Raw genomic sequence first — 288,358 nt, forward strand, 5'->3', positions numbered from 1 at the left:
ATTTACTAAAATACAGATGAAATGCCACTACAACAACTTTGTGATGTTGGGATGTTGCAGGTTGTCTTTGGCTATCTTTAGTTTCCTTAACAGTCATTTATTGCTGGACATGGTGGTGCATACCTTTAATCCCAGCAGAGACAGGGAGATCAAGGCCAGCTTGGTATACAAAGAAAGTTCCAAGACAGCTAGCACTACACAGAAACTCTGTCTCTAAAAAACAAAAATAAATTAAATAAATAAATGTTAATATACTCATGTGTTTGGCCTAACTTCCTTTTGACTATCAAGCAAAAAAATTTAAGATGTGTTAACTCACCAATGGAGTAGCTTCCACCAACTGGAAAGCTGAAACCATCATCTGAGAGCATCTGAGGCCTATAGCAGAGATGTCCCCACTTTGTTATAGCCTGACTATGTCCCCATGAATGCATTTGGTAAACACATTGATTTATGACTTTCCTTTGTTCTAGGTCTATAAAAGTTTACCTAAGTCAGGATGTGTAACACTTGCCTTTAATCCCAACACTGGGAAGGAAATTGATCTCTTGGAAGCTAGCCGGGTCTACGTAGTGAGTTCTGAGCCAGTCAGGGCTATATAGTGAAACCCTGCCTTGAAAGGAAAAAAAGAAAGAAAAGAATCATGCATGAACTTCCACAGTAGAACATATTCCTTGGGGCATGGTCAAACTTACTTGGTCTAGAATAAACTATCTACCTTTAGAGCAAGACCCATGGGCCCTTTCCCATCTACAAGGAATGGTAAGCACTTAGCCTGGGACCTATCAAGAGACAGAGCCCTGGGTCCCACAATTTGGTAACTTTGCTGAACAGGAACCACATCAACCTCACTGGCAATTCTGCCAGGACAACATACGAGCGCTCAGTCCTCAGAAACAAAGTAGTGCCAACAAAGGCATTGTCCCATTTTCTCCCTTGGTACAGCGTGTGCTTAGAAACTCTTGGTGTTTGTATTAGCTGCTTATCCTCCTCTGGCTTTTAATACAATCATAGCTTTATTCTATATGGCATCCCAAGCCCTGTCTCAAAATAACACCACAGCTTCTGAAGTGGATGGCTGGTGAGGACAAAGGAGGTTTTCAGAGAATGTTCAGAGTGACCTGTAACAAGCCACAGAGGGCTGTCTCAATCAAGGGGGGGGGGGGGGTACCCAGTTGAGAAGGCACAATCCCAACAGAGAGAAATTTGTGTAGACAGTTTAGTTCAGCTGGTGATATTTCAGGATAGAAGCAAATCCACTTGAAGCCAGAATCTGAAGAGTTTTACAAACAAGAAATTAGATCCTGCTGAAGAGCTGACAGACAAGTTCTGAGGTAAATAACAGGATCATTTTATCTCCTCATCAAAGCGCTGAGGCAGGACGGGTGAAACTGCTCGCTGTGCAAGTATAACGGCCCAAGTTCAGACCCAACGAGCCCAGAAAGAGCCCTGTGTAGGACTTCCTGCTCTCGCAGAGGACCTGGTTTGATTCCCAGCATCCACATGGTGGCTCATAGCTACCTGTGATTCCAGTTCCAAAGGATCTAATGCAGGCACTCACACACATACAAACAAAAATAAATAAATCTAAGAAAAGTGGGCTGGAGAGATGGCTCAGGGATTAAGAGCACTGGTTGCTCTTCTGCTGCGGGAACTTCTTCCGCTCCTTCAGCCAATCGCCGCTGAGATACCAGCCCACTGGGGCATGGTCTCTCTCTCTTTTAAAAAGCAGTGGCTGTCCTCCACTCTCTCTCTGGCTTCCAGCTCCGCTTCCGGCTCCTAGACTCCTTTCCTGTTCGTGCAGAGGGGCTGTTGTCTGGGACGGTAATCTGTAAGTTTTTTCCCCTTTGAATAAATAACCATTCTATTAATCATAATTTCAAACTGGTGTGGGATTGTTTGTGACTTACGCCTTCACTCTTCCAGAGGACTTGGGTTCAATTCCCAGTACCCACATAGCAGCTCACAACTGTCTGTATCTCCACTCCCAGGGGATCCAACACACACATGATGTACAGGTAAACCTGTAGGAAGAACACCCATTTACATAAAATAAAAATAAAGGTTAAAAAACTTTTAAGAAAAGTCATGTGTGGCCAGTCTGGTCTACAGGAGCTAGTTCCAGGAGAGATCCCAAATCTATAGAGAAACCCTGTCTCAAAAGAAAAAAAAGCTGAGTGGTGGTGGTGCACACCTTTAATCCCAGTACTCAGGAGGCAGAAGCAGGTGAATCTCTGTGAATCTGAGGCCAGCCTGATCTACAAAGGCCAGTTCCAGGACAGGCTCCAAAGCTTCAGAGAAATCCTGTCTTGAAAAGAAAAAGTCACGTGCAGCACTAGAGAGGAGAAAACAAAAGAATCCTAGAGGCTCTGGCCAGCCAGGCTACCCAAATCAGTGAACTCCAGGGTACAGTGCAGATCCTGTCTCCAGTGATGATGATGATGTGGCAGATGCTTGTAGAAAAACACCCAACATCCAGCTCCTGCTTCTAACATGCACACACATACACAGGAGCACAGGGTGGGGTCAGGAGTCTGGAAGCCCCCCTTCTTTTGGGCATGTGTGTGCAAGTTTTCATAAACTCATGTGCATGCATGTGGAAGCCAGAAGAGGATATGAGATGTTGTCCTGTAACTTCTTGCCTTACTCTCTTGACACAGTCTCTTATTGAACCTGAAGCTTACCGTTTCAACTAGTTGGCTGTTCAGCATGCTCCTGGAAACCATCCATCCTTCCCACCCCCAACAATGAGGTTGCAAGCACTCAGGGACCAGATTTTATATGGGTGCTGGGGTCTTCATGCTTGCACTGCAAGTGCTCTTACCCACTGAGCCATCTCCTCAGTCCCTCCCCATCTCATTTTAGCAGGATCTCATGTGTGCAGGGTGGACTCGAACTTGCTATTTAACCAAGAACTTCTGATCCTCTTGTATCCACCTCCCTAGTGCTGGGATTACAGGTGTGTGTCACCATATCTGGTCTAAACAGAGATTGAGATTGAACAGAAGACTTCCTGCATGCTGGGAAAATCCCTACCAACTGAGATACATGCCCAACCCACCCTTAAACTATTACAGCTTCTTTTGGTGCTGTTTTATTTTGTTTCAACATTTATCAGGTGCTTAAATTTATTTAAAAGAAACCGATGAAACAAACTGTGAATTGATTTATTTCGTATTTCAGGCTTGAAATGAATCACCAGGGGAAGGGTATTTTCTAGAACTTCACTGTAAACTCTTGGTAGATGGGGGCCTCTGCTGACCACAGAAATGCAATTTGCTACCATAACCTAAGGATATCTGATACCCAGTTTTCTGCTCAAGCAGTGTTGGCTGGGAGTGAGAAAGGCATGGATGGTATTCCTTTGTTGTGCCTAGCATGGACCTGGTCTGGAGAGTTGACAAGTATCTGGAAACACTAACACCGAGTCTTCTTTGGTTGGGATATATATGTCTTGTGATGACATTTAGTTCATCACTAGGCGATGTCACTAAAAAGCATCTAAAAGTTGAGCTTGCATACATTATATGACCCCCCCAGAAAACAGAAAGCATAGAAATTCATATTATAGTTAGGTGTCATATCACTATGCTATGGTCTCATGGGGCTGAGGCTTATGAATTATGAGTTGGATAACTGCCTGGTCTACAAAGTGAGTTTCAAGCCAGTCTGGGAGTCTATGGAGAGTATGTCTCAAAACAGAGAAAGTTCTGGACCTGGTATTATATACCTTTAATCCCAGCATTCAAGAGGCAGAGACAGAAAGCCTGCCTGGTCTACATAGCAAGTTTCAGGACAGTCAGGGCTACATAGAGAGACCCTATAACAAAAAACTTGGTGAGGGGAGAAGAGAAGGAGGAAGAGGGACAGATGATAGTGGTACAGAGAGAGGCACACATAACTTGTCCAGAAGATAAAGCACAGCACTAGGTAACTGAGCTAAGACACAACTCAGTCTATGACTGCTGCACGACCATGAGGACCTGAGATAGAACCCACTTAAAACTGGGCACAGCTGCATGTGTGGAACTAGAGCAAATGAGCCAAGCAGTGCTTTAATGAATACAGTTTCTGTGTGATTATTTTGGCTGTAAGCTAGCCAGGTGGCTAGGACAAACAAAGGGCCCCCCTCCCTTTACAACAATTGGTGACCCAACATGGCCAACTAACTCCACATAAAACCTAAGAGGGCTTAGAAAGGAATTTTAAAAAAAAATACAGAGTTTAGCACAATTTCTTGCTGTCTGTTGGCTGCTTGCTGCAGCTCCTAGAGAGATTTTCCTGATTTAGTCATAGCAGTAAAAAATCTGTGATGGTAGGCTGGAGAGATGGCTCAGAGGTTAAGAGCACTGACTACTCTTCCAGAGGTCCTGAGTTCAATTCCTAGCAACCACATGGTGACTCACAGCCACCTGTAATGAGATCTGGTTCCCTCTTCCGGCCAGCAAGCATACAGACAGACAGAACACTGTAAAATAAATAAATAAATAAATAAGCAAACAAACAAATAAATAAATCTTAAAAAAAAACTGTGACGGCATTTGAAATGCTGAATTTCTAGGCGATACTGCCAGTGAGACCTCTGGCTTTTTCAGGAGACCAAGCACTTGAGTGGGGGTTGTGAGCATTGTGCTGCATGTGGCTTTCTTGATGGCAACTTGGACTAGCAATATACCTGGAACTGGGGTGGTGTGCACAGTTCAGAGATGCGAGAAGATCTGCCATGCTCTGCCATGATGGACTGTGCAGAGCTAGCAGGAACTACCATATTTACCATAATAACAGTGCAGCTTAAGTCTAAAGACTGGGCAGGCAAACTGGTGTTACCATATTACCCTTACTAAGGGCACAACTTAAATTTTTAAGAAGTGCTTAGCATTTTAAGAAGTGCTCCTGGACAGTAAAGATTTGCAGATACACAGTAGGACAGGTTCAGACATAAAAGACCTCTAAATGGGTCACAGTGTTGGATAAATATATGTAGGCTTGAGAGAAAGAAGAAAAAGAGTATAGAGTCATAAAATAAAGTTAATGCTTTGGAAAAAAGGTAAAGCTTTAAAAGAGACAGTACAGAAAGTCATAGATTAAAGGAGTAAGCAAAAATAAGCCACATAAAAATGGAGAATTCACAGAGAGTCTGGATTATGTATTTTATTGTGTATTAAATGTTTAGACTGTGAAGGAGCTAAGTACAGAGAGAGATTTCATTGTATGGGCTGTTAAGCTAAACCAGCATGTATATTATAAAGGTATCATGACTTCCAAATTTGGGTCTAAAAACATGGTGCTTTGGAAAAGAAGTTCTTCTTTTGTTTTCACAGAAGATGAGAACCTGTGGATTGCATCTAGATGAATATGGTTTCATGGACCAAGGCCTCCTGAAAGGTCACCACGAACACCCTGGAAAAATTACTTTGTTCAACTGCTGACTGAGATGAACCTAGCACAGAGGATACACCATGAAAGACTTCATTGACAGTGTCCCCATACAGCAGGAAGCAGTTTGGAGAAAAAAAACTGTGCCCATAGTCCCAAATATTGTTTATAAATGTTCTTTTACATTTTAAGGGGGATATGATATAGATATGAATAATTTGCATTAGTATGAATCTTGGTTTATTGATACAAATTTAATTTCAATTTTTGTTATATGTATATGTATTTCTGCTCTTGATTAAGGTATTGTGTTTGTGCAGCTCATTTAAAATTGTAATGTATTATTAAAAATATAGGTTAATAGATAATCATCTATAATAGTCAAGCTTGTACTCATGTTAGTAAGATTTTCTAGATGTGCATAGATATATTTCAGATGGATAGGCATTCTTCATATCTTTCAAAGCCTACAGAATGTAGCATTTAAAATGTTTGAGAATTTAGAACTTTTCATGACAATGAGACACATCTGCTCCTGGCAGCACCAATCTACTTCAAGAGGAGGATGGGCATTGAAGAGGCTCCTTATGGAGCTGGTTAGCCATTTGGGCAAGAAACTGCTCTTGCCTGGACTGCTTCACTGGACATGCAGGACCCACAGAGAAATGACTGCTGAGCTTGCCTAAAGGTGAGATGATCCTTTGGGGTTCCTGCTTCATAAAAGAGTCTGTGAGACATTCTGTAGGATACAGAAGAAAGTGACTGAACTGTCTTTAAAATTTCCTGCTTCATGGAAATGTCTGATGGATACTATGGTACAGAAGAACTTTGGGTGACTGTCCAGGCAATGAGATGTCTTTGTCTATTCTAGAGTTTTGGAAGTTGCTTACAATGCACTTCCTGTTTACTTAGGTAATAATATATCCTTCTGAAGTCTTCGATGGAGTTGAAGAATTTATAGTTATAATTTTCCTTAATTATGATAAAAGATAAAGTAGATATAAACATTGGAACTGTAATTCTTGCTTGATAACTGTTTTGTTATATGTAATTTTACTATGTTAAAGTTAAAGCCTTCCTTTTTGTTTAAACAGAAAAGGGGAAATGGTGTAAGAGTTCCTTCTGTTTATGTATTGCTTTCATTGGTTAATGAATAAAGAAACTGCTTTGGCCTAATTGATAGTGTAGAACTTAGGTAGGCAGAGAAAACAGAACTGAATGCTGGGAGGAAGAAGGGCAGAGTCAGAGACACCATGGATCCTCTGCCTGAGACTGACACAGGTTAGAATTTTACCTGGTAAGCCATTGCCATGTGGCGATACACAGATTAATGGAGATGTGTTAAACTAATATGTAAGGGTTGGCCAATAAGAAGTTAGATCTAATGGCCAAGCAATGTTTTAATTAATACAATTTCTGTGTGGTTATTTGTGGTGTAAGCTAGTCGGGCAGCCCGGACAAAACAAGGGACCATCTCCTTTACAACACATGTGCCTATGAGCCTACACCTTAGGGGTGAGAGTGACAATCAAAGGATGACTGAGGCTTGCTGGCTGCCAGCCTAGTTTCAGGTCTGATGAAAGACCTTGTCAAGAGAATAAGATGAGAGTGATACAACAGGACACCTGATACACACATGTGGACACACTGCACTCATTTACCAAACACACACACACACACACACACACACACACACACACACACACACGTACACACCACACCACTTCAGACATGGCCACAGATCAGTTTGATGGGAGAACTTCCTCAACTGAAGCTCCCCTTCCTATGTGACTGAAGGTTGTGTCATGTTGGCAATAAAAACTAACCAACACAGATGGACCACTGTACCCCTACTCCTAATGCCAGACAGGGTTATTAGTCATGCCCATGCACATACATGCGTGCGCGCGCGCGTGTGTGTGTGTGTGTGTGTGTGCGTGTGTGTGGATGTGTGTGTGTGTGTGCGTGTGTGTCTGAGAGACAGAGACAGACAGACAGACAGGCAGACACAAAGAGAAAGACTGTGCCAAAGCACAAATATGGCAGCCAGAGAACAACTTGTGGGAACTGGTTTTCTCCTCCCACCATGTTGGTCTGAGGGTTCAAAATCAGGCTGCCTGACTTAGCAGGAGGTGCTTTATGCACTGAACCATGTCTCCAGCTCCAACCAGACTTAACTGCTTACAGTTTCAGAGGCTTAGTCAATTATCCTCATCATGGCAAATAGCATGGCACAGGGCAGTAGCTGAATGTCACATCCTGATCTGTAGGTAGAAGGAAAGAGAGAAACAGAGACAGAGAGAGACAGAAAGACAGATGCTGGAGTTGAGTGGGTTTTTTAACAAATTTCCTCTAACAAGGCAGCACCCACTCCAACAAGACCACACCTTCTTGATCCTTCTCAAATAGTGCCATTCTCTGATAGCTAAGCATTCAAACATATAAACCTATGGTGGCCATTTCTTTTTCTCTTTTTTCTTTTTTCCTTTTGAGACAGGTTTCTCTGTGTAGCCCTGGCTGTCCTGGAACTTGCTCTGTAGACCAGGCTGGCCTCAAACTCAGAAATCCTCCTGACTCTGCCTCCTGAGTTCTTGGATTAAAGTCATGTTCCAATACCACCAGCTATGGCCATACTTATTCAACCACCACAGGTAGTAATAAGGAAAAACTGTAAGCATAGATTAATTCTAAAACAGAGGAGGCATAGTGTTTCTGGCTTCTGAGGGCCTAGTTCTGGCTTCTTACCAAAACCTCTGAATTCTTCATTCTCATAGCCACTGTGCAAGCACCTGCCAGTCTGCTCTGCTTCCTCCCTCTTGAGTTTTGTAACCCAGGTGACAAAAGATTGTGCAGGTCCTCAAGTAAGCCCTCCCTGCACAGACCAGGAGACTATATATGATACAAGTCTTTGCTCTGTGTAACCTCTAAACAGGAGTGAGAGGTAGAGGACCACAGTAAGAAAACTGTAGTCAGGAACTATGCATGTAGCTTAGTTGGTAGAGTGCTTGCCTAGAATGCCCAAGGCCTGGGGTATAATTCCTAATACCATAAACCAGACATGGTGCTGTACACCTATAATTTCAGCACTCAGAAGGTGGAGGTGAGATCAGTTCATGGTCATCCTTAACCACTTAAGGAGTTTGAGGCCATCCTGGGCTAGAGATCCCTGGATCAAAGATAGTCAGATACCTGATTATATGTACACATATGAGGTAATTAATTATGCAGGAGTTTTAGGATTCTTTCACATAGGGGGAAGCTTGCTTTACCCTGTTCCCACTACCCAGAACTTCCTATTTTGTGGCAGGAAGAACACTATCACCACCACTCATGCAGAGCATGGGAGGGTCAGGAAGCTGCCCTTACCATAAACTCATTCATTTGACTTCCTCTGCTTGCTGAAATAGTAACTTTGAACTTAGGCTAATAAATGGAAACTTCTGGAAGTGTTATCTGATAGAATACTCGTATCTCCAAAACCAAACCCAGTCCTCTTCAAGGCTTAGTAAACTGCCCAGCTCTATGCTAGCATAAAGGTTCATTCCACTCCCAATTTTTAGGTCAGTAAGTATATCTTGGCTCCTCCAGATCAGCATCATTCTGAGATTGTCATCTCCCAAATGTACTCATTCAGCAACTTCTTTGCATCAGGACAAAACAAGCCAAAGTCCTTCCCAAGAAACATCACATATCCAGGAAGCTTTGATGCTAATAATTTAACCATGAAATGGGAGCAGCAAGGGTCTATGTAGATTTACCTTGACCAGAGGATTTCTGCAGTCTCAGAATTTAGGTGTCCATGACTGTCTTTCATGCAGTAGCACCATTGCTACTCAGAATTCCTTGGGAGTGTCGATACATGGTGTGGAGGTTTGAATAAGAAATGAACCCCACAGGATCAGACATTCAAACACTTTGTCCCTAGCTGGTGACACTGCTTATGGAGGTACTGAAGTCTTGCTGATGGAAGGAAGTCACTGGGGGTGGGGTTTGTTAGTTACTAGCCACATCCCACTTCCAGTTTACTCTCTCTGCTTTGTGTTGGAGGTTGAAGGTGTGATCTCTCAGCTTCCTGCTCTGGTTACCTGCTTCCATTCCTCCCCTGCCAATATTAACTCTCTCTCTCTTTCTCTGGAACTATAAGCCAAAATAAACTCTTTCTTCCATAAGTCACTTTTGGTCACAGTATTTTATCACAGCAATAGAGAAGTAACTAATAAACATGGATGCCTAGGTACCTTCTGAGACTCAGGGAGCCCAGGAGAGCATCAGAAACTAAATCAGTTTGCTTCCTAGAGAAAAGTTTGTAAAATCATAAATTTTTATAATCCAAGCTGTGGAATAATCTTTGTGCACTGTAAATATGTATTGCTCTCATTAGTTAATAAAGAGCTGTGTGGCCCATAGCTGGGCAGGAAGAGACTGGGTAGAAGAGCCAGGATAGGGGGACGCTGGGAGGAAGGAAGGCAGAGTCTGAGGGTCATGAGCGAGAGGCAGATGAAGCAGGAGATGAAAATACCATGCTGAAAAAATATACCTGTTTTTGGAGGCTGTTTTTGTTTGTTCCCAGCTGCTCAGCCCCTAAATAACCACACAGAAACTGTATTACTTAAATCACTGCTTGGCCCATTAGCTCTAGCTTCTTATTGGCTAACTCTTACATCTTAATTTAACTCATTTCTGTTAATCTATGTATCATCACGTGACTGTCACTTACCGGCAAGGTTCTGGCATGTCTGTTCCCACTGGTGTCTACATGGCATCTCCTGACTCTGCCTTCTTTCTCCCAGCATTCAGTTTAGTTTCCACCTATCTTTACTGTACCCTTTTACAGGTCAAGACATATTAGAGAATATCTCAATCAATGATAATCAATGATATCACAGCATACAGAGGGGAATTCCATATTAGGTACCAACAAGTGGCAGAGGGTAGATAAGAAATATGGGTTAATTTAAGTTGTAAGAGTTAGTTAGTAACAAGCATAAACTATCAACCAAGCTTTTGTTATTAATAAGAAGTTCCTGTGTAACTATTTGGGAACTGGCTGGTTGGAAAGAAAAGTCTACCTACAATATCAATAGAGGAATAGTATAAGTCAGGCCTGGTATTATGGGCCTATAATCCTAGCTACTCAGAAGGCAGAAGGACCTCAAATTCAACAAAAACAGCCTAGACAACTTAAACTTTTTCTAAGTAAAAAGGGGGCTACAGATATAACTCAGAGATATAAAGCTTGCTTAGCATGTATGAGACTCTAGGTTCAGGTCCTAAGACCTACTCTGCACTAATATTTTTAACTATCTAATGGTGTGTGTATGTGTGTGTGTGAGAGAGAGACAGAGACAGAGAGAGAGATGGAGTTGGGTTCTCTCCTCTATTATGTTCTCACTCCACCACATGGCATCAAACTCAAGTCCTTAGGCTTGGTGGCTAGCACTTTTACCCACTGAGATTTTCTCCAGCCCAAGTCTAGCTACTCATGTCTATATAACTCCTGTACATTTCCCATTCTAGAGAGGATGTTCTTTATATTTGATTATACAGCTGTTGATATTTTATGGAGAAGCTACAGGCATCTACTTTACAGTTATATCCAAGCATGGCTTGGGCTAGAAGGACAAGCAAAGCAGAGTGAAAAGAATGCCATCCATCTGCAGTTCCAAGTGTTACTGAAATCGAGAGATTGTGGAAAGTAAAGTAAAGTAAGGAACCAGAAACCAGGAAGCCAAAACAAAAAGAGTGGAGACAGTGGCAAAGATGGTAGAAATGAAAGACAGACATATAGACAGACAGAGAGTGCAAGAGTCCAAGAACCAGGGGCACTAACACCTGGGTGGGCATGGCCAGGACAGTGAGAAACTCCACTGTCACAGGGGGTTTCTCTGAGATAGCTGTGGTGGTGGCAGTGGGTGTTGAGAAATGACTCCTAAAATTCCTTCCTGACCATCCATATAATTTGTTCAAATTAAGCACTGAGTTGTAGATGTATTGACTCTATTTCTAAAGGCAGGGTGGGGTTTTTTGGCTTAGTTGAGCTCCCTCAGGAAGGATGTGGTTGGTGGGAATAATTGAATCCCTCCCCTTTTCATCTAAACTTTTTTTAGACTGCTTTTAGGTTTCCAGAAAAGTTGCAAAGTTGGTACAGAGAGTTTATGCATATGTCTCATTCAGTGTCTCCTGTTGTCAGCACCTTCTGCCAGTCACAGCTAAGGAGCCTTGTTACACCTGCTGGACCAGATTCTTCATTCAAATTTCACTAGTGTTTCCTTAATGTTCTTATTTTCCCAGTTCAGTAACCCATCCAGGATACCCCATTACATTGTATATGTGTGTATATGTGTATCTATGTGTGTGTGTGTGTGTGTGCGTGTGTGTTATATGTTATATGCATATGTGTGCCCATGAATGCACAGATGAAGACTTGATGTTTACATTGGTATGTCTTCCTCTATTTCTCTCCATGTTGTTTGTTTTTTTGTTAAAGATTTGTTTACCTTTATTTTCTGTGTATGGATGTTTTGCCTGTATACATATCTGTGTATCATGTGTGTTGTGTGCATATGGAGTTTATCATATATGTAGAACTGGAGTTAAATATGGTTGTGGGCAGCCATGTGGGTGCTAGGAATTGAACCCAAGGTCTATGGAAGGGCAGTCAGTACTGTTAACCTCTGAGCCATCTCTCCAGCCTTGACACCTGGTTTTAGAGACAAGGTGAAGACTTGTCTCACTGAAGACAAGACTCAATGAAATCAGAGTGCATCAATTGGCTAAGCTGGCCAGTCAGCAAACCCCAGGGATCTTGTCTCTGTCTTCTAGTGCTGGGACATGCACAACAGCAAATGGACTCAGCAAGTATATTTACATATTTACACATGCATGCATGCGTGTGTGTGTGTGTGTGTGTGTGTGTGTGTGTGTAGCAAAATAATCCAAGAAAGAGGTAAGAGCCCATCAATTTGAGAGGGAGTGGAGGGGACAGAAAAAGGTTGAAAAGTGGACTTGGAAAGGATTGGATGGAGGAAAGGGCAAGAGGGAAGTGATCCAATAAGATTTTAATTTAAGGAAAGAAAGAAATGGAAAAAAGAAAGAAAATGCACCCATAGACTTGAGAAAGGCATTTTTTTATCCTCCTCTTTCCCTCCCTCCCTCCTTCCCTCCCTTCTTCCCTCCCTCCCTCCCTCCCTCCCTCCATTCTTCCTTCCTTCCTTCTTTCCTTCCTTCCTCTCTTTCTTTCTTCCTTTCTTTCTTGCTTCTTCTTCTCTCTCTCTCTCTCTCTCTCTCTCTCTCTCTCTCTCTCTCTCTCTTTAATATATTCTATGTGTCTGGAATGGACTTCCACCATGTTGGACTGGGCAAAGCAAGCAGACAGTACCATATTTGTCCTAGCAATGCTGCTACTTAGGTTTTTAAGAAGCAGTTAGCACTCCTGGTCAGAAAATGATTACAGATACACAATAAAGACAAATTCAGATGAAAAAGACCTCTAAATGGGTCACAGTGTTGGATAAATGTATGTAGGCTTTGGAGAGAAAAAAATATAGACAGTTATAAAAAGAAGTAAATGGTTTATAAAAACAAACAAAGTCTTTAAAGAGACAGAGTACAGACAGGCATAAATTAAAAAAATAAAGAAAAATAAGTCTCATAAAGATGTAATATTCACAGAAAGTCTGTATTATGTATATTATTGTGTTTTCTTTTAATTTTTGACTGTGAAGGAGCTAAGTACAGAGAAACATTTCATTGTACTGGCTGTTAAGATAAACCAACATAAAGGTATCTTGACTTCAAAATTTGGGTGTAAGGATATGCTGCTTTGGAAAAGAGGTTCTTCTTTTGCTTCCCCAGAGGATGAGAACCTATGGAATCCTCCAGAATAATGTGGTTTGATGGACCAAGACCCCCCAAAAGGTCACCATGAATAACCCCCCCTCAAAAAAAAATTACTTCATCCAAAAAAAAGCAGGAAGCAGTTTGGAGAGAACTACAGGGTTTCTTTGTAACTTTGGAGCCTGTCCTGGAACTAGCCCTTGTAGACCAGGGTGGCTTCGAACTCACAGACATCTACCTGTCTCTGCCTCCTGAGTGCCGGCATTCAAGGCGTGTGCCACCACTGCCCGGCTGAGGCCTCTGGTTTTTACTACACTATTGATGCTGGGCTCTCACTGAGACTCTTCTTGGATATTCTATTGTTTCCCTGTGTTGTGGAGATCCTGCAGTTTTGGGTCTGTGAGCCAGAGGTCCTTTCACATGCTCCAACAGATCACAAACAGGGTGTATATTGGGTCAGGCCAACTTCTAATCCTGATTCTGGGCCTGAACAGCTGTGAGGATGGTCTGCCTGTCGTTTCTCCCCTATCCTCACCACTAGGATCAGCTTTCCAGCACTACTGCCAGAGTTGATTCTCCCAGACCTACGATGGTAGGGCCAGCTCTATTGTTATACCTAGGAGAGGTATAGGAGCTACTCTTCCAAGTGCTGCAGCCAGTGAGGGGTAGAGACAGTCTTCCCACTCTTATGAATCCCAGGGCCACCTCCTCGACCTGCCTCAGAAGTTGGTGAGTGGGAGCATCTCTCCTCAGCCCATGTTACCAAATGCAGGCTAATCTTACGGAAGTATTTTCTCAACTGAGGTTCCCTCTTGCCAGATGACCCTAGCTTATGTCAAGATGACAAAAAAGTAACAAGCACAGAGCTCTTGTTGCTCTTCCAGGGGACCCAAATTTAGTTCCCAGCACCTATGTCAGGCAGACCACAACCATGTGTATGTAACTCCACCCCTGGGGGATTGGATACCATCTTCTGGCCTCTGAGGGTGTCCACAAAAATGTGCATAAGATACAAAAAAGAAAAAAAGTAGAGCTCTGTGCACTTGGGGGGAGGGGAGTCTGTCACACATTAAATAAAAAGACAAGTGGCAAGTAATATGGAAGGTGTGGTGCACTTTTTGAAAGGTAGAAAGCTCCTTCAATCATACTTATTGTTATCTACACATATGTATGATATGTGCACACATATATGAATGTATGTATAGACATTTATATGAAAAGATATGCAGCAAACTGTTAACATTTTACCTTGGGAGGAGGACAGCAGAGTGCAGGGGATGAGTGAAGAGGAGGCTAGATTGTTTTCTTTCTATGATTTCATATCATTTACATCCATGAAATGCATGATCATTTACTTCTTTTGCAGTACACAAATTTGAAAAGAAAGCTTAAACATTAAAATGTAGGAAACCTATGAATCAAAGATATCTACAGTGCCTTCTACTTTTTTCCCAAGATTAAGTAATATATTAATATTTGTTTTTTAAAATAATTATTTTTATTTCAAATTATGCATATGCATGTATTATATGGGGGTATGTGCATGTAACTGCATCAGCCCTTGGAGGCAAAGAGAGCCTGTCAGATCCTCTGGAGTTGGAATTACAGGTGACTGTGAGCTGCCTGATAGAGATATTGGGAACCAAACTTGGGTTGAGGGCAGTATACTTTCTTAACTGTTGAGCCAACCCTCCAGTTCCTCTTTCCCCTTTCCTTTCCTCCTTCCTTCCTTCCCTCCTTTCTTTTTAAGGTTATTTTTCATTTGTTTGGGGATTTTGGTTTTTCTGAGCCAGGTTTCACTCTGTAACCTAGACTAGCCTAGAACTTGCTAAGTAGCCCAGGCAGGCTTTGAACTTGCAGCATTCTCCTGCTTCAGCATTTTGAGCACAAGCATTGTATTTGTAATTCCATCTCTGTGCCTATGTTTCTCCACTACCAAAGTGATAGAATTCCAGAACTGTCCATGGCCCTTTTGAGAAACTTTAGTTCCATGCTACATTGTATTAACAAAGACCATTTTCTCAAGCAAATTTGGAACTTCTTAACAGCTGTATGCCTCCTTTATTAATCCTGAAATTTGCCTTAGAAAAAGCATTTCTACCATTTTGGTTAAATTAAAGCAAAATTTTACTGTATTATTAAATACTGACCAAGATGGAATTTGGTCAGGATCACCACCTGTAAACTTTCCAGGTGAGTGGCCCAAGACACATATTAGGATTCATATGAACAAAACCCACAGGCCACCATACTTTCCCAGGAGGTTTTATTGTTATTTTCCAAGAATTACAACTTTCAGCATTCCTGGAAGTTACCTTTTGAGCAGGTGGGTCTTACAGGTTAATTTAGGGTCTAATACTTTCTCCCCTACAAATTACCCTTCTCCAATCTCAGTTTGAACAACATATTTTGAAAAATGTGTTAACATGTAAGATCAAATTATGTCATAGGTTGTGAAGCCCATCACAGATGTATGGTTTTAGAAAACTAACTTCAGTCTTACTTTCCAGCTAGAATTTGTTTCCTTTCAGCTCCAGGATTCTTTTCCCATTTTGTTGTTACCCATATAAATAATGTATATTCCTAAATGGAGCTGGTATATATACTCAATATCTTCATTTAGACCACTGATGCTCAACCTCCTAATGCTGTGACCCTTTAATACATTATCTCATTTGTCGTGACCTCTAACCATAAAATTATTTCATTGCTACTTCATAACTATATTTTTGCTACTGTTATGAATTATAATGTAAATATCTAATATGCAACGCTTGTGAAAGAGTCACTTGACCCAAAAGGGTCACAATCCACAGGTTGAGAACCACTGATTTAGATAATGATCTTTTATTTTGAGACAGGATTTCTCTGTATAATAGCTCTGACTCTCTTGGAACTTGTTTTATAGACCAGGCTGGTAGTGAACTCACAAAGATCCGCCTGCCTTTGCCTTCTATGTCCTTGGATTAAAGGTGTGTGCCACCACTACCTGGCTAGAATTAGGAAGTTCTAATGGACTTTTTAAATTTGTTGGTGATTAAGTGCATAAAACAACTCAATACTGAAAGTATAAAGTTTGGTGTGAAGTTTCACAGCTCCCATTTCTACTGCCAATTCTAATCATATATAAGTTGGTTAAGCTGCACAGATATTAGATGTGGTTAATTTTGGCCATGTGAAATTTTTACTTATTTGTAAGGGTGTTAAAAATAATATAGTTTACTGAAAAAAAGGAGGTGAATCATTTACTTTGCTGGAACTATAGTTCTGAGATAGAAGCTTTGCTTTGCATGTTCAATACCAAGTACTAACAGAAGAAAGGGAGAGAGAAAGGAGAGGATGGGTCAAACATATCAGTTTAGACTTCTATATGTTGTAAGTAATGAACAGGAGGTGAAATAGGTTTTTTTCTTTTCTTTTTTTTTCCTAAGACAAGGTTTCTCTACAACTTTGGTGCCTGTCCTGGAACTCGCCCTTGTAGTCTAGGCTGGTCTCGAACTCACAGAGATCCACCCGCCTCTGCCTCACGAGTGCTGAGATTAAACACATGCACCACCACCGCCTGGCAATGAAATATGTTTTTTAAAAAAAGATCCCATCTGGATATTTGGGGACAGGGCAAGAATACCGATGCAGCCCACATTCTGTATTTTTAGCTTTTTATTTTATTTTATTTTTGGCATACTAGGGGTCAAGCATAGGACCTTGTGCCTGCTAGGTAAGTACTCTGTACTCAGCTATATCCCCACAATCTGTCTAAATTTTAAAGATTATAAATCAAGTTAATACAAAGCTGTGACTTGGAAATAACTAAAAGCGAAAGTTGGTGTGATATCAAAGACAACTATTCCTCTTATATCTAAATAATCTTGATGCTTAATGCTTAACAAAATAAATATATACATACCTAACTAGTTCATAAATTATTTTAAATGTATACTGAAAAAATTTTATCTTATATCAACAAAGTAACTATTTGGCTATTTTTTTGTTTGTTTTTTCAACAGGGTATCACTGTGTAGCCCTGGCAGTCCTGGAACTCACTCTATAGACCAGGCTGTCCTTGAACTCACAGAGATCAGCCTCCTTCTGCCCCCCGAGTGCTGGAATAAAAGGTGTGAGCTACCACAGTATTTTTATTGTAATGATAAAATTATATGATTTTTCAAAAAAAATCATTGCTTATTGATTATAGTTGACACATTCTGTATAATTATACTTCTTAATTTTGAAATCATCTTATTTTGAAGTAAAGTTTTAAAACTATTTTAATTTGAAGAAAATATTTGATCCAATACAGAAAAAATGGAAATTTCTAATAGAATAGCTAAGCAATATATAGATTCAGAAGCGATGGGCTCAGGGCTGGAGAGACGGCTTGATGAGGCCAATGCATGAATGGTTTCTGCATGCAATGAATGTTGAGACTTTAGACTATAATGCTGAGGCTTGGATAGGAACAGAAATTTCCAATGCTATGAGAACATCAAAATGCCAAGTGTTTTAATTGAGTAGAATAGGACATTTGATAAGAAACTATAGACAAGGAATTAATAGAAATAATGTCTCCTTTGGGAATGGCAAAATTAGAAGGTCTCAAACTTCTGTACTATGGATAAAATGTGGCAAAGGCTGACATTGGACCAATAAGTGTAGATCAACAAAAGACAGACAAGGCAACCCATTACCGTCGAAAAACTCCTTGGGAGGGCCTCTCACAGGTCTCCATGTCAAACGTGGTCCAGTCATTTCCAGTCACTGTGGAAGGCATTTTACCAGGAAAATTAAAAATCTAGAATATACTGTTCTAGATTATGGAACAGACACGAAGGATGAATCAAAAACTCCAGTAGGAAATAGAAAAATATATATTTTGGCAGACTTCTATAAATGACTAAAGACCAAAGCTAAGAGTACATATAAATAATATTATAATTGAGGAATTACTGGACACAGGTACAGATGTGACCATCATTACTCCAGAATCTTGGCAAGTAGATTGACCTCTTCAAGAGGCAGATGTTCAATTCTTAAGAATTGGAACCATATCTTAAGTGAAACAAAGCATGATATGGGTTGAATATATAGGACCAGAAGCACAGAGGAAGGCTGAGGCCATACATGGCTAATATCACAGTGAGATTATGGGGTTGTGACCTGTTGCAGCAATGAAATACCCAGATTAACATTGCTGCAGTCCTGGAATCTCATAATTCTGAGAAAAGGATATTAACTTTTTTCCCCCAATGTATCAATAACAACCTACTGATCGAGTATCGCTATTGATATCATGAACACCAGGCGGGATTCGAACCTGCGTCCTCTGGCACTAGAGCAGAGCGTTAGGCACTCCTAGCCACTGAGCCACGGCTCCAGCTGCTTCTGGAAAGGATATTATAAGGTACTAGAAACAAAGGTCACCATCCATTCAGGCTGTACAAGAACACAAAGCAACTAGAAAACCTTTAGAGGTACCAACAGCCCTACCTTTAAAATGGTTACCTGGGAAACCAATATGGGTTAAGCAATGGCCTTTAACTTAAGAGAAACTGCAGGCTTTAGAACATCTGGTACAGGAGCAAATAGATGCCCACCATAATGAAAAATCAACTAGTCTTTGGAATTCTCATGTATTTGTTATTAAAATGAAATCTGGAAAACGGAGAATGGTGATATATATAAGAGCTATCAGCAAGATAATTCAACCTATGGGCCCTGTACAATCTGGAAGTCTGTTGTCTTTCCTATTACCTAAAGAATTCCCTCTTATAGTTATTGATTTAAAAGATTGTTTCTTCACTATATCTTTACAAGAAAAGGACAGAGAAAATTTTCATCACAGTGCCTAATTATAATAATTCTCAGTCTACTAAGAGGTATCAATGGACTATCCTCCCACAGGGAATGCTGGAAAGCACCACCCTGTGCCAACAATTTGCAAGCCATCCATTGGAAATAATATGTAAACAATTTCCTAAATCTATAATTTACCATTACATAGATGACATTTTGCTATCTGATTCAAATGCAGATACTTTAGAAAGAATGTTTGGAGAAGTAAAGAAAGTTTTACCTAAATGGAGATTACAAATTGCTCCTGAAAAATACAAACAGGAGATTCTCTCAATTATCTATGTTATAAAATAGGTTTACAGAAAATTAGAACACAAAAGGCACAAATTAGGAGAGACTGATTGTGATTCTTAATGATATTCAAAGAATGTTAGGAGATATTTCCAGTCTATAACTAGCTGTTGGGATAACACCTGATCTAATAATTCATTTAAACAAAACCTTAGATATTGACAAAGACTTTAATACTCTCAGGGAATTAACAATTACTATAGGGAGCACATGTGGATAGGGTCCAAGTCTTAATTGCATTTTAGTGATATTGCCTTCCAGAATTTACCCTGAAGGAATTTTAATGCAGAGGGAAGATATTATCTTATATTGGATCTTTTTACCACATAAAGCAAAGAAAAAATTAAAAACCTATGTGGAAAATATCTTTGAATTAATTATAAAAGGAAAATTGAGACTTCATCAACTAGTAGGAATAGGCCCAGCAGAGATTATAGTGCCTTTTAATACTGATGAAATTTAAAAATTATAGGAAGACAGTGAATCCTGCCAAAGAGATTGTGCTAATTTTTAAGGAGAAATTAATAGCAATTATCCCAAAAAGCAAATTAACCTTATAAAGAGGGCTACTTGGATTATTCCCTGCATTGTCTGTGATCCACCAATAACTGGAGCCTGTACACTCTATACTGATGCAAATAAATCAGGAAAGGCAGGTTATAAATCAGAAGGATTAAGTAAGGTGAAACAAAGCCCTTATAATTCTGTTCAAAAGGCAGAATTAATGCTATTCTCATGATCTTAAGGAATTTTAAAGAACCTCTCAATATACTTACTGATTCACAATATGCAGAAAGAGTTGTCTTGCATATTGAAACTGCTGAATTTATATCAGATGATACAGAATTGACTTCAGTATTTATTCAGGTTCAAGGTATAAACAGGAATTGGCTTTGTCCACTGTACAGAACACACATAGTGGCAAGAGACCTAAAGTGTTTCCATAGGGCTTAATGTTGTTTGTCACAGGAGATGATATTCAAGATTCCATTTGTGCTGGGCCAGTGATGTTCTTATTTGCTCCTTAATGTCCTGGTATGTTTGTGTCAACTTGATGCAAGTCAGAGTTATTTGGGAAGAGTAACCTCAGTAGAAAATAAAAACACCTCCATCCAATAGCCTGTAGATAGGTCTCTGGGGCGTTTTCTTGATTGTGATTAATGTAGGAGGACTCAGTCTACTGTGAGTAGTGCTACTTCTGGGCAGATGATCCTGGTTCAGATAACAAAGAAGGCTGAGCAAACTGTAGGGAGCAAGCCAGTAAGTAGCACTCTTCCATGGCCTTTCCTTTGGCTCCTGCCTCCTGTTTTCTCAGTTTCTGCTCTGACTTTCCCCAGTGATGAACGATGATGTGGAAATGTAAGCCTAATGGACTTTTTCCTCCATGTTGCTTTTGCTCATGGTATTTATCACAGTAACAGAAAAGAAACTAAGATACACAAAAATTTGTCTGTGCATATGTCTGTAAAGGACCCTCTAAAATGTGGAGGTAAGAGTTCCTCTTAATTGTTCTTGTGGGTAGTATTGGGTATAATGAATGGCAATGCCTTTGAACCATGCTATTTAAAGGAAGAGTTTCCAGTTCTTTCAACAGAAAACATTTGGGAGAATTGAGTCACCCAGGTCAGGTAGTAGTTTAACTGAATAATCTCAAAGCAATGCACATTGTGACTATGGACTTTTTCTTCATCCTGTGAACAGTGATAAACCCATCACTGAGTCACAGTGTTTAGTGTGTTGAATAGAAGTTACCAGTTTAGTGGTTTTGTTTATATTTATGTTATAAATCTGAATTCTGAACAAGATTTTTGAGACAAGGTCTCATTTAGGCCAGGCTGGCTTCCAATTCTTTGTGAAGCCAAGGATGACCTTGAATTTCTGCTTCTTTTACCTCTACCTCCTGAGTGTTGGGATTTTAGGCATGTGTTACCATACCGAATTTATGTGGTGTTGTTGATTCAACCCAGGGCCTTGTGCATTCTAAACAAGTACTATACCAACTGAACTTCATTTTAGCATTAAACAATTCTTAATTTTGAGAAATCCAACACTATTTTTTTAATATTGGAAAGAGTATTGGAGATATAGATCAATGGTAGTATGTTTGTCTCGTACATTTAAGACCCCAAGTTTAATTCCCAGCATCATAGACAAGCATGCAGACTCTAGTAAAGGTAGTTGACTTTCAAAAGCAGGACAGAACTTGTTTGACAGTTATTAGGAATGGATTATGGAAAATCATTCCTATTGTCAATTAATTAAAGATTTCTCAAAATAGCAAATTGACTTCTGGTTGCTAGAGGAGAACAGCATATTTTAAAGGAGCCTCATGGGCAGCAACAAGAGATAGTAGAGTTTTATTAATCTCAGCCTCGTGTAGATATTGGAAAATACTAACCAGGAACTTTTCTTTCACACGACAGGAATGTGCTAGGGAGATGGTTCAGTGGTTAAGAACACTTGTTGCTCTTTTAGAGGAACTGGGTTCAGTTCTCAGAACCTACATGGTGATGTGGGAAGTCTTTCTGTATATGTGTTGCTTCTGTTGGCTAATGACTAGAGAATCTGCTTTGGCCTGTGATAGGGCAGAGTAGAACTAGGCCGGAAAACCTAAACTGAATGCTGGGAGAAAGAAGGCAGAGTCAGGAAGATGCCATGTGGCCACATCAGGAGACAGATGCCTCTGCCAGAGCCCACTGAAACTTTACCTATAGGCCATGACCTAGTGGTGATGCACAGATTAATGGAGATGGGTTACTTTAGAATATTATAACTAGCTAGAAATACACTTGAGCTATTGGCCAAACAGTATTGCAAATGATACATTTCTGTGTGCTTATTTCAGTTCTGAGCAACTGGGAACAAACAAACATCTTCCCCCAACAACACAGGACCTGAAAATCATGTGTAACTCCATTTTCAGGATATCAGCACTCTCTTCTGGCCTCTAGTGGCACCAGGCTCATACGTAGTGCATAGGCATACATGTAGACCAAACATTCCATACACATACAACACATACACACTGACAATACATGTAAGAGATTACAGTTTTTAGTTTTTTAAAGCAGCAGCAATAGCTAATGTTGGTGCACAATGATTATATACAATTTGCCTTTTGCCTTTTAACCATCAACACTCAACAAGATACTTGCAAGAAGAAAGCCCTCAATGGAGACACAAATTTCAATACACCTTAGAGTATATATATATATATGTGTGTGTGTGTGAGAGAGAGAGAGAGTGTGTATGTGTGTGTGTGTTATATTTATATCTACATCTATATATAGTCAACACTTTTACAATGCTTTAAAACATTTCATATTTAATGCATATTTAATAAAGGTTAAAACATTTCAGACATTGTGATATATTTCTCAGAAGCTCAGTACAGTGAAAAACATGTGTGTGTGTGTGTGTGTGTAACTGGAGTCTTAAGACAATAAATAAATGAACCAACAAAAAACCTACTCTAGGAGTCCCAAGGATCAGAGTTTTGTTTACCAAAAGCCTCCCCCCCCCCCCCCCGCCTTTTTTGATAAAGGATCTCACTGTGTAAATCTGACTGGCCTAGAACTCACTATGTAGATCAGGCCGTACTGGGATTGCTGCCTCTGCTGGGATTAAAGGTGTGTGCTATCACACATGGCAAAGGTATCCTATGGAGACAAGAACACATCATTTGTTTGTATTTTTTCAGCGTCTCATACAGCATGTGAGTCATTAAATATCTATTGAATGAATGAGTGAGTTTTGGCATTTTTCTTCGCAAGCATTAGACAAGCACCTACTAATGTACTTGATTCTCCAAAGGTACTCACATTAGAGGTAGGTGTTAGGAAATAATACATTGGCAACCATGCAGTCATTCGACAGGAAACCCTCTAACAACACACCGAAAACACCAGTTCAGTATAGTCAGTAATGAGACGCGCTTCAGTCTAGTTACAAATTGCCACCCATCAAGGGATGGCATATACACGGCAGCGAGTAGCACACGTTTCGTACTACTAGCATTTTTGATGGTGGTATCTTCTACTGAATCAGTTCACTATCATAAACAACAACAAGAATAGCAGAACAACTGTAGAATAACTGAAAAATAACTTTATTTTTTCAAAGTCTCAATTTAGCTTCACCTTTAAAATAGTAAGATGACAACCATATCATTCTAACAAGTTGGTGTTGAGAACAGTATGTGAAGGTTCTAGGGCACAGTAAGGGCTCATTAAATGACACCCATTTCCCCTATGATTTCAAGAAGCTTTCCTTTTGCTTTACTGAACCATCAAACTATGTACATTTTGACTTAAACCCACCTCTCCTTCAAGGATAAGCTTTTCTTGTCCTCAAGGAGAGTAAAAAATGTTCAAGCCGGGTAGTGGCGGCACATGCCTTTAATCCCAGCACTCAGGAGGCAGAGGCCTGCAGATCTCTGTGAGTTAGAGGTCAGTTCAAGTTCCAGGCTAGTTCCAGAACAGGCTCTATAGTTACTGAGAATCCCTGTCTTGAAAAACCAAAAAGAAAAAAAAAAAAAAAAACAAAAACGTTCAGATTCAACCATATATTATCACACATCAAGGCATAAGGATGGAGGAAACAAGTTTGAATATAAGTACCTGACTACAGGCGTAGTCTTTAGACGTCCAACATACAATACCTTCACAGTCGGTTCCAAACTAATCATCTTCCATTGTTTGGTAAAAAGTGCCAGTTCTCCAGAAAGGTGCAGAGCTTTACTACCCCATTCCTTTCTCTTTACTGCCATCTACTGACAAGTTAATGGATAGCAAATTTTGCTATCATCCTAGAGAATATCCCTTAATTAAATGATCCTCTTCCAAGGCTAACAGTGGTCAGAGACAGGGTGTAGCAGGAGCCTGTACCAATGAGGGAGGATCACCTTGCTACTCTTGGGATATTAACTATATATTAGTGTGGAGAGGACATTGTGCTCACAAGACAACACCAGGGAAATCAGGAATGTTAAACATGCAGGGTTGTCTATTCAAAGAAAGAGGTGTATACCTCTTTTCCACCCAGAAGGCTGGGAGTGGATGTAATTACTTGCCTGAAGACCTGTGCTATCTGTAGGACCACACCTCATCTGAATCTCCCAGAGACTGAGATGAGTAAGTTTCTCCCAGACCCTTCCTCCCTAGATCTTTATATTGAGCATTGTTTCTCAGTCAATAGAGCCCATCCTTAGGGGAGGTGCCACACATACTTTACAGCAAGGTGACTGCTACACTATCCGCACAACCAAGACCACATCAGAGTCTTCCAGAGCCCTTTAAGCTACAGAATCCAGCTTTCTGGAAGAGATCACATGTATTTTCCGACAGAGTTTCAATGTTACCTTGATTTAAGATTTATTGTGCACACAGGACTAAGATAACTGTTATTAGGAAACTTTTCCCCCAAATTGTACTGGACTTAAATATGCCTAAACAAACTGCCTAGGTCAGACTCCAGAAGCTGAAATCAACACTATCTACTAGTAGAGACGTGGTGAACCAGATTTCCTTTTTGTCTTACACAGAAATGTGGTAGCATTTTCAGAGACTCTCTTAGTCAGATTTTCAATAGCTGTGAAGAGACACCATGACCATGGCAACTCTTATAAAGGAAAACATTTAATTGAGGTGGCAGTTTACAGTTTCAGAGGTTCAATCCCTTATCATCATAGTGGGGAGCATGTGACATGCAGGCAGATGTGATGCTGGAGGAGTAGCTGAGAGTCCTTCATCTTGCAGGCAACAGGAAGTCGACAAAGACTCTGGGCTGTATCCTGAGCACAGGAAACATCAAAGGCCTCCCTCACAATGACACACTTCTTCCAATAAGGCCAAACCCACTTCAACAAAGCTCTACCTAATAGTGCTACTCCCTATGGGACTATGGGATCAATTATATTCAAACTACCACTTCCCCCACATTAGTGTATAATAAGTTATCACAAAACTTAGTAGCTTAAACTGACAGATATTTACTATTCTATATAGTTTCTGTGGACTAGAATTTTTTTAACAGAGAGATACAATCAAGATAAAGGGAGCCATAGTGATGGTTGAGTGGTTAAGAGCATTTGCTGCTCTTCCAGAGGCCCTGTTTCATTCCCAGTATCCACAACCACCTATATGTCCAACTCAATGGAACCCAACACTCTCTTCTGGCCTACACAGGCACCAGGCACTTACATAGCATACATACAGGCAAACACTCATACACATGAACTATGAATAAATTAATAAATAATCAATGGTCCTTACATCTTAGCCCAGCTTCTCTGGAGACTGAGGCAGTAGGAGAATTTGAGCCCACAAGTTTGAGAATATCCTGAGCTGCATAATAAGAAAAAAAAGAAAAAATAAAGAAAGAAAACTTGAAAATAGTTTGTTGGGTGGCGTTGTGGCTCAGACTCAGAGCTGTGAATGAGGCAACAGTTAGCTGAAGGCCTAACTGTGACAAAGGGAGCGTAAGTCACCTAAGGACTGACAGTTTGGTGCTGATTGTGGGTACAAGGATCACCTCAGTTCTTGTCATATGGTCTTTCTACAAGGACTGCATTAGTGCCTCCAGGCATGATGGCTGGCTGGCTTCCCTCAGAGCCACCCAAAGGGGAAACTACAATTACAATGTAAAACACTAATATGTGCATAATATACTATTAGTCATATATGTAACAGTTTTGTTTAATATGAGAAGAGCCTGGGAGCAACCTTGCAGACTACCCCTTTTGGTTTTACAAAATTTTCACAGAACCTCCCTCTCCTTGTTTCTGAGATAGGATCATAGGATCATCCCTAAGAGCCCTGGCTGCCCTACAGAGGTTCCAAAAACTCTCAAGGAGAAGACATATGGCTTCAAGGATTACTATTCAGAAAATAAGAGGCAAAACAATTAGCCATGAATTAAATTTATCTTTCTGCTGATCAAGCTCCCTGCAACCTTGAGATATAGAACTTGTCAGAAAATTCCAAATGTTCTGGAAGAACTTTCTCCCACTCCTTTAACAAGAGTTTTTCAGAAGGTCCATTATTTTAATGTGCTATTATTTTAATTGTACATATATAGACAGTATGTTATAATAATACAATGTATGCATTCACCTGTGATGATCAGGGTAGCAAGCATTTTCACCTACTTAATTTTTTTTTCTACTTGGGAATTAAAGAGCTTCCTGTGCCCTATTTCCTGCATTGACTAGCCAGGCAACAGGACAAAAAAAATCTCTTAAGACTGTAGATCTCATTTATCTTTTCAGTTCATACCCAGTCTCACAATGACCTTTTGACTGAAACTGTTAAGTATTTTCAGCATGAATAAGATTGTACTTTCCCAGCAGATTAAAGAAGAAGATAAAAACATTTTCCCTACCAACATGCTTTATATCTTAATTAAAACAGTCAACAGAGAGCCAGAGCCAGAGACCACTGAGGGTCTGGACATGAATCTGGGACCTTCAAGGGAGTAGACCTAAGCAAGGATCCCTGTGGGTCTGGGAATGAGTCTAGGACTTCCCAGGAACTAGGCTTGAGCCATAGCCTCTTCCAGTCTGGGCATAAATCTGGGACCTCTGAAGGAGTAGGCAGGAACCAGAGCTCTCTGGGGGCCAGGCACGAGTCTGGGACATCAGAGGGAGTAGGTCTGAGCCAGGTCCTCTGTGGTTCTGGGCGTGCCCGAGCCTGGGAACTCCAAGGCAGAAGACCAGAGCCAGAAACCTTTGCAGGAGCAACTCCAAGCCAGGGACCTCTGCAGGAGGGGATCCAGACCAGGATTTACAGAAACAGTGCAAAGCTGGTAACCTAGGCCAAAGTAGTCTTGAGACAGCAAACTCCAATGGAGCAGAGTAAAGCACAGGAGTGCTGAGATATCTCCAGGAACATGGTGTAACCAACAGGGTAACTGGAACTGTGGCACTGACTGTACCATGAGGAACAACCATCTGAGCTTTGGGTTCACTGGAACCTAGAAGATTAATCAACAGAATCTCAGACAACCCCAATTACACCTACTAGAGAAAAAGATGAGTAGAAATTGCAAGAACACATGCAACACCACAAAGAACAATACAACACCAGTAAAACCTTAAGACCCTACAACAGCAAGACTTGAACAACTAAATATAGATGAAGCTGAAGAAAATGACCTAAAAAATAACTTGAAGAGAATGTTTGAAACTCTTAAAGAGGAAATGATAAATTCCCTTAAAGGAATGGAGGAAAAGACAAACAAAAAATTGGAAGATATCAGCAAATCATAAATAAAACCAAGAAAAAGCAATTCAACATATGAAAGAAACTATTCAAGACATGAAAATTGAAATAGAGACAATAAAAAAACACAAGGAGTTATAGAAACAGAAATTATGAGGAAATGACCAGGAACAACAAATGTAAGCATGAACAGCAGAATACAAGAGATGGAAGAGAGAATCTCAAGCACTGAAGATATAATAGAGGAAACAGACTAGTCACTTAAAGAAACCATTAAATCTAACAAAAGCTTAGCCCAAAATATCCATGAAATATGAGACACCATGAAAAGGCCAAATATAAGAATAATAGGTAGAGAAGAAGGTGAAGAAGTTCAACTTAAAAAGCACAGAAAATATATCTAACAAATTTATAGAAGAAAACTTTCCCAACCTAAAGAAAGATATGACTATGGAGACATAAGAAGTTTACAGAACACCAAATAGACTGGATCCAGAAAAAGTTCTCTTGCCACATAATAATCAAAACACTAAACATACAGAGTAAAGAGAGAATATTAAGCACTGCAAAGGAAAAAGGCCAAGTAACACATAAAGGTAGACCTATCAGAATTATACCTGTCTTCTCATTGGAGATAATGAAAGCCAGAAGGTCATGGTCAAGCGTTATGCAGACATTAAGAGACCATGGATGCCAGCCCAGACTACTATACCCAGCAAAACTTTCAATCATCATAGAAGGACAAAACAAGATATTCCATGACAAATCTAGATTTCACCAATACCTAGCTACAAACCTAGCCCTATACAAAATACTAGAAGGAAAACTCCAAACCAAGGAAGTTGGTTGCACCAACCAAACCACAGACAATTGATGGTCTAATAGCAGCAAATCTCAAAGAAGGGAAAATGCACAAATTAACATCACCAACAATGAAATCTAAATTAACAGGATATAGCAACCACTGGTCATTAATATTCCTTAATGTAAATGGATTCAACCCACGTATAAAAAGGCACAGGCTAACAGATTGGATACAAAAACAGAATCATCCTTCTTCAGAATACAAGAAACACATCTCAACCTCAAAGACAGACATGGCCTTAGAGTAAAGGATTAGGAAAAAAATATTCCAATGAAATGGACCTAAAAAACAAATGGGTATGGATTTCCTAATATCTAACAAATAGACTTCAAGCTAAAATCAATCAAAAGAGACAAAGAAGGTCATGTTATATTAGTCACAGGAAAAATCCATCAAGAGGAAATCTCAATACTGAACATCTATGCCTCAAACACAAGGGCACCCTCATACGTAAAAAAAAAAAAACACTTCTAAAGCTTAAATCATACATTAAACCCCACACACTAATAGTGAGAGACTTCAACACTCCACTCTCACTACTGGACAGGTCAGCCAGACAAAAAATGAACAGATAAAAAAGAGAACTAACAGATGTTATGACTCAAATGTACTTAACAGATATCTATAGAATATTTCTATAGAATATTCCATCAAAACAGAAAAGAATATACCATCTTCTCAACTCCTCATGGAACCTTCTCAAAAATTGACCACATACTTGGTAACAAAACAAATGTTACAAATACAAAACAGTTGGAATAACCCAATTGTTCCTTATCAGACCACCACGGTTTAAAACTAGAAGTCAACAGCAATACTAATTCCAGAAAACCCACAAACACATGGAAATTAAATAATGCTCACATGAATCATCAATGGGTCAGTAAAGAAATAAAGGAAGAAATTAAAGACTTCCTAAAATTGAATGAAAATGACCACACAACATACCCAAATTTATGGGATACAATGAAAGCAGTGTTAAGAGGAAAGTTCATAGCACTAAATACGTACATAAGAAGCTGGTAAAATCCCACACTAGTGAGTTAACAGAACACCTGAAAATTCTAGAACAAAAATAAGTAAACTCATCCAAGAGAACTAGATGGCAGGAAATAATCAAATTGAGAGCTGAAATCAACAAAATAGAAACAAAGAAAACAGTACAGAAAAATCAATGAGACAAAAATTGATTCTTCAAGAAAATCAATAATATAGACAAACCTTTATCCAAGCAAACCAAGAGGCATAGAGAGAATATCCAAATTAACAAAATCAGAAATGAAAAGAGGGACATAACAACAGACATGGAGGAAATACAGAGAATCATCAGGTCATATTTCAAAAATCTATACTCCACAAAATTGAAAAACTTAAAGGAAATGGACAACTTTCTAGATAAACATAACTTACCAAAATTAAATCAAGACTAGATAAGCAAATTAAACAGACCTATAACTGCTAAAGAAATAAAAACAGTCATTGAAAATCTCCCAACCAAAAAAAAAAAAGTCCAGGACCAGATGATTTCAGCTCAGAATTCTACAAGATTTTCAAAGAAGAACTACTACCAATACTCCTCAAGTTATTCCACACAATTGAAACAGAAGGAACATTACCAAACTCTTTTTATGAGGCTACAATTACCCTGATACCCAAACAAAAGAAAGATTACTAACAAAGAGAATTACAGACCAATCTCACTCATGAACATTGATGCAAAAATACTAAATAAAATACTGGCAAATCGAATCCAAGAACACATCAGAACCATCATCCACCATGATCGTCTTCATTCCAGAGATGCAGGGAGGGTTCAACATACGAAATTCTGTCAATGTAATCCACCATGTAATCAAACTGAAAAGTAAAAACCACATGATCATCTCATTAGATGCCAAGAAAGCTTTTGACAAAATACAACATCCCTTCATGATAAAGGTATTGGAGAGGGCAGGGATACAAGGAACATACCTAAACATAATTGAGGCAATATACAGCAAGCCAACAGATAACATCAAACTAAATGGAGAGAAACTCACAGTGATTCCACTGAAATCAGGAATAAGACAAGGTTGTCCACTCTCTCCATATCAACTCAATATAGTTCTTGAGGTCCTACCTAGAGCAATAAGACACCAAAGGGAGATCAAGGGGATACAAATTAGAAAAGAAGAAGTCAAACTCTCAGTGTTTGCTGATAATATGATAGTTTACATAAGCGATACCAAAAATTCTACCAAAGAACTTCTACGACTCATAAACTATTTCAGTAATGTAGCAGGATACAAGATTAACTAAAAAAAAAAAATCAATAGCCCTCCTGTACACAGATGATAAAAGGGCTGGGGAAGAAATCAGAGAATCAACACCCTTCACAATAGCCACAAATAGCATAAAATATCTTGGAGTAAGTCTAACCAAACAAGTGGAAGACTTTTATGACAAGAACTTTAAATCTTTGAAGAAAGAAATTGAAGAAAACACCCAAAAGTGGAAAGATCTCCCATGCTCTTGGCTAGGCAGAATTAACATAGTAAAAATGGCAATCTTACAGAAAGCAATCTACAGATTCATCAAAATCCCAGCAAAATTCTTCACAGACCTCAAAAGAACAGTACTCAACTTCATATGGAAAAGCAAAATGCCCAGGATAGCCAAAGCAATCCTGTACAATTAACGAACTTCTGGAGGCATCACAATCCCTGACTTCAAACTCTACTACAGAGCTACACTAGTGAAAACAGCCTGGTATTGACATAAGAACAGACAGGAGAACCAATGGAACTGAATAGAAGACCCAGATATTAATCCACACTTCTTCAAATACCTGATTTTTGACAAAGAAACAAAAAATATCAAATGGAAAAAGAAAGCATATTTGACAAATGGTGTAGCTTAACTGAATATCAACATGTATAAGAATGAAAATAGATCCATATATATCACAATGCACAAAATTCAAGTCTAAATGGATCAAAGACCTCAACATAAAGTCAGCCACGCTGAACCTTATAGAAGAGAAAGTGAGAAGTATACTTGAACGCATTGGTACAGGAGACCACTTCCTAAATAGAACCCCAGCAGCACAGACACTGAGAGAAACAATTAATAAATGGGACCTCTTGAATCTGAAAAAGCTTTTGTAAAGCAAAGGACAAGGTCAACAAGACAAAATGACAGCCTACAGAATGGGAAAAGACCTTCACTAACCCCACATCAGACAGAGGTTGGATCTCCAAAATATACAAAGATCCCAAGAATTTGGTCATCAAAAGAACACATAATCCAATAATAAAAAAAATGAAGACAGACCTAAATAGAACTCTCAACAGAGGATTCTAAAACTGCTGAAAGACACTTAATGAAATGTTCAGCATCCTTAGTCATCAGAGAAGTGCATATCAAAACAACTCTGAGATTCCATCTTACACCTGTAAGAATAGCAAAGATCAAAAGCACTGATGACAACTTATGCTGGAGAGGTTGTGGGGAAAAGGGAACACTTCTGCATTGCTGATGGGAATGCAAGCTGGTACAACCCCTTTGGATGTCAGTGTGGAGATTTCTTAGAAAATTAGGAAACAACCTTTCTCAAGACCCAGTAATACCACTTTTGGGTATATATCTAAAGGATGCTCAATCGTGCCACAAGGACACGTGCTCAACTATGTTCATAGCAGCTTTGTTTGTCATAGCCAGAACCTGGAAACAACCTAAATGGGCCTCGACCACAAAATGGATAAGGAAAATGTGGTACATTTACACAATGGAGTACTACACAGCAGAATAAAAATAACATCTTGAATTTTGCAGTAAAATGGATGGAGCTAGAAAATATTATTTTGAGTTAAGTAACCCAGACACAGAAAGACAATTATCACATGTCCTCATTCATAGGTAGTTTTTAAACATAAAGCAAAAAAAAAAAAAAAACAGCCTACAAACCACAATCCGAGAGAACTCAGACAACAATGAGAAGACTAAGAGAGACTTACATAGATCTAATCTACATGGGAAGTAGGAAAAGACAAGATCTTCTGAGTAAATTGGGAGCATGGGCACCTTGGGTGAGAGTTGAAGTGGGGAGGGGAGAGGCAGGGAGGAAAGCATAGAAAAATGTCGAGCTCAATAAAAATCAATTTTAAAAAAAGGAAAAAAAAACCCCAAGAGTCAACAGAGCTGGGTGTGCTGGCATAGGCCTGTAAGTTGAGACAGGAGGATGGCAATATGCAGCCTGGGACACAGGATGCTTTAAGGCTCTTTTGCACATACCAAAACCCTGTGTCCAGGGGCAGGGGTACGATGGATGGATGACAATTACTAAAAGCTGATCCCAGAGGAATTTCTTTCTTTAGAGCAAAGACAGTATGCCAAAGTTAAGAATTTGAGCCTCAGCCCCTGGCAGAATTTTTGGGTTTTAGCTCAATTCTTTACTAGACAGAATGCAGTAACATCTCTGAGTGCAATACACAAATCAGGCACAGACATAAGCTGAAGATAGCCAGCACCTAGCATGGGAAAACACTCAACAGTTTCTTGCTGAGAACAAAATAAATTCTTGATATTGAACTTACTGTTGCAGTCATGGACTCTATAACAAAGTTGTGCACCATAACATTAGCAAAAATTAATTATTATTTTAAGAATAAGGATTAATATAGTCAAGACTGGTCTCAAACTTGCTATGTATCCAAGGATGACCTCAAACAGAAGATCCTTCTCCCACTGAATTCCCCAGCTCTGGGTTGAGGAGGTATGCTCCACCATCCCCAGTTGTATTCAGTGCTAGGTATTTAATTCAGGGCAAGTACTCTATCAACTTAGCCACATCCTGAGCATAGTAAACATTAATTATTAAGAACACAAGTTCCAAGTTGTGGAAAGTGATCAGTGTCAACAGAACAGGTGTTACACATTAAAGAACATTTACTTTTTAATATAAACGTTTGGATTTAATGTACTGCAACGCAGCATCTAATTCCTCAATAGTCTTAGCGTGACACTTTTTTTGTTTGTTTTTGAGACCGTGTCTCTGTGCAGTCCTGACGGTCCTGGAGCTCGCAGAGTTGACCACAGTGCTGGGATTAAAGGAGTGCGCCACAACACCCCGCAGACTTTCATTTTTAAAATACAGATTTTGCATAGTAGTAAAAATTTGTAACATCTTAGTGCTTTTTTTGTGTGTAAACAACAAAAATATTTCTGGGATGGTTGTTAAAACGTGAACGTGAACTCAGCCTCCTTCTGAGGCTCTGCTGAAGTGGATTAGCACCAGGTTTAAATCTTGACAGACCAACATCTAGTCTCCTACAAGCCTGGAAGACTAAAACGTCAATTTAGGTGCTAGGAACTCCGCACCATCTCCCGCAGTACAGCCTGCATCTCCCTTGAGCCTCCTCGACTGTCATTCTTCAGAAGGGAAACCCTTTCCCTCCGAAGAAGCCCTTAAACCACGAATCGCCTGGCGTAGCGTCCGTTGCGTCCAGACTGTAGGCGGGACTTCCGTTTTCTTGGGCTCTGTCAGTCAGGAGGCGGAAGCTGGTGCCGGCGGGAAGGTTGTTGTGCGGCGCTACGTTGTGCTCTTGTTGAGTTCAGTGTGGGCTCCCCGCCCCCGAGCTGAGGTCTGCGTGGGCGCCCCCCCCCACCCCGACACAGACGTGACCGGACAGCGAGGTTTCTCGAGACTCCGCGTATCCGGGTAAGTTGTGGCCCCGGCGCCGCCCCGGACCGCGGCCTCGTGCGGACTAGCGGGCGCAGGTTTCGCCCGCCTTGCCCGCAGGCAGGTACTACCTCTCCCTTTCTCGGGGTGGCTCGGCTTTGCTCACATTGTGCACCTGCCGTTGGAGACGCGATTCGTTTACACCCGGCTTCTGCTTCGAGCCCTTGTCTTTACTTTCGCTCAGCAATTTGTTCTCTTCTTCTGCAACCCTGTTCACGCCATGTTTTTGAGTCAGGTTCTGGCCATGTAGCCCGGGTTGGCCTGGTACTCGCAGTTATTCTACCCTATCCTTTCGAGTGCTGGGATTACCCATGTGCCATCACGTTTTAAAGAGCGCGTTTGTTAAATTGGTTCGCCCCAGTCACACCCCTGTGTGATTATTTGAATGAAAAACAGTCTTTTAATTTCGATACTGCTTAATACAAAACTTAATTTCTAAACTTAGAAATCAGCAGGCTTGGGGCTAGGGAGGTGGCCAAGCTGGTAAGAGCACTTGCTGCGCAGGCATTAGGATCTGAGTCGGAATCCCCAGCATCCACCTCAGAAGCCCGTGTAGCTTAGCGCCTGGACCCCAGAACTGAAGGAAAGTAGAGACTAGGTGAGGATTACTGGCCGCCAGTCTAGCTCCAGGCTCACTGAGAGACCTTGCTTCAAGGGGACAAGGTGGAGGAGGGTGATAGAGCAGGGCATGCAGTGCCTGCTCACACATGCTCGCCACTGGTCACACATCACACACACAAACACACAAACGAGGAGTTTAAAGATGCTCCATTAAAAACATGTTTTGGAAACATCTTACAGAGGCTATGATGCAGAACAGGTTCTTTTCCTTTGCCAACAGGGCTGGGATATTTTTTTAAATGAACAGAGTGATTTTTTTTTATATAGAATTTTATTTTTCTTCCTAGCATTGATCATATGGATACTTTCAAAAGGTTGATATATTTGATAAATACATCTTAATGATGTAAATTAAAGTAATGCTAAATATTGTTATTAACGCTGCAATACTGAAAGCTGCTCACTTAATAAAGTGCATGAGGAATTTGCACAGTTAAACTTCTGATTTAAGTCTTTTGTTTTTTGCGGGTATCTTTCTAGAGACTAAGAAACTGAGCTCAGCCCAGCAGTTTGTCACAATTTTGAGATTGTCATTTAAGGCCAGTGCATTTTATGTGTGCACATAAATTTTTTTACAGATGATTGTAAAGTGCTGATCAGTGGCCACTGAATATAATTGAAACAGAATAGGAAGATGGCAGCAAATCCTTCAGGACCAGGTAATGCATGCTGGGATTTCTGTTATTACTAGGAACTTTTCCCTCATACATTAAATGTATTTGAAGTAGACAACATTTAGTATAGAACAGTTACTGCAACCAGAATTAAAGAATGAATAGCAAAGTGGAAATTCCCAATTTAAAATCAGTTTAACACTATATCAGCTATACATTTTTGAATATTACTAATACTGTGTTTTAACCTGTTAAGATTAGTGATTCACATTGTAAACCTTTTTTTTTCCATTTATTTTTGTATGGTATACATCAGTATATATGCATGTTTGCCTGCATGGGTGCATGTTTGTGGGGGTGGGCATGTGCGCATATAGAGTCTGGAAGGTTGACATGAAGAATCGTCTTCATCACTCTTCACCTAATTCATCGAGGCAGGGTCTCTCGGTCCAATCAAGAGCCCGCTGATATGGCTTTCTCTCACTAGCCGGCTTGCTCTAGGAATCTCCTATCTCCACCTTCCGAGGCTGGAATCACAGGTGGGCCATTATGCCCACCCAACATTTATGTGGGTTACTGGAATCTGAACCCTGATCCCCGTGGTTTTGGGCACAAGTGCTTCATCACTGAATCATTTCCCTGACCTGCAGCACACTTGATCCTTCGGCACCAGTTCTCTGCTGTTCTGTGTGAAGTCAGTGTTATTTTTAAACTGTCATCAGATAGTAACCATGCCTTTATCTTCATGGCTATAAAAACTTCAGTCTTTCACCTGTTACTTTTTATTATTTATTGAGACAAGGTCTTCCTATGTAGTCTCGGTGGCCTGGAACTCACTGTATAGACTAGACTGGCCTTCAGCATGGAGATCTGCTTGCTTTCGTAGTGCTGGGATTAAACACATGGGCCGCCACACCTGGCTCATAAAATTTAGTCTTTAGAAAATATTGAATATCATGCTGTATTTATTTGAGATTTTCTTTCTTTCTTTTTCTTTTTCTTTTTCTTTTTTTTTTTTTTTTGAGATGGTTTCTCTGTGTAGCAACCCTAGCTGCCCTGGAACTTGCTCTGTAGGCCAGGCTAGCTGCAAACTCACAGGGATCGCCTGCCTATGCATCCTAAGTACTGGAGTACTGGGGTTATTTTTTAAGTATTTTTAAGCATAAACCTTGAAACGGGTCTCTTTCCATATCAGGTCTGAACTGTATGACTTTTAGGTGTTTTTGACACATCATCACAGGTAAACATTGTATTTATCTTTAACTTCTTTTTAAAATTAAATTATAAAGGTACTGGTTAAAGTAGTTTGATTACATTCTCAGTACTTCCCACCCCCTGCCAAAACTGAGCCAAAATGAAAACTAAAGAGTCCATTTCTAATTCACAGTTCCAAGGTCCGTATCCCTTCAAACACATGGTCAATACCCCACTCGTGGTACCAACTTCTGTCTTAGAGTTTCTATTGCTGTGAAGAGACACCATGACCACCTATATTCTTATAAAGTAAAACATTTAATTGGGTGGCTTACAGTTGCAGAAGTTTAGTCCATTGTCATCTTGGAGAGAAGCATAGCTGCATGTAGGCAGACATGATGCTGGTGAAAGAGCTGAGAGTTCTACAGGAAGTGAACTGGGATACTGGGCATGGCTTGAGCATGTGGAGACTTAAAAGCCCACCCCCACAGCGACACTTCATCAACAATGCCACACGTCTTAATAGTGCCACTCCCTCTGACCTTTGGGGGGCCAATTACAAATTACCACAGTGATTTATCTGAAAAGTGAAAGTATTTTAGTGTAGTGTTTCATTCTAAGAAAATTGTATTTGACAGACATGAGGATATTACAGTTCCTACTGTATAATACAGTAAATAATCCTTGTGCTAAGAGTGAACACAGCGCTACAAGTTATAGCATGAGACCATAGGTATTAAAGAAAAATCTCAGCTGGGCTCTGCTGGTGCATGCCTTTAATCCCAGCAGTCGGGAGGCAGAGGCAGGTAGGTCCCTGAGTTCAAGGCCAGCCTGGTCTACAAGAGCTAGTTCCAGGACAGGCACTAAAACTACAAAGAAACCCTGTCTTGAAAAACCAACCAACCAAACAAACAAACAAAAAGACTCACAGGGATCTCATTAGTGAGTATAACCTTTTGTTTAAGTAGTTTAACCTTTAAGTTTGTAAGAATTCTGATGGGGAAAGAAAATGAGAAAAAATTGTACCTTATCTCATATAACCAGACTTAACTAGTTTGCCTTAAGTTTCAAGTTTGAAGTAAGAAATTATTAGTACTTAAATAATATTTGTTGGCTTTTATATACTTTCATAGTATAAATACTTTGCTCAAAACTCATACGACACAAGGTCATGGTATTTTTGTTGTCTGATTGGGTTTTTGTTCGATCTATCTGTCTGTCTGTCTGTCTATCTATCTATCTATCTATCTATCTTGTTTTTGAGGCAGAGTCTCACTTTGTCGACTTGGCTGGCCTGAAGCCCAATATATATGTAAACTCAGTTTGCCTCAGAACTCTGGATCAAAGGTGTTGCCACCACACCCAGTTTAGATCTAAAGCTTTAAAAAGGAAGGATACATTTCAGAAGGGTAAGACAAGCTCAGAAGATGCAAACAACACAGCCTTTCCTCCTTAAGGTACTCTGCTTTTCAAGTACCAGGATTATAGTATTAGCACTATGTCCTGCTTAAGGTTTCAACTATAATAGCCTTAAAGTTTTCATTGAATTTGAACATCATGTATAAATATGATAGTTTTTTTTAGCTTGCATTATTTAATCTGTGTAATGTTACATAGGGCTTATTGAAATACAAGGACATTCTAGAGGTTAGACCAAAATATTGTCTTCATTTGGAAGGAGTTTAATTTGATAGTTTTTTAATTTGTAAGGATTCTGAAATATCATATCCAATTATAAAAGTTACTTAGTAAGCAAGCGAAAATCCTTTAAAAATTTTTCTGAGAAGAAACATTTCTATTCTGGCTATGGGCTCATTTTAAAATATTAGTTGCCATATAGTGTAGCCCTTCCACAATAAAAGTACCTGGGAATTCCTCTCTTTTTATTTTTACCTTATGCTGGCTTAGAATTCATTCATCACCAGTAGTCCAGGCTGGCCTGGAAGTTCTAACAGTCTTCCTGTTTGAGCTCTGGGACTAAGGGCTGACTGGTCTCTTTTTAATATTTAATTTTTTTTTAATAAAGACATCTTGCCTTCTTACAGTAAGATATTCCAGGTCTGTTGTGCCCTTTATTTTATTTATTATTATTATTATTTTTTTTTGTAATAGGGTCTGACGTAGCTCAGGCTAGCTTTAAAACCTTGCTGTACAGGTTTTAAAATAGCCTTGAATGCCTGATCCTGCTGCTTCCACCTTCCAAGTGCGAGTACTCCCCAAGTGTGGGTCTCCATGCCCAGCTTTGTAGTGCATCTTTATTATGGGAGAGAGGCTTTATAAATTAGACTACATCATCAGTGATATCATTAGCTTGCTTTGCTCTTATATGACCAAGCAGTGCATGACATTGGCGAGCAGTGTAGGTCCTGTCACATACAAAACTAGGCTGTTTTGTTTCCGCTGTACTTGGGATAAGTTCATGTTACCTGGACCTTCCATTCTTGGCCTGCCTGACCCATTTTTCACTAGAGAAGGGGGAATTTCAGTGACATGACAGTTGATGTTGGTATCCTGTTTTCACCAGGAGTGTGTCAGCAGGAAATGAAGAATTGTCCGGAAAGCTCATAAAACCATCATTTTAGAAATGCCAGAATGTACAGTCACTGTTAGTTATTAAAAAGGAGTCTGCTATTACTAGAATTTTGTGGTATAACAAGAACAGAGATGGAAAGTAGGAGGGGATAAATTGCTAAAATGAATATGGCAATCTTCTGGCCATAGCCAAGTTGCTGGTGTCTGGTTAAATTGAGAACTGCAGGTTTCAGCTATGTCTGGTTAATCTCATATCTATGAATGCCTTATACATGCTGCACCCAACCAGTCTCTCCCTTTTGGGGACATTTCCTCCTACCAGTTCTCTGTAAATCAATGTAAAATTTTCAGTCCCTCAGATGGGGATTTAGGCATGCTTAGGTCTACCCTGCTTAAAGTGCCCTCATCCCAGAGTTATCCTTCTAGTCTCCAGAGCTGTAATTGTCTCTTGCTACTCTTCCTCTTATAGCCTTCTGTGCTTTCCAGTCCCTTCCCCTCTCTCTAGCTAGGGATCAGAAAGGCTGATGCCTGTGTACATACAAACAAGACTCCTCAGGATTATACTTGATAGTGGCCAGTTGGGCAAAACACTCCTGGTTCTGGTTTGTTGCTGCTGCTGGGGCATACATACCAGATCTTGAGATAGGTTTGCAGAGGCTAGACATCTGAGATTGTGGAGATTGCTCACATGTTGGCATTTTAATTTGGATTTATTTGATTGCTTTTTTGAGACAGGGTTTCACTGTGTGGCCCTGACTGTCCTAGAACTCACTTTGTAGACCAGACTGGCCTTAAACTCAGAGATCCACCTGCTTCTGCCTCTGAAGTCCAGGGTTTAAAGGTGTACGCCCCCATCACCTAACTTTAATTTGGATTTTTAAAGTTTAGATGCATGCTGCCTGTGTTCTGCAGTCACTGCATGACTTTGCAACATGTGCTGAGATCTTACCTAAGAAGTATTCGATAAAAGTAGGTGTCTGTATATCCCATGAGTTGTGTTCTCTTTCTGTGTCTCTGTCTCTGTCTCTCTTTCTCTTTCTGTTTTTCAAGACAAGGTTTCTCTGTGGCTTTGGAGCCTATCCTGGAATTTGCTCTGTAGACTAGGCTGGCCTCATACTCACAGAGATCCACCTGCCTTTGCCTCCCGAGTGCTGGGATTAAAGGTGTGCACCACCACCACCTGGCTATGTGCTCTATTTCTTAGACTTGATTTCTGGTCTGATCAGTTGCAATTCTTCAGCTGTTCCTTCAAAAAATACATCATTTTTGAATGAATTTGACCTGAGTATGCATAGTATTTTTTTTAAGACTTATTCATTTTATGTGTATGAGTGCTCTATCTGCTGCATTCACACCTTTATGCCAGAAGAAGGCATCAGATCCCACTATAGATGGTTGTGAGCCGGTTGCTGGGAATTGAACTCAGGACTCTGGGTGATGGCTGGGCCATCTCTCCAGCCTGCAAAATGCTTTTTCCTTCATGTAAGAATCTGCAAGCCTGTAGATTTGGCTGTACAATAGTTTGGGCCCACAAATTTTGTTCAAAACAAATGCCGTAATTTATACCTTGGTGAGTAGAATTATTTAAATCAGAGTCTTGGTGCTAGAATTGTGGTTAGTGGAAGAGTGCTTGTACATGGTATGTACAAGGCATAGGCCCTGCTTTTGCAAACATAAATAAATCTTAAAAGTCCTTTTATTTTGTACCCATCTACTATGCCTATTGGGTTTTGTTTTGTTTGATTCTTTTTTTAAAAAATATTATGTGTGGGTGTTTTGTTTACATGTATGTCTGGGTACCTTATTTGTGCTCTGTGCCTACAGAGTTCCAAAGATTGCCTTGGAACTAGACTAACTATTGTGAGTGCGTGCTTGGAATTGAACCCAGGTCTTCTGGAAGAGCAACCAGTGCACCTAACTGCTGAACCATCTGTATGCGTGCACGCACACACATACACACCTCTTATTTAGGGTCAAATTGGGTAACCCTAGTTTTGGCCTGGAACTCAACAGAAATCCACTTGCCTCTGCCTCCTGAGAGTGTTGGAATTAAAGTTGTATGCTACCATTGCTGAGCCTGGTTTTTTTTTTTTTGTTTGTTTTTGTTTTTGCTTTGAAGTCAGGGTCACATGTAGTGTGTAGCCCAGGCTGCCCTTGAAGGTGGTGCAAAGCCAAAGATGACCTTGAACTTTTGATCTTTCTGCCTGTGCCACCACATCTAGTTTATACTATATTGGAGAGCAAACCCAGGGCTTTGCAACTCTACCAATTGAGCTAACCCCCTACACCAACCCCTTTGAACTTGGGTTTGGCTGGCCTTGAACTCTACCTCTCAGTGCTAGGATTATGTTTGCCACAACATCTGGTAATGTATTATGCTCTTAAAGTTGCTGGGAAATGGCTTGTAGGATGAGTTCATGACCATGCTAGAGAATAGGAATTTTACTTTCTGGCTTCTACATGGTCTTGGTCTAAAATGCTCCTTTCTTCTTTTTTCTTTAGGTTTTCAAAATAAAAATAGAGTTGCGATCTTGGCTGAACTGGACAAAGAGAAAAGAAAATTACTTATGCAGAACCAATCTTCAGCAAGTCACCCTGGAGCTAGGTATTGACTATTCCATGAAGGTGGTATTATTAATCATACTTTTAAAGAGAAAAGCACTGCCTCCCACTCTTTGGAGGTCTCGTTACTGTTAGAATTAGGTCTACTCTTTAAGCTTCTCCTTACCAAAATCCTATTTGTGATCGTAGTCTGCTCATTCCTAGTATGTGCTTCATATTTCATCATAACTGCTATTGTCTATGAGATTTGTTCTGCACATCTGCATGTCCCTAGTGCTTAGCACAGAGCCAGCTATCTAGTAGCTGCTTTAGAATCTTCATAGTTGTTTAAACTATGTAGAACATAGTACCCTAAGTCTAATTATCATCCAGACAGTGAAGTGCGGTTCTGCTGTTGATGAACAGTCACACTGTTTGTTAACAGGTTTTAAAGATGCAGTGTCTGTTGTGGTGGTGCCACACCTTTAATCCTAGCACTGGGAGGCCATCCTGGTCTATAGAGTGAGGTGCAGGATAACCATAGCTACATAATGAGGCCTTGTCTTAAAAAACAGAAAACAAACAAAATAATAATATTAATAAGGATAATGGTAGACAGAGGTACTTCAAATACAGTTAAAAGTAAGGGGTTGTAAAGTATGGGTCTATATAATAATAGATTACTTGAAATCCCATACAAATAACAGGCTTTCTTCATAAATTAATGCAGATAATAGGAAGAAGAGAAAATATGCTTTTATTTTAGAAGGTAATTTTTTAAAAAAGATTTATTAATTTATTATATATACAGTGTTCTGCCTACAAACCAGAAGAGGACACCAGACCTCTTTACAGATGGTTGTGAGCCACCATGTGGTTGCTGGGAATTGAACTCAGGACCTCTGGAAGAGCAGCCAGTGCTCTTAACCTCTGAGCCATCTCTCCAGCCCTAGAAGGTCACTTTTTAAATTTTATGAGATACTGTTTTGCTGTGTAGTCTAGATTGGCGTGGAACCTAAGGTCCTCTTCTGTCCACCCCCAACCCTGATAGGCACCACCATGTTCAGCTTCGAAATCCTTTTTATCTTTATAGAGAATACACAGGACCTGAGAGATGGCTCAGTGGGACAGGAGGCTCTTATCCCGAGCATGGTATAGAGAACTGATCTCCATATGTCTGACAAAAACAAACAAATTTAAAAAAAATATATTTTTTAAAGTAATATGTAATGAAGACTGTATGATTCAACATAAGTACAAAAGGCTTAGGGATTAATTCTGTGGTTTAGTGTGCTTACTGTGCCTGAGGCTTTGGGTATAATTTTTAGCACTACACACAGAAAACAAAAACACCAGATGATTCTCTTCAGGATTACTATACAGCACGATGTTAGTTAATAATGATATGTACCTGAAAATTATTGAGAGATCTTATATAATAATCATTATCATCACATTGGCATATGACATGATGGATAGGTTATTTTGGTTTGCTTAATTTTCTGTGTAAACTAATATTAAAAACACTGTAACCATAAATATGTACAATTTTTAAGTGGTAGCTACATCTCAATTTTAAATTTCAATTTACTATAATAAAAATGTTCCAGTCCAGTCTAATAAATCCCTTATATATCCTTTTTTTTTGTCTTTTTTGAGATAAGGATACCTTTTGTTCAGTAGTCAAGTAACCAAGATTTCCATTTTAGCATTTCCCTCTCCAGACCCTCTATTAACAAGGACTTCCGGGACCATGCTGAGCAGCAGCACATTGCAGCCCAGCAGAAGGCAGCTCTGCAGGTGAGCAAAATGAACCTACAGTCAGGTCTCATTGGAGAGTTCCAGGTTCTAGAAGCCAGCACAGTTCTTATTTTGTAACTCAGTGGAGCAATGTAAAACATGTTCCACACACAATCACAGTGGTTTGCTGATGTTCACCCATGTCACGAGGAACTGACATTACTTCAAGGGTGGAACGGGAGGATCTGGAATGAGTTCCAGGTCAGCCTAGGCTGCATTGCAAAACTGTATTTCATAAAACTTAAAAAATAAAAATTTGAAAGGTATAGTGTAATTGCCTTTGCTTTTAAGCAAAATCCCAGAACTGGAGTGGAGATTATAAAGATTACCTCAGTTTAAGTGACTAAAAACAGTCCTATTTATTTATTGATTTATTTATTTATTTATTTATTTGTTTTGGAGACAGGGTTTTTCTGTAGCTTTGGAGCTGTCTTGGAACTAGCTCTTGTAGACCAGGCTGGCATTGAATTCACAAGATCTGCTTGTCTCGGCCTCCTAAGTGCCTTAGTTTAAAAAACCGTCTCTTAATAGCATTTTAAACTGTCTCTTAACAGCATTTTTTTCTTAAATCTTTCTCAGCATGCTCACGCACATTCGTCTGGATACTTCATAACTCAAGACTCGGCATTTGGGAATCTTATCCTTCCTGTTTTACCGCGCCTTGACCCAGAATGAAGAAAGTATCTATGATCAAAGGAACCTTGTAGTTAGTATCAAATGTCAAAGCTCTCACTTGGCTCTATACAAACTCTGACTTTGAGGACTTCGGAGAATTTAGTTTTTGTTTCTTTAAAGAAAGGAATAAATGAGAGTGAAGAAAGAAGGGAAGCTGGGATGCTGAGAACTTTGGACACGATATGGTTGGCGGAATTGGTTGTACTGCCTGTGACTAACTTTTTTGTATTACCATTTGACTCTTTATTCTCAGACTTAGAATTGCTTAGTTTCATAAAATCTTCACCAACCTTCAAGAAGTTGGACTGAATGTCTCATGCATGAAGTCCTGGATTTGACCCTAGCACTGCACACACAAGCTCTGATACGCATTCCGGTAATCTTGGCACTGGAGAAACAGAGACAGGAAGATCAGAAGTTCAAAACCATCCTTGCTTAGGTAGTGATTTTGAGACCAGTCTGAGGTATATGAAACTGCCTCAAAAAACAAAATACCAAAACCAAACAAGAACCATTTATAGTCCTAACTTTTAAAGAAATGAGGGTGCTTTTTAAAAATGTGAACAATAGTCTTACATTACAAACATACTTTTGGTTTGTTTAGAAGCAACATATCTAGAAATACTCTGAGCTAATAACTAGTTCTCCTGTTCTGAATTTTAAAACTTCAAATAAGACTAAATTATCAACCAATCTTTGTTTTTCAATAAACGATGTGACTAAATACTGTTAGAAAAACTAAGTAATATGGTTGCTTTAAATGTATTTATATTCTCACTTCATGTTGCTACACAAATGGTGTGCTTGAGTGGTTTTCTATTTTTTATCTAATTGAAAATTTAAAACTAGGCAAATTAAAGCCTTTTAAATTCTCTTAAATAAAAAAGACTTAGGTTAAGCAAGTCGCTCAACAGGGTCAAACTTTGACAAGAAACTGAGGTGTTTGTTTAAATATGTGGTTGCCACTACCTTCCCCTTGTCTTACAGAAGTAGAAGTGTGGCCAGGCCATGCTAGTACTCACCTTTAATTCTAGCACTCGGGGGCAGAGGCAGGTGAATCCCTATGAGTTCAAGGCCAGCCTTGTTTACAGAGCAAGTTCCAGAACAGACTTCAAAGCTTCACAGAGAAACTCTGTCTTCCAAAACCAAAAACCGGTCTTGTTCTGTAACAGATCTTGCACACAAATGTCATGATCAAAATGTATGTTATAAAGGAGGTTATTTTGTAAGTATCTTGGAATTTTCTGTTCCTGAGGATTGGCCCTAGGGATTTGTAAAAACTTGCAGTGTTGTTTCACTGAGCCAAGGCCCCCATCCCTACACAACCCTGTGTAATTGACTGTCTTGCATCCCCATCCTCTGGTGTTGGGGAGTTTGAACTTAACTTTTTCAGTTGGGTCAATATTTAGCCACAGTTAGCCTCTAATACTTCCTTTTAGGCATTCTCATCAACCACAGAGCACACTTGGAGTGATGTGAGAGTGAGCAGTCCTAGAAGGGTCCTTAGTTCTGCAGAACTGATTTCTACTGAGTGGGTGGAAACCCACGGATTATACTAAATTCTGATTATACTAAAGCTCCCCATTGTAGGGTGGTACCGTCATGTCTGCTGTGTCTGTTCCTCTGCTTCCAAAAGAACAGCCACCTAGTAGCCTAGTAGCCTTCATTTTCAGGGGAACATTGTTTCTGTTCTATCATCCCTGACATACTGTCATGGTTACTGATGTTAGGAAAGTAGGTGTGTGTATAGTTTTTTCACTATTGTAGCCTTTTGTAATTTAGGTTCCTGTTTTCCTGTTTCTGAGATAAGATGCCCTGATGAAAATACCTTAAGGGAGAAAGGGCTTGTCTTGATCCACAGTTCAAGACACAGTCCATTATGGTGGGGAAGTCAAAGCAACAGGTGCTTGAAGCAGTTGGTTACATCTCATCTGCAGTGAAGTGGAGAACAAAGAATGGATATTACTGCTCTCTCCTTTACAGCCAGGGAATGGTGTGGCTCCCGACAGTGGGTGTATCTTCTACCTCAGTTACTACTATGAAGGTAATTCCACAAGGCATGCCTAGAGGCCCATCTCATAGGTGATTCTAGATCATCACCTAGAACTGATGATGTTATCCTACTAACTAGGACATTTCTCTGGTTCTCTGCCTTGTGTAACAGATACACAGAGATGAGTATGTGGCGTGTGCTATCTTTAAGGGACAAAAAGATCACTGAGATGTGCGTATGGGGCGGTGACATTGTGGAGGATCCTACTCTGGCACACAAGTAGTCATAAAGCAAGCAGTTACGGCATAAGAGACCCATCTGAGCACACTGCAGTTTAGATATGGCTAGAAGTATGTAGGTGATGTAACTGGCAAGGGAGTGAAGGGTACCCCAGACAAAGGTCAGAACTGCAGTCCAGGCCAATGTGGTGGTCCAGGACTCAGGTAAGGTCAGCCTCACTTACAGAGTGAGACCCTATTCCTTAAGCCCACCCTAACTACCACCCTCTTCCCCCCCAAAAAATATGATGAGAGAGAATGAGTTGGGTTAGGGAAGAAGACTGCAGATAGAATTGGACTCGGTTGAAGCCTGGAGGTAAAATTCCTTCCAGTGCTATTTCTCTGGGATCATGGGTAAATTTAGGCAAATCACTTAACCTTTTTGCATGCCATGCCATCAATAAGATGGGGACAGCACACAACTGGCTAGTGTCTCACTTGTTTAGGCCAGTAAACTACAAGTCTCAGCTTGTTTCTGAGTTAAGGCAGCTTAATAGTTTAATGCTTTGATTGTATCAGCGTTAAACAATGAAAATAGGAAATAAAACTGTATTGCTTGTGTTAATAGATGCTTTAGTTTCACGAATGTTCTGTGACTGTATATGTGTATTCAGTTTACATTCTATTCTAGTATATAAGTCTTCAAGGGTAAAGATTTTGTTTTTTCTCTGGTTCTTCTCTTACTTCATATAGAATAATACCTGCTATCTTGGGGGTATTTATATCTACTTGTTGAAGGAGTGAATGCAAGAATACATACACACACACACAACCTTGATTGCAGCATAAAAAAAATTCTGTATTATTTTTGAAATAGGGTTTCCCACTACCCTGAAACTCAATGATTTTGGTGGACTGGCTGGCCAGCAAGCCCCAGGGCTCCTCCTCCCCTTCAGTGCTGGGATGACAGCGAGTGCCAGGCTTTTATGTTGGTACTGGGGGTTGAATAGGTTCACATGCTTGTAGTTTACAATTTGAGCCATCTCCCTAGCTCCTAAAAAGATGTCTTTGTATGTGTGTGTGTTTTGTTTTGTTTTGTTTTTAGACATGGAGAATAAATTTTGAAAGTCACCAAATAATTGAGATGACAGTACTTTTTATGACAGAATAAAACCAAAATGACTCAGTGATTTTTTTTTAAAGGTAGGGTGGGTTTTGTTTAGTTTTTGTTGTTTTTTTTTCTCCCACCTCTGAATCTGAGCTATTTGATTAGATCATTTCAATTCTTTGCTTTGCTTTGGCAGGGAATAGTTTCATGAGTTCAAAGCCCACTTGGGCAAAGTCTTTCACAAGATTCTGAGAACAGAAGGTGAACAGAATGGGAATTGATAATTTGATTCAGCCCTACCAACAGGTTCTCATCAGTGAGCACAAGTCCTATTGCAGCAATGTTAAAGTCAATCAGTAGTTACAAAGTGCTTTCCCCATTCCAGTCTGTGCAGAGTAGTTGCTTTTATAAGAGCAAATAATGAATGGACACGGGCCATGAGAAGGGAGCAACACAGTCACTGTTTTAATATCAAGCATGCAAAGCCAAATAACTTAATCCTAGTGAATCTGATGAAGTGACACTGAGGATAGCACTTGAGCTTAATTTACAAGATGAAATATTTTGAGACAAAAAATAACATTCAAAGCAAAGGCAATGTCTGCTTGGAGGAAGGAGGATGTCAGGTGTGGGTGCAGGGGTCATTGTAGAACAACCAAGAGATACTTAGCTGGTGTATAATGTTTTAGTGATAGGAAAGCTCAGCCAATCACATTTGGCTAGGGTGTGGCCGCCTGGGGCCAAGGAAACAAGGACCAAAAAATCCAGGTGCCCTCCCCTTGCTCTCTCTCCCTCCAGCTGCCTGTGTACTCGCTGGATCTCGGTCATGTGAGTTTCCTCTGTTTTTCCAATTAGTAAATATATTATTTATCTTTGAGCTGGTCTGGGTAATTCTAACTGCCAATCGACCACGCCCTTCGTCCTTCATTTTAGAAATGATTAAGTGGATTGGGAATACAGTTCATTGGTAGAGCTTAGTATACATGAGGTCCTAAATTCAATCCCCAACACTGGTATTTACAAAATGAGCCTGAGTCTAGGATGAATTCATATTTCAGTCTTGATTCTGGGGTGAGTTACTTTGCTTGATGCAAAGCTGGGAGCCACCGATTATTTAGGGGCATAGTCAGGTATAGAGATGTATAAACTTAGCCCACATTGGCTCTTAGAAAAGGTCAACTTGGGAGACACCAGAAGAACATAACAAATTCATCTCCCCTCCACTTCACTGATTGATTTCTTCTGTCTTTTCCATCTCATTTGGACCCTATTCCCAAATTTCTTAGGTCTCTATGTACCTATATTCTCTTGAGGTTTCTTTAGATATGTCTCCAGGAACATTTTAAGGAAAAAGCCAGCTAACATCAGAGGGTGTTAATTTAATCTTCACACAGCTCATGAGATAATGAGTTAGGTGGATAGTTTTAGAATTTACTCAGTGTTACTTTCTTTCTGACAGTCATATTTAAAAAATATTTATTATGTATGCAATATTCTGTCTGTGTGTATGCCTGCAGGCCAGAAGAGGGCACCAGACCTCATTACAGGTGGTTGTGAGCCACCATGTGGTTGCTGGGAATTGAACTCAGCAAATGGGATCAGATGGGATCTCTCCATCCCACAGTCATATTTTTATTGGCTGCGTTTCCTTCTATGGAAGCTGACTCAGCCACATCTGCAGAAATGGACCTTAATTGCTGCAAAACCCAGTAGAATTCCCCACTACCAAAGCAACAGGTAGGTTCTGCCTAAGCTAGCCAGCACATTTCCAGAACACAGATTGGTTCAGATGAGACTCAGGAGAGTTTGCTGGGGGTTTAGAAAAGTTGCATTTTCATCTTTCTGAGAAAAATTCCATCTTCAGATGAATAAAAGGAAGCAGTGGGTAATGGAACCAAATTTAGGAATGAAGGCACCACCTTTACGGCAGAGCAGAGAGATGACCCTTATTGGTGACGTTCCTAGGCCTGTGACTGACATGACTCAGAAAGCCTCAAGATGCTGGTGACTCTTCTGAAATGTCTGATCTGGGATGTGACAAATGCTCATTAGGTTGGATTTAAGTAGGGTTCTGGGTTTTTTTTTTTTTTGGTCACTTATAAAGATCTTAATTAAAGGAATATTAATTTGCTGCCATCTTAGCCACACCGAATACGCAATGGGAATGCAGAATCCCAGTTCTTTTTGAGCACACAGTGCTGCTTCAGCATGCATTAGTATGCTGTCCATAGCCACAGAACTTGTTTGCCTATTCCTATCTTCCTGCTCTATCTACCACCTTGATACCCGCTGACCTCCCATGACACATCCTTCTAATTTCCTCACTGAACTATTGGTTCCATCACAAAACTACATGTATGCAACACAACTTTTTCCCCAGTGCCCCACATCTCCATTATGTTTACTCATTTTTGGAGATAGCAAAACTTCTCAAGAGAATGCAGCAAAATAAATCTTTTTAAAAAGATATTTATTTACTAAGTATACAGGGTTCTGCCTGCATACCAGGAGAGGTTACCAGATCTCATTATAGATGGTAGTGAGCCTCCATGTGAGTGCTGAGAACCCAACCCAGATCCTCTGGAAGAACAGCCAGTGCTCTTAACTTCTGAGCCACTCCTCAGCCCATATTTTCTCAAATGAGGTTCCCTTTCAGATAATGTTAGCTTGTGTTAAAGTTAACATAGAACAACAGCAACAAGCACTGAGCTGCCAGGTAGTGACGAGTAAAGCCCTCATGCGCTTTCCTGATTGGCCCAGTTCCAATGGATAGGTCAGATGTGTAACTTCACCTGATGTCACAGGGACCGGCAAAACTTGGATGAGCCCTTCGACCCAGAAAATTGTAAGAAAAATTTTATTTTTAATTCTCTACATACTACAGAGCATATGTGGAGGCCAGAGGCCAGCTTTGTGGAGTGGATTTTCCTTCACTGTGGGTTTTGGGAATAGGTCCAGTCTTGTAGCATATGTCATTTCACTGGCCCTCACAGTTAGGGAGTAGTTCATTATGCAGCAAGAAATATCTGAAACAGCTTGTTCTGCAAACTCTCGTACCTTTTATCACCATTTCTTTCCACAATGAAGTCTAATGGGCATCCAAACGTAACACGTCTAAATGTGGCTTCAGACATGTCCTCCTTCCCAGCACGCCTGCCCCATGTTCTCTACGTCAGTGACTTAGTCATTGCAGGGCTTTTTTCTCACATTTCCTCTTTTAATCTGATTGTGTCTATCCTCCAGGTATATTCAGAATCTAATGAATTCTTACCCTCTCAATGCCACCATCTTGGTCTACTGCAGCAGCCTTATGCCTGTCATTTCCTCCCATGTTCCCCCCGTTATTCCATCCCGCCTCCAAGTGGAGAATGGAAAGCAGTTAGTGAGCCATTAAAAATAAGTAAAGCACAGCCAGGCATGGTGGCACACGCTTTTAATCCCAGGACTTCGGAGGCTGAGGCAGATGGATCTTTGAGTTTACAGAACGAGTTCCAGGACAGTCAGAGCTACATAGTAGAGAGATCTGTCTCAAAAATCCAAAAATAAATATTAAATAAAAGTAAGTAAAGTACTTTAAAAATATGTCTGATGCTACTGATTATTTCACTATAAAGTATTCCCTTGGTAGGATGGTCATTACTAAAATAAAGTAAAACAAGACAGTAACAAGGCAAGGATGGAAAGGATGTGGGAAAATTGGAAGCTTTATGCATTCTGCTGGAGAAGCAAGTCCTCCAGCCACTAGGCCTTCCTGTCTGTTTTAGCACTATGTACCTCAGCCAACCCTGAGGAACTAAGAAAATAGGCCTGAGTAATTTCCTGGGCTTCACCCATTTAGGTGTATGTGCTAAGGTTGTGGGAGTGGGTTAGACTGTCCTAACGAAGTAGTAACTGTAAATGATTTTCAGAGGAGACACCTGGCAGAGTCTAGAGATGCAGCAGGGAAACCAGGAGAGTAAGAGACATCATGACTACAGGAACTCTTAGAAAGGAAAGCATTTTTTAAAAAATGTATTGATTTTTATATGAATATTTTGCCTGCATCCATATATATGTGCACCACATGCATATCTGGTGCCATGGATACCCTGGAACTGGAGTTAACAACTGTGAACTGCCATGTGGGTGCTGGGAATTGAATCTGAATCCTCTAGAGAAGCAGCCAATGCTCCCAAGCACTGAGCCATCTCTCCAGTCCCAAAGAAAAGTAGTTAATTGGGGCTGGCTTACAGGTTCAGAGGTTTAGTACATTAACATCATGGTGGGAAGCATGGCAGCACACAGGCAAACGTGGCACTGGAGGGTACCTGAGAGCCCTACATCTGGATCTGCAGGCAGCAGGAAGAGACAGTGACATGGGGCCCAGTTTTTTGCACCTGAAACTCAAAGCCCCCCCCCCACCCAGTGACACACTTCCTACAACAAGGCCACACCTCCTAATTGTTTGAAATAGTGCTACTCCCTGGTGACCAAGTATTCAAGCTTATAGGGACCATTTTCATTCAAACCATCACAAGCATTTTGAGAGAGAAAGGGGAAGCACATCAATATATTGTTCACAGTGTGCTGCTGTGCCACTGGAGGGAATGCATATGGGTTATACTTAATATAGAATACTGCATTTGTGTAGCAAAAGGACATATAATAAGCACAGCTAACATAATATTTTTATCTAGATAGTTGCTGCATACTAGGCATTGTCCTATGGATTATATATAGCTAGCTAGCTAACCTATATATATAATATATATAACATATCTTAATTCTTACAACCCTGTAAGGTAAAATGTGTGTGGTGTTACTCTCATTTTAAAGATGAAAAAATTGGAGCTGGAGAAGTGACTCAGTAGTTAAAAGCACTTGCTACTCTTGTAGAGGACCCAAGTTTAATACCCAGCACCCACAAGGCAGATTACAACTGTAAAATTGTCTGTAACTCTAGTTCTAGGGGATTCAATGTCTCCTGATTGTCAACAGCACTAGAACTTACGTAGTACACATACCTACACACATGCAGGCAAGTCATATGTATAACTATATCTTTAAAATTTTTAAATAAATAAATTTGTTGAAGTATAGAAAGGCCTTGCTTGGGATTACAGAGCTAGAAAGAAGCAGAATTGAAATTTGAACCTGAGTAGCAAACAGAAATTAATCAGGATGCTTTTTTTGTTTAAGACATTTACTTTTTACTTTAATATAAATTCAAGATTTATTTATCTATCTGTTTATTTATTTGAGACAGGGTTTCTGTAGCTCTTGCTGACCTGGAACTTGTGGTCTTGAACTCACAGAGGTTTGCCTACTTGGACTTCCCAAGTACTGAGATTAAAGGCAGGGGTACCAGGCCCGGCACTAAATTCAAGTTTTAAAACAAGGAAACAATGTAAATATAAAACATCAAATAAATAGTAGAATAAGCAAAATTGTCATAACAAAAGTTGTGAAAGTGGCATATAATGTCTGACACTTGGGGACTGCATGCAAGTTGGTAGTTGAACTGAGGAAAATGAGGGATCAAGAAAGTGACGTGGAAGTGATCTTTGCAAGGCTGCCCATGAACTGAGGATACAGTACGAAGGGACAGGCATAACAAAGCACAAGCACAGCATTTCTGTTAACTATCAAAAGTGCATTTGTTATTGGTACATTAGATTCTCTAATGCTGCAATAAAAAATTGACTTGGTTCTTTAAATTTGGCCAAACTCTTAAAGATGATTACCACAGCTAAGCATGTTAGAAACGTGCTAAATTGCTTCCTTGATTGCATGCTGAGCATTTTAGCAGCTGAGTACACTGTAAATACTCCAGCAGGAAATTTTGTTTCTCATCTTTAATTCTTTGGGATCCCATGAGAAATATAAGGATCTTGTTTATTGTTGAAATGCATTGTGTTTAATGTCTTTCTCATCTGTCGTTGGCGTCTTACCAGCAAAATTGGTAGTGAAAATACCCCTAAGGAGAGAAAGGGTTCAGACAGAATCCAAAGGATAAGGAGAAAAATGAGAAATGTATTGGAGAAGGAAAATGGGGCCATACATCTAAAGAGAGCCCACACATTCTGGCCAGGAGATGCTCTGGGCACTAGAAGAAATTAAGGACCCTAGATGAGCATGGGTGGGCAGCAAGTGCCTGGAATGCCTGTACCCTGGTCCTCATATCTGGTTTCTCTCACGGCGGGCACCTCCTTTACAGCAGCACTTCAGTCATGTGTATTCCTTGGCCCTCTTGCCTCATCTTGCCCATCTGCAGGGAACACTGGCATGAATGTGACACACATCTGTGTATCATAAACATACCTGTCTTAGGGCTACTCAATAACCCACAGATCTACATTAAAGGAACAAGGTTGGAGGGTACAAATAGGGTCATCCACAGGAACAGCTTTCTTCGCTGGATGTTTTTTATCACAATGTCATTAACAACACCATCCCCATGTCTCTGCAGGCCCCTCCTTTCAGCTGAGAATACTCACCTCTGAGTCTGTACCATCTCTAGAACAGCCTTTTAGTCTTCGGTGTTTGTTTACAACTATTCTTGTTTATTTCATCTTACAACTCCCAAGTCACACTCCATCACTGAGGAAAGCCAGGGAGGGAACACATCACAGGAAATGAGATAGGAACCAAAGCAGAAGCTTTGGAACAGGTTTCAAGTGTCCTCGTGTTTTTATTCACACTCTCATGGGAGACTGTACTGGCTAGTTTTGTGTCAACTTGACACAAGCTAGAGTCATTTGGGAAAAGGGAACCTCAACTGAGAAAATGCTCCCCCTAGATGGACGTGTGGGTAAGCTTGTGCTTCATTTTCTTGACTGATGATTGACGTTGGAGGCCCAGTTCACTGTGGATGGTGCTACCTCTGGGTTGCTGGTCCTGGGTACTATAAAAAGCAGCCTGAGCAAGCCATGCAAGCCAGTAAACAGTGTTCCTCCATGGCCTTCCTTCCATGTTGCTGCCTATGTGTAGGTACACAGGTTCCCCATTTTTCCCGAGGCGCTATGCAGGGCTGTTCTGCTTCCTGGTTCCACTGCATCAGCTTAAGGGTGTGGCATAGAACTGCCCTCTCCTGTTATGTTAATTTCACCTACGGCCCAAGGGTGTAGCTCAGAGAGAACTCTTCTATCATGGTAATTCCACCCGCAAGCAAGGTTCTCGCCGCAGGCAAGGTTCCCTGGTCAGAGAAGGAAAGCTTCCTCTTTTCTCTGTTCAGCTGCTGTCCGACCTTGGGTGCGGCCCCCTGACTTTTCTCTTTCCCTGTTCCTGATGGGGGGCTGGTGTCTTTTGCCCCACAGTATATATACCCGACTTATGCTTAATAAAGCTGCCATTTGCCACTTGCTCCTTGGCAGATGAGCCGGTCTCTTTGTGTGTGTGTGTCGTCTGTTCAAACCCCTAGGACATGCGTCCGTTCTCGTGGGCTCGAGTCAGGAAAAGCGCGCGCCTGTTTCGAGGTTCGGGTGTCCACAGAAAAGTGCGGAAGCTTACACCTATGGTGGCTGTTCTTGGTTGTCAACTTGACTACATCTGGAATGAACTACAATCCACAAATGGAGGACACACCTGTGAGAGATTTTTTTGCTTGGTTTGAAGCAGGTAAATCCACCTCTAGTCTGGACCTTTGAGGCAGGAAGACATAGGTCTTTAATCCAGATCTTGAGGACATACTTTGAATCTGGAATACACCTCCTGGCAGCCTATATGAGGATAATGGAAGAAGGAAGGTTTTTTATTCAGTTCTTTGCCTGCTTGCCCTCACCTTGGCAGCACATCCATTCCTTCACTGGCATTGGAGACTACTTTTTTGGGATTCCAGCATATATAGAAGATCAGTGGAGACACTTAGCCTTGTGGGAACTTTCCGTTCACAGCTAGCCATTGTTGGATTAGTCTGTAAGTCATTCCAATGAATTCCCATAAGTTCTCTGTCTGAATCGCCCTTCATAATATACAACTCTCAGGTGAAAATAAACTCTTTTTCCCCAAATTGCTTTTACCAGGGCAACAGGACATTTACCACAGCCAAAAGAAACCTAAGATACCAAAATCTATTCTGCTGGAAACATTTTTTAAGTTTTATTTCTTAGTTGAGCTGTTGTAATGTGGAGAGCAATAGATTTCCACTTGGAAGTTCTGAGGATTAAATGTCTCCAAAGTAACAAAACCGAAGAGCTGAAAACAGTAATTAAACATTAACTTAAGACATGAACACAGTGGCCAGTATACGACTGTGAGATCTCTCCATGGGACTCAGTCTGCAAATTTTTAAGAGTATTAGAGGAGGAGGCAGCCATGACAACTACTTCCACAACAAGAGCTCAGGAGCATCAGCCGTGGGCAAGGAACCATTCCTAATGTGCCAGCATCGCAAACCACACTCACAGGAATGTGGTACGAATGTAAAAACACTGCACATCATGTTGAAATAACTAGGTTACTTTAAGAAAATAGACATAAAATAAACATTATTTTTTATTTTTTTTATAATCTGGGTTAAACATTAAAGCTGCATATACATGAGTAAGACCAACACCTTAAAACAAACAACCTCCAAACACTGCAAATTGTTAACAGACTCTGTTGACCATTAACTAGAGGGTTGGATTACATGAGTAAGAAAACCCCTTCCAATCCTGACATGGACAGAAAGCGTTTGCAAAGCCTTCCAGCTCACAGGCTCCCGTGTGTACATATGTGTTCCCAGGTGTGGTCACCAGGGAAGAACAAGCTGGAAAGGGTACAATAAAGTCAGTCATTAGTAAATGAACACCAGCCGTAAAGTCCTTTCTAGTGTGTTTAAAAACACCTAGGAGAATAAAAACATTGCAAATGCATTTTGGTTACAAAACAACAAAAAACTCATTAGAAAACACTAAAATTTTAAGTAAAGACAAATTACTTGTCTAAGTGGTAAAGTCAAACAGACTTGTCAATCACAGTTAAGCAAGAGAACCCTGGGGAGTTTATACCGGGTCTCCATCTGATGTAGGAGGATCCAGAAGAAGCTATGTCTGTCCTTCTGGGGATAGTTTTTGTAGTATTTCAGAATGAAAAACTAAACAAGCACGAAGCGTAAACTCCTGTATTGCTAATTTAAAGTAAACATCAGGGTTCACTGGCCAGACTCTCCATTCCTTTCTTCAAGCGTATCCAGGGCAAGCACATGAAAACAACAGATCCCAGTTTTACTGCCAACACTGATATTGTGGGGTCCAGAAGCAATTTGTTTTCACTGTTTTTATTCTCATTGTGCTTTCTGCCCTGCCACCAAGCTGGGTATCAAAACTAGGGCCTGGCTGGGCATGGTGGCACATGCATTTAACTCCAGCAATGAAGGAGGCAGGGATGGGTGAATTTTTATGAGTTTGAGGACCAACTGGTGTACATAATGAGTTCCAGGCCACCCAGGGCTACATAGTGAGACCTTGAATCAAACATCAAACAACAACAAGCAAACAAAAAACTACAGAATAAACAACAAAACAAAACCAAACAAAAAAACCAAACCTAGGGCAAAGTGCTCTACCACTGAGCTACACCCGCAAGTTCACAATACTTGAACTTTGACAGATGTCTACAATGTCACGAGTTGTTTAGAAATGCACCACTGCCTTGGCCAGCTTCCTGCAGTTAAAATCCAACTTTTCTTATTATCATTGCACTCCAGAATACACCATTTTTCCTGATCCAGCTTATTTTTTTTAAAGGTATGAGTGCTCTATCTGCATGTAGGCCAGAAAAGGCCATCAGATCCAATTATAGATGGTTGTCAGCCACCATGTCATTGCTGAGAATCAAACTCAGGACCTCTGGAAGAGCAGCCAGTGCTCTTAACCACTGAACCATCTCTCCAGCCCCCAAGTCTTTTCTTTCTTTCCTTTCCTTTCTTCTCTCTCTCTCTCTCTCTCTCTCTCTCTCTCTTTGGTGGTTCGAGACAGGGTTTCTCTATGTAACAGTTCTGGCTGTTTTGGAACTCGCTCTGTAGACCAGGCTGGCCTCAAACTCAAGAGATGCCTGCCTCTGCCTCCAGAGTGCTGGGTTAAAGGTATGCACCATTGCTTGGCAATTCCAGCTTTTTAAAGGTCTATTTTGTGGTTGTTTGTGTGCATGTGGAGGCCAGAAGAAGGCAATGGGTCCCCTGGAACTGGAGTCACGGAGTTGTGAGTTGTCAGGTGAGTTTTGGGAATTGAACCCGGGTCCTCTTAACCGCTGGGCAATCTCTCCAGCCCTCTTCCCCAAGTTTAGTTTTAAAAAGGTCATATATTGATTCTGTAATTGTCTGATTTTGTACCTGTTGTTACTAACTTTGGGGACAGTGAAGCAGTACACGTGGTGCAGTGAAGAGGCACAGTCTGGGCTCTGTGACCTCAGTACCTCAGTACAGAACAAGTAGAAGCAATGGGCTCTACTGCAAGAATGTTTTAATTGTTAGAAAGGTCTAAAATAATGTAGATTTCATTTGTAAGAGTTGTATCTGAGTTTTCTAATTGCCATGAATTATTTCAGTAATAAAATTGAATAAAAACAGTACTATGGCACTATATTTACTTTTAAGTACATGTTATATTAACACATTCAAGAGAGGACTCTGGGATTTTTAGATGCATAGCTTCTAGCTTTATTGCCTATTTAAAAGCACCCACTCCTTTCCTCTAGTGGATAACGACCCAATGATTATTATTTCAGAGACACTGAAATTATAGATCCATTAAGTCTAAATGATGTGTTGTATGTTGTGGGGTAGGTGGTACTTTCTTAGAATTTATCATAACTACAATATTTTTAGATATTAAAATATAAAATTCCAAAGATATAATCTTTCTTTTCAAAATTCCCTAATGTTTCCCAGCACCTGGTGCTATAGAGGAGCTGAAGCCAGCCGCTCTTCTCTTCTTATAGACAGCTTGCTGCTTTCTGATCAGATGTCTGAAGGATTTCGATCCAGAAGGGGTAGCTACACATTTTTTTGTGTGTGTACGTGAGTGTGCATGCATGTGTGTGTGTGTGTGTGTGTGTGTGTGTGTGAAGCTGGAATACATTGAGTCTTTTTAAGCTTTATGAACACAGACACAAGATCAGGAAAGATCTTGTTTCTCAGTAGTCTTTCTATTAAAGGCAAACTCAAGCTACTGTTTCCATATCCAATTATCTTCATTAAAAACTTTTTAAACAGGAAAAGCTCTCCTGTCCCTCACATAATTGGCATTTTTAAGGTTTGATTCTTCCAATATAGTTTTCAATCTAGCACTGTTCCAGTCTTCCTTAAATTTACTCATTCACATGGAAAAAGTACAACGAAGATCTTTACTTAGGAACAACGTTTAAACAACAGAATGTTTTTCTTTTGACAGAGAAAATTAAAATTTTATTTTAGAAGTGAAATTACTTAAACTGTCCACAAATTTGAAATTTCCACTATGTTCTGTTCACAGCTGCCAGCTCCTAGACAAGTCCAGTGGGAACTCAGACTAAAGTGGAGCTCGCCAAGGACAAGCCAGCCAGCCTCTGCGAGGTCCTACTATGTGCATTCATCTATGCCTAAATTGGCTCCAAGTTCACTTTTTTTTTTTTTTAAAGCAATCAGTGTCTCATAAAAGCAAGTGATGAATACTTGGTAACGATGATCTTTAACCATTTTGTTTATTTAAATGGCAACAATATGTTTACTGTTAGCTTAAACTAACAAAAATAGCATTCTGTTGTCTAGAGATAACAAAATAACTTTAGAAGTCCAGAAACTTGAAAATTTAAAGAAGCATCTCCTGAGAAGACATGCTAGTGTACTAAGCAGTATTAGTGTAGCAGTGTGTCCTGCTAATGGCCGAGAGCCAGTCCACTGAGGTCACTGAGGAGCTCATGCGGTGCTGCCAGCAGAGCTGCCCAAGTCAGTGGCAAAAGAATGGCCCCGGATCTGTCAAGACATTTAATTTCTACATAAATACCCTCTTGTTCAAATCCTCTTCATGGCTGTGTCTATGAATATGCTGAAATGCTTGATACTTTTAACAAGACTGAATTAATATAAAAAAGTAATAGAATTTCACATTTTTTCAAATGTCATTTATGGGTCTGAGCTGACTAATCAGAACAAAATCCAAGGAAAGGGAACTGGGCCACGTGACCAAAGAGACCATTTCTTTCACAGCTTTGGTTAGATACAATATTTCTGCTTTAAAACACAGAAAACAATGAAGAAACTTTCCATAAAGCCTCTGGGGACTCCCAGTATTCCTTTCTCTCATTTTTTTTTTTTTTTTTTACTTGTGTCTGAGGTATCAGGCTTGATAGACTAGAGGTAGACTTCATAGGTTTGGCTGTGTTTACTTGGCCAGATTATCAGGTTTGGTTTCCTCTTCAAGTTTAAAAACGTAAGGAAGAGAATCTCCACAATGGAGGAACTGTTACTAAAAGTTGTAACAACAGTTACAAAAAGTTGTAACAACAACAACAACAAAAATCCATTGCTTACCTAAGATACAGCAGTATGTTAAACTCTTCATGTCCAACTGGATCGCCCAAACCAGGATGACAACCTATTACCTGACAAGCCATTCCCCAGAGAGAGGCCTATGGGCACTGGGGAGGTAGCCCCTACAACTCCTTTTATGTATTGTCTAAGTGTGTGGTGTTTTACCTGCATGCATGCCTGCGCGCTATGTTTGTGCCTGGTGCTCATGGGGCCAAAAGAGCGAGTCTGACCTCCAGGGACTGAAGTTTCCCGAGTTCAGGTCCTCTAGAAGAGCAGCCAGTGCTCTTAATGGCTGACCAGTCTCTAGCCCTTTAATTACGTTTTTCAGGACAGAGTCTCACTCTGTAGCTCAAGATGGCTATGATAGCCTAGGCTGGCCCAGAACTCATGGCAATCCTCTTGCCTCAGTCTTGTGAGTGCTGGCATTACAGGTGTGAGTCACCATGCATACCTCAGCTTTTGCAGCAATACAAAAAGTATGATCTCCTCCAAAGATTCCAGGGGTCCTTTTAGAACCGAGATGGCAACTTCCCTTATGCAGGGCCCAGGGGCAACTTGCATTGGGGTATGCTAGCTAAAGAATTTATTTCATTAGTGCTGGGAACAGAACCTAGGCCCTTGCATATGCTAGGCAAGCATTCTGCCACTGAGCTACAACCCCGGCTCAAACGGAAAGTTCTGGGTAAACACCCCAACTCTGGTGCAGAGAGACCCAAAGACAAGTGCTTGTAACTTGCCCTATCCCTTCTGGAATTCTCCTTTCTTTTGCTTTAAGCCAAAAGATTATGTGTCCTGTGGAGATGGCATATAATTGACTGGAAAGACTGAACCTCAGCCACAGCTCTTGGCCCTCCTTCAGAGCATGGCCATCTGGGAAGACAGCTATTTTTTCAGGTTGGTAGGCTCACCCCAGCTTACCACTCACTGATGTAAAGTGTGTCTCACACAGCCATATCTGCACAAATAGACAATAAAGTTGTACATGGCAGGTGGGAGCCCTTGATGCAAGTGTGCTCTTCCTCACTCCCACGACTCAAGGATTCCCATGCTGTCAAGTGTAACTGAAGATCTGACCCCTGAGAATTTGGAGAGCTTACAATTCATCAAATAGGTGCAAGGCAGGAAGTTGAAGCAGAAATGCTTATTCAAATGCTCAACAGTCTCAGTTAACAGGAATATTGACGACATATGGTCAGTTATTGCTATTCTTGGGAATGTTAAACTTGGAAAGATCCCAGCACACCTAACAACAACATTTTGAATCTATCTAAAATAAAAATGAAGGTGTTAGTAATTAAGATGCAGACTCTGCAACTTGGCCATACAAGTCATGTCTTCATCTTACATGCAGAACCGAAAAGATAACTGTTTGCTTCCCACAAACAAAATAACCTTTGGGTGTTTAGCAAACTAAAGAAGACTGACCTAACATTTTGTGACCATCTCTGCTTTTTTCCTGAGACAGGGTTTCTCTGCGTAGCCCTGGCTGTCTCGGAACTCGCTTTGTAGACCAGGCTGGCTTTACAGAGATCTGCCTCCCTCTGCCTTCCAAGTGCTGGGATTAAAGGCGTGGCTACCACACCTGGTTTGTCTATCTTTTCAAAACCCTAAAATCACGATTGGAAGTCACTACAGACTAATACACAGGGTCAAGTCAAACACCGAATATTAATTGCGTGTTATTTACACAAAGAAGGGGCTACTAAAATTCATCACTACCCAGGGAGGTAACCTAGTGAACAGAACTATAAGCATATACTCACTAGAAAGAGAACAACATGAGTCCTTAAGGCAGCATTGGTTGAGTCTTCTCTGGTAAAGTGTCACATATTTCAATAACTAATGAGTGATTTTAAAAGAACTACTTTAAATAAATATTAAAACAGTACTTTGAAAAAGAAATGACTAATTTAAGGACTTGTGCAGTATGAATTTGCACTGGGATTTTAATTTGGGATCCAAAAGCATACATAAGAACACAATGGTACAAGTTATAGCAGTCTTCCCTTGAATGGAAAGCAGAGTAGCAGCTACTCCTGTTAATTAGTACTCTTTGGGTTCCTTTTTAAAAACTTGTATTCAGAGTAGCTAACAGAAAATTCTGCTGTTTAAACAGCACATGGTCAGGTTGAGTTTTATTAATGTGAAATGATTTGACAATGTACGCATGCTCTGACTCACCATGTCCTTAGTGCTGGCTTGCTTACCTGGTAAGCTGCCTAAATCTGTGTCCAAAGCACTTGTGCCAACCCACAGATCTCCAGAATCTTTAGTAAATGCAGTGGGGAATCTGTTTTCTTTGTGGCTTACTTTGTTGATTTTCTTAGGAAAGCATGAGCTAGCCTTACATGTCCAGGGACTCTGGCCAACAGAACAACGGCATGATGTGAAAAACAGATTAACACAAAACAAAGTTCAAACAGCAGATGCTCTCACGGTGTGGAGAACTCAGATGCAGGCACTTCTGCTTCAGGTTTTCCTATTTGGGTCACAAGTGGCTTTCTAGAAACCCTCCTGGTTGCAGAGTCCACTGCACGTGGTGTCTCAGAACCAGCCTTTCAGAGTACTGATCTTCGTTTTATCAAATTGTCTTTATCAACAGCACAGTGGAAGTGTTTCTTTTACCTCAGTGAGTAAGTCTGCCTCCCTGGCAGAGCATCCACTGAGAAAACATAATTCTGTCTCTCTCGCTCTAGGTCCTTATGTGAAGGAAACTCAACAAAGTGTACATAATTCTATACCATTCTAAAGCTGCCAGGCTACTGGGATTTTTTTTAACAGTAAGTACTTAAAACATTTTTTCCAAGAAAACCCGTGCTAAAAAGGCACTAGATAAAATGAATTTCTTCACTCTTGTATATAATAATTATACATTGTGTTAGATTCCAAGATTTAACAAGGTGTCACACATTTAGATAAAACATTATTCAGTCATCTACTTTTATGTAAAAGTGAATTTCAAGACTGAGCAATGGCCTGCTGCAGTAATGGAGGCCAGCTGTATCATGGAGTGAAGACAGCTTCTGTCTCCTCAGGACCTGCTTGCTGATGACTCTCGCCATGACCACCTGAGGGAAGTCCTGGCCTTGGAGGGCTCACTGGCAGCAGCTGTGGGAGCTAAGTCTCCTGGAGACCTGAGTGAATGAGACGAAGGTGAAGTTCTCACAGTTGTCCAGCTTGACCTTTCTGGCTAAATTTGGGACAATTCCCCGGAGGGACCGCAATCCCATCCTCTGCTCCTCATACCATACACTGCCCATGTCTGTGGCCTCCTTCCTGGCTGTCAGATAGAAGGGAGACTTGGCCTCCATTTGGGTAGGTGGCCGGTGGATGTACATGTACTTGTAGAGGAGGCAGTAAGGGCACTGTTTGTGTCCCCTAGAATGCTCATGGTAGATTTTCCCGTGACATACTCTGGTAGAAGCACTCCGGCTCTCTCGCTTAACACTGTCTGTCCGGGCAAAGTAGGGCTGGTTTTGTGGGTCTTTGAGCAACTCGATGTCACCATACATCAGGTCTGCGTGCTCCTGCAGTGTCCGCATATTCAGATACTGGCTGTTGTACTTGACCACTGTGGACAGGAGAGTAATGGGGCTGTCGTCCCCGAGACACCCTGCCTGCCACATCTCCTCCTCATCAGAAAGGGAGAAGTAGACGATATTGCGAGAACGGGCACCCGACATCCCTGCCTTACTCAGAACCCACAGCTTCTCCTTGAGTTTCTTGGTGGAAGAACTGAAGGTGCTGCTGGTGATGGAAAAGCCCACACCTGCATTCTTCAGGATGCGGTCCAGGCCACGGCGGATGGCATGAAGTGAGGTCGCCAGGAAGTCTGAGCCGTCACTCTTCTTGACAGTGACATAAAAGTTTTCAAGCAGCTCATTCAACTTCACTGCAGGGATCTCAAATGAGACAAACACTGAGGTTACACATTTGAGGACACTCAGACAGCTAACCCCATTTTCCCCAGTCCTCACTAGGGGCTGTGCTAGAGAGAACAGTTTCCTGACCTCTAGAGGACTGAACCTTTCACACGATGTAGGAGAAAAGCAGTGAGTTTCAAACTGGATGATCTAGGTTTCATAGTTGGTTTCCTCTAATTTCTTTAAAACTCATCATTTCATGATCTGCAAAACAGGGCACACTGGTAGCCACCTTCTCATAGCCCATAAGTAATGCTTACAGGAGATATGGACCGGGAGTTCCCAGGAGTATGTAAGCAGCAGTGAGCACACAGCCCCTTAAAGATGTGTCTACAAATGCCTACAGATTGCTACTATGACTGGCCTTCGTAATGTTGGCTAGTCCTTTCTGGATGGTCCTTTCTTCTTTTTGCTTGCAAACCACTTCTCCTTTAATGAAGTTCAGTCACCCTTTCTAAGGGACTCTATAGCTTAACCATGAATTAGTCCAGCATTAATGTCCTCAATACCTGTCTATACTGTTTGGTACCTATTCCTGAGCAGGGACTTCTGAGGAGGAGAGCCAACGCATCCAACTATGTAAAAAGTTAATAGTTTGTGATTTTTCACTTAATAAACACTAGGTTTTTAATATCAGTCTTATGAGTTTGGCTTATAAGAAATCTTTGCAGGCAAATGGATGGCGCTAGAAAACATCATATTGAGTGAGGTAACCCAGATCCAAAAAGACAATTATATGTACCCACTCATGAGTGGTTTTTAGACATAAAGCAAAGAAAACCAGCCTATAAATCACAATCCCAGAGAACCTAGACAACAATGAGGACCCTAAGAGAAACACACATGGATCAATCTACACGGGAAGTAAAAAAGACAAAATCTCCTGAGTAAATTGGGAGCATGGAGAAGATTGAAGGGGAGGGGAGAAGCAGAAAGGGGAGCAGAGAAAAAAGAATAGCTCAATAAAATAAATAAAAAAAATCCCAAAGAAATCTTTGTGGTCAAGATGAAGATGTAAAGAGCAAGAAGTCTTGAGTCAGGCTACAATACACATGATTTGGACAAAATAGAAATTCCAATAAAAATGCTTGAGTGGAAACCATGCAGTTAACACTCATTTTGCTAATAGCCAGGAGTTAAAGAGAAAATAAAATATGAGCCATATATTAAAAATGAGCCAAACTAAGGACTGGGGAGATAATGTCAATAGGTTAAGAGTCCTTGCTGCTCTTGCAGAGAAGAGTTCAGTTCCTGGCACAGATGTCAGTCAGGGACTCACATCTGTAACTTTAGCTCCAGGGCACGGAATGCTGTCTGCTGGTCTTCCTGGTTACTCACATGTCCACACATACACATAAATGAAAAAAATTTTAAAAATTATATCCATGAAGAATATGATTTAAAAACAAAAATTGACTAAATTATGATTTATAAAACTATATCTAATTAAATATACACTAATAACATAAACTAGAATGATTTGTTAGAAAATTTTATTCTTAGTAAGCAAATGCTACTAAGAAAATTTTATTCTTAGTAAGCAAATACCCCAAAAGCTAGAAAAGTAATTCATAAATAGTAAAATGAGCCAATACAAACAAAAAGGAAAATGAATGAAGGAAGAAGGGGAAAACTGGAGTAAGTAAAGTAAACATCACCTCTGAGAAAACCTATCACGATGATAAAGTCCAATCAGGTCTGAGAGGAAGGAAAAGGCAGAGAAGTGGACTTAGGCAAACTAAGACTAAGAAGGCAACAGAAAACGAGAGTGAAGAACATGGAAGAATACTGCATGCTTTATGTACATTAATATGGAAATCTATATAATATGGATTTTATTTTGAAGTTTTTGTTTAGTGTGCATGCATGTGTGTGCACGTGTGTGGGCATGGAAGCCACTACAGGTGTGTGATTTTTCTACTGTAGTGCTGTGAATAAAATCTAACGCCTCCTTCATGCTGGGCAGTGTTTGACCGGTGACTTACCAATTTGTTTGGATTTAAACAGTTTAACAATACGGAAGAAAGCCATAAAGGCTCTTCATTCTTATCTGACTCACATCTATATAGGATAACAAAAACAAGACATATAAAGTCACCCCAAACAAGGCAACTTTCATGCTGCATGTAACCATGTTGCATAAGATGTATTCAGATTAGTAAGATGTCAAGAAAGCAATGGCTGGGCTGGGGAGATGGCTCATCACATGAGCCCGACGGCCTGGTTCAAGTCAGAACTCACGTATGTGGCAGCATGGGTCTATAAAGCTAGCACCTTCAGAGCAAGATGCAGGCACAGGCAGAAGGACTGACGGCAAGTACCCAGGCCACCCAGCCTGGGGTACTTAGCCAACAGCGCAACAAAGAGACCCTGCCTCAAAAAAAAAAAAAAAAAAAAAAAAGAAAAAAGAAAAAAAAAAAGAAAAAAAAAGGCAGAAGTCAAAACCTGACCTTCACAGTTGCTCATTGACCATCACAGGTACATCATGGCACATGCCTGTGCTCACACACACAGACAATCACAGTAAACAAATACTAAAGAGACAATGTAGTCAAGCACAATGGTTCTGATGTGCACAAGTTCCAGGTAACATGCTGCCAGCTTCTGAGATCATGCATCACAGGTGGGATCACTACAGTGCAGGGTGATCCAATATCAGGAAGTATTGTATGCATGGTCATTGGCAGAGCAGGGGCAAAAACACAAGTCTGACAAATATCGGAAAATTATTTTAAAGATGTGGCATCTACTTTAAAATTTTCAGAACTGAATTGAAACTGATATTGCAAAAAATAAGTCCACTTAATAAAAATAAAAGTATTGTACAGGCAAGAACTGTAAAAATATACCTACAATGAAAACTAGGTTCTTCCCTAGAAAGTGAGGAGGAGAATAGCATACTGAATTAAAAAATAAAAAAGGAAGAAAGGAAGGAACATAAAAGTACAAAATATCTGCATACAGACTCTAGACTGAGAGCCGGGGAACCTGTATGGGACAGAACTAGGTCCCCTAATGTGGGTGACAGTGTGGTCTGATCTGTTGGGGGGGGGTGGCTGGCAGTGGGACCAGGACCTATGCCAGGTGCACGAACTGGCTTTCTGGAGCACATTCCCTATGGTGGAATACCTTGCTCAGCTGCGATCCAGCAGGAGGGGCTTGCTCCTGCCTCAACTTTGTATGCCATACTTTGTTGACTCCCCCAAGGAATGCCTTACCCACTCTGAGGAGTGGATAGGGGTGTGTGAAGGGGGAGGTGGTAGAAACAAGGGAAGGGGAGGGACGGGTTTGGTATGTAAAATAAAAAAGAATTTTTTAAAATAAAAAGGACAAAATATCATTTTTTGATAATCTGTTACTGCAAAAGATTAGGGTAGTTATGTATAAAACATAAGACTAGCTTCCTTATTTATCAACCAAAATGTTAAAAAAAGCTGGGCGGTATTCCCAGCACTCCGGAGGTAGAGGCAGGGGGATCTCTGAGTTCAAGACCAGCCTGGTCTACAGAGTGAGTTCCAAGATAGCAAGGGATACCCAGGGAAACCCTATCTAGAAAAACAAACAAACAAAGCTAAAACAATTAGTTGGGATTTCTTTGGTTGTAGGGGGGAAAAAAAAAAAATCAAACCTGAGCAAACCTAGATTTTTTTTTTTGGTTTTTGTTTTGTTTCTTGTTTTTTTTTGTTTTGTTTTTTTGTTTTTGTGTTTTTTCAAGACAGGGTTTGTCTGTAGCTTTGGAGCATGTCCTGGAACTTGCTCTGTAGAGCAGGCTGGCCTGGAACTCACAGAGATCCACCTGTTTCTGTTTCTCAAGTGCTGGGATTAAAGGTGTGTGCCACCACCACTGGGCTGCAAACCAAGATCTTAAAGAGTGATTCAGAATTAGGAAACTCCAATGCATTAGATATTCTCTTCCAGCTCCAATCTCTCTCTGGCATGGGAAATTAAAACCACATGAAATTCCAGGATGATTATTAAGAAAAAGAAGAGAAATGAAAACAAATGGTAGTTGGGATGTTAGGAAATGAGAATGCTCATACACCTTGATGGAAATGTAAAATGATGCAGTTGCTCTGGAGACAGACTGACAGTCCCCCAGATCTAAGTCATATGCCCAACAGAACTGATAGCATTTGCCTATACAAATCTATATAGATAAAGAGATTTTTTTTTTACTGTAGCATTTTTCATAATGGTCAAACTGAGGGGAAACCATCGGTAGGTAAATGGATAAACAAAATGAGAATGTGTGTGTGTGTGTGTGTATGCACTATATGGAATTTTCTTCAGCAATAAAAAGGAATGGTCCTTGAAATACTATGTCAAGCAAAGCTCACTTATTCCACTTCTACAGACACAGAAGGACAAGTAAGCCAGGGCTAAAGGACAGATAATTCTGCTAATGTGCAGAAAGTAAATTCATAGAGGCAGATGGCAGGGTAGTAGTTACCAGGGCCAGGGGCAAAGAGGAAATTGGGAACTATATTTTTTGATGAGTACACAGTTTCTACTTGGATAATTGAAAGAATTCTGGGAATAAATAATGGTGATGGTTTGCAGAATGCTGTGACTATAGTAAACATTACTGAGTTGTACACTTAAAATCTGATCATCGTGGTCAGTATGTCCATGGGTGCGTGTATATCTGGTGAGTCATCAATAGCTATCTAATTGGAGTTAATGCCAGCTAAACAGGAAAGAAATGAACCCAGTCAACTGCCCATGGCTGGTGAGGGCATGGACCCTAGAGGAGAGCCTACTTCTGCCACTTTCCTAAACCAGGATGATTTCTACTGCACTCTAAACATTTATCCTTACAACCACAGTGAAGTATGTCTCTCACCAACAAAGCTTCCCTTTGCAGTCGATGAAGATCACAGAAATCTACAAATAGCCAACATTTGAGAATTGGCTATGGAGTTCCCAATTCCAGTGACCCATCTGTTAATCAGCTTCTACCTCCTAGGCTCAGGGAGCATCATGGAAGGAGAGGAGAGAGTCTCAGAGCTGGAGGGCCAGGATGTCTATTGTGAGTCAGTGTCTTCTATCCATGTACCCAGGAAATTTCAACTATATGGTCACCCAAACAAGACCTGCACAGTGAGACCAGCTGACATGCCCATGTAGATGGTAGAAATCCTACAAGGTCCCATGACGAGAAGCTGAGCTACAGGCTAATGGCTACTGAGCTCAGTGTCTGTGTGGTGCTCCTGATCCTTAGGTTAAGTTGCTGACTGGATACACTTATCAGCACATGGGCTGTCATTATCTAATCAGGCAGAACTTGGTTGGTGCTGGAGGCCCAGCCCTGAACAAATGCAGCTCTCGCCTTCATCGGAGACAACGACCTGCAATCCACAATCCACAGCTGCACTGGAAACCGCCAGTGATGGCTACCCTCTATTCTCAATTGTATTAAGAGACTCCAGGGCACTAAAGTAGTTTCTAGAGAGGACTTTATAGGCAGCAGGAATGAGGGCTGGTGTCCTGGACTGAATGCAAAGCGGGGAAGGAGGGCCGGGGATGAAACTCCATGGGTCCATTGCTTGCCTAGCATGCAGAAGCCCTAGGTTCTATCACCAGTACCACTTAAACCTGAAGTGGCAGCACATGCCTGTGATGTCTGTACTCAGGAGGTGAAGGCAGGAGTATCAAAAACAGAAAAAAAAGGGAGAGCGGGGCTTCTTCTCTGACTTGCTTGTATGAAAACAGTCATTTATTCTCCACCGTGACAGGGATTCAGCTCAAACTATCAACCAGAATAAACTGCTTCCTCCATCAAGTGGCTTCTTGTAAGGTATTTGGTTACGGCAATCAGAAACATAACTAACAGAACTGTAATACAAATGCAAGGGTCATGGGACCCAGGTGATGGGGTGACTAAGTTCAGAAAAGGCAGAGACAGAACTTGAGCTTATTTTGTGAGACCACTGAGAAAGGTTCCAAATACACCCCCAGAAGATGAGGCATTTTAGGCCAAGGAAGTAGCACACAGAAAAGGTCTAAAAGTGTGGAGTGGTCTTGTGGTTTCTGGGAAGGTGACCAATGCTGCTGGCAAACAGAGATAAAGGCAAGATGAGGCTACATAAATGGGAGTATGCCAGTTACCTTCCATTGTATGAGGAACAACCTAAAGCTTAGTGGGCGTGGCCAAATTGTTTATGAGTGAGCATCTGGAATAAACGCAGATGCGCATTCATGCTAGCGTTTCTCATAGGGTAACTCATGTGGATGCAGTCATTTGGATATCAGGGACACAGTTTGCTCATATTTGTAGGTTTAGCTCGGCTTCCTCACATGGAATTTACATTGGTCAAAATATGTCACATGGGTAGCTTTAAGTCTAGCACTGGGACGGGAGCAGCAAGGACACTGGAAAGAGGCGCACAGGAAAGGCGTGCAGCCTGCGAGGCCAACCAGCTGGAAATGATCTCATGGGCAATGGAAGCTACGTTGTTTGTTTCGAATCCTTCTAGGAATTTGTTCACCTTATCTATGGTCCCTTTTGGGGACACAGTTGTTCACAGAGTTCCTTTTCGTTTTTTATAATGTTGGTAGTAATATTCCTTTTTATTACTGCTTTCAGCATTTTAAATTCTTTTATGTTCTCTGATCTTAATCTCTCTTCTTTTCTTCTTTTAAAAAAAAAAATCAAGGCAGTGTCTCACTGTACCGCAGCTGCCCTGGAAATTTTGGCCACTCTGCTCCACCTGCACAGTGCTGGCAGTGAGGCATGGACCACCCAGCTGGATCCTCTCTGACCTGTTGCCATAACCTCGCTATCTGCATATTTAAGAAAGTCTGCTCATCTTGCAGATGGCAACACTCATCCATTGCTGGTGGTAATGCAAACTTGTGCAACCACTTTGGAAATCAGTGTGGCAGTTTCTCAGGAAACTGGGAATCAACCTACGTCAGGACCCAGCAATACCACTCTTGGGCATATACCCAAGAGATGCCCAATCATACTACAAAAGCATTTGTTCAACTATGTTCATAGCGCATTATTTGTAATTGCCAGATCCTGGAAACAACCTAGATGCCCCTCAATGGAAGAATGGATAAAGAAAGTGTGGAATATATACATATTAGAGTACTATTCAGTGGTAAAAAAAAAAATGACATTTTGAATTTTGCATCCAAATGGATGGAAATAAAAAACACTATCCTGAATGAGATAACCCAGACCCAAAAAGATGAATATGGTATGTACTCACTCATTTGTGGACTCTAGCCATAAACAAAGGACATTAAGCCTTTAAGTTCACAAGCCTAGAGAAGCTAAATAACAAGGTGAACCCAAAGAAAAACATATACAGATTCTCTTGGAAATTGGAAGCAAACAAGATTGCTGGGCAAAAGTTGGGATCATGGTGGTGGGGGTGGAATTGGGAGTAGGGGAGAGAGAAGGGAGAAAGGAAAGACTGGAGAGAGCTTGGGAAAGTGGGAGGGTGGAGATTGAGGAAGGGCGGATATAGAAGCAGGGAAGAAGGTATCTACATTAAGGTAGCCATTTTAGGGTTGGCAAGAGACTTGGCTCTACAGTGTCCACGGGAATGTCCCCAGCTAGGTCCTTGGGCAGCAGAGGAGAGGGTGCCTGAACTGGCCTTGCCCCACTATCACACTGATGATTATCTTGAATATTACCATAAAATCTTTGCGACGGATGGAGATAGAGACAAAGTCCCTCATCAGAGCAATGGACTGAGCCCCCAAGGTCCAACTGAAGAACAGAAGGTGGGAGAAGAGGAGCAAGGAAGTCTGAACCGGGAGGGATTGGTCCACCCACTGAGACAGTGTGCCTGTTCTAATAGGAGCTCACCAAATCCAGCTGGACTGGGACTGAATGAGCATGTGATCAAACGAGTCTCTCTGAATGTGGCTGACAAGGGGGGCTGACTGAGAAGTCATTGATAAAGGCACTGGGACTTGTTTCTACTGCATGTACTGGCTTTTTGGGACCCTAGTCTATTTGGATGCAAAGCTTCCTAGGCCTGAATGTGGGGGTGGGGGCTTGGACTTCCCACAGGGCAGTGTTCCCTGCCCTCTCTTAAGGAGGGAGGGGGAGGAGGGGAGGAAGTGTAAATTTTTGAATGGAAAAATAAATTAAAAAAACAATTTATTATTTTGTCATCTGAGTCTTAAAAACTTTTTTTAAAATTCATTTTAATTTTTTTTGGGGGGGGGACAGCGGTTTTTTTTTTTTTTTTTTTTAAAGTAGACCTGGGTAGACTGGAACTCACTCTGTGGCCAAGACTGACCTTGAGCCTGCCATGATCCTTCTGCCTCTGTCTCCCAAGTGCTGAAACTACATCTACGCCACCAGGCCCAATCAGATCAGCTTTTAAACTTACTTCAACATTACATTTATTTAATTTATAGCTTTTATATTCATATTTAATTTCATAGCATAAGCTTTATTTTCTTTACAAGTACTGCTTTTGCTGCATTTTTATTCCATATTTACTTTAAATGAATACACTTTTTGTTATTTAAATTTGGGGTGGGAGTTGACATAAGGTTTGTCTGTGTTCTCCTAGCTGCTCAGAAACTCTCTCTATAGAGCAGGCTGTCCTGAGTGCTGGGATCAAAGGTGTGTTCCTGCACCATCTGGTTTATTATTTAACTTATTGAAAGAAATTTTGGGAACAGGACCAGAAGTAACACATTATTTAATGAAAATTTAAGTTCCAAGAATGAGCACTATGAGTTATCGGTCAGCAAAGTCCCAAATGTCTCAGAAGCAGCACGGGCTACTGCCACCATTTTGGTTGCCTGTTATAATGTGGTAAGACCATATAGCTGAAGACACCATATAGTTGGCAGATATAGAGAAATAAGCTTAAAACTGATTGGAAAACCCCTTTCCTGTTGGCTAGCTTACATATTTCCAAAGATCTATATAACTCAGTGGGAGAGAAAAGACATCAATAGTCTTATGTATAAAATCCTCTAATAATAAAAATTATTATTTTTTAAAAGAAATTTGGTGAGTAGGTTAAAGAATTAAATCTTTCCGGACTTGAATTCTTTTTCATATGTAGTCCAGAGAAATAGCCCTTACAGTTCAGATTTGGCTGAAAATGAAAGGTGATACTTAACTGATTTATATGATTTATATTCTTTCTTAATGAGCCTGTGGGGTGGACTCAGAAAACACTGTGAGACACAAGATACCACACTCAGCTCTCAACATCCTAGGGCACAGGCTCACCCAGAACATAAGCCGTATACCTGAGAGATTCAATAAAACTATTTACATACCTTGAATTGATTCTTTGTTTTTTTTCTTTTATTGAAAAGAGTTTTTTTCTCACATAATATATCCTCATTATGGTTTCCTCTCCCTCCATTTTTCCCAGATCTTATCTTCCCCTCCCATCGAGATCGACTCCCTTTCTGTCTCTCATCAGAAAACAAACTTTTAAGGGATGATAATAATAGAATAAAATAAGATAAGAAAACACAACACACTGGAGTTGGGCAAGACAAACAGAAGGAAAAAAGCCCAAGAGAAGGCACAAAAATCAGAGACCACTCACTCATACTCACGCATCCCCTAAAAACAATAAACTAGAAGCCATAATATACACATAGAGGGCCTGGTACAGACCTGTGTGGGTCCTGTGCATGCTGCCTCAGTCTCTATGAGTTTGTATGAGCTTTGTTCGTGCTAATTTAGAGGGCCTTGTTTCCTTGGTGTCCTCCATCTCCTCTGGCTGTTACAATCTTTCTGCTTCCTCTTCCACAGAGCCCTAAGAGAAGGGATTTGATGGAGACATCCCATTTAGGACTGAGTGTTCCAAGGTCTCTCATTCTCCACATAATGTCTAGCTGAGGGTCTCTGCATTTTTCCTCATCAGCTGCAAGAGGAAGCTTCTCTGCAGATGACTCATCTATGAGTATAGCAGAATGCCATTACTAGTCATTTTATTGCTACTCTTTTGTGGTTTCACTTTTGTTTTCAGAACAGTTGTGTTTGGTTTTATCCTAGGTCCCTGGGCTATAGAGTCTCTGGTTCTTGATCATCCAAGCAGTGTTGATATGGGTTCTTTTCGTGGAGTGAGCCTTAAGTCAAGTCAGATCATCAGTTGGCTGCCACCACAAGTTTTATGCCACCATTGCACTAGTCTATCTTGTAGACTAAAGGATCTGTGGCTGAGTTAATGCTTACATTCTCTTTTGGGTGGGTGCAGAATATCTTCCTGTATCACAGGAGTTAGAATGTAGGGGTGAAGACTATATGTAGGCACTAGCTCAACTTCTCCAGGTTCAATGAGTTGTGTAGATACTGTCTCCAGCAATGGGGACTTGCTGTCAGTTTGTGGAGAGCAATATTGGCAACAGCCTGAGTTGTTTGGGGACTACGACTCAAGCAGATGTAACCCGGTACTGGAAGCTTCATTTGGTGACAAGAGATGTTCAGTTGGGTCCTGGTCTCCCCCATTATTTGGTGATTTCATTTAGATTACCTTTATCTATGTATATATTTTGAGAAGCTTCTACTGTATTAGGTTTCCACACTACCTCTCAATTTTAGCTGTCTCTTCCCGTATCCTCTTCCTTCTTCATTTCTTTCAGATTTTCCAATTTGGTAGAGTACAAGTTTTTAAAGTATGTCCTCATGAGTCTCTAGATTTCTTCAGTGTCTATTGGTATAGCCCCCTTTTTATTTTTAATTATGTTAATTTGGATATTTTCTATCTTTTAGTTAATTTGGTTAAGAGTCTGTTAAACTTATTTTCTCAAAAAAAAAAACTATTAGATTCATTGAGTGTATTTTTTTTGTTTCTATTTTATTGATTTCAGCCCTAAATTTGATTATTTCTTGCCATCTACTCCTTTTGGGTGTGTTTTCTTTTTTGCTTTTTTTTTGCTCTAGAGCTTACATTTGTGTTGTTACCTAGTATGAGATCTCTCTGATTTTTTCCTCTCTCTCTCTCTCTCTCTCTCTCTCTCTCTCTCTCTCTCTCTCTCTCTTTTTCTGTCAGCACTCAGTGCTATGAACTTGCCTCTTAGAGCCACCATCACTGTGTTCCATAGGTGAGAGTACATTGTATATTCATTTTCATTCAATTCTAGAAAGTCTTTAAATTCTTTCTTAATTTCTGCCTTGACCTGTTTTTCATTCAGCAGAGAGTTGTTCAGTTTCCATGAGTTGTAAGCTTTCTGTTGTCTCTGCTGTTGATATCCAGCTTTAATCGATGGTGGTCAAGTTGCAGGGTGTTATTTTCATTTGCTGGTATCTGTTGAGACTTACATTGTGACTGAGTATGTCGTTAATTGTGGAGAAAGTTCCTTGAGGTGCTGAAAAGAAGGTATATTCTTTAGTGTTTGAGTAAAATGTTGTGTAGATATGTTAGGTCCATTTGTTTTATAATGTCTGTTAACTCCAGTATTTCTGTTTTTGTCTGGATGACCTGTCTATTCGCAAGAGTGGAGTATTGAAGTCTCTCACTATCAGCATATAAGGGTCAGTATGTGATTTAAGCTGTAGTAATGATTCTTTTACAAACTTGGGTGCCATTGTGTTTGGGGCATAGATGTTAAGAACTGTAATGTCCTCTTGGAATATTTTTCCTTTGATGAGTATATCCTTCCCTATCTCTGTTGGTTAATTTTGGTTTGAAGTCTATTCTGTCAGATATTAAAATGGTTGCTTCTTAGGTCCATTTGCTTGGAATATCTTTTTCCACCCTTTTATTCTGAGATGATGTGTATCCTTCATATTAAGGTGTTTTTCTTGGATGCAACAGATGGATCCTGGCTTCATAACAACTCTGTTGTCCGTCTTTTTATTGGGGAATTGAGATCATTGATGTTGAAAGATATGAAAGACCAATGATGTTGAATATTGTTTTGTTGGTGGTGGTGGAGGAGTTGTTGTTTGTTGTTGTGTGTGTATCCATGTGCTTCCTCTCTTTCGATCATCTCTGTTTGCGCACCAGATATTGCTGGGTCCTAACGGCTCCCTCAGGGGAGGAGGTGAGAAGGCCTGAGTCTGTGTTCCAATTCATTGGCATTGTGTGTTTGCCCCTCATTGGCTAGGCATGATCAGGACCTCTGACAGTGCCTGTTCGTAGGCCTTCAGGCAGCATCGCAAGGTCACTTCTCATTGGCTAGGCATGATCAGGACCTCTGACAGTAACTGTTGCTAGGCCCAGTTTGCTTCATCTCTCAGCCTTGTAGGCTTCCTACAAATCTTCCTACAGTCTGGGATTATTTATTCCCTCTAACCTCTTTAGGTTGTAGTTTCTCTTCCAGCACCACTGTAGGGTATCTATCTGAAGAAAGATGATAAATTTGGTTTTAACAGAGTCTGTCTTTTTTTCTCCATCAATTGTGATTAAAAATTTTGTAGGGTATAGTAGTCTGAGATGGCACCTGTGGTCTCTTAGAGTCTGCAGAACATCTTTCCAGGCCCCTCTGGCTTTTACAATCTCTACTGAGAAGTCAGGTGTAATTCTAATAGGTCTGCCTTTCTATTTTACTTCACGTTTTTCCCTTGCAGCCTTTAATATTCTTTCTTTGTGCTGCACCTTTAGCTTTCTTTCCTGGTCTTATCTACTTGGTGTTCTCTTTCCTTTTCTTTCCTTTCTTCCATCCTTGCTTGCTTCCTTCTGTTTGTTTTTAGAGGCAAGGTTTCTCTGTGTAGCTTTGGAGGCTGTCCTTCAACTTACTCTGTAGACCAGGCTGGCCTTGAACTCACAGAGATCAGCTTGCCTCTGTCTCCCAAGTGCTGGGATTAAAGGCATGTGCCACCATCTCCTGGATTCTGGATGTTTCTTGTACCTGATAGGCTCTCCTTCTTTAGGTAAATTTTCTTCCATGCTTTTGTTGAAAATATTTTCTGTGTCTTTGACTTGAGTTTTTTCTCCTTCCTGTATTCCCAGTGTTCTTAGATTTGCTATTTTCAAAGTGTCCCAGATTTCCTGGATGTTTTTTGTCAGTTTTTTAGATTTAATATCTTCTTTGCCCAAGGTATCCACAATTTCTATTGTGTCTTCAATGCCTCAGATTCTCTTCCATCTTTTGCATTCTGTTGGTAAGGCTTGCCTCTGAGGTTCCTGTTATAGTCCCTAAAATTTTCATTTACAGATTTCCCTCAGCTTGGATTTTCTTTATTGATTTTATTTCTCTACTTTTAGGTATTGTTTTATTCATTTCCCTTCACTGTTTCTTTAAGGGATGTATTAATTTCTTCTTTAAGGACCTCTATTATATTCATAAAGAATATTTTATGGTCTTTTTTCTTGTGCTTCTGCTATATTGCAATAACCAGGACCCTCTGTGGTAGGGTTGTGGGTTCCAGTGGATATATGTTGTCCTGATTGTTACTGTGTTTTTATTCTGGTGTCTAGGCATCTGGAACTGGGAAGATTGTAATTCTTGGTGCAGATACTTTTCTTGTCTATATTGGGTGGGTGTTTTGTTCCTGGGTTTCTGTTGCCTTCTCTGGTTCTTTAGGAGCAGGTTGTGGCTGTGTATTGCCTGGTAGGAAATTCTTCTGGGATCCTGATAGGTGTGGTCATTGTAAGTTCCATGTAAAATCTATTTCTAGGTATTGGGAACTGACATTTAGGAAGGGTATGGGCTGCAGAGGGGCTGAGGTGGTCCACAGGAGGGAGGAAAGCAGGATATTCCACTAGGGTCTGCTTCGTTCCCTGGGAATGGGGGTTGAAAATGAGGAGAGGCCACAGCTGATGGTCGGCTACCAAGCTGCTGAAGAGACTGGGAGGTTGGATCTAGAGGAGCAGAGGAGAGGTGACGCTCTGCAGGCTGCCTGCTTCTCCAGCAGAAGTCACAGTCTACAAACTCTGAGCTGTGACTTAATTTTCATTTGGTTCATAATATTTTATGATTTCTTCTGTGGTTTCTTCTTGATCTGTGGGTCATTTAATAACTTCCTATAGTCAGTGCCTTTTTAGTTAGCAGTCTGTAACTAATGCAATTTAATTCTGTTATGGACAAGGATACACTATAATTTCAATATCCTGAATCAAGGCTGTCACTGTGAACTTCTTTATTGGCTGATGGGTCTTCCTTTAGTGCTGTGTCTGCTGATGCCTTTGCATTTAGAAAGTAATTTTCTTTCAGAGAGAAAGAGGAGGGCAGGGAGGAAGAGAGGGGGAAGTGGGGAGGAAGAAGAGAGCGGGGAGGGGAAGAGATGAGTGGGGAGAGTGGGGAGGAAGGAAAGGAGAAGAGCAGGAAGGAAGAGAGGGTGGGGGATGAAGAAATGGGGGGAGAGTGGAGAGGGAGAGAGGGGGAGATCAGGGAGGGAATGAGGGAGGAGAGGCAGTATAAAATTTTAGGTGGACAGGTTTCCTTTCAGCTAGTTAACAAATGTTATCTTTTGTTTGTGGCTTGCGGACTTGCTAGTACAGAACTGTTTTTTTTTTTTTTTTTGCCCATTTTCCTCTTTTCTGGATCAATGCTACTTATTCCATTTTATCTCGTTACTGTTTTTGTTAAAAAAAAGTCCATGATGTTCCACAGAAAGATTTAAAGCATGCATACATCTACACAGTAGCTGCCCTCCCTGTGCTTTCCTTCCCTTGGTGATGGATCGAATTTCCAGACGTAATAATCTCCCTTTAGGTTGGAGGGAGAGCATTAAACTTCCTTTAATGCTTCTCAAAGTGTGGATCTACTGCTACTGAATCCCCTCATCTCTGAATGTCTCAAATTATTATCTCATCTTTACTTTTTGAAAGACATTGTCACTGTGGATACTGAAATTACTTTTCTTCCAATAATTTAAAGAAGTCATTTGTCCCAATATCTTTTCATCTGCCTGGTTTCCAAAAGCAAATCTGTTACTCTTACCTTCGATCCTCTGCAAACCATCTGTCCTTTGGTTAGAACTGCTTTTGTTTTCTCTTCATCCCTGGCTAAGAACAGGATTATGATATACTTGTACAGATTCTTCCTCTTTCTTTAAAAAGATTTTTTAAAACATTTATTCTATTTTCAATTCTGTGTCTGTGTGAGGGTACAGGTATGTGAATACAGGTGTCTACAGGACTGAGAAGAGAGCACTGAAGCCCTTGAACTGGAATTACAAACTACAAGTGAGTTACTGAATATGTGTGCTGGGAATCGAGCTCAGGCCCTTTGCAAGTGCTGCACCTACTCTCACCCACTGAGCCATCTCTCCAGCCCCCTCTTCTTTTTCTTGCTTTTGAAACAGAGTCTTGTAATGTAGCTAACCTTGCTTCTGAGATGCTAGGATTAGGATTAGAAGTGAATGCCACCAGTAGAGGCTTGAATCACTCTTTAAGGGATATACTTTCTAGTTTTTCACGTGTTTGATAGTTTTTCATTAAATGTCAGACACTGTGAATTTTACTATGTCCTAGATTTTTAAATTTTTAAATTACTGGTTTTTTTTGTGTGTGTGTATAGGTGTTTTGTCTGCATATGTTTGTGTACCACATGTGGTGTCTGTGGAAGCCAGAAGAGGGTGTTGGATCCTCTGGGACTGGAGTTACAGATGGTTGTTGTCAGGTAGGTGCTGGGAACCGAACCCAGGTTCCCAGCAAGAGTAGAAGATACTCTTAACTGGAAAGCCATCCTTTAGCCTGATTTTTAAAACAAAAACCTACTCAGTTGATCTGCATTTGCCCAAAACCCTTAGTGCCTACATTCTGGATGCTTCCCCGGAGAGACCATTAACATATGACTCTGTTAGCAGCCAGAGTCTGCTATTTACCAAGAATCAATTCACTCAACCAATCACTCTGTCTCTGGTGTATGTGTGTACACATGCATGAGATTGTGCATGTATGTGGAGGCCATAGGTAGACGTCAAGTATCTTTCTCATTACTTCTCCATCTTACTTTCTGAGGCAAGGACTGGCCTCTGAACTCTGGGTACCCACCATGCCAGGTTTTTGCAGTGTGGATGCTGGGGCTCTTTATTCAGCTCTTCCTGCTTTCATGGCAAGCACTTATCAAATGCACCATCTCACTAGCCCCCTGACCTAGAACGTTTTAGGAACCCAAAGGCTCTTCCCTCCTGGACGTCTAGTTCTGCCCTCAAAAGAAAGCACTCACTGGTGAGCTTTCCCACTGTTCTTTCTTCTGCCCTCACCTCCAGGGTGCTCCCCATCTTCATGTGAAACAGAAAAGCCTCTTACACTACTTAACACGCATGCTGCCAGAAAGAGGAAACCACCTTTTCTGTTTCAGCTTTTATTGACTCCTTAAATACATCACCCAAACTCTGAAATCTTACTTGCCTTCGGGGTTCAGCTAATGGCTTCCATCTGTGAGACCTTTAAATCTATGCTTCCAGCTTATCATTTCCACCGTTTTAAACCTCACAATCCCAACTGCCTAATGGATATAATCAGTTGGCTTAGAATTGCTGTACTCATGTCCCTACTATTCTCAAATCTCAAATACTTGAAGTTAGAAGAGCTCTTCAGAGCTCATTTTGTAAAGGTGGAGTCTGGGGACCAAGAATATGAAATAACTGTTTTGTTCACAACTTTCAATTAGTTTCTCTAAAATACCACTTTTAATGTTCCTTAATGCTAAAAATAAACTGTAGTGGATTCTTTTATACCTGATCCTATACTATAGCTATACCTACAGCTCTTACAATCAGATCCTGCAGTATGGAAAACCAAGCAACTTCAGTGATTTCCCAGAGTTTACAAAACTCCAAGCTTGTCACTTAAGAATCATCAGTATGTGGTTTTGTAGCAAATGGCTCTGCCCTGTACAGTTTTCTCTTTCTCACACCGCTTGCTCCACTGGTATCATCTTCTAATTGCAACAACTTCTACCTCTTCCTGGAAATACGGCTTAATTTATTTTTCTTTATACTTTAACAAATATACACTCATTAAACACTTTCTAAATTCTACTTGGTTCTGTGGACAATTTTCTTTGTACTTCATGTTCTTCCATGAGTGCTCCCCACAACACTTAGCAGGGTGCCTGGCACTTGGAAGCTCACTGAAGCCAGCCAAAAGAATTAGCAAACTCACGCATCCCTTACCTTGGTGATGTCCGTGTGGTCTTTGAGCCCGTTGGTCATGCACCAGTAGCGCCACACATTTAAGGCGTACCTCGTGGCTTTGGTGGTGTTTGGGCTCACTGCACTGGTACACAGATCATTCAAGTCATCATTAATATTAAATACAGGAAATTTGTTGAGTTTAGTAGAATAAGCTAGAAACAAAAACAACAGAAACATTATAATAATTTGCCATTCCCTTCTTAGTGAGCTTCATTCTGGGATGATAGTAAATTAAAAAGAACTCCAAAAAGACACGCAAGAAGTGAAATTTCTAGCCAGATGTGGTAGGGCACACCTCTAATCCCAGTACTCTCTATGGACTCGAGGATAGCCTGGTCTACATAGTGAGGTACAAGAGAGCCAGAGTTATACAGTGAGACCTGGTCTAAAAAACTGTTTACATGTACAAGAATCCATGTCTTGTATCTAACCCTGATCATTTTTCCATGTGCACTAGCTGACACTGGCAAACATTTCAATAATAGGATGAAATTAATACTAAAAAATTCTAAAGTTTTCACTAGAATATATAGCATTTCTATTGACAGCAGCAAAAAAATGAGAAGAAGTAGGAAAATTAAAAAAGATTTCCTGGAAGGAGGAACGTCACAGGAAAGGGAGGAAGGATAACCATCTTCACATACAGACTTGTCATCTCTCTGTAATACACAGCTTCAAACTTCTTGTATGCCATCAGGATCAGCCTTGAACTATATGCAGCTACAATCCTCTTAACCCCTCCCTAGAAGAAATGATTCATGCACACTGATACCCCACACCCACGCACATGGACACATGTGGGAGAGTTGAATTGATTTAAGCCTTGGTTATACAAACTTTCAACTAGTTTTAAATCAGAGTGAAAGATCAAATGGAAGCAATATTAGGAAAAGGAAGGATACTCAGGGCAGGCTCACTTTCGGAAGAGTTTCAGAAAAAGTTCAAATTGCCAAAAAGAAAACCATATCCATAACCATTAGCTGGCTTTTCCTTACACTCTGGAGTCTGGCAAGACCAAGCGTCCTTCTGAGGAATGTATATTCAAACAGAAACTGGCTAGGTTTCAGTGAGACAGCAAAACGATAAGCTGGTGCAGTCCACGAATTGGTTTCACTTCAACTTGGTTTTCATGGTGCCCACCGAGGATCTCCTATGTGTCGTACCCCAAGTACCCTGGGGACCCAGAATCCTCTGGCAAACCCCCACCCACAACAAAGCTGAAAAATGCCCTTAAGTTAATCAACATACTTAGAAATTGTTTATCTTTATGTGTATGGGCATTTTATCTGCATGTATATCTTTGTACCATGTGCATGCCTGGTGCCCATGGTGTCCAGAAGAGGGCATCGAATTCCCCCAGTATTGGAGTTACGGATGGTTGCAAGTTGCCATGTGGGTGCTGGAAATCAAACTGGAGTCCTCTAAAGCGCAACCAGGGCTCCTGACCACTGAACCTTCTCTCTAGGCCCTCAATGCACTCTTGTCAATTTCAACATCACTTCTAGAGAAGCCTCCCTTTTTGATGTGTCACATCTGCCTTCTCATTCCTTGTGCTTGGATGGTGTTGGCTTCGATGCTCCTTAGAACAATGACATCACTTTTTTCTTTTTTCTTTTTTTTTTTTTGGTTTTTCAAGACAGGGTTTCTCTGTAGCTTTGGAGCCTGTCCTGGAACTAGCTCTTGTAGACCAGGCCAGCCTTGAACTCACAGAGATCAGCCCGCCTCTGCCTCCCGAGTGCTGGGATTAAAGGTGTGCACCACCACCGCCCAGCCGATGGCATCACTTTTGACAGATTGATCCTGCCCACACTATGGAAGACATAAACTGGTTTACCAAGCATGGATATTGAGAAGGACAAGAAACACCAAGCACATGTTGCCTGAAGCACCTTAGTCTTTTCACCTCTTCCACAAACCTACCTAACTTCAGTATTTACAGAACTTCCTTGACATTAATAAGATTTATGTAAAAGTTATTATCATACCTGTTGTGTAATATTATTTTAATCAGACAAAGATGTGTTACATTTGATTATACTGCAGAATATTACTTGAACTGTGTAAAGGTGTGTTACATTGGTTTCTGCTGCATTTGTTTAATTATGAAAAGAGGTGTTGTTGTTTCACCTTGCCTGCCTAACACACCTGATTGATCTAATAAAGAGGTGAATGGCCAATAACGAGGCAGGAAAAGAAAGGATAGGTAGAGCTGAGAAGCAAAGAGAATGAACAAGAGGAGAAATCTAGACTTGAGAGACTCGGAAGAACAAGAAAGGAGGAGAGAACAAGGGAGACATCCAGGGTTAGAAGCCAGGCAGCCACCAGCCAGCAGACACAAGAAGCAGTTAAAGGAAAATATACAGAAGGAAGAAAAGAACCTCTGAGGCAAAAGGTACATAAAGAGACAGGTTAATTTAAGTAGAAAGAGCTAGCCACAAACAAGCTTAAGCTAGACCAAGCATTCATAACTAATAAGAAGTCTCTGTGTCATGATTTGGGAACTGGTTCACACACCTGACATCAATGGAAACCCATTATGTGACAATTTTTAAAATCTGTGTGTAATCAGTAAACAAGTACACAATTACACCTGTTCTACAGTCAAGGAAATGGCTCATACACTCACCAGATATCTACCAAGGAACCACCACTGTGCAAGAAGTGTACTGCTGAAACCACGAGCTAGCAAGAGGTAGATCCAGGCTCTAGACACGAGTTTGATGGCATGCTCTGGCCACAACAGCAATTATTATAATGCTGTTATATTGCTGTTATATTATAATGCTATAATATATATTATATTATATGCTGTTATATTATAATGCTGTTATTGCTATATAACAGCAATTATATAATGACACAATCTCAGTGAGAACAGTTTGGATAACCCTTTATCATGTTAAAGACATCCTGTTTCTCCATATTTCCTTAGACTAATGTTCAGTAAGAAAAATAGCTACAAGCTAGGTGCTGAGAACTGAATCTGGGTCATTTGAAAGAACACCATGTGGTCTGGAAACATTGAGCCAACTCTCCAGCCCTGTAAGGGGAAACCTATTTATGAGACCTTCACCCTCACTACTGCTGGTTGAACTCCACTAGTATAGCTTTGTATTCAGTATTACCTGCAGAAGTGAGTTTTGTCCAAATGTATCAAGTGGGAACCCTCAACAATAAACATGGAATTTCTATTAGGCTGTAGGAATTTCTTCAGCCAGTAGACTTTAAGACACCACACCACTTATACGATGGCCTCTTATACTATGAATTCTGACATAAAGCATATGCTCTTTCTTGCTCACGGCTTCTGAATTTAGTTCCTGTTCCCCTTTGTGCAGAGGACTGTGATTGGTGAGTCTACCCCTAAATAAATAAGCTTTTATTATATCCAGTTCTGAGCTAGTGTGAGATTATTTTGTGACTTCCATCTGGTGCCCATGTGAATCCCAACTCCACATCTATGGGGATAGGCTAAAAAAAGACCCAGAAGATCTCCCACTCCCACCTGCCTGGCTTGATTTCACCTACTAAGTGGCTTTTTGCCAAACCCCACCACAGCCACAGTGGAGCTCCCTTGTGGTAACTTGGCAATTTTTCAGGTTCGCTCATGCCCCTCCCCACCCTGCCGGCCACTTTCCCTGCTGCACAGCTTCTGGTTTGTGTTCCCTTCTCATGAGCTCTGGTTATGGAATTGACTTAATTGCTCTAAATTTGTCAAGCAAAGCATATTTGTCAGTATTTAACCAGGCACCAACATGTGGAACCAATATGGCATGAACAGTATTATACCACCTGCTTGTAAATAAAAATTATTACACCTACAACAATTTACTGAAATTTAATGGTGGTAAGTAAATTTGAAAGTTATACAATGGGAGACAATATTACCATTCAGGAATTTAATAACCTTTTTTGCTTATACTATGGATGGCATCCTGCAAGGCATATGTGATTTTCCTTATACATCCATTTATTTGATTTTGGGAATTAGTTTTTTTTATATCATTAAGAAAATGGTTTGATAACAGAGCCAAAAATGAGGCACTTTTAGAAATGATACAGTCTTTATAGACTAATAATGAACAGTTGAAAAAATTAATACTATTGAGAAAGTTAACATTAATTTGACAGACAAAAATCCAATCAATGTCGAAGGGTACTGAGACATTATCTGAATTTATGCTGTTGAATTTAACAATCTGTTGAAAAGTTATGATAGGTTAACAGATAATGTATCTCTCCAGGAAAGCAATATGCATGCCATCAAAATTATGTCCAAGGATAAGAAATTATCTTTAGTGGACAAATTTAATACCTTAGAATCCTCAATGAGGGCATTAGAATGGAACACTGGACAGGAATTTTCTGACTTTACAAAAGGCAGTGGTAAAAATATTTGAAAACTGAGAAAATTATTGAAACTGATGAGCAGGGAGAAAAGGTACAAGGACGGGGTTTAACCTCATCAATACCTGCCAGAGTCCAGAATGATTTACCCAGAGTTTTAGCTGCCTGTCTGGTAATATCCTCTGAGAAGCCATCTGCCACAAAATACCCTAAGGTAGCCAAAGAATATACATGACAACCTATAAGGTATGAGCAATCTAAACTAAACTGAGCAAGCAATAGTATCTTAAGGCCTGCATTTACCATTTGTTAGGGAACTAGTGAAAAAGTGGGCTTCAAGCAATAAGGCTACCCCACACATTGGACTTCAGTTAATCTCAGTGGTCCTAGAAAATGAACCCCAGCTGCTATGGAAATGCTATTTGTGAGACGATGCAAAAATTTTAGAAAAACAGGAAAAAGCAAAAGGATTTGAGACTTCCCAAGATCAAATTCTTGGTGAGGGTCATTACTCTGATCCTCAGGACCAGGCTCTCTACAACAAACACACCTTGTCCCTATGCAGCACAGCAGCTTTAATGCTTGGGACAGGATTCAGAAACCAGGAAATAAAACTGAATCATATACCAAGGTAAAACAGGGCCAGAGAGAATATTAGTGACTTTTTACAAAGATTAACTCCTGTACAAGGAGGAGTGACAGACCCAGAAGCTAGATGAGTACTTATTGGATCTGTCTTTGGAAAATGTCAACTTAGAATGCAAAAACACATTTGGGCCTTAAAAGGTTAGATCAGCACCAATGGGTGAATGGATCCTGAATACAATGAATGTTGAGACATTTGACTATAATACTGAAGCTAGGGTAAGAGAAGCAATTTCCAAAGGTATGAGGAGACATCCAAAGGCCAAATGCTTTAATTGTGGTAAAATAGGACATCTGAAAAGGAATTGTAGTCAAGAAATTCCTGGATAATGTCTCCTCTGGGAATGGCAAGAATAGGCAGTCTCAGTCTTCTGGAATATGTAGGTGTGGCAAAGGTCAACATTGGACTAATGAATGTAGATCAACAAAAGAGAGACAAGGCAACCCAATACCATCAGAAAACTCCTTGGGAAGCCTCTGTCAAACATGGTTCAGCCATCCCCAGTCACTGTGGAGAACATGTCTCACCAGGAAAATTTTTAAAAAAAGATCAGTGCCTACTGTAAAGAATCCATACTGTTCTGGGTGACTGAATAGACATTGAGGATGAATCAAAACCTCCAGTAGGAAATACGAAACACATATTTTGGCAGACTTCTGTAAGTAATACAGACCAAATCTAAGAGTGCATAAAAATAACAAGGTAATTGAGGGATTACTAGACATGGGTGCAGACATGACTATCATTACTCCAGAATCTTGGCTTCCAAATTGGCATCTTCAAGAGGCAGATGTTCAATTCCTAGGAATTGGAACCCTACCTCAAGTAAAACAAAGCACGAGATAGGTTGAATACATAGGACCCCAAGGACAGAAAGGAAGGCTGAGGCTGTATGTAACTAACATCGCAGTAAATATGGGGTCATGACCTATTGCAGCAATGGAATACCCAGATTAACATTCCTGAAGTCCCAAAAACTCATGTTTCTGGGAAGGATATTATAAGGTATTTTAAACAAAGGTCACCAGCCATTCAGGCTATACAAGAACACAAAGCAACTAGCAAACCTTTAAAGGTACCAATGGCCCCACCCTTAAAATGGTTAACTGAGAAACCAATATGGGCTAAACAATGGCCTTTAACTTAAGAGAAACTGCAGGCTTTAGAACAGCTGGTACAGGAGCAACTAGATGCTCACTATATGCTTACACCATAAACAAAAACAATAAAACAATCCCAAATGAGTTCAAGGCCAGCCTGTACATGAGACCTTGTCTCAAAAGTAAGAACACAATAAAACCATAAGAAATCAGCTCTATGACCTTGGAGTAGACAAATATTTTTAAATAGTATAACAAATCAATACATAAGTAAAAGCCTGAGAATCTGGATCCATAAAACCTAAGAGCAAAGACTAAAAACAAACAAACAAACAAAAACACATCATTAAGAGGTGAACAAGACAAGATACATAATGGGAAAAGACACCATGAAAAATGGGCAGCACTGGGAGCTGGTCTGATGAGTCATCAGTGCAGAGCACTGACTATGCCTGCAGAGGACCCAGGGTCTGTTCCCAGCACCCATCAGACAGCTCACAGCCACCTGTAACTTCAGTTCCAGGGGTCCAATGAACTCTGAGGGCACTACACGCACATACATACACTCCAGAACCACACACACGCATAAAAGGAAAAGATTTTAATGAGTCTCATAGAAAACTAGTAATATTCTACAAATCCTACATTAACATTCACTGAACAAAACATCTTCAGTGAAGAAATATCAGATGTTAATAAGAAACACTTTGCTGGTGCAAGAATACAACCGTGGTCACTTTTGAAAAAAATATCTGCTAGTGTTGAACAGCAGATTCTATATCCCCAGAAGGGATATACACACCAAACATAAGTGTATGCATATATATATATATATATATATATATATATATATATATGTATACACACACACACACACACACACACACACACACACTGGAGTGTATGTATGTATATATATGCACAGATGAATGTTTACAAAAGTCTAACAGTATAATAAATAGTTCAAAACTAGAGGCTGTTCTTTGTCCATAAAATACCAACTGCATATGAAATTACAAAACATCTAACAGTAAATTATCATATAACAGTAGTGAGAAATAAATTATGTGCAAAGCATGAGCGAATCCCACAAACATAATATTAAGAAAAGGAAGGCACATGGCAGAGTGTACTGAAATGGTCACTCAAGTAATTAAAAAACATAAAATGACTCCATGCTTATAGAGTAGCCTCGGAGGTACCAACAGGGAGAGCTAAAGAGAAACTTCTGGATTCAGGTAACGTTCTTTTTCCTCTGGGAGAGAGTTTAATAATGTTTGCTTTAGAAAAATCCACTAAGCTATATACTAATGATCTGTGCTTTTTATTTCTGTGTAATTCAATAAAAAAAAAAAAACATCCAAAACTCCTTAAAATCAAAAATTCCTCCTGGTTAAAGAGTTATGTACTATAAATATGGATGGGAGGGGCCAATTAGGTAATCTTTAATTCACTATAATTCTAACCTAAATCCTCTTTTTGGATACTGGATAGGCTAATTCTAGAGCTTAATAGAAAGAGTAAATAAATTTTTTTGGTAAAAAAAAAAATTTTAAAGGCAGTTATAAAAACAGTAGCGGGAGGCCTGGCCCTAAGATGTATTACAAGAATGTGATAAACTATGCTGGGTAGTGGTGGACACCTTTAATCTGAGCACTAGGGAGTCAGAGGCAGGCAGATTTCTGTGAGTTCAAGGCTAGCTTGATCAACAGCAATCCAGGACAGCCAGGGCCCACAGAGACCCTCTTTTAAAAAATAAACAGACAAAAGCCCAAAAATTAAAAGAAGAGCTGTGATAAGAAGTCACTTATTAGTAAAGAAACAGTCTTTTGTGTAGATACACACTGGGCACACAATAAAGACTCTCTTTTTTTTGTTTGTTTTTTGTTTTTTGAGACAGAGTTTCTCTGTAGCTTTTGGAGCCTGTGCTGGAACTAGCTCTTGTAGACCAGGCTGGCCTTGAATTCACAGAGATCCGTCTGGCTCTGCCTCCTGAGTCCTGGGATTAAAGGCTTGCGCCACCACTGCCTGGCCACGACTCAAATTCTTCCTGCAGGACAAAGGGCTCTTCAAGAAACAGCTTATTCCAATTAACTGGCTATCAGAAAAAGAAACAAATTGACTCATATTTTAACACACACACACATTTCTAAATGATTCTTTTTTTAAAGAATCATTTTTTTAAAGGAGAAGATTTGGGTAATTTGGGGAGTGAGAATTAAAGCCTCTGTCAGAGTGACATAACTCACAAGGTACAAAAGCAGATGAGCAGATCAGACGGCATCAATGAAGGACTCTTAAAAGGCAGTAAGTCAAACAGTAGACAATACTGACACAATGTGTAAAGTACTTATACAATGGGGATATAGGAAAAGCTTCTAGAAATTAATGAGAAAAAGATAACTCGCTAGAAAATGGTCTCGGAATGACAGACAATTATTCACAGAAGAAACACAAATACTGAAACACATTAATAACAGCCAGACACCAGAATGAAAACAAGATGGATTTCACTTAACAAATTGTCAAAAACTTAAAAAATGTATGCATCTAAATACAGTAGAATATGGGGAAGAAGCTGCATTATTGGCAAGGCTCCATGATGTTGGCACTCATACTTTTGTTGAAACTTTTTAACTAAGTGTAGAAATAAGTATGCGCCAAAGCAGTTTCTGCTGGTCCAGGTGCAAGTCTGGGACCTCGGAGGGTGTGTGCCAGAGACTTCTGCGACCTGGGCAGGAGTCTGGGACCTCGGAGGGTGTGTACCAGAGACTTCTGCGACCTGGGCAGGAGTCTGGGACCTCGGAGGGTGTGTGCCAGAGACCTCTGCGACCTGGGCAGGAGTCTGGGACCTCTGAGGGTGTGTGCCAGAGACCTCTGCGACCTGGGCAGGAGTCTGGGACCTCTGAGGGTGTGTACCAGAGACTTCTGCGACCTGGGCAGGAGTCTGGGACCTCTGAGGGTGTGTACCAGAGACTTCTGCGACCTGGGCAGGAGTCTGGGACCTCGGAGGGTGTGTACCAGAGACTTCTGCGACCTGGGCAGGAGTCTGGGACCTCGGAGGGAGTAGGCCAGAGCTAGAGACCTTTGCAGGACTGGGTCCAAGCCAAGCAATTCTGCAGGGGCAGGCTCATTCCAGGGATATCTACAGAAACAGGTCTGAACCAGCCTCTGTGGGAGTAGGCCTGAGGCAGTGAACTCCACAGGAGCAGGTACAAGGACCACTGAGGGTGTAGGCCAATGCCAGAGATCTTTGTGGGGCTGGGCCCAAACCAGGGATCTCCATAGGAGCAGGAACATCTATGAGAACAGACCTGAGGCAGCGAACTCCATACAAGCAGGTACAAGGGAACAGGCCCGAACCAGAGACCTCTGCTGGACAGGGTATGAATTAGCAACCTCTGAGGTAGCAGACCTGAGACAGCAACATCTGCTGGAGCAGGTTCGAGCCAGCAGCCTGTGCCAGAGCAGGCCTGAGCAATTCATCTCTGCCAGAGCAGGCCCAAGGCAGCAACCTCAGCAGAAAGAGCCCCAAGTAGGCACTCTCCATGGGAGCAGCCTAAACGAACCCTCTTATTGCAGAGCAAATCCCAAGAGCACTGAACAACCTCCAGTAACATGGAGTGACAAGTGGGTTGACTGGAACTGTGGCCCTGACTGCATCATGAGGAGCAACCACTTGAGCCTTGGATCCACTGGCACCTGAAAGGTTGATCACCAGAGTCACAGACAGCCCCAACTACATAATCAGAGGAAAAGATGGGTAGACAAGGTAAGAACATATGCAATATCACAAAGAGCAACATGACACCAGTAAAAACTAGTGACCCTACAACAGCAAGACTACAATAACAAAATATACAACAGATGGAAGAGAGAATCTCAAGTGCAGAAGATACAATAGAGGAAACAGACTCATAGGTCAAAGAAAACGTTAAAACTAACAAAAGCTTAACACAAAATATTGAGGAAATGTGGCATACCATGAAAAGATCAAACCTAAGAGTAAAAGGAATAAAAGAAGGAAAAGAAATCCAACTCAAAAGCACAGAAAATATATTTAACAAAATCCCAACCTAAAGAAAGATATACCTGTCAAGATACAAGAAGCTTGCAGAACACCAAATAGATTGGATTTAAAAAAAAAAACCCTGCCACATAATAATCAAAACACTAAACATACAGAATAAAGAAAAAATATTAAGAGCTGCAAAAAAAAAGGCAAGTAACACATAAAGGCAGATCTATCAAAATGACACCTGACTTCTCAATGGAAACAATGAAAGCAAGAAAGTCCTGGTCATGTGTTATGCAGACATTACGAGACTACAGATGCCAGCCTAGATTACTATACCCGGCAAAACTTTCAATCACCATAGAAGGACAAAACATAATATTCCTTGACAGAAGCAGATTTAACCAATACCTAGTCACAAATCCAGCCCTACGCAAAATACTAGAAGGAAAACTCCAACCCAAGGAAGTTGGCTACATCAACAAAAACACAGACAATAGATGATCTCACAGCAGCAAATCCCAAAGAAGGGAAAAACACACACAATAACATCAACACCAACAAAAACTAAAACAACAGGAACTAGGAATCACTGGTTATTAATATCCTTTAATCTAAATGGACTCAACTCAACTATAAACAGACATGGGCTAACAGATTTGATATGAAAACAGAATCCATTCTTCTGATGCATACAAGGAAAACATCTCAATCTCCAAGACAGACATGGCCTCAGAGTAAAGGGTTGGGAATTTTTTTTTTCCAATTAAATGGACCTAAGAAGCAAACTGGTGTAGCTATACTAATAGTTAACAAAATAAACTTCAAACTAAAATCAATCAAAAGAGAAAAAAAAGAAAATTTCATATTAGTCACAGGAAAAATCCATCATTAGGAAATCTCAATACTGAACCTTTATGCCGCCAATACAAGGGGATCCTTATATATAAAAGGAACACTACTAAAGCTTAAATCACACATTATACCCCACACACTAATAATGGGAGACTTCAACACCCCACTCTTACTACTGGATAGGTCTGCCAGACAGAAAATTAACAGAGAAACAAAGGAACTAACAGATGTTATAGCTCAAATCAATAGAACATTCCAACCCAAAATAAAAGAATATACCTTCATAGCACCTCATGGAACCTTCTCAAAAACTGACCACACACTCGGTAACAAAGTAAACCTCAACAGACACAAGAAATTGTAATAACCCCATGTATCTTATTGGATCACCATGGCTTAAAACTAGAATTCAACAGCAACACTAATTTCAGAAAGCCCACAAACACATGTAAATTAAACAATGCTCACCTGAAGCATCAATGGGTCAAGGAAGAAATTAAAGACTTCCTAAAATTAAATAAAAATGACCACAAAATGTACCCAAATTTATGGGACACAAAGAAAGCAGTGTTAAGAGGAAAGTTCATAGCACTAAATGCCTACATAAAGAAGCTGGGAAAATCCCACACTAGTGAATTAACAGAACACCTGAAAACTCTAGAACAAAAAGAAGCAAACTCACCCAGGGAGACTAGATGGCAGGAAATAATCAAATTGAGAGCTGAAATCAACAAAATAGAGACAAAGAAAACAATACAAAGAATCAATGAAACAAAGTGTTGGTTCTTTGAGAAAAATCGACAAAATTGACAAACCTTTATCCAAACTAACCAAAAGGCAGAGAGAGAATATCCAGATTAACAAACTCGGAAATGAAAAGGGGGGGGGGGTGCATAACGACAGACATGGAGGCCATTCAGAGAATCATTAGGTTATATATTGAAAACCTGTACTCCACAAAATTGAAAAACTTAAAGGAAAGGGACAATTTTCTGGATTTATATCACTTAACAAAATTAAATCAAGACCAGATAAACAAATTAAACAGACCTATAACTGCTGAAGAAATACAAATAGTCATCAAAAGTCTCCACCCACCCCAAAAAAAGCCCAGGACCAGATGGTTTTAGCTCAGAATTCTACAAGACTTCTAAAGAAAAACTACTACCAATACTCCTCAAACTATTCCACACAATAGAAACAGAAGGAACATTACCAAACTCTTTTTATGAGGCTACAATTGCCCTGATACTCAAACCACAGAAAGACGTAACTAAGCAAGAGAATTACAGACCAATCTCACTCTTGAACATTGATGCAAAAATACTAAATGAAATGCTGGCAAATCGAATCCAAGAACACATCAGAACTATCATCCAGCATGATCAAATCGGCTTCATTCCACAGATGCAGGGATGGTTCAACATATGAAAATCTGTAACGTAATTCACCAAATAAACAAGCTGAAAAATAAAAACCACATGATTATCTCATCAGATGCTGAAAAAGTATTTGACAAAATACAACATCACTTCATGATAAAAGTCTTGGAGAGAGCAGGGATACAAGGAACATACCTAAACATAATTAAGGCAATATACAGCAAGCCAAAAGTTAACATCAAACTAAATGGAGAGAAACTTGCAGCGATTCCACTGAAATCAGGAACAAGATACTCCATATCTATTCAATATGGTTCTTGACATCCTAGCCATAGCAATAAGACACTAAAGGGAGATCAAGGGGATACAAATTAGAAAAGAAGAAGTCAAACTCTCACTGTTTGCTGATGATATGATAGTTTACATAAGTGATCCCAAAAAGGGCTGGGAAAGAAATCAGAGAATCAACACCCTTCACAATAGCCACAAAAAGCATAAATATCTCAGAGTAACCAAACAAGTGGAAGACTTGTATGACAAGAACTTTAAATCTTTGAAGAAAGAAATTGAAGACACCAGAAAGTGGAGAGATCTCCCATGTTCTTGAGGAGGCAGAATTAACATAGTAAAAATGACAATTTTACCAAAAGCAATCTACAGATTCAATGCAATGCCCATCAAAATCCCAGCAAAATTCTTCAAAGACCTCGAAAGAACGGTACTCAACCTCATACGGAAAAGCAAAAAACCCAGGATAGTCAAAACAATCCTGTACAATAAAATAACTTCTGGAGGCATCACAATCCCTGACTTCAAACTCTACTACAGAGCTATAGTACTGAGAATAGCCTGGTACAAATAAGAACAGACAGGAGGACCAATGGAACTGAATAGAAGACCCGGATATCAATCCACACATCTTCGAAACCTGATCTTTGATAAAGAAGCAAAAAATATAAAATGGAAAAAAGAAAGCATACTTAACAACTGGTACTGGCATAACTGGATATCAACATGTAGAAGAATCAAAATAAGTCCGTATCTATCACTATGCACAAAACTCAAGTCCAAATGGATCAAATACCTCAACATAAAGCCAGCCACACTGAACCTTACAGAAGAGGAAGTGGGAAGTACACTTGAATGCATTGGCACAGGGAACCACTTCCTAAATATAACCCCAGCAGCACAGACTCTGAGAGAAACAATAAACAGGACTTCCTCAAACTGAAAAGCTTCTGTAAAGCAAAGGACATGGTCAACAAGACAAAATGGCAGCCTACAGGAGTAGGCTTTCCCAAGCCTACAGTTGAGAAAAGATCTTCCCCAACTCCATATCAGACAGATGTCTGATCTAAATATACAAAGAACTCAAGAAATTGGTCATTAAAAGAACAAATAATCTAATGAAAAAATTGAGTATAGACCTAAACAGAGAACTCTCAACAGAGGAGTCTACAATGGCTGAAAGACACTTAAGGAAATGCTCAACATCCTTAGTCATAAGAGAAATGCAAATCAAAACAACTCTGAGATTCCATCTTATACCTGTAAGAATGGCAAAGATCAAAAACACTGATGACAACTTATACTGGAGAGAATTGGGATAAAGGGAACACTTCTGCATTGCTGGTGATACAGCCCCTTTGGATATCAGTGTGGCAATTTCTCAGAAAATTAGTAAAGAACCTACCTCAAGAAGCAGCTATACCACTTTTGGGTATATACCCAAAGGATGCTCAATCATATCACAAGGACATGTTTATAGCAACATTGTTTGTCAGAGTCAGAACCTGGAAACAACCTAAATGTCCCTCAACCAAGAATGGATAAGGAAAATGTGGTACACAATGGAGCATAAAAAAATGATATCTTGATATTTGTAGGCAAATGGATCGAAAATAGAAAACATCATATTGAGTGAGGTAATCCAGACCTAGAAAGAAAATTATCATATGTACTCACTCATAAATGGCTTTTAGACTTAAAAAAAGAAAACCAGCCTACAATTCACAATCCCAGAGAACCTAGACAACAATGAGGACACTAAGAGAGCCACACATGGCTCTAATCTACATGGGAAGTAGAAAAAGACAAGATCTGAGTAAATTAGGAGCATGCATGGGGACTATGGGAGAGGGTTCAAGGGGAGGGGAGATAAAAGGAGGGAAGCATAGAAAAATGTATAGCTAAATAAAATCAATAAAGAGAAATAATTATGTAATAATAAGGTGTTTACCAAAAACTGGAGAAAAGATTAAATAATGCATATTTATAGGCTATCATTAAAAACTGTGTTAACCTTTTTTTATACACCATAGTGTGAAAACAGGTACACAAAATATAAAGTAAAAAAGTTTAACATGTGTAGTCTGATACCAATTTAACAAGAAAATCAAACTTAAATTGTCTTTATAACTCATTTAAAAAGTCCTAAAGGATGCATATCATGTTATTTATTAATCCCATAACACTTCCAGTTCTAAAGTGTGAATATATTACTTCTGCAAATTATAAAATTTACTATGACTTTGGAATAATGTAGGAAAAAAATAGACTTTTCCTTTGTTCTAAGATTTTCTCTTCAAAACATCTAAGAGATTTTATCAGATACAAATATGTATGCATAAGGAGTTAATGCAAATTTTAAAAAGTAAAAAAAACCAATTAAGATATTTTAAAACAGACCTTGCCACATTTGTGCAAAGCAATAACAACTTACTTTAAAATATTAAGGTCCACACAGGTAAGGAGGTGTACACCTTCAATCTCAGGTCAATGGGAGGTGGAGGAAGGTAAAGCTCAGAGTTTGAAGCCAGTCTGATCTGTTAGCATGTTCCAGATCAGCCATGGCTGCAAAGTGAGACCCCAAATCTCAATCTATCTCCCTCTCTCTACTGTCCCTATTTTAGGGATCTAATAGTAGTCTCTGTACATTAAAGCAGGTGTTTTCTCACTAATCTACAATACCCTGAAGATTCATGTGAATGGGAACACCCACATTCCTAAAAAAGGCTATGAGAAAGTCTTAGCTGTGTGGCCGTCTCTGAAAGTCATCTTTCTAATGTTCTGTCTACTCCTGTCTGCTCCTGACCTGCAATAGCTCCGCATCGCTTCAGTAGTCATAAGCACTAGGATGTTAAACAAAACTCACGCTGGCTTCACTTCCACTTAAAAATAAATTTGCTCTCAATTCTTGCCATTTTCAACGTTTGTTTTGAAAACTTTAACTAACATTATTTTATACATATTAACCACTTTAGTAAAATAAAATCCCTTTTAAAATTAATTATGAATAAATTTTAAAATGGAAACAATTTTTATGACATGTACCTGAGTCAACTTGAATTCCAATATTTCCCACAGCAAAATAAGATTCATCAAAAATATACAACTTGCAAACATATTTAAAGATGGGTTTTTTGTTTCCTGAAGTACTTTGAAAACACAGGCATGACCTTTACAGATAGACTGTCCACATTGCCGGCTGTTACAATGACACCCACCTCCATTTGAAATATTCAGCTGGAAGACTGGTGAATTATTCATATATGAAGTAGGTTTACATTTCAGCAAAATGGTTGTGAGTATTTTCTATTTTCAGATGCTAGGTCTTTTTAACACTTTACTCTTAGTCACATGTGTGTGGGGTGGGGTATATGGACAGGTGCTCTCAGACACTAGAGGAATCTGATCCTCTGAACATGAGCCACCCGACATGGATGCTTGGAACTGACCTCAGGTCCTCTGGAAGAACATTATATACTCCTAACTACTGAGCTATCTCTAACTCCTAATACTTTTTATTAGATAATTTTAGTAACTCAACTAAGATGCCTGAGATTAAACACCAAGGAATCATTTCTATTTTGTTTGAAGAATGTTGTCAGGCATCCTAAATGTAATAAAGAACACATGGAGAATCTAACAGCATTTTTCTGAAAATAAGGAAACCTAGAACCTGACATATATTTAAGAAAAAAAAGTTTTGTTTTTGTTTTTGTTTTGAGAAAGGGTTTCTCTGTGTGACAGTCCTGGTTGTCCTACTTCATGCTTTGTAGACCAGGCTGGCCTTGAACTCAGAGATCTGCCTACTTCTGCCTCCCAAGTGCTGGTATTAAAGGCACGTGCAACCAAGCCAAGCTTTAAAATATTTTTTAATGTGTGTGGGTGTTTTACCTACACGTATGTCTGTGTATCATATATGCACCTGGTGCCTGCAGAGGCAAGAAGGGGTGTCAGGTCACCGGGACTGGAGACGAATGTGGTTATGAGTTCTGTGGGTGCTAGGGAACAAACCTAGATCCTTTGGCGGCATGCTGTTTACTTCTGGAACATTTCTCCAGCTTGCCTCTATGTATTTAGATCAGTATAACCCGTATTTATTTAAAAAGCATTAAGTTCCTTTGTGGAGTAGAGATAGGGCTACCAGAGGTTTCAATACAGACATCATATGTATGACCTGGTGTTTGCACACACATGTGATCCCAATATATAAAAGGTGGATTCTAGAGGGTCTACCTTCTGCTATGTAACAAATCTGAGTCATCTCAAAAACGGAAAAAAATAACGGGGCTGCACAAGCAAGAGGACGTGTAGAAAGCTGGTTCAGTGCTCACATGGAACTGCAGTGCTGGAGGACAGAGGCCAAGGGATCCTGAGGGCTCAGCGGTCAGGCGATTGAGCTAAAATGTTGAGCTCCTGGTTCAGAGAGATCCTGTCTCAAAGTTATATTGACAATCACTTGACTTTGACCATAGGCCTATTCTCTCTCTCTTTCTGTACACCCTCCACAATAAGCAAACAAATAAATAAAACAGCAGACAGCTGATTTTCAGCTGTGGAGCATTCTGCTCTATAAGCAGGCCTAGGACTACAGAAAACCCAAGAATTAACCAGCTACAGATCCATTACTAAAGAACTGTATAACCTTACACGTTTGTGTAAACAGCTGTGTACATGAATACTTCCTCTTCCAGGACCGTCCCCTCCATGGTTAGACGTAGAGTGCCTGACTTCATACATACTGTCAACATTCAATGGCTACTGCAGTCTATCAGGTCAACAATTTGATTCCCCTCCCCCAAACTGTGGCCTGCTTTTTAAATTGGTAGTTACAAAAACAGCTATTTTTGCAGAAAGTAATTTATTAGCTAAAAATTGGTCATCATGTTCAAATACAGAAAAGACAGTGTAACTAAACAGGTTCTTAGTGTAGATATTATTGACATACATGGGCTGAGTTTATTGGATTGCTAATTTCTGTGAAATTTAGGCTATATCAATGAATATAAAAAACAACAGAAAATCTCACTACATTAGATGCAAACGTTATACACACTGGGACACAAAACTAGAGTTTTATTTAAAGCACAAGTACACAGACAGTTGTGAAGCAAAAACAGTGAGCTGATAAAGATGAAACATCTTAGTGTAAAAGAGTGAGCAGCAAAATAAAAATGAGAACAATACCATATACTCTTAGTCACAAACAGTTCTATATTACAAACATCGACAGGCAGGACCATCTGACACATTAACACAGCATCTTGCATTTTAATCCACCCTTCTCTTCTCCTTTACTATTAAAGTTGTAGCAGTTTTTTTTTTAAGTTTTAAAATATGACTTGAGTGAGGCAGACACACATCAATCATATAGAAGAAAAGTGGCTAGAAAACATATAGAAAGATGACAAACCACCAACCTCGTAAGTAAATGCATCCCAAAAGGACAACACAACCCTCTGTGGTTTCATGACCTGTCCCCAAGCATTAATTGTGGCTATAGCATTTCCAAACAGATGCCTTGTCTTAAACAATAGGGACTAAAATGATAAATCTTCTTTTTATTCTCCAAGTTCTCAGTGATGAAAGAAACGGAAGTGTAAACACACATCTATGATTTACAACAAAACAAAGGACCTCACTGAAGTTGAACGTAGCCTCCACTCCACTAAGCCTCAACAGTTCTTCTTTGTAGTAGCCAGCTGGGTCACATACTCATTCTGGTAAAACCAAGTATGGCCAGTCATTCCCTTCAACAGCCTCTAGGCGGATGGGATTTTAGTTAAATGTTTGCAGTGCTGTACAGAAGAGGGCAATGGTCATTTACCATGAGGCTGATCTGGCAACTGTATGTTCAATTTTAGCAATGAGTATATTCACAATTATTGGAAAAACTGGTTATTGTAAATTTAAAACCTACCAAGTATATATACTATTTGTTCAAAAAGTTGCTCTACACATAAAGACCTTGGACAGAGAGAGAGGGAGAGATTCAAAACAGAAGATCCAAGGGTAGAAAATAAATCCGAGAGCAGGATTCAAACACATGCCCACTGTTAACTTAGAGAGACATCATCACTGGAAGCTACCATGCCATATTCTTTGGTGTCTGAAATCTCCCAATACAGAAAACAAGAAATGCTCCGGTGAAGCTCTGGGGCTGGATGACAGCAGTGCTGCTCTACACCACACAGGACTCAGCTTCTTTTTATTGCTCCATCACCTCATGGGGGAGCAGACATTTAAAGCATATTCTGGCAGGAATGCTCACAGTTAAATCTGCCTTTCTTTGCCCTAAGCTAATGGTTTTCCACCTTCCTAATGCTGTGACCCTCTAATATAGTTCCTCATGCTGTGGTGACCCCCCAATGCAAAATTATTTTTATTGCTACTTCATAACTGTAATTTTGCTACTGAAATGAATTAAAATGTAAATATCTGATATGCATGATTTCTGATATGCAACCCCTGTAAAAGGGTCACTCAAACCCCACAAAGGGGTGATGACCCACAGGCTGAGAGCCACTGCTCTAAGCAAAGAAGTGACAGGAGCCTTAAGGAATTAGTTTTAATAATGTTAGAATTAAATCAGCAATTTCAGCACCAATGTGTCCAAATACAGTACTGGCTGTCACTATGCCTCCGACAGTTACACAAAAGCCTCTAATTCAGGAGATTATCCTTCATTGGAGGAATCTTATAATTATTATCTACAGAATGGACAGGAGGAAACCCTGTACTAAGTGGGGAATGTTGACATGCTGGCGTGAAAAGGTTCTTTATGATAGTTTAACCTCCACTGTAGGAGAATAAATAAGATTGTAATGATATTTTCCCCAGTTGAATTTTGACCAAGTACAGCAGACAGAGTTAATCTGTTGAAGTAGCATTCTTCCTGTCATCGGAGTGCATGTAGAACTGCTGGGGCAAGTAGGAAATACTAGGAACTGAACCAGACAGACAGACAGATATGAAAGACCTGATGGACATACCAAATATACTCCACAGACATAAGAAATATTGGATTCAAAAGTTGATATTAGGAACTATATCAAATCATTAATTATTCTTTTTTAAATTCATTTTTTACTATTTTTAATTATGTGTTATGTGCAGTCATTTTGGCTTGGAGGTAGAATTACAGACACCCAATGTAGTAGCTGGGAATCGAACTCAGGTCCTTTGGAAGAACAGTACATGCTCTTAATCACTGAGTCATCTCTCCAACTCCAAAATTACTAGTTATTCTTATAGATGCAATTCTAATAGCAAGCCACACTGATCAGCTACATAACACGTGTGCGTCACAGGCTTTTGCTGCTACACCATTCAACCTAAAATAGCTATGTCAGGAGACAGTGCTGCTCAACTGTCAGTCTACTGGACTTTATTTTGTCTGCAAAAACGCTCAAGTCTAAAAGAGACGGAAAATTCTCAGTGACAGAGTGCTTAAAAAGCAAACAAAACAGAATTCTTGCTTTCCTTTTTTGAAGGTGTGTGGAAAGAAAGCTCTCTAGACTGGAATGATACACATGAAATAATAGTTTGGGGGGCTGGAGAGATGGCTCAGAGGTTAAGACCACTGGCTATTCTTCCAGAGATCCTGAGTTCAATTCCCAGCAACCACATGGTGACTCACAGCCATCTGTAATGAGATCTGGCGCCCTCTGCTGGCCTGCAGGGATACATGCAGACAGAACACTGTATACATAATAAATAAATAAAGCTTAAAAAAAAAGAAATAATAGTTTGGCACTGCATGACAACTGCATTTCCTTCTGTAGAGGCCACTAAGAAGTACTTACTTTCTCAAGTCACACACACATATGTGGGTGGCACAGCCTAACTTTAGGAAGTGACAGCAGTAATGTGGTTAATGATTCCATAGCAATGTCATAAACATCATGAATGAGCATCTAGAACAACATGCAAACCTCGGAAGTCACTCAATTATCTCACAATGCATAGAAATTGTAATGGTTTTTGGCAGTTTTTTTTTTATAACAAATGCTTATAAAGTAAATGTTTTATAGTTATAAATGCTATTTTAAAAGTGTAACATAATGGGTTATTGGTATAAAAGTTCAGTTAGATAAATTTAATCGGACTGGACTAATATACTAAATATGGACATTCAATATAAATAATCAATTATAAATTAATAGTAAAGTATTGTAGGTATGTGAGTTATAAAATGTAACAACAACACAGAGCATCAACAGCCACTAAAGCACTGTATGCACAATAACTGTTAGGGTTCTACATCACTGATGCCTTCCTAATTCTACCTACCATAAACGAGTAAACTTCTTCAAAGTTCCCACTGAAATAAATGTAAAATGGTAAAAATGCCAATTCCAGTGTCATACCAAGACAGACATTTCATAAAAAGACAAGTAATTACACTGCACTTAAAAAAAAACCTTAAAATTTGACATTGTCTCCACTGATTCTGATAAATATAATTTGCAAATTATGTCTGTGAAATTCCTTATGCTTGGCCTCCTTTTCAGAAAAAAGTCAAGATAATACAAGAAACCCATTTTGCATTTCTAATCTCCCTGCTACTAGTATCGGCTACTACCTTACCTAGCTTTTTTTTTTAACCACTAAATAAATTCACTTAAGAAAATCTTAATTATGTTGATAAAATTTTAATCCTTTGACTAAAGGGATGTTTCAAACTGTCAAAATAGTACAAATTGTATCTCAAACCAGTAACATGGATCCAGGAGCAGAGTTGGATTTAAGGAGAACGCCCAATGCAAACAACAATTCCCTTTGGTCCACAGTCCGCAACTGGATCCAATACTTAGAGATTTGGGTTAGTTTGCCTCCCCACTTATAGTTGAAAATGGGACAAGCTGAGTGACTTCTCTTAGGAAACAAATCACAGAGATGGCTCAGTGGTTAAGAGCTGTTTGTATGTTCAGTTCTAGAGGATACGACACCCTCACAAAGATATACAAAACACCAATGCACAGAAAATAAAAATAATTAAAAAAATTCTCCAAGTGGGATACACTCGGCAGCAAACTGGAATATTCAATGACTTAAGTAACTGCAGGAGTACGAAGTGTGAAAGGCAATGCAGAATAGGTCAGCACAGAGATCTGAGGGCACTGGGCTCCCAAAAGTAGAACTCTTATTAGAGCGCCTTTACATTTTTCTTTGAGAACAGGAAGATGTATAAACATCTTTATAGACTTCCTAGCAACTTGATATTCAATAAATATTTGCCTATGTAGCCATAAATTTTCATCTCAGTAGATTCACGAATATTATGGCTCTGGATGTTAGTTAATGCCAGAGTTTGCAGTAATAAAAACCTAACTAAAAAGCCAGTGACTTAGTCTACATCAGAAAAGATGCAGGCAATATATTGTAGTTCAGGTAATACTTTAATTTAGGGAAATGAACTCTGTACAGTGCTGCTTTCCTGTATCCCAGCACTCCGGATGTGGAGGGACGAGGGTTAGCAAACAGAATACAACACAATAACTTGAGAAAATGAATGAACAGGGAAAATTTTAAGATAAATATTTAATAGTGGATATATATTATGTATGAAACATTTCATATTAGCCCTAATAAGCATGATAAATGTTGGTGTGCACCTCTGTCACAGAGTGAAGTAAGTTTTCTAAGTTAAAATTTCAAGTAATAAAAATGGCATCTGGCAGTGGTGTGTCCTCAGTATTGTTTAGATAAAAATACAAAATTTAGAGGTAGTCATGAACTTTTTATAACTTAATTAAATAAGTTCTAAATTGGCTATGCTTCTTCTAAGCCATTTTTTGAAAAGTTGTTTTAACCTAAATATCACAGTGTTCCTATCTGGTTAGTTATCGCAGCAAAACGTAAGTAAATAACAGTAATTCACATTACTGATGCAATTGTCGTGATGAGAAGGTAGTACTTAAGATTAGGCAGGGCAGATGCTCCTGTCAGTACTCCAGAACAGCAGCAGGAACTCAGAATTCCCTCGTTCTATCCTCTCAGTTCAGTGCAGGGGCAGGCTGGTTTTTTTTTTTTTTCCTCAAAATCAACTCTGCTTCCAACATGATTGAGGACTTAAAAATTATGATGATTAAAAAAATGACAGGTATGCCACATGAAAACCAACAACCTTTAAAAAAGTTCCTTTATGCTGGGTCTGACTCCAAGGGTGGGGAGGGTTTGCAGAGGAACTGGGAGAAAGCAGCTGTGTGTTTAAGCAGAGGCAATGGGGAGGTAGGTTAGAGGCTAGTGTGCAACCATGAAACATCCCCAGCATTCCTTTAAACTAGATAGCCTTTGGCAATGGGAAGATGCTGTTCCCATTTCTAGCTCAAACTACCCAAACCAACAACTAGCTCATACTGAAAAAAGTGAATACAAAAAGCCTGTACAGACTCTTTCTTCATCTAACTGACTTATGATTTCACCATAAAATGAGGATAACTTGATTTTCCTTTTAAGGTTGCTGAGAGGATTTAGATAATACTTGTATAGAAATATATATATCTTTCCTTAACAATGCTTCTCTTGGAAGGACAAGCTCATGATGTTCCTTCTACCTACCAATGCCCCAGGAAGACCTGCCACTTCTACATTATAGATCACAGTCTAGAAGAAAGGCCCTATGTGCTTACTATGTATTGATGCAAAGAGTCACCTCGCCATGGGAAAGCTTGGCTCTGTGATAAAAATGTTTCTCCTTTTGTATCAGATGATAATAAAATACCACCTACCTTTCACGTTAATGTGAGTTATAAGGTTGGCTTGAAGAATAAACCCCTCCCCAACAGGGTGCTCGGTTGTGACAAACCAATGATGGTTTAGAGTTCTTAGTCATTACTGTTTGCACAGGATGGGAAGGAACCAACTTAGTCTTATTGTGGCTCAAATGTCTAAATTCATTTGAATTTTGAACTGTCTTAAGTAATAATTTACTAGTTTTCAAGACCTGAAAACAAAGACTGGAGCAAACACAACAAAATTATTCTACTTATACAGAATACCACAGATAAATACATTTCTATTAGTTGAGAAGAAACTCAAGAATGCCTTGAATACTGCTAAGCCTGGTAACAAAATATTGTGATTGAAAATGGGTGTCAGCTCCCCTAGGGAGAAGAGCCGGCTGTACTGCTGAGAATTGAAAATGGGTGTCAGCTCCCCTAGGGAGAAGAGCTGGCTGTAATGCTGAGGTTGTAATGCTGAGGTTGTAATGAAATTGTAACAGTACTGCAAGTTGTTGTCTCCAGCAAAGCAGCCACTTGTTAGTGGGGCCTCCATTTTCTACCTTCTCTTTTAAGCTGATATACAATCTAACACTTAGGAATATTTTCAAAATTCTTGAAAGTTTAAAATTTCATGTATATCTGATGATCAAACTCATTTACACTGACTTAGGGAAAAAGAAAATTTTATGCAGGTCCAATCACACCACTAAAAATGACCTATGTAACAGGAGAAAAATGACCTATGTAACAGTCTCCTCCCATCCCCCAGTATCAGACTTTGCATATTATTTAAAAATGAGACATCTTGCAAAAAAAAAAAAAAAAAAGAATGGCACCTTTAATCTTCCTTCTACCCCCTCCCCAAAGAAAAATACTTTAAGCATTGGGATCTCCATATATGGGGGAAAATGAGGTTCAGGAGCTAAAACTCTATACTAAAAATATATGTAAATAACTTGAGCTTATGATACCCCTTTTCAGGATCTGCTCTGGCTCAGCAACATACTGCGTGAACAATAAAGTTGTCTCCTCCAGAGCCATAAAGAATTTTTAAAAATTAAAAAAATAAATCAATCTATGAAGGAGATGAAAAGTGGAAGGAGGCAAGGACGAGGAGTGAGAACAGAGTCTTGAATGACTCTTGGTTTCCTTTCTGACTTTTTTTAAAAACAGAATTCTTCCTCTATTGTTGCCTGAGAACCACTATGGTTTTGCCAAGTCTGTAACAGCAATTATATGTAATCAACCACAAGCACACTTATTTGTCTCAAGCCTATAAATACTGTTAGTGATACCAAACTATTGCCATTGGCTTATCTGTAAAAAGAAAAAATATAGATTTTCATTTTATAAAGTTAACACTGAGAGCACATGAAAGGCGACGAAATGCAGTATACAATGATGGTTTCATGGGACATGGACACCGAAGTGAGGTCTTGAGCAAGCCACCTGGTCAAGCCGTGTCTGAGGAAGAGTCATAAGAGGAGACAATGAAATTGCCGTTGGTGGAGTGGCCAGCCACCGACTGGGCAGCCTGCTGGCTCAAGTTGTTGCAGATGAGCACCAGCTGGTTGCTCTGGGCCTCAGACAAGGTGCTACAGCTCTGGTAGACACTGAAGTTGGTTTTCCTGCCGGGGATGTTGCCCTTCTCGCACATGGTCTTCACCATCTTGGCTAGCTTGTTCTTGCCAAGGGCCTGGCAATTATACCAATGCAGAGCTGCCAAGTTCACAACTGGCTTGATGGACAAGTAGAAGGGGGCATCCTCATAGCGCATCGCAGGAGGTCTCCGCTGGGCATACTCCTTATAGTCCTGCACCGGGCAGGTCTGTGGGGCATGCTGGGTGGCATAAACTCGTGAGTCTGTCCCTCCTCTCTTGGTTTTGGCATTCAGATCACCGGTGTCCTGACCCATCCATTCCAAATACTCGAGTCCAGTTTCTGTGACGCGGAGCCGGATATCGCCCCATTTCAAGGTGGATCCATGGAAGCCTGTGCAGTGCCCAAAGGCTTTTGTATTGTTGAGCCAGACAAGGTTGAGCAGACCCTCGGGGTTATACCTGCTCAGCAGTCCCCTCTTCCGCAATATGAGCTCGTCGGCAAACGTGAGTTTCATGGACTTGTGAGGCTTGTTTCCCTTTCCTTTGCAGCGGAGCTCAATCTGCTTCTGTTTCAGGGCCTCCTGGGACCGCTTGAACTCCTTATCCCTGGTGATGCTGTAGCCGTATCTGTGCTCTTTCAGGTACCGTTCCAGCCCACACTGGTAATTCGCCAAGCTGTTGGGTTCATACTCAGACCCATCCTTCTGCCTGGCATCCACGAAGAAAGAGGCAAGGTAGGCATCTAGCTCCTTGCAAGGGATGACATAGATCTCTCTGGTTTCGGAAGGGTACTTGGAGATGAGGAACTCCCGGAAATTGCGGAGCGCAGTCTGTGTGCTCCGGATGGTTTTCTCGTTCTGCTCCCTGCTGAGCTCAGCTGCTCTTTCATCCTGGTCTGCAACAAACGGGGGGAGGGGAGGGACAGAGAGGGTGTGGATGAGTTCAGACAATGCACTTGCTACTCTGAAATAAAGTTTCCTTTCATAATGAAATGGGAAAGATGGATCAATTTTGAGAGAACAGTGATATAGTATTGAAAGGGTTGTTGCACGATTGAAGCCAAATTCAGTTTCACAAATTTACTGGATAAAATATGGCCCATGACAATGAGAGAGAACTTCTTTTTAAAAATGTTAAATTTGGGAAGTAGAAAAAGACAAGATCTTCTGAGTAAACTGGGAGCACGGGGACCTTGAGAGAGGGTTGAAGGGGAGGGGAAAGGCAGGGAGGGGAGCAGAGAAAAATGTAGAGCTTAATAAAAATCAATAAAAAATATAAAAAATGTTAAATTGTGTTATTATTGTGGTATTGTGTGTGTGAGTATAGGTGCAAATCCTTCCATCTTTACACAGCTCCAGGAATTGAACTCAGGGTCTCAGGCTTACATTGCAAACACTTTTATCCTCTGGAGACACCTTGCTAGCTCTGAGTCCTGGCACAGAGCTTAGTGAGTGAAGGTCTGTGGAAAGGGTGATACTGAAGGTCATCTTTTTGTTTGAGGAAAAACGTTTGAGGGGCAGAAATGTATTATTCGTCCTATGTCGCATGGAAGGGGTCCTCTCTCCAGCTGGTAAAATCACTTCATTTGTGAAACTGGAAGTGGCTGCATTTGTCACTCTAACACACCACTGGGAGTCTATTTAGAGAGGATTAAATACATTTGATGGCAGTTCATTTCATTCCTTTTCTATAGGAATTCAGGTCAATGCAATTTATAAGTATTCTTTATGGATAACAAAACAGTTTGTAAGCAATTAAGTGATCAGAATCAATCTGGTATTTTAAAGGAAAACCAGGACTACTAAAGTTCATGGTAACAAGCGGATAATTAAATATGAACTTTATAACTGAGGTGAAAGGGCTTATCTTGATTCAGTTTGTTTTCTTGATTTATTATGTACCTTCTGCGTGACGGACTTGCAGTATAAGCTCTGCGTCATCCATTAAGCAGTACTGCTCCAAGGCAGCAGGCCGCACACTTACTAAATATAGGCGACCTGTCTGTAAGCCTATGTCTGCATTTGAACCAGTACTCTATGCTCAAGATGAGACCCAAAAGCATTCCCAGGTAAACAAAGTTCTAGTGACTCAGGCCTGTAATTCCTACTCCTTAGGAAGATCCTCAGGAGGCAGGGGGGTCTCAGGTTCAAAGCCTATCTTGACTCAGAAAAGTCAAATTCTATGCCTGTGTCCATTGAAAAAGAGGTTAAGAAACACTAAGTAGTTTCATTTCAGTAACATTTAGTTTAACTTAACATTACTAATAAAAAATACTTGGTTTAAAAAACACCCACTCTGCATGTCTGATGTGGTCTGGACAAACTCAGAAACCCAAAAGAGAATTATACAACAGAATAGCAGCCTACCTACTGCTATGCAGTGAAGTCAGTTTTCCTATTGATTTTTAAGAGGAAAACATGGAAGTTAATTTAAAACAACAAAAAATACAACTTAAGTCTCTTGGGTATAAGGCAATAGCATTTTGTTTACTGAAAATATCTATATAGAAAAAAATTTCAGATTAATTTATATGACTGCTCAGTGGAAGTCTTCGTAATTACTATACCCAATAATGTAAAGTATTTAATATACTGGAGTTTATTCATAAAACAAACTACCTTTTAAATAAAGCATTACCATATATTACTGTGTATCTATCTATAAATAACCATGTTAGTTTCAAGTGAGAATTCTAGGACAGATTTTCAAATTCCATTATGTACACAGTAACGATGGAGAGGTGACATCTCCAAAATTCAAGTACACAAACAGACTTTATGCTTCAATAGTTTAACTTTCACTTGCCTCTTTTTGTAGTTGAAATTGATTATATTAACAATAAAGACTACCTTCTGTTTCCATTAAAAACAAAGAAGCAGGGGTTGAGTGTGACCTCTCACCCTTAACTGTTTACATGTAAGCCAGAGGCCAGCACAGTTTAATTTGGCTGCTTATGCAAATATATAAAAGCACTCTTCAAACTTCAAAGGTTTTCCAGGAAATGAAAGTTCATAGGCAACTTTGGGGAAAAAGAGTTTCAAACTCTCATTGCTCACATGAGCTCTTAGACAGAGTCTGTGTATCCTGAAACCTGAAATTCACTACAGTACCTCTTTGGAGGTGTAATTTATCATCAGTGATCAAATCCTAGCACTTCTTTTTAAAAATCCTAACAGAGGAGATCTGCCATTAGAAACTATCTTAGGAGTGTGATCCAAGGTGCTACAAACTAGGATTTCCCAAGGGGATGTCAGATAAGGGCAATTGAATCTTTAAGCTGGAATATTCTACAGGGTTAACAAAACACTCCAGATAAGATAGTCAATAACTACCAACAGACCCCACCATGAGGTATCAGCTCGACTTAGTCATACTTGTTTTCAGTTTGTAAAATATTCAGTATTTTTAACTCCTTTTACAAAAATAAATTGAAATTTGATTTGAAAACCTTTGAGTGTCAATTTAAAAATGAGTTATGATTTCAGGGTATGTGAGCAAAATGTCCAGGTGCACCGGCTTCCGTGAGGCAGACTAATACAGTGAAGCTGTGAGAATGACTGTGACATGCAGTCATCACAGGACATGGCTCCCTGACCAGGTGGCCAGCTCTCCTCAGCCTCATCTTGTGTGCAAGGCTTTCCCTCTTTTTTTTTTTTTTTTTGGCTGAGTCTCAAGTTTAGTTAAGAAACAGGAGTTGCATCTGCTAGAAAGCAGCCCAAGCGAGCTGCTGCATGGCCTCTGTCCTGTTCTAGCAGCTTGGAATGCACCACAGGAGGCAGCTGGAAGGGAAGACAACCTCATTTACTTTGCATGAATAAGGGCAAAGAAACATTTTTTCAAAAGCAGTACAAGTAATAAGGTCTCAACTAATAACAAAATCAAGTAAGAACAGAGAAAAATCAATAGAAAATACAAATGAACTACAAGTATCATGCATTTGTCTACAGAAAAGTTCCTTTTAAAACTTTTTATTAGGTATAACATACACAGAATATAGTTATGAAGTGCACACAGTTTTGACGGAGGGTATTCACCTGTGAATCTAGTAACCATATCAGAAGGATTCCTTCTTCCATCACCCCCTACCATCAAGAAAACTGCTCTCCTGACTTGAAAAAAAGTTTGGCTGGCCTATTACTATGCCCATGGATGAATCTTGGGATTGGCTTTTTTTTCTTAGCTTCACCTACTGTTGTGCATTTGCAGGTACTTCATCCTCACGGCAGTGTGGTGTTCCATTATACACGAATTCAGCATTTCAATAAGCATAAACCCCAAAGGCTGAGAAAGTTAACAAAGCAAAGAATGTCACCCAAAAGCATACAGACACAAATGATTTTCTTCTAATCAGAGCAAGTATTTGGCTTTTTTATTTTTGTGTACTTGTTCACATGTACAATCTATGCAGGTATGTGTACAGAGGACTTGGGATAGGCCAGATTCTTCAGCTGCTCCCCACATTATACTTGTGTGTGATGCATATGAGTGTGAGTGCACATGCAGGGGTCAGAGGACAACCTTGAGTTGAGACAATTTACCACTGCATGTAGCCGGACTGCAAACAGCTGGGAATTCTTCTCCCATTTCACTGCAGAAGGACTGGGATTTTATATGAACATCACACCTAGATTTAGTTCCAGGGATTCAAATTCAGGTTTTCATTCTTATATCCTTTATCCATTCAGCCATCTCTCCAGTTCTTCCACTTAATTTTTTGAGACAGCCCCTCACTGAACTTAGAACTCACCAACTTGCTAGCCGGGCTACCCTTATCCCAGGGATCCTTTTGTCTCTGCCTCCCCAGGAATGGGATTATAAACACACAATGCTACACAGAACTTTATATATTCATGTTGGGAATCTGAGCTCAGGTCCTCACGTTTGCATGGAAAGAACTTTGCCAACTAAGTCATATCCCCAGTTCCTAAATCAGTGGTTCCCCACCTTCCTAATGCTGTACCCCTTTAATACAGTTCCTTATGTTCTGGTGACCCCCAATCATAAATTTCATTACTACTTATTAATTGTGATTTTGCTACTGTTATGAATCATTATCTAAGTATCTGATATGCAGGATATCTGATATGTGACAGGCTGAGAACCACTGGCCTAAATCAAGCATTTGAATCACATAAATAAATGAGCAGGGATGAAAATAACGTCTCCTACACCTTCCACGAGCCCAACAGGCTCATCAATAGATGTGTACTGAGACCTAGCATGTAACTTAGAACCTAAGAATCCACCCTACAAAGCTTCATCTTCCACTCAGACAGTGCCGCCCCCCTTGCTTGGGCAGCAGCCTGAAACCTCAGCACTTTCTCCCTCTTTATCTACAGCTGAGCTGGGCCACCTCACTTTCACACCAAGTGGCACGTCAGAACGAAGTGGGCTGGTCTGCAAGCATAATATACACAGCTCTTGCTTTGTGGATTTACCATCTAGTGAGAGGACAGTAACAAATCTTTGGTATACTAGCCCTAGTGCTGTGAGGAACCCACCATTTTCAACAAATGTAGTCAGTTGTCCAGAATACTTCGCAGCTCCCCACAGCCAGAGTAGGGCGTTGACACCCTTTTCATGCTCCATTAATCCAATTATCCCTCTCTTGTTAGGAGATGACATGGAAGCATACATAATTAGTTCTCATTTCATTTGAGGAGATCTATATTAGATTTAAATCCAGACACATTCCCTCTGTTGCTGCTGTAACCAATTTAAAACAAGCACAAACTTAGCTATGGCATCCTTGTATGCTGTTATTAAAGCAATATATCTGCAGCAATAGTCAACAATTCTTCATGTTTAGCTTCTCTTTTATTATTTTCATGTAAAACAAAAGTATTTTGTCTCATTTTTCACTTAGAAATGTTCTACTTCTTTATAAACTAGTGAATAATAATAAGTCCATAGCTTATTCAATAAATAAGAATGTATTTTAAATTTGAAAAATAAAATACCTGGTGAGCAGATTCACATGTAGGAAGCCGAGGTTGGAACCAATAACGAATACATGCTCAGAAGTACCATTAAGCCCTGAGCATTTGAAAAATTTCTATGGGATAAAAAGACAAGTCTTTTTTTTTTGATATGTCAATATTTATTTTGGATGTATACTTGTCTTAGTTAGGTTTTTATTCCTGTGAAGAGACACTATGACCATGGCAACTCTTAAAAAGAAAACATTTAACTGAGGGGACTTGTGCAGTTCCAGAGTTCAGTCCATTATCATCATGGTGGGGAACATGACAGCATGCAGGCAGACATGGACTGCGGGAGTTGAGAGTGCTACATCTAGCAGGCAACAGGAAATCAACTTTCACACCGGGTGATATCCAGAGTATATGAAACCTCAAAGCTAGCTCCCACAGTAACACACTTCCTCCAACAAGGTCATACCCACTCCAACAAAGCCACACTTCCTAATAGTGTCATTCTCTATGAGATTATGGGATTATGGGGGCCAATTACATTCAAACTACCACAATACTGAAAATGATATAGCTAGTGTTAGTATTCAGACATCTGTACTGGCCTGCCCTTGGGATTCTGATAGGTTACGTCCTGTACACTATGTTCTCTTTTAAAAGAGTCCTACCCACCTCCCATCTCTTTCTGTCTCTGTTTCTCTCTCTCTCTCTCTCTCTCTCTCTCTCTGCCTCTCTCTTCTCTTCTGCTGCTCCTGTCCCTAGAGGGCTGTCTCTCCCTCCCCTTCTCTCTTTTTACGTTCTCTTTCCCTTAATAAAAACCCCTCCATGTAAACTCTGTTGCATGGCATCTTTCTCATGCTTGCCATTTTTTTTCTAAACCACAACAACTAGATCATATGATATATCTATTTTAGTTTCTTTAGGAAACTTTAAGATAAAATTCTCTGTACTGGGCATACTAGTTTACATTTCTGTCAGAGATGCATGAAAGTTTTCTTGCTAGCATCTATTGTTTTCATGAAAATATGTTTGATTGTATACCTGTAACCCCAGCAACAGGGAATCTGAGCCAGGAGAATTATAAATTTGAAACCAATCTGGGAAATTTTATAAATTCCAGTCCAACTTGGGTTATATGTCAAGAGCCTGATTTGAAAAACAAATGAATAAACACCTTCTAAACTCCACAAAAAGTAACAGTACAAAGTTGAGGACAGAGGTATGGATCTATAATTACAGTATTTGGGAGGTATAGAGATAGAATAATTAGGAGCTCTAAGTTATCCTTGGTCACATAGCAATTTCAAGGCCAACCTGAACTACCTACCTGAGAACCTGTCTCAAAAACAATATAAGAAAAATTAATAATTGCTATTTTAACTGTGGTAAGATGGAATCTCATTATAGCTTTGGTTCACTTTTACACATTTTCATGTGTTTATTGGTTACTTGTATCTCTTTTGATGATTTGTACAATGTAAACTTTATTGTTTGATTTTTTTTAGTCCACCAAAAATAATCTTCATATGCTTTGCATATTAATTCTCTGCCTGTTGTATAATGTGCATAGACTTTCTCCATTTTGACAGTAGTCTTTTCGCAGCACTGTACTTTATTATTTCATAGGATCTTATTTGCAATTTTTTGCTCTGTGTTCTGTGCTTTGGAGTCCCATTCAGGAGGCCATTCCATTGCATATGCCAAAGATTTTGACCCTCCATGGTTTCCTCTGGTAGTTTCAGATCTTACATTAAGATATTCTATCCATTTATTTTGATTTCAGTATGGAGAGAAGGGGGTCAGGTTTTGGTCTACTACATGTGAATTGACGCCATGTTGAAACTTTAGCTAAGAATCAGTTGATTACAAATGCAGAGGCTCATTATTCCATTCCATTGACCTGTGCATCATTTCATACACCAATGGTGTGCTTTTTGGCTACTCTCATTTAAAAAATACAAACATGATACTTTATCTTTAAGATTACTTTGACAACTCCTCACAAGCTGCAGTACTGGGGAGAGCAGTCCCTGTATCTCACCTGGGCAACACAATAGAGCCAACCCTGTTGGTGGAGGTGTGGGTGAGCCAGTCCCAATATTGTGAACATGGGAGAACTGTCTCCATTACTCTTCTGAAAAGACAAAGTCTTAACAGTTGTGAAGATGACAACATAGCTAGAGAGGTCAGCAAACATAGAAAACTAGTTTAACAGGCCATGCATGGCACTGTGAGTTGCTGTGTGTTTTGTAGGAGTTGAGATCGTCAAGCTTAAACTTCAAGGGAGATTCATCTATCTTTAACCTATGGAGGGAGTGGACTAAATTCTATAAGGCCAGATACGAATTGATTAAGCAACAGAGGAGGATAGAACAGCATCCCTGAAGAAACTGCTTGAGCAAAAGGCAAATATGAGAAGAAAACAGTTTGTGCTTGTAGGCGGAGGCTGTTCATTCATTTCCTGGCTGCCCAGACTCAAAATAATCGCACAGAAACTGTATTAACTGCAATACTGTTTGGCCAATAGCTTGAGTATTTCTAGCTAGCTCTTACATCTTAAATTAATCCATTTTCTATTATTTTATATTTTACCTCATGCTTGTGGATTACCGGTACCGGTGAGGGCATTTTTCTCCTTCATTGGCTACATGGCATTTCTTTGACTCTGCCTTCTTTTTTCCCAGCATTCAGTTCAGTTTTCCCTGCCTAGCTCTGTCCCACCCTATCATAGGCCCAAGCTGCTTCTCTAGTCATTAACCAATAAAAGCAACACATATAGAGAAGGGCTTCCAATATCATATGCTCCTGAGTAAGAAGGACTCACCTTTGTTTAGGGTACAGGATAGTTGAATAGGGAGAAAACTTGACCAGTGGTACTGTGGCACAATGGTCTGTACCCTGTCACTTGTATTTTAAATAAATGCTGATTGGCCAATAGTCAGGTAGAAAGTATAGGCAGGGCAACCACACAGGACAACAAGAATTCTGGGAAGAGGGAGTTTCAGTATACAGTCGTTACCCAGACAGAGAGGAAGCCAGACATAGAGCAAGCAAGATGTGACTGCCTCACCAAAAAGGTACCAAGCCATGAGGCTAACACAGACAAGAATTAATTGAGTTATAAGAATTAATTAATAAGAAGTCTGAGCTACTTATTAATCAGTTTATAATTAATGTAGACCTCTATGTGATTTAGTTGGGACTAAACAGCTGCAAGACTGGGAGGGACAGAAACCTTGGTCAACACAGTGGGATGACCATGAAGACTATGCTAAGTGCAGAGAACCCCAAAATGTCAAAAATCTGACAGAGGTGCTTTCTAAATAAATAAATCCACAGCCACCATCCCTTCTCTGCTATCCCTGACTCCTTTGCTGTTACTGCCTTCTAGTGCCCATCATCATCTTGCCTGTGCAAACTTTATAGGTGTCTCCCTCTGCACAGCTGACTCCTTAGATGTCAATGGCTTGTTCAGTCTGGAAAGGCATCTGAGAAGTAACAGTGCTCAACAGACACTGGGGGGGCTGAGCAGCACTCAGGGTCAAAGGAAAGTCAGGGAGATAACTGTGTAATTACTTAGTTCACTGCAGATCAACTGTGCGGACTGCATTCAGAAAGCGTGAAGAATAAAGTAAGGGTCACTCATTCAAATTTGTGGTGTCACAGTCAGATTTCACTTGCTCATTTAAACTTTTTTTTAGGACTGTTAAGGCTCAGCTGTGATTGGGGCTGGAGGCGCTGACTATCCATAATAATGGATGAAATTATTTAGGAAGCACTGGTAGTTTTCCCCTGGGATATTTCCCTAGGAAATTAGTATTACCATCCATCACAACAAACATCTTGCAGAGCATGGCGGTACAAGCCTTTAAGCCAGTTAGAAGCTGAGGCCAGGATTGTGAGTTTAGGCCAGTCTAGCCTACATAGTAAAATGATCTCAAACAAACCCAACCCAAACAACAACAAAAGTTACTGCAAGATAACATCTTTATCTTATTAGGATAAGAAAACAAATGTTTTAACAAAGTCTGTATTGTAATATATGCAACCACAAAAGACAATGACAGTACCCTACCCCTTTTCTGATATGTACAGATATTATAATATCTATGAGGTACTTACTTCTTCACAGATATATCTTATTTGAGAGAAACAAATTTCTTACTTTATATGTTGAAGAAATAAGATTCCTGTTTCACAATCTTAGGAAATAGGAAACCTCAATTTTATTTGTTAGTGGCTATAAAAACATACTTGGTAACATTTATGTTTCATTTTTGAAAACAGCAATAACTTAATATCTATAACAGTAAGCTATAATTAATTGCCTTAAATGCAGAAAATAAATTTAAAAATTACCATAAAATACATGAAAAAGTCATTGGCATTGGCCTCTTTCTCTTTTAAGCCTGTTCCTTGCTCACTTTCTGCCTTTTGCTAGAGTTTTAAATCCAGGCTACTTTATAGGACTGTTAATGTCACTAAGTGAAGCCAGGCATCTCTTCTACTGTAGTTATCTGACCAGGAGACTATTTCTACGCTTGGTTAATCTTTTCCAATCATAGTAAAACATCCCCCTCCCCCGACATGCATATGCACACACATTTCAAAAACATAAAACTAGAAACAGTGCAGTTAATCTAGTATATTTTTGATAGTGTCTTTTACTGAAGTATAAATCACTCAAAGATATCTATTACCTGCTTTTTTCCTGGGAGGGTATACTATGTGACTCCAAAGGTTCTGGAGAATTTCCTCAACAGAAATTTAGGCAGAATAAAGAGAGCATAAAATTTTGTAGTACTTATTAAATCAACACAAGGAATCTGTCATGCCAGGAATGGGCCTGTTTCTCTCTATCTGTGCAAGCAGTTATCTATATATGAGTGAAAACAGACCATAAAGATGTCTATGGAGAGGTAGGGGTGAGATGTCACAGCCCTGAATTACCTTATGGCTATCAGGGTGTAGGAGGATGCATTTTCAACAAGTCACCAGATGGTTCTAATACAGGTGTGGTCCATGAGTGCACACTTTGAGTGCCTGGAAAGTTCTCTTCTTCCTCCCAGAATCCAACACCCAAGCTCTGTCTCAGATACATTAGCAGCAATGCTGCCTGCAGAGCAGGGTTTATAGTCTGATATTTTCACTTCCCAGGCAAGATAGTTGCTAAATACTAGGAGGTGTTTGTTTTGGAGACAGGGTCTCTGTACCATAACTTCGAGCTCATGGAATCTTGTTGGCTTCAGGAAGAGGAATCCTTCTCTGGAATCCCCGTTATTTATTTCGTTTTACTTTTTTGTATGTGTGTTATATTGTGTATTACTGGGTTTATGCATGTCACTGTAATGCCAGTCAAGGCCAGAAAAGGGTATTGGGTCCTTCAGAACTAGGGCTACAGGCAGTTGTTAGCCATCATGAGTCCTGGTAAGGGAACGCTGCAAGAATAGTACACACTCTTAACCACTGAGTTATCTCTCCAGCCTCTGGAATCATTCTTAACAACACTGTTTATGTAACTATGAGACCATATCTACTTAACTGCGTACCTAGCTGCAAAATCATATCTACTTGACCCCATCCACCTGATATGGGTAGTGTGGCCAACGGTTAATGGATCTTTGTCAATATAACATCCTTTTCAAATCTTAGAAGCACTGCTTGAGCTGAGCTATACAAAATCCGTTTTTTTTAAACCTAAGTCTTAGTTTCTTCCATTGAAGTGGTTATAATTGTATCCTTACGAGTTGTATGAGAGTTGACTAAAACAGACAGATAACTATACAGTATTGGGCATATAATTTATCAAGTTCAACCCTTTAGACATATCAATCACTGCTTAGAAAACATGTTCCAAAGCATGGAGCCTACATCTCCCTATCCCAGCTGGAGATGTAGCTCAATGACAGAGCCAAGAATGAGTCCTGGGTTTGATCGCCAGTACTACAAACAAAAAACACCAGTTTTTTAGTCTCGAGTTTCACTATTTATGCTTTTTTGTAGCAAAACTTTTGCTAATTTTTCTAAGCTTTTATAAGCCATTCATGCATAAGTAAATACTTTGCTATCGGCAGTTGTGAACTAGAGTTGCGACTTCAGTCTTTTGGAGACCATCTGTTCCTCCAAGTTTCACTGAGTTCCCCCAGTGTCACCGAGATGAGGTATGGTGACTGAGTCCAGTATAGAGTTAAACAGTATACAACTGTGGAATTCTCTCTTTGAAATTGTTAGATTTTTAAAGTAACAAAGTAAGATACTAAAGACAAAAAGGAGATTGTCCAACAGATATAAAAATAAATTAGAAAAAGCTTAAACCTCAAGGTTAATGTCTACACACGGAAAGAAATTAAGCATTCCAAAGCAAAGATAAAAGAAGAGAACAAGAGAATAAATATTGCATGATATTAATCACAATAAAGTGCACTTTCATCCTGGCTGAAATATATTCTTAAATCAACTGTAGAATGTGGCTGCATTTGTAGGCTTAACAGCATGAAAACCACACGACGATAATTAATGTAATAAATCATCTCATGGCCCTTTTCATAGAATCTGACAGGGCTCATTGATATATTGTTTATTAGAGAACACAGGAACTTCCCCCCACCTTTTATTACACTGCCAGAGACACTGAATCAAGAGTACTTTCTGATGTGCCTGAAATATCTGCCACTGGTGTAGTATATAAAATATACAGTGAGCTGCTGCCAGCAGACTTTGAGATACACAGCACAGCGTACACAATTCCTCAAAACAATCATGCTTCTTATTTTCACTTTCCTTGACTTGAGGCAGTGGCTGAAGAACACAGATTCATTATAGATTCAACATTCATACTTCCCAAAATTCCGTAATGAAGGCTCAGCTTTATCCTCATATGACTCGCTCCTTACTGATGTTCTAAGTACATGGCACAGAAATCTTATACAGGTGTTTTCAATCAACCCATAATAAACCAATAATAAATCATTTCCCAAAGTAAAAATTAGTTCCTGCACAGTTCAAAAATTTAGCCTTGACAACATGGAACCTCAGTGAGCTGACCCACCCTTTATTTAATTTGCTGTGCATACCTAACTTGTAATTTGTAGCTAAACTTTAAAGAAATAGATGGTTTAAAAGAGCAACTACTCATACATGAAAAAGGGATTCTATGGTAACAAAACTCCCCCCTCAAGAAATACAAAAAACATAGTCAAGTTTAAAACAACAACAACAACAACAACAGCAGCAGCAACAACAACAGCGTGTGCGTGCGCACACACACACACACACACACACACACACGCCCTACCCATAAATCAATCACTGAGAGACTGTCATTGTTTTGATGTTTGTCTGGTTTTCTAATTACATCTTCCCCCCTTTAGTGTTGAGGACGAACCCAAGGTGTTGGACATAACTAGGAAAATCTTCTACTTCTGACCCACACCTTCAGCTCTCGATTTAAAATTTAACTAAAACTACCATTTAATTACCAAAAGTAGAGTCCACTCTATCCCAATTACAGTCTTTGTTTTCCTTTTGAGTCCTATCTTACTTTTCTCTGAAAATATTACTTTGTCAAATACTCAAGAAAAAAAAATCACTGTTAACACAGCCTGGCACAGTTATCACTTCTGATACAGTTTTTTGATTTACTCGGAACTACATAAGGATTTGGAATTGAATTTACTATTCACAATTGACCCAGAAATCCCTTCCCTTCTGTAGTTGATTCTAGGGCATTTCTTAAGCCCACAACCATGCTGGTTCAACTGTTGTCTGTACTGCAACAATAATAAGGCTTCTAAATTCTAATTTAGAATTTAGCTGTTCCCCTGCTCAATCTCCATGAACTCCTACCACAAAACCTTGGTCCACTTCAGCAGTCCCATTCTTCATTCCAGCCACAGGGCATCCATGCAGGTTTCAAATGTCCCCTTCTTTCAGTGAGTTAGGAATGTCTCTATTCAAAGAGCTCGCACACAAGCCCTCCTTCAGGAATGTACTTCTGTCCCCCATTTCTCATAGTCTCATTCTCAATTCTCAGCCATGCCACTCTCCTTCGGGAATCTTCCCAGATCCTCCCTTGAGCCCAACTGATGCTCACTTCTTTTCTATCACAGCATCTCTAGCAATGTGTATTACATACTTGTGTAATTTGACACACATCCGTGACACAACCTTATTCATGAAGTCAGGGACTTTTATCTTCACCATGGATTCATCCATGACTGAAGAGGTAAAATAGTAGGCACGAGTAAATAGTTAAGTGAATTAATTTAAGTATCAGAACATATACATTAAAACTGTGTAAGAAAATTATAAAGTCAAAAGAAAACAGAAGACTATATCCTATCTTTTAAAACGGATTCATTATTACATTGGTGAGTGTGTGTGTCACAGCATCTGTGTGGAGGTCAGAGGGCAGTGTTTGGAGTCAGTTCGCTCTTTTATACCAGGCGAGTCCTGGAGACTGACTTGGCGTTCAGTCTGGTGACCTTGCAGGCCATATGTCCTTTTCCTTTCCATAAGTTCTGCTTTAACAGTCAATAAAATATATTCACTGCCTCAACACAGGAGGCACTGCTTCAAGTGCCTCTGAGAATGCACACTGAAACTTCTTTTTTTAACTTTCTATTTACTCGTTATGTCTTTTACAACATGCAACTTAATCCCATTCATCTTCCTATCCCATCATATCCGCTCTCTGCACTTGTACCCTCCCCCTGAGAAATAAAGTAAAATAAATTTAAGGAAAATTTAAAAAAAGAAAAAAAATATTGTCATGGAAGCTGTAGTGTGAGTCACACAGCACACCCTTTCACCCACATGTCTTTATTTGCAAGTGCTCATTGCAGAGTCACTGGCTTGGATCAAGGCCTCTAGTTTCGGCTACACCATTGATACTGGACCCTCACTGAGACGCCACTTGCATATCCTGTTGTTGTCCTGTGTCATGGAGATCCTGCAGATAAATAACCCTGGTTCTCTCCCTCATCCTCACCATCAGAAAGAGCTCTCCAGTATTACCCCCATCTACTTCATCCTATGCAGCAAAGAGCAAGGAGTAGGGCGGGTTCTCCTGTTTTAATGCCTCTAGGGAGCCCCCGCCCCCAGGTGAGGTACAGGGGCCCCTTCCTGAGTGCTGCAGCTGCTTCCTCACCCACACAGCAACTTATCAACCCTCACTTTCATCCTTCTGTGAGAACAACCAAAGCAGTTGGAGACTAGAAGTAGGAAAGAAAGAGAAGAAGTCTTGGCAATGAAGTCTTTGGAGGAATAAAACAGAAAAGATGCTGGTTTAGGTGTAGAGCACCTCTGTGCAGCTAAGGAGAATACGGAAAAACACGAAGCAGCATCTCGGTCAGTGGTGCTTGTATCGTTCTATTATAACAGCACTATGAGGGCTGAGTTATCACAAGTCATTAGAGAGATAAGTACTTCATAGCACTGGCTGCTATTTTAAACAAACTAATCAAAGCAATGACTCCAGATCGTGCAAAGGAGTAAGGAGGTTAAAAGTCGCTGTCAATTAGGCACATGACACTTGGGAGGCAGCTGCAGAGGCAGGAGGATTTCTGCAAGTTCAAGGCAGCCTGTTCTGTATACTAAGTTCCAGGACAGTTTAAGTTATATAGTTAAGTTATATAGTGAGATTCATCTCAACAACAACAACCCCCCCAAATCCCCCCAAACCAAAAAATAACAAAAACAAAAACAAAAAAAACCAAAAAAACCAAGAGCTACTCTCTGTCATCAGCTCTGCGACAACAGAATTGAAGCGTGTGACATGAGCTTGTCAAATGTCCCTGACTTCAACAACTGAGAACAAACACAGAACGAGGTGTAACATATGATGGGTATGAGATGAAACACCACAACCACTACAGAACTGTCAGGAACTTCTGGTTAGAAACCACTTCTTCTTTCCTTTTATACCTCATTTATATGACTGCATGGTTTTAGTCAGTACAAATAAAAATATGAAAACATATTGCATAGAAAATGCATAATAATGTAAAAAACAAAAAGCAGTTATTAATCAACCTGAAGTAAAAGATGTATGGTACATAAAGCACAAGGAAAACAAATAACATAAAAATGGAAATGTATAAAACTCTAATAAATTATTTCCTTTTGAATTGAGTTATTAATATTCATTAAATTTCACCCAAGAAACAATAACCTAATAGACAGAAGGAAGATGCTAATTTCCGTGAGTTGGTCAGTGATGACAATAGAGCATATTTTTAGAAAAGATCAATGTAAAATAAAAAAATAAAGCGTTTTTCTATGTAGGTTTCTATCACCCAGTTATAAATAAAAACAAAAAAGAACAGTTTAGAATCACTAATTATAATAGTCTTCAAAGTATTAAAAATATAAATCTTAGCATACTCAAGACTAAAGTTATAGGTAAAAATAAGAGTTCAAACATTATTTTCAAAAAATATTTGTGTGCTTTGAATCAAATCTTAGATTCATAGAAGCAATAGATATTATAATTTTATATGGAGTAATTTTTTCCTGCTAAATGAAATTAAGGCATTAAAGCACGTAATGTAAATTGAACTCTCAACTATACTTGGCTACTTTATCTACTACTGACTATTTAGAGGCCTTCAAACCTTCCTGATTGTATATATCTATGTGTAAAAACTGAGTTTTTAAAATTAATTTTCTAGCTAGCATATAAAATAATGGACTTAATTATGAAATTTTCATACATCATAGATCCCTGGTAAAAACTATTATGAATTAACTCTTCCAAAAGTAATGCCCCACCTCATTCTCTTTCCACCCAACCTGTTGTCATTCATATTAAAAGTCAATGGAGTTCTTAGAGATAAAAAAAGAGGTAAATGATGGTCTAAGTACACATACATAATTATATCCAAAGTAGCAAGATTTACTAGTCATTGCTGACTTGAGTAAAAAACATACGAATGCTTCTAATGCTTTAAAATCATCTTATTAAATATGGACCAAACAATATCAATATTATCATTCATTAGATAATATAAATTGAAACCACAGTAAGATACAGTGTTTCAATCCAGTGTTGATTTGGTTATAATTAAAGGTAGAGTGTGACATATGTTGGCAAGGATCTAGAAGTTAGAGCCACATATGTTGATGGGAAAAAAATGGCACAACCATTTAGGAAAACATTTCAGCAGTTCCTCAAGTGAACACAGAGCTTCCATATTATTTGCCAACCTTACCCCTGAGGTACATGCGCAAGAGAACTGAAAACATCTGTCCACATTAAACCTGAACCTAAAGTTTAGTGGTGGTGGCCCATGCCTTTAATCCCAGGAGGTAGAGGCAAGTGGATCTCTGTTAAGCTCAAGGCAAGCCTGGTCTACACAGCAAGTTTCAGGACAGCCTGTGCTGTTATACAGAGAAACCCTGTCTCGATAAAACAAACAACTGAGTGTTCACAACTGAGATTTTTTTTTTCATTAAGAGCCAATAAAGGAGGAAAAAAAAATAATGTCCACAAATTGACAAAAGGATAAACAAAATGTGTTATATTTACATAACAGATATTACCTAGCCTTAAACAGGAATGAAGTATTTATACACATGGGCGTGTCTAAACATACAAAGAGAAAAATATGAAGTCCAAGAATAAGAATAGATAAATTATAAAACCAGTTTATAATTTGGGTAGACAAATAGCATCTGTATGAAGAGGAAACGAGGAATGAGACCAGAGTTAGGAAATTAAATATGTTCTCAAGAAGCACAGCCAGGTAGAAACTGAGTACTTAAAACACTTCCTGAGATTAAAATAAAAATAGAACAAAGAAAACCTTCCTGAATTATTCCATACGGAATGCTATATAAAGTGTCTAAGATGGGGAAGCCCATAGGTACAAGGTCATGAGTTGTGCCAGAGGGTCTACACAGCCTGCTGGGTTGGTGGCATCTGTCTGTGAACTTAGCCAGTAAGCTATAATACTGACCAGCCAGGTAAGATGTGTAACATGAGGGTTGGCTTGTTGGGGTTTCTGTCCCGCGGGGTAACCCACAACCTGCAAGCCCCAAAGAAAATTACACACAGGACTCCATAAGATTATAAACTAATTGGCCCATTAGGTCAGGCTTCTTATTAGTCCTTGTAACTTATATTAATCCATTATCATTATCTATGTTAGCCACACGGCTCCGTACCTTTCTCAGTGTGACAGCTCACATGTTGCCTCTTCGGTGGTCTGGGCAGGAATGGCAGAGGGAGCTTCCTGCTTCCTAGAATACTCACAGTCTCTTTGCTCCACCTCTACTTCCTGTCTGGCTTTCCTGCCTATACTGCCTGCCTGGCCAATCAGTGCTTTATTAAAATATGATTGACAGAATACAGATAATGCTCCTGCACCATTTCCCTCTTTTTTTTTTTAAACAAAGGAAAATACCCATAGTTCATTTGTTGGGAATGTGGGCATAGTATTTTAGGCTACTTCCGGCTGATTGGGGGCGCTGATAATCTTATGGGGACCTAAAGAAATTTTAAGGTTATAATCAAGTCCTGACTGGAGTATCCTGTGAGTCTTGATCATCTCAGGCAGCAGTCTTGAATCTGTTCTGGATGTAGAACTCAGACATCTGGGCCATCTGTTCCTACCGGAGGTTTCTCGGGTGGTCTCCCTTGGTCAAACTGGATTTTCTTAACTCAGAATGAATCCACAGCCTCTCATTTTCTGTGAGAACAAAAGCAAAATCTCTTCTCCAAAGTACATACCTTTTGACGTCAGTTTTGAAGTCAAGGTATTCTCAAAATACCTATCTTGGATTAATTCAGCAGATTTATAAGCAAATATCTTTTAGCAGCTGTTGTTCCTTGCTCAGCATTCAAACAATTTAAAGAGCATAATAGCATGCAGTATCAAGATTCTCTGTGTATTTTCCATTTTTATTTTAATGTCTATTCTTTTATTTTTACTTTTACTTTTTGAGACAGGTTCTCTGTATATCTTTGTCCTGGAAAAACTCTGTAGACCAGGCTGTCCTTGAACTCACAGAGATCCTTCTGTCTCTGTCTCCCCAGCGCTGGGATTAAAGGTGTGTGTTATCACACCTTGAAGTCACAGAGGTCAATCTACCTCTGCCCCTTGAAGTCACAGAGGTCAATTTACCTCTGCCTCCTAGGTATTGTGATTAAAGGTGTGTACCACCACACCCAACTACTTTCTTTCTTTCTTTATACTTTAAGAACTTTACCTTTTACCCTGCATATATTTTTAACACACTGTAAACCATTTAGAGGTTTTCTTCCTCTTTGAATCTCTCTTCACTGTATATCTCTCTTTTTCTGATCACATGTGCCTTTAATTTACTAAGCAATATCGGTAGGACTAAAGCGGTGGCTTTGACAGCTAGATCCAGCCCCTTTCAATCCTCCCCCAAGGTCCCCATGCTCCCAATTTACTCAGGAGATCTTGTCTTTTTCTACTTTCCATGTAGATTATATCTATGAAAGTCTCTCTTGGTGTCCGCATTGTTGTCTAAGTTCTCTGGGGTTGTGGTTTGTAGGCTGGCTTTCTTTGCTTTATGTTTAAAAACCACTTATGAGTGAGTACATATGATAATTGTCTTTCTGTGTTTGGGTTACCTCACTCAAAATGATGCTTTCTAGTTCCATCCATTTTCCTGCAAACTTAAAGATGTCATTATTTTTTTCTGTTGTGTAGTACTCCACTGTGTAGATATACCACATTTTCCTTATCCATTTTTCGGTCAAGGGGCACTTAGGTTGTATCCAGGTTCTGACTATGACAAACAATGCTGCTGCTATGAACATAGTTGAGCATATATCCTTGTGGCACGATTGAGCATCCTTTCGACATATACCCAAAAAGTGATATTACAGGGTCTTGAGGAAAGTTGTTTCCTAATTTTCGGAGAAATAGTCACACTGACATCCAAAGGGTTTGTACCAGCTTGCATTCTCACCAGCAATGCAGAAGTGCTCCCTTTACCCCAAAATCTCTCCAGCATAAGTTGTCATCAGTGTTTTTGATCTTGGCCATTCTTACAGGTATAAGATGGCTATCTGGCAGAGTTGTTTTGATTTGCATTTCTCTGATGATTAAGGATGTTGAACATTTCCTTAAGTGTCTTTCAGCCATTTCAGATTCATCTGTTGAGAATTCTATGTTTAGATCTGCACTCCATTTTTTAATTGGATTATGTGATCTTTTGGTGTCCAATTTCTTGAGTTCTTTGTATATTTTGGAGATCAGACCTCTGTCTGATATGGGGTTAGTGAAGATGTTTTCCCATTCTGTAGGCTATCGTTTAGTCTTGTTGACTGTGTCCTTTGCTTTACAGAAGCTTTTCAGTTTCAGGAGGTCCCATTTATTCATTGTTTTTCTCAGTGTCTGTGCTGCTGGGGTTCTATTTAGGAAGTGGTTCCCTGTGCCAATGCATTCAAGTGTACGTCCCACTTTCTCTTCTATGAGGTTCAGTGTGGCTGGCTTTATGTTGAGGTCTTTGATCTATCTGGACTTGAGTTTTGTGCATGGTGATAGATATGGGCCTATTTTGATTCTTCTACATGTTGATATCCAGTTATGCCAGCACCACTTGTTAAATATACTTTCTTTTTTCCATTTGATATTTTTTTTTCTTTATCAAAGATCAAGTGTTCAAAGATGTATGGATTGATATCCAGGTCTTCTATTCGGTTCTATTAGTCCTCCTGTCTGTTCCTATGCCAGTACCAGGCTGTTTTCAGTACTGCAGCTTTGTAGTAGAGTTTGAAGCCAGGGATTGTGATGCCTCCAGAAGTTCTTTTATTGTACAAGATTGTTTTAGCTATCCTGGGTTTTTTGCTTTTCCAAATGAAGCTGAGTACCGTTCTTTCGAGGTCTTTGAAGAATTTTGCTGGAATCTTTGAAGAATTTTGCTGGGCATTGCGTTTAATCTGTGAGAGTCATTTTTCTTTTGGGGTGTGGTCACTGATCGGTCATCCATGCTCCAGTGGATGGCCCCAACCCATGTGGGTTAAATGCATGTGTGTCTGGGACCACTAAATAGACCAAGGAGTTATTGAGGAAAAAAGACAGGTATGAAGTTGGGAGGGTCCAGCAGGGACCAGAGAGGAAAGTGGGGTGTAGAGCTGGAAAGATGGTTCAATGGTTAAAAGCACCCACCCAGGTTCAATTCCCAGCACTCCCATGGGGGCTTACAAACCATCCATAAATCCAGTTCCTGGGGATCTGATACCCTCTACTGGACTCTATGGGTACTAAGAAAACAGATAGGTGCAAAGACATACAAGCAAAATATCCACACACATAAAATAAAAAATACATCACAAATAGGATGAAATTCTTAAAGAACTAATAAAAACATTACTCACTCTCAGACCTTTCAGTTATACATGCAAAGTCTCTCTTACAGGTGTACTTGAGAATCGCTCTTCCTCAGTGTCATCTAGATCCCTTTCTCCTTGGCTCTGGTCTATAACAATTCATTTAACCTATTACCTCCCGAGACACAGTTCCATCCAACCCACTCAGGCTCAAAATATCTAGTTAGAAAAGTTTTTTCTATTTCTTTCAATTGTCAGTTCTGAAACTCATAATTTAAATGAAGGAAGGGTGAGCTCCCAATGAAACATCATTTTGTATTAAAATGATGTGAAGCTTGTGTTTTCCCCTCAGCCTTCAGATGTGTCTGTGACCTAGTTATGTGCTGCCTGAGTTCCAGTCAGTGGAGTTAATAAGGTCTTCACTGCTACAGCAGAGGAGCTGAAAAAAAGCCTAACAGAAACAATAACAAAATGAGTGTCATTTATTTACAAACACTTATTTTAATTTAAAAAAGGAAACACATTCACTGTAAAGAATTAAAATAGAAAGATGTTTCTGCCCGATCTTGCCTTAAAAGTCTATCCGTAATTATCATTGTTTCAGAATACCACTGCAAATAAACTAGTCAAAACTGGATGAGGAGGTGAATGCCCTTTAATCTCAGCACTCGGGAGTCAGAGGCAGTGGATGTCAGCAAGTCTGCGTCCATTCTGGTCTACATAGTAAGTTCCAGGATAGCCAGAGTTACACAGGGAGATCCTGTCTTTAAGGGGGGCGGGGAGGAGAAGAAGATAGGTTTAAAGCTATAAAATGTTAGATATAGTCTTCAAATTCCAGTATTAGAAGTTGCTTTCTAGGAGCTAAAGAGATGACTACGTGGTTAAAAGCATTGGCTGCTCTTCAGAGGATCCGGTTGGATTCCTAGCACCCACATGGTGATTCACAACCACCTGTAACTCCAGTTTCCTGGGAACTGACACCCTATTCTGGCCTTCCTGTGGACTACACAGGGAGATCCCGTCTTTAAGGGGGGCAGGGAAGAGAAGAGGATAGGTTTAAAGCTATAAAATGTTAGATATAGTCTTCAAATTCCAGGAGAACCTCTGAGTTCCAGGCCATCCTGGGCTACACAGTAAATGATAGTATTTTTAAATTTTAGAGCTAGGTTAAGAGTTGCCTGCAAAAACAAAATTACAATTTACATATAACTAGGCTTATTTGCAGCTGCGTAGAAAGTGTTTTGAATAAATTATGAGGACTGGCTTGCTTGTAGTTTCTCCACCTTTAATTTCTGGCTAAGAAAGACTTGGCTTTCATTTATCATAACAGCTCAACTGCTCATCTAGCCATTCTTTCTGAGTCATATATCATCTTAAAGCAGTTCTAATAAATGTGTTCTTTAAAGGCAAACATTTCTGTCTTACAAAGTCATTCAATCTGATTAGTAATATCACACTTTGCCAATTATTTGAAACTGAGCTTTGTTCTTTAAAAAATATTTTTTTGAGACCAGGGTGGTGGGGGACAATTGTAGGTACCAAGGTCTTTTTCCCTTCTTCCTGGCGATTTGCAGGGCCATGTGACCTCCGGCTCCCTGGAGATTCTGCACTAGCACTGGCTTGAGGGGATAGCTTAGGAAGAACCTGGCTCTCTTTGTTATGGTGATTCCACCTGTATTCAAGGTTCTAGCAGTGGGCTCCACACGCCTGGCCCCTCCCAGCTGATTCTGCCTGAGGGGGCCTTTAATCCCCTTCTCCTGCTCCTGATGGGAGGAGGCCTTGCCCTTCTGATCCTCCTTGCCCACTGGTATAAATACCCGACTTGAGTTTAATAAAGTGGCCATTTACTCTTGGTAAGTGAGCAGATCTCTTTTTGTGTGTGTCTGTTTTAAACCCTCAGGACAATCGTCCATTCTCGTGGGCCCGAGTTCGGGAAGGCGTGCGCCTGGATCGGGTGTAGGTATCCACAGGAAGGCGGGGTCCTACAGACAATCATCTATATTCTGTCAATTATATTTTAAACAAACGCTGATTGGCTGATAGCCAGGCAGAAAGTATAGGCAAGACAACTAGACAGGAAGTAGAGGCGGGGCAATGAGAACAGGAGTATTCTGGGAAGAAGGAAGCTCTCCGCAGTCCTTCCCAGACACAGAAGAAGCAGGATGTGACCTGCCCTGCTGACAAAGGTACCAAGTCATGTGGCTAACACAGATAGGAATAATGGATTGATAGAAGATATAAGAGTTAGCAAGAAGCCTGAGCTAATCAGTTTATCATTAATATAGACCTCTGTGTGATTTTATTTGGGGGCTTACTGGTTGTGGGAACTGGGTAGGACAGAAACCCTTAATGTTACACCAGGGTTCGACATGTAGCCCAAACTGTGCTTAAGCTAGCCATCCTGCCTGAATGAGTGGAGCCTTCCAAGTGTTGGTATTACAAGCTGCTAACAACCTAGGTTGTTTTGAGAGGGGAAGACCTGGGAGGGGGTCTTTCACCCAACACTGTAAGCATCAGTCCATCGTTATGTTAGTATCACCCGACCAGAACTTGGCCCTTGGTATTCTTGTAGTAGGTATTTGTTTTATTAGCAGGTGAATGAATGGTCGAAGCACAGTTTAAGACTCTTGTCCATATACAGAACTGCACATATGACTTCACTGTAGATTTCTATGTCCTGAAGACTTTTTGGTGCAGTCTAAAACGGTGTGCAAAGATCCCCAGGGGCCACTACAAGCTGCCCTTGAACGTTGTTCTGTCTCTTCTCCAATGCCTCCAGCGTTGCTGTATGCGAGCTGCTACTCTTACCTGGGGCACTAAAACCCTATAATAGCACGATTTTGACAAGGAACTGTGTAGGGCACTATGACATCATATGCAGAGGTATGATCTAAGCTAAGAAACTGTGTAGGGAACTATGATATCATATGCACAGCTCTCACAGGTGACTCCAACTTGTCTTTCAGCACCCAGTCTCCCATCTCCCCTGAATCTATTCTCAAGCTACATTCAACTCCTTGCACTCTTCAATATTCTTCCCGTGTCCACAGTCCTACTGTCTTTGTTCATGTTGTTCAATTTGAAATGCTCTTCTATGTATTCTTGAAAGCCTAGTGAAATATGTATTTCACTACACCTTATGCACTGGAAGTAATTGGTTTGTCTGCCCCTTTTAAATAATGGTATTCCCTTGAACAGGAAATTTAACATTCATCTTTGATTCTTCACCATCCTAGCACAAGTGTCTGTCCTAAATATAGCCAGCTGATCTTGAAAAGGGGGTTTAATTAAATGTAAGTGACTTTCTGAGATGCTTCAGTAGGGGAATGATAAAAAGAAAACTAAGATACATATTGCTTTTTTGCTCCTGATATACAAACAATCTTTATATTAAAGTCTAGGTCCTTTAAAAACAAATTCTCAGAAACTAAATAATTTCTTTAAATCTTTTGGAGATGTAATCTTACAGCCTTAACTTTGGACAATAGGCATGACTTGAAAATAAAAGGAAGAGAGAAAGCAACAGTTCAGACATAAGATCAGAACCTACTTCACTTCCTAAGGGGTACTCGTGCACTCTAACAAGGACAATGGGACTACTAATACTGGTTGGAATTACTCAGTTACTCAATGTTTATTGTAGATCAGGCCCCCTTCTTAGTCCTTTACCTTACAATCTTTCAACTGCTCTTTACAAATACATTGTTAATTTACAAATGTGGTTGTAAGCCAGTAGGAGGCATCAATTCAAAAATATCTTGTTCTGAATTGACGTACAGCCAGGCTGCCTGCCACACAATCCTCAGACAAGCACTCTTTGACAAGGAGGAGAATGATGGCAAAAAAACCTAAAATTGTTTAATGTCTCTCACATCTTTCAATGCTTCTGTCTCTCTCTGTAAGGAAGTGAGAGAAAGGTAAAGAAGGGCAAATTCAGTTTTGCTCCTTTTTGTAAGAGGCACACACATCTTTGAAGAAGATGGCAACATAGAAAGAATACATGTATGTGTACATGCATACATGCGCAATGTAAATATACATATTTTACACATGCCTGCCTGTCCTTAGGACATTATTACAGTATATGCCAGTATGTCTTAAATGACATAACCTTTTCTCTCTGCCCATATAAAACATCTTAGACTCACTGCATGTAACAGTAGTAGGCAGCTCTATCTGCAACCTATCTCCAGTATGGAACTTCCGAGAACATTCTTATCATATAAACATCATCTTGACTACTGTCCCTAGCTATATAGTTAACTTAGGACTGAACCCAGTATTATTTCTGGGGTAGGGGTTTGATGCTCCTAAGACTGGATCAGAGGTTAGTACAAATGCTGTGACCCGGACTCTATCAACTGTCAGACATGTCATCAGCTAGCACAACCAACTGAAGTATAGGAGACGAAACAAATACGGTATCAAGAAAGCCAAGGTTGAGGATGGCAAGAACCAGATGGCATCTGAAACCTGGAGGAATGCTTGCTTGAAGATTTATAACTAGCCTTTGATTTAACTCGGTTTCTATTTCTGTCAAAAGAAATTATTATTTATTGTGTCATCAGGAACCAAATAATAGGAAGAAACATACACCTTTATGAATTTTTAGAAGGTCATTAAACTCAATTTTACATCAGTAACTTTTCAAGAAAGACAGTAAACAATTTAGACTATACCACTTCTGAATGTATTTTGTTTTCTATAAAATATAACCATGGGGTAAAAATTATAAGAAAAAATACAAAGAGATCAATAAAACAGTAAAAACTAAACAGACTCAATTGTAAACAAAAATGTGATAGGTGATACATTAATTCACTGGAAATAGGAACTACTCAATAAATTATTCTAGAACCTTGCAAAAACTGATGACACCAAATCCCACTGCCAACATATTTTCTACTTTACAGTTTTAAAAGTCAAAAAAGAGAAAAAGAACACAGAAGAATCAGAGGAACAAACAGATAACTATTTTTAATTAATTGATTTTCTTTTCTAAGTGTGTGTTTTGCTTGCATGTATGCATAAGAAGGCATAGGATCCCCTGGAGCTAGAGCTATGAATGGTTGTAAGTCACCATGTGGGGGCTAAGAATTGCACTCTATTCTTCAGCATGAGCAACAAATGCTTTTAACTGATGAGCACCTCTCTAGCCTGAGATAACTATCTTTAAAATGTTTTTTAATCATGGTGAAGACCAGGGATCTAATCATCTAATCTAGTTGTACCAAAGAGACACAACAAACCCCCTAAAGAAGAATTTAGCTGATCTCAAGGTAGGGAAAGGACTTCCTGACTAATATACAAAATGCGGCAAAGAAGGCAGATTAAACAAACGATGAAAGTATAGTCATAGGCTTAAGGAACTCTATACTTCCCAAAATAATACCAACAAAATTAGGGCAGAGGTAACACCCGAGCCAGCAACCTCTGCCAGAGCAGGCCAGGTACAAGAGAGCAACCGCCAAGGGAGCAGGTCCAAGCCGGCGACCACTGCAGGTGCAAGCCCTTGCAAGCCACCTCCACAGGAGCAGGAACGAGCGAGTGACAGTCAAGGGGGCAGGGATGAGCCAGAGAACTCTGTGGGACCAGGTCCAAGCTATAGGAGCAGGCCTGAGTCAGGGACATCCTTTGGAACAGGCCTGAACCAGTGACCTCTGCCACAGAAGGCCAGAGTCAGCAACCTCTGCTAGAGCAGGCTGGAGGCAGTAATCTCCACAGTATCAGGTACAAGGGAGCCACTGCTGAAGGAGCAGGCCCAGAGACCTCCCTGGGACCAGGTCCTAGTCAGGGACCTCCGAGAAAACAGGCCCCAGCCAGCAACCCAGCTGGAAAAGGCCTGAGTCAGCAACATGTATCAGAGCAGGTTCAAGAAAGCACCACCGAGGGGGCAGGCCCAAACAACCTCTGATCTCCTGGAACACCAAGTGAACTCCTAGGTGACTGGAACTGTGGCCCTGACTGCACCATAAGGAGTAACCAACCACCTGAGCCTAGGATTCACTGGCATCTGGAAGATTGATCGCCAGAGACACAGCTTCAACTACACCAATCAGAGAAAAAGATGGGTAAACAAGGTAAGAACACACTCAACACCAAAAAGAGCAACACGACATCAACAAAAACTAGTGACTCTACAACAGCAAGACTTGAACACCCCAAAATAGATGAAGCAGAAGAAAATGACCTAAACAATAACTTTAGGAGAATATTTGAGCCCTTAAAGAGGAAATGAAAACGTCCATCAAAGAAACAGAGAAGGCAAATAAAAAATTGGAAGAAATCAACAAATTCCTTAAAGAAAACCAAGAAAAAGCAATCAACCACATGAAAGAAACGATTCAAGACTTGAAAAGCAAAATAGAGAAAAATAAAGAAAATACAAACCAAGGGAATTCTGGAAACTGAATATATAGGAAAATAATCAGAACTACAAACGCAAGCATAAACAGCAGAATATAAGAGATGGAAGAGAGAATCTCAAGTGCTGAAGACACAATAAAGGAAATAGACTCAGTGGTCAAAGAAAACATTAAATTTAACAAAACCTTATTATAAAATATCTAGGAAATATAAGACACCATGAAAAGACCAAACCTAAAAAAATAACAGGGATAGAAGAAGGAGAAATCCAACACAAAAAGCACAGAAAATATACACATCAAAATCATAGAAGAAAATTTTCCCAACCAAAAAAAATTATACCTATGAAGATATAAGAAGCTTACAGAACACCAAACACACTGGATCAAAAAAAAAAAGTACCCTCACCATATAATAATCAAAACACTAAACATACAGAATGAAAAAAGAATATTAAGAGCTGCAAAGGAAAAAGACCAAGTAACATATAAAGGTAGATGTAACAAAATTAAGCCTGATTTCTCAGTGGAAACAATGAAAGCCAGAAAGTCCTGGTCAAGTGTTATATGGGCATTAAGTGATCACGGATGCCAGCCCAGGCTATTATCCCCAGCAAAACTTTCAATGTTGGCCTGGAGGGATGGCTCAGCCGTTAAAGGCTAGGCTCACAACCAAAAATATAAGAATTTGGTTCCCAGCACCCACGGCTGTCCCTCCAGGTACCTTTAAAACAAAACAAAAAAAAAAAAAAAAAGAAAAAAAACCTTTCAATGTTATAGCTCAAATGGACTTAACAAACATCTATAGAACATTCCACCCCAAAATAAAAGAATATATCTTCTTCTCAGCACCTCATGGAACCTTCTCAAAAGCTGACCACATACTCGGTAACAAAGTAAACCTCAACAGACAACAGACACAAAAAAATTGCAATAACCCCATGTATCTTATTGGATCACCATGGCTTAAAACTAGAATTCAACAGCAACACTAATTTCAGAAAGCCCACAAACACATGTAAATTAAACAATGCTCACCTGAAGCATCAATGGGTCAAGGAAGAAATAAAGAAAGAAATTAAAGACTTCCTAAAATTCAATGAAAATGACCACAAAACGTACCCATTACAGGACACAATGAAAGCAATGTTAAGAGGAAAGTTCATAGCACTAAATGCCTACCTAAAGAAGCTGGGAAAATCCCACACTAGTGAATTAACAGAACACCTGAAAACTATAGAACAAAAGGAAGCAAACTCACCTGGGAGGACTAGATGGCAGGAAATAATTAAATTGAGAGCTGAAATCAACAAAATAGAAACAAAGAAAACAATACAAAAAAAAATCAATGAGACAAAGAGTTGGTTCTTTAAGAAAATCATCAATATAGACAAACCTTTATCCAACTAACCAAAAGGTAGAGAGAGAATATCCAGATTAACAAACTCAGAAATGAAAAAAGGCTATAATAAATACATGATGGAAGTACAGAGAATCATCAGGTCATATTTTGAAAACTTATACTCCACAAAATTGGAAAACTTAAAGGAAATGGACAATTTTTGGATAAGTATCAATTACCAAAATTAAATCAAGACCAGATATGCAAATTAAATAGATCTATAACTGCTAAGGAAACAGAAACAGTCATTAAAGTCTCCCAACCAAAAAAAGCCTAGAACCAGATGGTTTCAGCACAGCAATCTACAAAGTTTTTAAGGAACTACTACCAATACTCCTCAAATTGTTCCACACAATAGAAACAGAAGGAACATTGTAAATACTTTTTATGAGGCTATAACTACCCTGACATCCCAACTATACAAAAACATTACAAAGAAAGAAAATTATAGACCATTTCCACTCATGAATATTGATGCAAAAATACTCAATAGAATACTGGCACACTGAATCCAAGACACATCAGAAAAATCATCCCCCATGATCAAATCAGCTTCATCTCTCAGATGGAGGGATGGTTCAACATACAAAAATCTGCCAATGTAATTACCACACAAATAAAAATACACAGCAAGACAACAGCCAACATCAGACTAAATGGAGAGAAACTCAAAATGATCCCACTGAAATCAGGAACAAGGCAAGGTTGTCCAATCTCTTCATATCTATTCAATATAGTACTTGAGGTCCTAGCTAGAGCAATAAGACAAGAAAAAGAGATCAAGGGTATACAAATAGGAAAAGAAGTCAAACTCTCACCATTTGCTGATGATGATATGATAGTTTACATAAGCGACCCCAAAAATTCTACCCTCTCAGGTTTTACGTGGAGTTCATTACCACACTGGGCACCATTTGTAGTAAATAGGATCCTCACGGGAACGCAGCCAGCCGCTCCTATTTACTACAGCCAAGGAGCCCCCCAGTCATGCTTCTCCCCAGCCACGTAGTGGGCTGTACCTCCCAAACCTTCCTGAAGTTGCTTCTTGCTAGGTATTTGGTCACAACAGTCAGAAAAGTGATGTACCTTCTTTAGGGTTCCCTTTTATTTATTTTCAGAATTGTGTGTGTGCGCTGTGCACAGGCACATATGAACATGTCATGAGCAAGAATGAAGGTCAGTGATTCTGTCTCTCCACTATATAATAGATCACCATGTACTCTTTAGGAGTGACCATATATCACTTAACTCTGAGGATACATTCTGAGAAATGTATCAGTAGGTAGTGTTGTAATTGTTCAAAATATTTTAGGGTATACTTACACAAACCTGGGAGGTATACCATATACACACTTAGCCCTTATGGTATTATTACTTCCAGGCTACAAACTTGTATAACATACCAGATAATGAATGCTGTAGATAACTGTACCACACTAGCCAATGCTTTAGAGCATAAGCATATCTAAAAATAAAAAAATATATAAAAGTATAATATATTAAAAAAAGTAGTATGTCTATTCTGATCACATACCATGTGCAGAGTTTATAGGACCCAAAGTTGCTTTTGGTGAGTGAGTAGGCACCAAGCATTACCATAGTCTTTCTTTGGCGAGTGGGGTACATCTCTGATATACTTAATACTTATTGATGCCATATTGTAAATGGTACTTAGATAAGTGTACAATGATCTCCCATGTTCCCATCTAACACAACTTGCTTATGTTTAGCTGACATGATACTCAGGGAGCATTTAATGAGGGCCATAGGCAGGTGCAGAATGGACTAATATGGGTGTTTATTTCGGTTTTTGACTAAACTAGCTTAGTTTAAAGCTTCCTTATTTTACCAGTACGCCTGATTTTATACAGAATGAAGGTCATTAACCCCATTCCTACCCAAATTTCTTGGTAACCTGGGGCTAGAAGGGTCTCAGGAGGATACAGACATTCCTAACAAGACTTCAAACCAGCTCAGCAGGATGAAGGCCACGGGCCACACCAGATCACCATGATCAGCTGTGGACTACAAACTACACTCAGGCTGTGTTCAACTCATTTAAAAATGGCTTTCTTCACTGACAAATTAACCCATCTTTAGATTACATGGGTTTTTTCTTTTCCTTTCTTTCTTTTTTTTTTTTAAAAGAATTTTAAACTAGTTTTGTTAAAAACCAAGAAACACATTAGCTGAGGCCTTCACAGTAAGGATCACTATTATCACCATCTTCCTCCTCCCCATGTTGTCTCTTTGGAAGATCTTTGGGGGCCATAAAAGGTGGAGTGCCATCTCCTGTTATAGTACTGCCTTATGTCTTTAATACCTGTTTCAGGACCTACCTAAGGCTGTTCTCATCCTCTTATTTTGTGTGTGTGTGTAGTATACATTAAAGTGGTTGCTTAGAAAGTCAGGTAATTTAGTAAGCTTATAAACTAGCATACTCATCAAATGCTATGCTGAGTATAATGGTGAGTGTTTCACTCTTATTTACATTGATGTCATTCTTATTTATAGTGATATCACTGCACACAGGCCGCTGCCCTACCTTATGGTACTGTGACAGGTATGAACACTAAGCTAGAGGAAGTTTCCATTTGTGGCAATCATGAGACTGCTGTTGCCCTAGTCTTACTGTTACGTACAGCCTGAAATGTTGACATGTGAAACCTGAATGCGTTAGAAATAGTAAACCAGTCCTTTATGTCTCTTTTTTCCTTCCCTCCTTCCTTCCTTCCTTCCTTCCTTCCTTCCTTCCTTCCTTCCCTCCCTCCCTCCCTCCCTCCCCCCCCCCCTCTCTCTCGCCACAACTGACATCTGTTTACAAGAAATACTGCCAGTTAAGAGTGAGTTTCATGCTACTGCTCTTGTTAGGCCACTCCAGCTTGTTAGGGTACCCCTTCTAGTCCCCACTGTCCTGCATCAGCTACAGTACTCATGTGCTGTAGCAACTGTGCAACAGAAAGGCCTGAACTTCAGTTAGTTTTTTCATGAAAGTATGTTATATGTTAGCTAGGAGTTCCCTCCTGAAAGTCAGAGTCGTGACCAGTCTTGAAACTTGCTATGTCTTTCTAAGGGAGCCCTGCAACTTCAGTTTTCCTTATGTGCCACTGCAGTTTTTTAAATTGTTTTTATTGAGCTATATATTTTTCTCTGCTCTCCCCTCCCTTTCTACCCTCTTCATGGTCCCCATGCTCCCAATTTACTCAGGAGATCTTGTCTGTTTCTACTACCCAAGTAGATTAGATCCATGTATGTCTCTCTTAGGGTCCTCTTTGTTGTCTAGATTCTTTGAGATTGTGAATTGTAGGCTGTTTAATTTCATTTTTTGCTTTTTTTTGTTTGGTTTGTTTTTGCTTAATGTCTAAAAGTCACTGTGACTGAGCACATATTATATTGGTATTTCTGTGTCTGGGTTACCTCACTCAATACGATGTTTTCTAGATCCATCCATTTGCCCACAAATTTCAAGATGTCATTATTATTTTTCACTGTTTACTACTCCATTGTGTAAATGTATCATTTTTTTTTTAATCCATTCTTAGGTCAAGAGACATTTAGGTTGTGAAGGAGAGACATTTCATTATATGGGCTGCCAAGCTAAACCAAAACGGATATCATAAGGGTATTATGACTTCAGAATTTGGGTCTAAGGATATGATGCTTTTGAAAAGAGGGTCTTCTTTTGTTTTCACAGAGGATGAGACCCTGTGGGTTGCTTCTATCCCAATATGGTATGACAGATCACGCCCTCCTGAAAGGTTGCTATGAACACCCTCAAAAAATTACTTCACACAGGATACACCAAAAAAAAGAAAACCCTGATCAACAACGCCCCTATATGGCAGGAAGAAGTTTGGAGAGAAATAACTACATCCATATTCCCAAATATTGTCTATAAATGTTCTTTTACATTTAAAGGGGGATATGATATAGATATGAATAATTTGCATTGGTATGGATTTTAAGGTCAATCTTGTTATATGTATATGTATTTCTGATCTTGATTAAGGTATTGTGATTGTGCAGTTCATTTAAAAATGTAATGTATAATTAGGAAATAAACGTTGTTAATGGATAATCACCAATAATAGTCAAGCTTGTAGTCCTGTTAGTTAGATTTTCTAGATATATAGAGATATATTTCAGTTAGACAGGCATTCTTCATATCTTTCAAAAACTACAGAATACGGCATTTAAATGTTTTAATAACTTAGGGCTTTTCATGACAGTGAGACACGTCTGCTCCTGGCAGCACCAATCTACTTCAAGAGGAAGATGGGCATTGAAGAGGCCCCTTATGGAGTTTGATAGCCATTTGGGCAAGAAACTGCTCTTGCCTGGGCTGTTTAACTGGACATGCAGGACCCACAGAGAAATGACTGCTGAACTTGCCTAAAGATGAGATGGTCTTTCGAGGTTCCTGATTCATGAAAGAGTCTACGAGACATTCTGCAGGACACAAAAGAAAGTGACTGAACTGTCTTTGAAATTTCCTGCTTCATGGAAATGTCTGCTGGATACTATGGGCCTGAAGGCCAAAGATGGATGCCCCAACGGTACAAAAGAACTTTGGGTGACTGTCCAGACAGCAAGATGTCTCTGTCATTTCTAGAGTTTTGAAAGTTGCTTATTTCTTGTTTACTTAGGTAATATATCCTTCTGGAGTCTTTGATGTAGTTGAAGAATGGTTAGTTATAGTTATAGTTTTCCTTAGTTATGATAAAGATAAAATAGATATAAATATTGTGACTATAATTCTTGATTTATAACTGTTTTGTTATATGTAATTTTACTATGTTAAAGTGAAGGCCTTTCTTTTTTGTTTAAACAGAAAAAGGGGAAATGATGTAGGTGGGCCTTCTGTCTATGTGAGGCCCCTCGCAGTAGGACCAGGACCTGTTCCTGATGTATGAGCTGGCTCTTTGGAACCTATTTCCTATGGTGGGATGCCTTGTTCAGCCTGGAAGCAGAGAGGAGGAGCTTGGTCCTACCTCAGCTTGATGTGCCTGCCATGCTTTGTTGATTCCCATGAGAAGCCTTATCCCATAAGTGGAGAAGGAGGAAGGGTGGATGGGGGGAGGGTAAGAAGGAGGTGGGGAGAGAGAATGGGAGGAAAAACTGTGGTTAACATGTAAAGTAAATTAAAAAAAATGAAAAAAACTGAATATCACTATAAATGTTGATTGCAACATGTGGATATTGTTTGATAAACAATGATGTTTGTAATTCTATGTGTTATCGGGATCATCTGGGGTCAGTGACATAATCCCATGTAAAAATCCATTAAAGATTTCTTTAAAGTATCCCTCATTCCTTCCCAATTTGATGCTTTATGTGCTGTTCAATAAAAGAGCAAAGTACTTTAATAGGAGAGACACAGGAACAAATCCACAAGATTGCCTTCAGGCAGTGCAGATTCTGTCTCACACAGAAGGACATGGAATGTGCTCAAAGGACTGCATGATACCACTAAAAACAGAACAACTTCTCCTTGTTTCAGGCTGACTCAATGAGTCATTGATCAAATTATTATTAAAATAGAATGTATAAAGCCATGTAGTATTACTGCGATGATCTGAGAAAGACTCAGAATTCTATGATGTTCGAGTGCCTGTTCTAAATTTTGACTATTTTTCCCACAGCTTTTCTCTTTATTCCTAATCATGCTTTATGCATTAATTGTGTAGGATTCCCTTATACTGTAATCACATACATTTGTATACATGAGATTATGTGTGTGAGATCATCAACTATAAATAAACACACAAACACAAGTAAATAAGTTAAACTTTAAAATTTAGAATATAGAACCTAGGTTGGACTTCAGGAAGTAAAGGTGAATTATGCTAAGTTTCTGTAACTCTCACAAAAGGGAATTGTCGACTGGGTTTTTATTAATCTCGCTGTTGTTTCCAGTTCAAATAGAGTTTCTCTGAAGTCAGTAGCATGTTGAAAATTTTGTATCTTTCTACAATATGAGAACCACATCTCAGAAATCTGCCATTACCGTAGTTCTTCAGAGTGGTTTTCTTGAGCATTCTAAACTGGGCCAAACTAGTTCTCCTTCTAAGAGTAAAACAAGATCAGCTCATGGCTGGATGTAGTACATGCAACCCTTGGTCAAGCCTGATGTTTACAGCTGACATTAAGAAGTGCAATTTCAATGAAGGAAGAAAAAACCCTAATGTAATATATACACTAATGAAAGAATTAAAACTGCTTGTCTTTCAAAGAAGTTAAATTTCTTTTCCAAATAATTATACAGTAACATTCAAATATGGTTTATAGTCAGGTCCCACGACTTGTTTCACAAGGTTAGAGTTAGTGTGGATCAAAGCAGAAGTCTTAGTAAGCTATGAACATGCTAAATGACTCTGCAAAATATATTTCTGAATTGTTTCATTAAATATAAATTGAGAACATGGGAAACTCTGCCAGGCTGTCGAAGAAGAAGAAGAAGGAGGAGGAGGAGCAGGAGGGGGAGGAGGAGGAGGAGGAGGAGGAGGAGGAAGAGGAGGAGGAGGAAGAAGAAGAAGAAGAAGAAGAAGAAGAAGAAGAAGAAGAAGAAGAAGAAGAAGAAAAAGGGAATAAAACAACTATTTAAGTGAAAAGTACTATGTATATTCCCCATATATTAAAAGTTTGACTTCCTAGTACAAAGATGTTTTCTGCCGATAGACATGTGTCCAGCAATGTGAAGATTATCCCAGTCTAAGTCCACAGGATTATACAACAATTAAAGTATAAAGTTCTTTTAAAAAAAGAAAGCATAATTGGACATGGCAATGCCTATAATTCTAGCACTTAAGATGTAGAAGAAAAAAGTTCAAGGTCTTCCTCTGAGAAGTGGTGGAACAAGAGAGGAAGAGAGGGAGAATGAACGAATGAATGAATGAATGAGCATAAGCCTACAGAATAGGAAGAAATATTTGCAAATCATTAAGGGACTTACATCCAGAATACAGAGAACTCTTACAACTCAAAGTAGGCAAGAGAATCTATTTTTAAAATAAGCAAAGAATCTGAAAATTTTCAAAAGAATATACATATATGACCAATAAGAACATGAAAATGATCAATGTCATTAGTTATTAAAATAATAAAGGTTAGATTGTAATACTACTTTTTACATGTAAAAGCATGGTGACTTTTTGTTTTAAGTCAGAGTCTCCTTACATAGCTCCAGGTGGCTTGGAACTTGCTATGTAGACCAAGTTAGCCTCAAACTCACAAAGATTTGCCTACCTCTGCCTCCTGTATATTGAGAGTAAAGGAGAAAGTTCTAAAACATAGAGAATAATGTGTTGGTGACATACAGAGAAATAGGAACCTTTGTCCATTAGTGCCAAGAGTTAAGACCAAATGGCTTTAGAAAACAGATTTGAGGCTTCTCATCCTGAAGTGCTGCCCACACAAAAATCAAAGAAAATGCTCACATAATAACTTGTGTATAAATGTTCATAGTAGCAAACAGACCAAAGGTGGAAACAGTCTACATGCCTGTCCATCGACTAAAGAAAAATAAAGCATGATATATTTATAGTAAAATATTATTTGGCAATAAAAAATGCTCTAATATGGATTGATCCTGAAAATACCACACTAAATCAAAGTAGTCACAAGAGGTTATAAAATAAATTCATAAAAGTAGATGAGCAGCTGCCACGAACTGGGAGAAGAAAAGAGAAACTACTTCTTCTGGGACTGAGTGCTAGTGATGGTGCAGCAGTTCACAGTGATTGTTGCTCTTGCAAAGGACACATGATGATTCACAATCTGATGTCATTTTTGACCTCCTTGGGCACTAGCCAAACATGTGATACACATATACATGGACACAAACACTCATAAAATAAAATTTTAAAAAGTGTCTTTTATGGTATGAATCACAATGGAACTGTTAAAAAAAAAACCACATAAAAGTTCTTGATTTTTCAACTAGCATAATTTTCAAAGCAATTGACCATTTTCAGTATCTGCCATTACTGACAGCAGGGTTATGGTAGAAACATCTTCAGTGGTAAGTTCCTTTTGGAGACCTTGGGGCTGATACTATAACTGTAAATGAGTACTTGTAAAAGCAACTTAATTCTAGGGAGTTTCAGGCCAAAGACACAGGTAGCTCAGTGTTTAAGGGTGTTTCCCTGGGATGGCTCAGTGTTTAAGAGCATTGGCTACTCTTCTAGGCGTTCTGAATTCAATTCCCACCGACTACATTATGGCTCACAATCATCTATAGTGGGATCTGAAGCCTTCTTCTGGCATTACATGTAGATAGAGTACTCATATACATAAAATAAATAACTAAAAATCTTTAAAAAAAGGATGTTTCCCCAAACGCATGCCCTTTTGAAAGGGACTAAATTTGCCAAAGTGTTCTGCTTTCTATATTCTCTGTGTATCTATTCACCCTTGTCCATACACCTACTTTTGTCCTTTTAGATTTGAATTATAGACGTCCAAAGAATGCACATCAAACCCCTATATATCACTATATTCTGGCTCAAATAAACAATGGATACTTGAATTAAAGATCACTAGAATGTTAGAATTGCAGAGGTAGCAGCTGTGAAAACTCTACAAACCTCTCAATGTGAATGCACTGAGTTAAGTTGGCCTACTCCAGAAATGTATGTTATCTGATTCTGTTAAGTTTTGAAAGATGGGATCAAATACTTGTTTCAGAAGTTACCTGTTTCTTTTATAAAATCAGTTTAAATTATCACACTAACTAAAATGAATAGCAATAGGAAACTGGATCAAATAAATAGTAAGAAAAAATATTATCATATACCTTATTCAATATCAGTTGGCTTAACTACCTTGATACCAATAGGAGAAAGAATTTTTTTTCAAAATTAGATTTACTATAAAAGCTCAGCTCAGGCTGGATATGAACCTTAAGTCTAGCCATCAAAAGCACAATCTTCCAGTTGCCATCTTAGCCCTAAGGTGTATATACCAAATGGATAGCCTTCTTGGGTAGAGTTCCTTCACAGTATTAATTTCTTGGAACACAGTTAATTATTTCTGTCTTCCTGAGAATGAAAAATGACTACATCCTAGCAAACTAAACCAACAAACGGTCTTAGAAGTGCTGATGGCGCAGAATTCTCTAAACTATGCAGATGAGGGATTTATGGTCACCTCGTGTTCCATACCTGGAATGCACTGTGCAGTGGCTTCAGTGGTTATGGTTGGAGCAACAGGAGGCTGTTGTTGACTGGAGCTCACTTCAGGCTCTGTGTTCACTGAAGGAGAAAGGGCTACCTCACAAGATGAGACCTGGCTAGGCAAATGGGGCAGGAACTCCTCTGAAGCCACTTGTTCATCCTGTCCAGGCAGTTGAAGGGCAGACAAAGGGATACTGATATGTTTGTTAGGATGTGATGTGCTCACAGGCATCTGCATGGTCACCTGGTGGGCAGTGCCATGGGCACCAGGGGGTCCTCTGCTTGGTGAAGCCAGAGATACCCTAGCAGTCTTTGGGATGATTGGTCTGGAGATCACGGAGGGGGATGCTGACACAATGTGTGGGTCTAACTCTGCGCTGATGGCAGATGTTACATGGGGAATCAGTTTAGCAGACCCTACGCAGGAGGGACCGGCATGAGCTTGAGGCTTGGGCTTTGCCATCTGTGTCAAGGAAAGGGCTGGTCCATCTACACCTCCAGTCAGCTCTGCATTTGCCACAATGTAATAATCTTCAGGGATCTCTTGCTTGATTTTCTTGATGATGACATCACTACCACACTCATCAACCATCTGTCCCTGGGAACTTGAATGGATGGAAGATGGGACTATTCCTGGCCTTTTACGAGCAATGCTTTGAGGCCTCTGGGTTTGGGGTTCAAAGTCACTGTCTTCATCTGTAACAGAAGACTCGCAAACCATGTCAAACAGTGTGTTTTCATCTTCATACTCCTCAACAGCTTCATCCAGTTCAGAGGGCTCACTGCAGTAAGAGAAGTCACAAGAGTCTCTGGTTCGGTTACAGTCCAGCTTTGCCTTCACGGGTCTCCCAGGGTATCTTTCCACAGGGCTAGTCTGTGTCTCAGAAGGCACCCCAATTATACTGGGACTATCAGAATTAAAACTTCGGTTGTCCTGGAAACAAACCCTCTCTTGGGACCCAGCTCTGCAAGTAGCTGTTAGTGGCCAGTGGTAAGCATGGCCAGCACTACAGCCCCACATTGCAGTCAGGTTCCCATGGGAACCTTCAGAAAGCAAGTGCTTCAGGTTTGGAATGAGGCTGCAAATGGTCCCATGGCTGTGGGCCCAGCTGACCAATTTGGACAGATTCTCAGATGAGGTATGAAGACAATCCTCCATGTTACAGGATCAGCAGTGTCTTTCCTAAAGGGAAATAATCAGAATGAGAAGCTGTTATTACCTAAGACATTCCCACATAACTAATTCTTCCAACCATAATCACTTGGAATAAAGAAGAAATACACATCTAAACTACATGTAGATACCACTACTGCATAAGAACAGGAATAGGAAAGATGAAAACAGCTGATTGGACACACAGTATGGAATTGGAAGAAAAACTTGTTAGTTTTCTTTATTGCTAAAATTCCTGCAGAGAAGAAGAAAAACAATGAAGAGAGAGAACTGGGCAGCAGTTGGAGGCATTTCTTCATGGTGCATTTTCCTTCTGTAGTAACAGGAGGTTTATTTGCTCAGCCCTTCATAAAATGTGTGCACTACCTTCATTAACTAAGAGGATTGTTCTTCTAATGTTACAATCTAGTAAACTTCACTACTGGAGGCACAGCTGAAAACAAAGTATGGATCCATTTTAAGATGAATGTCAGAGTAGGAAAGTCAATCTGCTGGACACTAGAAAACAAGACAAGTGAGAACCAAGGAGAGAATGAGGCACTAAACTTAGGGACCCGGGGAAGAAAGTCTTCGAAGAAAAGGAAGAACAGGCTAGAAAGAAATATGCTGTGGGAGTAGGCGGTGGGCAAAGCAGCCAGAACAGGCAGCCTGGGGTTCTTGCCACATCAGAGTCATTCCAAATTTCTGAAATGGAGGCTATGAGTTTAAGGCCAGCCTAACCTACAATCTGATGAGGTTCAGTTCCCAGCACCTAAATGGTGTCTTAAAACAGTCCTTAACTACAGTTCCAGGGGATCCAGTGTCCTCCTGGCCTCCATAGCTATAATATCCATAGGGATAATGGTTTTGTACCCTATAAAGATTTGCCACTCATATTGGTTTAATAAACACTAATTGTCCAGTAGCTAGGTAGGAAGTATAGATGGGGTAACCAGACTAAAATTCTGGAAAGAGGAAAGACAGAGATGTTGTTACCAGACAGATGCAGAGGAAACAAGATGAGGATGCTTCACTGATTAAAGTACCAAGCCAGGTGGCTAAACATAGACAAGAATTATGGGTTAATTTAAGTTGTAAGAGCTAGTTTATAAATGTGCTAATAGGCCAAACAGTTTGTAATTAATATAAGCCTCTGTGTGTTTCATGGGGACTGAATGGCTGTGGGACCCAGTGGAACAGAAACTTCTGTCTACACTCCACAGGCACGCATGCAGTGTACTTATATACATGCAGACAAAACACTCATACACATAAAAATAAAATCTTTTAAAAAACAAAACCTCTCAATAGTTCAAAATTCTTAGTGAGTCTAATTATTCAGTCTTAATTTTTACAACTTGCACTAACTAGAAGTCTTCACTCTATGACATCAGAAAGGGATAAAGGACAATCACAGAGGCATTGCATTTATTCCAACTTTTCCACTAGCTGAATTATCAGATCACATTTAAGGTAGTGTTCCTATACTCTCTGACACAAGACATGGCGTAATCAAGCTGCTTCTGCAAGCCAAGCTGCTAAGGGAGAAAAGCAACCAATGGTCATACCCAGTGGCAAGTCACAGTGGCAAGCATAGCAAGATATCTCCAAAGGTTCAAGAATGCTTTTATCTTGGGGTAAGCCCAGATCAGAAGCATGGAATTCATTTCTCGTCTAGAAAACCTAGTAAACTACTAATGACTGGTGCGGCCAGGGAACCCAGAGAACTACTGCTACCTTTCCAAAGCAGTAGAATCTCGACTGCATTCTTTTTTTTTAAGTTTATTAAATTATGAAAGTTTTCATTTCCGCCCCTCCTCCCAACACCCTCCCACTCCCCCCTCCCCCTCCTCCTCCCTCTTCATCCCTAAGAGCAGTCAGGGTTTCCAGCCCTGTGGGAAGTTCAAGTTCCTCCCCACTCCTTCCAGGTCCCTGAAGGTGAGTATCCGAACAGACTGGATCCCAAAAATCCAGCATATGCAGAGGAAACAAGTCCCAGTGTCATTGTCAGTGGCTTTTCAGAAAGGCTCCGGACCAGCCACATTCAGAGATCTGGCCACATTCAGAAAATCTGGTTGGATCACATGCTCGTTCAGTCCCAGTCCAACTGGCCTTGGTGAACTCTTCATCTGACGATGGATGGCGATACGGATGGAGACCCACATTGGAGCACCGGACTGAGGCCCCCATGGTCCAAATGAGGGGCAGAAAAAGGAAGAACATGAAAAAAACTCAGGACCACGAGGGGTGTGATCACCCACTGATACAAGGGGACTGATCGACTGCATTCTTAATACTCATCCTTACACCCATGGACAAGTGCACTTCTTACCCCTCATCAATGTCTGTCTTTGTGCAGAAGACAGAATCCATTACAGAAAGCTAAGTTGAATAAAATACAGAGAACCAACTGACTGGGATACAAAGCCCCAACTGATACCCAACACAACTCCTGCACCCACACTCTGGGAATATTGAGGAAAAGAGGGAGAAAAGGTTCTAAGAGCTAGATGACTAGGGGGTCTGCTTTAAGATTATATGGCGGGGAAACTACATCATGTCTCAACAGCATTGTGACTACTTAAACAAAACCAGAACAATAACAACACCAGTTGACATACAAACAAGGATAGAAGGACTCACAAGATACTACACAAGACTTCAAGAACAACATGCAGTTCATGAAGAACTACAGCCAATTAATAACTGCTGAGAGAGGGAGAATTAGTCTTCCCCAAGGTAGAACCGCAATTGGATATCAATTTGTTGGCCCTAAAAACATATACATACAAGCAATAAATGGACTCAGCAGGTTGTATTTATATGTTTATACATATGTAACAATAAAAATTAAAGAAAAGGAGGACATGAACTTGAAAGTGGGAGGACTTGAGAGAGGTTGAATGGAGGAGGGGGAATATATATGAAATTTAAAAACAGGTGAGTCTGGGACCTCAGAGAGAATAGGTGTGAGCTAGGACCTATGTAGGTTTGGGAGTTGGTCTGGGAAGTCAAAGGGAATAGGCAGGAACCAGAAACCTCTGTGGGTCAGAGTGTGAGTATGGGACCTCTGAGGGAGTAAACCTGAGCCAGGTCCTCTGTGGATCTGGGAGCACCCGAGACTGGAAACTCCAAGGGAGAGACTGGAGCCAGAGTCCTTTATAGGACCAACCCTGAGCCAAGGACTGCTGCAGGAACGGACCAAGACCAGGGACATTTACAGAAACAGGTATGGGCCAACAATCTAGGCTAGGGCAGACCTGAGACAGCAAACTCCAAGGGAGTAGAGCAAAGCCCAGGAACTCTTGAGCAACCTTCAGGAACACAGAATGACCAAAGGGGTAACTAGAATCATGGCACTGACTGTACTATGAGGAACAACCATCTGAGCCTTGGATTCACTGGAACCTAGAAGATTAATCAACAGAGTCACAGACAGCTCCAATCACACCTATTAGAGGAAAAGATGAGTATAAAAGGTAAGAACACACGCAACACCACAAAGAACAACACACTAGTAAAACCTAAAGACCCTACAAAAGCAAGAATTGAACAACCAATTATAGATGAAGCAGAAGAAAAGGACCTAAAATATAACTTCAGGAGAATGTCTGAAACTCTTAAAGAGGAAATGGGAAATTCTCTCAAAGAAATGGAGAAAAAGACAAACAAAAAAATTGGAAGACATCAGAAAATCCCATAAATAAAGCCAAGAAAAAGAAATCAAGGATATGAAAGAAACTATTCAAGACATGAAAACTGAAATAGAGACAATAAAGAAAACACAAGCCAAGGGAATTATAGAAACAGAAATCATGAGGAAAAAAAAATCAGGAACCACAAATGAAAGCATAAACAGCAGAATACAAGAGATGAAAAAGAATCTCAAGCGCTGAAGATACAATAGAGGAAATAGACTGATCAGTTAAAGAAAATATTAAATTTAACAAAAGCTCAACCCAAAATATCCAGGAAATATGGGACACCATGAAAAGGCCAAATCTATGGAAGAAGGAGAAGTTCAACTTAAAGGCAAGAGAATATATTTAACAAAATCATAGAAAACTTTCCAAACCCAAAGAAAGATATGTCTATGAAGACAAAAGAAGTTTATAGAACATCAAAAGACACTGGATCAAAGAAAAAAAAAGTACCATCGTCACATAATAATCAAATCACTAAACATACAGAGTAAAGAAAGAATATTAAAAGGTCAAGCAACATATGAAGGCATACCTATCAGAATTACACCTGACTTCTCATTGGAGACAATGAAAGCCAGAAGGTCACGGTCAAGCGTTATGCAGACATTAAGAGACCATGGATGCCCGCCCAGACTACTATACCCAGCAAAACTTTCAATCACCATAGAAGGACAAAAAAAAAAGATATTTCATGACAAAACCAGATTTAACAAATACTTAGCCACAAACCTAGCCCTACACAAAATACTAGAAGGAAAACTCCAATTCAAGGAACTTGGCTACATCAACAAAAACACAGACAATTGATGGTCTCACAGCAGTAAATTCCAAAGAAGGGGAAAACGCACAAATTCACATCACCAACAATGAAAACTAAATTAACAGGAAATAGCAATCACTGGTCATTATATCCCTTAATATAAATGGGTTCAACTCACCTATAAAAAGGCACAGGCTAACAGAGGTTAAGGAAACAAAATCCATCCTTCTTTTACATACAAGAAACACATCTAAACTTCAAAGAGAGACATTGTCTCAGAGTAAAGGCTTGGGGAAAAAAAAACAATCCAATCAAATGGACCTAAGAAAAAAGCAGGTGTATCTATCCTAATATCTAACAAAATAGATTTCAAACTAAAAATCAATCAAAAGAGACAAAGAAGGACATTTCACATTAGTCATAGGAAAAATCCATCAAGAGGAAATCTCAATACTGAACATCTATGCCACAAATACTAGGGCACCCTCACATGTAAAAGAAATACCCCTAAAGCTTAAATCAAATATTAAACCCCACACACTAATAGTGGGAGACTTCAACACTCCACTCTCACCATTGGAAAGGTCAGTCAGACAAAAAAATGAACAGAGAAATAAGGGAACTAACAGATGTTATGACTCAAAAGGACTTTAAAAAGACATCTATAGAATATTCCATCCAAACATAAAAGAATACAACTTCTTCTGAACAACTCATGGAACCTTCTCAAAAACTAACCACATACTCGGTAACAAAACAAACCTCAACAAATACAAAAAATTGGAATAACCCCATGAATCTTATCAGATCACCATGGTTTAAAAACTAGAAATCAATAGCAAGACTAACTCCAGAAAACCCACAAACACATGGAAATTAAACAATGTTCACCTGAATCATCAATGGGTCAAGAAAGAAATCAAGGGACAAATTAAAGACTTCCTAAAATTGAATGAAAATAACTACGTAACATACCCAAATGGCAATCTTACCAAAAATAGTCTACAGATTCAAAGCAATGCCCATCAAAATTTCTCAAAATTCTTCACAGACCTCGAAAGAGCAGTACTCAACTTCAGATGGAAAAGCAAAAACCCCAGGAGAGCCCAAACATTCCTGCACAATAAAAGAACTTCTGGAGGTATCACAATCTCTGACTTCAAACTCTACTACAGAAACATGTTACTGAAAACAGTCTGGTATTAGCATAAAGACAGAAAGGAGAGCAATGGAACCGAATCAAAGATCCGGATATTAATCCACACACCTTTGAACACTTGATTTATGACAAAGAAGCAAAAAATATCAAACGGAATAAAAAAGGCATATTTAACAAGTGGTGCTGGCATAACTGGATATCAACATGTAGAAGAATGAAAATAGATTCATATCTATCACCATGAACAAAACTCAAGTCCAAATGCATCAAAGACGCCAACATAAAACCAGCCACAATGAACTTTACAGAAGAGAAAGTGGGAAGCACACTTGAATACATTAGCACAGGAGACCCCTTCCTAAATATAACCCCAGCAGCACAGACACTGAGAGAAACAATTAATAAATGGGACTTCCTGAAACTGATAAGCTTCTGTAAAGCAAAAGGCATGGTCAACAAGACAAAATGACAGCCTACAGAATGGGAAAACATCTTTACTAACCGCACATCAGACAGAGGTCTGATCTCCAAAATATGGAAAGAACTCAAGAAATTGGTCATCAAAAGAATAAATAATCCAATTTAAAAGATGGGCTACAACAAACCCAGCCCTACAGAAAATACTAGAAGGAAAACCACAAACCAAGGAAACCAACAACACTCATAATAACACAAGCATCTGACAACCCTCCACCAGCACAACTCAAAGAAGGAAAACATACAAACAATAGCACCAGGAAAAATAACCAGAGTCAACAACCACTGGTCATTAATATCGCTTAATATCAATGGACACAGCTCACCTGTAAAAAGGCACAGGTTAGGAGAATGGATACGAAATCAGGATCCAACATTCTGCTGCCTACAAGAAACACACCTCAAACACAAAGACAGATACTACCTCAGAGTAAAGGGTTGGGAAAAGGTTTTCTAATCAAATGGACCAAAGAAACAAGCGGGTGTGGCTATACTAATATCTAACGAAATAGATTTCAAACTAAAATCAATCAGAAGAGACGGAGATGGACACTTTATACTCATATCAGGAACAATTCATCAGGAGGAAGTCTCAATCCTGAATATCTATGCACCTAATATAAAAGCACCCATGGTGCGGGAGTATTGTATGTATTCTGTCAATCATGTTTTAAATAAACGCTGATTGGCCAGGCAGGAGGTGTAGGTGGGAAAACCAGACAGGAAGTGGAAATGATGCATGGAGAGCAGGAGAATTCTGGGGAGGAGGAAGTTGATTCCTCCCACTCCTGCCCAGATCACCAAAGCAGAAGGATGTCAGGATGCCCCACTGACAAAGATATTGAGCCACATGGCTAACATAGATCAGAAAAATGGGTTAATCCAGATGTGAGAGTTAGCCAGTAAGAAGCCTGACCAAATTGGCCAATCAGCTTTATAACTTACAGAGTCCTCTATGTTATTTTCTTTGGGGCTAAGCAAGCTGTGGGGGACTGAGCAGGACATAAACACAAACAAGCAGCCCTCATGTTACACACCCACATATGTAAAAGAAACATTACTAGAACTCAGAACATACATCAAACTCCACACTCTAATAGTGGGTGATTTCAACACTCCTCTCTTACCAATGGACAGGTCAACCAGACAGAAACTTAACAGAGAAATGAGAGAACTAACAGATGTAATGAACCAAATGGACCTAACAGACATCTATAGAACACTCCACCCAAACAGAAAAGAATATACATTCTTCTCAGCATCTCATGGAACCTTCTCAAAAATTGATCACATAATTGGTAACAAAGTAAACATCCATAGATATAAAGAAATTGTAGTAATCACCGGTGTACTATCAGATCACAATGGAATAAAGCTAGAATTCAACAATAATTCTAACCCCAGAGAGCCTACAAACTCATGGAAACTGAACAGTCAACTACTGAGCCATCCCTGGGTCAGGGAAGAAATAAAGAGGGAAATTAAAGTCTTCCTTGTATTCAACGAAATACACAACATACCCAAACCTATGGGACACTATGAAAGCAGTGCTAAGAGCACTAAATGCCCACATAAAGAAAACGGAGAAAGCACACGTTAGTGACTTAACAGCACACCTGAAAGCTCTAGAAAAAAAAGAAGCAGACTCACCCAGGAGGAGTAGAAGACTGGAAATAATCAAACTGAGGGCTGAAATCAACAAAATAGAAACATAGAAAACAATCCAAAGAATCAACGAAACAAAAAGCTGGTTCTTGGAGAAAATCAACAAGATTGACAAACCCCTATCCAAACTAATCAAACGGCAGAGAGAGAATACTCAAATTAATAAAATCAGAAATGAAAAGGGGAACATAACCACAGGCACAGAGGAAATTCAGAGAATCATTAGATCTTACTACAAAAGCCTGTATGCCACAAAATTGGAAAATGTGGAAGAAATGGACATTTTTTTAGATAAATACAATTTACCAAAATTAAGTCAAGACCAGGTGAGCAGTTTAAACAGACCTGTAAGTCGTGAGGAAATAAAAACTGTCATCAGAAACCTCCCTACCAAAAAAAAGCCCTTGCCCAGATGGTTTCAATGTAGAATTCTATCAGATCTTCCAAGTAGAGTTAATACCTATACTCCATAATGTATTTCACAAAATTCTCAATAAAATACTCACAAACAGAATCCAAGAACACATCAAAAATATTATACATTATCATCAAGTAGGCTTCATCCCAAAGATGCAGGGCTGGTTCAACATACAAAATTCTATCAACGTAATCCATCATATAAATAAACTGAAGAAAAAAAAAACATCAGTAGAAGGATGGGTTTGGTCTCCTCCCTTCTCTCTTACACGTGGCCTCTTTTGCACCTCACCTTATCGTGAGACGATGCAGCAGTAAGGCTTTTGTCATTTGCAGTCCCTTTGACCTCAGCTTTCCCGGAAGCCCAGGATCTACTCTGTGTCTATTCCAGTCTTTTGTGTTTAATCACACAGGGATGACATGAGTTAAGTAACTAAATTCATTCAGCAGACCAAGAAACTGAGGCTTAGCTGAGGTCACTGCATTTCAACCATGTCACAGCAGGGGTCCAGCTAAGGAATATAGTCCAGGTTTTTACTATTGTCTCGAAACCTGCAATGCTAAGGAATTCAGGTCAGAATCTCACTCATGAACATTGATGCAAAAATTCTCAATAAAATACTCGCAAACAAAATCCAAGAACACATCCAAAAAATTACACATTATGATCAAGTAGGCTTCATTCCAGAGAGACAGGGGTGGTTCGACATATGAAAATCTATCAATGTAATCCATAATAGAAATAAACTGAAGGAAAAAAACCATATGATCATTTCATTAGATGCTGAAAAAGCATTTGACAAAATTCAACACCCCTTTATGATAAAGGTCTTGGAGAGATCAGGGATACAAGATTCAATGCTAAATATAATAAAGGCAATATGCAGCAAGCCCACAGCTAACATTAAATTAAATGGAGAGAAACTCAAAGCCATCCCACTAAAATATGGAACAAGACAAGGCTGTCCACTCTCTCCATACCTCTTCAATATAGTGCTTGAATTTCTAGCAATAGCAATAAGACAGCATAAAGAGATCAAGGGGATTCGAATTGGAAAGGAAGAAGTCAAACTTTCATTATTTGCAGATGATATGATAGTGTACATAAGCAACCCCAAAAACTCTACCAAAGAACTCCTACAGCTGATCAACACCTTTAGTACTGTGGCAGGATACAAGATCAACTCCAAAAAATCAGCTGCCCTCCTATACACAAAGAACTATCATACTACAAAAGCATTTGTTCAACTAGCCAGAACATGGAAACAACCTAGGTGCCTCTCAACAGATGAATGGTTAAAGAAGGTGTGGAACATATACACATTAGAGTTTTACTCAGCAGTAAAAAACAATGACATCTTGAATTTTGCATGCAAATGGATGGAAATAGAAAACGCTTTACTGAGTGAGGTATCCCAGACTCAAAAAGAGGAATATGGTATGTACTCACTCATAAATGGATTCTAGCCATAATTTAAGGACTTCGAGCCTATAATCTGTGATTCTAAAGAAGCTAAATAAGAAGGTGAACCTAAAGAAAATCATACAGTTATCCTCCTGGATATTGGAAGTAGACAAGATTTTCAGGCAAAACTTGGGTGCATGGGGGTGGGGGGGGTGGGGGTGGGTAGATGTAAGGCGAGATGGGAAGAGAGAGGGGAGAAGGGGAGGATTGGGGAAAGCTTGGAGAAATGGGATGGGTGGGATGGAGGAAGGGTGGATATGGGAGTAGGGAAATAAATATCTTAGTTAAGGGAGTCATTTTAGGGTTTGCTAGGGACTTCTCTCTAGAGGGGTTCCCAGGTTCAAGGAGAGGTCCCCAGATTGTTCCTTGGGCAGCAGAGGAGAGGGTACCTGAACTGGCCTTGTCCCATAGCCACACTGATGAACATTTTGCGTATCACCATAGAACCTTCATCTGGCGATGGATGGAGATAGAGACAGAGACCCACATTGGAGCACTGGACTGAGCTTCCAAGGTCCAGATGAGGAGCAGAAGGAGGGAGAACATGAGCAAGGAAGTCAGGATCACGAGGGGTGCGTCCACCTACTGAGACAGTGGGACTGATCTAATGGGACCTCACCAAGGCCAGCTGGACTGGGAGTGTTGGAGCATGTGATCAAAATGAACACTCTGAATGTGGCTGGCAATGAAGGCTGACTGAGAAGCCAAGGACAATGGCACTGGGTTTTTATTCTACTGCATGGACTGACTTTGTGGGAGCCTGGTTTGTCTGTATGCTCACCTTTATAGACCTGGATGGAGGTGGGAGGACCTTGGACTTCCCACGGGGCAGGGAACCCTGACTGCTCTTAGGACTAGAGAGGGAGAGGGAGGTTGGGAGGGGGAGGGAAAAAGGGAGGCGGGGAGGAGATGGAGATTTTTAATAATAATAACAAAAAAGATGGCAGCAATAAAATGAACCCGATAAGAAATACGTCAGTCGTAAGAATAAGTAGAGCCGAAAGCCTGTTACTGAGCCAACCTGTTGGCAGAGTGAAGGAAGAAATGGGTCAATTGTCAGGGAGCTCATCTCCCCAGGAAACACCAATTGTGCTGCGAGGTAGGCCCCACACACCACAGAGCTCAAAAACAGCAGTTACACAGTGATATCCACCCCTGCTACTTCCTAGTGCTGCACCCCTGATCGGTGCTTCAAATCATTGCGAAGCCTCTTTACTCCTCTGAATCTGTAAAATTAGTAGAAGTAAAAAATTGAGTTATTATTAAAATAAAATATATGTAACATCCTTAAAAAAATGGGCTACAAAACTAAACAGAGAACTCTCAACAGATGAATCTGAAATGGTTGAAAGACACTTAAGGAAATGTTCAACATCCTTAGTCATCAGAGAAATGCAAATCAAAACAACTCTGCCAGATAGCCATCATATACCTGTAAGAATGGCCAAGATCAAAAACACTGATGACAACTTATGCTGGAGAGGTTGTGGGGAAAAGGAAACACTCCTGCATTGCTGGTGGGAATGCGAGCTGGTATAGCCCCTTTGGATGTCAGTGTTGCGATTTCTCAGAAAATTAGGAAACAACCTTCCTCAAGACCCTGTAATATTTTGGGTAGATATCCAAAGGATGCTCAATCGTGCCACAAGGACATGTGCTCAACTATGTTCATAGCAGCATTGTTTGTCATAGCCAGAGCCTGGAAACAACCTAAATGGCCCTCGTTTGAAGTACAGTAAATAGAAAATCTGAAAATACTTTCTCACAGTAAGTGATGCATGCATTCTTAAACTGCCTTTAAGTTGGCACTGCTTCGTTTTGGAGATGTTTTGAGACTCAAGAATATGATGTCTTTCAAGCAAAGAATCTATCCTAGATGCTGAAGACACAGTCCTACCTCGTAAGTAAACTAAAGACAGGCTGGTCCTAGATTTCTGAGAACAGCATGAAAATTAACATATATCACCTCTACCAAAGGTTTGGTCAACTGGTCAACATTACCAGCATCCTCTATGGGAAAAAAGCCCGTCAGTCCCCAGTCCTCTTCTTTTGACTCCCTAGCTCTCAGCTATTCTTTGTTCTTTGTCCCTCGTTTCCTTTGACTCCCAGGGTGCTGTTCTACCATTCTTGTTTTGTTTGCTATGGCTCCTCATTTCCTTCCTACTTTTAATTAGTAGCATTTTCTTTCCATATTACAGTTTCACTAGATAGTGTTCTTCTCCACCCTTGATGATCTGGCGATCTGGCAGAACTAAAATCCAAAGCCTTATCTTAAACTCTGAGGTTATCCTCTCAGCGGCTGAAGTTCACTCTAGAGGTCATCCGACTCCCAACTTCTGTTTTTGTCCATCCAAAGGATCCAACAGGACTGATTCAATTCTGAGAACTCATTCCAGCCACTGGTTCTCAAACTTACGCTTTTACAAAGCTTGTGGTTTGCAGCACTGTAACCCTTCTGAAACTTAGGAAAGACAATGAAGCAGTCAGACAGAGGTGTGTTTTCTTTCTTATGCAGTGTGACATTTTAAAATGTGGTAACACTTTGCCTACAAAGTCTTATATAAATTAACTCACCATGCATAAAACTCAAATCCAAATGGATTAAAGACCTCAATATAAATCCGACCACACTGAACCTGACAGTAGAGAAAGTGGGAAGTATACTGCAACACATGGGCACAGGAGACCACTTCTTACATATAACCCCAGTAGCACAGACAATAAGAGCAACAGTGAATAAATGGGACCTCTTGAAACTGAGAAGCTTCTGTAAAGCAAAGGACACTGTCAGTAAGACAAAAAGGCATCCTACTGAATGGGGGAAGATCTTCACCAACCCCACATCAGACCTTTGTCTGATCTCCAAAATATACAAAGAACTCAAGAAACTAGACATTAGAATTCTAAATACCCAATTAAAAAATAGGATACCATCCAGTATTGAAAACAGCTTGGTATTGGCATAACAACAGAGAAGTCGACCTATGGAATCGAATAGAAGACCCGGATATTAACCCACAAACTTATGAACACCTGATTTTTGACAAGGGAGCTAAAGGTATACAATGGAAGAAGGATAGCATCTTTAACAAATGGTGCTGGCATAACTGGATGTCAACCTGTAGAAGAATGAAAATAGATCCATATCTATCACCATGCACAAAACTCAGGTCCAAATGATTAAAGACATCAACATTAATCCATCCACTTTGAACCTGATAGAAGAGAAAGTGGGAAGTAGTCTACAAGATATAGGCACAGGAGACCACTTCCTAAGCAGAACCCCAGGAGCGCAGGCAATAAGAGAATCAATGAATGAATGGGACCTACTGAAACTGAGAAGCTTCTGTAAAGCAAAGGACACTGTCAGTAAGACAAAAAGGCTGCCTTCTGACTGGGAGAAGATCTTCACCAACCCCTCATCAGACAAAGGTCTGATCTCCAGAATATACAAAGAACTCAAGAAACTAGACACTAAAACTCTAATTAACCCAATTAAAAAATAGGATACTGAACTGAACAGAGAGTTCTCAACAGAAGAAGTTCAAATGGCCAAAAGATACTTAAGGTCATGCTCAACCTCCTTAGTGATCAGGGAAATGCAAATCAAAACAACTTTGAGATACCATCTTACACCTGTCAGAATGGCTAAAATAAAAAAAACACCAATGATAGCCTATGCTGGAGAGGATGTGGTGTGAGGGGAACATTCATCCATTGCTGGTGGAATGCAAAGTTGTGCAACCACTTTAGAAATTAGTGTGGCGGTTTCTCAGGAAGTTGGGAGTCAACCTACCTCAGGATCCAGCAATATCACTCTTGAGAATATACCCAAAGGATGCCCAAAAGCATTTGTTCAACTATGTTCATAGCAGCATTATTTGTAATAGCCAGTACCTGGAAACAACCTAGGTGCCCCTCAATGGAAGAACGGATAAAGAAAGTGTGGAATATATACACATTAGAGTACTACTCAGTGGTAAAAACAATGCCATCTTGAATTTTGCATGCAAATGGATGGAAATAGAAAACACTATCCTGAATGAGATAGCCCAGACCAAAAAGGATGAATATGGTATGTACTCACTCATTAGTGGACTCTAGCCATAAACAAAGGACATTGAGCCTATAGTTCACAACCCAAGAGAAACTAAATAATAAAGTGAACCCAAAGAAAAACATATATAGATCCTCCCGGAAACTGGAAGTAGACAAGCTCGCTGGGCAAAAGTTGGGAGCTTGGGGGTGGGAGTTAGGGTGGAGTAGGGGGAAGGGGAGAGGGGGAGAGAGAAGGGAGAAGGGAAGGATTGAGGAGAGCTTGGGGGAGTGGGAGGGTTGAAGTGGAGGAAGGGTGGGTATTGGATCAGGGAAGAAGATATCTTCATTAAGGGAACCATTTTAGGGTTGGCAAGAGACTTGGCTCTAGAGGGGATCCCATGTGTCCACAGAGATGTCCCCTTGGACAGCAGACGAAAGGGTGCCTGAACTGGCCTTGTCCCGTAGTCATACTGATGAATATCTTGAATATAACCATAGAACCTTCGTCCAGCGATGGATGGAGATAGAGACAGAGACCCACATCAGAGCATTGGACTGAGCTCTCAACGTCCAGTTGAAGAGCAGAAAGAGGGAGAAGATGAGCAAGGAAGTCAGGACCACGAAGGTTTGGTCCACCCACTGAGACAGTATGCCTTATCTAATGGGAGCTCACCAAATCCAGCTGGACTGGGACTGAACTAGCATGTGATCAAACCGTGGCACCAGGAATTGTTTCTACTGCATGTACTGGCTTTTTGGGACCCTAGACTATTTGGATGCACACCTTCCTAGGCATGGATGGAGGGGAGAGGGCCTTGGACTTTCCACAAGGGAGGGTACCCTGCCATCTCATAAGACTGGAGGGGAAGGGAGGAGGGTGAGTGGGGGAGCAGAAAGGGTACGGGAGGAGGGGAGGAAGTGGAAATTTTTGGATGCAAAAATAAAAATATATAAAAAATTCTTACATGCAAAAAAACAAAACAAATGAACAAAAACAAACAAACAAACAAAACCCTAACTCCTGATCATCACTGGCTCTCAAGAAGGGAGGATGTATTTGTCTCATTATAGTGAAATATTTATCCCATTCTAATAGCTCCTGTCTTCTGACTGATTTTAGGAACAAAATGACAAGTGCTGAAAGTGATGCTAATTGTTCCAAAAGAGATGGGCAGACAATGGGAACAGTGGAGTGTGATTAACCTACTTTTAATCATAAGCTACTCAGAACCTTTGAAATAAGTTTAAAAGACACCAAGATGGTTTGAATCTCAGAATACTGTTAATGAGACAAAACTCTCCAACTTGGGAGTGTAGTATTTATTCTAGAAGATACTAAAGGAAGACCATTTTCCTAATAAATGTAAATAAACAAAAAAGGGATTATTTGGTTGAGTACTGTGGTTCTTTCATAAAAGCACAAAAAATTCACCTTCTCATAAATTTCTAGATTTTATATTCTGATATATTCATCTATTGTGCATCATCTGGGTCAGGGAGAGAGTTTGGTCAGGAAAGTACCTGCTGCTCGAACATGAGAATCTGAACTCTGAACCCAAGAACCACAAACACATCAGATGCAGTGGCAGCATCTGTAACTGTAGCACTGGAAGGCAAGGGGACACTCAGAGTCCTGAACTCACTGGATCAGTACAGCCAAATGAAGAGCTCCAGACTTAGAGAGAGCCCCATCCTCAGAGCATCAGTGGAGAGCAATGCAGAAAAAGCAATGTATGGCTCCACACCTGAACTACCATGTACAAACTCATAAACAAGGACAACATGCACGCACATAAGCACACCACTGTCTGAAATTCCTGTGGGTGAATATGTTTTTATTTCTGGAAGGCAAATCTCTCTTATTTTCTTGTAAAACATTTTAGCTTACTTATGCTTAACCATTTTTAATTCTAATTTTCATGATAAAACTTCTATTTTAAGAATGAAATTCTGTATTTATTCTGAATAGATTTTCTCAGGTAAATTAAGAGTATTTGAAGTTTCTTAATTTGAACGTATATCAATTTTGTCAAATAGTAAATATGTTACTGAATGAAGAAAAAAGAAATAAAAGAAGACCACAACTGCTCCTAGGGGGTTGAGATTCTTATTATATATATATGAGAGAGACAGAGACATCTGAGAGTTCATAATGGATATGACCAGCAGACTAGACATGGCCATGTGAGGAGACAGGGGAAAGGAAGGAGGACAGCCAGGAACCAAGAGGGCAAAATGGTAAAATGGCCAAAAAGGGCTGGGTAATATAGGAATCAGAGAAGCAGGACTAGAGTTTAGGGTAGGGGGCAGGGTATGCCAGCCAGGAGGACCCTTTAATAAGTAGGGACTAAGGGCAGCTGGGAGAACTTAAGAGGTCTGAGTCCTTTTTAATTTGTTAATAGTTTTTTTTTGTCCTGTGTCTGAGACCTAACAAAGATTTCTCCTTGTCCAGCCATATCTTACATTGCCTCTGCTAATTTCTCTCAATTTCATTACTCACAATGGTCCTGGCATTGCTGTCTCACTAGTTCCTCTATGGATCTTCCCAGTCAACAGATGCATGTGTTCTGCCTTAACATCTCCCTGACACCTCAGTAAATGGCATCACTATCTTGTTGGCTGTAAGACTGAACAGAGTTAGAGTTTTAAATTTATTAAGATTAAGGAATTTGGGGCAGAGAGAATGGCTCAGAGTTTAAAGATGCAAACTTCAAGACCTAAGTTCAAACCCCAGGATCTACTGAAAAAGCAGGATGTGATGGCATGTATCTGTAATCTGAGCAACATGGACAAGAGTGGAAATTTCCTGGAAGCTCCCGCCAGCTGGCCTGGAATGTACAGCACAGCCACAGAAATAACAGACCAACGTTGGCATGGTGAAAGGCAAGAATGGACTTCTGAGAGCTGTCCTCTGACCTGCATATCACTGTGGCATGTGCATGCCTACACCCACAATACACAATTTTTAAACAACATACTTGGCAATCTTTATACAAATATACCCCTCAGAATGGGCAGTGGTGCAACATTCTCAGGTGTTTTGTTGCTCTGTGACCCTTCTGAAAGCAATAGACACCTTGCCCACAGCTGTCTATCACCTCTATAATGCCTAGAACACAAAACATTAAAAAAATATTGATCAAACTCAGTGGTCTCAGGAATTCCATTATTTGAAATGTTTGCACACTGTTGACCTACTTAGTATAGTCCCTCACTGGCTACAATGGTCTGAGAACCTGAGAAAACAGGTTACTCTATGAAGTGGGTAAGGGAAGGGGAGTGGGTCAAGGATCCAAGGGGAGCATTTACTAGCTAAAAATTCTTTCAAGACTGCACCATCTTTTTTTTTTAAGTATTTACTTATTTGTATATTTCTCAGTGTGTAAGTAGCAAACTTTTTAAACTTCTATGCCAGTAGCCACCTGGTTTTGAAGGCAACAGATTCCTGCCCTAGGTATTGACTGAGCAGGAAGAGACATACTAACAGGCCTCCCTTGAAACAACCAAGACAGAATCTAACAGACAGCTTAAGTCTACTTAAGGGAAATATGATAATGCGATGCTGTGGTGTGTGCTGATATGTGTATGTGTGTGTGGTATAGTGTGGTGTGTATGTATATGTGTGTGTTGTATGTGTGTGTGTGTTTGTATATGTGTGTATTTTACACAAGGGTCTCTCCCTTTATGCAGCCCAGGCAGGCTTTGATCCTCCTGTTTCTGCCTCCTAGATGCTAGGCTTACAAAGAATACATTAGCTTGTCCAGATTTCTGTGTGTTTTCAGAAGTTCACATGGTGGTATCACATGGTGGTATAGTGATCCTCTGTGAAGTCACACTGAAGTTTACTCTCCACTGTAGTAGTATTAAGAGGTGAGGCCCTTGAGTTAAGGCTAACTCATGGTCCAGCCCACATAAATAGTGTCTTGTAGACAGAGACTTAGGTAGTTTTTGTTCTGCTTTGGTATCAGTTGAGGACACAACATTCAGCACCTGCTTGCATCTTTTCTCTTCCACTTCCCGCCATGGGAGGATGCTGCTACAGGGAGATGCTATCAGTGAAGCCAGTCCTTCTTTCCATATACTTCCTACAGCACCTTTATCTTCACCTTCCCAATCTTCACACTATAAAAATACATTTCTGGTCCTTGAAAACCTCTCAGTCTCATGTGTTTTGTTATGGCAGAATGAACAACTCAAGTACTTGGTCATAAAAAGACACTTAATAAAGCCAGAGGGTAAATACTATCATCTCCCACAGTGTGACATGATGCTAATCCATCTATCCACCCCAATTCTATATGATTTTTAATGATACATATAATAACCAGGCCTTGAATTTTCATTATTTGATTTGATTAGTTTGATTTCACTTATTGATTAATATATTTAACAATAAGCATCTTTTTATATTAACTTTTTTAAGAAAAAATATTTTATTTTTACTTATGTGTGTCTGTATTTGTGCCCAAAGAAGTGAGAAGAGCGTATTGGATCTCCTAGAGTTGAAGGCATAGGCAGTTGTGAACCGTGCGGATGCTGGGAATTGAACTCAGGTCCTCTGCAAGAGCATCACACAGCCTTCTCTCCAGCCCTAGATCACTTTTCAATACATTTCCTTTAGTGATAAACACCTAGACACAGAATAACAATAAGATTTCTTTGATTCTTTTAGTCAAACCACCTTCAGAGTAGATCTACATGTGTTCCTCACAGATGTTTCCTTATTGTCTATCCAATTACGTTTGTTGTTGTTGGCATCTCGTTCGTTCCCAGCTGCCCAAACCATGAACTAATCACTCAGAAACTATATCATTTGCAATACTGTTTGGCCAATAGCTTAAGCATATTTCTAGTTAACTCTTACATCTAGATTTAACCCATTTCCGCTATTTTATATTTTACCATGAGGCTGGTGGCCTACTGGCAAGGTTCCAGCTGGCAGCTCACGTCCTTCCCCTCTGATGGCTACAGGGCGTCTCCTGACACCACCTTCTTTATCCCCAGCATCAATATAATTTTCCCCGCCTAGCTCTACTCTGCCTTATCACAGGCCAATGCAGATTCTTTATTCACTAACCAATAAAAGCAGCATATATATAAAAAGACTGCCTATATCATACATCATCTTAATTTTTTTGCTAGCTTTCAAAGTATAATGACATCTGACTGGTTATTTTATAAATTGAGAAATCCTCATTTTATAAATATGTCTTGAATATTTACCATGATTTGTGAATAATGTGAGCAAAGATTGTCCAGCAAGGCTCTTATGCAGAAAGCATCACTGGTCCAATAGTCAAACAATCCTAATGAGAGGCACTCACTATCAATACTGCGGGAATGGTGCTATTTGATCTTTCTAAGCAGTATTTGACCTTTGTGAGATGTTGGAGAAGATTCCGAGAACTGACATTAACAATGAAGATAACAGCAACTGCATACAATGACAAGAAGCTCACTATCTTCCCAAGACAACAGATTTAGATATAGTAATACAATGACCTTTATTGAGAGTTATTATTTTCATTTTAAAGGGAGAACAAAGTCATAATTCTCAAACCCAGTAAATAAAAGGAGTTAGGATTTCACTTAAGCTGGGTAGCTGGTAGCACACGCCTTTAATCCCAGCACTTGGGAGGCAGAGGCAGGTGGATCTCTGAGTTTGAGGCCAGTCTGGTCTTCAGTGTGAGTTCCAGGACAACCAGGGCTACATAGAGAAACCCTGTCTCAAAAAAAATCAAAGAAGATTTTATTCAAAGCTAGTTGAGTAGTGGTGGTGTATGCCTTTAATTGGGAAGCATAGGCAGGTGGATTTCTGTGAGTTCAAGGCCAGCCTGATTGACAGAGCAAGTTTCAGGACTGCCAAGGCTATATAGACCTGTCTAGAAAAACCTGTTTAAACCCTGTCTAGGAAAAACAAAATAAAGCAAAAAGATCTAATTCAAAGCTAACTGTTATAGTGTGACATGTCTTGAGGGAAGCTCCTGAACCCTGTCTGGTGTTCATGCTAGCCTTCATGCTTCCAATCCTGATCCTCACCAGGAAGGAACAGTAGCACACAAACCCCAGGATGACTCAGGCAATTAAGAATCTTTGGTTTTATACATTCATATAATCCCCATTTCTAAAGCTAAATCAGCTTACATTTTTGGAACTAACCAACTCATAGTGTTCACAGACCTAAGGTGTTCAGTACATGTAGAAAAATAAGATTACCTGAGGTTGGGAACCCATCCTGCATCTCTGGTCACTGTTTACAACAGAGGTTTGAAGAAAATAAGAAGTGGTGGATTTTTCTCCCATATCCTGGTAAAATGCTGATGCTTAATGTCCAAATGTTGTAACAAATGACTACCAAAAAATCTCGAACCAAGGTGCTTTTGTTTTCACTATTTTAAAAACAAGAGAACTTTTCTTTTTCCCTAGTTCTTTGGTCAGATGACCTGGGTTGTGCAAAAGGTTGCCTCAGGTTCTGACAGGCAGAGCGAGGTAACCATCCCAATCCTCATTGCATCTCTATGTTTATAGTAGAATTAATTCAAAGAAGTCAAGAAACGGAGCCAGCTTAGAGGTCCATCAACAGATGAGAGAATGTGGTACACATAACAACGGGACCACATTCAGCTGTACAGACAATGAAATCACGCTATTTGATGGGAGCAGGTGGAAATGGAAATCATCATATTAATCAAAATAAACCAAGACCCTGAAAGACAGACATTGTATGTTTTCTCTCATATGCAGAATCTAAATTTAGCTACATATTTTGTGTGTGTATACAAAATATTATCGATGTCATGAGAGCTCAGAGGAGCAGTGAAAGGTGGGAGCAGGGACTGGGAAGGACAGTGAGAGAACAAATATGCGCAAAGAACAACAATACAGATGAAATGTCACAAAACATTTTGTATACTAACTGAAAAAGTTAACTAAAAAGAAAAATGTTCCAAAACTGGGAGGGAAGCTTAGAAGCAAATGGGAAATATTATGGAACTCTGGGAAAGAGAAACTTACCGTAAAAAAATTAGGCATATTGAGGACAAGAAGGTATCTTTATCAGGACAACAGACACACAAAGGGCTGAGCATCCATATCCTTTGTTAGTTAAGGAAAAAGATAAACTATCATATAAAAAAATTTTATGTTTAAATAATTATTATCTTTCAGCTAAAAATTCTTATAAACATTAATCATTTATAAAGAGGTTAATTCTAAGAATCTAATATTTAGTCATTGAAATAAAAACATTTAGCATCATTTACATACAACTGTAACTACTACAGCAATATAAACCAGACTTAAGATCACAGTTTTGTGGCAATGTCAATGAAGAACATACATAATTCATATATTTTATATAAACATTAGAAAATTGTACACAAAATCTGTAACTAAGGCATAAGATCTAATGAACCTAATATTCACTGATATTTAATAATTTGATTTTTGTTTAAAATGTATGTAAAGTAGACAGATGGCTACTTTTGGAACACATAAAATGTCAAAAGATCTAATAATATTTAGGTCTTTAAATGGGCTGAGAAATTTGGAATGTTGCTGGCAACAAGTGTTTGCATGAGCATGTGCTTAAGTTGCTCAGAGCTTCAAGTTACCCAGGTCAGAAATAAGCTGTGCAAAACATTTCCCATTGGATCTCAGGGAAACAAACTATCTAAAGCCTCGGAGTTTCTTTTTTGAATTTCTGAGACACTTAGATGAAGTGAGAAACACACAAAGCAAACCATGTGACTTCCCAGCTTGCTTCTATTTTGAGCAAAATTAACTCATACCATTTTTGCAGTGATAACTACACTAAAGTCCTCAGTTCCTAAGTACAGCTAAATATCATCAATAAAACAGTAAATCACAAAAAATCAAGAGGTAGAGATGTGAAATAAATTATAGGAAAAGCAAAATAGAATCATTTATACACACACATATATTTATTTTTAAATTTTTCTTTTTTTTCTATTATTTGTCTCAAAGCAAATTTATGGCTTAAGAAATGTTGTTTGGTGTGTGTCCAAATACTAAACACTAAGAAATAAGTTTATGTGTCCCAAAACCCATAATAGTAGTCTTATTCTTTTTTATTTTAAAGATTTATTTATTTATTATGTATACAGTGTTCTGCCTGCATGTATACCTGTAGGTCATAAGAGGGTACCATATCGCATTATGGATGTTTAAGAGCCACCATGTGGTATGCTGGTAACTGAATTCAGGACCTCTGGAAGAAGAGTCGGTGCCCTTAACTGCTGAGACATCTCTCCAGCGCCTAGTAGTCTTATTCTTAACAAACTGTGCAGCCAGGCAGTGGTGGCACATACCTTTAAGACCAGTACTCGAGAGGCAGAAACAGGTGGATCTCTGTGAGTTTAAGGCCAGCCTGATCTACACAATGAATTCCAGGATGGCCAGAGCTGTTACACAGAGAAACCTTGACACACACACACACACACACACACACCCAAAAACAAAACTCCAAAACAACAACAACAACAAAAACCAAACCAAACAAACAAAAGCAAAACTGTGAAAACAATCCACCTTAGGAGAACAAACTGTGTTGTGTTTTTACACACACAGCAGTATTCCAATTTGACCTGCATGGTGTGTATATACGTTCATACATATGTAAGAATGCAGCAACTTACAGATTTTTGTGCTTTACCACATGTAAATTATACCTCACTGGGAGGAGATAAGCTATAAGGCTGGTAAATGAAGTCTGCTTTCAAATGTAGGCACCTGATCCCAGAAACCACTTTTCATCACGTAATCAAGAGTCACAGACAGGGTAAATGGGAACCCGTCACTGCACCACCCAGCATACCAGTCTCACTAACCCGAGCACTTCACACCTAAAGGTCATGCAGTGACCCCACCCTTCTTTTCCCATAATTTCATTGGTGCTGTACTCACAAAATCCAGCTGTTTTGAAAATCCCCTTCCTTTTTCTCTTTGTTTTCCCACAGAAGATATGACAATAAATGATGATTTATTTTATGCTAAGAAAGGGGGCTTTAAATTAATTTGAAAGAACCATTTGCTAGGACCCAATTCATCAACATTTGCTGAATGTATCAAATTTAAATTTATCCCTTTTTAAAGATTTCAGTGAAATATCAGTACACTAATTTTTACTTTGCTTCATAGCAACTTTAAGACTATTTAGTTTGCAAAAAAGCAGAGTTTTAGGATAAGTTAGCATTCCCATAAATATATTTAATAAATGTAAATATATTCTTTATAATGATCATATTCATGAATATATCCTCCTTATGAATACATTCATGAATACATTCTTCTTTGCCCTGTTGGGAAAACTTTTTAATACAGTTTAAAATTAATGAACATGAATATATTCATGAACATTTTTATAAATTTATATTCATATTTATGAACTATGTTCTTGACCATATTAGGACATTTTAAAATCTAGTTTAAAATTTAATGAATATCAATATATTCACTAAGAATATAGTCATGTCTTCATCAGCATATATCCATATTCATAGCCTGTATTCTTGACCATATTGGAAAATCTTAGAACTCAGTTTTAAATCTAATAAATATTAATAAATTCATTAGGAATATATCCATAAGAATGCACTCATATCCCCTGAATATGTTTAAAAACAGTATTCTTGCAAGTCAACTAATACATTTAATTGACAAAATGAACATTCTGAAAAGTGGGGCTAAGAACATATTTGCTTATATCTGGTAAACTGACTTACTTCTATATAGATGGATCTTTCTAACTATAAATAAGCCAGGCCTGGAGACAGCAAATACAGAAGGCAAATTGGTCTCTTCCTTTCCTGCCTTAGAACACAGATATAAGCTTTGTGGCCTTTGAATCCAGGATTTTAACAGTAGCCCCTGGGCTGTCCTGTTTTCAGTCTTGAAGTGGGAACTGCATCAGTTTCTCTGGTTCTGAGGCCTTCAGAGTCACACTTCTGGCATCTCCGGGTCCCCAGCTTGAAGATAGCTCGGTCATGGGATTTTTCAGCCTCTATAATAATGTGAACCAACTCCTAAAATGTCCCCTCATATCCCTATGTACATATTCTAGTGACTTTCTCTCCAGAGAGTCCAAACAGATTTCCCTATCTGTGTGACCCATATTGGTAGCCTACACATATGTTCATATGCAGTACTATCTTTTATAAGTGTATACATGTGTGCATTCTAAGCATATGTGCACAGGTGAACATATGACTGGAGCCCCTCCAGTCAGGTAAGACAGGCAGTGCTACAGGACGTGCTCTCAGAAATCTCTAGAAAGAGTGTGATTTCCAGGACAAGTTAACACGAATGTGACATAGTGTCAGGGAAGCCGGGGTTCTGTGTAAACCTAGAAGCATAGCTGTGCTTCCCTGTGTGTGAAAGCCAGAGGTTAATTTTGGGATGTCTTCCTCATTTGCTTTTCCACCTTAATTTCTGAGACAAGGTGTCTCAACGAACCTGGAGCTTAGTGTTTCAGCTAGACTGCTGGTGTCTTCACTTGTGCAGCAATTGTAGCCCACTATCCCACACAGCCCTTGCTATCTTTATTGAAGCAGACAGTGGTGAACTCAGACACAAATATAATTAATTTTATTTTGTTGTCAATAGTCACTGTATCAAGATGTATTTTATATACCATATTTCATGCACTATACATCAATTTCAGTATATAATTCAATTGTTGTTGTTGCTGTATGTTTGCAAAATGATCACCACAATCAATTCTGGAATACTTTTACATAAATGTGGCAATGGATACCTTTAATTGCAGCACTCAGGAACTATCGAAGTTTTTATTAAATTTCTCAATTTCAAAGACAATTTCATTTTGTTGCTCTGGATGTTATTCAAGGTAAAACTTCCATTTACACAACTTTGGAGATATCTTCTATGAAACACTAGGGATTGTGCAGATTCTCTTTCTACGTCGTGCTCCCCCCCACCCCCCGTGGCTACCTTGTCACATCCTTGTTAACTAGTCCTGGAAACCACGTCTCCCCCACCCCTGCAGCTACCCTGTCACATCCTTGTTAGCTAGTCCTGGAAATCATGCTCTTCTTAATTTCTGAGAGTCCTTCCTGTGGTTCCATCGCACTCTTTAGTAACAAGTTAGTTCCTGATACCAAAGTGGTCCTATTTATGATGCTTCCTTCATGATTATGGCTTCTTGTTCTAGTTTAAGATACTTGTGCCTATTATAAAAAGCAGGCATGGCAGTCCCATGGGTATTCACTTATTTTTACACTTAACATTAAATCTAGTCTTTAATCCCATCACTCAGAAGGCAAAGGCGGGTGTAGGCCAGTTTGGTCTACAGAGCGAGTTCCAGAACAGCCAGGACTATACAGAGAAACCCTGTCTCAAAAAACAGAAACAAACAAACAAAACACAAATGAACCTAAAATTCTACTTAGAATTTTAGTGAATAAGCCTGGTGTCTATGTTTTTCTACATGGATATCCAACTGATCTGCACCACTCATTGACAGGATCACAGATGCATGAGCTTGTTTATAGATTCCCATTGGTTTGTTTATCCACTGTTAGCAATTATTCTTGATTACACAATTTCGCAACAAATCTGGATATCCTACAGAGCAGCAGAGCGCAATCTTATAACCTGTAAGTCCTGTATCTACAAAATCTAAACTATATGCAATCTTGCTCATTAGAACAAAAGGATGGTGGCCCTCAGTCCTACAGCTCTGTCCTCTGTCTTTACTGCTTTTAGCCATTCGTAGAGCTGTATACTTTCTGTAATAAATTCAATGATCTCTCTCCCTCATGAGTGCACACACACACACACACACACACACCCTCACACCTCACACACCTCTCCCTCCCTCCTGCTCATCACAAACACACACACACGTGTTTCTCTTACACACACATACCTCTCACCTCTCTCTCTCTCTCTCTCCCTCCCTCACATACAAACCTCTCACCCCCCCCCCCGAAACTGATTAGGATAATGGGGTATACAGTTGACTCTGGGAGAAATCTGTACTTCTGAAACTAAGGACATACTAAGTGTAATGGTAAAAGTAAAATGCTGGGGATCCCTGAGTGGTTGCAAAAGGCAGCAGGTCATAAGACCATGCCGCAGGACCCCGAAGTGGTGGCAGGTAGCAAGCTGTGGATCCTGAGAGAAACCAGTCTTAGGCAGGGACAGCACAGTTCCCTAAGTGGCTGCAGTGGGCCACAAGGAAGCTGCGTGGTGAGTGAGAGACCTTGACGGGGCAGTCAGTCCCACAAGGAGAGACAGATGGATGGGCACGCCATGAGACCATGTCGCAGGTCTCTGAAGGTGGCTGGTCCCAGGCAGGGAGCCATGCAGAGGGCAGGAGACATGTAGGAACATCATGTAGAGTGAGGTTGAATATTTATTTAGTGGGTTATGGAGGGGAAAGGGAGAAGGGGGAAGAGGAGAGAGAGAGAGGTAGAGAAAGAGAGAGAGAGAGAGAGAGAGAGAGAGAGAGAGAGAGAAGAGGGAAGGGGAGAAGTGGAGAGAAGGGAAAGACAAAAGCTGCCTTTTTGAGAAAGAGAGAGACAAAAAAAGGAGGGACTCAGGCTGGAAGCTGAAGATCAGCTTGCCTTGGCAGATGGATAGACGGGCGGACAGGGGAGGTGGGGGAAGGGAGTGGGCATAGCTTGTCTCTTAAAGGGACAGAGCAGACCATTACATTCCCATCTCTTTTTTATAATAAAAGGCGGGAGTTTAGGCACAACCGGTTAAAGGAATGGGGTGGCAGATTCTCAAGACTGCTTTGTGCTTATTTGTGGGTGTCGTCTTGCGGGGGGGCCTGAAAAAGTTGACTGCTGGCCACATCCTGGTGTAGCTGATCTCTTTGCTCATGTCCGGTGTTTGTGGTATAGAAATGTCTGGTGTCTCTTATACCTGTTTAAGGTATTGGCAGAACAGAGGACAAAGTTAAGTTTAGGGGAAAAAAAAATTAGGACCAGGGAATTAAGGAGGGTGTACCTGACCTGTTTATCTAATCCTTTAATTCAGTTCCCTTGGAACTCACAAGAATTCTTTGGGTTTGTGAAAACAGAAGTTTTAGACATATACATTGTATAAACAGTAGCATATTTATGTCAGAATGACTATGACAGATATTGCTGAACAATTAAAAATATTTTTAAGACTGTGGAAGGCAGCGTGAGAGAGAAATTTGATAACTTGTATTTGTTCTCACACCTTTATAACTTGCAGGTCTTATATTGGTATTTGTATTTTACTAAAATTTATTTGGTGAGGATGTCCTTTTAAACTGAGAAAACCTCTCAGCTGTCAAACTGCATCAGAGATCTTTGAGAATAATAAAATTTAATCGAGTTATTGATTAAAAAAACAACAGAGAACTTAACTTGGTTGGCACCTAGAGCTACTCCTTAGGGTTCTCCATTGTCGTTGAGGGTCGTATTTGACTTTTGCTGTTTAGTGCAGGGCCTGCCAGACTCCAGAAGATCCTGTGGGCTAAGAAATCTGTAGGAAGACAAGCCTACTATTCTGTCCACTGTCTGGTGATCTTTAGTTTAGATGAAACCCAGTGGTCAGTGCTTGTCAGTTGAAGTGATGGATGTTGTTTTGTGCCTATTTGTCTTCTGTCTTCTTGGGAGGAAGTAAAATGCTGCTGCTAGGAGCCAACCTGTCTCTTCTTTGTTATGAAAAGTCTTTTAATAATTAAATATTTAAATGCCATATTCCCCAGATCTCTGAGAAGTTGAGGGCTGTTTATCAGGCATAACTAAAGTATAGAATCTGTGTGGATAGCTGGGTCTGAGCTTGACTGTACTGGCTCTCAACAGGTAAAGCAGAGTTGGATTAAATATAAAGTATTTTTGTAAGGGACTTAAAGTACATAACAGTTTAAAACACGAGACTTTCTAGTCTGGAACGAGATAAAATGAACAGACAATTATAACATTTAACAGTAAACATAGGTACATTTAAGTTACACGTATGAACACATACACACAGAGTGAACAAGAATTGGGTGAAGTGGATGCTCTTGGTGGACTCTACCAAAGGCATGCCACTGCACAAAACACACATGCAATATAGTTAGGAAGAGGAATTTAGAGACAAATACATAAGCAAATTGGGGCACCAGGCAGACGGCAGGACTTGGTCACCTGACCTGTTTCTCAGTTAAGATGGTGGTAAGGTCACTTGACCTCAGTCAAAAGGCAGTGGTTACATGTTGTATGGAAAAACCACTTAATTAAGATGGCAGTGAAGTTACCTGACCTCAGTTAAGATGGTGGTAAGGTTGCCTGATCTCAGTCAAAATGGCAGTGGTCACATGTTGTATGGAAAAGCCATGATTTTGAGCTACAGGGATTTTAGGTTTAATAATAAGAGGGACCTAGAGGCATGATCTGCCCTGTCATTGAGTCACCATGGCACAAGCCATGGCAGGAAGGAAAAGGCTAGAAATGAAAACAGCTGCCTCATGGATCTTATCAATTTTGTCGGTAGCAGTAGTGGTGGCAGCGACAGTTTAAGGAAACTCCTTCCATTTGCTTGTGCGCTGACAGTAGTCCAAAAGCTCCCATAAACGTGGAGCCAGCGGGACACCAGCAGAGTGAGGGTAGGAGCTGAAGAAGTAGGGCATTAAGGCCTGGGGTTTTAGGGCCTCTAAAAGTCATCCATCCCAGGGGAAGGCTGGATTACAGATATGGATGGCTTGCTACCCATAGTTGAAACCGTGAAAACCCATGAAAACAGCGATACCACAAGGCCTATAGGGAGATGTTTCCCATCTACAGGCGGGGTGTAAAATGGCGGCAAACACCACAGGACCTGTAGGAGAGCGTCCCCCACTCCTGGGTGGAGTGTTAACGCCTGACTGGCTCCGGTCAGGGCTACTCAGAAGCCAGAGAGGCCTGAGGCCGCTCCAAGTGGCCTTTCATGGCGGTGGGGAAAAAAGCAAAAAACAAAACAAAACAAAAAGGTCCCCAGTCGAATGCACCACAGTGTGTACACTGCTGGCACGAGAGGACTGACCCCGGGTTGTCCAGTCATGTTTTCAGCTAAGGCAAGCAATCCAGAAATGAATGTCAGCAAAGAGCTCAACCATAGCCATAATGACCATGGTTGGGGGCTGTCCCACGTTTCTAGGAACACCAGAAGATTTCTGGGAGCTCAATGGTCAATTCTTCATGTTCAGAGAAATGTTAGCTGACCAGAATGGGGAAACTCACCAATCGAAGCTGGTGGTGTGCATAGAAATCACACTCAGGCAGATGGAATGGAGAGCTGTTGTAAAGAAACCTGGTTCTCAAGCCTAGAGTCCTGAGGGCAGGAGGAAACATGGAGAGCCTGGCTGAGTCACAGAGCACCAATGTAATAGTGAAAGTAAAATGCTGCGGATCTCCAAGTGGCTGCATCAGGCAGCGGGTCCCAAGACCATGCAACAGGTCCCCAAAGTTGTGGCAGGCAGTGGATCATGATACCAAGCCACAGGTCCCAGAAGTGGCAGCAGGCAGTAGGCTGCGGGCTACAGTGGGCCATGAGGGTCAGCGAGTCCCAGGCAGGAAGCTGTGTGGTGGATGAGAGACCTTAATGGGGCAGCCAATCCCACGAGGAGAGACAGATGGACATGCCATGAGACCACAAAGCAGGTCTCCAAAGCTGCTATCGTAGTGGCAGATGGATAGGCACACCATGCAGAGTGAGGTTGAATATTTATTTAGTGGGTTATGGAGGGGAAAGGGAGAAGGGGGTAGAGGAGAGAGAGAGAAGCAGAGAGAGAGAGAGAGAGAGAGAGAGAGAGAGAGAGAGAGAGAGAGAAGGGGGAAGGGGAGAAGAAGAGAGAGACAGAAGCTGCCTCTTTGAGAGAGAGAAAGAAAAGGAAGGACTTAGGCCAGAAGCTGAAAATCAGCTTGCCTAGGCATACAGGGGAGGGAGTGGGCGTGTCTTGTCTCTTAAAGAGACAGAGCAGACCATTACACTAAGATCCTACTATTTCCGGATCCAGCAAGTTCATTGGAGAAAAGTCAGTTTCTCTTAATGTTCACTTGTGATGGCGCCAAAGGTTTCCATTACATTCAGCTATTCACTGAAAGTAGCAGCTGTTTGCAGAGAGAATGAAAACGCGAGGGGAAAAAAACGCAGCCAAATTTCTTTATGTGCAGCCTGTCTACAAATCGTCTCCTATTTGGTACCCAGCACCCATACCAGGTGGCTCAGAACCCTCTAACTCCAGCTCCAAGGAATCTGCCACCTCTGCCACACAGTCACACACAATACATTTTATGTATGCATTTGTTTGTGTGTGTGTGTGTGTGTGTGTGTGTGTGTTTATATATGTGTTTTTGGGACAGGTCTATGTAGCTTGGCTGGTCTTGAACTCATTATGCAGAACAGGCTTGTCTGAAATCAGATATCCACTTATGCCCATTCAGTGCTAAGATTAAAGGCATATGACACCACAACCAGAGGATGGATGGATATATATATATATATATATATATATATATATATATATATATATATATATATAATTATATATATATATAATTTTAAAAAAATCAAGTGGAACTGATGAGTATCTTGCATATCACTATAGAACCTTCATTTGGCGATGGATGGAGATAGAAACAGAGACCCACATTGGAGCACTGGACTTAGCTCCCAAGATCCAAATGAGGAGCAGAAGGAGGGAGAACATGAGCAAGGAAGTCGGGACCACGAGGGGTGTGTCCACCCACCGAAATGGTAGGACTGATGTAATGGGAGTTCACCAAGGCCAGCTGAACTGGGACTGATGGAGCACGTGATCAAATAGGACTCTCTGAATGTGGCTGTCAATGAGGGCTGACTGAGAAGCCAAGGACAATGGCACTGGGTTTTGATTCTACTGCATGGACTGGCTTTGTGAGAGCCTGGTTTGTTTGGATGCTCACCTTCCTAGACCTGGATGGAGGTGGGAGGACCTTGAACTTCCCACAGGGCAGGGAACCCTGACTGCTCTTAGGACTGGAGAGGGAGGGGGAGGATGAGTGGGGGGAGTGGGAGGGAAATGGGAGGTGGGGAGGAGGTGGAAATTTTAAATAAATAAATAAATGAAAAAGAAAAAAAAAATCAAGTGGAGACTGACAACATAGATCAGTGAGTAAAGGTGTTTGCCCCCAATTCTGATAACCTGCGCTAGATCCTCAGAACTGACCTTCTGGAAGATGAACAACGACTCTGATGTCCATATGTTCACCTCCCTACACACACGTGAATAAGAAACAGGAGGGGTGCACAGAAGGGGGAAGGCAAAGGAAGAGGAAGAGGAGAAAAGAACATTTTGGGCTGACAGGATGACTCAGCAAGTAAAGGTGCTTGCTATTAAGCCACATAACCTGAATTTGATCCCAGGACGCATATGGGAATACATAAAGTGACCAGAGAGTTCTGACTCTCTGACCTTGACACATGCATGCTAGCATGCACACATGCATGCATATGTACAAATAAATAAATGTAATAACAAATTTTAAGTGGGATAAAAAATTAGTGCTGAGAACAAAAGTGAAACCAGAGGCCCCGTGGTTTACTAGTGGGCCTTCTATGTTGCCTAACATGCCTCTTTTGGTTCTAGGATCATATGGTGAGGACACCTCTAGACATGTAGCTTTATGAAAAATAACTTTGAGATATAGTTCAATAAAGTGACTGGTACCTACAATGACCCAGAATTTCTTCTTTTAATAAGTTACCCTAAAAATCCAACAGCAACTAACTATATGCATTTAACAACCCATTACTTAAAGTAGGAGAAGCTAGACATGTCAGAATAAGCCTGTAATTCCAGCACTTAGGAGGGCCAAGAAGGAAACGTAAAAGTTTAGTGTCAGCCTGAGCTACAAAGCAAGTTCAAAGCTAGCCTGAGCGATACAGTGAGATTCTGTCTTCAAAAATAAGGGCAGGTAAAGACACTTGCCATCAAGCCTGACAACCCGAGTTTGATCCCCAGAGCCCACATGGTGAAAAGCTGTTGTCTTTCCTCCATACATGCTCTAAGACAACCATACCCCCCTACACCAAAAAAGATGAGAATGGAAGCTATTTTACAAACATACACGCATGCACACATCATATGCATATGTACACACAAAACACATTATGTGCACAGAGATTATAAAAAAGAATTTATGTAGATTTCAGATATTTTTCTTATATAATATGGTATTTTTTAACTTTGAAGCAATTTTGTGGATCAACAGACAAGTGGTTACATCTGTTCTTAATGGCTATGTTGATGGCTATTATGAAAAAAGGTGCTTTTCATTTATTTATTTGTTTGTTTGTTTATTTATTTATTTAGTTATTAAAAATTTCCACCTCCTCCCCGCCTCCCTTTTCCCTCCCCTCCCCACCTCTCCCTCCCTTTCTAGTCCTAAGAGCAGTCCGGGTTCCCTGTCCTGTAGGAAGTCCAAGGTTCTCCCCACTCCATCCAGGTCTATAAAGGTGAGCATACAAACAAACCAGGCTCCCACAAAGTCAGTCCATGCAGTAGAATCAAAACCCAGTGCCATTGTCCTTGGCTTCTCAGTCAGCCTTCATTGCCAGCCACATTCAGAGTGTCCAGTTTGATCACATGCTCCATCAGTCCCAGTCCAGCTGGCCTTGGTGAACTCCCATTAGATCAGTCCCACCGTCTCAGTGGGTGGACGCACCCCTTGTGGTCCTGACATCCTTGCTCATGTTCTCCCTCCTTCTGCTCCTCATTTGGACCTTGGGAGCTCATTCAAGAGGTGCTTTATACAGTGATTGGTTGGTTATCAGGCCAATATACTCGCAAATGCCATTCTGACAATGTCACAGGCATTCTGCTGACAGGAGCACTTGCCTGCTTGCGTTGCACTGTGGAACTCTGTAGACCACAGGAACCACAGGAACTAATCCCACTAACACCAGAAAACAAGACTGTACAAATGCTGACCCAGTGTTTAGTGTCACAACCCTAACTCCAGCTGGAGACCACCAGATGCCATGACAATCACTCCACTGCTCTACATACAGGTAAAACACACCGCACCAATATTCCCCCAAGGAAATGATCCTCCGGCCTCTACTCTCCAATACACATTGCCCAGATAGAAAGAAGACAAGGCAGGGCACTGGCCACTACTGACAAGGGCCATTTTATGAGAAGGGGTGTCTCTGAATGTGTTTATAAATATTAACTTAAAAAGAATTGTTCATTTAAAAAAAAAAGAAACAAGGGTGGGTGGAAAGAACAAAGTAGGGAGTTTAGTTTACTAAGAAATTTAAAATCCATCTTTAATTGCACTAATTTGAACATAGCTGAAGACGGGAACATAGCTTTTAAACTATATATAGTTAAAAGCAATAGCCTGAAAAGGTCACTCTGTAGCTTCTAAGACTGAGTCATGAACGTTATTCACATCCCCTCACCACTGGAAGTGGAAAAACTAGAGGTAGCTAGACAATGAAGGCTAGGTACTTTTACTCCTAAAGGTCCCTGGAGGTGTCTATTGAGGCTACCAATCTCCTAAAAGAGGAATGTAAGATTATCTCTTCAGGGTGCTTGACAGCACAGTGGTGGGTGGTGACAGGTTTCGATCCTAACCAGATGGTCTCCAACACTGCTCCAGTGAAGCCAGACCCCATACTGAATGCTGGCCTTTCTACCAGACAAGATAGAGAGAATATCTGTAAAGGTTAAAGCGTTAAGAAAATGAGTCAGTTAATAATACAGAAAACAAACTAGAATTATGGACTATTTTCAAAAGGCTTTTTGAAATTTATCAGTATCTAGAGTAAAACCCAAGGGGACTTTGTTTTTTTCCGTAATTCTCCCTAAGTTAAGAAAATAAAAAGCTCCCACTTTCTCTTTATATACTAATACGTAACAACTTATTTCTACTCTGAAAGCAAAAAATCAGGATCACATTGTCTAATGAAAGGATTCACGAGTTGTTGGCTTCTTTGAGCCTCCAGTTGCCTGGCTTCTTGAGCCTCAGCATTCCACTACTCATTGCTAGGACTCCTTATTCCCCAGGGAAAGGTGAGTGCGCTATCTGCCCATTCCGCAGCCCCACTACGCAGGACAATCAGCCACAATAGGGAGTCAAGTCAAGCAGGAACTCACTTTATTACTGTGAGCATCAACTTATATAGCTTAAGTGATATGGTGTGATGTGGGGTACCTCCATCCAATGTTAGGCAGTTAAACCCTCCCTCTGGCTGGAGGAGTGTCTACCTAATTTCTGCTGTCTCATCCTCACTCAAAGTCAAACCAGGCTTTTTTCTGTCCTATACCTCGAGTTGCAGGCCCTGAGATAACTCTGGTCCAACAGCTTTTCCCTTCTAGTCCAGGGAAGCTGCAGTGAAGTCTGCACCCCACTGCTACATGGCACTCTACCAGCGCATCTCAGGAGAAGCAGGACATGAGTATATAATGGAATTATTGGCAGTTTCAGAACAGACTCTGAAATATTTAGCTAGAGAAAAAACAAATTAAGAACCCCAAGCTTTTAAAAGCTAAACTTAATTTCTGGCAAGCATGACTGGTAATTACAACCAAAAGCCAAATATTGTGTAGTCCATTTTTAGACTAAGCAATCTTACTACTCAGCACAAGCAATCACTGGAGCTCTTCTAGCATAATAATATCGGCTCAGCTCCCGAAACCAGAGAGACATCAAGCTTCTCTAACATGACTTGGAAAGTGAAACTACTATGTGAACAAACTGGAAGCATAGAATTGTGGCCACAGCACTCAGGAGGCAGAGGCAGGTGAATCTCTGTGAGTTCAAGGTCAGCCTGGTCCACCGAGGGAGTTCCAGGACAGCCAGAGCTACACAGAGAAACCCTGTCTTAAAAAAACAAAACAAAACAACAACAACAACAACAAAAAACCAAAACAAAGAAAGAAACAAACAGAAAATCCACCAAACCAACCAAACAAAACCTGTGGCCACAAACACATATTTAAAGATAATTTGTAATCATCTGTACTTTCACCTGTGAGAAAGTCATACAAATAATCACCAAAAAAAAAAAATCAATATTGGAAAAAAATCATTTTGTTTTTGTTTTTCAAGACAGCTTCTCTATGTAACTCTGGCTTTCCTGGAACTTACTATGTAAACCAGGTTGGCCTCAAACTCATAGATCAGTCTGCATCTGCTTCCAGACTGCTGGGATTAAAGAGTGTACTACATGTCCAGCAATATTAAAAATATTCCAATCTATTAACACTCTGGTTCATATAGGCCAAATCCACATATCCAAAATCCTACACAAAATCACTGAAAATATCTGAAGTTTCCAAACTGACAGCTGAGTACCTCACAAAACCAGGGGGAAAAAGCTAAACAAGCAGACTAATGAGTGCAGCAACGGGACCGGGGAGCTAACTCAAGAGCTCTCAAGGGCTGATAAAGCTAGAACAGTTTGAGTAAGAAAATAAATTAATATTAGATTCTAACTCAGAAGAGAGACATAAACAAACCTCAATTTACCCCAAAAGGAAACACAGATCAGAGAAATGATTCTACTCAAGAACAGATTACTGAACCAGTGAGTTTACTGGGGCTAATTATAGGAGCATAGGTTACTCAAAAGCAACAAAATGACCAAAAGCCCAATTAAACACAGGCAGTCTCACTGAAGAGTCTCTCCTTTCACCCTAGCAATTATTTACTGTTTTTATCTCCTTCAAGGGTGGGGCTCCCAAGTCTTGTAAAGTGTCCTAAATTCCCTGCCTGTAGTCCTTCAAATAAGAAATAGCCACCCATGAGTTTGGCTACTGGAATAGTTGGTCTCCAGTTAAAGGGATAATCTGTGAAGGATTAGGAGGTGAGGTCTTGTTGGAGCAGGTTTCCACAGGGGATTGGCCAAGTCCTTTGAACTCTGCCTGTCTCTCTGCCTCCTCTCCCTTAGTTCTCCCCTCCCTCTCTCTTCCTACTTACTGCTTAATCATTTTTGAGATTTGAGTTCTCAACTCTTCCTTTCACCATTTCTTTGCTCTCTCATCATGGTTTTTTTGTTTTTGTTTTTTGGTAATTTGCCTTGGTCCTTATGTTTCATCATAGCAACAGAAAAGTAAGATATAAAACCTCTGCTTCCAATTTGTGGTCGAGATGTGCAGCTTAGCTTTCTGTTCCAACCTCTTGCTGCAGTGCCGTCCCAGTCTTTACAGACTTCTTGCCCTCTGAAACAGTAAGCGACAATAACAAAAAACCCTCTTTCTCTAATAAGTTGTCTTGGTCACGATATTTATCACAGGAACAGGAAAGTAACTACTGCACCTAGTCTACCAAGCTCCACTCCCTTATCCCTGGGGAATGTTTCAGTTTAGAGGCAATATGTCCATACTAACAGAAATAAATGTGTCATTTACTAGTAGGAAAAGGCTAATTCTACTGTATAGAATTTTAAAGAATTTATATAGATGCTGCCACCTCAAGAAGGTGAAGTACAACTCTGCACCCATGAAGTAGAGGCTGCTTCTTCCGAAAAGCAAAGTAGGTGGGGGAAAGACAAACATGCAAGACCCAAGAAACACCACCCTAGCCAGGGAACTGAACATGCTATTTCATGCTGAGATGATATCCCTTTGGTACAACATGATAAGGATGACATTTAGGGGCAGCAGGAGAACTCAGTGAGTCAAGGTGTTCTCTGCCTGATCCCTAGAACCCACATGGTGATGGTGAGAACCAACTAGCCGACTCCCACAAACCATCTTCTTAATTCCACATTTGTATGTGGCACACAAATGCAGGTGAGTGCATGCATGCATGCATGTACACACAAAATAAATATTTAAAAAAGAAAATTTAAAAGACACTTTTACCATTGTTCCTATTCCTAAGAACTCTATCAAGGGAGAAGAGTATATGGTGATCCCAGACTGAGGGATGTCGGTGTTTTCTAAAATATGTTATCAGTGTCTCCTCATTCTAAAAGACTGTTACAGTTCAGAGAAGTCATGAGGAACAAGTGTTATATGGCATCATGGGAGGTGATAAGGGGCCACTGGCCAAAAGGAGACAAAGTAAGAATTATTATGAGGTTAAAAGTAAGAGTATCTGAATAAAGTATAGACTTCAGATGGCTTTCATTTTTCAATGTTGGTTCACTGACACAGACATCACACTAACATAAAATAGCACAAAGCATCTTACACATGGGAACTCTCAACTAGCATAATTTCCTACAACTCACAAAGTAGATCTGATCTATATGTAATATTACTGTATCGTACATATTAGATGGAAATGACATATTGTATATTGGCAGATACCGTTCACACACATCTTACAGGAAACTGTTTTGCTCACTGCATTCCATGTTAGAACATATCCTATCATTCAATAAAGTTTTTCAATTTTTATTGGTATTCTAGCATATGGGTGTTTTGTCTGTATGTATGTCAATGTACCACAAGCATGCTTGATGCAGTGCACAAGGAGGCGTCGGATCCTCTGGAGCTACAGATGGTTGTGAGAGCCATGTCTCACATGTCCCACATACTGGAGATTGAACACTAGGGTTCTCTCAGGTCCTCTAAAAGAGCTCTTAACCTCTGAGCCATCTCCCCAGCCCCACTCAATAAGCAGTTTTTGAATAAATAAATAAGCATATACTTTTGTAATACCACTTTTACTCCTGTTACTCATCATTATTCCTTTATATTTTCATTCACCAAAAGATGCTATCAAGAAAAACTATTAATTGATTCTGGTCAACAAATTAGCAATGATTGGGGTCAAAGGTGGCTCAGCAGGTAAAGGGGCTTGCCATGAAAGCTCTATGACCTGAGTTCAATCCCTAAAATCCTAAAGGCAGAAAGAGAAAAGCATTTCAAAGTTTTCTTGTGACTTCCACAAGCATGCTGTGCTATGTGCCACCCTTTCACATAACACACAATGCATTTTAACCAACAACTATAAACTGATCTATCCAACAAACACTTACGACGTCTTTCCCACATTCCAAAAATAAAAACTCTACCAAACCGGGTCAGTTTGGAGACACTGATATACAAATGAGAATCAATACAAATTGAGTAAGTATAAAGTTCTTGTTTGGATACCATGGGGCAGTGTATTAGGAACACTTACTCCACCACACACACCAGGATGGTAAATGAGCAAAGCAGGGTAAACACACCCTAACAAGGGAAATGTGTGTATGTGGCGGGGTGGCTGTATCAATAGGAAATTAAATATCAAGCAAAGCATGGTGATAGGCACTGACTGAAATGCAGGCAGACACAAGGCCATCAAGAGATCTGGGCAAGTCATGGTGGGAGGGGGTTAAGGAGAGCAAAACAATGGTAGTGACTTCAACAGGACGGACTCCCTAAACTCAGAGTAGGACAAGGACAAAGTTACAGAAGCAGAGCAGGAAAGAGGGCAAACAACAACAGTGAAACCATCTAGAAGCAAATAAATAGCATCTATTGTTAAACTATAATGACTTATATAATTAAATTCCAAATCCACTTCACCCTTGCCTTCTTCAAAACCCTCTCCTCAGAGAAGAAAGACTACCTTTCAAAACATAAAGCAGGTCACCTCACTCCCTACTTAAAAATTTCCAATGCACTGCCATTATACATTTCAAAATTAAACTCTTCAGCATAGCCTCTAAAAGGTAATAGATTCAAGTGTCTTTCTTTTCCAAATTCATCCTGTGCTATCCTCTAAACACATTATTTTCTTTCAATTCCTTCAAAAAACACCAACATTGCCAGTGACCTCAGCACTCCAGAAGGCAGAGGCACTGTGAAGCTAATATGAACTACACAGAGGTCAAGCCTAGCCGAGTTGGTGAGCTCCCAATATATGAGTCCGACCGTCTCAGTGGGTGGACACACCCCTCGTGGTCCTCACTTCCTTGTACGTGTTCTCCCTCCTTCTGCTCCTCATTTGGACCTTGGGAGCTCAGTCCAGTGCTCCAATGTGGGTCTCTGTCTCCATCTCCATCCATCGCCAGATGAAGGTCTATGGTGATGTGCAAAATATTCATCAGTGTGGCTATGGGACAAGGCCAGTTCAGGCACCCTCTCCTCTGCTAAACAAGGAACAATCTGGGGACCTCTCCTTGGACCTGGGAGCCCCTCTAGAATCAAGTCTCTTGCAAACCCTAAAATAGCTCCCTTAATTAAGATATTTACTTCCCTGCTCCCATATCCACCCTTCCTCCATCCCACCCATCCCATTCCCCCAAGCTCTCCCGAATCCTCCTCTTCTCCCTTCTCTCTACCCATCTCCCCTTACATCCACCCCCCACCCCCGTGCACCCAACTTTTGTCTGGCAGTCTTGTCTACTTCCAATATCCAGTCTTGTCTATTCCAATATCCAATAACCATATGATTTTCTTCAGGTTCACCTTCTTATTTAGCTTTTCTAGGATCACGAATTATAAGCTCAAAGACCTTTAACTATGGCTAGAATCCACTTATGAGTGAGTACATACTGTGTTCCTCTTTTTGGGTCTGGCTTACCTCACTCAGTAAAGCGTTTTCTATTTCCATCCATTTGCATGCAAAATTCAAGATGTCATTGTTGTTTACCGCTGAGTAAAACTCTAATGTGTATATGTTCCACACCTTCTTTAACCATTCTTCTATTGAGGGGCACCTACGTTGTTTCCAGGTTCTAGCTATTACAAATAGTGCTGCTAAGAACATAGTTGAACAAATGCTTTTGTAGTATGATAGGGCATCTCTTGGGTATATTCCCAAGAGTGGAATTGCTGGGTCCTGACGTAGGTTGACTCCCAGTATCCTGAGAAACCGCCACACTGATTTCCAAAGTGGTTGCACAAGTTTGCATTCCCCAAAACAATGGATGAGTGTTCCCCTTACTCCACATCCTCTCCAGCATAGGCTATCATTGGTGTTTTTGAGTTCAGCTATTCTGACAGGTGTAAGATGGTTTCTCAAAGTTGTTTTGATTTGCATTTCCCTGATCACTGAGGAGGTTGAACATGACCTTAAGTGTCTTTTGGCCATTCAAAGTTCTTCTGTTGAGAATTCTCTGTTCAGTTCAGTACCCCATATTTTAATTGGGTTAATTAGAGTTTTAGTGTCTAGTTTCTTGAATTCTTTGTATATTCTGGAGATCAGACCTTTGTCTGATGAGGGGTTGGTGAAGATCTTCTCCCAATCAGTAGGTTGCCTTTTTGTCTTAATGACAGTATTCTTTGCTTTACATAAACATCTCAGTTTCAGGAGGTCCCATTTATTCATTGTTGCTCTTATCGTCAGTGCTATTGGGGTTCTACCTAGGAAGTGGTCTCCTGTGCCCATGTCTTGTAGACTACTTCCCACTTTCTCTTCTATCAGGTTCAGTGTGGTCAGATTTATATTGAGGTCTTTAATCCATTTGGACTTGAGTTTTGTGCATGGTGATAGATATGGATCTATTTTCACTCTTCTACAGGTTGACATCCAGTTATGCCAGCACCGTTTGTTAAAGATGCTTTCTTTCTTCCATTGTATAATTTTAGCTTCTTTGTCAAAAATCAGGTGTTCATAGGTATGTAGATTAATATCTGGGTCTTCAATTCGATTCCATTGGTTAACATCCCTGTTTTTATGCCAGTACCAAGCTGTTTTCATTACTGTAGCTCTATACTAGAGTTTGATATCAGGGATGGTAATGCCTCTGGAGTTCCTTTTGGCTATCCTGGTTTTTTTTTTTTTTTCCATATAAACTTGATTATTGTTCTCTCAAGGTTTGTGAAGAATTTTGTTGGGATTCTGATGGGGATTGCACTGAATCTATAGATTGCCTTTGGTAGAACTGCCAATTTTCCTATGTTCATCCTACCAATCCAAGAGCACAAGAGATCCTTCCATTTTCTGGTATCCTCTTCAATTTCTTCAAAGACTTTAAGATTTTATCAAATAGATCTTTCACATCCTTGGTTAGTGTTACCCCAAGATACTTTATGCTCTTTGTGGCTATTGGGAAAAGTGATGTTTCTCTGATTTCCCTCTCTGCTTCTTTATCCTTTGTGTATAAGAAAGCTATTGATTTTTTTGAGTTGATCTTGTATCCTGCCACATCACTGAAAGTATCTGTCTGCTGTAGGAGTTCTCTGGTAGAGTTTTTGGAGTCACATATGTACACTATCATATCATCTGCAAAGAATGAAAGTTTGACTTCTTCCTTTCCAATTCAAATCCCCTTGATCTCTTTATGTTGTCTTATTGCTATTGCTAGAACGTCAAGCACTATATTGAAGAGATACGGAGAGAGTGGACAGTCTTATCTTATGCCTGATTTTAGTGGAATTGCTTTGAGTTTCTCTCCACTTAATTTGATGTAAGCTGTTGGTTTGCTGTATATTGCTTTTATTATATTTAGATATGATCCTTGTATTCCTAATTTCTCTAAGAACTTTATCATAAAAGGGTGTTGAATTTTGTCAAATGCTTTTTTGGCATCTAATGAAATGACCATATGGATTTTTTTCTTTCACTTTATTTATATGATGGATTACATTGATAGATTTTCATACGTTGAACCAGCCCTGCATCTGTGGGAAGAAGCCTATTTGATCATAATGGATGATTTTTTTGATGTGTTCTTGGATTCGGTATGCTACTAAACTGTCATCTGATAGTTTACCCAAAAGACTGTCTATGTTCAGCTATGTGGATACTTGGAGTACAAAGGAGTTCTCCAATTCTCTGTTAGAAAGAGAGGTGTTAAGGTAAGAAAATAAACAGTGCATGTAACCCATTAATCTAGATATGTTTCCACAAAATAGAACAAGAGTATAGTGTTGTGGACTCAAGCACAGGATCCTCAGATGCAGAGCAGACTAAAGGCAGGGCAGAACCGGTGTAGACCTAAGAAACTGAGCACTTGCCCAGTATGCGGATAGTCTTTGGTTCAACCTCCAGTACCACATACAATAGCAGCAGCAGTAGTAAATAAAAATAAGTTCTCAGAAGAAACAGATTCATACAAATTTTTATTTTAAAAAGGTATCTAGGGCTAGGAAGATGACTCACTGTGTAAAAGTGCTTGGGAACAACACTCGCCTGACAACTTGAGTTCAGATCCCCAGAACTCAAGTAAAAGCTAAGACTTGGTAGCACAAACATCTATAATTCCATAGTAACACAATGAAATGAGAGGTGGAGAGAAGAGAATTTCAAAGTTCAGAGGCATTCGGCTTGGCTGTTGTGGCAGCAAAGAGAAGCTATCTCGAGCAAGGTGAAAAGATCACAACAGATGCCTGAACAGATTAAGGTTGTCCTCTGAACCACATAAGCACCACAGAGCATGCACATCCCTTCACAGATACCAACACACAAACGAGAATGCACACATTCTCTCCCTTTCTCCTTCCTACATACATAAAATGTGTAATATCCTCCCCTCCACACACACACAAAAGTTATATACTAGGAGTTTATCCTATGCAGGGTGCTATGCAGAAACAGTTTATACAATTATCTAGAACTTTTATACATATCCAAAAATATCCTGACAGACTTGTGCAGTATAAAAGTACCACTAAATAGTCTATATTCATGCATATTTGGACTGTACTAATTGTACTCACCGGGTTAATAATAATAATGATAATAAAGGATATGAAATTAGGAAGGGGATGTAGAAGGGCATCTCTAAGGAATTGGAGGGGTTGTATAAGTGGGTTGAGTGTAATCAAAATAGATTGCATGCATGTATGAAATTCCCAAAGAACAAATAATATTATATTTTAAAAATATCATCCAGTCTTTTCCTAAACAATTTCAGCCTTTCTTACCTTACCAATAACTGGCCCTATAGAGTCCCTAAAGTCGGGGTCTTATTCAATCAAATATCAGCTTTCAGGAACAAACTTCTGAGGAAGAGTGGACCTACTACTTCATTAACTTCCAATGGGCTCTTAGGTAAATTATAGCTTATACTGAGATCCAGGGCTGCCTGGTTCATGGCAAGCAACCACTGTGTCTTATTAACACGTCCTCAGTTGAACTTCTGGACACATTCTCAAGTCATTTTTTTCAATATAGCAACTGTTCAAAACCCTTTCTCCCTGGTCTTATTAGTTATTCAATTTCACCCTCATTCCTCTCTCCATGTTTAGCAAAAAGCCTTCATTTATATGAACAGGCACACTATAGGAAAAGTTGAGCCTTAGCTGGGCAGTGAAGGTGAACACCTTTAATCCCAGCTCTTGGGAGGCAGAGGCAGGCATATCTCTGTGAGTTCAAGGACAGCCTGCTCTGCAAAGTGAGTTCCAGGACAGTTAGGACTGCTACACAAAGAAATCCTGCCTCGAAAATCAATCAATCAATCAATCAATAAAGTTTGGGCTCCATTTCCTGTACTTCAAGCTTTGTTCTTGTTCTTACAAACATTCTTCTTTGCCATGTCTTTTCATGCAAATGGTAATCGATGTATGGTTCCTTTCCAAGATTTGTATCCCTTTCTTTGCCTTTCATACACACCGGGACTTCTGAAACATCACAGTGATGACACCCTTATCTTTGCTGACTTAGCCAGCTGATCTTCAGTGTCTCTTCCATAACACATACCCTCAGCATTTCCACATTAAGATGGGCCTGGCTACTGGCTTCTCAAATCATGTTTATTTTAATGTCTCAAAGACAAAATATCTACAGGAAGTCAGTTCCAGGCTCTTACAAAACCTTTTCTCTATTTTGTTTTAAAATCTTTATCACATACCACTTTTTGATAAGACACTAAACATATCTACATTAATTATCCTTTCAAAAAATGTTTTACATAGCTGGAGATAGGGCTTATCATGTAAAGGCCTAATGACCTGAGTGTGATCACATGATGGAAGGAGAGCACCGACTTCTACAGGATACCCTCTGATCTCTACACATGCAGCCTGGCATGTATGCATCAATTCACGTGTAACAAATAAAGAAGTCAAAAATATATTATTTAAAGTTTACAATGTATTATCTTTCTGGGCATTTTAATCAAAAGCAGCTAATTGTTGAAAGGCTTATTTCAGTGTTTTTTTAAATTACTGAATGGTTTTTTTGTCCTAACTATGAATGTAGGCGATGTCTGATCATTTCACAACAGCATAGTATAGGCAAATGGCCTTATAAAACTGAAAAAAATTTAAATTGAGCCATATTATTTAACTAGTAGCTAAGAGTAAAATAATCTTATATTAAAATAATTTTAAAAAAATGATCAGCTGTACAGTACAAACCAGCCAACAGAAAACTGATTTCAAAACCAATCTTCGGATGTTTAATAATGTATACTTTTCTGACATGACATTCAGCTGTTGTTTTACCTTCCAGCTGGACTGAATCGAATTTCAACACCACCCCCTATGGCATTGTACATATGCAGGCAGCAAATGCCATCCACTGAAGCGAAACAGTGTGTGTGAAAGGGCTCAATGAAATGGTGACGTGTTTCTTGTAAATTAAAGCCCTACTGAATAATCATCTTCCATGCAAATTATCTTTCTTGAGGTGTTCAACAATATGCCATCATCATATGTGTGTGCTTTAATACGTGCTTATTTGTAATGCTTGATATAATGAATTTTCCCTCTTTATTCCCTTGGAAATTAAAATGAGAGTATAAGCTTTTTAATTTTTCCTTGCTAGACTGCTTTTGTGAAAACACCAGCAGGGACACACTGTATCTTTATAATCTATAGTGCAAAAATAATTATTTAATCACATGAACACTACTAGTATTTTTATATGAAAACTTTTTGAATAGATTCCTTATGGAAAATACCGTGTCAATTTTTCCTCTCTCAAAAAAAGTAAAATTTCCCAGAAGTTCAGCTCATTTCTTTATCACTGTCTTACACTTAAGTTCCTATTCTTAGGGGTGGGAAAAAAAAGCCAGCTGCACAATGGTGGTGCAGGCCTTTGATCCCAGCACTCAGGAGGTAGAGGCAGGTGGATCTATGTGAGTTCTGTGCTTGTTCATTCTGGACATCCAGAACCGAAATAACCACACAGAAACTCTATTAATTAAATCACTGTTTGGCCCATTAGCTCTAGCTTCTTATTAGCTAACTCTTACATATTAATTTAATCCATTTCCATTAATCTGTGTATCACCACGTGGCTGTAGCTTACTAATTAAAGTTCCCAGCATCTGTCTCTAGTGGGCTACATGGCTTCCCTCTGACTCCACCTCCTTTCTCCCAACATTCTGTTTAGTTTTTCCTGCCTACCTCTATTCTTTTGTCCTATCAGGCCAAGCCAGTTTTCTTAATTAATTAACCATTTGTATTCACAGCACACAAAGGGGAATCCCACATCAAGTTCCAGGACAGCCAGAGCCACACAAAGAAATCCTATCTCAGAAAAAAAATAAGAGAACCATATGCTGAAGTGCAAGTACACAAGACTGAGACAGTTGATTGAGACTAAATTTCATATACCATTGTACATTGTAGGGCTCAGTGGCCAAGTGCTTGCCTAGCAAGCAGAAACCCTGTACTTGGGCCTAACAGTAAAACAAATTGCAAGCTGGGCAGTGATGGTGCACGCCTTTAATCTCAGCACTTGGGTTGCAAAGGCAGGCGGATCTCTTGTGAGTTCAAGGTCAGCCTGGTTTACAAGAGCTAGTTCCAGGACAGGCACCAAAAACTACAGAAACCCTGTCTCAAAAAAAAAAAAAAATCAAAAAAATTAAATAAATAAAACAAATTGTATGTCCAGGGGAACATGATGGTTTATGCCTGAAATCCCAGCACTAGGGGAGTTGAAAGTAAGAGGGCTGCTGTGAGTTCAAGATCAGCCTGGGCTAGAGTATGTCCTAACAGAACAATACAAAACAAAATTGTATGTTGTATGTGTGTATAAGTCAAAGTTGTTGCTATTCAGTTCTCAAAGAAGTTTTAAAAGCACACAGGAAAATTAAGTACTAAACAAAGCTAAAAGATAGTGTCTCTGGGTAACACTTTTGACATTGCTGAGAGAGAAAGCTAGTATCCCACTGGGTACAAAGGGCTGGTGTCCAGTGAGTACAAATTCAGTTCCCCTGGTGCTAATGCTTCACTTCTTGTAACAACAAACAAGAACTCCCCAGTCAAAGAGAGAGAGAGAGAGAGAGACCAAAACACTCATTCATAGTAGTTTCTTACAACATCCACTTCTACACATCCTCTGCAGAATTCTTATCCACATATTATCAACCTCAACTCAGAAGAGTAATATCAAAGGTATTGTGGAGGAATCCAAGACACAAGCCAGACCCTGGACCTGAGCCTGGCTTGTAGGAGAGCTGAGAAGAAATGCTAATTTTACACCGTACTTTCATGATTCACAAGGGGCTTTGTGAATGCAGGTTTCTTCCTTCCGCCCTCAAACACTTCTAAAGTCATTAGTTTACCTGCTATGTCAATGATAATAATTGCACTTTAAAAATAGCTTCTCAGAGGACCGTCACAAGGAAAAGTACAAGTAACCTCTAGGTACATTTAAACACCACGACTGTTAATAAGATCAATTATCACTGAGTGTGTAAGTACCTGAGACCTGGTAGGAACTTACTACAAAAAAAATCAGCACATTTAATAGCCAGGCACAACTCAGGTCTTAGTCACAGTTATATGCCCACAGGAATCCTGCATCACAGGCTATGGTTCTGCAAAGACAACAAAATTGTTTGTATTAAACTAGAGCAGTCTATAGAAATACAATCTCTATTTGCAGTTGTCCTATTACTCTTAAGACTGAACAAGTGTATTATGGGCTACATATAAAGTGTACCCTGAAAATGTTCATGCACTAAAAGCTTGTAATCCAGTTGATGACTTTCTGGAAGCATCTGAACTCTGAGGGCTCTATATCAACCCTTTAATGGTGCTATATCTTGATGGCATTACTGCATACAGTAGAGTCTTATGGAATGGGGCCTAGTGAGAGGAGGTAGGACACTGGGGCTCGTCTTTGAAGCCTTGTTTCCAGACCTATCCTATCCTCTGCTTCACAGCTGCCTTGAGGAGATCAGCTCACTACAGGCCTAAAAACAATGGAGACGTTAAGTAAAACTCTTAAAGATTTAGTACTGGAGAAATAAAATTAAATAAAATCAGCATTGCAAAACTATTCCTATTTTTCTTAATAAAAACTAGTCAAATATTGCACAATCCCCAAAGTAACCACAAACACAAGCGAGATTAGAGATAACACACAGATATAAATTTATCTGTCCTTAAGTAACACAAAGAAATATAATCTCAGATTTATTTCCACAAACTTTCATAGCACACAGAATTAAACTTTATTTTCTCCATCTTTTCAATTTTACCAAACCACTACCACACTTTTGAAACTTGTCAATTATTTATTCTTAGTTAAATTCATTATGTGAGTTTAGTAGCTAGCATCTGAGGTTAAAGAATCTCCAAATACCAGAATAGTGGTTGCTGGTGGAGGCTGCTTGTTTGTTCCCGGCTGCTTATAACCAAAATAATCACACTGAAACAGACAGGAATAGAGGTGGGTCAATGAGAACAGGAGAATTCTGGGAAAAAGGAAGTCCTAGTCTGCAGTCCTGACCCAGTCACAGAGGAAGCAAGATGTGACTGCCTGGCCGAATAAAGTACCGAGACATGTGTCTAACATAGACAAGAATAATGTGCTAATATAAGTTATAAGAGTTAATAAGAAGCCTGAGCTAATGGGCCAATCAGTTTATAAATAATGTAGGCCTCTGTGTGATTTCTTTGGGACTTAATGACTATGGGAACATGGCAGGACAGAAAAACCTCAGACAACAGTGTTGAATAAATGTATGTAAGCTTGGGAGAGAAGAAAAGGAGTATAGAGAGTTATAAAAAGAAGTACATTATTTAAAGAAAAATAAAACAAAGACTTTAAAGAGACACAGTACAGACAATCATAGATAAAAAGGGGTAAAGAAAAATAAGCCACATAAAGATGGAATATACACAAAGAGTCTGAATTATGTATATTGTGTTTTCTTTGAATTTTTTGACTGTGAAGGAGTTAAGTACAGAGAGACATTTCATTATATGGGCTGCTAAGATAAACCAAAACACACACACACACACATATTAAAGGGATTTTTATTTCAAAATTTGGGCCTAATGGAAAGAGATTCTGCTTTTGTTTCCACAGAAGATGAGAACCTGTGGATTTCTTCCAGACTAATCTGGTTAAATGGATCAAGATCCCCCAAAAGGTTACAGTGAACACCCCCAAAAAATACTTCACTCAACAAAAAGAAGCAGTTTGGAGAGAACTATTCCCAAATTCCCTAAATGATTGTTTATAAACGTTTGTTTATAGGGGGTTATGCTATAAAGATTTGCACTGATATGGATCTTGGCTTATTTCGGTTCTGGGAAGCTGGGAATGAACAAGTAGCCTCCGACAACAGGTGGTGGTATGTTTAAAAAACATTACATCTTCTACCACTCTTCACTCAATTCTCCTTACCACCGGGTCTGTTCAAATCAAGCTTGTCAGCACCCTGGCCTAGATACTCACAAAAAAGTCCTTGCCTGCTCCAGCAAAGAACAGCCTTTCTAGGAGCTGCCTTGTGGAATCTATCCTGACCCACATTTCACAACACTGTCACTTAGGTCAACAGCACAATGTCTGTCTTACTCATATAAAGCTAGTATCTTTCTTTCAAAATTCAGTAACTTAACTGGGAAGGCTGCCTCTCAGTCCACAAATGCACATGATATGGTACTGTAGTAAGATAGGTAGTTTAAAATTGTTCATAATAAATTACCTGTGTGTCCTATGAAAGACACAGACACACAATACTTCAAATAAAAATGCTCTAAGACATATACTTGGGGCTGGAGAGACGGCTTTAAAGACATATAATTAAAGATTTATTTTAGAATTTTATTTATGTGTTTGCCTATGTGTAGATATATGCACCACTCCTTGGTGCCCAAGGAGACCAGAAGAGAGAATTGGATACACTAGAACTGGCATTAGAGATATTTGCCACCATGTGGTCACTGGGAAACAAATCTAGGGTCTCTAAAAGACCAGCCAGTACTCTTAACGATGGAGTCCTCTCTCCAGCTGCTTAAGGATTTCTTGAAATTCAGTTTTCTCAGCATCCAGGATCGGAGGTGGTAGAAGGAATGGGAAGGTACAGGCAGAGAGGCAATGATACTTCCAGGTATTTAAAACTAATTATCTTATGTGCCTGGCACTCTACTACCCAAATGAATTCATCTAACCATTTACAACTCAATGAAGCATATATTTAGTATCACTGTTAAATGCGGGAACAAAAGCAGCATTCATAGCAAGAATTTATAAATGCCAGAGAGTAGTACCAATGATACCTTTTAATGCCAGTAAGACTGAGTCTCAAGTTTGCTCTTAACTAGGCAGTAGACCCTTTACTGACACCAGAGTTGCTGTATTGGTCTTGGAATATTGGCATGAAATACACTTGGAAGATTGGCATGAAACAGAGATAGGGTTTTTTTTTTCCCAAAGACTTTATATTTACAACAAAAATTAGTTAAATTATTAATCACAAAAGCCACTAAGATATCAGAAAGCCACAGATTAAAAGATGACAGGAAATATAAACACTATCAGAAAGAGCCAGAGGCCTGCTTGCTTCACTTTTTCAGATTGCTTCATCATTGCAAAGCAAGGGTAAAAAAAAATATCTCTACAGACCCTTTGGATTCAAATACACGAAGAGTAACACTAATAAACCTAACTCCTTAGACAGCTGAAGACACTGCTATCTGCCCTCAGAAAGATCACATCACACCCACTGTGGGAAGATTGAAAAACCTGATTTCAAAGATTGTGTCCTAGAACTCACTCTGTAGATATGGCTGACCTGGAACTCAGAGGTACGCCTGCCTTTGTTCTTTGTCACCCAAGTTCTGTGATTAAAGGTGTATGCCACCACCACCACCTAGCTCAATTTCAAAGATTTTCAGACATAAATATACAAAATTTTTCATGCTTTTAAAAATACTTTTTAAAATGCTGGTGACATGTCTCAAAGAATAATTGTATTTGTCAGGCAACCCTGATAACAAAACCCGTGGCTCCTGTGTCTAACTCCAGCACTGCACTCCTAGAAGAGGGTGGGGAGCAGCAGTCCCTCGTGGAGTAGCCTGGGGTATGCAGCACAGCAGCAGGAGCAACAATGAAGGCCTTGCTTCAAAAAGTAAAACGAAAGGCAAAAATGCACTCCTAAAAGCTTACACACACACTTCTAAAAATACATAATAATAAAGTAAAATACATCAAAATTTTAAAAGTACAGCAAATAAAATATATAATTCTTAACTTATAGTGTCAGGTGCAAAGGAAACTCCACTTCCCCAAACTTCAAATTAGACCAAATCAGACCGAATTAAAAGAAGTCCAGGTTTAATGGATGCCAGCACTCCCAGGTGGCCCTGGGGAAAATATGGAGGGGGGAAAGGAAAACTGGAACGACCATGAAAAACCCGGAGACCATGTGTTCATTCTCTGGGGAGCAGTTTAAATAGCCTGTGCAAGTGGTCTTGACTCTCCCTGGGGAGGGGTCACCATTTGTCAGGCTTTCTCAGAGATGGATTTGGACTGAGGCAACTCCCACGAGAGGGGGCTTGAAACTTTCCACCAAACAAGGAGGATTAAACAAGAGGACCTCAAGTTGTAGGCTACCATGAGCTACACACTAAAACACCATGTCAAACAACAAATTTCTGAACTAACACAGTATTCTGTGTTAATTACCAGGAAGGCTGATTGTTTCTTTTCTATAAATTTTTTTTAAGTTTTTCCCATTATTCTCTAGAATATTGTTATGCCCAGATCAACGAAGTCCCACAAAAACCAACAAGGAGACCGAGTCCCAAATGTAAAAGAAAAGAGCCTTTATTTTATACAAGTTTGTAAACTCGGTCTCTCTGTGTGTACAATATATTGGAATAATCAGAGCTCAGAGTTGGGTTTTTATAGTAGTAAAGGTGGAGGTGAGGGGTTTCCGAGGTTCAGGACTCCCCCACTGGGTGACATTTGTCTAGGGGTGTCCTGGTGAATGTGTGCTGGTAAGTGATCCTATCTACAACAGTTGGAACGTTAGGCATTTCCTTTAGATGGTCTATTCCTGGGAGTTGCACAAATAATCACAGTTTGTGCTCCTTCCTGCAACCAGGTATTACCTCAGGGTAAACTGCTGAGACTCAGGCCTCCAATTAAGCAAGATCCTACACTGGCAGGTGATAATGGATGGAAGTTAAGAACTTCCTGTGGGTGATGTGTTCTTATTAAGCTTATCATGGTTGGCTGAGTACTACAATATTAATCATATTTTACAAATCATCAAAACAACACAGGTGTTGAGAGATGGATCATCCAGCCAGTGCAAGTCTGATGACCCATTTGATATTCAGAATTCATGTAAAATGACAGGCAGTGGTAGCAAATGCAAGTAATCCCAATACTGGTATGTCAATATGGGAGGCGGAGACAGGAGAATATGCAGGACCTCAAGAGGGTGCATGTGAGAAGAGCCCTGGAAGTTGTCTTACAGTCTCCATACATGCTTCTATACATGGACGCATTCTCTCTCACCATGCACAAAATAAATAAAATTAAAAATTAAATAAGCAACACAATATCTAAAGAGATCAATTTTATTATATCATTTTCTTGACTGTTTCTATTTTTAAATTTTTATGTATGTATGTATGTATGTATGTATGTATGTATTTGAAGTGCTAGGGATAAAGTCAGGGCCTTGTAGAGAATGCTCTATATATCAATGAACTCACCCCCAGATGCAACTTGCTTTCTTAAAATAACAAATTTTATAGTTAAATTGATATTCTTATTGGTGAACTGTTGGGGAATATTATTTTAAGGTATGTAAGTTTGGTTTATGCTGCATTTGTTTAACTCTGTGGAGCTGTGGTTCTTTGCCTGCCCAAAACACTTGATGGTCCTAATAAAGAGCTGAATGTCCAATAGCAAGACAGTAGCAAGGATAGGCAGGGCTAGCAGGCAGAAAGTATAAATAGAAGAAGAAATCTGGGATGAGAGAGAAAGAAGAGCAAGAAAACAAAAAGAAGAGGACATCAGGGGCCATCCACGGAGATATACCGCTAGCCATGGAAAAAGAAGTAAGGTATACATAAATAGAGAAAGATAAAAGCAAAAGGTAGTCGTGATAATTTAAGATAAGAAAAGCTGGCAAGAAACAAGCACTTTTATAAATAATAATGATCCTCCATGTGATTTATTTTGGAGCTGGGTGGTAGGCACCTCAAAAATCCAAAAGAGTAAAATATCCTATAATAGTGAGTGAATCTTTCTATTATCTATTATCTAGAGCCTTATATTGTTGCTTATTATGTTTATTTCTCAGATCAGTAGTATGTTTTCTTATAGTATTGCTATAAATAATATTTTTGTACTTGTGAAGATATGTCTGTGTAATTAACCAAGTGATGAACGGACACTTGAAAAAAGTCCCACACTAGCTTAGAAATGAAAAATAGATATTTATTTAGGGGTAAACACACAAATCAGAACCCTCTGCTTGACTGGTTGAATCCCGCAATCCAAATGAGCAGCCAGCAGAAAGGAGGAAGGAAAAAGGGGGACGGACACAGGTTCTGCATCTGCATATATAGTGTAAGAGGCCATGACCCAGTAGTTGGGTAATCCCAAGCTGCAGGTCTTCCTACAGCACCTCCCCCTTTTGTTTAAATAGACAGTTCTAAGACTAATACAAATTATACAAAATAAAAACAAATATCCTATTCTAACTAGCTTAAGTCTTGTATAATAAATAACTTGGCCAAGTCATGAGAGGAAAGTAACTACAATTATCTAGTTTTCAACCCCATCAAAGATCCAAGAAGGGAAATAATATTACTTAAGTAGGAAGGGCAATCAAGCAATTTCCAAAATGTGCAACAAATGACAGAGATAACTGGTTACCTGGGCAATCACCCAAAGTCTCATTTGCAACACTGAAACAACCAACTTTGGCTAAGGCCTAGACTATTTTCAAAGGCAAGAAATTTTTCAAAACCATCTTACCTTGTCTTGGCAAGATTTGGCAGTCCTGCTTATCCATTTCCGGATACTATGTATCTTGTCAATGGTTGAGTAATGGGCATTTTTTTGCCCAAAGGCCAGTTTTTGCCAAGAAGAAAACAAGCTTGAAGTGGAGTGTCTTTGGTGCTCAACGTTCTCTTGGGAATAGATGGGGCTGCCAGGAGCGATTGTGTCTCACTTCAACAGAATAAGTTATTTAAATGCCATTTTCTAAAGCTCTTTGAAGTGGTTGAAGATTACCTATCTAGACAGAATATAATCTCTATGGATCTAAAGAACCTGATTTGTCTAACTATGACAAACATAGATGACTATTGATCTATAATTCTTAATACCTATATAACATAAAGACTAAGGCAATAACCTCCAAATGTATACAAATATGGTATAAGTATCTTGATCAGAGGTAGAAATGTACACTGCAATATAATAAATTTATATCAATATAGAAAAATGTTTTAAGCAGAGGTAGAAGCATGCATGCATACAATATTCAGTATAATTTAACTTTGTATCAATATACAAAATCTATACCAATGTAATTGCCTATAAATAATAACTCACAAGTATTCACTCTATTACTCACTATTATTATTAGTGTAAGCTCATGCCAATCTATTATCCCATCCAATTTTCCCTTTTTTTTCCCCAAAAAGATCCCTGAGATTATAAAATTCCTCCCCAACCCTCAAATGTATACCAATTATAATCAACCCCTAAACGATGTCCCTAACCCTGAGGACAAACTTTGTTGGGAGAGGGGACATCATCTTCTAGAATTACTTCCAGTTGTCATGGGGGCGATGTGTTTTTCTATGGGATCATGTTAAAGTAAAATGATGGTTAAGTTCCAAGAATCATTTCTGGTATAATTGCAAATAGTATCTGAGTATTTGATGGCGGTCTGGCCAGAATGTTGTAAAAATGTGCACCATTTCATTTAACCAAGTTGAAACCACCTTGAGCAGCTGGTTCCCAAAACAGGTCTTGTAGTAGTGCTATCAGCATCATGACATCATATCTACCAGGTAGAGTTGTTGTTGTGGAGACCCATCTTCTTCCTGGAAACTTCAAAAATTACTGCAGGAAAATTTATTGTTCATTGTGGAAAATGTAAGCAATATTTATATAGATATATACAGACATATATATTCAATGAAAGGTATGATAGAGACAAAAAGAAATATGAAGAAAAGTAAAAAATGTTTTAAATTCTTTTTTCTTTCTGTCCCATACCATAGCTCCTGACATGAGACTGAAACTCTGGGCTTTTCTTTTAACAACATGCTCGGAATTAGAATGACAGAGCCAGTGTCCAACTCCAAAACTAGCTTTATATATTTACCTCTTATAATTAATTCAGAGAATATTCTCACATAAGTTTTTATTTTTTTACTTGGTTTGTGTAGTAAAAAGAAGATATTCTAAAATAATATCTTCCCTCTGCATTAAAATTCCTGTAGGAGAAATTCTGGAAGGCAATATGACTAGAATATAACTAAGATTTGGATTCACCCCATCCACATGTGCCTCCTGTAATTTTTCCTCAACCATCATCAGTTCCTTTTCTGCACCAGCTGTTAATTCTCTGGGACTATTAAAATCTTTATCACCATCTAAGTTTTTGTTTAAATGAATTATTAGATCAGGTTTTATGCCAACAGCTGGTCGTAGACTGGAAATGTCTCCTAATAATTTTTGAAAGTCATTAAGAATCCACAATAGATCTCTCTTAATTTGTGTCTTTTGTGTCCTAATTTTCTGTAAACCTATTTTATAACCTAGGTAATTGACAAAATCTCCTCTCTGCATTTTTCAGGAGCAATTTGCAATCCCCATTTTGGTAAAACTTCCTTTACTTCTTCAAACATTCTTTCTAAAGTTTCTGTGTTTGAATCAGATAGCAAAATGTCATCCATGTAATGGTAAATTGTAGACTTAGGAAACTGCTTACCTATTATTTCTAATGGCTGACTTAAAAAGTATTGACACAGGCTGGGGCTACTGACCATTCCCTGTGGGAGGACAGTCCACTGGTATATCCTATTAGGCTGAGAATTATTGTAAGTTGGCACTGTGAAGGCAAATTCTTCTCTATCCTTTTCTTGTAAAGGTATAGTGAAAAAACAATCATTCAAACCAATAACCATAAGAGGCCATCCTTTTGGTAATAGGGAGGGCAGAGGAATTCCAGATTGTAGAGGGCCCATAGGTTGAATAACCTTATTGACAGCTCTAAGATCTGTCACCATTCTCCATTCACCAGGTTTCCTTTTTACAACAAATAGAGAATTCCAAGGGTTGGTTGATTCTTCAATATGGTGAGCATCTAGTTGCTCTCGTACCATTTGTTCTAAAGCCTGCAACTTACCTTCAGCCAGAGGCCACTGCTAAACCCATATTGGCTTCTCAGTTAACCATTTTAAAGATAGGGCTGTTGGTGCCTCTAAAGGTTTGCTATTTGCTTTATGTTCTTGTACAGCCTAAATGGCTGGTGATCTTTGTTCATAATAACTTATTATATCTTTCCCAGAAATATGAGTTCCTGGAACTGTAGGAATATTAATCTGGGTATTCTATTGATGCAGCAGGTCATGGCTCCATAAATTTATTACAATATTAGCTGCATATGGCCTCAGCTTCCCTCTTTCACCTTCTGGCCCAATACAGCAACCCATCTCGTGCTTTGTTTAACTTGAGATATGGTTCCAATTCCTAGTAATTGAACATCTGCCTCTTGAAGAGGCCAATTTGGATGCAAAGATTCTGGAGTGATGATACTCACATCTGCTCCTGTGTCTATCAAGTCAGCAATCGCATTCCATTTATACACAATCTTAGCTTTAGTCTCTGATCATTTATAGAAGTTTGCCAAAATATACAATTCTTATTTTCTATTTGAATTTTTGACTCATCTTCCATGTTTATACCATCATTTAGAATAGTATGGTCTTTTACAGAATGCTCTGGATTTTTAAATTTTCCTGGTGAGACATGTTCTCCACAGTTACTGGGTACACCTGGGCCACTTTCAACTTGGGGGCCTGCAAGAGGCCCCTCAAGGAGTTTTTCAAGGGTATCGGGCTGCCTTGTCTGTCTGTTGTTGACCTGCATTTATTGGTCCAATGTCAGCCTTTTCCACACCTTCGACATATAGCTAAAGGCCAGGGTCCCCTACTTTTGTCATTCCTAGAAATTTCTTGTCTATAATCCCTTATCAGATGTCCTATTCTACCACAATTAAAACATTTGGTAGTTTGATGTTTCCTCATTACTTTGGAAACTGCTTCTCTAACCCAAGATTAAGCATTATAGTCAAATGTCTCAATACTCATTGTATGCAGAATCCATTCCTCCATAGGTGCTGATCTAACCTTTAAAGGCCCAATTATCTATTTGCATTCTAAGTTTGTATTTTCAAAAACTAGAGATTCAAAAATTATACGTCTAACATCTGGGTCTGTTATTTTTATTTTACAGACTTACTTAATCTTTGTAAAAAGTCAGTAATGGGTTCTCTCTGTCCCTGTCTAACCCTGGTATATGATTCATTTCTTTTTCCTGTTCTTGAATTCTGTCTGATGTAAGGCTGCTTTGCAGCAAAGGGACAAGATTTCTTCATTGTAAAAAGCTTGGACCTGTGGTCAGCATAAAGGTCTTCATCAAGAATTTGATCTTGGGAAACCTCAAGGCTTTTGCTTTTTCCTGTTTTTCCTATTTTTGGACTCTTCTCTGAAATAAATTCTAAACATCAAGGAAGGTCCGTCATCCAGGACTGCTGAAACTAAGTGGAAAAAGTCATAGGAAATTGCCCTGACATTAGAGCCCCAAGTCTTTATCCTCTCCTTAACAAATGCAGAATGCAAACCATAAGTTACAACAGCTTGCTTAACTTCTTTTAGATCATTCATTCCTATAGGTAGGTATTCATGTACTTTCTTTGGCTCCTTTTGAGCCCTTAGAAGCTGATGCTTTGCCAGAGTAAAGTACAGGGTATGATGCAAAAACCCTGGGTAAGTCATTCCTGACAGCCACTGATGATATTGTATCCTGTTCTTGTACCTTCTTTCCCTGTTCATCAGCTCCAATAATTTCCTCAATTATTTCAAATCTTTTTATTTTTGCCTTTTGTAATGCCTGAATCTCCTGGGCCTGTATAAAGTCTAGTGACTTCAAGGAGGCATTTATTCTCTGGTCCTCATTCTGCATGTGATTCCAAGGTTTGAATTTTCTCCTTTAAAGACATCTCCTCCTTTAATATTGTGTAAATTACCATCTTGGAGATAATTTTTTTCTGTTAATTTATCATAACTTTTCAACAACTTTGACTGTCAAATTCAAAAGTATGAATTCTTTCAGATAATTTCCTAGTACACTTAGATATGGACTCAATTCTGTCTGTCATAGTATTAACTTGTTTAGAAAACCTCTGATTTTTAATGGCACTAATCCTGTCAGCTCGCTGTTTATTATTAGTTTATAAATATTGTATCATTTCTAAGAGTGACATATTCTTACTTAATGATAGAATATGGAAAAGAAAACTAAAACCTAGTAACCAATAAATTGAGGTATCCCCATAGTCATATAAGCCTCGCATAATACCATCCATAATATTAGCAAAAAAGGTACGAAAGATTGCACTGGTAACGAAATCTGCCATATTACCTGTTAAGCAATCTGGTCAACAGCAATCTTTATTGCCCAGCAGACAGCGTGTTTGCAGAGTTGTGACTGGAAACAATGCTACCTGCGACTGAGATTGGTCCTGCGCTGCTTTAGTTTCTGCCCTGGTACTGGTTAAATACTGAGAAATATGTGTTGCTTGACAAATTAAAAGCAACTAAATCAATTCTATACATGGAGTAAGAAACCCAGAATCCAGGGGTAGGAAACAGAAACCCGGAAGCTGCACAAGCCACCACACAGCAAGGAATCCCCTCCCGCCCCAGGGGATGCAGCGGTCCTGCATACCTGCACCTGGGAAATTTCCAAGTCACCACATGCAGCAAACTCCATTGTGATTCTACAAAAAACCGCTTAGGCAAAAGCAAGCCTGTCAGGGCTGTGGAAGGGCCAAGCCATACACCTGGTGGGTGTGGCATTTAAAACCACGTGGGCACCAAATGTGGAACGAACCAAGTGATGAATGAATGCTTGAAAGAAATTCCACACTACCTCAGAAATGAGAAATAGATATTTATTTAGGGGTAAACTCACAAATCAGAATCCTCTGCTTGACAGGTTGAATCCTGCAATCCAAACAAGCAGCCGGCCAAAAGGAAGAAGGAAAAAAGAGCCAAATGCAGATTCTGGGTCTGCTGTATATAGTACAAGAGGCCACATCCCAGTAGTTGGGTAATCCCAAGCTGCAGGTCTTCCTACAGCACGTTTTTACCGAGGCGTCTTCTGATTGGTTTAATAAAAGAGCTGACTGGCCAGGAGGTATAGGCAGGACAGCAAGACACAGAGGGTGCTGGGAAGGAGAACGGTAGAGCCTCAGGAGTCATGCGAGACACAAAGAGAAGCACTATGAATGTGCCTGTTGAAAGAAGGTACCTCCATGTGGCAGAGTATATATAAAAAATATGGGTTAATTTATAATTAATAATAAGTTTCTGAATGACTATTTGGGAGTGGCTGCCAAGACACACAGAAACACTGCCTACATAGTGTGCTCTTAAGAAAACAGGTATGGGCTGGGGAATTGGCTCAGCAATAGGGTAATTTTTTTTTTTTTTTTAGGTAGGATCTCCTTATGCAGCCCCTAAGCTGGCCTCCACCTAGAAATCATCCTGCATCATTGTCCCAGGTGTTGGCATTACAGAAATGTGCTACCACGTCTGGCTTTAAACCTAATTTTCGACAGGAAAATTAATTCCTTAAAGAAAGGGAGAGGTTTTATACCAATGTGTACATCATTAAAGAAGTATATATAGAAAACAAACTTCATGGTAAGACTTTTGACTGCCAGAAAGAGCATAGCCAGTTGGCTAAAAAGCAACTTAAATATATACAAATCAAACATTCATATATCAAATGTGTTCACAAGTACAATATATTCATAGGCTGAATGCTATTTATAAGACTACACTTCTTTCCCTGACTATGTTCAAGAGGGAAAATGCTCCCAGGACTAAGCCATCAGATGCTTACCTTTGAGGCTGCTCTGCAGGAAGCACAGGGATACCTCTAGCTAACATTTCACAGGTATCTCTTCAAACACTATGCAAATAAGACTTGGGTAAATCAGGAAATTTAATGGACTTGTCAGCAAAGCTTATTGATCCTGGAACCAGTGGCAGAAAACAGGGCTAAAGATACAAAACTTCAAAGGTAAAAAACTTAAAACAACTGCCAGAGTAAGAAAAGGAAATTTTAAATGTCTCTGTTTGTTAATTCACTTTTCCAAGAGCAAATAAAGATACAACTGCTTTTGCTTGAACTTACTGAGGATACTTTCACAAGAGTTAAAATAGTAAACTTTCCCCACAATGTAAATTTTCATTATTCAAGAAATCTACTTCTGTTTAGCATCTAGTTTGCTGAACATCTGGATAAAGTGAATTTCTAAGCCAAAACTACTCTGTAAACATTAACAAACTGGTCATTACAAAAAAAAAATTAGACTCTGTACAGTAAATATGCATTGGTTTAATGCTGTAACTAGATAAACTAGAAAAACCAATCATCTAGGTAGGTCAGAAGAGGGTGATAAGTTATGCTAATTTTAAAAGACCTGAAACAAGAAATTTCTGAAATCTACCCTTAATGAGACAAACCACTACATAAGTGAAACTGCCTTTGAGAACAGCCAATAAAGTTGCTCAGCTTCCCCACCATCACAAAACAAAACAAAACAAAAACAAAAAGTTTATGGCACTAGTTTTGTTGCTGTCCTGATCTGAGAGAAACAACTTAAGGAGGCAGCATTTATTGTAGCTCACAGGGTCAGGGTGTGTGTTCAGGTGGTGGCAGAGCAGAGCAGCTCACAGTACAGCAGCAGGAAGAAGAAACCCAGGAGGTCAGAGCAAGAGTACACTGCCAGTGATTCACTGCCTCCAGCTGGCCTCTCCCCAACAGTTCCCACAACTTCAAAATGGTACATCAGCTGAGAACCAAACACTAAACACACCAGCCTAAGGGAGATAGATACCTCATGTTCCAGCCATAACACTGACTTAAGAGACCCTATGAAGGAAGCTGTGAGCTGTAATAGGAAGGCCGCTTGTTTGTCCCGGCTGCCCAGAATTAAAATAATCACACAGAAATTGCATTAATTAAAACACTGCTTGACCCATTAGCTCTAGCTTCTTATTGGCTAACTCTTATATTAACTTAACCCATTTCTATTAATTTGTATATCACCACGTGGCAGTGGCTTACTGGCAAAGATTCTAACCGGTGTCTGTCTCAGGTAGAGGATCCATGGCTTCTCCCTGACTCTGCCTTCTTCCTCCCAACATGCTGTTTAGTTTTCTTCGCCTACCTAAGTTCTGCCCTATCAACAGGCCAAGGCAGTTTAACCCGTTTCTATTAATCTGTGTATTGCCATGTGGCAGTGGCTTACTGGGTAAAATTCCCAGTGTCTATGTCTGGTGGCTCCATGGCTTCTCTTTGACTCTGCCTTCTTCCTCCCAGCATGCTGTTTAGTTTTTCCTGCCTACCCTATCAACAGGCCAAGGCAGTTTCTGTATTCATTAACCAATGAAAGCAACACATAGACGGAAAGACCTCCCACACCAGTGAGCACCGAGAGGACTTGAGTGAGACAAGGGAGATGTACCCACGAAAGGCCAACATCTGAGAATACCCAAAAGGCTGCGTTTACTTCCCTTTGTATCCAAACATGACATACAGTCAGGAAAGAACAGAAAAAAATAAGTAAATATCTTGCTACTACTTCACAATGTTTTAAAACAGAGCCTACAGTCAGATTACGGAACATTCATCGCATTTGAGGAACCCCTATTTTCTTCTCTCTTTTTATACTTCATCTGGGTAGCCACATAGACACTGACACACAGTCAGACAGACACAAACAGCAGCATACAGATAGGCAGATAGACACACAGACACACAATGAAGCCTCTTGCTGTGGACTCTGGCTATATAGTCTTAGGGCATCATTCTCCTCAATGGCTATGCATTTATGAAGCTGCAGTAGCAGTAAAGTCTGCTAATATACAGTTCAACAAAGCAGACCACTAGGGAAGTAGACAAAGGTATCAGCACTAGGAGATGTGATTTATTTGGGTATATCAATGTAGCAGTCTAACTAGTAGCATCTATCATATACTGGAGTAATGGTCATCATGAAGAGTTCCATTTGGGTATATTATAAATAGTGCTATGAACATTCATTCTAGTACATTTATTTTGGTGGTATGCATCTCCAAGTGGAATTGCTAAACCATAAGGTAGTCATGTGTTTAGTTTAAGCAGATATGGCCAAACAGCTTTCCAATTTGTTCACTACAATTTACATTCTCATACCAATGTATAATTCCCATAGCAATGCAGAATTTAAGTTGCTGTATGTTCTCACAACACTTACTAATTTTCATTGTAATTAGTGTTCTTAACTTTGATTTTGGAGTGGCCATATTTTAAAATACTTTACAAAAGGAATAAAGGAGAAAAATCTTGGACCCACCAGGACAACTTCCTACCCCTAGCACAACAAGTTCCTCCTAAAATATAGGCATAACCATCTTATTTAAATATAAACGTGAAAAAAGAACCAAGGTGTCCCATGAAAGGTACTATAAAGATAATGAACAAGAACCAAATAATGAAACCAATAAAGGCAGACCACAAAACGTGGCATAAAGCAGATGTACTGTAGCACAGTGTGTCAATGTCTGCACTCGCAGCCATGGGAAGCAGATGTACTGTAGCACAGTGTGTCAATGTCTGCACTCGCAGCCATGGGAAGCAGATGTACTGTAGCACAGTGTGTCAATGTCTGCACTCGCAGCCATGGGAAGCAGGAGTTGTTCAAGCCACCCTTGATTATACGGTGAGTTCAAGAACTGCCTGTCTATACAAGACCAGAAAGACACATAGAAAGAAAGAAAAGAAAAGCTGGGATAGGGAATACAGAGACAGAAAACGAAAAGCTAAAAACTTACACTGGCTAGTTGACAAAAGTATGCACAAAGAAAAATAATAGCACTCAGGATAGACTAAGAAAAAAGGGGACAAAGACCAGAACCACTTAAAGGAACACTACTAGGGCTTGATAAATAGATGGACGCAACAGAAAGACCAGTGAGGAGACTAAGGAGGGGGGAACAGCCAGGCATGGCGGAACACACATGCTATTCCAGCATCCAGCAGTGATGGGACACAAGAGTAAAGCACACAGGCTGGTGACATGGCTCATGGAGGTAAGGAAAACACAGACTTGGCAAAGTTGTCTTCCGATCTCAATATGCACACTGTACCACACACCCATACACGCATCATTCAGGAATAATCTATCTGTTTTTAAAGTAAAGCAGGGGACTAGAGAGATGGCATAGCAGTTAAAAGTCCTTGCTCTTCTGGAGTTCAGAACCCAGCACCTATGCCAGTCTGCTTACAACCACCTACAACTGCAACTCCAGGGAGCAAAAGCGCTCCTTGGGCTTTGGTGGACACCTGTCACATATGTCTGTCAGTCTGTCTGTCTGTTTGTCTATCTGTCTCTCTCTCTCTCTCTCACACACACACACACACACACACCAGAAAATAAACAAATAGATAAATATTTTTAGAAGAAAAAGTAACGGGCTGGCCAGGTGGCAAGTCAATCCCACCTGCCATTGACTAGTGGCAAGTCAATTCCCACTAGGTAGGGAAAGAGCCTACCCTAGAAAGCTGTTCTCTGACCTTTACATGTGAAGGGATACTTGACACAAAAATTTTAAATGCATTTTTTTACAAGTAAGCAAATATAAAGACTATGATCTTAAAGAATAGTATTGGCCAGGTATATTGGCATACTCTCTTCAATCACTGTCCAGTAGATCTGTCAGATGGAGGCCAGTTTGGTGTACACAGAAAGTTTCAGGCTAACTTTGGCTGCATAATGACACCCTGTTTGGAGAAACAAACAACAACAACAAAAAATTTTCCACAAAAAAATGGAAAAATATATAGTTTAAGCAAGGATGATCTAGCACATATCACAGGAACCCATAAAATAAAATACATTTAATACTGGATGTTATAACAGATTAAAATATTTGAGCCAATATAAAATATGTTGTATATCTCTGGGAAAATTAACAAAGAACAGGTAGTACTCTGGCACATTACAGTAAAAATATTGCCTTTTCAGGGTGGAAAAAAGGTCCTGTGAGTATCTGGGGGGGGGGCTGTAAGAAAATCTAAACTGGAGATACAATTTCATGGCACACTGCCCACATGGTACACATGTGGCACTGGGCTCAATTCCCAGTCCTCATCCAACAAGAGTCCATTTAACCTGAATACAATGGAGTAAGATTCTGTAAAATAGGACTTGTGGCCAACTGCAATTCATAACTGGTTTTACTAAACAAACTTTACAATAGAGTAGTGGCATTTCATTTGTATTTTAAGAAATAAAACTTGCCTGAAGATTAGAGAGTAAAAGAACCACACTGTCAGTCTTACACACACCTTTAATCCCTGTAGCCACACTAGTTGCCATAAAAACTGGGTGGTGCATGCCTTTAATCCCAGCCCTAGAGAGGATTATAAAACAAGAGGGGACAGTTCTCATGCGCAATCTTATTCTGAGATTCCTGGAGGCAGGATAGCCATTTTGGACTGAGGTAGAGGTAAGAGCCAGTGGCTGGCTATTTTCGTTTTCTGACCTCAGGTTAAACCCCAATATCTGTCTTTAAGGTTTTATTAATTGTGCTTCAAAATAAAGCAGATATCATGCTAGTTTGTTAACATATTCCCATAGCTGCTTCTGCGATGTAGTTGCTCAGTTGATAACTATAGTACAGAATTATGACCCAAAAAAACTAAAATAATTACTATCTGATCTTCCACAGGAAAAGTTTGCCAATCTCTATGGTAAAGTAACATTTTTAGAGATAATTTGAGCAAATTTCTATTCAGGCAAACTACCTTTGAAGTATAAAAGTCATAAACAGTTTTACATATGAAAAGCAAGAAATATTTTTCACATGAGGAACTTTCAACTATAAGGGTGTGTGTTACACATGAAAAAATACAAATACAGTGTGTGAATGCACGCTAAGAATGGAACCCAGAGCCTTGTGCATGTTTTAAGTGCATCTTGTACTGCTGAGCTACACCTTCTGCCCCTGGACATATTTAACTGTAGTCTTAAGACCAATTATAAAAGTGAGAGGGCAGTATACCTATTTGTATGGGAAGAAAAGGCAGAACTAAGAGAATCCTGGAAACCATAACTAATGAATCTAGGAACTTGATTATGTACAGAAGCTGGGACTGATGATAAAGAGCTGCCCTGAAATTCCTGTTTAAATTAGATGATCAACTATGAACTGCAGAATGGTGCATAACTGCCTAGAAAGCAGCACTTAGTACCAACAGACCATCAAAAGAAAGTCACAAAATTCACACTTCCAATGAATTTGGTCACACAATTCTCTGGTATTCCAGAATTTCCTAATTTAAACCACTAACAAAATGAATATAAAAAGTGTAAACAAAATAAAGCCTTTACCTATTTTCTTGAATAGCAGGGAGTTGACATGTTGCTTGTTCCTTATGGTGTCTAGTACTTGGTGACAAATCATCAATAGATTATAAAGACCCAATCCACAGCTTAGATCGTCACAGGGCTCCTGCTAGTCACCAGTCCTGACCCATAGGACCCATGTACAAGAGAAGGATGGGAAAGGAAGGGACACAAATGATTCCGTGGAATACAACTTGGACGCTGGAAATACACAACTAGAAGAGAACACTGCTGTCACAACACAAAGAAATTTGATAAAATTAACAACCCCAGGCAATGAGGCCCAGTGTGGAATTCTGGCAGTTAACACAAAAAGCCAAACACTTCACTGTAGTAGGAGGCTGCTTGTTCGTTCCCAGCTGCCCAGACCACAAAATAATCACTCAGAAACTACATTATTTAAATCACTGCTTGGCCAATCACTTAAGTGTATTGCTAATTCTTTATATCTTTGGTTTACCCATTTCTATTATATTTTAACATGAGGTTCGTGGCCTACGGATTAGGTTCCAGCTGGCAGCTCCATGGTGTCTCTTTGACATCACCTATTCTCTCTATATATATATCTCTTTCAGCCTGGCTATATTCTGTTAAGCCATTGGCTGAAAGCAGCTTCTTTATTCATTAACCAATAAAAGCAACACATATACAGAAGGACCTCCCATACCACTTCATCTGCTACCTGGGTCAACTGTCCATACCTCTGTTCAAATCTGCTTAAAAGCATGAACTATGCCACACACTCAATGATTCAACTCAAATGTAAGGCCTACAGTCAAACTCTACACCACTGAGGTAAGAAACCTCAGTCTCTGAATTTTGTGTTTTATAAAGGGAATGCTCTGTACTAGTTTGTTAGAAAAACAAGTAGTACCAGTAAAACAGCTGACGTTTACCTTCACTTTCTAGTTTATACTTTTCTGTCTAACTTTTTACCCCTCTCAAAATCCATTCCTGGGACTGAAAAGAAAGTGCAAATATGAAGACATGAATTCAAATTCCTAGTATAAAGTCAGCTGCAGCGGTGCACAGCTTTATTCCCAATCCTAATGACAAGGCAGACAGTCAGATACTTGGAGCTAACTGCCAGTGGTCTGCCAGCAAAACTGAATCAATAAGCTCCGGCTTTGTGGAGAAAGTCGTCAAAAACTAAGGATAAGATGGAGAGTAGCAGAGGAAGACAGGAAATATCAGTCTCTGGCCTCCACAGGTACAAATGTGCAAGTGGACCCACATGTTCACATGCATATCAATGAATACATTCACATACACACAAATATATACACATATAAACAACGTATGCATGTGCACGCACATTTCCACACTCACAGAAACACATGCACACCCATTCCTTTAAAAAGCCTGGAGAGATGGCTCCGTGGTTAGGAGTACCTGTTGCTCTTACACAGTGTTCAATTCCTAACACTCACATGCAGGCTCACAACTGTCTTTAACCCCAGTTTCAGGGGACCGAACTATCTCTCTGGCTTTTTTTTTTCTGGCTTTCATAAGCATTGCACACATGTGGTGCATATCATATAGGCACACATCATATATATAAAATAAAAAATATTAAAAAATAATAGTCCTGTGGGAAATGTAAAAAAAACAAAGACATAAAAGATGAAGCCACTAAACATAATAAAGTATTTATGCAGTTAGGGCTCCGAATGGATAGACAGGCAGGCTGTGCTTTGGGCTAAATTGTGTCCTCAGATTTATCTTTTAAATCCTAAATGCCAGGACCTTATAATGTAACTTATCTCTGGAGCTAACACCTTAAAAAGAAATAATTAAGGTAAAATGAAGTCATATTTATAGTCGTCTAATCCATATAATCATTTTTCAAATGACCGATGTCTTTACAAATTAAGATTAGGTCACAGACAGGCAAAGGAAAACAAATCCAAGGGACCCCGTAGGACACAATCACACAGAAACCTTCTAGACTGAAGAACTATCAGAACATAACAACTCCTGTTGTTTAAGGCACCCACAGTGTGATGCTGTTAGGGAAGCTGTAGAGAGGGAGGCCATGTGCCAGTCATACAATCCACAAACATCCTTAACTGTGACTTAGACATATCAAGTCCTGCAATAGAAAAGAGAGGTTTTGATAGTGATTATGCTTTAAATAATGCAGTGATAAAATTGAAAAGCTATAACAATGTCTATAAGAAAAACTGAAGGGATACAGTTTTGCAATTAGAAAAGGAATGAAGTATTCAAGTCATGTCAACTTTGAGAAAAGTCAACAGGAGAATCTAGCCAAGACAAGTTTTATGCCTTTGAAGCTAACCAAAATCCAAGTGAATAATCAAAAAAAAAAAAAAACACTGTTAGCAAGGAAGAGGAATGGAGACAACTTTAGATCATTCTCTGAGATTACAAACAGATACAAGTATTTTTTGGGGGGGAGGGGTTCAATTTTTCTGTGTAACAGTCCTGACTGTCCTAGGACTCCCTTTGTAGACCAGGTTGCCCTTGAATTCACAAAGATCCACCTGCCTCTGCCTAAGTGCCGGAATTTAAAAGGCTGTGCCACCACCACCTGGCCATGTATTTTCCTTTAATGTTTAAGTTAACAAAAGAATCCTTGATGATTCACAAACAAACAAAAAAATATTTTCCAGCATCAAATAAAAAGGCATTTGCAGTGGTTTTAGTGAAGTTCTGGTTCTCTATAAGTTTCGTCTTGTCCTTCCTTTGCCTACCAGCAGTGCACTGGGAACTGCTTTTCATCCTGGATGTACAGTCACAAAAGCCACAGAGTTCCAGAAGAGAAGAAAGTTGGTCTCTAACTTGCAGTTCTGAGGCAAAAGTCAAACAGATCAGAAGGGGAAAACAACTAGATTATAAATACATCAGTTTATGTTAAAAACTTTAAGAAGTTTTTCAGCTGGGTGTGATGGTGCATTACTTTAATTCCAGCATTTAGAAGGCAGAGGTTCTCTGAGTTCGAGGTCAATCTGATCCACAAAACAAGTTCTAGGATGGCTAGGGCTACACAGTGAAACCCTGTCTCAAAAAGCAAAAAGAAGAGAAGAAAGAGGAGAATGAGGAGGAAGAAGTTTCTCAAATAATTTTAAGATCTTTAAAGTTCGATTTCACAAGAAGATGCACAATTGTGTTAAAATACACGTTACTTCCTTCTCGGTATAAAAACATTAGCAGCTCTACACTTGCCTTCACTCTCTCCACAGTCTGCAAGCGTGATAACACATTTCTGAATACATCTCCTTTGTCACTAAGGCTCCCACAATTACCAGTATGAAATACTGAGAGAACTCCCCAATTGCTTCAAGTGTAAGACTTTGCAAAACAAATGAACAATGCTGGGGAACTTGCCCTTCTCCAGATAAGCCTATTAAAACGCTGTTGGCGCTGGGTACAAAATATTTTAAATCCACAAATTTGCATTTTCAGTACTTTTGCTATCTTGACCTTTATTTGAATTTGAGACTAAGCTTTACCAAACAACAGAATTTACACAGTCACTAGCCAACCACAGCCCTCATTACGGAATCTATGCAGTGCATTTGTTTCCTAGGAAACCGACCAGAGCACAGAGTGCAATTTCAGACTAGAAAAAGAATTCTCCAATCATAGTGGTAAACAAAGTCCATACATAAATCAGCTGATCAGAAGCAAACTCAAGAAGTGTCAGAGAAGAGCTAAGCTCTGTGGAAACTTTCCTAAAGGGAAAAGAAAAAAGGAAAAGAAAGAAACCTGTGGGGTGTCTTTGAGTAACTATGTAGATCTCTTAAATAAATATTATGAACATGTTTCTTTATAAACACAACTGTCATAAAATAAACTGTTCAAAATAAATGGCTTCTCTCCAATCTTCAGCTTCTCTATTTCTGACAGTATTTAAGAGGAAGAGCTTCTTCAGAGCCAGCCTCATACATCTGGTACCAGGATATTAATCCAAGAATGAATTTCTCCTTTCGGCAAGCAGCATGGGCTTGCGCTCTTCGGGTTGTTTCTGTCACACCTCTCCTTCAGGCTTGCTTCCCTACCAGGCCACAAAGAACTACAGGGGAGTAGGTGGAGGTCCACACCACAGGCCCAAAAGTCACAGGTCTGGAAAGAGCAAATCTGGTACTTCCCAGTTTTCTACTTTATTACGATAATATTGAACATGGGGAAAGTACTGGAAAAGCCTGTAGACTTTAAAGTCTCCCAGATTTAACTAAGGACAGTTTAGTGTTGCTTGGGAAAAAAAAACAGCTAAATATCAGCTTCATTTTAAAGGCTAATTTATATAAATTCAAATTATCTGCAAGGAGTATTTATCCGTTGTAAGGTCTTAAAAAAAAAAAGAAGCATCAGGACAAAAATGAATTTATTGGCTCTCTTAAACAGCAACTGACCAAAAGGAAAAGAAGATAAAAATACAGAAGCCCCTCTGGACGCTCCTGATCACACCATTATTAGTTATACAGAAAGAAAATTACTACCATCTACACACCAATCAAAAGCAAATGAAAAAGCAAGGCGTTATCTCTGAGCCAGAGCTGATAGAGACACTATAGTGCTGACCCAAGAAAACCGGCAGGCACTACTGCTTTGCCAAAGCACTACCAACAAAGAAGCACTGTTGCTGTTTCCCATTTACACAGAGATGCTCTGTTAAGTCTTATCACCACCACTGACAATCCAACAAACACACACACACACAAGCAAATCAGTGTGTTAGCTGTCTTTTTCAGCATTTCAGCCAGTGACAAAGAGCTGCAACTCTGATGGTGTTCTAGAACTCCCTGTTGGTGATAACACCAGACCCAATTACAGACTCCTCTTTAAGCTGCTCATAAAGGAAAGAGAGGTTTAGGCCAGAGCGGACTAGAAGCCACACACTAAGTTCTGTGCCTTTGTGTAGGTTAAATTCATTTACCTGATCTAGACAGAAAATAACAGCAGGACAAAATAAAACCTGAGCAACTATGGTAGATGAAGCTGCTTCTAGACAGTAAGTATGTACAAATGTATAAAAATTCAGTATGCAACATCATCAATCTAACGTAACTGGGTCCAAGAATCTAGGGTAAATTTTTCTCCCACAAAAATCACTATTTTAAGCATATTAAACTCTTTTTATGATAAAAAAGTACTTAAATAAAAGTGCATTGAATTGTATTTTTTCTTGATTTTTTAACAACTTAATGGAAATTTAAGTAGTTTCCCCACCATGGTATTTTTCTTCAAATTTAGTATTTTTTTAAGGAGGTTCCCACTTTCTCCAAATGGCTGTACCTAGCATTGTTTAGTACTCCTCAAAACTATTAAAAACAAAACAAAACAAACAAAAAAACCCAAAACAAAACAAAAAAAACCTCCCAATACAAATTCTCACACAGTAGACAATAAATAATTTTCTAAAAGTGAGAAATAAATTAACATAAGGACATAACCCCATACCTACATAGAAAACAGTCTGTGAAACAAATTTTATGAATGTTCACCAAACTACGTTTATTATTTGACTATGAAGACACAGCAACTGTTCACGAAGTTAGCAAGCTAATCAAAACAAGAAAAATTAGAAGTACGACCTTACACCTTTCAAAACACTATATCCAACATATACAACAAGCTAACCCTTAGTTTGTATGCATGGAATACATGAATGCATCATGTAAAATGTAAAGTGGGAAGATCACTTCTAACATCATGTTCTCATCCGCTGTTTAAAGTCTCCTATCTTAAAACGGAAAACAAAGGTTTTAGCCTGTATGGAAAGACTTATCATTGTGTTTTACTCTCTAATGCAAGTCCTACTGTAAAAGTCGCTACCTGACACTCCAGTAAACTATGTAATGGGTAGACTATTCATTCTATTGGTGCTAATCCTAACGAATATGAGAAAAAACAAACAAAAAACTTTACTCCAAAACTTCAAAATCAAAACAAATACAAGAGTTAAAAAAATCAGTCATGTTCAATTTCCCCAATTTAAATCACTATCTGACCTTTAAATACTAAAATTAAAGATAGCTATAAGAAAACCACATTTTTTTTTTGTTTGTTTTGATCTGGTCAACCCAACCTCCTCTCCCCAGGACTAGCTTTCTTGATGTATTTGATAACAAACACACAACACTGTGCGCAGACTCAGATTGGGGGGAACCTTTGGGAGAAAGCCCTCCTCCGTTAGAAACAATAAATAAGGGAGCGAAGGGCCACACGTTCCTTCATACACCCCACAAGCACCTCCCCGTGCCTCCCGGTAAGGTAACCAAGCAAGCCGGGCAGAGCCCCGAAGCGCCTCAGACTCAGCAACTAGCAGGGCAAACCATCCCTCCTCCTTCCCGCCCTCCCGCCCTGCTGGAGGACACTGGTGCAGGGACCGGCCCCTCTGAGACGCTGCGGGCCGCGAACCAGCGCGCGCCGGGTGCTGCGCCTGCAAACTCCTCCGCCCCTAGCGCCCTCCCACCTCGCTAGCCCCAGCAGACAAAAGAAGGGTTCTGCGGGTCACAGCGCGACCGCCCACACACAAAGAGGCCCGGCGCACGCTTGCTCCCCAGCCCCGCGCGGGCTCTCACCCACCGGCAGGTGTCTGTGCGTCTGTCCATAGGAACGCGGGCGATGGGGCCTGCGGGAGCCGGGCGGCCAGGGCTGGACGGGGCGGGACGGCGGAGCGGAGGGCGACAACACCACGACCGGAGGCCCGGGTGCCGGAGCCGGTGCAGCGGGAAGGGCACCCCGTGGGCTGCGCGGCGGGTGGCGGCGATGGTGCGGTGGAGGGCGCGGGCGCCAGCCTGGCTCGGCCACCGGCTCGCGCCGCTCCGTGCGCCCCGGGCTCCGCGCGCCCGGCTTGGAGCGCGGGGGCGGGGCCGCGGCCGCGCGGGGAGGGGCCGAGGAGGGGCGGGGCGGGGGCTCGGACCCCGGCTTCAGCCGGCACCGGAAGCGCTCGGCGGGCGGCGGGACCTACAGGAAGTGTGTAGCGACGCCCGCGGAAGGCGCTCGACCTGCGGCGCTCACTGCCCTAAGGGGGCGAAGGCCAACCTCCTGTCACGGACACGCGGAGCCTTGAGCCCGCCGAGCTCGGTCCCTTCTGCTCGGACAGGTACGGAACCCGCGGTCTCTGCCACTTTCCGTGCGGGTCGGTTGTCCGGGTCTCCACGCATTTCAACGTAAACACTCGTAGTAAGCAAAACCTGCTGGCTTTCAGAGGTGTGCCAGGTGGCCTGCGACCCACGATATACTCACCCAGTAGTGTCCTAACGCACCATCGCGTCGCACACACACACACGTCTGCAAATCCACTTCTTAGGGGAAAAAAGGAGGTTGCACGGTTTTAAAGATTCTACAAAGCTAAATTAATTTCGTGATTATGAAGAGTTAAAATTGCAGAGCAGAGCTAAATTACCTTGGGCTTTTTACGTTCCTTTGGAAGAAGCCATTTATTGCCAACCAAGTGTCAAACATAATGCCCTCATGCCTAACAAAAACTTTTAAAATGTATTCTTAACAGAGGTGCAGAGATGACTGTGGTTATGAACACTCTTCTAGAACACCCAACTTTAATTCCTAGCACCCACACAGTGGTTCACAACAGTCTGTAACTCCAGTTCCAGGAGCTCAAATGCTCTAATCTAGCCCCAGCAGAGACATAACAGAAATGGTACACAGACATATGTGCAGGCAAAATGACTATAAATAATAATGATAAAATATAAAATGTATTGTTAGCTGACTACTAGCTTCCTCTAAATCTCATCAGCATCTAAAACCTGTAAGTTTGACCCACTTTGCTGTAATTCACCTACCTGTAGTCTGTGCCATTTGGTAAATGCCTTGATTTTGTGACTTTCTTTGTTCTGTAAAGTAGTAGTTAAAAACAAAACAAAAAACTCATGTGATTTTCCACAGTGAAGCATGTCTTTTTGGACTATTTGAGTCCATGTTGTTCAACTCATAATTGGCTCAAGAACAAACTATCTCTCTGAGCTAAGAAATGTAACTTTTTGCATGTACACACTCATCCCACCTAAGGAATAGGGCTGTTAGTAACACCTAAAACTCTGACTGGTGATCTGATACACAGGGGTCAGGAGATAACATCTATAACATGTCACTACTGAGGCAAGGCTGCACATTAAAAAAAAAATTTCATAGCACTTATCAGATGCTCAGGTTTGTGCCAAGCACATAATGGGTTGTTAATTCATTTTGTCCCAGGAACTTTAAAGCTGGTGCTACTAACTTTATGGAAAATTTATTAAACTTTTTAATTGCTTTTGTATATGTGTGTTTTGCCTGCATGTATGTCTCTGTACCACGTGTATGCCTGACGCCCTTGGAGACCAGTAGAAGATGTCAAGTGCCCTGGGTCTAGAGTCACAGATGTTGATGAGCTTTCACGTGGGTGTTAAGAATCAAATGCAGGTCCTCTGAAGAGCAGCTAGTGATTCAAACCACTGAGCCATCTCTCCAGCCCTGCATTTTCAGGTACATACTGAGAAATGATATTGCAGTTCTATAGTTTTAGTTTTTAGAAATGAAAGCTCAGAGAAACTAAGAAATCTTAAGTACATAGTTCCTTGTTGGAGCTCAGATTTATTCAAAGCAGTCTAGCTCCAGAGGTCATGTTCTTAACTCCTGTTTCTTCACTAAGCAGTTTCCAAAAACACTTACAATGCTAGTAAGTCTATTTAGAACATACCATTATCATTCTTAGGTACTACTCACATCTTGGCCTCACAACTATGATAGGAAATCTCAGGCATTCCTACCTCTGAGGTAAATGAGAGAAGAGAATATGACAGATTATAAACAAAGGAACCGGGGTCATCCCAGACCTGTCAGGTAACTTACATTGCTACATCAGTCAGTTCTCTCTTACATGGCTGCTTTCACCAATCCCTTACAATCTACAGCTGTTTAAGGCTGATAATTTCTCTTAAGTATTTCATGTGTATTTTGCCTGCATGTATTGCCAGGGATCAGCTCCAGCAGAGATCAAGACTTGAAAAGGGTGGATGTAGCAGGTGATAAAAAGAAGTTGCACCAGACAGCAATTTGAATCTTTTTTCTCAGTCTCTAGGAATATATTGTTTGTCACTGTGCTTGGGAGGCAATGTACAAGAGAGAATATATGTATATCTCTTTCCAGGACAACAGAGTTTATTTTCATATCTTACAACAATGATTACATCAATCTATATTTTCATTTCAAAAATATCTAATACGTGACTGTTTTTCCAACATGAATAAAAACATCCTAGAAAAGTCATAATCATAAAACTCAATGATCACAGATCTGGGAGCAAGTAAACAAAGTTTAACTAAGCAGAGGAGGAGAGGCCTTTAATATTTCCTCATGGCCAGACAATTTAGAATCTAAAAGGTTAATTCTTAATTTGTAATAAGCAAAGCAAAAGTTCTTATCAAATTATGCTGTAATCTATTTTAAACCTCATAATCTATTTTAAATCCTTAATTGATGTTGGATATCATTCTGTATAAGTTTTGCTCTTATTTATTGGTTAATGAATAAAGCTGTTTTGACCTGTAGCAGGGCAGAATGTAGCCAGGCTGGAGGAGATATAAAGATGAAATGTATGGTCTGAATTATGTATATTATTGTAGTTTTTTTTAATTTTTTGACATCAGAGAGGTATTTGATTCTGGGCGCTTCTATGCTAAGCCAACATACATATTTTAAAGATATCTTTACTTAAAACTTTGAGCCCAAGGATATGTTACTTTGGAAAAGTTGTTCTGCTTTTGTTTCTACAGAGGATTGGAACCTGTGGATTCCTTCCAGACTAATGTGATTTGATGGAACAAGACCACCACCACCACCCCCCCTCCCCCCGCCCTGAAAGTCTCTGTGAACCTTAACAACAAATAACAGTGAAAGACCCCCGGTGTGGGGAGACTATCACTCAAGTCTTGGGATAACATGACACCCCCCCCACCCCCCCCACCGTAACTCACAAGAGACCATCCTTGCTGCAATCACACGAGGTTTATTGACAGGACAGGAACCAGTGCAATGGGGCCGAGACTCATAACCCACGCACGGGAGGACTTCGACCCCGAGTAACTGGGAGAAGGGGTTTTTAAGGGAAGAAACCACAGCCCAGTAATCCAAAATGGGTAGGGAGGGCGTCATAGAAAATTCCGAAAATCCAGTGATGATCACAAGGGGGCAACTCCCTGTTTCTCAAGATTATTCTCAAGATTATAATCAGCTAGTTCCTGAAACAGAGTATTCCAAAAATACCAATGATAATCACAAAGGGGGAACTCCCTGTTTAGATTTTTGGCTCTATTTTTTCCTGCTTGGGGGGGGGGTCTGGATTTATTCAGGTCTTTCAACAGGAAGCAGCATGGAGAAAAATACACCCAAATTCCCATAATGATAATTTATAAATGTTTGTTTTCATTTAAAGGGTAATATGATACAGAGACGAATACTTTGCATTGGTATGGATCTTGGTATATTGATACAGTTTTAAGGTCAATTTTGTTATACTATGTATGTGTATTTTTGCTCTTGTTTAAGTTATTGTGTTTGTGAAACTCACTTAAAACTATAATGTATAATTAAGAAGTACAGATTAATAGATAATCATCTGTAATAACCAAACTTTTTTTTTTTTTTTTTGGTTTTTCTAGACAGGGTTTCTCTGTGGCTTTGGAGCCTGTCCTGGAACTTGCTCTTGTAGACCAGGCTGGCCTTGAACTCACAGAGATCCACCTGCCTCTGCCTCTGCTGGGATTAAAGGCGTGTGCCACCACAGCTCGGCATAACCAAACTTTTAATTATGTTAGGTAAGTTTTCTAAATGTATAGAGATATATTTCAGTTAGATAGATAATCTTCAAAAATTCAAAGACCTATAGAATATGGCATTTAAAATGTTTTAAAAACTTAGACTTTTCTCGACAGTGAGACATGTCTGCTTTCCCAGTCTCTGGAGATTAGTTAGAACATCCTATTGAGCCATTTCATCAATATTGATAATTTCAAATGTGTAGGCTTTAAATTACTTTTTCAATAAGTTTATTCATCTTATTCCCCTTCTCAAACTATCTCAGACCATCAATATTTTGAGGACAAAGGGGAACAAGTCAACGAATCCAAAGACCACTATACAAATGATTTCATTTTTTTTTCTTTTTAAATGATTTCATTTTTAAGTAATAAAACTAAAGGAGGAAGTGTGGCTGTATCTGCTCAACCAGAAACTGGAACTTTGTCACACAGTTTCTTTAGCCAGCTAACAATCATGAAGTCTCTTTAGCTAAGTTGTGACAACTGGAGCTTTCTCATGCAGTCTCCTTAGCCAAACAACAATCATACAGTCTCTTTAGCTGAATAGTGAGTGGCACCACCGATGTATGTCTGTGTATCATATGCAGGATGACCCACCGAGGTCAGAAAAGGGCATTGGAACTGGAGTTAGAGACCCTTGTGAGCTGCCATCAAACCTGGGTCCTCTGAAGAGCAGCAAGTGCTTTTAACAGCTGAACCAACTCCCCAGCCCCTCAGGTTGATATCCTTAACCTTGTTCATTGTCTGGGAACAGCATCGACAAAAAATACCTTTCACAAGGGTAAAGGAGTAGAGATTAGAAATCTAGTAAAGAACATGCAGACGCGGATGAAAATAATAAATTGGAGAAACATATAGGATAGTATTGAGAGGGAGTTCCAGTGAGTACTGAAAATTTGCCCGCATTTAATTTTCAACTGCTTAAAATACTCCAAATCCCAAAAGGTATTAGTAAGACAAAAGACTGCATTAGCATGATACAAGGAAGTGAACATACCAATTGAAAGTTGCAGGCTACATTCACAGTTAAACATTCTTTTTTGTTTGTTTGTTTGTTTTTGTTTTTTTGTTTTTTGAAGGCAACTCTCCAACTTTATTTGTGATTCAGTAGGTTAGTTCTCATCCACATTGACTGTCTGTAGATTTTTGAATGTGGTAACAGGCACATAAGTTACCAATGTGTATAGTTTGTTTGGCGAATCCTCATCCTCATTACGTTTTCTGGACAAACGTACCCGGATACGGTATGGAACATTCCTTATTCCTTTGGCCCAGACGGCTTTATTGAGCCTGGTATCAATCCGTACATCTGGAGTCCCCATCTTCTTCATGGCAAATTTCCGGATTTCTTTGAGTGCCCTAGGAGCCCGCTTCTTGAAGCCCACGCCATGGATGCGCTTGTGAATGTTGATGGTGTACTCTCGGGTCACCACCTCATTGATGGCAGAACGGCCCTTCTTCTTCTCGCCACCCTTCTTTGCGGAAGCCATTCTGCCGGGCCCAAGCTGGAAAGGACGGGCGCAAGGGATTGTGGGAAGGAAAGCTGCGTCGTGAGGATAACTTCTGGGTCGGGAGGCGGGGGAGAGGAAGTGTGTCTCATAGTTAAACATTCTGTTGCTAGAACAAAACAAGTTACCAAGTCATGCTCACACCCTAGACCAAAACATTCTGTAGGCAAACCACTCCCTGGGTGGAATCCCAAATTATCTCCCTAAAGGGAACTGGAACTTGTTGAATCCTTAGACTTTTGTTTGAGGTAGCAACAGATCTACTTCTCTATTCCTGGAGTGCAAGGGCTGACAATTAGCCACGAGTTGACAATAACCTTGAGAGGGCAGAACTCTGATTTGCAACTAGGTGGGACTTTTGTTTTAAGGTAGAAGCACAATAACTTTGAAGGAACTAGAGGTAAGTCCCAACTCTCTGACTTTTGATCAACTTGGAAACAGGCTCACATTTTTAGACCTTCACAATTCCTCTCTTTTTATTAATTTTAATAAAGTTTGTGCTTCTGCAACAGGACAGATGATTGCTTCTGCCTTAGGCTGAACACTTTTCCATTTCCCAGACTTACCCATCTTCAGAACATGCATTCCAACTATGCAAGTCCATGACTTAGGCACCTGGATCAAAACCAGTCCCTGACTGCCAGCCTCTGTAAGCAAAGGGTTAAGGGAGAAAGTACTAGGCTCTGTGTCTTTGAGCCAAGTTTCTCTCAAGAGAGTTTATCAGCAATTAGCTAATGGTAAGCAAACATATAATACCTTGTGCTATGCATACTTCTATGGCTAATATATCTTCTAATTAAAGGAGCTGAGGGTAAGCTAGGGTTAGGAATGTCCACTTTTGAATTGGTCTAGAGTTTTCAGCTATATCAAAATCTAAATCTATCTTATCAAACACATAAAATTTAAGAATTCATTGCTAGTGTCAAACTTTTCTAAGACAAGTTCTAATCAATTTCTAATTATTAACGTCTTATAGTGAACTAAAGCATTAACAGGTCAATGCCATAACATGATTTAACAGGTCAATACTGTAACACAATTTAACAAATCACGATTTTCTTAAATCCATTCTAACCAAATGACAAGAAAAATTTTTATACCGGGTGAGAGTCCAAATGCAATGCTGCTTTTAAACAGCTGTCCCAGCAGCAAAAACCCTTAGGCTACCCTCCTCATATCTGAAGAGGGGCCCTAGTCACTCCTTGAAACCTTTCTTGCCTCCCCCCCATGAAAAAAATAAGATCTCAATTAAAGTTCTCTGAACATTTCAATAGCAGACTAAATACCTCATTGGCAATCTGAGTTCTGTGTCCGAAAACAGCCAAATGTTCAGTCTGTGTTTTTAGTCTGGCTCCAAGGAAAACAGGATTCAGACAACAACAAGTAATAAATATTGTGGCTGTCACAGCAGGGCCTCAGTGGCAGTGTGGGTTGCGAGTGTCCAGAAGCAGCCCAGTGTCCCACAGAGCAGAATGGCAGCAGGTTGGCTATGAGCTTCTTCAGCCTTGGTTCCATCGATCAGGCACTCCTCTCCGTGGGTGCACCTCAGACTCTCACTCCCGACTCCTCTGTGAGGTGTTTGCGGCTATAATGTCATTGGGACTGCCACTCATTTACTGTATCTGCAGTCATCTCATCCAGCTTTATTTTCTTCCTGTAAAAAAAAAAAAAAGCACAAACACATCCTCGACCCCAAATTAATACAGAGTCAGGGTTTTGGTTTTTTTTTTTAATAATAGATTGCAAGGGCTTGCTTTTTCACCTTGCCTTAGCAAAGGTCACCTTAGTGCCAACATGCTAAAACTCTGCAAAACAGCAGATTTGCTCATATGTATCCATTAAAGATGCATAACTTAAGGCATTATGTGACGATTCTTAATTCTACTGTTTTTATAAGTAGAAGTTGTTCTCAAGGAGCCATGGGCACACTCCACAATTTCTTTTCACCATTAACAATAATATATGCAGTTCTTTCATTGGAAGAACCATCTGTAGAACTTAGCATAACATTCTTTAAGGGATCTTTTGCTATAACATAAGAAAAAATAAATACAGTGTGAATTGCAGCAATTAAAAATGTCCGGTGGAAATGAGGAGAGAACATGAGACATGAATGAACCCACGTGTACAAGTTTATTAAGGAGATTATGTGCACAAGCTTGGTGGAAACGGTGTGGACAGAAGGGGGAGAAGAGAGAGCATGAGAATGGTGCATTTAGCTTTTAAAGGATCCCCAGCACATGTGCACAAGGGGGAAAGACGTGCCCACGTCAGACGCTGATGACGGTTGACGCTACGCCCTGCGCCTGAATAGGGGGCTTCTGCGGCAGACGCTGGTGACATAGATGGTGGGCGACCCACGCATGTGCACATGGGGTACATGCACCGGCTTCAGAACCCGGAAGTGCAGCCTTACGGGTGGCTAAAGGAATTACAGCAATGATCAGCTGGGAAAATTATTAATCGGTCTTTAAGTTGAGCAAATGCAATTGCCTAAGAATTATTATTTTAAAATTGTCAAATAGTCTATTGCTTAATATAAGAAACATTGATCATAGTCAGTTCGTTGCCAAAATATCTCCTAGATTCCATATTGCTCTTCTGTGATAAGCAAGCTACTGCTTCAAAATAAGAGATTAATATTTAAACTGGCAAAACAAGAAGGTGCAGCCATAAGAGTGGACCGTTTTGCCATAAAACCACTGTAGGAGCAAGTTTTTAGGTAATATGTATGCTTGCCAAGGGTGAATCATAATTAATATACTCTCCCTGCTTGAGTACCCATCTAGCAGCTTCTATAAGCTGTCTACTGGAATTTGGCTCATTGCTCTCTTTAAGAATTTTACCTAGTGGCTCAAGATCTCCCATAATATATTTTAAATAAGGTTTTCACCATTGGATATTTTATTTAAAAAAGCTATTTTTCTTACCCAAGTGGCAAGTCTGCCTAGCTGGCAGGCTTAACTTGTTCATTTACATTTTCACAGAAACTTGACTGGCCTGAAGATGCAGTTCCCTGAGGCTTTTTGTCACTTGGCTATCAGACTTGGAACCAGGATCTGACCTGGAAGCTGGGCCATGTGTGAGGGTGCAAGCTATGCTTTCTCCCTGCCTTGACTGTCCTGCCTGAGTACTTGGGACCAGGCAGTCAGTTCCTCATTTGTAGGGCCCGGTCTACCCTTGCTCCTTGGGGTGCATATTGAGGACGGTTTCTGGCCAGCCAGCTCAGCATCCTGTGCTCCCTCTGCCCTAGCCTGGTGATTAACTGAAGGGCATTGTTTCATCTTTGGTATGGTAATTTCCCACCTGCTTGGGAGTAAATCCTTATCAGTAGCCAAATTCCACCTGCCTGGGAGGATATCCTTATGCAGCAACCAGGTATATAGGTTTCCCCCTAAATTGAATAAAGCGGCATTCGGCTGATCTCCTTTTGAATGACCCAGGTCTCTTGTGTGTTTCTTTCAATCTCCAGGCCTTTTCCCGGACTTGTGATCGGTACAGAGGCACGAGAACTGTACCTAGGGGGTAATGCAGAATCAGGTGTTACACTCATTCCCTATTTTGCCTGGGCATAGGCCATACTCAGTGTAGTTCCACTACAGACCATGACTAGCTGGCAAATTTAGCTCAGGTTCTCAGGTGTCCATGATTACAACAGCTTTGAGACTGTCACATTCAAAAGCTTAGGTGGGTATCGTCATACCGATTTTTTACTATCCCTGCTTTTTTATTTTAAATCTTGTAATCACAAAATTAAAAGAATTCCTCAATCTTCTCTTCTGTTAAAAGCCGTAGAATTATCCATATCCTTGGCTCATGGTGTCCAAACACTGAGGAGGAGTTGCCCCCAGAGACCACCCCTCATTTCACAGCCGATGCAAAAAGTATGAGGATTTTATTAATTCTGTCACGACAGGGTCCCTCAGCATTTGGGAAGCTAAGAGACCTCGAATAGCTGGTACAGGCTACTTTTAAAGGAGAAGACCACAGAAGCAAGGGGGGTTGTTCTTTGGCCATTATGATTGGCTTATTCGAAAGGACTATTACCAATAATTGACTGCAGAGCTATTGCCAGATCAGATGAGGTAAGAGGTCATTTTGACCCCATTTCCCAGGGGACTGAATCAAAACATACATGTATGGGTAATTGTTCAGGAACTGAGTCAACATCTTAAAGGTTATCTTGCCCCAATTTCTGGAGAACATACGTGCATGTGCAGCTGTTAGATCCTTGGTTCCCAGGGGAGGAGGGTAGGCACTAAGGCACAGAGGCTGAGAGGGTTCAAAATTGTCATAAATGGCTTCAGAATTGTCTTAAAGTCTTACAATGGGTCAGTTAGCCTCTTGGCATTTCCATTGACCAACTCCGGGTACTGACTATGGGAAGTATAGCCCTTTAAACTCTTTTGTCTGCTTTTCCTGCCTCCGCTGCAGTGAGGGTCAGACTCAGCTGGTCACAGCACGTGTGTGTGGACTGCAAATCTCAGCAGTATCCTAGGCCATTGCTAAGTTAAATGCCACATTCCCTTCATTTTTTTCACCAGCTCAGTAGCAATAGAGGCTGCAGCTAGTTGACCAAAGCATAGCTACATGCATGGGTAAAGGCGAAGCCTTATTTTGGCCTCCCTAAGTCCTGGAGTCACCCAAAGGCAGTGTCGAATAAGCTGCCAGCACAGGGGTAGGAATATAACATTTACAAACTCTAGAAATCTCTACCTTTGTGCTTCATTTCAGCTCCTCTAACTATCAAGATATGTTCCGCGCTCGGTCTCGCCTGCAAGAACCACGCAGGACACAGGATTCTTCTGCAGAAATAGCTTTAATGCCCCTTGGGAGAATGAGCATCAGCCAACATGGCCGGGGACGGAGATATGAAGGAACCCATCCCTTATATATGAAACAGACCCTGCTTCGGACGTGTCACTCTTGGATTGGTTCGCTGCTCCCAATCCTAGGTGATGCCTTGGGAGTAGGCGGGGACGCAGTAGTGGAAAGTTACCAACACGTGTGCGCTTTCTTGCTCACCTGGCGGTGCAGCGCCATCTTATGGTGGAGAGTGTGGTTGCGGCTCCCCACATCTCCCCCTTATTATTACTACTTGCAGAAAGGCAACTCCCTCAGAAGGTAAAGATAGAGGTCGCACTTCCCAAAGTGGAAACATTAAAATGGGCTTACACGGAATCTGCCCCTAGGTTCATGACACCTGGAACCTATCCGGCCTGCCCTCTGCCATTTTTCTGGGAAAGGGAATATTTGGCAGGAAACCCTTATGCAGGGCGACTTATCTCTCAGAGAGGGCCATTCTCTGTGTGATGCTCTTCAGCTCGACAACCTTCAGGGCTAGCTAAGCCAAGCACTCCACCCTGTGCCATGGACCACAGTCCTAGGGGTGCAGGAGCTGGTTGGCTTAAACCTTACTGCTTTAACATGGATAACCACATATCAGTAGAGGCTCCCTGTTCCAGGGCAGCCAGCGCTTGTGCAATAACCACACTTTGTCCCTGCAACCTTGGGATTTGAGTCAGCAGACCATCCAGAGGAGAAACACTATTCCACAGCATAGGGCTGCTCCAAAACACTTCCACCCCCACCCATTCTTTGAAGTAGGGGATGAAGGACACGACCCAGGACTGGAATCCTTCGGCCAAGCTTATGTCCACTCGCGTGGAGTTGATTGTCACAATGGACCGTCTCAAGGAGGACAGCAAATCATCAAAATTCTCCTGCAAGATACAAAGACAATTCTCGGGACAAGTTAGCCACTTTTATAAAGTTCTCATATGGTACACTGGTCACACATAAGGCTGGAGTTTTCCATTCACAGCCCAATTGGGCAAGCTGCCATAAGATATCCACCTGTTCTTGTACTAGGTCAATTATTTGATTAAGAACCATTATTTCACCTCTAATAGATGTATCTATGGTAGCCTGCTGATCCAGGGCTGTAGCCACTGTGGTAGATAACTGATTGAGGGTCTCTGTTTTCCATGGTATAGGCCGTGCTGCCATTTAAAAATTTTATAATGAACAGAGCCATGGCAATAGCCATTCTTGGCATCTGGGGCAGTTCCTTTATTATTCCCCCCTTTTTGTTTAAATAGATATTTTACAGAGAGGTGGATGGTTCTATGTGTCTCAGAATCAATCGCTCATTAACTAGCTGATTTACTGAGCACAGTTTAGGTAAAAATCAGTCACTGTATCTGGGAACGCAGGGGCTCAATTCTCCAGCTGTATCAAGAAGTCTGTCAAGATTAACCTTAGTATCCAATTCTTAACTTGAATAACCATGACATTTTGTAACCTGCCTTGAAGATACCCATAGTGCTCAGCAGAAATAGCTGACAGGATAAGGGAAACTGATAGCAAGCAATAACTGACAAAACAAGGGGAAATCCAGCAGTACAGCAATGGTACAGCAATAACAACATTGTAATGTATAGTAATAACAGTACAGCAATAACTGATAGATCAAGGGCAGGAGCTGGATCATTTTTCAGGAACCCATCAGCTCCGCAGCAATCAGGTCAGACAGCTCCATAGCAGAGGCTTTGTCCTCAGGCCTCTGGACAGATGAATCCACAGCATGAACAGTACCCAGATGTATGTCAGCATTCCTAGAAAAAAACATAAACAAAACTCTTCTCCCAAATTAACATTTAAGAGTACTAAAAATTCAGCACAGTCAGCACTGGAAGTAGGCTGGTCCCGAACCCAGAGACCTATAGGTCTCTGCTCCAAAGAGCAAACTCCACCGGCCTGTGCCATTCAGGAGGAACAGGCAGTGCTCTTAACCTCTGAGCCATCTCTCCAGGCCCCTCTATTCAGATGAAAAAAAACCTCTAGGTCTAGCATTGTTTATTCCACCCATTGCCCCAGGTAATTGATCCGCCTTTGTTACCTAGGAAACAGGTAACCAGGTTGATGCACTTTTATTATGATAATTACGACCAGACCTGCCTGAAGTCAGCATAGTTTAGCATAGCCAAGTGGAACCAGAGCCATTTTAGCCTCAGAGACCCTCACAGTTTTAGGTACATTGCAAGCCTTCTGGCCTGGCTGCTTGTGGCACCGCTCTCATTCTCGGTACTGCTGTGACACCCTCCAGGCCAGGCACCAACTGAGCCGGTGCAACGTGCCCCCCACCATAGCCACCGAGCAAAGCTCCGCTCCAGCCGCCCTCCAGCCACAGCTGCACCCACTCCGAGCCCAAACTGGTGTATGGAGCAAAGCAGAACTCAGAGAAGCAAGCTTGCTGCTCTGCAATCACTGAAAGGACCTCATTTAATCTTTTAGGGAATTCGGGCGCCGTTAGTCTCTCTGGCTGCTTCCTGCTGTATTGGGACGCTGTATTTTAGGGGTAAACACTATAACATTTCAGGAGGTCTCGGTGATTCAAACCACATGGATCTCAAGCACATACGTAGGCTCCCATACTCCATGGAGGCAAAAACAGAACTTCTCCTCCAAAACATCATATTCTTAAGTCCATGTTTTAAATTTAAACTACATTTTTTAGCAGTTTCTAAATTTAAATATCTTTCTCCTGTACAGTACATAAAAAACAACGCAAACATCATTTTCTCCCCCATTCTTTACCGGAGGGTCCTTTTTAACTTATCTGGGTGCGCGCGCACAACCTCCCACTGCTGCTCAGTTTCTGATATGCTCTCTGAACTTTAGAGCATACCTCTCTGAGCATGCATACCTGCAGTTCTGAATCCTTCCTGAATCCAAGGTGAATTCAAGAGATCCCCGTCGGGGTGAGTGATGGTCAGGATTTCCCGGGTATTCAGCACTAGTTGTTCCGTGCTCGGTCTCGCCTGCAAGAACCACGCAGGACACAGGATTCTTCTGCAGAAATAGCTTTAATGCCCCTTGGGAGAATGAGCATCAGCCAACATGGCCGGGGACGGAGATATGAAGGAACCCATCCCTTATATATGAAACAGACCCTGCTTCGGACGTGTCACTCTTGGATTGGTCTGCTGCTCCCAGTCCTAGGTGATGCCTTGGGAGTAGGCTGGGACACAGTAGTGGAAAGTTACCAACACGTGTGCGCTTTCTTGCTCACCTGGCGGTGCAGCGCCATCTTATGGTGGAGAGTGTGGTTGTGGCCCCCCACAAAGATACATCAAAGCGACTGCACAGATAGTTGAATACTGTTTTCTTGTGCCATATTTACAAATATTTACAGTTTTACTCCCGATTTTATGCCCCACCTTTTTCTTTCCATTTTGTGTCTACTATTTATTTCTGAGCCCTCATTACTTACCTATCCACCTGTGGTGCAGTTTTCTTGTGGGGTCCCTCACGTGTTTCTCTGTACACCTGGCCACACTTCTGTGCGTTTTGGGGTTCACCTGTCAGCCCCCCACATTGGGTACCATTTGTCGGTTGACTACCTCATGTTGGGCATCATTTGTCGGGGATCATCCATAGCCAAAAAAATTACCTCTCACCAGGATAAAGGCATTGGGATTTAGTAAAGAACATGAAGACACAAATGAAAACAAAATGGAGAAATAGTTCATTATCAGTACTGTGGTCTGAACTAAATAGCATTTTTGTAAATACTTTGAGTCAGTGATATCTACTAAAAGCCAAATAAAACTCTTCAGGTAATTATTGTTGATTAATCTTTTTGTATATTGTGAAGATTTGTGACAGATTGGCTGAATAAAAAGGTGGGCGGAAAACACTTAATGGCTAACAGCTAAGTAGAATTTTCCAGACAGAGAGGACACTGGGAAGAAGAAGGGCAGAGACTCGGGGATTAACCTGACAGAGAGAAAGCAGGAGAGGCAGTACAGTGTAAATGTAATAAAGCCACAAGATAAAAAGTAGATTGGTTAAAATGAGTTAATTAGAGCTAGTTAGTAATAAGTATAAACTATGGGTTGAGCTTTTATAATTAACAAGAAGTCTCTGTGCAGTTATTTGAGAGCTGGCAGGTGGGCCAGAAAAAAAATCTGCATAAATGGCACACAACATTGGGCCACAGACCCACAAAAATCTGAGGAAGCTTTTGTAAAGGTTCTGAATACACAAAGATGGATCCAGATGTGGTTTCTGAGTACTGTGTCTCTTATGACTGCCATGGTACAGAGACATGTCTCCCAAAAGCTGCTTGTGTGCTTGAGCTACCTGTGCACTGTGAGCTAAGTTTAAGATTTTGCTCATGTAGACATAAAAGGTAACAGATACCCAGTAGAGCAAGTTCAGACAGAAAAAAACTCTGAATAAGTTACAATGTGTTTAATGATATGTGTAGGTTTAAGGAAAAAAATGGGTATCAAAAATCACATAACAGAAATTTAAAAATTAAATAATAAATGACTTTAAAAGAATAAAGTAAAAAAAAGGTCATATAAGGATGGAAAATGCAGGGAGTATGAATCCTATATGATGTCCTGTTAACAGATTTTTTTAACACTAATGTACAAAAAGCAATAGCTGATGACAGACACTGAATTATGAAAACTGCTAAACTAACCAACCTATATATTTTTTAAATGTCTTAACTTCAAAATGGTCAATGGTCCTACCTCGCAGACTATTCCAGCCAGGACTTTAGATAAGCCTTACATTTTTCCATTGCACAGAGACAAGACAACAAATAATACAGCTAGCACTCCCAGGTCTTGACTATTACCTCAATTTTCTCAGGGTTTCCCTAGTGATGCCATTGCCACTGACTTCAGACAACACTAAGCAATCTAGAAAACATGATGCCCAGATTCCCATTAGGTGGGGTGGGTGGTTTTTGGTCATTCAATGGGCTATAGATATTTGTTATCATTTGGGGGTTGATCACAAATTGTTATTGCTAGTAGTCAGGAAAAAAGCTGAACTAAGTAGATTCAGGGATCTCATTTTGATAAGGAAAGGGGAATATAGATATGATAGGCTAAAAGGATAGACTATTTAATCTATTTTTATGATCTCCATATTTTTTAATTAAAAATTTCCACCTCCTCCCATTTCCCTCCACATACACCCACTCCCCTCCCCCTCCCCTCCAGTCCAAAGAGCAGTCAGGGTTCCCTACCCTGTGGGAAGTCCAAGGTCCTCCCCCCTCCATCCAGGTCTAGGAAGGTGAGCTTCCAAACAGACCAGGCTCCCAAAAGCCAGTCCAATCAAACCAGTAGAATCAAAAGCCAGTGCCATTGTCCTTGGCTTCTCTGTCAGCCCTCGATGTCAGCCACATTCAGAGAATTCGATTTGATCACATGCTCCATCAGTCCCAGTCCAACTGGCCTTGGTAAGCTCCCATTAGATCAGCCCTGCCGTCTCAGTGGGTGGGCAACCCCCTCACATCCAGACTTCCTTGCTCATGATCTCCCTCCTTCTGCTCTTCATTTGGACCTTGGGAGCTCAGTCCAGTGCTCCAATGTGGGTCTCTGTCTCTATCTCCATCCATCGCCAGATGAAGGTTCTAAGATGATATGCAAGATTTTCATCAGTGTGGCTGTAGGATAGGGCCAGTTGAGGCAGTCTCTCCTCTGCTGCCCACGGAACTAGCTGGGGACATCTTCTTGGACACATGGGAACCCCTCTAGAATCAAGTTTCTTGCCCACACTAAAATAGCTTCCTTCATTAAGATATTTACTTTCCTGCTTCCATATCCACCATTCCTCCATCCCAACCGTCCCATTCCCCCAAGCTCTTCCCATCCTCTCCTTGTCACTTCTCTCTCCCCCTCTCCCCTCACCCCCACCCTACCCCACCCCTAATCTCCCAGTTTTTGCCTGGCAATCTTCCAGTATCCAGGAGGATAACTATATGATTTTCTTTGGGTTCACCTTATTATTTAGCTTCTCTAGGATCACGAATTATAGGCTCAATGTCCTTTAATTATGGCTAGAATCCACTTATGAGGGAGTACATACCATATTCCTCTTTTTGGGTCTGGCTTACCTCACTCAGTAAAGCGTTTTCTATTTCCATCCATTTGCATGCAAAATTCAAGATGTCATTGTTTTTTACTGCTGAGTAAAACTCCAATGTGTACATGTTCCACACCTTCTTTAAAACCATTCTTTTACTGAGGGGCACCTAGGTTGTTTCCAGGTTCTGGTTATGACAAATAGTGCTGCTATGAACATAGTTGAACAAATGCTTTTGTGGTATGATAGGGCATCTCTTGGGTATATTCCCAAGAGTGGAATTGCTGGGTCCTGACATAGGTTGACTCCCAGTTTCCTGAGAAATCACCACACTGATTTCCAAAGTGGCTGCACAAGTTTGCATTCCCCAAAACAATGGATGAGTGTTCCCCTCTCTCCACATCCTCTCCAGCATAGGCTATCATTGGTGTTTTTGATTTTAGCTATTCTGACAGGTGTAAGATGGTATTTCAAAGTTGTTTTGATTTGCATTTCCATGATCACTAAGGAGGTTGAGTATGACCTTAAGTGCCTTTTGGCCATTCGAAGTTCATCTGTTGTGAATTCTCTGTTCAGATCAGTACCCCATTTTTTAATTGGGTTAATTAGAGTTTTAGTGTCTAGTTTCTTGAGTTCTTTGTATATTTTGGAGATCAGACCTTTGTCTGATGAGGGATTTGTGAAGATCTTCTCCCAGTCAGAAGGTAGACTTTTTGTTTTAATGACAGTATTCTTTGCTTTACAGAAGCTTCTCAGTTTCAGGAGGTCCCATTTATTCATTGTTTCTCTTATTGTCAGTGCTATTGGGGTTCTACCTAGGAAATGGTAGAACCTGTGCCCATGTCTTGTAGACTACTTCCCACTTTCTCTTCTATCAGGTTCAATGTGGTCAGATTAATATTCAGGTCTTTAATCCATTTGGACTTGAGTTTTGTGCATGGTGATAGATATGAATCTATTTTCATTCTTCTACAGGTTGACATTCAGTTATGTCAGCACCATTTGTTAAAGATGCTTTCTTTCTTCCATTGTATACTTTTAGCTCCTTTGTCGAAAATCAGGTGTTCATAGGTTTGTGGATTAAGATCTGGGTCTTCAGTTCGATTCCATTGGTCAATATCTCTGTTTTTGTGCCAATACCAAGCAGTTTTTATTACTGTAGCTCTGTAGTAGAGTTTGAAGTCAGGGATGGCAATGCCTCTGAAAGTACTTTTCTTGTATAGGATTGTTTTGGCTATCCTGGGTTTTTTATTTTGCCATATAAACTTGATTATTGTTCTATCAAGGTCTGTGAAGAATTTTGTTAGGATTTTGATGGGGATTGAATTGAATCTATAGATTGCTTTTCGTAGAATTGCCACTTTTACTATGTTGATCCTCCCAATCCAAGAGCATGGGAGATTCTTCCATTTTCTGGTATCCTCTTCAATTTCTTTCTTCAAAACCTTAAAATTCTTGTCAAATAGATCTTTTACTTCCTTGGTTAGAGTTACCCCAAGATACTTTCTGCTCTTTGTGGTTATTATGAAAGGTGATGTTTCTCTGATTTCCCTCTCTGTATCTTTGTTCTTTGTGTATAGGAGGGCAACTGATTTTTTGGAGTTGATCTTGTATTCTTCAACAGTACTAAAGGAGATAATCAACTGTAGGAGTTCTCTGGTAGTTTTGGGGGTCGCTTATGTACCCTATCATATCATCTGCAAATAATGAAAGTTTGACTTCTTCCTTTCCAACTCAAATCCCCTTGATCTCTTTATGATATCTTATTGTTATTGCTAGAGCTTCAAGCACTATATTGAAGAGGTATGGAGAGAGTGGACAGCCTTGTCTTGTTCCATATTTTAGTGGGATGGCTTTCAGTTTCTCTCCATTTAATTTAATGTTAGCTGTCGGCTTGTGTATATTGCCTTTATTATATTTAGGAATGAACCTTGTATCCCTGATCTCTCCTTGACCTTTATCAAAAAGGGGTGTTGAATTTTGTCAAATGCTTTTTCAGCATCTAATGAAATGATCATATGGTTTTTTCCCTTCAGTTTATTTCTATTATGGATTATATTGATAGATTTTCATATGTTGAACCACCCCTGTCTCTCTGGGATGAAGCCTTCTTGATCATAATGTATAATTGTTTTGGATGTGTTCTTGGATTCTGGTTGCCAGTATTTTATTGAGAATTTTTGCACCCATGTTCATGTGAGAGTGGTCTGTAATTCTCTTTCTTGGTTAAGTCTTTGTGTGGTTTTGGTATCAGGGTGACTATAGCTTCATAAAAGGAGTCAGGCAATGACTCTTCTGTTTCTATTTTGTGAAACACATTAAGGAGTATACGTATTAACTCTACTTGGAAGTTCTGATAGAATTCTGCATTGAAACTATCTGGTCCAGGGCTTTTTTTTGGTAGGGAGGTTTCTGATGACAGCTTTTATTTCCTTGTGACTTACAGGTCTATTTAAACTGCTCATCTGGTCTTGACTTAATTTTGGTATATGGTATTTATCTAAAAAAGTGTCCATTTCTTCCACATTTTTCAATTTTGTGGCATACAGGCTTTTGTAGTAAGATCTAATGATTCTCTGAATTTCCTCTGTGTCTGTGGTTATGTCCCCCTTTTCATTTCTGATCCTGTTAGTTGTGTGTTCTCTCTCTGTCGTTTGATTAGTTTGGCTAGGGGTTTGTCAATCTTGTTGATTTTCTCCAAGGACCAGCTTTTTGTTTCATTGATTCTTTGGATTGTTTTCTGTGTTTAATTTTGTTGATTTCAGCCCTCAGTTTGATTATTTCCAGTCTCCTACTCCTCCTGGGTGAGTCTGCTTCTTTTTTTCCAGAGCTTTCAGGTGTGCTATTAAGTCTCTAATGTGTGTTTTCTCAGTTTTCTTTATGTGGGCACTTAGTGCTATGAACTTTTCTCTTAGCACTGCTTTCATAGTGTCCCATAGGTTTGGGCATGTTGTGTCTTTATTTTTGTTGAATTCAAGGAAGACTTTAATTTCTCTCTTCATTTCTTCCTTGACCCAGGGATGGTTCAGTAGTTGACTGTTCAGTTTCTATGAGTTTGTAGGCTTTCTGGGGTTAGAATTATTGTTGAATTCTAACTTTATTCCATTGTGATCTGATAGTACACAGGTGTTTACTACGATTTCTTTATATCTATGGATGTTTACTTTGTTACCAATTATGCGATCAATTTTTGAGATGGTTCCATGAGATACTGGAAAGAAGATATATTCTTTTCTGTTTGGGTGGAATGTTCTATAGATGTCTGTTAGGTCCATTTGGTTCATTACATCTGTTAGTTCTCTTATTTCTCTGTTAAGTTTCTGTCTGGTTGACCTGTCCATTGGTGAGAGAGGAGTGTTGTGAATGTGAGGTTTCATGTATGTTCTGAGTTCTAGTAATGTTTCTTTTACATATGTGGGAGTAGATATTGAGTGTGGCTCGCCCCTTGACCAGCAAGGAAGAACGACCACGAAGTTGAGGATCCTTCTCAAATCACACTTTATTGGAGCCTCTTGGTTGAAGGGAGAGCGGGAAGCAAGAGAGAGCGAAGGCCAAGCAGCATCTGCTTATATAGGTTGAAGGGACTCGGGTACTGCCCTGATTGGTGAATACCAGTCTGCTGATGCCGGAAACCTCGGGATTGGCCAGGGACAAGGCTCAATTGTGCATGTACAGGCAAAGGGTGCTCAGCCCCACGTGGCAATACCAAATAAGGACTTGTTTACCTCCAAGCTGCAGGACCACTGGCGCCATCTTGTAATGGCGATAATCGGATGGCTCCTTGCAGTTCCCCTTTTTTGTTTTTTAAGAGCAATAAGGCAAAAACTATTTCCCAATCAGGTCCCCACCTCATGATGTGTGGATCGATCGAGGGAAAGGGATAAGCAAGATACACCCTCCCCGTGCAATGGGACAAATACTTCCCTGGGAGTGCATGGGCTATATCTACACACTCTCCTCTATGCATACCTTCCTCTGTGCAATGGGACTATTGGGTCCCTTGAGGGTGCAAAGGCTATGCATAGCATATTGCCTACGAGCTCTTTAAGGCTGAAAGCCAAACTTGGGGTTAGGATCCACATTCCAAGGTAGCCAAGGCTTGTACCACAATGACCTTGTCCCTCCTCATTTGGGCTCGCAGACGGCACACCAACCACAGACATACCGCACATCCACCTAGGCAGCATGCCAAAAATATCCCTACCCCCACCCATTCCTTAAAGAAGGAAAAGGCCAGTCAGAAAATTGCTCAAAGGTGAGAGGCTGCACACGGGTGCTGCTTAAGGTGATAATGTAGGCATACAGGGCGCACTCATGTCACAGGAGGTGGAAAATAATGTGGGCAAATGGAATGAATTAACATGAACTGGTATCAGTATTGGCCATGCCCTTGTCACCGCCCAGAGGGTCATTCTTGCTGCTTCCGCATGAATCGTCCACAGTAGGGCATTCAGCATCCACTGGATCATCTTCATCCTTTGCAGCATCCTTCACTTCTCTGGTCAGTCTTGCTGGCACCCAGATTGGATCCTCTCGATTCTGGGGAAAAACACAAACATCTCCCCTGGATCTGGTAATCACCGGATCCGGTCCGTACCATTTGTTATCCAGTACATCTTTCCACATGACCAAATCTTGCTCTGAAGAGCTTCCATGCAGGGCATGCCTGTCTGCTGCTGTTTTTCCAGCATTGTTTTGAATTAAAAAATTAAGTGTAAAGAGTGCAAGGGAGATCCTTTCCCTGGGGGATGCTGCTTCAGCTATTCCCCCTTTTTGTTTTTGCAGAGTCTCCTTTAGGTTTCTATTTGCCCTTTCCACAATCCCTTGACTTTGTGGATTGTATGGTAGGCCAGTGGTGTGTTCAACTTTTAATTGCTTACAAAAGGCTTTAAAGCCCTGTGAGGCATATGCCGGGCTTAAGACGGGTGGGCTTCCCCCAGGCCACCCAGGCCTCTAAACAATGGGTTTTTACATGAATTACTTTCTCCCCCGCTAGGGGTGTGGCATGAATTATTCCGGAGCATGTGTCCACTGACACATAAACATATTTTTTTGCCTGCCAAATTCCGAGATATGAGTCACGTCCATTTGCCAGAGTGAGTTTGGCTTCAACCCCCTGGGATTTACCCCAACATGTGGGGGATGTAGCATGGTCACACAGGAGGGATAGGCTTTTACTATTCCTCTGGCATTGTCCCTGGAGATCTTAAACCTTAGGCGAAGTGTATTCGCTGGGACATGATAGAGCTGATGGAAATCTCTAGCTAGCTGGAGTGAATCTGCGGCCACAAGGGCTATAGCTCGAGTAGCATGATCAGCTTGAGCATTGGCCTCTGCCATAGGTCCTGGCAAGAGGGAATGGGCTCGAATATGAGCAATATAAAAGGGATTTTCTCCTTTTAAAATATGTTCTTGTATTTGTAAAAGATTATTGGACACTGTACTTGAGCAGCGAATTAAGGCTGCAACCTCAAGAGAGGCTACAGCATTGACCACATATTGCTAATCTGAAATTAAATTAAATGGCTCAAAAAACCTCTGGAACACCTCCAGAACTACTAAGCACTCAGTGACTTGCGGGGAATCAGGCCGAAATTGAAAAACCACAGGTTTAGCATTTCCCGCCACCAAAGCCCCCTTCCCCGTCTTGGAACCATCTGTATAGATCGTTAAGGCTCCCACCAATGGGTGAGGCGAGGTAATCCTGGGGAAATACACCAATTTTTCCTCCACAAAATTTATCAAGGGGTGTCTTGGTACATGATTATCAATGACATTTGGGAATGCACAAAGCAGGATAGCCCAGCCATCCACCGTGGCTGTCAAAACCTCTACTTGTTCCCTTGTATAGGGAACTACCAACTTGTCAGGCATTCTCGCAAAGTAGGCTAAGCAAAGCATTATTCCCATTAATGCTTGGCCAGCCACCAGTTCTGGGTAGTATTGGACAGATCTTGCTCCCATGGAATTCCCATGCATCCACCAGCGGGGCCCATCATGCCACAACACTCCGGTGGGATAATTCCTTGTTTTGAGAATGCACAGCAGGATTGGTAAGGATGGATTCACCCACTGTAATTGTGCTGTGGTAATAGCAGACTCTACCTTTTTAAGCGCCTGCAATGCAGCTGGGGTCATGGCTCTAGGTGAACAGATATCAGGATTGCCCTCTAAGATGGAAAATAGAGGCAAAAGCTCGGACCGAGGTACATTTAAATATCCTCTAATCCAATTTATATCCCCCAGCAACTGCTGGAAATCATTAAGAGTTCTAAGGTGATGGGTGTGAATAAGCACTTTCTGAGGCCTGACGCTTTCAGGGGTGATGATAGTCCCCAAAAACTTAACCATTGAAGATGTTTTTACTTTATTTGAGGCTATGTAGAGTCCTTGATCCTCCAAAAGGGATGAAACCTTTTGGAAAATTTCCTTCAGGGTTCCCTGATGGGGGGCAGCTAACAATATGTCATCCATGTAATGGATGATCTTGACTGTAGGAAATTGTTTCCTAACAGGACTCAATGCTGCATCCACATACAGTTGACACATGAGGGCACTATTGGCCATTCCATGAGGGAGGGTTTTCCATTGAAAGTGGGCATTGGGCTGTTCATTATTAACAGAAGGAAGAGTAAATGCAAAACTTTCCTGGTCCTGAGGGCACAGGGGAATTGAAAAGAAACAGTCCTTAATATCCAAGGACATTACTGGCCAATTTTTTGGTAATGCCGAAAGCAATGGGAGTCCCTGTTGGGCTGGGCCCATGACTTGCATCTGAGCATTGACTGCCCTAAGGTCAAGCAATGACCTCCAACCTCCAGAAGCCTTTTTGATTACAAAAATAGGCATATTCCAGGGCGATACAAAATATTCTAAATGTTCTAATTCCAACTGTTCTTGTACTAATTGTTTTGCAGCTTCCAGCTTTTTCAAGGAAAGGAGCCACTGCGGGACCCATACTGGCTTATCTATTAGCCAAGGGATAGGCAATATCTTTTGTCTGGAAGCTACAGCTTCAGTGGCCCCTATGAAAAACCCAGACCTTTTCTATCCATTTTGGAGACAGGCTCCACAGGATCCTGTCTACCTTGGAGACACTTTCCAAGTCCCTTATTGGGAACATAGCCTTGCCGTGCCATCATTTGTTTACTGGCGTCAGAGTAATCATTTGTAGTCTCAGTCTCATTTGGGACTGCGCAACTCGGCCCCACAGGTTAATGGGAAAATCAACCACAAAAGGTTGAATAGTCCCTTTCTGATCCTCTGTTCTCCAGACTAACTCCTTAGCACTTATGTGCAGCATATGTGCATATCCCAGACCTTGAAGGGACTGGGAGGCTTGTTGCAAGGGCCAATGTTTTGGCCATGCCTAGGATCTCATAATACTATGATCTGCTCCAGTATCCACCAGGCCTGAAAAAACCTTTCCTTCTATTTCCAAATTTAAAATTGGCCGCTGATCAAGCTCCAAAGACAAACAAGCCAAATCCACTCCCGCGGACCTAAGGCTTTTATCCTTTTGGGCAAGCCCATCCACTGTAAGTTTGTTATGCCCTGAAGGCATAACCAAGAGTTGAGCCACTCTGTCTCCTGGGGCGATGGAAACCACCCTGTACGGAGAATGGCAGAGGATCTTAATGCAGCCTTCATAAACGGGGTCTATGACTCCAGGATGAACTATCAGGCCCTTCATAATTGAGTATGAGTGTCCCAGGACTATGCCAACAGTGCCTTGTTCTAATGGCCTGGACATGTCTGTTTCTATGACCTGAACTCCCATATCTTGAGTTAATACCAGTCCGGAGGTGGCACGGAGGTCCAACCCTGTGGAGCCCTTGGTTGCCATTCTTGTTGGGATGATGGAGTCATATTGGGAACTGCCATCGAGCTCTGAATTGCCCCAAATATTTTTGGGCCCCGGGGACTTGGGCCCCTTAATCCGTTTTTTGACCCTGATTGAATAGCCTGAGGAATAAGTTGTCCATTTATATCCCTAACTGATCTGCACTCGTTGGCCCAATGCTTCCCCTTTTTGCATCTGGGGCAAGTGCCTGGCTGCCTCTGCGATGTTGATGCTGAGGGCCCTGAAGAATTTGAGGCCGAGTTTGCTTCTGGCCCGTGGCAGGGGCCCAGCGAGGAGGAGCTTGGCCTCTCCCCATCCCCATAGACTCCCAGGTCAACCTGCAGTGCTGGCTCCACCCTGCTAAGCTCTCCCGCCTGCCATCCCGGCTTCCATCCAGAGGTCCATCTGAGGGCTTCCATCCAGGGAACCTGACCCGGTACCAGAAGATCCAATAGAGAGCATTTGAAGGAAGAGATGGGCAGACGCCAAGGCAAGACCTCGTCCAACAATCTGAAAAACAACATGAAAAGACCAGATCCCAACGACTCTACAATAGAAGGACTGGAACACCTTAATCCAGAAGAAGTGGGAAAAAGTGCCATTATGAAAGTAATAGAGTCCCTTAGACAGGATATGAATAACTCCCTTAAAGAATTGGATGAGAAGTATAACAAAAAGTTTGAAGAAATGAATATAGAAATGGATGAGAAGTATAACAAAAAGTTTGAAGAAATAAGTAAATCCGTGAATGATACCCTGAGAAACCAAGGAAAAACAATCAAACAGGTAAAGGAAACTGTTCAAGAATTGAAAATGGAAATGGAGGCAATGAAGAAAATGCAAACCGAGAACCGGCTGGATATGGAAAACCTAGGTAAACGAACGGAGACTACAGAATCAAGCATAACCAATAGAATACAAGAGATAGAAGAACGAATCTCAGATTCTGAAGATACCACAGAGAAAATAAATGCTCTGGTCAAAGAAAATGGCAAATTTTCTTTAATCAAAACACAAAACATACAGATTAAAGAAAGAATATTAAGAGCTGCAAAGGAAAAAGGTCAAGTAACTTATAAAGGTAAACCTATCAGGCTTACACCAGACTTCTCTATGGAAACAATGAAAGCCAGAAGATCCTGGATAGAGGTACTGCAGAAACTAAGAGACCATGGATGCAAACCCAGACTACTATACCCAGCCAAGCTATCGTTCACTATCAACGGAGAAAGCAAAATATTTCAGGATAAAAATAAATTTAAACAATTCGTAGCCACAAATCCAGCCTTACAGAAAGTAATAGAAGGAAAATCGCAAACCAAAAAATCCAACATTGCCATCACTGACTAAAATAACCTAGACATCTAGCGACCCTTCAAAACCACAATTCAAAGAAGAGAAACACACAAACTCTACTACACACACATACACAAAAATAATAACCGGAGTCAACAACCACTGGTCATTAATATCACTTAATATTAATGGACTCAACTCACCTATAAAAAGGCACAGACTAAGAGATTGGATATGAAAACAGGATCCAACATTCTGCTGTTTACAAGAAACACACCTCAACCACAAAGATAGACATCTACTCAGAGTAAAGGGTTGGGAAAAGGTTTTCCAAGCAAACGAACCTAAGAAACAAGCGGGTGTGGCCATTCTAATATCTAACAAAATTGACTTCAAACTAAAATCAATCAGAAGAGATGAAGATGGACATTTCATACTCATAACAGGAACAATTCATCAGGAGGAAGTCTCAGTCCTGAATATCTATGCCCCTAATATAAAAGCACCCACTTATGTAAAAGAAAAACTTTTAGAACTCACGGCAGTCATCAAACCACACACACTAATAGTAGGAGACTTCAACACACCTCTCTCACCAATGGACAGGTCAATAAAACAGAAACTCAACAGAGAATTAAGAGAATTACTAGAGGTAATGAATCAAATGGACTTAACAGATATCTATAGAACATTCCACCCAAATAGGAAAGAATATACCTTCTTCTCTGCAGCTCATGGAACCTTCTCGAAAATTGACCACATACTCGGTAACAAAGCAAACTTCCACAGATACAAAAAAATATTAGTAACCACCTGTGTCTTGTCGGATCACCACGGAATAAAGTTAGAATTCAATAACAATTCGAATACCAGAAAGCCTACAAACGCGTGGAAGTTGAACAGTCAACTACTGAATCATCCCTGGGTCAAGGAAGAAATAAAGAAAGAAATTAAAGTCTTCCTTGAATTTAATGACAATAAAGACACAACATACTCAAACCTATGGAACACAATGAAAGCAGTGCTAAGAGGAAAGTTCATAACACTAAGTGCCCAATTAAAGAAAACGGAGAAAGCACATATTGGAGACTTAACAGCACACCTGAAAGCTCTGGGAAAAAAAAGAAGCAGACTCACCCAGGAGGAGTAGAAGACTGGAAATAATCAAACTGAGGGCTGAAATCAACAAAATTAAACACAGAAAACAATCCAAAAAATCAACGGAACAAAAAGCTGGTTCTTGGAGAAAATCAACAAGATTGACAAACCCCTAGCCAAACTAATCAAATGGCAGAGATAGAACACTCAAATTAATAAGATCAGAAATGAAAAGGGGGACATAACAACAGACACAGAGGAAATTCAGAGAATCATTAGATCTTACTACGAAAGTTTATATGCCACAAAGTTGGAAGATGTACAAGAAATGGATTGGTTTTTAGATAAATACCATTTACCAAAGTTAAATCAAGACCAGGTGAACAACCTAAATAGACCTGTTAGTCACGAAAAATTAGAAGCTGTTATCAAAAACCTCCCGACCATAAAAAGCCCTGAACCAGATGGTTTCAATGCAGAATTCTATCAGAACTTCCAAGAAGAGCTGATACCTATACTCCTTAAGGTATTTCACAATATAGAAACAGAAGAGTCATTTCCAAACTCTTTTTATGAAGCTACAGTTACCCTGATACCAAAACCACATAAAGACACAACCAAGAAAGAAAATTACAGGCCAACTCACTCATGAATATTGACGCAAAAATTCTCAACAAAATCCTGGTAAACCGATTCCAAGAACACATTAGAAAAATTATCCATTATGATCAAGTAGGCTTTATTCCAGAGATGCAGGGCTGGTTCAACATATGCAAATCTATCAATGTAATCCATCATATAAATAAACTGAAAGAAAAAAACCATATGATCATCTCATTAGATGCCGAAAAAGCATTTGACAAAATCCAACATCCCTTTATGATAAAGGTGTTGAAGAGATTGGGGATACAAGGCTCATACCTAAATATAATAAAAGCTATTTACAGCAAGCTGACAGCTAACATCAAACTGAACGGAGAGAAACTCAAAACCATTCTATTGAAGTCAGGAACAAGACAAGGCTTTCCACTCTCCCCATACCTCTTCAATATAGTGCTAGAAGTTCTATCAATAGCAATAAGACAACATAAGGAGATCAAGGGGATTCGAATTGGAAAGGAAGAAGTTAAACTCTCGTTATTTGCTGACGATATGATAGTATACATGAGCGACCCCAAAAACTCTACCAAAGAACTCCTGCAGCTGATAAACACTTTTAGCAATGTGGCAGGATACAAGATCAACTCCAAAAAATCAGTTGCCCTCCTATACACAAAGGATAAAGAAGCAGGGAGGTAAATCAGAGAAACTTCACCTTTCACGATAGCCACAAATACCATAAAATACCTTGGGATAACTCTGACCAAGGAAGTGAAAGACCTATTTGACAAGAACTTTAAGTCTTTGAAGAAAGAAATTGAGGAGGATACCAGAAAATGGAAAGATCTCCCTTGCTCTTGGATTGGGGGGATCAACATAGTAAAAATGGCAATTCTACCAAAAGCAATCTATAGATTCAATGCAATCCCCATCAAAATCCCAAAAAAATTCTTCACAGACCTTGAGAGAATAATAATTAATATTATATGGAAAAACAAAAAACCCAGGTTAGCCAAAACAATTTTATATAATAAAGGAACTTCTGGAGGTATAACCATCCCTGACTTCAAACTCTATTACACAGCTGCAGTATTTAAAACAGCTTGGTTCTGGCATAAGAACAGAGACGTCGACCTATGGAATCGAATAGAAGACCCAGATATTAACCCACAAACCTATGAACACTTGATTTTCGACAAGGTGGCTAAAGGTATGCAATGGAAGAAGGAAAGCATCTTTAACAAATGGTGCTGGCATAACTGGATGTCAGCCTGTAGAAGAATGAAAGTAGATCCATATTTATCACCATGTACAAAAATCAAGTCCAAATGGATTAAAGACCTCAACATTAATCTGACCACTTTGAACCAGATAGAAGAGAAAGTGGGAAGTAGTCTACAAGACATAGGCACAGGAGACCACTTCCTAGGTAGAACCCCAGTAGCACAGACAACAAGAGAATCAATGAATAAATGGGACCTCTTGAAACTGAGAAGCTTCTGTAAAGCAAAGGACACCATCAGTAAGACAAAAAGGCTACCTTCTGACTGGGAGAAGATCTTCACCAACCCCTCATCAGATAAAGGCCTGATCTCCAAAATATACAAAGAACTCATGAAACTAGACAATAAAACTCTAATTAACCCAATTAAAATATGGGGTGCTGATCTGAACAGAGAATTCTCAACAGAAGAACTTCAAATGGCCAAAAGACACTTAAGGTCATGCTCAACATCCTTAGCGATCAGAGAAATGCAAATCAAAACAACTTTGAGATACCATCTTACACCTGTCAGAATGGCTAAAATCAAAAACACCAATGATAGCCTATGCTGGAGAGGATGTGGAGAGAGGGGAACTCTCATCCATTGTTGGTGGGAATGCAAACTTGTGCAACCACTGTGGAAATCAGTGTGGCGATTTCTCAGGAAACTGGGAGTCAACCTCCCTCAAGACCCAGCAATTCCACTCTTGGGAATATACCCAAGAGATGCCCTATCATACCACAAAAGCATTTGTTCAACTATGTTCTTAGCAGCACTATTTGTAATAGCCAGAACCTGGAAACAACCTAGGTGCCCCTCAATAGAAGAATGGTTAAAGAAGGTGTGGAACATATATACATTAGAGTTTTACTCAGCGGTAAAAAACAATGACATCTTGAATTTTGCATGCAAATGGATGGAAATAGAAAACGCTTTACTGAGTGAGGTAAGCCAGACCCAAAAAGAGGAATATGGTATGTATTCACTCATAAGTAGATTCTAGCCATAATTAAAGGTCTTTGAGCCTATTATTCATGATCCTAGAGAAGCTAAATAATAAGGTGAACCTGAAGAAAATCATGTAGTTATCCTCCTGGAAATTGGAAATAGACAAGAGGGCCAGTACCTTCATCTGGCGATGGCTGGAGATAGAGACAGAGACCCACATTGGAACACTGGACTTAACTCCCTAGGTCCAAAAGAGAAGCAGAAGGAAAGAGAATGTGAGCAAAGAAGTCAAGACCAGAGGGAACCTTCATCTGATGATGGATGGCGATACAGATGGAGACCCACATTGGAGCACCGGACTGAGCCCCCCAAGGTCCAAATGAGGAGCAGAAGGAAGAAGAACATGAAAAAGGAAATCAGGACCACGAGGGGTGCGATCACCCACTGATACAAGGGGACTGATCTAAGGAGAGTTCACCAAGGCCAGTTGGACTGGGATTGAACGAGCATGTGATCCAACCAGATTTTCTGAATGTGGCCAGATTCTCTGGATGTGGCTGGCCCGGAGTCTCTGAAAATACATTGACAATGACACTGGGACTTCTTTCCTCTGCATATACTGGATTTTTGGGATACAGTCTGTTTGGATACTCACCTTCCTGGACCTGGAGGGACGGGGGAGGAACTTGAACTTCCCACAGGGCAGGAAACCCTGACTGCTCTTAGGAATGGAGAGGGAGGAGGAGAGGGGGTGGGGGGAGTGGGCGGGCATTGGGAGGAGGGGTGGAAATGGTAACTTTTATAATTTAATAAACTTTGAAAAAAAAGAATTTGAGGCATTATTATTATTGGGACATTGTCTTTTAAAGTGCCCCAACTGTCCGCATTTAAAGCATGCCTTCCCCCATCCCCTCTGGCGCCTCTAGCGGCAGCGAGTACAGCAGCCGCCAGTCCTGCATTGGTCAGAGGCCCTCCTACCTCACGGCAGGCTCTTATCCAGGCCTCTAACCCTTTTCCCTTTACTGGAACTATCGCTCTTTGACATTCCTTGGTGCTGTGTTAAAAAATTATCGGCTGTACAAAAGGCATGGATGTGTCCAAATTACCAATTATTTTTTCAGCTGCCTCTGTAATTCTATCCACATAATCAGAAAATGTCTCTGTAGAGCCTTGAATAATCTTGGTCAGGTTACCAGCCGTTTCACCCTTATTAGGGAGTGATTTCCATGCTCTATAATGAATCTCATTAACCTGCTGATAAACCTCAAAAGGATAATTAATCTGATTTCCAGCACATGGCCCTTGTCCAAGAAGCATGTCAGCCGTCCTCTCTGGGTGGCTACCTTGCATGTTTATGCGTGCTTGGACTTGAGCTCTGTCCTGGATAATGGATTTAAAATCCAGGAACTACCCCGGCAGAAGAGATGCTCTCTCAATCTCTTGCCAGTCTGTGGGCGTCAGTGCTTCTGTAGCAATCCTTCTCAATAATGTGATTGTATAACTGGCAGTTACTCCAAAATTTTTTACAGTGTCAACCAAATCCTTAAGCTGTTTGTAAGGCACTGGCTCATACCATCTAGCATGAGTGTGCACATCTTCAAAAACAGGGAAGGCGGTCGCCAAGTTCGACCAAATCTGCCTTCCTATAAAACTGCAGCCCTCTGTTGCCACTGGCGAGTACGTGGGTGGAGGGGCAGATGGGGGAGGTGCAGAAGCCACGGACACCACGGGTCTTCCGTTCCCCATCGCAAACACGTCATCATTGCCCCACCTTCGGTTACCTCGCTCTTTCTCATATCTAGCTGCTGCCTCCTCAAGCTTTTCTTCCTCTTGAGGACCCAACTCCTCCTCTGATAAATCTACATTTATAAACTCCTCCAGCACTAGACTTATGGGGTTTTTCTTCCCCTTTTCTTTTGTTACTATTTCCGGATCCTTTTCCTTTGATTTTTCCTTTTTTCTTTTAGTCCTATCCTTATCCTCCTCCTTATGATCTGATTCTGAAAGACTGTTTTGATGTTTCTGTAATGCCTTGCGACCCTCCTTTAGTATCTCAGTATTACGTACTTCCTTCAAGCAGTTCCGCACCAACCTCCAAAGAGGAAGTGTGCCCCTTCCAATCCTCTCTTCTTGTTTAGCTTGCTCTAGGTCTCTGCCTAACTTATCCCATGATGGCAAGGTTAAGTCACCTGAAGCTGCAAACTAGGGTGAGATCTTTTCGATATCCTTAATGATCATAGAGACCATCCCGGAAGAGATCTTTAGACCGTGGTGCCGTAAAAGTGCTTGGATCGGGCTGTAGACCTCGTTGGGGCCCAAGGCGGTTCCATAAGAATTGCCCATGGTTCACACTTAACTACGTGTGACTTACTCCATGGGCTAAAGAACCCCCCTTTTTATTTACAAGGGAGTTACGTTCTTAGCAGAAAACGCTGCTCAGTGAAAGTGGACTTACTTTCACTTTTGACTAGATGCGGTCGCAACAGCAAAGACACTCACAGCCTGGTTGATGGCAGCACAGCCAAAAGCAGCAGAGAAGGACAAATACAAACATCAAAACTAATGCAAGGCCGAACCACTCTGGACCAACCCCAGCAATCAGCATACCTGGAGGATTTACCGACGTCGCCGCTCCGTGTGTCGAGTTCTGAATCCTCTGCAGCCCTCTCGCTCGGTGACCGATACGTTGTCCGGTGTCACGGGTTCTCGGCACCAGTTGTGGCGCACCCCTTGACCAGCAAGGAAGAACGACCACGAAGTCAAGGATCCTTCTCAAATCACATTTTATTGGAGCCTCTTGGTTGAAGGGAGAGCGGGAAGCGAGAGACAGCGAAGGCCAAACAGCATCTGCTTATATAGGTTGAAGGGACTCGGGTACTGCCCTGATTGGTGAATGCCCGAAGTATCGGGATTGGCCAGGGACAAGGCTCAATTGCGCATGTACAGGCAAAGGGTGCTCAGCCCCACGCGGCAATACCAAATAAGGACTTGTTTACCTCCAAGTTGCAGGACCGCCGGCGCCATCTTGTAATGGCGATAATCGGATGGCTCCTTACAATTGAGGATTGAGACTTCCTCCTGATGAATTGTTCCTGATATGAGTATAAAGTGTCCATCTCCGTCTCTTCTGATTGATCTTAGTTTGAAATCAATTTTGTTAGCTATTAGTATTGCCACACCCGCTTATTTCTTTGGTTCATTTGATTAGAAAACCTTTTCCCTACCCTTTACTCTGAGGTAGTGTCTGTCTTTATGTTTGAGGTGTGTTTCTTGTAGGCAGCAGAATGTTGGATCCTGATTTTGTATCCATTCTCTTTACCTGTGCCTTTTTATAGGTGAGTTGAGTCCATTGATATCAAGCGATATTAATGACCAGTGGTTGTTGACTTCGGTTATTTTTTCTGGTGGTAGTGTTTGTGTGTTTCCCTTCTTTGAGTTGTGCTGGTGGAGGGTTGTCATATGCTTGTGTATTATGGGTGTTGTTGGCTTCCTTGGTTTGTGCTTTTCCTTCTAGTATTTTCTGTTTGGCTGGGTTTGTGGCTACGTATTGTTTAAATCTGTTTTAGTCCTGGAATATCTTGTTTTCTCCATTGATGGTGAATGTAAGCTCTGCTGGGTATAGTAGTATGGCCTTGCATCCTTGGTCTCTTAGTTTCTGCAGCACATCTATCCAAGACCTTTTGGCATTTATGGTTTCCATTGAGAAGTCAGGTGTAATTCTGATAGGGTTCCCTTTATATGTTACTTGACTTTTTTCCAACGCAGCTCTTAATATTTTTCTTTATTCTGTATGTCTTGTCTTTTGATTATTATATGGCGAGGGGATTTTTTTTGATCCAGTCTATTTGGTGTTCTGTATGCTTCTTGTACCTTCATAGGAATATACTTCTTTAGGTTGGGAAAGTTTTCTTCAATAATTTTGTTGAATATGTTTTCTGGGCCTTTAAGCTGTAAATTTTCTCCTACTTCTACACCTATTATTCTTAGGTTTGGTCTTTTCACGTTGTCCCAGATTTCCTGGATGTTTTGTGTTAAGAATTCATTGGATTTGTTTTGTTCTTTAATCAGTGAGTTTATTTCCTCTGTAGTAACTTCAGTGTCTGAGATTCTTTCTCCTATCTCTTGTATTCTGTTGATAATACTTGTCTCTGCAGTTCCTATTTGTTTACCCAAATTTTCCATATCCAGCCTTCCTTCGATTTGTGTTTTCTTTAGTACCTCCATTTCATTTTTCAAGTCTTGAACTGTTTCCCTTATCTGTTTGATTCTTTTTCTTGTTTTTCTTGTGTATCTTTGAGAGATTTATCCATTTCATCTACCTTTTTGTTTGTTATCTCCATTTCTTTACAGCAGTTTTTTACCTCCTGTTTAAGTTCCTCTATTATTTTCATATAGTTCCATTTAAAGTTGATTTCTTCTATTTCTTCTGGAGTAGGGTGTTCAATTCTTCTTGTTTCATGATCTCTGGATTCTGGTGATCTCATGTTGCCTTTCAGGTTGTTGGGGGACTTCTTGCATTGGTGCCTGCCCATCTCTTCCTTCAAATGCAGCCAGGAGAGTCTTGGTGTCTTGGTCTAGTCTTTGCTGTGACTGACTCCCTAGGTGAATCTCCTCAGTGAAGGTGCAGGAACTGTTCCCCGGTTGGCTGGTCTGAAAGGATGTCCTCAGCACAGGGACAGGACTCTTGGAGGTCTAAGGACTCTGCAGACAAAAGGGCAAACTCGTGGGGGGGTTGTGTGGAGCCAAGAAGCCCCTGCAGCAGGAGCTGGAGGTGCTGTGCACTCCCCTCCGGTACGGTGGGTGCACACTCACCCTTCTGGGTGGGTAGCCTCGGTGAAAGAGCAGGACCGTTTCCTAGGCCACGGACCTCACAGACAATAGGGCAGGCTTGTGGGGAGAAGGTTGAGCAGGGAAGTGTGGAACAGAAAAGCCCCTGTAGCAGGAGCTAGAGGGGCCCAGTACTCCTTTCCCAGATGTTCTGCCCTGTCCTGTGATGGCACCCACTCACCTGTCTGAAAGGTTGTCCTCAGCACAGGGGCAGTACTCTAGGAGGTCTAAGGACCCTGCAGACAAGAGGGTGAACTCGATGGGGAGGAGAGAGTTGTGCGGAGCCAAGAAGCCCCTGCAGCAGTGATGTAGATGAGCCTTCTGTCTATGTGTTATTTTCATTGGTTAATAAAGAGACTGCCTTGGTCCTTTGATAGGACAGAAAATTAGGTAGGCGGAGTAAACAGAACAGAATGCTGGGAAGAGGGCAATGAGGCAGACGCCATGGAGCAAGCCACCAGGTCAGACATGCTGAATCTTTCCCAGTAAGCCACCACCTCACGGTGCTACACAGATTATTAGAAATGGGTTAATCAAGATGTGAGAGTTAGCCAGTAACTAACTTTCTAGAGATAATGGGCCAGGCAGTATTTAAAAGAATACAGTTTCCATGTAATTATTATGGGCAAAGCTAGCCAGGCGGGCAGCAAGAAGCAGCCCACCACTCCTTCTACACAGCAGGAGATGGAGGTGCAGTGCACTCCCCTCTGCGGTTGGTTGCACACTCACCCCTCTGGGTGGGTAGCCTCAGTGAAGGAGCAGGACCTGTTCCTGGGCCAAGGACCTCACAGACAATAGGGCAGGCTTGGGGGGTGAGCAGTGGGCAGAGAAGTGTGGAACAGAGAAGCCCCTGCAGCAGGAGCTAAAGGTACTCAGTGCTCCTTTTCCGACTGTTCTTCTCCGTCCCGGGATGGCACCCACTCACCGGTCTGAAAGGTTGTCCTCAGCACAGGGACAGGACTCCACTCACCACCCTGTCCCACCAGTGCCCATACAGGCTGAGCTAGGGGATCTTATGGCCACAAAGAAGGGAGGGAGAAGGTGGGGGGAGCCTGGGTATAAGCTGGGATGGGATAGGAATAGAGAGACAGTAGCAGGGGAGAGAAGCCCCTGCAGACAGACATGGAAGTTTAGGGTGTTGAGGAATGTCTGTGCTCTGATTCCTGGACTTCTGCCGTGGGTCAGGAACACACTCACCCCTCCGATGGATCTTCTGGTACAGGCTCAGGTCCCCTTGCTGGTCAGGGACCTCGCAGACAAAAGGCCTACCTTGCTGCAGGCAGGCTATTGAATCAAAGGAACTCCCATCTGTTTGCACTCACCACCCCGTCCCACCAGTGCCCAAACAGGTTGAGCTGGGTCATCTTATGGCCCCAAAGAAGGGAGGAAGAAGGGGGGGGAGCCTGGGCACAAGCTGGGATGGGATAGGAAGAGAGAGGCAGTAGCAGGGAAAAGAAACCCCTGCAGTCTCTTGAATCTATTTTTAAAGGGGAAACTAATAGTCTTAAATATTTGATATTAGTATGGATTTTTGTATATTGATACAAATTTAAGATTATTTTTGTTATACTGCATATATGGTTCTATTCTTGTTTAAGGTATTTTTGCATATTGATACAAATTTAAAGTTATTTTTGTTAGAGCATGCTGCATACATTCTATTCTTGCATAGGATATTCTTTTCGCTCATTTAATAGTTTAATGTAAATTTCTAGTACTTGAAAATTATTATTACAAACTATTTAGTATAATAAAGAAATACAGGTTAGTAGTTAGTCGCTCATCACAATCAAATTGTAGTCATGTTAGGTATGTTTTCAAGGTTAAACAGATATATTTTAAATAAGACAGGTCTTTAAATCATTGCAGTGGCAATGGCATCACTAGGGAACCCTGAAACCTACAGAATTTATGATGCTTTAATAATATAAAGCTTTTTATGACAAAGAGACATGTCTGCTCCTGGCAGGACCAATCTACTTCAGAGGAGATGATAGACATCAAAGAAACTCCATATGAAGCTTATTTTCTTTGTGGCAAAAGTTGGGCCACTGGACAAGAAAGTCTCCTTGCCTCAAGTGCAGACACAAAGCTGTCCAAATTGGACAAGCAGGACTTAAAACAAAGTATCTGCCAAACTTTGCCAAGACAAGGTGGGAAGTCCTTCAAAATTACTCCCAGGAAAGTCTGTTAGATATTCTAGGCCTGTAGGTCAAAGATAGATATCCCAACATTGCAGAGGAACCTTGGGTGACTGTCCAGGCCACCAGATGTTTCTGTCATTTTACTTTTGAAATTTGCTTGCTCTGCACTTCCTGTTTACTAAGATAACATTATTTCCTTCTGGAATCTTTGATGGAGATGAAGGCTAGATAATCATAGTTATAGTTTTCCTTGGTCATGGTAGAAGGTAAATTAGGTAAAGAGCTTTGGATTTATCAAGATAGAATAAATAATAGATTATCTTCACCAAATGTACCAAATACAAATGAATTAGACATTGTAAATGTAATTCTTACCTGATAATTGTTCTTATTGTTTATATTTTATTATGTTAGAGTTAAAACCTTTCCTTTTTATTTAGACAAAAGGGGGAATCTTCCGAAGAGATCATTTTGTACACTGTGAAGATTTGTCACTCGATTTGATTTAATAAAAAGCTGAACAGCTAATAGCTAGGCAGGATGCTGGGAAGAAGGTGTAACATGAAAGGGGACTGCTTGTTTGTGTTTCTGTCCTGCCCGACTCTCCAGCTGTTTAGTCCCAGAGAAAAATCACACATGGATCTCTATAAGTTATAAATGCTCATTGGCCCATTAGATCAGGCTTCTTACTGGCTAACTCTCACATCTTGATTAACCCATTTTTCTGATCTATGTTAGCCATGTGGCTCAGTACCGTTTTCAGTGGGGCAGCTTTGGTGATCTGGGCAGGAGTGGGAGGAATCAACTTCCTCCTCCCCAGAATTCTCCTGCTCTCCTGGCATCATTTCCACTTCCTGTCTGGTTTTCCTGCCTACGCCTCCTGCCTGGCCAATCAGCATTTATTTAAAACATGACTGACAGAATACAGACAATTCTCCCACACCAAGAAGGAGAGACATACATGACATACAATTCTGAATGGAGGCTTCCACTGCATGGTAGGATTTTAAAGCAATCAAATAGAGCCCATTGGGGGATGTATTAACCAAAACCAAAATAGGATGCCAGCATGCATCCACTAAGATGATCATGACAAAGGCAAAAAAGCACTGATGAGGTGGAGTATCAGGACTCCACTTTGGTGCTAATGGGATTGCAGCAAGCTGTGCACTTTGTAAAACATGGCAATACTGCAAAAGGTTAAAAATTCATACAATACTGCAGAACTTACAGGTATATAACCAAGAAAAATTTAAATATATCAAAACAAATAATTTACATAAATATTCAAAGACAGCATTATTCCCAATAGCCCCAAACTGGGAAGAGCTCAGTTGTCCATCAATTTATGAAGGAGTAAATGTTATATGATCATACATTGTTTATTTGGGAGCTACTGCCAGGACAGAAACTTCTGCCTGTACCCCCTACACACACACTCTCTCTCTTTCACACACACACACACACACACACACACACACACACACACACGCGTGCATGCACACATGGTAAAAAACCCAATCTCTGGATGCGAAATCCCACCAATCTCTACCCTGGAAAGCTCCACTCTGAAAAGTTCCCAAGAAACTCGGTATAAGCCTTCTTTGTGTGTGTGTGTGTGTGTGTTTGTTTGTTTGTTTGTTTTTGTTTTCCTTTCTTCATTATTATTAGTAGTGGTTGTACTTTATATATAATACCAACTAAAATTCCCACTTCCTCCCCTCCTCTTACTCCCCTACACACCCTCCTTCCCACCCCCTCTAGTTCTAAGAGAGGGCAAGGCACCCTGCCCTGTGGGAAGTCCAAGGCCTTCCCCCTACATCCAGGCTTAGGAAGGTATGCACCCAAAGAAAATATTATCCCGAAAAGCCAGTACGTGCAGAAGAGACAAATCCCAGTGCCATTATCATTGGCCCCTCCATCTGCCCCAACTGTCAACCACATTCAGAGGGTGCAGTTTGATCCCATGTTCATTTATTCTCAGTCCAGCTGGAGTTGGTGAGCTCAAAATAGCTCAGGAACACTGTCTCAGTGGGTGAACCAACTCCTCATGGTCCTGACTTCCTTGCTCACATTCTCCCTCCTTCTGCTCTTCAACTGGACCTTGGGAGCTCAGTCCAGTGCTCCAATGTGGGTTTCTGTCTTTGTCTCCATCTGTTGCCAGTGATATTCAAGTCTGACTATGGGGCAAGGCCAGTTCAGGCACCCTCTCCTCCACTGCCCAGGGTCCTTGCTGATGTCATCCCCATGGACTCCTGAGAACCCCTCCAAAACCAAGCCTCTCACCAATTCCAAAATGGCGCCCTCCTTCCTTGCTCCCATATTCATCCTTCCTCCATCTCAACCATCCCACTCCTGCAAGTTCTCTCCTATATCCCCCTCTCTCCTTCCTTCAGTTCCCCAGTCCCCATGCTCCCAACTTTTGCCTGGTGATCTTGTTTGCTTCCAATTTCCAGGAAGATCTATATATGTTTTTCATTGGGTTCACCTTATTACTTAGCTTCTCTGAGATCATGAATTATATGCTCAGTGTTCTTTGTTTACAGCTCCTGCACGGTCTGGAACCATGAGTCTCAGCGGAGGGTGTCCAGGTTGAATGAAATCCAGAGCACAAGGTTTAGGTGAAACAGCAGCTCGTTTATTGTTCTGCTGGGGCTAGCTTTTATACCATGGCACCAAATGGGGAGGGGGCTGCGAAGGGACTGTCACCTGACCCAAGGAGGAACTCTCACCTGACCCCAGTAGGGGTAAAGGACTGATCACATGCATTCCACCTTCACCTGTCTCCACTAGGGACTGTCACCTGACCCCAGCAGGGATCAAGGAATAATCACGTGCACTCAAACTTCCTCATCCAACTCCAGGAACAGAGGGAAGTTAAGATTCTTTGCAGATAAGCACCTCAAATGGGGGCAGGGAAATATAACTCGGGGTAGCAATTCCCACAATTCCCCCAACTTTATTTTATAATGAGGGGTCCTGTCTTAGGTCCTGCGAGGAAAGTACCTTCCCTTACCCGTCACTGGGCCCCCGATACCCTGTCTTAGGCGGGGAGTCACCCCACAGGTTGCCCGTCCTTGGAGACCCTCATTTTTTCAGCATCTGCAGCTATACCTCATGACTTCTGGGAGAGTCATGGGCCAGACTGAGTAACACCTGACGGTGGTCAAACTCAGTCTTGGTGAAGGTGTTTAGAAGTCATTTTAAGAGGAGCAGACCTACTGCTACCCCTACTAGTCCCAAGATCCCCAGGGACAAGGCACCTCCCCATCGCTGTGCCCAACCACCAATCTGGACCATGGCATTCCACCATCCCTCAGCAGATATAGGTTTAACACGGGTTTCATTAATTGCAATAATCTGATGTACCAAAGAGTGGGTAAAGTTTACAAAGGAATCATTCCAAGGCCCTCTAAGGTAAGCATTAAGGCGTTGCACCTCAAAGGACATATTTTTCACTTCCATAAGGGTCACACAGGCAGAATGATAGAAATGAGAACAAGAAGCTTGTTGCACCATCCACAACACATTAATCTGTTCCTGCAATAAGGCTGTTTGTTGATTTAAATTTAACATCCCTAATTGAATATGTGAGTCCATGGTATTTTGAGTCTCTAAGGCCTGGGTAACACGAGCAGCAAGAGTGTTAACAGTCTCTGCAGTCGCTGCATTCTGGGACACGGTGATTCCCGCAACGGTGGCAGCTGTGGCTGATATGGTGATGGCTGCGGCAGTGATTCCGAAGTCTCTTCTCTTGATACAAGATAAGCTCTCGTCCATCATGTGGGTCTTCTACCACCAGGGGAACCAGAGCAGGAATTCTGACCATCAGCACGGACTCATCCGTTGGGGACCAGCAGTTGCTCAAAAAGCAGGAGCTGGAAGAACAATCAAGGATACCATCCTCCCTGACCGACCCATTAAAGGAGACAAACATAAAGGGAGGCAGAACAGAAGCCAGGCTGACAATAGAGAAATTCATTCCCGCTGCATAGTTAATCTGGAGGGATGATTCAAAGATGTCTGATGTGTTCCATCTGGCTGTAGCATTGAAAGCCAAGCCCCTTTGAAGGGCTAAAGGCCTAATATCTGTACATGCACGAGGGCCACAGAGAAACATGCCCGCGAATGTAGGTGAAACTCCTGCCATATTTGGATTTCTATAGAATAATCAAAGGCCCCTCTCAAGGAGTTTTTAGCAGTAGGTCAGTGACCAAACCACCATAAATATTGATCTCCCTCCAATTTCCATGGTTCCTTGGGAGCACAATTTCCCCAAGATAATGGTAAGTACAATCTGAAAGATTGTGGCATCTTCCAACATAAGGGAGCTGGTCTCGGAGGAGTTGGAAGTCCAGAAACATTTCTTTTAAAATTTATTGGGTAAAAGATATCTCTCAATCCAAAACAAGGATGTCCAGAAGAATCAGAAGAAAAGTCTCCCAGAGAATAATTACTAAGGACCACGCATGGTCCAGAAAGAGAGATACTAAGCATCTCTGAAATATTGCTAATCTTCCGGAAGCAAAGGGCATGAGATATATCAAACGTTAAATTACCCAATGAAGATCTTTCTAATGCTATATTTGCTGCAGGAACCCCCAATGTATAATTGGTGGAATAAAAGGATGGAAAAACAGAGCTTACTTTACTTACTGGCATCAGTATGGGTGGGTTCCTCACCAGTGCCCATCTCAGGGCTCCCTCGATGTTCTTCACTTGAATCCATATTGTCAGGACCAATAGGGCCTGGCTCCACTGGCTGAACATTCTGCTCCGGCACCCAGTTGGGTTTTTTGGTTCCTGGAGGGAAGACGCAAACGCCCCCCCTCACCCTAGCCAACATGGGTGTGGGTGACTGCCACTGTCCCGTGATACTATCCTTCCATCTAACCCAACCCAGAGATTGGGAAGGTTTCTGCTAATGTCTCTCCATTGCTGATAGACCTTGTTTATCTACTGTTAAAAAATTTAAAATGTATAAAATTGGCGAGGTTTCCAATGGCCCAACAATCCCTGCCACATATCAGTATACAAATTGAAGGGTTGATGCTTGAAAAGAGAAAATGCCATAAGGCAGGCTGTGAGTTCTGCAGCTTCGGCAGAAATCGGACCTAGGGGCTGCTTTTCTTTAATTGAACCAGAGACCACCACTGCATAGCCCTTGGAAGAACCATCAGTAAACACTGAACGCACTCCCTTAAGGGGGGAAGTTTTGATAATTCTTGGAAAGATAACAGGATGATTCTTAAAAATGAAATTAAACGAGAATCAGGATAATTGTTATCAAAATTGGCTCCAGTGGTTGTGATGAACAAGGTCCATCCATCTTGAACCCTCTGTAGCCTTGTTATTTCCTCTTTTTGATTAGGGATTAGAAATTTATCTGGGATCCTGCCAAAAACTTGTAAACTAAAATCATACGCCTTCCATCGAAGCTGTAGCACCATTTCATAATATGGGGTCACTACCTTCTTAGGGAAAGCGGGTAAATGTAACCAATAAATGGGTCCCCTTTGCCAAAAAACGCCAGTAGGTGAAAATTGTGAGCTTGGGACGAGCCCCTAAATTCTGAGAGGAAACTCTGTCCCATGACTCATTTGCCCCTCCCTGTCTGGAGGCTTTTTCTTTTTAATCTTTCACTCCTCTACCTTATCCACGAGCAGTTTGGCCTCCTTATCAGAGGCCATATCAGAACAAAGAGAAGCCTTTGCCTCATTATGTTGAATTTCAGATAACACCTCTTTTGTTGCTTTCAAGGCCTGCTTAACCCGGATTTTCTCTGCAAGCAAAGCATCCCTGATCAGTGTCCAAAGGGAGAACGTGGCAATTGGCAGGACTTCAGGCCCCTCCTTTCTCAAAGTTTTTTGAAGATCCCCGCGAACTTGTTCCCACTCAGAAATATTGAGGGCTCCACTGGTGATGAACCAGGGACTCCATGTTTCTGTAGTTTTAAGAAAATCATCCAAAGTCTTAGTTTTTACAGCTGTTCCTTTCAACAACCTCTTTAACTCTGATTTACCCGGGGTATTCCCCATTTCTTAATTATCTCTTATCTCTTAATTATCTCTTAATTATCTCAAGTATCTATTGTTTCTTAATTATATCTTAATCTCCAATGCATCCTGGACGGCTACAGGATGACCCGGTCCACTTTCCTCCTTTCCAATCTCGGTGGAACCTCCAATTGCCGCGCCTGCACGGTCTGGAACCACGAGTCTCGGCGGAGGGTGTCCAGGTTGAACGAAATCCACAGAGCACAAGGTTTAGGTGAAACAGCAGCTCGTTTATTGTTCTGCTGGGGCTAGCTTTCATACCATGGCACCAAATGGGGAGGGGGCTGCGAAGGGACTGTCACCTGACCCAAGGAGGAACTCTCACCTGACCCCAGTAGGGGTCAAGGACTGATCACAAGAACTCCACCTTCACCTGTCCCCACTAGGGACTGTCACCTGACCCCAGCAGGGATCAAGGAATAATCACTCAAACTTCCTCATCCAACTCCAGGAGCAGAGGGAAGTTAAGATTCTTTGCAGATAAGCACCTCAAATGGGGGCAGGGAAATATAACTCGGGGTAGCAATTCCCACATTTGTTTATGGCTAGAATTCACTAATGCATACATACTATATTCATATTTTTGAGTCTGTGTTATACAACTCAGGATAGTGTTTTCTACTTCCATCCATTTGCATGCAAAATTCAAGATGGCATTATTTTTTTGCTTTTTTCCCTCTAAGTAGTGCTCTAATGTGCAGATGTGCCACACTTGCTTTATCCATTCTTCAGTTGAGAGACATGTAGGTTGTTTCCAGGTTCTGACTATTACAAATGATGCTGCTATGAACATATTTGAACAAATGCTTTTGTAGTATGATTGGGCATCTTTTGGGTATGTTCCCAAGAGTAGTATTTCTGGATCCTAAGGTAGGTTGGCTCCCAATTTTCTGAGAAACCACCACACTGATTTCTAAGTGGTTGCACTAGTTTGCATTCCTACCAGCAATGATGAATGTTCTCCTTACTCCACATTTTCTCCATCTTAAGCTACCATTGGTGTTTTTTTTAATTTTAGCCATTCTGAAAGATGGTATCTCAAAGTTATTTTGATTTGCATTTTCCTGAGTGCTAAGGAAGTTGAACATGTCCTTAAGTATCTTGTGGCCATTTGAAATTCTTCTGTTGAGAATTCTCTGTTCAGTTTAGTACACCATTTTTAAATTGGATTATTTAGAATTTTTATGACTAGTTTTTTGAGTTGTTTATATATTTTGGAGATCAGTTCTTTGTCTGATATGGGGTTGGTGAAGATCTTCTCCCATTCAGTAGGTTGCTTTTTTGTCTTAATGACAATGTCTTTTGCTTACAGAAGCTTCTCAGTTTCAGGAGGTCCCATTTATTCATTGTTGCTCTTATTGCCTGTGCTACTGGGGTTATATGTAGGAAGTGGTCTTCTGTGCCCATGTGTTGCAGACTACTTCCCATTTTCTCTTCAATCAGGTACAGTGTGGTCGGATTTATATTGAGATCTCTCATCTATTTGGACATGAGTTTTGTGCATGGTGATAGATAACAGATCTATTTTCATTCTTCTGCAGGTTGACATCCAGTTGTGCCAGCACTGTTTGTTAAAGATGCTTTCTTTCTTCCATTGTATGATTTTAATTTCTTTATCAAAAATCAGGTGTTCATAGGTATGTGGATTAATATCCGGGTCTTCATTTCGATTCCATTAGTCAACATCCCTGTTTTTATGCCAATACCAAGCAGTTTTCATTATTGTTGCTCTATAATAGAGCTTGATGTCAGGTATGGCAATGTTTCCGGTAGTTCCTTTATTGTATAAGAATGTTTTGGCTATCCTGAGTTTTTTGTTTTTCCGTATAAAGTTGATTATTATTTTCTCAAGGTATGTGAAGAATAGTGTTGGGATTGGATGGGGATTTCATTTAATCTATATATTGCCTTTGGTAGGATTGCCATTTTTACTATGTTGATTCTACCTATCCAAGACCGTGGAAGATCTCTCCATTTTATGGTATCTTCTTCAATTTCTTTCTTCAAAGACTTAAAGTACCTGTTCAATAGATCTTTCATGTTCTTGGTTAGAGTTACCCCAAGACACTTTATGCTATTTGTGGCTATTGTGAAAGGTGATGTTTCTCTGATTTTCATCTCATCTTCTTAATCCTTTGTGTATAGGAGAACTACTGATTTTTTTAAATTGATTTTGTATTCTGCCACATCACTGAAAGTTTTTTTTTTATCAGCTGTAGGAGTTCTCTGGTAGAGTTTTTGGGGCCATGTCTACACTATCATACCATCTCTAAATAATGAAAGTTTGTCTTCTTCCTTTCCAATTCGGATCCCCTTGATCTCCTTATGTTGTCTCATTACTATTTCCAGAACTTCAAACACTATGTTGAAGAGATATGGAGAGAGTAGACAACCTTGTCTTGTTCCTGGTTTTGTGGCTTCATTTTGAGTTTCGTTCCCTTTAATTTGATCTTAGCTGTTGGTTTGCTGTATATTACTTTTATTATATTTAGATATGATTCTTGTATCCCTAATCTCTCCAATACCTTTTTGCTAAAGGATTGTTGAATTTTGTCAAATGCTTTTTGGTATCTAGTGAAATGATCATATGTTTTTTTCAGTTTATTTATATGATGGATTACATTGATAGATTTTCGTATGTTGAACTAGCCCTGCATCTCTGGAATAAAGCCTACTTGATCATAATGAATGATTTTTTAGATGTGTTCTTGGATTCTGTTTGCCAGTATTTTATTGAGAATTTTTGCATCGATGTTCATGTGAGATTGGTCTGTAATTCTTTTTCTTGGTTGAGTCTTTGTGTGGTTTTGGTAACTGTAGCCTCATACAAAGAGTTTAGCAATGACCATTCTGTTATGTGGAACACATTGAGGAGTATAGGTATTAGCTCTTCTTAGAAATTCTGATAGAATTCTGCACTAACCCAACAAGCCCTGGGCTTTTATTGGTTGGGAGGTTTTTGATGACAGCTTTCATTTCCTCATGATTTATAGCTCTATTTAAATTGCTCACCTTGTCTTGATTTAATTTTGGTATATGGCATCTACTTAAAATATTGTCCATTTCTTTTCCATTTTCCAATTTTGTTGCATGCACAATTTTGTAGTAAGACTTAATGATTCTCTGAATTTCCTCAGTGTTTGTTGTTATGTCTCCCTTTTCATTTCTGATTTAATTTGTGTATTCTCTCTTTGTCTTTTGATTAGTTTGGATAGGGGTTCATCAATCTTCTTGATTTTCTCAAAGAACCAGGTCTCTGTTTAATTGATTCTTTGAATTCTTTTCTGTGTGTCTATTTTGTTGATTTCAGCCCTCAGTTTGATTATTTCCAGCCATCTACTCTTGGGTGAGGCTCTTCTTTTTTTCTAGAGCTTTCAGGTGTGGCAAACGTTCCACGCCATGGGGTCTGCATCACCACCCACCTGGTATGGACCGCGATTCCATACCTTCCACAAGCTGGATAATGTCCTAGGGGTTAAAACACAAGACGCACACACAGATACAGAGTTCGAGTCATTCTCCAGGGAGAGAAGAATGCCCATTTTTTTAAACTTAATTCAGGGTTAAATAGTTTTGCCCCAGAAGTGGAGAGCCCCCTCCCAACCAGGTGTGAGATCACAGTGTTGAGCGCCTGGCGCCGAGTGACAGGAGCTTTCAGGCAGGGGTACCGAGCTTGAATCCCTGACAGACAGATAGGAGGAGATTCAGGGCGCCTGTGAGAACCCTCCTTAGCAGGTGAAATTACCATATCAAATACGGAAACAAGATTCTAAACTAATCCCCTCTGGCTGGCAGAGGAAGCTAGGCTGGTTAGTGTAAACAGTTCTTGCATCCTGTGCTTGACCTCAAGGAACAGGGAAGACAGGGCCTTATATTCAGGTGTGCTGTTAAGTCTCTAATGTGAACTCTCTCCATTTTCTTTATGTGGGCACTTAGTGTTATGAACTTTCTCTTAGCACTTCTTTCATAGTGTCCCATAGGTTTGGGTATGTTGTGTCTTCATTTTCATTGAATTCAAGGAAGACTTTAATTTCTTTCTTATTTCTTCCTTGTGCCAGTGTCCATGAGTTTTTAAACTATCTGAGGGTAGTATTGTTAAATTCTAACTTTACTCCATAGTGATCTGATAAGACACACGTGGTTTCTCCAATTTTTTGTATCTGTGGATGTTTCTTTGCTACCGAGTATGTGATCAATTTTCGAGAAGTTTCCATAAGGTGCTGAGATGAAGGTATATTCTTTCTTGTTTGGGTGGAATATTCTAATGATGTCTGTTAAATCCACTTGATTTATTACATCTGTTAGTTCTCTTATTTCTCTGCTAAGTTTCTGTCTGGTTGATCCGTCCATTGGTGAGAGAGGGGTTTTGAAATCTTCTACTATTATTGCGTGGGGTTTGATATGTGAGTTGAGTTTTAGTTATGTTTCTTTTACATATGTGGGTACTTTTATATTAGGAGCATAAATATCCAGAATTGAGACTTCTTCTTAATGAATTGTTTCTGTTATAAGTATAAAGTGTTCATCTCCATACGTTCTGATTGATTTTAGTTTAAAATCAATTTTGTTAGATATTAGAATAGTCACACCTGCTTGTTTCTTAGATCCATTTGATTGGAAAACCTTTTCCCAACCCTTTACTCTGCGATAGTGTCTGTCTTTGAGGTTGAGGTGTGTTTCTTGTAAACAGCATATTGCTGGATTCTGTTTTCATATCCATTCTCTTAACCTGTGCCTTTTTATAGGTAAATTGAGTACATTGATATTAAGTGATATTAATGACCAGTAGTTGTTAACTCTGGTTATTTTTTGGTGGTAGAGTTTGTGTGTTTCCCTTTTTTGAGTTGTGTTGGCTGAGGGTTATCTGATGTCTGTGCTATTTTGGGTGTGGTTAACTTCCTTGGGTTGTGGTTTTTCTTTCTAGTACTTTCTGTAAGGCTGTGTTTGTGGCTTCGTATTGTTTCAATCTGTTTTTGTCCTGGAATATCTTGTTTTCTCCATTGATGGTGAATGAAAGCTTTGCTGGGTATAGTGGTCTGGGCTTGCATCCATGGTCTCTTAGTTTCTGCAGCACATCTATCCAAGACCTTCTGGCTTTTGTCGTTTTCATTGAGAAATCATTTGTAATTCTGATAGATTTACCTTTACCTGTTACTTGACCTTTTCCTTTGCAGCTCTTAATATTCTTTCTTTATTCGGTATGTTTTGTGTTTTGATTATTATATGGTGAGGGATTTTTTTTTATCCAGTCTATTTGGTGTTCTGTAAGCTTCTTGTACCTTCACAGGGATATTCTTCATTAGTTTGGGGAAATTTTCTTCTATAATTTTGTTGAACCTATTTTCTTGGCCTTTGAGCTGGAGTTCTTCTCCTTCTTCTTCCCCTATTATTCTTAGGTTTGGTCTTTTCATGGTGTACCAGATTTCCTGAATGGTTTGTGTTAAAAATTTGTTGGATTTGATGTTTTATTTGACCAATGAGTCTATTTCCTCTATAGAATCTTCTGTGCCTGAGATTCTTTCTTGTATCTCTTGTATTCTTTTGGTTATACTTGTCTCTGTAGTTCCTGTTTGTTTGCTCAGATTTCCCAAATCCAACCATCCCTCGGTTTGTGTTCTCTTCATTTCCTCCATTTCAGTTTTCAAATCTTGAACTGTGTCCTTTACTTGTTTGATTTCCTTTTCTTGGTTTTCTTGGGTATCTTTGAGGGATTTATTAATTTCATCTAACTTTTTGTTTGTCTTCTCTTCTATTCCTTTAAGGAAAATTTTCACTTTCTGTTTAAAGGTCCCCATCATTTTCTTAAGGTTACATTTAAAGTCTTTTTTTTTTTTTTTTACTTCTTCTGGGTTAGGCTGTTCAGGTATTCCTGGTGCATGTTCACTGGATTCAGGTGTTGCCATGTTGCTTTTCAGGTCGTTGGAGGAATTCTCGCATTGGTGCCTACCCATCTCTTCCTTTAAATGAGGCCAGCAGAGTCTTGGTGTCTTTGTCCATTCATTTCTGTGACTGACTTTGTACTTGGGAGTTTTTTTATGTGCACTGGAACAGACTCTCAGATCCCCTCAGCACTGATGCAGGCTATGTTACAGGGTTCCAAGGACCTTGCAGGCAAAAACGCTGGCTCTCCAGACCCCTCAGCAAGGGAGCAGGGTCTCTTGCAGAGGAATAGTTGGGCTTGGTAGTAGCATAGGATGGGAAAAAGAAGGCCCAGCGGCAGGAGCACTCCCTGTTGGCTCTATGGTCTCATCTTCTATATAAGCCTTCTATCATACTCAATTTTCTGCTGTTTCTTGCCCAGGCAGACTCCTGAGATATTTCCCCTCCCAAAAATCTCTTGTGTGAGGTCTGCTGTATGACTGAGGTATTCCTTGGTTCCTAGCTTCCAGAATACCTTTTCATCCAAGCCATTATGCTTACTTACATTTGGTGCTCTGATACACTCTTCTAATGCCTGCATTTCCCATCGTGGTGTAAGCTGCACTGGGACCCTATCTCTTCTCCAGTCCCTCTGCAGCAGACTTACCTTCTGGCTAACCTGTAGTGAGGGGCTGCAGGCAGGCCTGCTTTTCGACCTGCCCAGCTCCAGCACAGCTAGCTTAGCCCCAGAAATAACAACACACAAATTGTATTCATTTAAGCACTGCCTGGCCCATTATCTCTAGAGAGTTAGTTACTGACTAACTCTCATATCTTGATATTAACCCATTTCGAATAATCTGTGTAGCACCACGAGGTGGTAGCTTACTGGAAAAGATTTAGCATGTCTGACCTGGTGGCTGGCTCCATGGCGTCTGCCTCATAGCCCTCTTCCCAGCATTCTGTTCTGTTTACTCCACCTACCTAATTTTCTCTCCTATCAAATGGCCAAGGCAGTCTCTTTATTGACCAATGAAAATAACACAATAGACAGATAACCCTCCTCCATCATTTCCCCTTTTTCTGTTTAAACAAAAAAGAAAGGCTTTCATTTTAACATAGTAAAATTACATATAACAAAACAGTTATCAAGCAAGAATTACAGTCACAATATTTATAACTATATCTTTATCATAATAATGGAAAACTATAACTATGACTATCCATTTTTAAACTCCATCAAAGACTCCAGAAGGATATAATATTACCTAAGTAAACATGAAGTAAACAACTTCCAAAACTCTAGAAACGACAGAGACATCTCGCTGCCTGGACAGTGACCCAAAGTTCCTCTGTATCGTTGGGGCATCCATTTTTGGCCTTCAGGCCCATAATATCCAGCAGACATTTTCATGAAACAGGAACTTTTAAAGACAGTTTAGTCACTGTCTGCTGTGTCCGGCAGAATGTCTCGCAGACTCCTTCATGAATTAGGAACCCAGAAAGATCATCTTACCTTTAGGCAAGTTTAGCAGTCCTCTCTCTGTGGGTTCTCTGTGTCCAGTTTATACAACAGTACAGGCAAGAACAGTTTCTTGCCCAAATGGCTAACCAACTCCATAAGGAGCCTCTTCGATGCCCTTCTTCCTCTTGAAGTAGATTGGTGCTGCCAGGAGCAGACGTGTCTCATTGTCCTGGAAAGTCCTAAGTTATTAAAACATTAAATGCCATGTTCTGTAGTCTTTGAAAGATATGAAGAATGCATACCTGAAATATATCTATGCACATCTAGAAAATCAAACTAGCATTACTACAAGCTTGACTATTATCAATGATTATACATTAACAACCTATATTTTTAATTATACATTATATTTTTAAATGAACTACATAATCACAATACCTCAATCAAGATCAGAAATATATATACATATAACAAAATTGACCTTAAAATCCATGCAATGCAAATTATTTATATCTATATCATATCCCCCTTTAAATGTAAAAGAACATTTATAAACAATATTTGGGAATATGGACATCGGCGAATCAATCCCACACCAGTTATGTTTTAAGGGGTTATTTATTTTGGGGGTAAAACTTACATACACCATAAACCGTCAGGAAGGGAGCCTAGTCGCTGGAGCAGGAGCCGGGAGCAGGAGCCAGGACCAAGCACCGGAACCAAGAGCCTGATCCAGATCTGTTTCTCTTTTTAAAAGAGAAATATACCACGCCCCAGTGGGCTGGTATTTCAGCAGCTATTGGCTGATGGAGCGGAAGTTGCTCCCGGCTGCACTGTGGGCTCGTATTTCAGCGACTATTGGTTGAGGCAGCGGAAGTTACTCCCACAACACCTCCCCCTTTTGTTTGGGCGCCATCTGTAGTGAGGGGCTGCAGGCAGGCCTGCTTTTTGACCCGCCCAGCTCCAGCACGGCTAGCTTAGCCCCAGAAATAACAGCACACAAATTGTATTCATTTAAGCACTGCCTGGCCCATTATCTCTAGAGAGTTAGTTACTGACTAACTCTCATATCTTGATATTAACCCATTTCGAATAATCTGTGTAGCACCACGAGGTGGTAGCCTACCAGAAAAAAATTAGCATGTCTGACCTGGTGGCTGGCTCCATGGCATCTGCCTAATAGCCCTCTTTCCAGCATTCTGTTCTGTTTACTCCACCTACCTAATTTTCTGTCCTATCAAATGGCCAAGGCAGTCTCTTTATTGACCAATGAAAATAACACAATAGACAGATAACCCTCCATCACTAACCAATACTTTGGCACCATATCCACCAGAAACTATTAGGTAAGTTTTTCTTTAGTCTGTATAAAAAGTTTCTCTGTGTCTGAGTAATTGATGAGTGTCTAGCTCCGCTCTGGTACTCTTGGAGGCAGAGGTATGCCATCCAAAGTCTTTAAGGCTATAGGTTGGCCCTTTTTTATGGTGGAGGATCATCTGTCTATGTGTTACTTTCATTGGTTATTAAAGAAACTGCTTTGGCCCTTTGATAGGACAGAAAATTAGGTAGACGGAGTAAACAGAACAGAATGCTGGGAGGAAGAAGACAGTGAGTCGCCATGACTCTCCTCTTCGAGACAGATGCAGGTTAGGGCCTTTCCTGGTAAGCCATGACCTCGTGGTGACATACAGATTATTAGAAATGGGTTGAGTCAAGATGTGAGAGTTAGCCAGTAAGAGGCGAGATATAATGGGCCAGGCAGTGTTTAAATGAATACAGTTTCTGTGTAATTATTTCAGGTAAAGCTAGCCAGATGGGCAGTGGGAAGCGACCTGCTGTTCCTTTAACACCTCTTCACCTGACCACAGTCCACCCCACTTGGAGCTGCAATCATGCAGTTTTCTTAGACCAAACCAAGTTATTGCACCCCTTCCTGCCCTTTTTTTCCATCTTCCCCCTGGAGCTCCCCCAAATCCCACAGCTCCTGTAGATCCTTGTGGGTTTTTGACCCCATTTTCAGACCCTTTCCTCTGGATGAGACCCTTCCTCCTAAAGCTCAGTTTTTGTTTTCCTCTTCTCACCTCTATGAAATCCCTGGTGCCAGGCACCATGACTCTGCAGTGGCTTAGTCAGACTAAGCTCCTGACCCACTTTTAGTGTAATGCTAATATAATCAACATCTTGGTTCTCGTTCAGTCCTCCTTGAGTCCTGGGAATGCCTAAAAGTATAGGTTGCAGTAATATTTCCCTTTTCTCTAATCATTGGAAATGTATCTCATTCCCCTTGGGGATGCCACTTAGAAAACCGCCAGCCTATACACCTGATACCCAACCTGAAGAGCTATAAATTTGTTCATTTTTGCAATCATATTTGTCATCAAGCATCCTGATATAATCAATCCAAAGGACCACCTAGTGGCACCTTAGATCCCAATATTTTGGCGGGACACTTACAATACTGTGAGTGATTGGGAAAATGGAAGGAGATTCCCCATTTTCTATTTCTCAGCTGCAAGTCCTGTTTTTGTCTAGTCTCCCCCCCACACACACTGTAAATACCCTGCCTTTTCATTTGCCACAGATGGATCTGTAAGTTTGTTGCACAGTGGGAGATGGAAGCAAGACCTAGCAGGAGGGTAGGGGAGTAGAGGAGCAGGTATGCAGCAACATGCACACACCTGCACACACACTCTTCACTGACTTGTAATATTTCATTTGTATTTTAATAAATAAAGCTTGCCTGAAGATCAGAACGCAAAGCAACCATACTAGTCAGCCATACCAGTCAGGCAGTGGTGGCACACATCTTTAATCTCAGCAGCCACACTAGTTAGTCATAGAGGATGGACTGTGGTGGTGCAAACCTCTAATCCCAGCACTAGAGAGGAATATAAAGCAGGATGAGACAACGAACTTGCTCTCTTTTAGTCTAAAGATTTCTTAGAGTTAAGAGCCCTGTGGTATTCTGTGCAACAGCAATAAGCCTCACATATTTTTTCTATTTATTTATTTATTTAAGCCTCACATCTTCATCATTGTTGTTAGATTTGGTATGACAATTGGAAATTCTTAAAGGGAGAAATTTCTTAAAAGAGTTTTTTTGTCCCACATTGAAAAAATTGGAAAACCCATTATAGTGGAGGAATTTGTGTCTCTGTATGAAAATATGTTATACAGTTTGAAAATGGAATGATTAAGAGAGAATAGCTAATTTAGATGGAATTTATGTAATTTCAATTGTAAACATCAGCTTTATCATTTTTGTTTTATTACCAAAAATTGGTTAATTAGAATTCTAAGATACAAGCCTAAAGAAAAATTAATAAAATAAATCACAGAGATATTCAAATCCAGACAGAGGAATTTAATAGAGAACCAGTTTAGGCATTGCATTATATGAATAGAGAAGGACAGCTGAAGGTTTTCAAATAGCCAATCTTAATATATGTAGTAACCTTGCAGGAATGACCAAATTGCAGAGGCTCTGTTATATCTAACTGGACTCTTGTGCCAATGTAGATTTAAGGAGATTCAAGGAAGCAATAGTCTCAAATTTACATTTTGTTAAGAAAATGTTAAACTCAAGATAACTTTGTAATAGTATTATCCCTAAAGATGGGATAAAGTTGGTTAAAGCTGTTTTAGAGCCTGGTTCACAATTACAATGGAGTAGCTGGTTCAGAGAAAAAACTAAGACTATTGAACAACAGAGTAAAGCTAGAGGTATGGAAATCTCCCAAGATCAAATTCTTAGAGAAGGAAATTATGCTACTGTAGAAAGGCAATCTCTATATGATGGTCACATCCTGGCTTTCTGACATACAGATGCTTTGAAAGCTTGGGACAGAATTGAAGAAATAAAAAAGAAGAACGAATCATTTATTAAAGTCATACATGGCCCAAAATAAACCTTCATGGATTTCTTATGCAAATTGACATCAGGTAGGTGATGGTGGCACATTCCTTTAATCCCATTACTTAGGAGGCAGAGGCAGGCAGATCTCCATGAGTTTAAGGTCATCCTGGTCTACAGAGTAAGTTCCAGGACAGGCTTCAAAGCTACAGAGAAACCCTGTCTCGAAAATCAAATCAAAACAAAACAGAAAAACAATAAGAAGATTGACATCAGCAGTTAAAATATTAATAGCAAATTCAGAAGCTAGACAATAATTGAATCTCTGATTTTTGAGAATACCATTTCTCTTTGTGAAAGAAAAATTAGGTCATTCAAAACAAGGCTAATTTAGCACTTTTGGAGGAATGGACCCAAGATACAAATGATATTAAATCACATGACCATAATGATGCATTGTTAGGAGAGGTGATATTCAGAGGTTTGAGGAAATATCAAAATGTCAAATGTTATAATTGTGGAAAACAAGGTCACCTTAAAGGGGATCACAGACAGGGCATCCTAGAAGCATTATTTTTCTAAGAATAATCCATTTAGAACACTACTTCCTTCTTGATTATGAAGAAGTGGCAAAGTCAGACATTGGACTAATAAATATACGTCAACAAGGAATATTCAAGATAATCTTTTGCCATTGGAAAGCTTCATGAGGGGCCTCTCCCAGGCCCTTACGCCAAATTGGTTTCAGTCATTTTCTGCCATTGTAGAGGAAATTCCTTCCCAGAGCAATTAGATAATCTAATGCCTATGGAAGAAACCATAGTGCTCAGGATAATAGAACAGCTATAGAAGAGAGAATAAAAAGTATTAGAAAAAATTTTAAAGGAGGGATTTTTGGCAAACATCTATGAATGAATAAATTAAAAATACAAATGATGTTGTTGAGGGTCTGGTAGACGAGGTGCATATGTAACAGTAATTTCATCAGAATCTTGGCATCCAAATTGGCCTTATCAGGATGTAAATATTCAGTCTTTAAGGACTGTAACTTTTTCTCAGGTTGAAGACATAAGTCACAAACAATCCCATACCAGTTTGGAATTATGATTAATAGAATGGCTATTTATTTAAAGGGGAATAACTTACAGATCACTGTCCCAGACAACAGCCCTCTTCGTGATCAGGAAAGGAGTCTAGGAGCTGGAAGCAGAGCCAGAAGCCAGAGAGAGAGAGAGCGTGGAGGACGGCTGATGCTTTTTTAAAGAGAGAGAGAGAGACAACGCCCCAATGAGCTGGTATCTCAGCAGCTATTGGCTGAAGGAGTGGAAGAAGCTCCCGCAGCACCTCCTCCTTTTGTTTAAGTAAGAGAGTTCTAAACCTACTACAAAATTATACATAATAAGTACAAATATCCTATTTTCACTAGCTTAAGTCTTGTATAATAAATAACTTGGCCAAGTCATGAGAGGAAAGTAACTACATTTATATAGTCTTCAACCCTATCAAAGATCTGAGAAGTGAAATACTGTTACCTGAGTATTTAGGAAGTGCAATCAAACAACTTCCAAAACATGCAACAAATCACAGAGACAGCTGGCTACCTGGGCAACCACCCAAAGTCACGTTTGCAGCGTTGAAACAACCAACTTTGGCTAAGGCCTAACACAACTGACAGCATTTTCAAAGGCAAGAAGTTGGGCGCCACTTGTAGAAGGAACGTTGTTCTGTGTTCCTTCCCAGATCCTGGCTAGTTACCCCCGAAATAATTACAAGGAAACTGTATTTATTTAAACACTGCCTGGCCCGTTAGTTCTAGCCTCTTATTGGCTAATTCTCACATCTTGATTAACCCATTTCTCATAATCAGTGTAGCACCACGAAGTAGTGGCTTACCAGGAAAGATTCAGCATGTCTGACCTGGTGGCTGGCTCCATGGCATCTGCCTTACTTTCTCCCAGCATTTTGTTTGGTCTACATAACCTATCTAAATCTTGTTCTATCAAAAAAGCTAAGACAGTTTCTTTATTAACCAATGAAAGTAACACATAGACAGATGAACCTCCTATATCATTTCCCCTTTTTCTGTTTAAAGAAAAAAGAAAGGCTTTCACTTTAACATAGTAAAGTTACATGTAGCAAAAACAGTTATAAAGCAAGACTTACAGTTACAATATCTATATCTATTTTATTTTTTATCATAATTAAGGAAAGCTATAACTATCTATTTATTCTTCAACTCAATCAAAGACTTCAGTAAACAAGAGGTAAGCAACTTCTAAACTCTAGAAATAACAGAGACACCTCATTGCCTGTACAGTCACTCAAAGTTTCACTGTACTGTTGGGGCATCCTTCTTCAGCTGTCAGACCCATGTGTCCAGCAGACTTTTCCAGGAAGCAGGAAATTTCAGATAGTTCAGTCTCTTTTCTTTGTATTCTGCAGAATGTCTCACAGATTCTTTCATGAAACAGGAACCTCGAAGTATCATCTCACCTTTAGGCAAGTTTAGTAGTCCTCTCTCCGTGAGTTCTCTGTGTCCAGTTTATGCAGCAGTCCAGGCAAGAGAAGTTTCTTGTCCAAATGGCTAACCAACTCCTTATGGAGCCTCTTCAATGCCCATCTTCCTCTTGAAGTAGCTGGTGCTGCGGGGAGCAGATGTGTCTCATTGTCATGAAAAACCCTAAGTTATTAACACATTTAAAATGCCATATTCTGTAGTTTTTGAGAGATATGAAGATTGCCTATCTAACTGAAATATATCTCTATATATCTAAAAAAATCTAACTAACATTACTACAAGTGTGACTATTATTGATGGTTATCAATTAATAACCTGTATTTCCTAATTATACATTACATTTTTAAATGAACTACACAATCACAATACCTTAACCAAGATCAGAAATACATATACATATAAGAAAATTGACCTTAAAATCCGTACCAATGCAAATTATTCATATCTATAGCATATCCCCCTTTAAATGTAAAAGAACATTTATAAACAATATTTGGGAATATGAACATAGTTATTTCTCTTCATACTTCTTCCTTCTGTATGAGGATGCTGTTAATCAGGTCTTTAATGGTATAACCTGTGTGCTAGGTTCTTCTCAGTCAGCAGTTGAGTGAAGTAATTTTTTGAGGGTGTTTACAGCAACCTTTCAGGAGGGCATGGTCTATCATACCATATTGGAATAGAAGCAATCCACAGGGTCTCATCCTCTGTAAAAACAAAAGAAGACCCTCTTTTCCAAAGCATCATATTTTTAGACCCAAATTCTGAAGTCATAATACACTTGTGATATGATATTCTGGTTTAGCTTGACAGCCTGTATAATGAAATGTCTCTCTGTACTTAGCTTCTTTACAGTCAAAAATTTTAAAGAAAACACAATAATACACAGAATCTAGACTCTCTGAGAATTTTCCATTTTCACATGGCTTATTTTTCTTAATTTCTTTTAATCTATAAATATCTGTACTCTGTCTCTTTAAAGACTTTGCCCCCCCTTTTACGGCATTAGCTTTATTCTCTATATTCTTTTTATTCTATCTCCCAAGTCTACGTATGTCTAACTCTATGTAACACTATGACCCATTTAGAGGTCTTTTATGTCTGAATCTGTGCTATTGTGAATCTGTAATTCTTTACTATCCAGGATCATTTTTGTTTTGCAATTTTAAATCACTAAGCACTTAAGAATCTAAGCTGTGACATTCCTAGGTCAAAAACAGGTACTGCAGGCTTGCCCCACCCGGTCCAACATGGCAGAGCTGCTTATGACTCTGAACCAGTTGTGTCTCTGAGCTGCAGAGTGGCAGGCTGCTTTGGATTTTGGCTCCATCTTTCTCCAATTTCAAAATGGGAGAAAGAAGGTCAGAATTAGAAGAGAGATACCATGGCACCACCAGAGTCAGTCATGCTGAAAATTTGCCGGTAAGCCACTGCCATGTGGTGATACACAGATTGCTAGAAATGGGATAAATTAAGATGTAAGAGTTAGACAATAAGAAGCTAAAACTAATGGGCCCAGCAGTGATTTAATTAATACAGTTTCTGTGTGGTTATTTCATGGCTGGGCAGCTTGGAATGACCAAGTAACCTCAGTACAACAGATTGGTACCCACATGACCAACTAAAATCCATGTAAAAACCTGAGAAACCTTGAAAATTAATTATAGACACAAAAAACAGAGTTAAGCATGGTTTGCTAGTGACATTTTTTGGATGAACTCTGTTTGCTAGAAAAAAGCAGAAACATGGTTCCTTTAATAGAGGTTTTCCTGATTCAGCTATAGCAGAATAAAGCCATTCAGTTTTCAAACATGGCTTCCTGGGCTGTGCTGCCAGTGTAAACTCTAGCTGTGAAGCATTTGAATGGCATTTGTGGGCCCATGTGTTTGTGTGCCCATTCGGGGTCAGGAGGAAAGTCACAGAGACCACGCCCACTGCTTAGTGCTCCCTGCCTAGGCAGGCGATGGGATCAGGTCTGTTAGGCTTGCACATGCAGAAGAGCATGGTGGATTCTCACCCACCATACACAGAGATATTTCCAGACTGCACAGTGCTCTGCATGGCAGATTTAGCTATTACTCAGATAAAAAGTGTTTCTGTGCTGCATGCTCATTCTCAGAGTTAAAGTGTTGAGCGTGGCTTCTACCCCAGAGCTGGCAGTCCACCATTTTCAAAGTGGACAGAGGTGGAACTAGCATCCAGAGTAGCTGCAACCAAGCTGCTTACCATTTTCAAAGCTCTTCAAGACAGTAGAGAATTAGATATATGCAATAAAGACAAATCTAGATGAGCCATAGTGTTGGATAAATGTATGTAGGCTTGGAAGAGAGAACAAAAAGAGTATAGAGATTCATAAAATAAAGTTAATAATTTTTTTAAAAAAGGGTAAAATCTTTAAAGAGACAGAGTACAGATAGTTATAGATTAAAAGGAGTAAGAAAAATAAGCCACATAAAGATAGAATATACACAGAGAGTCTAGTCTGGATTATGTATATTATTGTGTTATCTTTGAATTTTTTGACTGTGAATGAACTAAGTACAGAGAGACATTCCATTTTATGGGCTGATAAGCTAAACTGGCATGTTTATTATAAAGGTGTCATGGCTTCCAAATTTGGGTCTAAGGATATGTCACTTTGGAAAAGAGGTTCTTTTCTTGTTTCCACAGAGGAAAAGAACCTGTTGAATGCTTCCAGACTAATATGGTTTGATGGAATAAGACCCCCTGAAAGGTCACTTTGAACACCTTTCAAAAAATTACTTCACCCAACTGCTGACTGAGATGAACCTAGTACACAGGATGCACCATGAAAGACCTGATTAACAGTTCCCCTAATCAGCAGAAAGCATGAGCAAAACTATGCCCATATTCCCAGATATTGTCTATAAATGTTTGTTTACATTTAAAGCAAGATATGATATAGATATGAATACTTTGTAATGGTATGAATCTTGGTTTAGTGATACAAATTTAAGGTCAATTTTGTTATACTGTGTATATGTATATCTGATCTTGATTGTGCAGCTCATTTAAAAATGTAATGTATAATCAAGAAATATAGGTAAATAGAAAATCATCTTTAAAAGTCAAGTTTGTAGCCATATTAGCTTGATTTTTTTAGATGTACAGAAATGTATTTCAGTTAGATAGGTATTCTTCAAATCTTTTAGAGACCTTCAGAATATGGCATTTAAAATAGTTTAAGAACTTAGGACTTTTCATGACAGTGAGACATGTTCACTCCTGACATCACCAGTTACTTTAAGAGGAAGATGGACATTAAAAAGGCTCCTTATGGAGTTTGTTAGCCATTTGGGCAAGGAACTACTCTTTCCTAAACTGCTTGACTGGACATGCAGGCCCCACAGAGAAATGACTGCTGAACTTACCTAGAGGTGAGATGATCCTTAAGGGTTCCTACTCCATGAAAGAGTCTGCTACACATTTTGCAGGATACTGCTGTGGGAGTTACTTTTGCTTCTTCAGCCAATAGCCTTTGAGATACCAGCCCACTGGGGTGTGGTATCTCTCACTTTAAAAAACCCACGGCAGTCCTCTACTTGCTCTCTCTTGCTTCAGATTCTGCTTCTGGCTATCAGACGCTTTTCCTGGTCATGCAGGAGGTTGTTGTCTAGGACAGTGATCTGTAAGTTTTTTCCCTTTAGATAAATAACCCTTTTACTAATCATAATTGCAAATTGGTGTGGGATTGTTTTGTGACTTACTTCATTAATTGATGTCCAACATTTGGGTAAACCCTGCACCCCCATCCCCATCCCATTCAGCTGCCTGCTGCCAGCACAGCTTGGCTCGAGCCCTGCCCCCCAAGCTGTGGCCTCTGCATGGAGCCAGCAGTAACCTCCACGCCTCCCAGGATCCACAGGTCTAGACAATCTCTGCCGGCATAATTTGATCTATTCTGAGCAAGTTTTTAAATCCCCCCCCACACAACGTGAGTCACAGAGCTCACAGCGCAAGCACAGGCAATTGCTGAAGCTAAAAACCCTTTGGAACAAAAACTCCCTTTGAATTCCTGGCAATGCTGTTTGAAATGCCTGCATAACTGATTGGGAGCACTGCAAGCAGTGTGATGCTTGATCCCAGCACAGAGACATTGGGACCACTATCGGCCTCTTTAGCAGCAGCACAGCAGTTGTGTCATGACCCTCTGCATCAGGTTGAGCAAAGCAGCAGGGCAGGCGTGCCTGGGCCGTGGTGGGCCAGGCCGTCCTGTTTATTAGCCAATAGAAGCTCTCTGACTTCTTGTGCTCTGTGCTTGGCCTCTGGATATTTCTCTCTATGTACATCTAACCTCTCAAGTGACTTATTTTCCCCCAGTTTTTAAACAAATAACAGAACATATTTTAAGACAGGATTTGTTGTGACACTGCAGCAGTTCCAGTCGTGACTTGGAAACAGCACCATCTTCTGGTTAACAGGTAAAATGGCAGGTTTCATTTTTAATGGGACTCTTGCTGCAGTTTTGGCTGCCACTTTGGAAGTACTCACAAAAGGCTTATAAGCCTATGGAGATACCACAATTTCCTGGCTATTAGGTTTCAATATCCTTCTTCATTAATTTCTTTCTTTCATATCATTATGGAAGTATATGGCATTAATTGATAGAATTAATACCACAGGAAAATCACTACAAACCTCTGCATGTCTGGAGATTCAGGCCTTACATGAGACAATGATTAAGAGATTTGAAATGATTGAAGAAACTATCGGAACTGATGAACCAGGTGAGAAGATACAAGGGAAGGATACAATGCCAACACAAGCTATTCGAACTGGTTTACACAGGGTTTTAGTGACACACCCTGTAATTTATTTTGACAAAGCATCAACTTCCAAAGGCTCAAAAGGAGCCAAAGATGCTAGATGGACACCAGTATGAATGAATGACCAAAAGGAAATTAAGCAAGCCATCGTTAATTATGGCTTGCACTCTCCATTTGTTAAGGAAATGATAAGAACTTGGGCTTCTAATGTCAGGGCTATCCCCCATGATTTCTCAGTTAACTTCTGTGGTGCTCGAAGTTGTACCTTCCTTGATGTTTAGAGTTTATTTCAGAGAAGAATCCAAACATATGGAACATCAAGGAGAAGCAAAAGGTGTTGAGGTTTTGCAGGATCAAATTCTTGGCATAAGAGCATAGGCTGATCCACAGGTCCAAGCTCTTTATGATGATGAAGCATTGTCCATATGCCACAAAGCAGCCTTGAATGCCTGGGATAGGATACTAGAGCCAGGAAGAAAGTGGGAATCATATACCAGGGTTAGGTAGGGAAAGGGAGAATCCTATACTGACTTTTGGAAAGATTTATTAAGACTCTGAACACAGGAGTAACAGACCCAGAAGCTAGATGACTACTTCTTGAATTGCTGGCTTTTGAGAATGCAAACTTAGACTGCAAAAAGATAATTGGGCCCTTAATGTCTAGATCAGCACCTTTGGATGAATGGATCCAGCACACCATGAATTTTCAGACCTTTAATTACAATGATGAATCTTGGGTAGGAGAAGCGATTTCCAAAGCGATTAGGGGACATAAACCAGCCAAAGGCTTTAATTGCGGTAAATTAGGACACCTAAAAAGGGATTGCAGGCAAGGAATTTCTAGGACTAACACTTCATCTGGGAATGGAAGGAATAGGAAACCTTGGCCTTCAGGTACATGTAGGAGGTGTGGTAAAGGATGGCATTGGACCAACAGATGCAGATCAACAACAGACAGACAAGGCAACCCGATACCAACAGAAAACTCCCTGAGGGGCCTCTTGCAAGCCCCCAAGTCAAAAGTGGCCCAGTCATTCCCAGTAACTGTGGAGGACATGTCCACACCAGGAAACTTAAAAACTCTAGAAGCTTCTTTGCAAGACCATAGGTTCTAAATGATGGCTCAAATTTGAAGGATAAGTCAGAAATTCAATTAGGAAATAAGAAGCATACATTCTGGCAAACCTTTATAAATGATCAGAGACCAAAGCTGAGAGTACGTATAAATGGAATTGTGATTGTTGGCTTGATAGACACAGGAGTGGATGTGAGTATCATCATTCCAGAATCTTGGCATCCAAATTTGCCTCTTCAAGAGGAACCATATCTCAAGTTAAACAAAGCACGAGATGGATTGACTGTATTGGGCCAGAAGGTGAAAGAGGAAAAATTAAGGCCACATGTAGCTTATATTGCAATAAATTTATGAGACTGTGAACTGCTATAGCAATGGAGTACCCAGATTAACATTCCTGCACTCCCAGGAACTCATCATTCAGGGAAGGATGCAATAAGGTACTATGCATGAAGATCACCAGCCATTCAGGCTGTACAAGAACATAAAGCAACTAACAAACCTTTAGAGGTACCAACAGCCTACCTTTAAAATGGCTAACTGAGAAGCCAATATGGATTAAGCAATGGCCTTTGGCTGAAGATACATTGCAGGTTTTAGAACAATGAGTACAGGATTACCCATTAGATGCTCAACATATTGAGGAGTCAACTAGCCCTTGGAATTCTCCTGTGTGTGTTGTAAAAAAGAAATCTCGCAAATGGAGAACGGTGACAGATCTAAGGACTGTCCACAAGGTAATACAACCTACGGGCCCTCTACAGTCTTGGATTTCTCTGTCTTCACTGTTGCCAAAAGGATAGCCTCTTATAATTATTGACTTGAAGGATTGCTTCTTCCCTATATTTTTACAAGAAAAGGATAGAGAAAAATTTCCCTTCACGGTGCCTACTTATAATGACTCTCAGCCTACTAGGAGATACCAGTGGACTGTCCTCCCACAGGGAATGTTCAATAACCCCAGCCTGTGTCAATACTTTGTAAGTCAGCCATTGGAAATAATTCATATGCAATTCCCTAAGTCTATAATTTACTATTACATGGATGACATTTTGCTATCCGATTCAAACATAGATACTTTAGAAAGAATGTTTGAGGAAGTAAAGATAGTTTTGCCTAAATGGCAATTACAAATTGCTCCTGAAAAATACAGAGAGGAGATTCTGTTAATTACCGAGGTTACAGAATAGGTTTGCAGAAAAATAGGACACAAAAGGCACAAATTAGGAGAGACCAGTTACGGACTCTTAATGACTTTAAAAGATTGTTAGGAGACATTTCCAGTCTACAACTGGCTGTTGGGATAACACCTGATCTAATAATTCATTTAAACAAAACCTTAGATGATGACAAAGATTTGAATAGTCCCAGAGAATTGACAGCTGAAGCAGAAAAGGAACTGATGATGGTTGAGGGAAAATTATAGGAGGCACATGTGGATGGGGTGGATCTAAATCTTAGCTGTATTCTAGTCATATTGCCTTCCAGAATTTCTTCTATGGGAATTTTAATGCAGAGTGAGGATATTATTTTAGAATGGATCTTTTTACCACAAAAACCAAGTTTTTTTTCTATTTACTTTTTGTTTTTTCTATAAAATAGTTTATTTTTTCTATAAAAATTAAAAAATTTAATAGAAATTTATAGAAAAGGTCTTTGAATTAATTTTAAAGGTAAACTGAGACTTTGTCAATTAGCAGGTATAGACCCAGTAGAAATTATAGTGCCTTTCACTACTAATGAAATAAAAAAGTTTTGTGAAGTCAATGAACCATGACAAAGGGCTTGCGCTATTTTTTTGGGGGGGGGAGAGAAATTAATAGCAACTATCCCAAAAGCAGTAGACTTAACCTTATAAAGAGACTTCTTGGATTCTTCCTCAAATTGTACGTGATGCTCCAATAACTGGAGCCTGTATATATTATACTGATGGTAATAAATCAGGGAAGGCAGGTTACAAATCAGATGAATTGAGTAAGGTGAAACAAAGTCCTTATAATTCTGTCCAGAGTGCAGAATTATATGCTATTCTCATGGTGTTAAGAGATTTTAAAGAACCTCTTAATATAGTATTGATATATATTTACCATATTTCAGTGTACATTTCTACCTCTGGTTAAGATACTTATATATTGTTTATGTATTGATATATATTTACCATATTGCAATGTATATTTGTACATTGTTTACATTTGGTGGTCATTGTTGTCATTTATTGCACAGTTGTTTATTCTCTTAGTTTTAGTTTAGATAGGTATTAAGAATTGTAGATCAATAGTAATATATGCTTGTCTTATTTATAGTTAGACTAATCAGGTTCTTTAGATACATAGAGATTATATTCTATATAAATAATCTTCAACCTCTTCAACGAGCTGTAGAAAGTGGCATTTTATTTAATCTTAGAGCTGTGTGGTAGTGAGACACTATGACTCCTGGCAACACTGATGTATTCCCAAAAGATTGTTGAGCACCAAAAACACTCCACTTGGAGTTTATCTTTTTCTTTTCTTTGGCAAAACCAGCCTTTGGGAAAGGAACTTCCAACACCTCAACTACTGACAAAATACATTGTATCTGGAAATGGATAAGCAGAACTGTCAAATCTTACTAAGACAGGGTAAGACAGTTTTAAAATATTTCTTTTCTTTAAAAATAATCTTTCAGTTATTGTAGGCCTTATATACAAGACTTAAGATAGTTAGAATAGGATATTTGTTCTTATATTATATAATTTTGTAGTAGGTTTAGAACTCCCTTACTTAAACTAAAGGGGGAAGTGCTGTGAGAGCTACTTTTGCCCCTTCAGCTAATAGTCTTTGAGATACAAGCCCACTGGGGTGTGGTATCTTTCCTTTTAAAAAAGTTGCAGCAGCCCTCTCCTTACTCTCTCTCACTTTGGATTCTGCTTTTCCTGGTCGTGCAGGAGGCTGTTGTCTAGAATGGTGGTCTGTAAGTTTTTTACCTTTAAATAAATAACCCTTTTTAAATCATACTTCCAAATTGGTGTGGGATTGTTTTGTTACTTACTTCATTAGGATGCAAAAGAAAGTGACTGGCAAACTGCCAATATAGATGTAACTTTCTTTGAAATTTCCTGCTTTGTGGAAAAGTTTTCTGGATACTATGGTACTTTAGGCTAAAGGTGGAGTCCTCAAGGCTACAGAAGAACTTTCGGTGTTTGCAGAGGCAGTGAGATGTCTCTGTCAATTCTAGAGTTTTGGATGTTGCTGACAATGCACTTCCTGTTTACTTAAGAAATATTATATCCTTCTGGAGTCTTGGATGAAGTTGAAGAATAGAGAGTTATAGTTTTCCTTAGTTATGATAAAAGATAAAATAAATAGAAATTCTGTAAGTGTAATTTTTGCTTAAGAACTGTTTTGTTATATGTGATTTTTCTATGTTAGAGTGAAAACCTTCCTTTTTATTTAAACAGAAAAGGGGAGGTGGTTTGGGAGTCCCCTCTGTGTGCTGTGATTACCATTAATGATTAAAAAAACTCCTTTGAAACTATAACAAGGCAGAACTTAGGTATATAGGGAAAGCTAGGCTGTATGCTGGGAGGAAGAAGGGTATAGTTAGAAGAGAGATGCCATGGAGTCACCAAAGTGATACATGCCAAAACTTTGCTGGTAAGCCACTGCCATGTGGTGATACACAGATTCCAAAAATGGGATAAATTATGATGTACGAGTTAGCCAATAAGAAGCTAGAGCTATTGGGCCAAGCAGTAATTTAATCAGTATAGTTTCTGTGTGATTATTTTGTGTCTTGGTAGCCAGGAATGACCTCTGTACAACAGGTACTAAAATAATTAGACCACAAAAGGTACAAATTAGGAGAGATCAATTGCAGACTGCTAATGACTACAAAGATTGCTAAGAGACATTTGTCAACTACACCATGCTATTGTGATAGATCCTGATGAATTGATTCATTTCAACAAAAACATTTGTTGGTGAAAAGGACTTAAATAATCCCAGGGAATTTTCAGTTGAAGTTGATAGAATTGGCTTTGGTAGAAGAGAAATTATAGAAGGCACATGTGGATCATGTGGATCTTAACTGTATTCTGGTCATATTACTCTCCAGACATTCCCCTACAGGAATTTTATTGTAGAGGGCAGATATTATCTGAGATTGAATCTTTTGACCATATAAACTGAGTGAAAATTAAAAACTTATGTGGAAAAAGTCTCTGAGTTAATTCTCAAAAGAAAATTGAGAGCTCATCAATTAGCAGGAATAGACTCAGTAGAAATTATAGTACCTTTTAAAAAAGATAAAGCTGACAAATTTTGGAAAGAAAATGAACCCTGGCAAAGAACAACTATCCCAAAAGCAAGAGAATTCAACTTATAAAGAGAACTAACTGGATATTTCCTTACATTGTATGGGACACACCAATAGCTGGAGACTCTACATTCTATATTGAGGCAAATAAATCAGGAAAGGCAAGTTACAAATTGGAAAATTTAAGTAAAGTTTATTAGAGCACTTATAATCCTGGCCAACACTCACAATTATATACTATTCTCATGGTATTAAGGGATTTTTAAAGAATCTCTCAACATAGTTATCAATTCCCAATATGCAAAAGGTGTTTTGCATATTGAAACTGCTAAATACATTTTATATAGTACAGAATTGACTTTAATATTTATTCAGTTACAAGATACAATTAAGAATAGGAACCATTATATGTACATAGCACACATCCAATCTTATATAGGTCTGCTAGGGCCTCTAGCACAAAATAATGCAAAAATTTGATCATTTATTGATTGGAAATGTGTAGAAGGCCTCAGGATTTCATAAAAAATCATGTCAATGGCAAAGCTTTTAAAAAGACTTTCCATCACATGGCAACAAGTCAAGGGGATTATAAGGTAATGTCCTATTTGTTCTTTATACAACCAAATGCTACTACCTGCAGTAAATAACCCAAAGGGTACTCAAAGGAATAAAATCTGGCAGATGGATGAGCTATATTTTATAGAATTTGGAAAACTAAAATGTGTGCACCATACCCATTCATACCTATTCAGGTTTTCAATGATCAACTGCTTTGAGTTCAGAAAAGGCTTATATGGTAATCACACATTTGCTAGAAGTTATAGCCATCATGGGTATACATGTACAAGTAAAGACAGACAATTGGCGTGAGATGTCTGTGGTAGGGAGTGGGGCCCCTTGTTTGTCCCAGCTGCCCTGCTAGATTACACCTGAAATAATCACACAAAATTGTATTAATTAAATTAATGCCTGATCCATTAGCTCTAGCCTCTTATTGGCTAACTCTCCCATCTTGATTAACCCATTTCTATTAAATCTGTGTATCATCACATGACTGTGGCTTACTGGCAAGATTCTAACCTACGTCCATCTCAGGCTGTAGATTCATGGCTTCTGCCACTCTGTCCTTCCCAGCATCCTGTTCTGTCTTCCCCACCTACCTGAGTTCTGCCCTATCAACTAGGCCAAGGCAGTTTCTTTAATAACCAATGAAAGCAACACAAATATAGAAGGACCTCCTATACCGGATGTCCTTCTTTATATGTGTTGCTTTTATTTGTTATTGAATAAAGCTCCTTTAGCCTATGGTAGGGCAGAATAGAGTAAGGTGGGAATTCCAAGCAGGTAGAGGAGAAGAGAATGTAGATAGATGATGGGAACCCTTTTCAGCCAATGTCTTTGAGAGGCTGGACCAGGTTGACATGTGGCTTTGCAGTACCATAAGGCTGCAGACCTACCCACTCAACCCTCTCTTTCCATGCTGTGCCTTGATGATGGACCCCTGTTGTTGTTCCATGAATTTTCCCTTTTAATAAAGAAAAACCTTAGAATACTTTATTCAGAGTTAGCTTGGAATTATTTCATTCACGTTCCCCCCATTCAAAGTTTTCAGCATCATCTGGTGCCCAACATAGGGCGAGTCCATGCTTATCGGGACACCTCCCACCCAATTTGCACACCACACATTGGTGCCTCTCCAATCAGCAGTCCCTGTGGCACTTCATCTGCTGGTGCGGTGTGCACAGTTTGCAACTCACGAATGACAGAAAGCTTTGGACTTTCTCCATATTCTGGCTACCAACTATTAGAATTGCTTTGATTGTCCCTAATAACTGTTCTTAATTTGTTAAACAAAGTATATATTTCAGTATCACAGTAGGCGGCATTGTGCAGAACCAGAGCAAATGATCCAGAAGCCAATGGGAGCTTCTCCTATGAATCCCTCTGCCACATGGCTGCAACAATGACACCTGCTGGCCAATAAAGATAATTACACATACAATGATTAACTGAAATCTCCTAAGAAATATAAGTAAATTAATAAATTTGAAAGTTTCAAGATGACTAACAATATTGCCATTCAGAAATATAAAGCCATTTTGCTTACACTATGGATGATATTCTGCAAGGATTATGTATTTTTTCTTATATATTCATTTATTTGGTTTTGGGAATTAGTTTTGTTTTTCATATTACATTGTTAAGAAAATGGTTTGATAGCAGAGTCATAAATAAGACACTTTTTTAGAAATGATATAGTCTTTACAGACTAATAATGAATAGTTAATTAAAAATTAATACTATTGAAAATAATGAATACAAATCAATGTCAAAAGGTGCTAAGACATTATCTGAAATATTTCATGCAGTTGAATTTAACAATCTCAAGCTGTTGAAAAGTTATTATAGGTTAATGGATAAGGTATCTCTCTAGGAAGGCAATATACATGCTATCAAAATTATGTCCAAGGACAAGACATTGTCTTTAGTGGACAATTTCAGACCTTGGAATATCCTCAATGAGAGATGGAACACTGGACAGGAGGTTCAGTCTTTATAAAAGGCAATGATAAAAAAATTTGAAAAGATTGAAGAAATAGTCATAACTAATAAGCAGGGAGAAAAGGTACATGGAAGGACAGGATTTAGCCTTATCAGTATGTACCAGAGGCTGGAATCATTTACCCAGAATTTTAGCTGCATATCCAGTAATATCCTGAGAAGCCATCTGGCACAAAATACACCATTTGTTAGGGAACTGGTGAAAATGTGGGCTTCAAGCAATAAGGTTACCCCACATATTTGGCTTTAATTAATCTTAGCAGTCCTAGAAAATGGGCCCCAGGTGCTATGGAAATGCTATTTGTGAGGAGAGGCAAAAATTTTAGAACAAGAAGGAAAAGCAAAAGGATTTGAGGCTTCCAAGATGCAATTCTTGATGAGGGCCATTATTCCAATCCTTAAGACCAGGCTCTCTATGATGAATACACCTTGTTCCTATGTAGCACAGCAGCTTTAAATACTAGGGACAGGATTTAGGAACTAGGAAAGGGGTTTGAATCTTATATCAGGGTTAATCAGGGCCAGAGAGAACATTTTAGTGACTTTTTACAAAGATTAACTAAGGTTGTACAAGTATGAGTGACAGACCCAGAAGCTAGATTAGTACTTATTGACTCTCTTTGAAAAATGCCAACTTAGAATGCAAAAGCATCCTTAGTCCTTTAAAGGTCAGATCAGCACCGATAGATAAGTGGATCTTGCATACAATGAATATTGAAATATTTGACTATAGTGCTGAGGCTTGGGTAGGAGAAGCAATTTCCAAAGGTGTGAGGAGACACCAAAATGCCAAATACTTTACTTGTGGTAGAATAGGACATCTGAAAAGGGATTATAGACAAAGAATTCCTAGGAATAATGTCTCCTCTGCAAATGGCAAGAATAAACACTCTCAACTTTCTGAAATATGTAGGAGGTGTGACAAAGGCTGACATTGGACCAATGAATGTAGATAAACAGACAGACAAGGCAACAAGCTACCATTTAGAAACTCCTTGAGGATCCTCTCACAGGCCCCCATGTCAAATGTGGTATAGTCATTCCCAGTCACTGTGGAAAACATCTCTTACCAGGAAAATTAAAAATCCAGTGCATACTATAAAAAATAACCGTACTGTTCTGAATGATGGGTGGAATAGACATGGAGACTGAATCAAAAACTACAGTAGAAAGTAGAAACCATATATTTTGGTAGACTTCTATAAATGATCAAAGACCAAAGCTAAAAGTGCATATAAATAACATTGTAATTGAGAGATTACTAGACATGGGTGTGGACATGAGTATCATTACTCCAGAATCTTGGCATCCGAATTGACCTCTAGAAATTGTAACCCTATCTCAAGTGAAACAAAGCATGAGATGAGTTGAGTGTATGTGACTAGAAGGACAGAAAGAAAGACTAAGGACATAGGTAGCTAATATTGCAATGAATTTATTGGATCGTGACCTATTACAGCAATAGAATGAACAGATTAACATTCCTGAAGTCCTAAACCTTGTGTTTCTGGGCAGGATATTATAAAGTTTTATAAACAAAGGTCACCAGCCATTCAGGCTGAACAAGAATACAAAGCAGCTCTTTTTCCTTCTAACAATGCTTTGAACTAAAGAAATTGCTTCTTTTAGAGTGAAATGCATGTGCGTTTTTCACAAAGCTTATAAAGGTGCTAACAGTGAATAGAAAACTGAGAAGGAATGTGCTTCTTTCTCAGAAAGCTTTGTGTGTTTCTTTCATAGAAATTCACGGTTCTATTAAGAAGCTAAATAAACTTTCAAAAGAATGTGCTTATCTTTCAAAGCACAGCATATAGAGTGCAATGGAACATTCCTTTTACATCTAAGAATGCTATGAACAGTTTAAAGTATTTGCTCTCTGTAGAGAGAACATATGTGCGTTTTCCATGAAAGTTTATAACAGTGCTAAAAGTGAATAGAAAACTTAAAAGTAAGATTCTTCTTTCTCAGAATTCTTTGTGTATTTCTGTAAGGGAAACCTAAGGTTTTATTAAGAAGCTAAATACACTTTCAAAAGAATGTGCTTGTTTTTTAAATTATAACATATACAGTGTAATGGAACACTCCTTTAAATTCTAACAATGCTTTGAACACTTAAATTTCTTCTCTTTAAAAAGAAATGCATGTGTGTTTTTCACAAAACCTTAAAAAGGTGCTAACAATGAATAAAAAACTGAAAAGTAAAGTGCTTTTTTCTCAAAAACCTTCATGCTTTTCATTTTGGGAAACTCACAGTTCTACTAAGAAGCTAATCACATTTTCAAAAGAATATGCTTATCTTTCAAAGTACAGTATAGAGTATAGAGGAACACTCATTTTACTTCTAACAGTGCTTTGAAGAGTTTAAAAAAAAGTGCGTCTCTTTAAAGAGAAACACATGTGCTATGTTTAGAAAGCTTATAAAGCTGTTAACAGTGAGTAGAAAACTGAAAAGTAACATGTGTCTTTCTAAGAAAGCTTCATGTGTTTCTTTGAGGGAAACTCATGGTTTATTTCGAAGCTAAAGTCACTTAGACAAGAATGTGCTTATCTTTGATAGTACAGCATATAGAGTGTAGGGGAATACTCTTTTTCCTTCTAACAATGCTTTGAACTATTTAAAGAAATTACTTCTCTTTAGAGATAAACTCATGTGCGTTTTTTCATGAAACATTAAAAGATGCTAACAGTGAATAGAAAACTGAAAAGTAACGTGTGTCTTTCTCAGAAAGTTTCATGTGTTTCCTTGAGGGAAACTCACTGTTCTAGTAAGATCCAAATATACTTTCAAAAGAATGTTCTGTATTTTGAAATAGTAGCACATTCTTTTGAAAGAGTATTTAGCTAGTTAACAGAACTAGCTAAGTTCTATTAAAAAACTTAGAAACACAAAGTTTTCTGAGAAAGAAGTACGTTCCTTTTTAGTTTTCTTTTCACTCTTAACAACTTTATAAGGTTTTGTTAAAATGCCAATGCGTTTCTTTCTGAACAAAAGCATTTTCTTAAACTGCTCAAAGCATTGTTAGGAATAAAAGCAATATTCCTCTACAATGTAT

The 288,358-nt window shown here is 40.1% G+C and overlaps 2 protein-coding genes, 1 long non-coding RNA gene and 1 pseudogene across 7 annotated transcripts; 2 read left to right on the plus strand and 2 right to left on the minus strand.

Moving 5' to 3' along the window:
• The first annotated feature begins 33,962 nt into the window (after positions 1-33,962).
• Inip (INTS3 and NABP interacting protein) lies at positions 33,963-47,486 on the plus strand. Of its 3 annotated transcripts, none has more exons than XM_048458976.3 (5): positions 33,963-34,138; positions 35,359-35,439; positions 41,623-41,725; positions 43,371-43,461; positions 44,041-47,486. In XM_048458976.3, exons 2-5 carry the CDS (start codon positions 35,415-35,417, stop codon positions 44,134-44,136), a joined length of 315 nt encoding a protein of 104 aa, XP_048314933.1. In that variant the 5' UTR covers positions 33,963-34,138; positions 35,359-35,414; the 3' UTR covers positions 44,137-47,486. The 3 variants fall into 3 exon arrangements, with proteins under 3 accessions (XP_048314933.1, XP_048314935.1, XP_048314936.1); XM_048458978.3 differs by having other exon boundaries at positions 43,386-43,461; XM_048458979.3 differs by lacking the exon at positions 35,359-35,439.
• An 8,423-nt stretch (positions 47,487-55,909) lies between these two features.
• Positions 55,910-216,261, minus strand: Kiaa1958 (KIAA1958 ortholog). Of its 3 annotated transcripts, XM_085686071.2 has the most exons (5): positions 216,174-216,261; positions 143,997-145,191; positions 106,646-106,729; positions 80,856-81,028; positions 55,910-63,826 (listed from the first exon to the last, which is right to left on the minus strand). In XM_085686071.2, exons 2-5 carry the CDS (start codon positions 145,165-145,167, stop codon positions 63,020-63,022), a joined length of 2,235 nt encoding a protein of 744 aa, XP_085542197.2. In that variant the 5' UTR covers positions 145,168-145,191; positions 216,174-216,261; the 3' UTR covers positions 55,910-63,019. The 3 variants fall into 3 exon arrangements, with proteins under 3 accessions (XP_085542197.2, XP_085542195.2, XP_085542194.2); XM_085686069.2 differs by lacking the exon at positions 106,646-106,729; XM_085686068.2 differs by lacking the exons at positions 55,910-63,826; positions 80,856-81,028 and having other exon boundaries at positions 98,351-106,729.
• LOC148122812 (uncharacterized) lies at positions 59,789-64,480 on the plus strand. Its single transcript, XR_015737593.1, has 3 exons — positions 59,789-60,818; positions 62,621-62,704; positions 62,960-64,480. It is a non-coding gene; the product is annotated as an uncharacterized LOC148122812 (long non-coding RNA).
• Positions 216,262-221,487: 5,226 nt separating the features above from the next.
• Positions 221,488-221,917, minus strand: LOC125416369 (large ribosomal subunit protein eL31 pseudogene; annotated as a pseudogene).
• Between the last annotated feature and the right edge of the window lie 66,441 nt (positions 221,918-288,358).

This window comes from Myodes glareolus, chromosome 3 (assembly GCF_982192425.1).
Source record: "Myodes glareolus chromosome 3, mMyoGla1.1, whole genome shotgun sequence".
Classification (NCBI taxonomy): domain Eukaryota; kingdom Metazoa; phylum Chordata; class Mammalia; order Rodentia; family Cricetidae; genus Myodes; species Myodes glareolus.

Excerpts from the sequence above, each read along its gene's own strand:
- Inip (XM_048458976.3), top strand. The coding sequence starts at position 35,415 with ATGGCAGCAAATCCTTCAGGACCAG. Across the intron at positions 35,440-41,622 it reads AGCAAATCCTTCAGGACCAG|GTTTTCAAAATAAAAATAGA; the intron begins GTAATGCATGCT and ends TTTTTTCTTTAG. Across the intron at positions 43,462-44,040 it reads AGCAGAAGGCAGCTCTGCAG|CATGCTCACGCACATTCGTC; the intron begins GTGAGCAAAATG and ends AATCTTTCTCAG.
- Kiaa1958 (XM_085686071.2), bottom strand. The coding sequence starts at position 145,167 with ATGGAGGATTGTCTTCATACCTCATCTGAGAATCTGTCCAAATTGGTC. Across the intron at positions 106,730-143,996 it reads CACTGCACAGTGCATTCCAG|ACCAGGATGAAAGAGCAGCT; the intron begins GTATGGAACACG and ends CGTTTGTTGCAG. Across the intron at positions 63,827-80,855 it reads ACCACACGGACATCACCAAG|ATCCCTGCAGTGAAGTTGAA; the intron begins GTAAGGGATGCG and ends GTCTCATTTGAG.